General features: G+C 34.5%; 34 protein-coding genes, 2 long non-coding RNA genes, 1 other non-coding gene and 8 pseudogenes across 59 annotated transcripts; 18 read left to right on the top strand and 27 right to left on the bottom strand.

The window, feature by feature from the left end:
- Positions 1-2,667: 2,667 nt before the first annotated feature.
- On the top strand, positions 2,668-4,152 carry LOC147949021 (uncharacterized). Its single transcript, XR_015573940.1, has 4 exons — positions 2,668-2,788; positions 3,117-3,291; positions 3,598-3,700; positions 3,786-4,152. It is a non-coding gene; the product is annotated as an uncharacterized LOC147949021 (long non-coding RNA).
- Positions 4,153-5,064: 912 nt separating this feature from the next.
- Positions 5,065-13,030, top strand: LOC104761310 (calcium-transporting ATPase 8, plasma membrane-type-like). The gene is made up of 32 exons (XM_087469647.1): positions 5,065-5,221; positions 5,362-5,465; positions 5,565-5,696; positions 5,825-5,914; positions 6,211-6,280; positions 6,409-6,479; positions 6,565-6,648; positions 6,739-6,816; positions 6,895-6,969; positions 7,631-7,714; positions 7,796-7,869; positions 7,980-8,088; positions 8,190-8,245; positions 8,475-8,517; positions 8,595-8,678; positions 8,771-8,908; positions 9,008-9,073; positions 9,159-9,254; positions 9,407-9,523; positions 9,611-9,763; positions 9,897-9,956; positions 10,300-10,455; positions 10,650-10,766; positions 10,871-10,969; positions 11,125-11,262; positions 11,360-11,463; positions 11,688-11,733; positions 11,884-12,012; positions 12,127-12,228; positions 12,334-12,425; positions 12,506-12,587; positions 12,698-13,030. The coding sequence occupies exons 1-31, from the start codon at positions 5,065-5,067 to the stop codon at positions 12,555-12,557; spliced, it is 2,976 nt and encodes a 991-aa protein (XP_087325773.1). The 3' UTR covers positions 12,558-12,587; positions 12,698-13,030.
- A 5-nt stretch (positions 13,031-13,035) lies between these two features.
- On the top strand, positions 13,036-15,684 carry LOC104728108 (PP2A regulatory subunit TAP46). The gene is made up of 9 exons (XM_010447139.3): positions 13,036-13,429; positions 13,536-13,658; positions 13,930-14,016; positions 14,146-14,250; positions 14,364-14,525; positions 14,604-14,639; positions 14,719-14,790; positions 14,886-15,166; positions 15,255-15,684. The coding sequence occupies exons 1-9, from the start codon at positions 13,334-13,336 to the stop codon at positions 15,508-15,510; spliced, it is 1,218 nt and encodes a 405-aa protein (XP_010445441.1). The 5' UTR covers positions 13,036-13,333; the 3' UTR covers positions 15,511-15,684.
- Positions 15,685-15,920: 236 nt separating this feature from the next.
- LOC104728100 (phytolongin Phyl2.2) lies at positions 15,921-17,327 on the bottom strand. The gene has a single exon (XM_010447132.3). The coding sequence runs from the start codon at positions 17,055-17,057 to the stop codon at positions 16,218-16,220; it is 840 nt and encodes a 279-aa protein (XP_010445434.2). The 5' UTR covers positions 17,058-17,327; the 3' UTR covers positions 15,921-16,217.
- A 1,880-nt stretch (positions 17,328-19,207) lies between these two features.
- LOC104728092 (uncharacterized) lies at positions 19,208-20,739 on the top strand. 2 transcript variants are annotated; one of them, XM_010447124.3, is made up of 4 exons: positions 19,208-19,613; positions 19,988-20,126; positions 20,196-20,281; positions 20,397-20,739. In XM_010447124.3, exons 1-4 carry the CDS (start codon positions 19,347-19,349, stop codon positions 20,550-20,552), a joined length of 648 nt encoding a protein of 215 aa, XP_010445426.1. In that variant the 5' UTR covers positions 19,208-19,346; the 3' UTR covers positions 20,553-20,739. The 2 variants fall into 2 exon arrangements, with proteins under 2 accessions (XP_010445426.1, XP_087343273.1); XM_087487147.1 differs by having other exon boundaries at positions 19,268-19,613; positions 20,254-20,281.
- Positions 20,740-21,146: 407 nt separating this feature from the next.
- LOC104728087 (thylakoid lumenal 15.0 kDa protein 2, chloroplastic) lies at positions 21,147-22,806 on the bottom strand. The gene is made up of 6 exons (XM_010447122.3): positions 22,442-22,806; positions 22,093-22,196; positions 21,895-21,985; positions 21,733-21,801; positions 21,539-21,648; positions 21,147-21,431 (listed from the first exon to the last, which is right to left on the bottom strand). Exons 1-6 carry the CDS (start codon positions 22,641-22,643, stop codon positions 21,339-21,341), a joined length of 669 nt encoding a protein of 222 aa, XP_010445424.1. The 5' UTR covers positions 22,644-22,806; the 3' UTR covers positions 21,147-21,338.
- A 106-nt stretch (positions 22,807-22,912) lies between these two features.
- On the bottom strand, positions 22,913-23,463 carry LOC104728079 (uncharacterized). Its single transcript, XM_010447115.2, has one exon. It carries the CDS (start codon positions 23,428-23,430, stop codon positions 23,083-23,085), a length of 348 nt encoding a protein of 115 aa, XP_010445417.1. The 5' UTR covers positions 23,431-23,463; the 3' UTR covers positions 22,913-23,082.
- Positions 23,464-24,440: 977 nt separating this feature from the next.
- LOC104728073 (uncharacterized) lies at positions 24,441-25,104 on the bottom strand. The gene has a single exon (XM_010447110.2). The coding sequence runs from the start codon at positions 25,050-25,052 to the stop codon at positions 24,696-24,698; it is 357 nt and encodes a 118-aa protein (XP_010445412.2). The 5' UTR covers positions 25,053-25,104; the 3' UTR covers positions 24,441-24,695.
- A 604-nt stretch (positions 25,105-25,708) lies between these two features.
- Positions 25,709-26,920, bottom strand: LOC104728069 (uncharacterized). Its single transcript, XM_010447108.3, has 2 exons — positions 26,526-26,920; positions 25,709-25,957 (listed from the first exon to the last, which is right to left on the bottom strand). The coding sequence occupies exons 1-2, from the start codon at positions 26,918-26,920 to the stop codon at positions 25,852-25,854; spliced, it is 501 nt and encodes a 166-aa protein (XP_010445410.1). The 3' UTR covers positions 25,709-25,851.
- An 80-nt stretch (positions 26,921-27,000) lies between these two features.
- On the top strand, positions 27,001-30,572 carry LOC104728063 (uncharacterized). Of its 2 annotated transcripts, XM_087487174.1 has the most exons (4): positions 27,179-27,680; positions 28,056-29,382; positions 29,530-29,721; positions 29,815-30,572. In XM_087487174.1, the coding sequence occupies exons 1-4, from the start codon at positions 27,260-27,262 to the stop codon at positions 30,353-30,355; spliced, it is 2,481 nt and encodes an 826-aa protein (XP_087343300.1). In that variant the 5' UTR covers positions 27,179-27,259; the 3' UTR covers positions 30,356-30,572. The 2 variants fall into 2 exon arrangements, with proteins under 2 accessions (XP_010445408.2, XP_087343300.1); XM_010447106.3 differs by having other exon boundaries at positions 27,001-29,382.
- A 320-nt stretch (positions 30,573-30,892) lies between these two features.
- On the bottom strand, positions 30,893-32,191 carry LOC104753515 (uncharacterized). Its single transcript, XM_019232597.2, has one exon. The coding sequence runs from the start codon at positions 32,093-32,095 to the stop codon at positions 30,998-31,000; it is 1,098 nt and encodes a 365-aa protein (XP_019088142.1). The 5' UTR covers positions 32,096-32,191; the 3' UTR covers positions 30,893-30,997.
- An 867-nt stretch (positions 32,192-33,058) lies between these two features.
- LOC147949020 (uncharacterized) lies at positions 33,059-33,934 on the bottom strand. Its single transcript, XM_087469641.1, has one exon. It carries the CDS (start codon positions 33,932-33,934, stop codon positions 33,059-33,061), a length of 876 nt encoding a protein of 291 aa, XP_087325767.1.
- A 6,277-nt stretch (positions 33,935-40,211) lies between these two features.
- On the top strand, positions 40,212-41,665 carry LOC104753504 (putative F-box protein At5g66830 pseudogene; annotated as a pseudogene). Its single transcript, XR_015581650.1, has one exon. The product of XR_015581650.1 is annotated as a putative F-box protein At5g66830 pseudogene (transcript).
- Positions 41,666-42,942: 1,277 nt separating this feature from the next.
- On the bottom strand, positions 42,943-46,658 carry LOC104728055 (plastidial pyruvate kinase 2). The gene is made up of 12 exons (XM_010447100.3): positions 46,176-46,658; positions 45,596-45,883; positions 45,322-45,487; positions 45,066-45,200; positions 44,830-44,940; positions 44,642-44,730; positions 44,372-44,434; positions 44,075-44,250; positions 43,852-43,954; positions 43,586-43,734; positions 43,391-43,499; positions 42,943-43,298 (listed from the first exon to the last, which is right to left on the bottom strand). Exons 1-12 carry the CDS (start codon positions 46,419-46,421, stop codon positions 43,191-43,193), a joined length of 1,743 nt encoding a protein of 580 aa, XP_010445402.1. The 5' UTR covers positions 46,422-46,658; the 3' UTR covers positions 42,943-43,190.
- Positions 46,659-46,808: 150 nt separating this feature from the next.
- On the top strand, positions 46,809-52,543 carry LOC104728048 (uncharacterized). Of its 2 annotated transcripts, XM_087487158.1 has the most exons (18): positions 46,831-47,296; positions 47,372-47,531; positions 47,629-47,938; positions 48,041-48,181; positions 48,259-48,445; positions 48,532-48,662; positions 48,790-49,005; positions 49,108-49,274; positions 49,536-49,614; positions 49,727-50,221; positions 50,311-50,681; positions 50,812-50,919; positions 51,114-51,329; positions 51,425-51,493; positions 51,582-51,797; positions 51,909-51,995; positions 52,121-52,230; positions 52,353-52,543. In XM_087487158.1, exons 1-18 carry the CDS (start codon positions 47,005-47,007, stop codon positions 52,358-52,360), a joined length of 3,363 nt encoding a protein of 1,120 aa, XP_087343284.1. In that variant the 5' UTR covers positions 46,831-47,004; the 3' UTR covers positions 52,361-52,543. The 2 variants fall into 2 exon arrangements, with proteins under 2 accessions (XP_010445395.2, XP_087343284.1); XM_010447093.3 differs by having other exon boundaries at positions 46,809-47,296; positions 52,121-52,543.
- A 331-nt stretch (positions 52,544-52,874) lies between these two features.
- On the top strand, positions 52,875-63,913 carry LOC104753495 (uncharacterized). The gene is made up of 3 exons (XM_087469636.1): positions 52,875-53,787; positions 63,593-63,722; positions 63,843-63,913. Exons 1-3 carry the CDS (start codon positions 52,972-52,974, stop codon positions 63,911-63,913), a joined length of 1,017 nt encoding a protein of 338 aa, XP_087325762.1. The 5' UTR covers positions 52,875-52,971.
- Positions 63,914-64,932: 1,019 nt separating this feature from the next.
- On the top strand, positions 64,933-66,364 carry LOC104728038 (putative membrane-associated kinase regulator 6). The gene is made up of 2 exons (XM_010447085.3): positions 64,933-65,815; positions 65,911-66,364. The coding sequence occupies exons 1-2, from the start codon at positions 65,113-65,115 to the stop codon at positions 65,916-65,918; spliced, it is 711 nt and encodes a 236-aa protein (XP_010445387.1). The 5' UTR covers positions 64,933-65,112; the 3' UTR covers positions 65,919-66,364.
- A 5,822-nt stretch (positions 66,365-72,186) lies between these two features.
- Positions 72,187-75,165, top strand: LOC104728010 (uncharacterized). Of its 8 annotated transcripts, none has more exons than XM_010447077.3 (3): positions 72,187-72,913; positions 73,672-74,386; positions 74,471-75,165. In XM_010447077.3, exons 2-3 carry the CDS (start codon positions 73,693-73,695, stop codon positions 74,851-74,853), a joined length of 1,077 nt encoding a protein of 358 aa, XP_010445379.2. In that variant the 5' UTR covers positions 72,187-72,913; positions 73,672-73,692; the 3' UTR covers positions 74,854-75,165. The 8 variants fall into 8 exon arrangements, with proteins under 8 accessions (XP_010445379.2, XP_010445369.2, XP_087343250.1 ...); XM_087487124.1 differs by having other exon boundaries at positions 72,304-72,891; XM_087487127.1 differs by having other exon boundaries at positions 72,349-72,891; positions 73,677-74,386.
- Positions 75,166-76,345: 1,180 nt separating this feature from the next.
- On the bottom strand, positions 76,346-78,120 carry LOC147949019 (uncharacterized). 6 transcript variants are annotated; one of them, XR_015581640.1, is made up of 5 exons: positions 77,735-78,058; positions 77,403-77,459; positions 77,151-77,213; positions 76,689-76,727; positions 76,346-76,620 (listed from the first exon to the last, which is right to left on the bottom strand). It is a non-coding gene; the product is annotated as an uncharacterized LOC147949019 (long non-coding RNA). The 6 variants fall into 6 exon arrangements; XR_015581639.1 differs by having other exon boundaries at positions 76,346-76,584; positions 77,735-78,056; XR_015581642.1 differs by having other exon boundaries at positions 76,346-76,570; positions 77,735-78,056.
- Positions 78,121-86,108: 7,988 nt separating this feature from the next.
- LOC104727975 (uncharacterized) lies at positions 86,109-91,050 on the top strand. Its single transcript, XM_010447028.3, has 13 exons — positions 86,109-86,707; positions 87,400-87,610; positions 87,706-87,741; positions 87,823-87,919; positions 88,012-88,054; positions 88,133-88,233; positions 88,332-88,396; positions 88,479-88,972; positions 89,049-89,825; positions 89,917-90,052; positions 90,140-90,208; positions 90,292-90,501; positions 90,600-91,050. Exons 1-13 carry the CDS (start codon positions 86,493-86,495, stop codon positions 90,711-90,713), a joined length of 2,568 nt encoding a protein of 855 aa, XP_010445330.1. The 5' UTR covers positions 86,109-86,492; the 3' UTR covers positions 90,714-91,050.
- A 155-nt stretch (positions 91,051-91,205) lies between these two features.
- Positions 91,206-93,040, top strand: LOC104727961 (F-box protein At5g52880-like). Of its 2 annotated transcripts, XM_010447015.3 has the most exons (7): positions 91,206-91,429; positions 91,512-91,586; positions 91,926-92,080; positions 92,172-92,259; positions 92,349-92,479; positions 92,564-92,712; positions 92,820-93,040. In XM_010447015.3, the coding sequence occupies exons 1-7, from the start codon at positions 91,257-91,259 to the stop codon at positions 92,916-92,918; spliced, it is 870 nt and encodes a 289-aa protein (XP_010445317.1). In that variant the 5' UTR covers positions 91,206-91,256; the 3' UTR covers positions 92,919-93,040. The 2 variants fall into 2 exon arrangements, with proteins under 2 accessions (XP_010445317.1, XP_010445323.1); XM_010447021.3 differs by lacking the exon at positions 91,512-91,586.
- A 2,713-nt stretch (positions 93,041-95,753) lies between these two features.
- LOC104727951 (membrane-associated kinase regulator 5) lies at positions 95,754-97,410 on the top strand. The gene is made up of 3 exons (XM_010447005.3): positions 95,754-96,797; positions 96,896-96,967; positions 97,064-97,410. Exons 1-3 carry the CDS (start codon positions 95,966-95,968, stop codon positions 97,162-97,164), a joined length of 1,005 nt encoding a protein of 334 aa, XP_010445307.1. The 5' UTR covers positions 95,754-95,965; the 3' UTR covers positions 97,165-97,410.
- Positions 97,411-107,970: 10,560 nt separating this feature from the next.
- Positions 107,971-109,995, top strand: LOC104753490 (ABC transporter G family member 8 pseudogene; annotated as a pseudogene). The gene has a single exon (XR_015581635.1). The product of XR_015581635.1 is annotated as an ABC transporter G family member 8 pseudogene (transcript).
- A 2,336-nt stretch (positions 109,996-112,331) lies between these two features.
- LOC147949018 (receptor-like kinase TMK2 pseudogene) lies at positions 112,332-113,313 on the bottom strand (annotated as a pseudogene).
- Positions 113,314-114,672: 1,359 nt separating this feature from the next.
- Positions 114,673-117,581, top strand: LOC104753472 (pentatricopeptide repeat-containing protein At5g52850, chloroplastic). The gene has a single exon (XM_010475723.3). The coding sequence runs from the start codon at positions 114,813-114,815 to the stop codon at positions 117,495-117,497; it is 2,685 nt and encodes an 894-aa protein (XP_010474025.1). The 5' UTR covers positions 114,673-114,812; the 3' UTR covers positions 117,498-117,581.
- LOC104727944 (putative NADH dehydrogenase [ubiquinone] 1 alpha subcomplex subunit 5, mitochondrial) lies at positions 117,469-119,042 on the bottom strand. Its single transcript, XM_010446997.3, has 2 exons — positions 118,601-119,042; positions 117,469-117,854 (listed from the first exon to the last, which is right to left on the bottom strand). The coding sequence occupies exons 1-2, from the start codon at positions 118,911-118,913 to the stop codon at positions 117,655-117,657; spliced, it is 513 nt and encodes a 170-aa protein (XP_010445299.1). The 5' UTR covers positions 118,914-119,042; the 3' UTR covers positions 117,469-117,654.
- A 476-nt stretch (positions 119,043-119,518) lies between these two features.
- LOC104727930 (acyl-coenzyme A oxidase 2, peroxisomal-like) lies at positions 119,519-121,101 on the bottom strand. The gene is made up of 3 exons (XM_010446985.3): positions 120,259-121,101; positions 119,849-119,964; positions 119,519-119,755 (listed from the first exon to the last, which is right to left on the bottom strand). Exons 1-3 carry the CDS (start codon positions 120,402-120,404, stop codon positions 119,691-119,693), a joined length of 327 nt encoding a protein of 108 aa, XP_010445287.1. The 5' UTR covers positions 120,405-121,101; the 3' UTR covers positions 119,519-119,690.
- A 942-nt stretch (positions 121,102-122,043) lies between these two features.
- Positions 122,044-123,831, bottom strand: LOC104727920 (putative WRKY transcription factor 27). Its single transcript, XM_010446978.3, has 3 exons — positions 122,996-123,831; positions 122,780-122,893; positions 122,044-122,696 (listed from the first exon to the last, which is right to left on the bottom strand). Exons 1-3 carry the CDS (start codon positions 123,469-123,471, stop codon positions 122,195-122,197), a joined length of 1,092 nt encoding a protein of 363 aa, XP_010445280.2. The 5' UTR covers positions 123,472-123,831; the 3' UTR covers positions 122,044-122,194.
- An 8,422-nt stretch (positions 123,832-132,253) lies between these two features.
- On the bottom strand, positions 132,254-135,335 carry LOC104727914 (notchless protein homolog). The gene is given in 13 exon segments (XM_019235745.2): positions 132,254-132,537; positions 132,632-132,640; positions 132,642-132,689; positions 132,799-132,996; positions 133,083-133,217; positions 133,319-133,429; positions 133,678-133,741; positions 133,980-134,179; positions 134,274-134,401; positions 134,485-134,610; positions 134,719-134,808; positions 134,893-134,974; positions 135,080-135,335. Coding segments are annotated over 13 exon segments (1,428 nt in total). The 5' UTR covers positions 135,233-135,335; the 3' UTR covers positions 132,254-132,453.
- An 89-nt stretch (positions 135,336-135,424) lies between these two features.
- Positions 135,425-135,496, bottom strand: TRNAK-UUU (transfer RNA lysine (anticodon UUU)). The gene has a single exon. It is a non-coding gene; the product is annotated as a tRNA-Lys (tRNA).
- An 8,382-nt stretch (positions 135,497-143,878) lies between these two features.
- Positions 143,879-144,958, bottom strand: LOC104753459 (protein SAR DEFICIENT 4 pseudogene; annotated as a pseudogene).
- Positions 144,959-149,232: 4,274 nt separating this feature from the next.
- LOC147949017 (uncharacterized) lies at positions 149,233-150,307 on the top strand (annotated as a pseudogene).
- An 887-nt stretch (positions 150,308-151,194) lies between these two features.
- Positions 151,195-154,131, bottom strand: LOC104753453 (uncharacterized). The gene is made up of 6 exons (XM_010475709.1): positions 153,996-154,131; positions 152,929-153,017; positions 152,642-152,838; positions 152,096-152,247; positions 151,360-151,921; positions 151,195-151,282 (listed from the first exon to the last, which is right to left on the bottom strand). Exons 1-6 carry the CDS (start codon positions 154,129-154,131, stop codon positions 151,195-151,197), a joined length of 1,224 nt encoding a protein of 407 aa, XP_010474011.1.
- Positions 154,132-170,096: 15,965 nt separating this feature from the next.
- LOC104727905 (protein SAR DEFICIENT 4 pseudogene) lies at positions 170,097-171,369 on the bottom strand (annotated as a pseudogene). The gene has a single exon (XR_015581625.1). The product of XR_015581625.1 is annotated as a protein SAR DEFICIENT 4 pseudogene (transcript).
- LOC104727899 (uncharacterized) lies at positions 171,289-174,651 on the bottom strand. The gene is given in 15 exon segments (XM_010446963.3): positions 171,289-171,320; positions 171,323-171,377; positions 171,468-171,703; positions 171,789-171,854; positions 171,963-172,070; positions 172,157-172,313; positions 172,443-172,559; positions 172,700-172,906; positions 173,010-173,092; positions 173,228-173,402; positions 173,495-173,546; positions 173,625-173,771; positions 173,869-174,032; positions 174,115-174,284; positions 174,518-174,651. Coding segments are annotated over 15 exon segments (1,854 nt in total). The 5' UTR covers positions 174,603-174,651.
- On the top strand, positions 174,109-179,096 carry LOC104727882 (DUF21 domain-containing protein At5g52790). Of its 4 annotated transcripts, none has more exons than XM_010446955.3 (14): positions 174,109-174,815; positions 174,896-176,516; positions 176,609-176,685; positions 176,806-176,889; positions 176,977-177,090; positions 177,220-177,306; positions 177,402-177,541; positions 177,630-177,717; positions 177,804-177,877; positions 177,964-178,094; positions 178,194-178,348; positions 178,452-178,498; positions 178,580-178,839; positions 178,941-179,096. In XM_010446955.3, the coding sequence occupies exons 2-14, from the start codon at positions 176,336-176,338 to the stop codon at positions 178,958-178,960; spliced, it is 1,458 nt and encodes a 485-aa protein (XP_010445257.1). In that variant the 5' UTR covers positions 174,109-174,815; positions 174,896-176,335; the 3' UTR covers positions 178,961-179,096. The 4 variants fall into 4 exon arrangements, with proteins under 4 accessions (XP_010445257.1, XP_010445252.1, XP_087343168.1 ...); XM_010446950.3 differs by having other exon boundaries at positions 178,580-178,844; XM_087487042.1 differs by having other exon boundaries at positions 174,416-174,815; positions 177,451-177,541; positions 178,580-178,844.
- A 78-nt stretch (positions 179,097-179,174) lies between these two features.
- LOC104727875 (uncharacterized protein PAM68-like) lies at positions 179,175-180,015 on the top strand. The gene is made up of 2 exons (XM_087487055.1): positions 179,175-179,731; positions 179,855-180,015. The coding sequence occupies exon 1, from the start codon at positions 179,220-179,222 to the stop codon at positions 179,724-179,726; it is 507 nt and encodes a 168-aa protein (XP_087343181.1). The 5' UTR covers positions 179,175-179,219; the 3' UTR covers positions 179,727-179,731; positions 179,855-180,015.
- Positions 180,016-183,806: 3,791 nt separating this feature from the next.
- Positions 183,807-184,437, bottom strand: LOC109126898 (heavy metal-associated isoprenylated plant protein 14 pseudogene; annotated as a pseudogene).
- Positions 184,438-192,165: 7,728 nt separating this feature from the next.
- Positions 192,166-193,511, bottom strand: LOC104727868 (heavy metal-associated isoprenylated plant protein 13-like). Its single transcript, XM_010446932.3, has 3 exons — positions 193,024-193,511; positions 192,791-192,866; positions 192,166-192,695 (listed from the first exon to the last, which is right to left on the bottom strand). Exons 1-3 carry the CDS (start codon positions 193,033-193,035, stop codon positions 192,373-192,375), a joined length of 411 nt encoding a protein of 136 aa, XP_010445234.1. The 5' UTR covers positions 193,036-193,511; the 3' UTR covers positions 192,166-192,372.
- A 200-nt stretch (positions 193,512-193,711) lies between these two features.
- On the bottom strand, positions 193,712-194,945 carry LOC104727856 (heavy metal-associated isoprenylated plant protein 12). The gene is made up of 3 exons (XM_010446924.2): positions 194,707-194,945; positions 194,347-194,422; positions 193,712-194,223 (listed from the first exon to the last, which is right to left on the bottom strand). The coding sequence occupies exons 1-3, from the start codon at positions 194,710-194,712 to the stop codon at positions 193,961-193,963; spliced, it is 345 nt and encodes a 114-aa protein (XP_010445226.1). The 5' UTR covers positions 194,713-194,945; the 3' UTR covers positions 193,712-193,960.
- Positions 194,946-198,233: 3,288 nt separating this feature from the next.
- LOC104727846 (heavy metal-associated isoprenylated plant protein 10) lies at positions 198,234-199,364 on the bottom strand. The gene is made up of 3 exons (XM_010446915.2): positions 199,133-199,364; positions 198,885-198,972; positions 198,234-198,806 (listed from the first exon to the last, which is right to left on the bottom strand). The coding sequence occupies exons 1-3, from the start codon at positions 199,136-199,138 to the stop codon at positions 198,439-198,441; spliced, it is 462 nt and encodes a 153-aa protein (XP_010445217.1). The 5' UTR covers positions 199,139-199,364; the 3' UTR covers positions 198,234-198,438.
- A 4,629-nt stretch (positions 199,365-203,993) lies between these two features.
- Positions 203,994-206,789, bottom strand: LOC104727836 (uncharacterized). The gene is made up of 6 exons (XM_010446909.3): positions 206,629-206,789; positions 206,434-206,518; positions 206,077-206,264; positions 205,914-205,992; positions 204,762-205,415; positions 203,994-204,653 (listed from the first exon to the last, which is right to left on the bottom strand). Exons 1-6 carry the CDS (start codon positions 206,632-206,634, stop codon positions 204,283-204,285), a joined length of 1,383 nt encoding a protein of 460 aa, XP_010445211.1. The 5' UTR covers positions 206,635-206,789; the 3' UTR covers positions 203,994-204,282.
- Positions 206,790-219,647: 12,858 nt separating this feature from the next.
- LOC147949016 (uncharacterized) lies at positions 219,648-222,571 on the bottom strand (annotated as a pseudogene).
- Positions 222,572-222,937: 366 nt separating this feature from the next.
- On the bottom strand, positions 222,938-224,339 carry LOC104727820 (heavy metal-associated isoprenylated plant protein 10-like). Its single transcript, XM_010446893.2, has 5 exons — positions 224,222-224,339; positions 223,907-223,982; positions 223,662-223,825; positions 223,499-223,565; positions 222,938-223,389 (listed from the first exon to the last, which is right to left on the bottom strand). Exons 1-5 carry the CDS (start codon positions 224,225-224,227, stop codon positions 223,223-223,225), a joined length of 480 nt encoding a protein of 159 aa, XP_010445195.1. The 5' UTR covers positions 224,228-224,339; the 3' UTR covers positions 222,938-223,222.
- Positions 224,340-235,338: 10,999 nt separating this feature from the next.
- Positions 235,339-237,717, bottom strand: LOC104727813 (uncharacterized). The gene is made up of 6 exons (XM_010446887.3): positions 237,500-237,717; positions 237,253-237,337; positions 236,948-237,141; positions 236,751-236,829; positions 236,020-236,610; positions 235,339-235,790 (listed from the first exon to the last, which is right to left on the bottom strand). The coding sequence occupies exons 1-6, from the start codon at positions 237,503-237,505 to the stop codon at positions 235,621-235,623; spliced, it is 1,125 nt and encodes a 374-aa protein (XP_010445189.2). The 5' UTR covers positions 237,506-237,717; the 3' UTR covers positions 235,339-235,620.
- Positions 237,718-243,793: the final 6,076 nt, after the last annotated feature.

Below are 243,793 nucleotides of genomic sequence, written 5' to 3'. Positions count from 1 at the left end.
TGGTCCGCACCGACAGGATTCTTATTGAAGTGCATAACCAAGTGGAAGTTCTGGTAGATAGAATGAATCCTGCTCCTCTAACTTGCTCTCATATTAGACTTAATTTATCTCCTTTTTTCTTTCTTTGTTTCCTCTCTCTTTGATTCTTCTATTACTATTTTACTGTTTTCCACATCACACCCCTTCAATTTTGTTTGGGAAAAAAAAGAGAAATTAATTAAATCAGAAGCTTTTGTGTGGTGATGACAAGTGACAACTGACACGTATGCGTGAATTACTTATAAATTTATAATAAATTTTGTTTTCTCTAAAAGAGTAATATATAGCCATATGATATTAGTATTTTCAAATTAACGGATGGTTATTGTAGGTCCAAAACAAATGAAAGTTGTATTCTGATTGTACAGCACTAATTTTCCTCTTCAATCTATGTAGAGTGAAATGAGTGAGAGTCATACTTATATATTATTAGTGTAGATAGAGTTTATCTCTATTGTTGTTGATATAGTTTAACATTGATAGAGTTTTTTTATTTTTGTATAGGTATCGTTATCTTGTATAGAACGATCCTTTCAAACTCTTGTATAAATATGTGCTCTCTGTGTTTAATGAGAATCATCAATTATCACATTATACATATATATAAGTTTTGTTCAATTAATTCGTCTCTTTACTTTTTCGTTTGATGAGCTTATTGGATGTTCTTAAATCTTTTGATCCAGCTCATTCATAGGCTATGAATCATAGGAATTTGTTTTTTTTTTTTTTTTTAATTCCTTTCGCTATCGATTTCTTTGAGAATTTTCAGTTGGCTCCTATATCAAAACTACACCATTCCTCCTCCTAGGTGGTTTACCGCTATAGGTTGGTTGATCGAATCAAGAGCACTATGACAATTTTAACCGGCTAGACAGTCGGGTGGGTTACTAGTTTATTACTCATCATACACACAAAAACCAAAATCTTTTACTACAAAACATTCATACCATATCTTGATATCCATTAGCCACAACCACATTCATCGCGGTTGCGAATGGTCAAGACCACGGTCATCACCATATCCGTTGGTAACGGTGTGGGTTTCTCCAGTACACCCGGCCGTACCTGATCTTTGACTTTGCTTTTTTTACAAACTGAGTCGGTTTGAGGTTTTTTTTTGTCTACAGAGATCTAACGGCTTATAATGTTTTACAACTATCATTTCACTTGACATGGCATGATCTCAACCGTTAAATAAAATCATGAACCGAAACACAAATGGACCCAAGCGTTTGTCGCGTAGTCTGCAACCATGTCAGCATTTGTAAATATTTTCATTTGATTGGTTAAATAAAATAATATATATAACAAAAAGAAGAGATGATAGGTGATAGCTGTAGTGAATATTCTACCCTTTTACTTTTTTAACTCAATAAGTCTTCTGTTTAACTCACACAGTAGACATGTCTACAAAGACAGTGTGTTTGGTGGTTAAACACACTGTCTCCTTGTCTATAAATATAAACTCGTCATGAGCTTTGTAACTCAAATGCTACAAACATTCAAAGCTCATGAAGTAATAATGAACGGATCCATGAAGTCATAATCATTCAAAGAATCAAACGTATATGAAACTGTGAACCGATAAATATATTTATTTATTTGCATAATAAATTATTTTTTTTTGTTTTCTTTCACGAAAACATATAATTTAAACGATTCTTTTAGGAAGAGGCCATGATTCTTTTCTAATAGTAAAAGATAAACGTTCATGTTTAGGAAGAGGCCATGATTCTTTTCTATTTGTGTTACTACTACAATCTTATATATACGTATATAATAAGATTGAATTTTGATGGGCCATGGTGCAAAAAGCGCTACTTGCACTGGGTCAGCATCGCCGAGTCTGCATCCACATGCTTTTTTTTTTAATATATAGAAAGGGACACCAAGATCCCCCAGGTCACCTCTCTCTCTCCCTCTCTTTTTCTTTTTTTATCAACTTCCGAAAAAATTAGTATACATGTGGGAAACGAATAACATTTCGTTTGATTTGATTCGCTTTTTTTACTCGTTACACTCACCTCATTATTTTGTTTCTTTTTTCGAAGCGTTTCTAGAATGTTAATTTTTTGTTGCTGTTACCATACAGAAATACACAAATATAGTAACGATAGCCTAAAACAATGTTTGAAAGATACATGTACTTTGTTATCATAAAAAAAAAAAAAGTGAACAGAAGAAGATTTATTAGAAATGAATCAAAAGTCAAAACCAAAAGCGAGTTATATATATAGAAAATTGGAGGCATGAAAAGACTTGAACTCTAGGCAATTGTTGCAAATGCAATATGGAGACATTATTACCAGTCGAGCTGTTGTTATCTGCGATACACTTAAATTTACAAATTTATGTTGTTTTAAGCAGGTAGTACAAAGTCATTCACCGAACCCTTTCTCAAACCGTATCTTCTTCGAGAATAAGTAAGGAATATCAGAGCATCATTACTAGGGGTTTCTCTTAGGAATACTCTTGGATTTGAGCCCCAAAATATTAATAAAAACCTATATATCAGTCCATGAAGCTGAGAATCGGTTCTGTCGGAAGCATTCCGAGTAACCCCAAGAGTAACGATATGTGGCGTCTCCTGAGTGGTGGGTTCATAAATATAAAAGAGCATTTTTTTTTTCTCATTTCTTTTTCCCTTTCTTCCGTCTCTCTCTTCTCTCTCTCTTCTCTCTCGTTTCTGAAGGCGACGAGAAACGACGATGGCGGACAAACGACGGCGATGTAACCGTGAGATACAAAGGTTCGTCTTCTCAATTCAGATTTATTGATGGGGTTATTCTGATGTTAGGGTTTCAGATCGTTTTCGATTGATGGGATTATTCTGATGTTAAATTGATTATGAGATTAGTTTGATGTTCAATTGATTATGAGATTAGTTTGATGGCGTGTTGATTTGGAGATTTTTTTGGAGGGTTTATGGTTGTAATCGATTTATTGTATTTCGATTTATTGTATTTTTTTTTAGATTAGTCTTTTGTTCTTATTAAGAGTAGAATGTTTTTTGTGTTTTGAACTTGAAATATTCATATTCTTTTTTTTTTTAATTATTTTTGTCTGCTTTATTATAGAGAATCTTGGAGCATTGCTCAGATGATGAGGAGACTCATTGTATAATCGATGAAATACTGGAATCTACGTTTGCTCTTGCTCATGATCAGTATAGGAATTATGTCACTCAGGTTTGGTTGGTTAATTTCAGATCCTATGGGAATTATGTGTTCTCTTCCTCGCCTAGAAACAATGGTATTATTCCTGATCTGGAGACCAGAGTTGTCTGAATCTTCTTCTTCCTGTCTGATTTTGTTTGATACTGTCTGATCTAGAGATTATATTAGATTGATACTGTTTCTGAATCTAGAGATGAGATTAGATTAATACTGTTTCCTTTGTCTGATCTGTAGATTAGATTGTTATATATTGTTCCCTTTGTCAGATCGAGAAACTACACTAATACTGTTTCCTTTGTTGTCTGATCTAGACATTATTAGATTGATACTACTTCCGAGTCTTTTCTTTTTGTCTGATTTCTGAGCGATGTTTTACGTCAAGGTGCTGGATTGGCTATCGCATATGCGCCTTACGCAGCGATTGGAATGGCAATGGCTGCCTCTGGCTTTTTTTATGTGCATGTTCACGCAACTGTTTGGTGAAGGTATCTTTCTCTAAAACTAAAACTTGAGCAGTCACTATGGAGTATGTGGTAGAGAGTTCTGAACTTTCTGATATGTTTGTTACAGAGAGTGAAGTCTCAGAAGAAGGAACAGAAGGTTAGACAGGAGATTTTCTTTTGGGTTGCGATTTGGACAATGTTCAACTTTAGACGGATATGCTTGTATCTATCCGTCTCAAGGCTTTAGATGATTCTGTTTAGGGATCTTATTAAGGGTGGGAGTTGCAGGTTTTAAGTGTAGTTGCAGGTTTTAAGCGTGGGTGTTGCAGGTTTTAGTGTAGTTGCAGGTTTTAACTGTGGGAGTTGCAGATTTTAAGTATGAGAGCTGTAGTTGCAGGTTTTAAGCAGTAAGACAATTAGATGTATTTTTTATTTTGGATTCAAATGACATTGTAACTTGTTACCTTGTTCGGATTATTTTTCAAGTTGACATCGAGATTGTGTTTGTAAATACATAGCAACCTTCTTTTGGGTTCTCTAGTAATAGGGTGTTTTTGCTTAAGTTTCTCTTAGAGTTACTTTACTTAATTTAGTATTAATTATATAATTAATTAATATGAAAGTAACTATGGTGGGTTACTCCACTAATGATGGTCTCATAAATGAATATTCATTTATTTTTATAGTATTCAACTAATTTATTTTATTCCTTTTTTATTTCACCTATAAAAGACTCTCTCTTTCCCCAACATCAAAGCTCACAACAATATCCCCACCAAAAGAAAAAAAATCGTTGTCTCTATATATGTATAGTAACGATAGCCTAAAACAATGTTTGAAAGATATACATGTAATTTGTTATATCATAAAAAAAGGCAAACAGAAGATTTAGAAATGGATCAAAACCAATCGCGAGATATTTACTTTATATACATTGAAGGTATGAAAAAGACCTGAACTTTGGGCATTGGTGCAATATGGAGACATTTTAACCAGTCGAGCTGTTGTTATGCGATACACTTAAGTTTACAAATTTAGCCGGTCGAGCTATTGTTATCCGGTCGGACAAGTCCTTCACTTTATCACCTACCCCCTCCTCGAACCGGTTTTATTTATTTTATATTCGATTAATTTTTTAGTTATTTTATTTCAACAAAAACACTGTCTCCTTGTGGCGTTGTCTGTAGCTGTGTCTATAAATACAAAAGCTTTGCTACTCAAATGCTACAAACATATCGAGCAAAAGAAAAAACAAAAAATCGTTTTCTCTGAGTTTTTGATTTTCTTTCCGTGGCTTCTCATCGTGTGTAGATCAGAGACTCAGAGTCCATTCCCACACACCATAACCCTATTGAAACAGAGTACGTTCAGTATCAGTGGTAGTTTTTAAATTTATTACAACGCTCATGTTTAGGAAGAGGCCATCAACCAAAGGAGGGCCAGGAGATCTAGAGGTTGGTCTCAGCTGCAGCCACTCATCTGCCCACGCAGATGGTAATGATGATGTTGCAGTTGCAATTCCACACCTTACGGAAGATGAAGCAGGACAACAGTCAGCAAACGGTATACTATTATATATTTTCTCTCACTTCTCAGGTTCCCATAATCAGAATTTTCTGGTTTTCTTAACCTAACCGGACTATAGAAGCTTAAATTTAGTAAACCGGAAACCCAAACCGAAATAAACCATCGTTTTTACACAGAAACAGAACCTTCAACTACTTCTGGCGAGTTTGGGATTGGATTGGAGGAACTCGTTCAACTAGCTAAAGTTCGTTGCGTTGAAGCTTTGAATCGATATAATGGGGTAAGCGCACACACTCCTTGTGTGATTAATCATCTTTATAGCTGTTTCTTTGCTCCTAGATTTTACTCTGATTCATTTGATGATGATGATGATTCATAGGCTCATGGGTTATCAAATCTACTGAGGACTGACTCGAACCTGGGCATAGATCGGAACGATGAGGAGATACAGCACCGTAGGAACACGTTTGGGTCAAACACATACCCTTGCCGGAAGGGAAAGAGTTTCTGGGTATGCACGGTTCATGTAGACAAGAAAGTTTGGATTTTTTTTTTGTGTTTTTTAAAAGTTGGGAAAGGGTTTCAATTTCAATTTTTTTTGTTTGTTTGTTTCCATTGATTGGTTGGTTGTTGTTGTAGTGCTTTCTCTGGAGAGCTAGCCAGTCTCCTCATTTGCTGGTTATCATGCTTGCTGCTCTATCTTCTTTGCTGCTGCGAATTTTCACAAAGGTGAGTTTATTTTATTTTATTTTATAATCTGTACAAGATGATCTTCTTTGGTAATTATGTTTTGACATTAACAATTTCTGTTCGCTCTGATTGTCTCGTTGGTTTATTTTCTCCCAAAACAACTGGTTATCATACTGTTGCTTTGATGTATATTCATTGTTTTGTTTATTTATCCATGTATCATGTGGCCCTCTTTAGGTGTTGCTCTTTGTTAGGGATTCTTCTAGATTTGAGCTCTTATCGTTTATCTGTCCGAGTTTTTTTTCTTCTATATCTCATGTTCATGACACTTGCAGGGTGCCCTCTATGGATGGTATGAACAAGCCTGCATCTTTTTGGCCATTGTTATTGTCATCAATGTGGGAGGTTTCTTACTACAATCTTTGATGTCCTTGACTTGCTTTTTTTTCTTTTCTTTCTTTTTCATACTTCAGTTTTTTGAAGAGAGAATATGGAATCAATCAGTTTTATTTTTCTTCTCTCCTATTTTGCAGCTACCACTGAGTACACGGATTCTTGTTGGTTTGAAAAGTTTACTGAGGAGAAGAGAAACGTATATCTAGAGGTGTGCTCCTTCAGACGGTTTTCGTCGTCCCTTGTGTATGGTGTTGCACTTGCCCACAATATGTGTTGAACATTTTTGGTTGCAGATTATTAGAGGTGGCAGAAGAGTCAGGGTTTCTATCTATGATATTGTTGTCGGCGATATTGTACCCCTCAGGAATGGTGTTCAGGTAAGCATCACTCTTTTTTTACAGAAATCTTTCTTTGGCTTCTTTGTCGTGAAACATCACAATTTGTGTGATTTTTTATCAATGCTGCAGGTACCTGCAGATGGTGTTCTGTTTGTTGCAAACTCATTGAAAGTTGACGAGGAAGAAATAACTGGCTCAGTGGGACATGTATGTTGTACTGTACCTTTGTTGATGAGCTGTGTCATTACCTCCCCTGTATCTCTAATCACTCTTTTCAATTAGCAGGTTCAAAAAGATCTTCAAAGTGATCCGTTCCTGTTATCTGGTTCAAAAGTGATGGAAGGCACAGGTACAATGCTGGTAAGCTCTCGAGCCACGTATCTTAATTTTTTGTTTTTTTATGCTTGCCACATCCATCTCATAGATGTATAGCTACTTTTATTAAAGATGAGGCCTATGTTGAAAGGGATAAGTCACGTAGATAAACACTATAACTATAATTGATTCTTCTTCACAACAAAATAATTCATTGCAGACAACTTCTCTTTCTTTACCTCAATGCTGTCTCTTCTTCTAGTGCCAGCAATAAGATAAGAAAAGCATTGAAGTTTGTGTTTTCCATCAGTAAAGTCAATAGATTGACTGATCTTGAATAAAGTGAAGTAATCTAGAATTGTTTTTTTGTGGGAGGTGCAGTAACGCAAGTTCTGAAACCTGGAATTAGGGCAACAACATAGTTATACTCTGAACTGAAAATTGCATTTCACAATCTTTACAACCCCTGGGAAATGAATACCCAGCTTTCGCCATTGGTACAATGAGATGCATTGGTTTCTTAGACCCCAAAATCTGGTTTCTTGTTGTAACTGATTTCTGTAACTTGCAAGTTATATTGCTTGTGTATGCAAATTTCTAATTATTTCTACAATTTGAAGTTTGACATTTCTGTGTGAATTTTTTTTCTTCATCAATTACAACTACAAGATCTTCTGATTTACTTTATTCTTTCCCGTGTATTAAGGTTACAACTGTTGGAAAGAACACTGGATGGTGGTTGAAGATGGAGGAGATTCCACATGACACTGAAGAAGAAAAGCCCTTTCAGGTCTGTTTTATATTATTGATTACTAATTTCTTGCTACCTATAACAGTTTGCGCGTTTCTCATCTGTGATTTGTTTTACTAGGGATACTTGAAACGGCTTGCGATTTTTGCAACCTGCTTCGTCCTTTTGTCTGCATTTGTTTGTTACTTAGGCCTGTAAGTCTTTCTTTACTTTCACATATGTACCCATTTTCACATATGTTCTGCATTCAGATCTAAGATCTCGAGCTCATTAAGGACCTAACAAGCTTGCGAATTAATTTCAGATACTTTAGTGGTCATACCAAAAAATCAGATGGAACTTCAATGTTTATTCACGGACATACCTCTGCCCATGAAGCAACAGAATTTGTGATCAAATCCCTGAGTTTGATGGTACGGGAATGCTGAAATTTACCTTTGTGTCTACAGTAATGACATATGGTATTTTATTGTAATTTCGTTGGCGGTTGCCAAAACATGATTTTTTTTTTCAGATTGGAACAATAATAGTGGCAGTGCCTGTTGGCCTTTCTATAGCTGTTCGCTTGAAGTAAGTACATATCAGAAATTTTTTTTCATATACATATCAGAAAATGCCTAGTGAATTACCTTAAAACTGGCAAAGTAGTCTGGTAATATAGTGCACAATCAATTGCTGTTCAAAGAATGGCATAACTTAAAGTATGCCTGCTTCTATTTTTTCGTTGCAATTTATATCCTTTCTCACGACAGTTACTTTCTTCATGTTTCTCATCTTATCATTTTCCTCTTTCCATCAGCCTTGCAAAGACAATAAGAAAAATGAGGACAGACAAAATTTTGGTACTCAACTTTTAGATCCCATTTTCTAATGTCGTTAGAGCATCAACGTGTGCTTTACTACCGTAAATGTTGTTCAGGTGCAAAGACTCTCTGCATGTGAAAGAATGGGATCTGTTACAACTATAGTATGTCATCAAACTGGATTGGTAACTTTGAATCAGGCAAGTGTTTCCTTTTATACGCAATCAGCTTTCTCCTGCTTCCTCTTATTCTCCCTGAGAACCTATTTAAGCTTTTATTTTCTGCTAAGCAGATGTCGGTGGTCGATGTCTGGGCTGGAGGAAGGAGAGTGCAAGATATGGATAATGTTTCACAGTTGCCCACGTCTCTTAAAGAACTAATCATAGAAGGCATTGCCCAAAACACAAATGGCAGTGTTGTTTTCGAATCGGTAATTGTGTCCTTGATCACCGTGTTGAGTTGGACAGAAGCTATTTGTAAGATTATCTGTAGTATGAATTATTCTTAGTATGTTCATAATTAATTATAGGGAGTCACTGAACCAGAGGTCTATGGATCACCAACAGAACAGGCCATTCTTCGCTTGGGGAATAAGGTTCTGTTTCTTTCTAATCTGGCATTACTACTTGCTAGAGCTATTATGTTTATAACTACTGACTGTTAGTTACTTTATTTTGTAGTTGGGAATGAAATTTGATGATGCTAGGTCAGCATCATTAGTCCATCATATTATACCATTCAATCCAAAGAAGAAATATGGAGGCGTGGCACTTCAGGTAACGTAACCTTTTCTATATTGCTGTTGAGCGCACACACACATTTATATACCTGTTTTCACTTGACACAGATACTTTGTTGCAGCTTTGTTAGAATCTAAAATTGTTTTCACTTGAGGTATTACTTTCTACTTCTTATTTTTCATTTCTAGCTTGGTACACGAGCCCACGTTCACTGGAAAGGATCTGCAAAAGTAATTTTGAGTAAATGCGAATGGTATATGGATGGGGCCAACAACCCCAGAACTATTGATGAACAGCAACGAAAGGTTTGTATATGAACCTAGATGACTTATTTAAAAATGCACTATTATATCGTGTTCGGAGTTTTATGTAAGAGTCCATTCTCTCTCTAGTTCTTTGAAGGAACAATTGAAAACATGTGTAAGGAAGGACTGCGTTGTGCTGCACTTGCTTATCAACCTTATGACCTAGGAAGTCTTCCAACTAATGAGGAACTTTCTGTAATACCTCAAGACCTTGTTTTGTTGGCTATTATTGGTATCAAGGTAACATTTCCAGCACTCGTTCTAAATCTAAATTGGTATCAATGAGAATTGGTACCTGATTCCATTTTCTTCAAAGCCTATGAAGTCTTTTCAGTACTAACATTACTTATCCAACGTTTTGAATAACATGCAGGATCCTTGCCGGCCAGACACAAGGGATGCGATTCAACTGTGCAATTCCGGAGGTGTTAAGGTGCCATGATTATATTTTTTTGGTTCTGTTACTGTATAACTATTATGATTCATGCATGAAACTTGAAGTTTCTAAACTTTGATTAGTAGAGAATGATTTCCTACTCGAACAGTTTGCTATCTCTAACTGAGTTTGGGCCTGGCATAGTTATATTTAAACCGACTATTAGGTACTTTATCGTATGCAGTGACACCTTTAATAAGTTTAAGCAATTTTTTTCTTGGGGGTAAACCCCTTTTTATTCGTCTACTTTGTAAGTGAAGATGTTGACTTTCAGGTCTGCAATTGTTTTAGGTCATCCCTTTTATTGGTCTACTTTCTAAGTGGAAGCTGTTGAATTCAGGTTTGCATGGTGACAGACGAAGACGTTTGGACTGCACAAGCGAAAGCAATGGAATGTGGGATATTGAGGGATGCATCTGGCCGTAATATAAGGACAGGAGCTCAGTTTCGTGATCTTTCCGATCTAGAGAGAGAGCAGATCGCCGGAGAGATCTTAGTATGAAATCCATTCTTCTATATTTACTGTCTAACGTATATATTCATCTGTGCACATCATGAAACATCGATGACTGGGTTCAGTATCAACTGTCACACCTTGCTGAGTGACATAATTTTTTATAGGTCTATATATTAGCCGACTGGTTCAAGAACTGGATTGTGTTTGAAATTAACACACATCTCTATGTGTAGGTTCTTGCTGAATCCTCTCCCAGCGACAACCTTCTGCTTGTCGAAACACTGAAGAGAATAGGGCATGTAGTTGCAGCCACTGGGACGGGAATACATGATTCAAAGACACTACTCGCGGTCAGTAATTATCATATTTAAACTCAAAAACTAATCACACTATTTCAAAGAGAACATGGATTCTAAACAGAAAGACATGTCCATCATAATTTTTCCTTGCACAGGCGGATGTTAGCCTTGCTATGGGAATTGGAGGGACCACAGCAGCAAAAGAGAATTCCGATATCATTATACTGGATGATAAGTTTGCTACGATTGGCAAGGTTGGTTTATTATATGCTTGGTTGAAATGATAAACTTGGGCAGTAGCGGCTTATAGAATGCATACAATAATGATTAGCAAACTTTGATCTTTTGGCAGTGGAATTTCGTTTAAATCTTTCTGATAAGATATTAGAGGCTTGTTTGGATAATGCAGTGTATCACATGGTGTCGATCTCTATACACCAATGTCCAGAGATCTAGCCTATTCCGGCTCACTGTCACTGTATCAGTATCAATTCTCTCTGTGGTTGAGATTGTGAAATATGGTGCATTTCCTTTTAACGTTGTGCAGGTTAAAAAAAATGTTATCCCTTTGTTACTTCATCATCATGTAATCCACGATTTGAAACCTTTTTCCCTAACCAAGTTTTGGCTTTTACCTGATGCAGCTTCTGTGGGTTAATCTTATTATCGACACCGTAGGAGCAATAGCATTGGCATACCGACCAAGAGCTGATCGCCTCTTAATGGGAAAGCCACCGGTTGGTATAAGGTACAAAAATCTGAATAGGATCAAGGATTTGATTTGATTATTTATTAAGTAAGTATATAGTTGTCTTAGAAAGAGACGTATTGGTGCCTAAAATTTGAAAGAAACAGTTGAATATCCAGTTCTGGTTAAAACACACTATCTGTTCTACGTGAATCTATAGCAAACTGATCATACATATGTATACCGTTTTCCTGTCTTTTTTTTTTTTTTTTTTTTTTTTTCAGAGACCATCTTATTACCAAGACAATGTGGGCCAAGTTGATATTTCAGGTATGTCGGGTGATTTATCATGTGTGGACGTAAATGTCCGATAAAATATTTTACTCCGGAATTCCTTGGTCATAACTAATTTAATTATATAGATTAGAGACACAAACACTGATTAATAATGCTTCTGTCATGAAATATACCATCTTCCAGGTATTTTACCTAGTGATGTGGCTGGTACATTTAAATTCTGACAAGCTACTGAAGCTGAAGCATGGTCCTACGGGCATTGCCGAAAAAGTGATGAACACATTTATATATTGTTCCTTTGTCTCCTGCCTGGTAATATCCGATTTTCCCACTCCTGTAATCAGGGTTCATCTGCAATATGTTGATCATCTCTCTGTCCTTTTTTTTTTTTTTTAATATAAACATATATATATATAAATAACGCAGGTGTTTAATGAGTTTGAAATCCAAAGCATAGACCAAACCTTCAACGAAATCCTTAGAGAGAATATGTTTCTCGTTACAGTAGCCTCAAGTACTTTATTTCAGGTAAGTCCTTCGTACAAGGTGAATACAACTTTTTATCTATCTTTTGTTTTTTCTCTTATATAACCCTAAAACATAATTACTTTATTCTTGTTCCTTCTATGTCAGATGTCTGTAATCTGGGTCGCAGGCCATTACATTCCTTCCGTTAATCTTGACTTGAAAAAATGGGCGGTTACAAGTTTATGGGGATTAATCAGGTTCTGCTCATAAAGATCCTCGACAAGTTAATATAAGTTTTACTCTTTCATATTTTTCTCAATACAAACTTTTTTTTCAGTCAACTCGCCACTCGCTACCCTTACCCAGCAAACCAATACTACCGTAACTGAGATTTGTCTTGCCATATAGGCACAAATACTGTAAGAACCTTTTCACTCCTTATCTCCTAATGAGCCACACATGAATGATTACCTTATTATAGATTTGACAAGTAGGGGTTTCTTTGAACTTACAGTTCTCATCATTTCAGGTCAACTGTTGAAGCATCCTTCTAGCTTTGGTTGCTTAATTTAGGAAGCTGTTGTTCTCTGCCTGGGTGTGCTTGAGAGATTAAATAATGGTGGATTGTTATGCTGTGTATATCATAAGAGTATAGTCAAATTCATGTCCTCTTCAATCTATGTAGAGTGAAATGAGTGAGAGTCATACTTATATATTATTAGTGTAGATAGAGTTTATCTCTATTGTTGTTGATATAGTTTAACATTGATAGAGTTTTTTATTTTTGTATAGGTATCGTTATCTTGTATAGAACGATCCTTTCAAACTCTTGTATAAATATGTGCTCTCTGTGTTTACAGTACACCCGGCCGTACCTGATCTTTTGACTTTGATTTTTACAAACCGAGTCGGTTTGAGATTTTGTCTACAGAGATCTAACGGCTTATAATGTTTTACAACTATCATTTCACTTGACATGGCATGATCTCAACCGTAAAAACCTTATAAAGCTCATCGCACAGTTAACAGTTTCATCTAAAAACTCTCTCTGGTAAATTCGTCAGATTTCGATTTGGGAAACCCTAAAAAAACAAATTCATCCATTTCTCGAATCCGTAGATATATTTCTCTGTGATATTTTGAATTCGTTTTTCATTTGCGTGTGATGGGTGGTTTAGCTATGGAGGAAATGCCTTTATCGGCGCTATTCGAGCAAGCTAGGAAAATTCATCTCGCTGCTTCAGAGTCTGGTGTTGATCAGGTTGAACCTTCTTACACTGTTTCTATACGAATTCGATTAGGGTTTTTATTTGAAATGGGTCGCGAGCTTTTTAAAACTGAATTGGACGTTGTTTTCTTTAAACTAGGATGTTGTGAAGAAAGGATGTGAGATGTTTCAGAAGTGCGAAGACATGATCGGGAAACTGGGCTTGTTCTCCTCTAATGAGACTAAAGAAGATATTAGCACCACCAATCTCAAATATCTTTTGGTAAATTTTCTCTTGCTATCGAGTTTTGGGGTTTTAGTGTTATGTTTGTATTCTAGTTTTGTTATTAGTTTTGGTGTAGAAATAGCAGAAATTGAACAACTTTGGCTGGTCCTGTTACTTTTTTACTCTTTTATAGCTGAAATTGTAGAACTATCAAATGTGGAGTCTGAAATTACCAGTTACTCTGTGGTTAGATCATAAGATTGGTGTGTGTTTTTGAGTTGTTATCTTTAACGTGACGAGGGATATATATTTGTTATTGTGATTTTAGGTGCCTTACTATCTTGCGGAGTTGACGGAGAAAATCATACAGGACGATCGGATTCAGGTTGTCAAGGCATCGTATGCGAAGTTGAAGGTGAGTTTTCTGTTGAGTTGTTTGCTGGTTATTATTGCATCCCTTTGATAAATAGTGTGCTAGTGGGAATGAATGAGCATTTTGTTTGGATTTTTTGAGACTAATGTATCGTCTTGTTATTGTGTCTAGGAGTTCTTTTCGTTCTGTGAGGCAATGGAACTTGTTCCAGATGAAGAGTTGGAGGCTTCTTCACGAGGAGGTTCTGGTGCACCTGCTGATCGAAGGGCTCTCAAGGTAGATTTATCCCCCTGTTTCTTTTGTTTGTTTATATAATCACGAGAATGAAGTTTAATGTTTGTGGATTTTTGAAATGCATGTTGTGTATTTGTAACTATGATACTTTGTAGATAGCTCGATTCAAACGTCAAAAGGCCGCTGAGGCAAAACTTCTTGAAATTAAAGAGAGGAAGGAGCGACGCGGACGTTCAACTAAAGCAGCTGCCTTGTCAACTCCGGTGGAAGCTGGAGAAGAAGATATTCCAGATGATGATAGCGAAGAAGAGAGAGAGGTTTGTCCCATTTTTTATTTTGCTGCTTTCTCTAATTCGATTTTCTTCTAAGCCTGGTCTTATGGCTTTTCTCTGCAGGCTTGGCTATCGTCAATCAACTTGGCTGTTTGTAAGGTTTGTCTAAAAATCATTTATTAGAATCCTATGATTTGTGTCAAGTTGAGGTTTATCTTATGATTGAACTTCACTACAGGCTATTGATCTGTTGGAAATGCTAAAGAGAGAAGAGGAAATGCTCTCTGCAATAAAGGAAAGACAGTTGAAGGTAGCTTACCTCTCGGTGTTAGTTTTTTCTTACGTGCTAACAAAACTATTTGATAAACATATAAACGAAGAAAATTATTATGATCTCTTGATCAGGATGGAGATGATGTGTTTTCCCGGGATGCTCTTGATGATCGTACAAAGAAAGCTGAGACATGGCACAGAGACGCTGCTGCCAGAGTACAGTACTCTAATCCTGCACAACCAATCACTTGTGCCACATTTGCGCAAGATGTATTAGAAGGAAGAGCTTCAGTGTCACAAGGTCACGAACACAAACACCAACCTCTTATATTTGGTCCAGCAAGCATCGTGGGTGGACCGCTTTCTACCAACAGAGAGAGGATGATAGCTCAGGTTTTCCAACCAAGTCACAGGTAAACACAAAACTATACTCATCAGTCATCACAAATTATAATTCCTTTGTGAGATTTAAAAAAATGATGATTAACCTTGAGTTTATAGGATGCCAACAATGTGCATAGAGGATGCTGGTTTAACAGAGATGAATATAATGAATGATTGGCAAGAGCAAACGAAAAAAGCCATCGAAGAAGCAACCACCTCATGGTACAACGATAAACCTCTGAGAAGAAAGGAAGAGGACGAGGAAGAGGATGATGAAGACGAAGAAGCAGTGATGAAAGCTAGAGCTTTCGATGATTGGAAGGACGATAATCCTCGTGGTGCAGGTAACAAGAAACTCACACCTTGCGGCTGAGAGATCGAGCCTGTGGCTCACACACATATTTAACACTTCCTCCCCTCTTTTGTTTCTTATTTCACAAAAACCTCTTCTTTCACTTTTGATGTCTGTAATGTAGTCATCTTTATACTCTTAAGCCTACTCTGTTACAGATTTACAGCATAAGATTTAACTACTTTCATTTTCGTATTTTCTTTCTTGGAATATTATTATTAAATACGCCGTTTATAGATGCACTGTATATATACAAATTTAGTAAAATATTAACGTGTGACTGGATCTGAGTGAGACCCATCTTTTTTTTAGTCCTCCATTATTGTGTGACCCACGTTCAATCACAAGCACCATTTATGGAATCAAACAGCAAAAGTGAAACGAGGAAAAAAAAAGAAAAGAAGAGATAACACAAAACAGTAACACACACATTTTGCTTGTGAATGATTAAACTTCCAAAGTACAATGAACATATCACACTAACAAATGTAAACCAGGATTCAACCTATACCCTAGTTTCTTCCTGGAAACAACACTTTTTGTGACTTAAAAAAAATAAAGAAGATAGAAAAACAAGAACGTGGACAAAAAAAAAAGGGATCAGATTCTTCGATCCAAAAAAAAACGAATACTCAGAAAGAAAAAAAGAAGAATATGTCAATGAAGATTGAAACAATAATATGAATTTGGAGATGTACACAAGTGAGGAAACTGATGATACTTTTTTGTTACCCTTGAATGCATTGAAACCCTTCACAAATCCAAAGCCAGATTCCAAACAATATAGCACAGATGCAGAAATCAAACATCAACACAACCCAAACATGTTTCTTCCAAATCTGTTTAGCCTTTTGTCTATGATGATGATCACTAAACAAACCATTTCTCACTTCCTTGCGTAAGACTCCATTGTTACCATTCCCACATAAATCAACCTTCTTCTCAGATATCTCCTCCATCGAACCGCAAGAATCATCTTCCCCTCCTTTCGCTTCGTTATGATTATGCAACAACCTCTTCTTCTTCTTCAACGCCTTCAACGGTTTCCCCAAAAGCGGCATCAAAGCAGCTCTTCTCCCTTTAGACGAATCAATACTCGGATTACGACTCTCTCTCGCTACGCTCCTCGGCGATCCAACCAAATCCATATCCAATTCCAAATCAACATCAACACCACCACCACCAACGATCTCCGCGAATACTGGATCCAGCTTCGATTGAAGACAAAGCGAAACCGGGTTATTAACAACCGTCTCCGCATCGGATCCACCGAGTCTAATCAGATCCTCCATAACCGATCTCAAACGATTCAAAACCCAGAATGATTCTGATTTCTCCATAGTTTCGTCGAGAATCGCGAAATAAACAAAGGAATCGTCGTCGATCGCGAACGTGTACGTCTTCTTGCGAACAGTGTGTGAGAACATCGAATGATGCGGAGGCGTGTTCTCGATGCATCGTAATGCTACGGCTTCGATTCCTGGCTCTTCTTTTGAGATGAACTCGGCGAGGACTATGGTTCCTTTCGCAATGCAAGTGTATGACAATAAACTCGGATTCGTAATCATCCTTTTCCTTTTTTTTTGTATATAAATACAAAATCAATGGAGATTCAAAAAAAAAAAAAAACAGAGATCGTTTAGGTTTTATTTCATTTTGGGAAATGCTGATCAGAGAGAGAGAGAGGAGATGATTCTTCTTTCTCTGATATATCTCTTTCCCCTTTCTCGTCCCGAATCTGATCTGTTTCAATGGTCTCTTTCTAGGGTTTCCGGAATATAACAGAAATGGTGTGATCCATTATTGGAGAAGACGAAACTAAAAAAGATAGATATAAGAGATACAGCCTAGCCCAATGGAATGGAACTACTGTTTACTGAAAACCACATTGCTATATTTACAATAATACCCCCACAGTTATCCGTGATTCGAGTAATTCACACGTGCTAGGGTAACGCCACGTAGCAATTATAACCACGTCGGACTAACAGTTCTTTATTTTATATATTTTTACTGTACGTCAACAAAATATATTTATTTTACTGTATAGCTTTAGAAATTTGTTAATAGAGAAACATACTCCTGAGAAAGCTAATGTGTCGCCACCAAAGAGCTTGGTGCACTTTTAGCAAAATAGCCTTAAATTTTCTACTTAATTACATTAACATATCATTGTATTTTCAAAAAAAAAAACAATTAGCTCAATAATAATTTGTTATGTCATCATTTCTCACACAAATTTAAATATCACATATTAAAACTAATTAAATAATTACATACTATTTTATGGCAAAATTTCACTAAAATTTACTTACAAATATACAAGTCAAAGTTTTATTGATTTTAAAAAATTAATATAAATTATTGATTTATTAAAATAAATATAAGTAGAATATTCTAAAAAGGCTATTAAAAACATATAAAGTTAATAAAAATAAAGAACATATAACTTATTAACAAAATCATATAAAAATGTTATTTTTATGTTAATATTATTACCATCATAATTTAAATTACAAGCTTTTAATAGTTATTATAATTGATTATAAAAAAGAAATATATTACTCCTGAATTATCTCCAACTCATTAAAGGAAACTTAATTCCCAATAAATATAGATTTATATATATTCATAAATAAATATAAAAATGACAACAAATTAGGGGATATCATGATGTGTGATTATTTATAAATATCTAATTATGTAAACTAATTAATCTCAGTGTGATTATTTATTAAAAATGGAAATATTGATAACCAAATAGGAATATATGTTTTAATTGTACATTAATCAATGTGCTATTAAAAAAGAATGAGAAAATAACCTTTATCATTATAAATAAACTTAGTACCTAAAAAAATCATAATATATTTAAAATGAGTGATTATTAGATTATGAAAAATTGTTATAGTTATTCGATTAACCATTAATATAAAAATTTGATTTATAAAGCACACAAAAATATATATTTTCATAAATTGTAACATTTTATAAATATTTTCTTTACCACATTCACATAATTCACGGATGAAATGTATTCTTACACGAATACGTTGATTTTGAAATTTCATTAATTTTTTCATAATGTATTTTTTGGTAATAATCCGTTTTTTATAGAAAATATTAATAAACCGACTAACTCAAAATATTTAAATAGCCTAATCACAAATATTAAATCAATAAATTAGATTATATTCAGAAAATTTAGTTTAGAATCCGATTGTTACTAACATATAATAAAATTAATTAATTAAACTACCAGTAATTTAGTATATGTTGTTATGGTTACATAAGAAACATGCAAAATTGTTATGATTACAAAAAATAAACATAAAAGATATGAATTTGATTTTTAAACCACACAAAAAACATGTTGCAATAAATAGTAACATTTTATCAATATTTTATCTTCCACATTTAAAGATTTCACGGGTGAAACATATTTTTTAAACGTAAAAACACAGCTTTGAATAATAAATAAAAAACTTTAGTTACATATTATGTTTGACACAAACAAATATTGGTTTTAGAATAATAATTTTACTTATAATAATTTTCTTTAAATCGATTTATTCCGCACATAGTGCGGGTTGTTACCTAGTTAATTATTAATACCTTAAAAAACTTATATTCATCGATCGTGAAGCAGGTTTAAAATTTGGGGAGTGTTACTGTTATGTAATGTAATCAAATATAGGACATGCTTCGATAATTTTAAAAGATAAGGGACCTAGTGCTAATAAACTTTTTGGGACGTCGTTTACATTGCGTTGTTTTTTTTTTTTTTTTTTTTTGTTAAAAGTTAAAACATAGCGTTGTTGTTGTTCAAACTTCAAAGTGTGTGGACCCGATCAAAGATGGATCAACCCGACCCGAAGAATGGCTCTGGATTGGTTATCTCCGCGACTGAACCGATGCGGTCGTTTCTCGCCATCGCCTCCGGTGATCTTCGTCTCTCCGAAGAACTCAGAGGAATCGCTTCCGATCTTCGGTCGAAGAACACCGTTCAGTACAAATTGCTCCGCGCTATATGGACCGGATCCGATCCGTCGACCAGACCGGATTTGTTGGGACTTTTCTCCGGCTCCGGTTTCGTCTTCAACAGTCCCAAACCTAGAGAGAAGGTTACACACGAACCTCCAATTTTACATCAAATCCTTCTTTCAGTTTCACCATCTGTTCTGGGATTTTCGAATTCGTATTCAATCTAGAATGCGGAGGAATTTTGACCTGGTTAGATTCTGTTTCTGTTATGAAGGAGATTATGTAGATGATACTGATCATGTTCTAACAATTCAGCACAAATTTGTGTGTTTGTAGTTTTGATTGATTCAGATTCAGATACAAATATGCAAAATCTTGTTTGGTTAGTTGGAGTAGTCGAGCAGAGAAGCGAAAAAAGAATGCTTCGTGTTTGCTTGTTTAGAACCATCTTCATGTCTCGCCATTTCTTTGCGAGTTTGTGTTTAATTTGATCTGATTTTTTTTCTATTGGTAGAGTGAAGAACTGAAACTGAGATTGGTAAAGCTCAGAGAAATAGCAGAGAGGAAGGAGTATGCTGAGCTTGTTAAAGATATTACACCCAAGAAACAAGTCGAAGAGCCTTTCTCCTCTTACAAAGACCAGCTCGGTTTCGGTAAGCATTTCGATTCCCGGATTACCTTTTTTCTTGTTATACATAGGATTTGATTTTCCTTCTTAATAGGTTTACATGTGGGTCTTACCATGTTCACTGGATATTTGGTTGGATACGCTTCTTTCAGAGCTTTATTCAACCGCAACCCTGCTCTGGTATTGTTTTCTGCTTCTCTGCTCTCATCTTGTCAAATTTTCAGGAAACTCGTTGCGGTTATAGCGAATCTTTTTTTTTTTAAAATCATTGGTGTTCTGTTTTCTTTCTTTTCAGAGTGCTGCTGGTGGGATTCTTGGACTAGTTTTGGCGATGCTTGTGGAAACACTTCTGTTTATAATCAAAACGTCTAGAGATGATAAGATTCAGAGCTCTCCATCGTTCACTCAGAGCTCTCCATCATTCACTCCCACTACTAAGAAGAATCAATAGAACTTCAACTTTGCTTGCATTCTCTTCCTACCGAGAAAAGAAAGAGAGATTTGTAGAGAGTTTAGCTTTGATACGTACGTGATATAATAATCATACCAGTCTGATTTGGGAATTTTTTGTACTCATATGACAAGAAAGAAACACAGAATTTATAGTTTTGTTTAAATAAATCTGAAGTTATGTGTTATCTTTTCCTTTCCCTTTACATGAATGATGAACCAGAAGGCGTATAATATAGTTTGGACGTTCTGTGGCCTCTAAAAACGTTTGTGTTCATCTCCTATTGGAGGACATTTTACTCGTGGCAATTTATGGGAAGTCAATTCAAGTGAACCTTGTTCTCCATACATGGAGATGGAGTTAGACGTAATCATCAAAATAGTATGGTCATTGGATTTTGATATAAAATTTTACGATGACTTAAGATAAGATGATAAACCCATTTTCATTATGTTTCCTAGTTATACAACTACATTATAGGAGAAACATAATGAAAATGGGTTTATTATCATCAAGTATCAACTTCAATCTTCCTTACTCTTTAACTTTAAACAACAGCTAGAGAAACAAAAAAAAAAACCACAATGCAGATTCTTAGCTCACACCACTTCCGCTATCATATTCAGTCTCAGAAGATCATAAGGAAACAATGGTCGTTTAAGGAGGTGAAGCTGAGAAATAAAGAGCGGTTACAAGATGTGGATTCATTCTTACAATATCTGTATCTCTTTGATGCCAATTCTATACAATGTTAATAACAGATACACTTTTACAGGGTCATATACTTCATTTGATCTCTGCACAGTTATTTGCACCAACTGGTTCTCGTAAGCAACTTGATATCGCCATCACTGCAGCTTCAATGGATGCATCTTCTCCCTGGTTTCAAGACATAAACGTAAACAGTTTATACATAAGCAAAAACAAAGAAAGAAGTAAAGAAAGAAGTAACAATCATCGATTTGAATTCGAGAGATAGTTCTTGCCTTCTCTTTCCAGTAAAACATGTTGCCGTATTTCCCAGCCAATCGACTCCAGAAACTACGTGGTACGTCTAAATCAACCGTAGCACCAACATTGAAATTCAATATGTTCCCTGTTCCAAATCCGGTTGTCAAGATCAGTTTCCCATTTGGATATACTTCAAGAACTTAACAATGAAGTCTGAGATGTTAGTTACCAAAAGTCGGGTCAGCAACAAACACAATTGTGCTATCATCCACCTGCCAGAAATCTTTGATTGCTAGCCCTGTTACAATAAAACAGCAATGTCATCAAGTAAAAAACCTATATAGAGATCAAGAAAGTACATATGTTGCTTTCGAAACATATATCATCATACCAGGTGTAACAGGATAGTTCTGAGCCAATACTCTCAACTTAAATCCTGTATCTTTCTCAAGATCAGCTATTTCTTTAGCAATCCTTTTCTCCTGTAACTCTCAAAGAGCAACAGAATAAGCCATTAGATCCACATGACATAAACAAGAACAAAGTGCTTAAATCAAATCCTAAAAAATGGATGCTGATAGAGTCATACTTGTCCATTAGAGAGGAAATCAGCAACATCTATAACAGAAGTGAACTCTTTAGGAAGCAATTCTGGTTTGTTAACACCAGCTTTTGCCTCTGCATATCCAACGCCTGCAAAAAGAGATTCAAAGTTATTGACAATTGGAATCTGGATAATTTCGTCTGCATTGTTCATACTTCATAAAGTCTCAAGCTTGAGATTGAGGATGAGTACAAAAAGATCCTAACTTTGTGATTTTTTTTTAAAGACTGTTTTAGGCAACACATCGACATTGTTATTGAAATCAAAGAACTTGTTGTTCAATCCCCGAGTCAAAAAGCAATGATCTTGGTGAGAAGGGGACAAAGAAATGTACCCGATAGAGATAAACTTAGAGCGAGAGCTCCAGAGAACACCAAACTCAGAGATTTTGATCGGAAACGTGAAACCCAGTTTTCGACGCCGGAGGTTTTTAAGGAGAGACGAGACGACGGTGAAATTTCTCCGGAGATGTGGTTGAAAACAGAAGGAGAGAAGCTTCTACATTGTGTAGAAGGAGGTCGAAAGAGCATCGCCATGACTCTCTAGCAAAAGCTTCCTTCTTCGTTACTCTGCTTCGTTTTGGATAACGTTAAAACGCTCGCTTACTATTTCGGTACAGACCGGAACATATTAAACCGGAAATAACCAATGTTTGGGATCCATAGGAGATGGTTTAGATAGGTTATTGAATTTTGAGATAAAGACTTTATAAACCATTTTCATCACACTACTCTACTGATATATTTGTGAGTTGTGTGACCAAGAAGACACATTGACAAAAGTGATAAATAAGGAAACTTTTGAATTGAAATTGCTAAAATTTTATTTTATTGTGAAAACCTATAGAGAGCTCACCTAAGATGAGCGTTCACATTTTGATTTTGCTAACAGAAATTAACATTAAATATTATTAGACTTTAATTGAAGCTAATGACGAATTTAAAGTGTAGAGTAAACCATCGATCATTCTTGCTCTTAGTTGTGTGGAGGGGAGTTGGGGACAATGCGAGCGCAGTTATCTTTGAGGAGAGGAGGGAAGAACGGGTTCAACGGAAACATATGGGGCCAACAGTTGGCATCTAAGGTTGAAAACGCTTTGCAACATGCGGTTTCGACATTTTCGAATTTTCCGGAGAAAACTGATTTGGCGATCTCGAGTACACATCCTTCAACACTGAAGAGAGACGACCAACATTTTACAAGATCAATAGGTGAGCCGGGTGTGAACAGTCCTGGAAGCATTTGAGCTACTCCTTGAGTGGCAAAAGTGGCAGCACATAGGGAAACAATTAAGAAGATTGAGACAACAATTTTGCTTGCCATCTTTCTTGTTAATCCTTTTTTCTACCTTTCCGTTTCTTTCTTTTTGGTTTTGTTTTAGACTTAGATGCTTGGGATACAAGAAAATCAGAATTTATAGGATCAGGAAACAAGATTCTATTTCATAAACCGAAGAGTAACATATCAGTTGTAAATTTGGTTTCAATATGTAACTCATGTTTAAGTTTGATGTATTAAACTTTGTTACATTAATTTGAGTTGACTTGTGTAAATGTAGTGTTTGTTTGTTTAAGTTTTGAAACAGAAGATGTGAAGCTAATAATTTTCATTTCACCCACCACTTATACCCAAACCGTGGTTAAGGCCTAGTATATGGTGGATTGGTACAATAACAACTGCAAATTTTTTAGCAAACTAGATTTTAATCGGCGGTATGCGACATTATATTTTTTAATTTATGGTTTATCTTTTATTAGTTAAAAAAAAAAATTAAAAACAAAATAGAAATGTGTTTTGTTCAAAAAAGTAAAAATAAAATAGAAATGTGTTATATTTTTGGGAATTTTAAGGGTTAATTTGAATGTATGGTTTATGTTTTATAGTTTTTGAAAAGTTTTTTTTTAAAAAATAAAATATAAATGTGTTATATTTTTGTGAATTTAAGGGTTAATTTGAATACTAATTTAAAATATGTCTATTCTCTAGATTATTATTTTATGATAAATATAATTATAATTGAATTAAGTGGATTGTAAGTAAAATGAGCGTATATATAACATTAGGAAAGATTTTTTTGGTACTGATAATTGATAAATATATATTTAATTAAAATCTAAATAATCATATTTTGGTCGATTTACTATATTTAAGTTTTTGTTTTTTTTGGCAATTTTCTAAGGACTAAGATTGTAAATAAATTTTCAAATAACAATGATTAAAATGGTAGAACCCAAAATGTATTTAAAAAATGTGAGTTGTACCATCTTTTTAAAAATATGGAGGAATCTAGCAACAACATCTCTTTATCTGGTTATTGAATATTGAGATTAGACTTTTTATAAACCATTTTCATCACTGCTCATATATTTGTGAGTTGTGGCCAAGACAGATTAACAAGAGTGATACATAAGAATTTTTTTGAATTGATTTGGCTAAAATGTTACTTTATTGAGAAAACCTATAGAGAGCTCTTCTAAGATACACGTTCACATTTTGACCTTGCTAACAGAAATTAACATTAAATCTTATTAGACTTTAGAGCTAACGACGACTAATTCAAAAGTGTAGACCATCGATCATTCTTGCTCTTAGTTGTGTGTAGGGGAGTTGGGAACAATGCGAGCACAATTATCCTTGAGGAGAGGAGGGAAGAACGGGTTCAGTGGAAACATATGAGGCCAACAGTTAGCATCCAAGGTCGAAAACGCCTTGCAACATGCGGCTTCAACATTTTTGAATTTTCCAGAGAAAATTGATTTGGCGATTTCGAGCACACATCCTTCAACACTGAAGAGAGACGACCAACATTTTACAAGATCAATAGGTGAGCTGGGTGAGCCGGGTGCGAAAAGTCCTGGAAGCATTTGAGCTACTCCTTGAGTGACAAAAGTGGCAGCACAAAGGGAAACAATCAAAAAGATTGAGAGAACAGTTTTGCTTGCCATCTTTCTTGTTAATCCTTTTTTCTACCTTTCCTTTTATTTATTTTTGGTTTTGTTTTTGATTTGGATGCTTGGGATGGTTTTGGATTTTGCAAGAAACTTTGAATTTATAGGACTATGAAACAAGATTTTATTTGATAAATAGAAGAGTAACATCAGATTTAAATTGTATTTCAACATGTAACTCATGTCTTAAGTTTTATGTATTAATTTTTAATAACATTAACTGGAGTTGACTTGTGTAAATGTAGTGTTTTCTTGTTTAAGTTTTGAAACCGAAGATGTGAAACAAATAATTCTCATTCGACCCCCACCCCACTTGTTAAACTTGAGTTTGGTTTGACTCTAAACAACACTAGTTAAGATAGCCGTAGCCTAACCAGGTTAAGGTCTTACGGTGGACTAGTACAATAACAAACTGCAAATTTATTAGGCTAAATTCATTTTCTTACAATCATTTCTGTTTCTATTCCATGTACACTCCAGTTTCTATTTCGTTTGTTTTCAGATAATATAAGTACTGATTGAAACTGTCCAGTTGCAACTACATATCTGTGTATTTCGTAGGAACGTATGGATAGATAATTTTTTTACAATATATTTCAATAAGTAAAGATTATCTACGTATTGGTTCTTAAAGTTTATGGAATAGTACCTCCTTCTAAAGAATCATCATGATATAAAAAAAAATTGTTATTGGATCAAACAAGCAAATGCAGCATACGAATATAATGGAAAACTACATAAATAGCAGCATAAACAAAGTTTAAGAACAAAGAGACTCAACAAACTCTTTATTCTTTTAAGGTCCTCCAAGTATGGCATTCTCTGTATCTTCTCTACTCAACGCATAGCTAAACCTTCTTTCCATGTCTCTCTCTAGATTTCCCGGCCCGCTTTTCAAGTACCTACATTACAAGCAGCAATCAATAGTTAGTCAGGCAGATTACACACAGAAACTCCTAAGGGAAATGATAAGAGAACATGTCAATACATCGACTTGTTTGGTCTGTTGGATAGAGAGATGCAGAGACATAAATTTAGCTTCTTAATTTTCAAACTCCTTCTACAGAACATCTAGATCTGTCTTAAGATCAAGTTTAGATAGCACCTCATCACAATCGATTTCCGCACTACAAATACTGAACTAGGATTCACTATCATCATCTTCAATACACATATACTTTTATCCAGGCTAAAACAAACTCTTCTTCACAACATTGTTCAGAATCAATACCTAACACATTCACAAACACTTAAACTAGCTAAGAATCATTCATAGAGGAACCTGTGGATACTAAAGATTTGCAAGATACTACTGAAGAACGAACATACACATTTTTGGTATTTTAACAACAGCATCTCAAACTCTAGACCTTCCCAGACTATAAAAGGATCGAACTTTAACAAAAATTCGAATACAAGAATCCAACTTAGGACCAAAATTGCAATTTCAGTATTTATTATATAATATACCTTATGCAGAGATCGGTGACGTCAAGAGATAACTGAGCGTGCCAATCAGGTTTCTGAATCAACCAAACAGCTCTATCGTCTTTGCTTTGGTAAAACCCTAATTTCCTCAGCCACGCCTCTATGCAAGGTAAGCTATGCGAATACAGTGGCTTGTTCTTCTCCGGTAGCTTCTTCAGCCATTCGTCCTCCGTTTCCGATACCTCCTCCGCGTCTGAAGATTTCGAATAAACTAGAGTTAGCGGTTTCCTCCGAACTGAATTAGAAAAAGAACCGAAACTACGACATCTGGGAGAAACTGAAGCTTTCGAGCTCGAAATGTGAAGAAATTTCGGAGCGATTAATGATTGTGTAATTGGAAAAGGAATCAAGTTGAACGAAGTAGAGACACAGTTCATGATAACAAACAAATTTTCTCCGAGAAAATTTCTGATTTTCCCGGGAAAATTCTGGCGAAATCGATCGAGAAGAAGAGAATCTGACGCAGATGAAGTTGCTGTTCGTCATCTGGTTCTATCTTCAATTTCGCCACGTCATCAACTTGGGCCTTTTCAGTTTCAATTGTAAATGGGCTTTTAGATTAAAGCCCAATAAATCTCGTAGCAATATTTTGTTTCCCGCCAAAACATAACCCTCGTCGCTCTCACTAGTCACTCCCCTCATGTTATCTCTTCTTCAACCCCAAAATCGAATTCTTTTTTTTTGTTTTTTTTCCTACTCTGTTTGTTTACATTTCAATGGCTGGAGATTTGTTATACGCCAAAACGCAGCGTTTCGTGCTTCTGATAGATCTTAATCCGTTACTAGTCAAACCCGACACGGAGCAGTACCTAGCCGTCGTGATCTCCGCCGCCGAGAAGCTTCTCTCGTTTCCTCCTCTCTCTGCTTCTCTCTTCTCTTTCAAATTCTTCTTCTCTTCTCTGTCTTCTCTTTTATCTTCCTCGAAGCTTTCTGCAGCACTCTCAATTTCATCTTCTTCGCTTTCATTTGACCTCCCTAGCCCTACACTTGTCTCTCTCAAACGCGCCATCGATGCGGTTAGAAGATGCGAGCTTCGATCTAGTTCCACGGCGGTGGCGGCATCGCCTCGTGGGGTTAATGTCGCGGCGAATTTGCGACAGATCGTCTATGATTACGCTTGGGAGCCGGTGGTTCGAGGTATGATTCCTGGATTCACGGATGGTGGTGGGTTCGATGTAGTTAGGTCGAATTTGGTGGTGATGTTTTCCCCAATTTCTAGGGATTTGGATTGGGTTTCTGAGTTTCTCGATGTTAAGGCTGGTGATGAGTGTCTTAGCGACTTGGATTTGTTCAAGTCAAAGTTAGGTGAGATTTTTGACTGTGTGAATGAGTTGTTTGATGATAGAGATATTCAATTAAGCTGGATTGATGTTAACTCTGGTGAAAGATGTGAATTGGGATTGAAGTCTGGGTTTTTCGATAGTGGGATTAGAGAATTGGGTTGGGGACATTGTTCTACGGATTCAATTATTTTTGGTTCTTCAATTGTTCCCTTTGGTTTAATCTATCCAGCAATTGGTGTTTGTCCGAAGCTATCTACTAGCCAGAGATTTACTGTTCAGGGGAGTCTTGAGATTGCAGATATTAACGGTAAACCTATGGAATGCAAGTGCGGTGAGCTAGAGTTTTCTTCTTCTGAGGTTGGTGGTAATGGGAAGAGGTGTGATGAGTTTATCAGCTTAGCTAGTGGACCAGAGCCGGTCAATCAGGACGACTCTCTAGTTGAACATTTTTGTGATGGGAATACCAAACTCAGTATTAAAGCCTTGAGGCTGTGTGATGATGATGATCTTATCGAACTTGAGAGGTATACTTGTGAGACTTTTGTTGTTCATGAAGTATCTCAAGAATCTGATCAAGATCAGGAGCAAGAAAGTGGGTTTTGGGCAGACCGGGTTTTTCAGATATTAGTTGAGGAGACGGGTGAGAAGGTAGCGAAAAGATCATCACCCATATGGCAGATCTTGTTAAGTTATCTCTATAGGGAAGATTACTCAGCATTGATATCTCTTTCGAATAGCAATGGTAGTTTGCGGACTGGAATTCTCAAACCCTTCACTTTTTCCTCGGCTTTAATCTGTGTTCTTGACAATGGAGTGTCTCGTCTAACTGTGGATCATGAAGATAGCAGGAAGAAAGTCAGCTGTAGGGAAAATAAAAGAAAACCAAGAAAAGGTACTCTTAATGACATTACCTGGGAGGAGTTCTGCAGATCAGTAAAAGATTATGGTCAAATAGATATAGAAGATGTTTATTTCTCCAAGTTTAGCAAGTCGAAGAAATTAAAGTTTTTGAAATGTTGGATGAAACAGATTAGTAAACCCAGAGGTTGCAGCTTATCCAGCTTGTCCGTGACTAATAATTGCAATGCATTGGAGGATATGGACGCAAATCCAATTGAGGAAAAGAACAACTCCTCTGAAGAGACAGAAAAGGCTAGCTCTTCTTTACCTGTAGCTGAAGAGGACATTGCTTTGAGTGGAAATCGTATATCTGGAAAGCAGGAAAATGATGCATCTGTTCATGCAGCATCAGAGTCATCAGAGAATTTCTTCGCTACTCTTCCTACTAAAATTAAACAAGGGATTAAGTCTGAGGAAATAGACTTGTCAGCTCTGGCCGAGCGGCTGGTCAAGTCCTGTGTCTTCTACTGCTCTCAAAGAGCTGAGAAGGACTATAGCTGTGAGAGTGGAACCCTCTTGTTGGTCTCTGAGGAGCTAACCAAGATATTACTGAAAGAACCGAAAGATATAGTTGCCAAGTTCAAAAAGAAAGATTCATTATCCACGGCAAGTGAGCAGAAGTCTGATGAAGCTGCCCCCAGTAGCATCGTTAGAGAGTATCCTTTTATTTTCTGTTTGGTGTTACAGTAGCCAACTTATTCTTATGTTTTTATTTTCTGTTTGATGCTTTCTGTTCTGCTCATTTATCTAAGCTGAATTAGCTGTTCGGCATCGTTGTTCTGTTTTCTTTAATTAGCTATAAGATACGAGCTGCAGATTCTTTTCCGAATGGAGATTCTAAGATGTCAGATAGGTTTGGGAAGTGAGGAATCTGTAACACAGAAGTTTGCAAAACAGATTTGCATGTTCCTCGAGGGCATTCAGTGCAAGTTAGATGGCGGATTCTTTGGTGAATGGAGCCTTGATAAGTATGTTGACAAAACTATAAAAGCCAGGTATATATAATGCCATTCTCAGAACTTACACATTGTAGTTTTGGTCATATGTGTATTTATGCTAATGCATCATCGACTTATGCCCCTTCTCAGGTATCATCATATTCTTGGAGAAGCTGTCAATATAATATATACAGAGATGGATCTGCTCATGTTCAGTGATGAGGATCTTGAAGATAGTTTTATGAACAATGAAGAGAGTAGTCAATCAGGGAGAGAAAATTACCATAGCAATCTCAAGAGTCATCATCATATTCAAAGAAATAAAGATGTCCCTGGTACGAGTAAGGAGGTAAACAGTGAGGAGGGCATAGAAGCTAAGAAAGAGGTTGAAGCACAAGAAATGAGGGAGAGGGCAAGAAGATTCTCGAGTCACACAAGTTGGATGCCTGATCTTTGTAGAGTCTGGGCACCAAAACAAACTAAGAACTCTAAAGGCAAGGCGGGCCAGCAACAGAGAACGGCCAAAAGAAAGAAAGAGCAAAGATCAGTGGAATATGATAGGGTATGTGAGACACCAATGACAACTACAGAGACCAAACGAACACGAACTGGTAACAAAGATGACTACGAGTGTGAGACTCTGCCTCGTAGTTCAGTACCAAAGGCTTTGTTTCAGGATGATTCTTCTTAGGTAAACTTTCTCTCCCCGTTTAAAGAAAAGACTCGGAGCTCGAGATAAAGACTACATTGAAGTCCCACTTACAAAGAAATAAAGCTAAAAATAAGAAAATGGAATAAGTAGAGTTAAAGTGGAACAGGGATGTTCTTTGTTAGAATTAGTGCACAGATGGAATCTCATTGTATTTACTAAGAATCATATACAGATTAATACAAGAATGAGTGCTTCAGTTTGTGTGTTCCCTATTTCAAACAAAGGACATTGGTTGTGTTTTGGGAGATATAAGATAAGTCTACTTATCAGGAGGACACGAAGGATTCTTGGCAAAGCAACTGGTGCTTCAATTTGTGTTCCCTATTACTTATTCGTGTGCATCCTTGACAAAGGAAACTGTATGAAAGTCAACGTTGTTCTCCACTGCATCAAAGGTAGGAAGATACTATTTTTTTTCAAAAGAGCAGAGTTCTACTTCATCATACTTATTTGATCATGAAGGGGCCGAGTCATCACAAATATGATCAAATGTGACAAAAGGTGGTATATCCAAGAGCATATGCATCTCAATCTAATAGAGAATACAGTACATAAATAATATAGATATGATATTTAAAGGCTTAAGAGAAAGACAGTCTGAGACTAGTACTCATTACCAACCTAGGAGTCAATTTTTTGAGGTGGAATAAAGTAAGGGGACCCGAATGCATCAACCCAACTAATGATGGAGGAATCCTCCAGATCTACAAGTGCGCTTTCGTCGATATCAAAGGTGTGGACTTGGTTAGAGCACAGGCCAGGAAAGGAGCTACCATTGACACAGAAAGGTTCCGACTTTGAGAGGAAAATGACGAGATCTCCGATGTCTTCAGTGTAAACGGCGCTCCCTTGTTCGTCTAGCTTGAAGACCATCAAAGCTTTTGTTTTCATTTTCAAATCTCCACCGGAGGTGGCCTTCCTATACCACTTAACCAAGAAAGTCTCACCTGTGGTTCTTGACTCCACCAAGTGTTGGCTCGTGCAGCACGAACCAAGAAGTTCCCGTTTGAACTTTGTCAGCTCGGGAAAGTTTTTAAATCGCAACCTCTGAATCTTGGGATTGTGCTTGTGTTTGTGTAGATCCCATGATCCAATGAGGTGGCCTCCAGATCCGGGAATGCGAAACATGTCATGTTTCTTGGAATACATAACAGGGGAGGAGTAGAAGCAGGGGGGTTCGATTCTGATGTTGGTCCACTTGGAGTTAGCTTGAGCTGGTCTACATAAGCTGAGCTGAGGTCCCAAGAACTTGACAGCCACAACACAGTCTTCATCCTCAGGAGAAGAAGTGGACATGGCCACGTTGGTGACAAGTTTGGTTTGGCAATGAGGCAGAGTCACAAGAGGAGGCAGAGGAATGCGTTTGGGATTTGTATCAGATGCAGCCGGGTTTAAATCGTCTTGGAGACGCACTATTCCGTCATCCTTCAAAGTAGCTACCCAACCATGAGATGACCCGATCGTTACCATGGCCTTTCTATCCACCAACTCCATTGGAACTTTCTTTTCCAAATGATGGCTGTCGTATTCATTAGCTTTGTAAATGATGAGTTTTCCGAGATCCGCGTTTCTTGGTCCACAAGGCTCAGCGCCGTAGACGAAACAAGGAGAGGTTTGCAGCAAAAAAGTTGAGAAGCCCTTAGAGTGAAGAAGACAAGATCTTACAAACACAGGTTTCCCAAGGCGGAGCCTCGAGAGCCGGCTGAGATGGAGAGACATGAATACGATTATGTTCTTTAAAACAAAACAAAACAAAAAGCAAGAAAAACCCTAATTGAAGAATTTGTTGTCTACACCACCTAAAACCCTAATTGAATGAAGAGTATGTCATCGTCTCCACCTAAAAACCACCCATTATTAATACATAGCTTTACATCTCACCCAAGTTTTTGGATATGTTCTCTTACATGTGTGGGCTCGCCTTCTCCTTTCTCGGTTTGCGCTAAACAAAACTCGAAAATATTTAATGTGTGGAAAACTCCCAAACTTTGGTTTCTACCTCATGACTGCGACTAAGAAGCAAAGTGACAGCAATCTTATGATAGAGAGGAAACTGAAGGATGGAGATGTTTGGTTCTGTCTAAACAATTTTTGGATCATAACATAATTTCCCAAAAAAAATAAAGTATCTTGATTCTTGCAAATGAAGTTCAAATGCTAGTCTTACATAATTTTACTAAGATGATCAAGTGTCATAAATATTTGATGATATACATATTACATAAGCACAAACAACAGACTTCCACATTACAAACATTAGTAGTAGTATGATTGTATCAGTCAGTTAAACTCACATTCCAAGAGATCAAATTAATGGGTTCGTTATATGTCACACACTTTATATATTCTATGTACTAATTATCAGCTTTGGTTTCAAAACTACTACACTATCTCCAATTAAACACAGAAGCCACAATCGCTTAATTAAATTAACTTTTGGATTCGAATTAAAGCAACTGAAAAAGTTGATACACATGCGCAAGGGTTCGTGTTTTGTTTCTGCTTTCAATCTCTGTCATGAATTTCTTCTTCGAATTGGATATGAAGTTAAAACATATAGTATAATTTAGTTGGGAGACAGATTAAAGAAAATAACAAATTATTAACTCTAAGAGCATATGCATATTAATCATACAGAGAGAGGTTTAAAAGAGAGAAAGACACAGAGGACGGACGACTCATCTAGTATAAATTTAAATTTGGTGGTGGAATATGATAAGGGGCCCGGAGTGTAAGATTATAACAAAAGGAGTCGGGTTCATCCAGACAAAAAACGGCGCCTTCATCTACATCCAAAAGTTTGACGATGTTAGGGCACATGCCAGGAATGGAGTTAGCAAGGACACAAAAAGGTTCCGACTTTGAGAGGAAAATGCAGAGGTGTCCAATGTCGTCAGTGTAAACGGCGTTCCCTTGTTGGTCCAGTTTGAAGACCATTACAGCTCTTGATTTCATTTTCAAAACTCCCCTGGAGGTGGCCTTCCTCCACCACTTAACCAAGAAAGTCTCACTTGTGGTTCTTGACTCCACCAAGTGGTCGCTTGCGCAACACGAATGCAGAAGCTCCCTTGTGGTCTTGGTGAGCTCCGGAAGGTTTTTAAACCGCAGCATCTGAATATTGGGTTTATTTTTGTTGTTGTTGTGGGGATCCCATGATCCGATGAGGTGGCCACGTTGGGTGACAAGTTGGGTTTGGCAATGAGGCAGAGTCACAAGAGGAGGGAGAGGAATGCGTTTGGGATGTGTATAAGATGCAGCCGGGTTTAAATCGTCTTGGAGACGCACTATTCCGTCGTCCTTCAAAGTAGCTACCCAGCCATGAGATGAGCCGATGGTTCCCATTTCCCTCATCAACTTTAGTGGCACCTTCTTATCCAAATAGTTGAGCTCCCCGGTAGCAGTCAGGATGACGAGTTTTCCGCGATCTGCTCCACAAGGAACAGCGCGGATGATGGAACAAGGAGGAGTGTGCCTCGAGGAAGTTGAGAAGCCATTAGAAAGAATAAGAAGATGAAGAGACGGAGGACGTTTCCCAAGTCGGCTGAGAAGCAGAGACATGTTCTTCTTAATGGAAAAAGCAAGAAACCCCTAATTGAATTTACAGTATGTCATCTTCTACACTTAAAACCCCCCTCCATTATTAATACACATAGGAATGGCCTTGGCCACCAAGCTTTCCATCTCCACAAATTATTATATTTATTTATTTCTATATTATCACTCAAACGCAAGATATTTTTGCTCTTTCACCTGTATAAATAATTCCAAAGTCCTTTTTAAAAAGCTCAATTCAGCAACATTAAGCTGAAAATACTCCGCAACATTAAGTAACTCAGCTCCATCTGAATTTTTAAAACAACTCCCCTAACCTATCATCTCCATTACTGTGAAGTTCGTCTCATTTGTTTTTGGCGGCTTTGCTGCTGTTTTAACATCATTGAGTTTCTCGAAGAATCTCTTCTAGTCTTTTAGAGGGCCATGTCAGAAATCCTAACAACGTAAAAGCATTTGATAGATATATTTTCTGTTTCTTGGTATCATGAAACTATATGTGCAACTCTTTTTTCAAACAAATTAACATTTTCAATGTTAATTGAAGTGGCTTGAATTAGTAGAACTAGATGATGCACTTACAAAAAATTTCTCATCCTCTCGATGAAAACGATGTGAGATTCTCGAAGGAGGCAGGTGGTGGGAGCATGAGTAGTGAGTAACTGAGTATGTTCGCTGAGCCATTTTCTCCTAACAAAGCTCTTCCCAATTCTATTTGAAATCCAATTTTATGTTTTAAAAATCTCCCACAAACACTGTTATTATTGTTTCAAAATCTCACAAAATCACAAACTGTCTTTTCCTTTTTACTAACAAAAAATATAACTATTCCACCAAATATTCTCGCTTGGTTTAGGCAAATGGAGAAAGAGAAACAAGTAGATTGGAGTAAATGTGTTGGCTTCTTTATTACATGAGGAAGGGTAATTAGTACTCCGATCCGTATTAGATAAATGTGTGATTTTTGTTTTTGTATTATTATTATTTCCTTGTACTATATTACTATATATCTACAGTAAAAATTCTATAAATTAATAAGGTCACGACCATAGAATTTTATTAATTTACAGAAGTTTTAATTTATCAATAAATTAATAATTATTAATTTATCGATAAATTTTATTAATTTATAAAGAGATTTTCTCATTTTCACATTGAAAATTTTTCTATTACAAAATAAGATACTTTTGTTATCATTCATAATTTTTAAAAATTTCTTAATTTATGATATTGGTTATCGTAATAGGATGAATTTCAATTGTTTAATAGATTATCTAGGTAAAAATGAGAAATGTTAGAAGCTTAGAGTTTAGAAAAAAATGTTACTATTATCCTTCATGGTAATGATGAAATCATAAAAAATATTGCGGTACCTTTAAAACCAATTACTAAATAAGCAATATCGCATCTATGACTCTTCACATTTTATGGATGCGATTTGAGAATACAACAAAGGAAAAATTAGAGATGAGCTCCAACAATAATTCGAGAATAAGCAAATAACAACAGAGTCATATTTCACTAGATTTTCTTATATATATATATATTATCAGTTTATATGATTATTAATTTATGATATTGATGGGACCATATTTTTACATAGGATTTCCAAAAAAATTATTATTTTATTATTTTATCGAAATGTGTCATTTTTTTACACTGGCCCAACTCGAGACCGTAAGAATTTATTAATTTATAAAGAGTATTAATTTATAGAGGTTCTACTGTATATTACTTGCAAAGTATTCATCCATGTTTGCTAAATCTAATATTTTTAGGCATAATTCTTTTTTTTTTTTTTTTTTTTCATTTCATCCAAATTCATTAATTAATACTATATATATTAATACATTTCACCGTCATTTGTAGGTTCATATATAAACATAAAAATCATATTATTTTTTTTTCTCGGCTCTAAGCAAAACTAAACATTATATAGAAAAACATGAAGAACTATATATAGCATTCCCTCTACATGTATTTTCTTTTTAATTATTAGTTATACTATACCAAAAATATTTCAGGAATATTAAACCTTTTATCACTATATGTAAAGTAAAATTTAGTCCATTATTTTATATCGATGTCAATCAAGTACAATATAAATCACACAGCCAATGTAAGTTTACAGAGAAATATTGATAAATGTTGATCTGTTTGACCTCTTTTCGTTTAATATGATATACTAAACACTAATATGATAAATGTTGACTTCTTTTTCTCACTAGTTCTGTACAAAATATTTACAGAGAAATATTGATCTCTTTGTAGTCAGATTTTGTCTCAATCTCCATCCTTATTCTCCATGTTGAGTATACACATAAATACGGAGATTGAGTACTCATTTTTCTTTATTTGTCAAAATGGTTTCTTTCAAAGCAGTTTTCAAAATATTTGTCAACTCTATTTTAAGAGAGATGAAAAATGCAGCACAAGATTCAACTGAGTGGAAGAAGCTCTGCCTTCTTGGAGCTGAGAAGGTAGCCTTGAAGATCAAGGGGAGGATCCAGCTGCAGAAGTGTAGACTGAAGTTGTGGAGGCAGAGAATGAAGATTCAAGGGTTGTGGTATCTTGGAAGAAGGAGAGATGAGTTTTGGGTAGAGCCTACCCAATTTCAGTACATCAGAGGCTATGGAAAGCCTAAGCATCTCTTCAAAGAGTTTGAGCATCTGAGGAGGCAGTTCTGGAAACAACAAGAAGAACGAGAGTCTCACGAAAAATCAAAAGAAGAAGATGAGAGAGTTTTTCAATGGCCCATCACCATCACCGAGAAGAAAAAGATGGATGATGCTGAGGCGGGAAGATCTCTGATTAAGGGGCAGAAAAAGCATGTAGGAGCTGTTAGGAAGAAGAAAGAAAGGAAGAAAGCAATACAAGCTTCGAACTGGAACCAAGCTAAAACGCCACCATCACCACCGTCAGAGACTGAGACTGAGCAATAGTTAAATATTAATATATTTATAATTAAATTAATTATTGTCATTAATCATTCATTAGAATGCTATAAATACTATGGAGGTGAAAAAAGTAGCATAAACATAAATAAATAATTATAATTAATTAAAATTTAGTGCCTTAAAATATGAATATGATTATAAATATGAGAGTTACAAAATATTTGATAGAATATGTAAGTTTATAAAATATGTGAAAAATTCATAAAAATAAATTTATTGTGAATAATGAACTGATTTTTGGTTTGAATACAAAAATTTGAAATTACTATAAATATAAATATATGGTAGGAACTTCAAGCTAATCAAATTGTAATTTTAAATATACATTTTATTCTCTCTTAAAAATGAAATATGTATTCAGCTATTTCTTTATAAATATTTATAAATTCCATATATTAAAATATATTTTAGTTTATTATAATTAGGGTGAAATTAAAAAACAAATTAATAATCATATTATGTGAATTATTTCCATTAAAGTGAATAAATAAAACAAAAAATTATTATTGGAAAAAAGCATACCTGAGTAAATAATTCGAAGTATGTAGTTTGAATTGTCAAATGAAGAGGGCATGCATGCATGCATCCATCGTACATGAATTTTTTTTGGATAAATTCTTTTTTTTTTTTGTTTAAGAATTCTGGATAAATTATAGATAAAAAACAAATAAATTATATTGACCTTTTGAAAATGTTGACCGATATTCACATGAATTAAATATGTTGAGTTTTTTAGAAGTTAATCAATGCGCGCGCATGAACGCAATGACATTAGAATTTTCAATTCTGTACAAAAATGGACTCAAGTCTTGTTAAATGAATTTCCAAACTTGTTCATGTAACTTTTTGTCAAGTGATTAAAAGGTTAATTAATAATTTGGTACGGAATTATTATATGAACTAAAGAAAATATTATAGTTAGTAATAAAATATATTATCGTGTAATTGTTTATTTTATGTATATTATTCTATGAACTGACGAGTGACGAGGACACGCTGGAGACTACATGGACAGAAAAGAAGGAAAAAAAGAGAACATTTATATGAATTGGAATCTTTTTCTATGTTAGTTTTATGCAAGAATTGAGTGCTTCAATTTGTGTTCCCTCTTTCAAACAAGGACGAGCCCAACTCCTGAAGCCTCAATCAAGGCCCAAGTATCATTTGTTATGTTACTCACGATTCAGTAAAATCGACTTATCTGGACACCAGAATCATAGGCAAAGCATTTATTTAGGACATGATCGGTTATATTTCATTTTGAAAGTATATATATCTTCAGTTCATGAACCACTTTGACAAAAAGTCAACAAAGATAGGAAAGTAACTCTTTTCTAAAGGAGTAGAGCTCTAGCTAGTCCATCATATCATCATGTAATACATCTGTTCATGAAACGAGTCTAAATGTAAGAAAACTTGGCTATAAACAGCATTCCCTTCTTCGTCTAGCTTGAACACCACCACTAAAGCATCTGTTATAAGCATGTCTACATCCGAAAACTCTCGTCACGCTCAAATGTTTCATTGTGTGTCACAATCCAACCTGAATACGTATGGCCTTGGTTCCAGAATAATAAGTGTTTCGTCATGTATATCCTTGTGCAGTTGTGCTCCTAGTGTTGAACCAAGATTTCTGCTCAAACTGCTTGTAAACCACAATATATTCATAGTTCAATAATATCTGCTCCAGGTTCTTCGACAGGCCTATACTTTTACTCCTTTCTGTTCCTGCAGCAACAACTTGAAGTGCGTTTGGTCATCAGTTCGCATTTCCCAAACAGAAAACAACAAACTCATTAATTGGCGCCTCCTCATGTAGGAGGGAATCCCGACTGCTGATATGGTGGCTGCGGTTTAGCAATTCCTTCAAACACCACGAGCACATCCTCTGGAGGCTAGAATGGAAATATTCTAAAATTGTAACTATTCTCTATTGCCATTGGCAGACTTGGAAACTCCAAACCTAGAATTCAATCATATACCATAAGGTATTGTGTATGACGGAATTCTAGGATTATGCTTTCCAAGCAAGAAAATGGCAGTGGGGAAACAATTACAATTTTTAAAAAACCGAGAGATATTGCTGCTTCCAAGATCAAACATAGTCTAATGCGCATTTCTCAATAGAATAATTAGTGCCCTCACGGTAGTTTTGTTACGTACTTACGTTCCGACCTTTAAATCTCTCATATATTGTATAGGAGGAAAAGTTGTTTGATGAAGTATCATTAGAGTCGAGTTGTGGGTGTTCTCGTTTGAGGTGATATATTGTATATATATCTATAATATATAGTGTGATCGATATTGTTATATTTATAACATGTAAACACATGCTTTGTGTGACTAATCTACTGATAAATTAATATAATAAACACATGCTTTGTGTTTCTTCCAAATGCATGCTTTCTGTTTCTTTCAAACAATGGTTGAACTACCGCACGCCGATCTGTTTGCTCTTCCTTTCTTTGCTATAGAGTCCGATGGTTCTTGCCAAGTTTCAAATATGAATGATTCTTGTTCGAATCTACGTATTGTTCTTAATACATATTAATTATTGCAACATAAATGAAATTAGTTTTCTCTTCTTGTGAGGGTTTGGACTCATCATGTGTTGGCCTCAACAAAACAATTCAATAGTTATTACATTTTGTCTAGATGCCTAAGTTTGATAGAGGAAAGAAGAGAGGTTCAGAGATGGGTTTTATCACGGGAACGGATACGGAAAAACAAAGCAATTTGAATATCAATGTTTAGGCTCCCACAAAAAAACACACTAATATGACATCAAACACCAATATTTGGTAGAAAATAACATTTAGATCCTCGTTTTTTGGGGATGTCTTTAAATTTAGTACTAGTTTATGTTGAAAACATCTATGAAAAGTTATTGAATGAAGATGATCGTACATGTTTATGACTAATACAAACTGTGACTTTAATATTAGATTACATATAATTTAAATTCAGACGATGATATAACAACAAATTATGCATGAATATTGCATGTTTATCATTCTTTCATCTTGACATCAAATTTCAATTTTTTTTTTTACTATTTTATATAGAGAATTGAATCTTAAAATAACTTGGAAAATTCAGTCAATTAGTTTAAATTTGTTTTTAATTCATCAGTGAATTTTATAAGAAGTTTTATATATTTGGGGGAGAAAAAAAGTGACAAAAAAACTGGTGGCTTTTATTTGTGTTCTATTTTTAAAGTGACGTTGCTTTAAAAAATACTGAAAAAAATAAAGCCAAAAGGCAAAAACTAATTAAGAACCTTACAACAAGTAATTAAATAAAAGAAGAAAAAAAAATCTGTGAAGACTTTTAAAACTTTTTACCCCAAAGAATCGATAGTTTCTGTCTTTCTCCCTTTTTGTCAAATACCGTCATTGAGAAGGGCTCTAAAATTCCATGATATGGCCTCTCCGCTACTCCTTGAACCCCATGGATCTGGTACACTCACGGATGATGGTCTTCTTCTGCCGTTGGCGCAGAGAAGAAGAAATCCCCATTGCCATTGCTGGTCGAAGCTTCCTTCAGATCTCCTACAATTGGTGTTTGACCGCCTTCGTTTCGCAGATTTCCAACGAGCTAAATCAGTCTGTTCCTCTTGGCAATCAGTTTCAAGAAACTCTCAACCAAATAACCAAATCCCTTGGATGATTCGATTCCCTAAGGGCAACGATCCCGACCAAAACAATTACTGTCTCCTTTTCAACCCTGAAGAAAAATACAACATGTACAAAACTCCAAACCTAGGTAACGATTTCGCAAAGAGCTTTTGTGTTACGACTTATAGAAGCTGGCTTCTCATGCAACCTCAGTATAAATACATGGACGACCATTGGTTTAATCTTTATATCCTCGATCTTTTAACCGGCGAGAGAATCAATCTACCCACTTTTGAAACAGAGTATGGACTCACCTGTCCTGTATTATGGATCGATGAGAAAACCAAAGACCACCTAGTTATTGGAATGGCTGATGAAGACTATGCCATTTCTTTCAAGAAAGGTTACAACTCGTGGAAACAGATCCCAACCTTGTCAGGTATCGAAGGGTGTTTTAGCATGGTTTACAAGGATCACAAGCTCTATTGTCTCAACTATTATAAACTCAAGATCTTTGATTTTTCTGGAGACAACAATCCGGTTAGAGTTTTCAAAACTAGCGTAAGTGGGTGCTTAAAACAGCCAGGAGGTTCTTGCATGAGACTTCCTGGAATCCCATGGAAGGACCAGGCGGCTCACTCTAAGAAAAACTTGGTAGTCACGCTAACCGGAGATGTCTTAATCGTTAAGTGCTATCGTCCGAGTTTTTCCGTGATATGGGAATTTGAAATCTACAAGATGTTAGGGAACAACGAGTGGGAGGATGTTTTTTCTTTGGGAGACGAGGCGATGCTTTTGGATTTGGGTATCACAGTGCTTGCTAAGGACATGCAAGGAATCAAGAGCAATTCCATCTACTTCTCCAATGCTACTCCCTATTTCGAAGATCAATATGACAAAACCGAAATCTTCGTAGTCGACCTCGGTTCAAACGAGGTCGAACTACCCCACCGGTTTGTTTGCTCTTCCTTTCCCTGTTCCAGAGCTCGATGGTTCTTACCAAGTTTCAAACGATAATGATTTTTCTTCAGTCATTTCTTTTTATCTCTATCTATGCGTACGTATTCTTAATATTTAGTTGTTACAACATTTGGTAGAATATTTCGTTTTCTCTTTGACATATAGAGTAACAATAATTAATAATAAAAAAAACACTAGAAAAATGTGTAAAAGTAAGTTTGACATAGGGTGTGTTATCGATAATTAGGTCTGTGATTGTCTCCTTCTCTTGTGTGGTTTACCACGTACAAAGTCCCTACCCCTACCCCCATGGTTGTAGGCACTATATTGGAGTTGGAATGGTAGGTCTGATGGTTCTTGTATGGTCCGCGAGTAACCTCATTCTAGGATTCTATGATATTTATCTAATCTAGACAAAAATAAAATAAACTTGGTCAAAACTATGTTTAACGTAACAGTCAAGAAACAAGTATTAACACCAGTAAAATGATTAGATGTGGCTGGTCGCTATGGACTGCGAAAAGGCAGTGATGAGAAGTCACTTTTACTGCCACCCCAAAAACGGTTAATAGCTCTTATACAACGATCACACCAACCAAAATTAGTATAGCCGTAGTATTCATCTCTAAATTTAGCAAACCACCTCAAGCTTCCTTAATTCCTCCCAAGTAACTTCCACTGAGTGCGTGCTAACGCCTTCTTTTTGTCTTTTGTAAAATTCATGAAAGCAAATCTGTAACAAGAAACTATCAGTTTTTTTAGTTTACATATAACTTACAGTTTGTTGTCACAAATAAAGAAATTGGAGGAAGAAAGTCGCAAACCGTACCCTATGGAAACACCGGTTTCACACTCTATGGGAACAATAACCCTTGTGATCTCCCCACAAGAACCGAAATGGTTACTCAATGCATTCTTGAATTCATCCCTAGTAAGTTTAGAATTAATTAAATCCCTTGACGAAAATGGTTTTTTCATTGTTTCCCTCTGCCTCCTCACATTCAAAACCACAAGTAAATGTCGCTTGCTCCTTTTTCTTTGGGGTTTCTTTATCCTATATATAGACAAATTAAAGGAAACATGATTTAGTTTTTAAACAAATATGGCTATTTAAACAAAAACCATTCTGAATAAAAAAAAAAGGTAACAACTCAGCTCATGACTGTTTTCTTCTATCATATGTTATGTATATACTAAGAAAACACGAGGAAAGATTGTATATGTTAAAGGGAATTAGCATAATTATGTATGTTCATATCGTAAGAAGGTTGACTAGTCAGAGGCCTTAATGTTTCATCACACACACAACAAAGGTTTTGTGTTACTTTGAGAGAAATGGTATTATGGGAAGGTAGACGCATCTTGTTTTGAAGTCCACGATTATTGTGAGTTAAAGACAGTTGTAGTAGAGATTACATGTATTCCTTTTAGTCAAAAGTTAACACGTACTCCTTCATTTGGTATCTTCTGGACTGGCATATATAACATAAGTACAAGTTTATAACTTGCTTTATTTTGTTCATCAGTTGAATATAATTCATACTAACAAACAACTAATGAGCTAAGAGTGTCTGCCAAAACACATAATCGTAGAAAAAAAAACAAAAAACTGAAGAAGATACAGCAAACAACAAGTTTTTAGAGTACAAGAGACATGCAACGAAAATTAGCCAAAAACCCGGTTCTACATTTAAAGGACACCGACCAAGTGAGATCTTCAAAGAAGCTTTAGACCTTGCGGACTTGGATGTTATGTGTCGATTGAGATCGCCAGATTGGCTGTGTTCCACTCTGTACGATTGCTATTTCCTCTCCCTTCTTCACCATTCCTTGTTTCTGTTTCATCCAAAGTTACCAGTTCAAACTCTTTAGTCCCAATAAAACACTAAACGAAAGCTACACATTTAGTTGGGGGCAATGAATTTTACCAGTAGTGTAGCCAAAGCATTAGCAAAAGTTTCTTCTGCATCATCTGTGAACTCCATATATATGGGGCATACGCCTTGATACAAAGCTAATCTTTGTTGTATCTTTTTCCTGCATAGCAAAACCTCTACTGTGAGTTCCTAAACAAAACACTTGTCACAGTCATTGATCTAAAAGAATAAAAATGGAATACTTACTCATTTGTGAAGGCATAGATTGTGCCGGAAGGACGATAGTGACTTAGCAATATAGCCATGAAACCAGTTCTGGTGAAGACAACAGTTGAAGTGCCAAGTGTGTTTGACATCATGGTTGCATGGTATGCAAACATCTCACTCATATGGTTCTACAGAGATTAAAAAGAATGTTCTTGTTAGAACAGATTAGATAGCAATTAAACTTCACTGCATAAAAATACTCAATGGTGCAGAGTTTCACGAGTAGAGAATCAGGCGCGGCTTACCTTGAAGGCTTGACCAAGATTAGGTGGCATTTCACCGCTAGTAATGGTCGCTTCTGTTCGCAATGCAACTGTGTGCATCACTCCAGCAGCTTTCAACGGGAACCTGATACCAAGTAAAGTTCAGAATTGTGCATTTATACTAAATCAGTAGATTAGCTGAAAAGTTCAGAATTGTGCATTTATACTAAATCAGTAGAGTAGCTGAAAAGAATCTGCCACTTACTTTCCGTGAGCAGTTTCTCCTGAAAGCATAACTGCATCAGCACCTTCTCTAACAGCGATAGCAATATCTGAGACCTCTGCCCGGGTTGGAGTTGGATGAACTATCATACTCTCAAGCATGTTAGTCGCAACAATAACAGCTTTTCCCATGCTACGGCATAGGTTAATGATCTTCTCCTGTATTTTCAAAAATAAAATCAGAGTTATAACTGCAAGAAAATTTGCCACAAGTTCTATATCTATGGAAATTGAAAAACTCAGTTTTTTGGTTTATCTTAAATGAGAGGCAAGCACTAACCTGAAGAATGGGGACTTCTTCAATTGGAAGCTCAGCACCAAGATCACCTCTAGCAACCATTGCCTGGAAGACATACACATAATCAAATTAGACAATCACATGAACAAGGGCCATTCCAACCAGAATTTATATTGCAGTAACACCAAACTCATTTTCACTACATCCTCTAAATATTTTGTTTGACCTAACAATGTCCAATCACAAAGGGAAATTATGAACTGCAAGGCATATAAATGTAAGGAAAGAACAAATTAGAGAAGAAAAGATCACCCCATCTGATGCTGTGATAATGGAGTGCAAGTTAGGTATGGAGTCAGCACTTTCAATCTTCACTATCACGTGTATATCGGCACCACAATCTGCACATAATTGTAACAAACAATCTCAAGATTAGAACAAAAATGAAAAATCATAGGCAAAAAATTAACTAGGACAGGATTGTGGTTCCACATATTTACTTTGAAGGTATTTCTTCAATTCGTGTACCACTTGAGCATCTTTGACAAAGGAAACCGCATAGAAGTCAACTTTGTTCTCCACTCCAAATTTAATATCCTCCCAATCCTTCTCTGCGAGAAGGAAATAATTACACAAATATAAGCATCAGAATAAGATCTTTCAGACTTAAATATGCAACAATTCAATGAAAGCAACAAGAATAAGTGAAAAAGAGAGTTAACACAGAAAGTCTAACCAGTGATTGAAGGTAATGTTGCACTCTTTCCTCGGACATTCAAGTGTCTCCTTGACTTAAGTTCTCCACCATCAACAACTTCACATTTGACAGAGTCTTTGGTCTTAGACTTCACCATAAACGACATCATACCACCTGGAAACATAGTAGTATAACCATCAATATAGTGGAAAAGACTAAACCAAGTGCATCTCTTTCAGAGGCATGTCAAAGGAGAACTAAAACCCTTTTACACCAAATATTAAGATCTACATACCATCAACAAGGAGCATGTCACCGGCTTCCACATCATTGACGAAATCATCATAGTTAACACTGACACAAGTTGGTGTGCTGACACCTCTCTCAATAGTAAAAGTAAACTCTTGACCTGGATCTAACATAATTGGTTGAGGTAAATCCCCACTCCTAACTTCTGGACCCTATGGAACAATGAAACTAATCTCGTCAAACAAGATACAGGGACGCAAAAACCTGCCAAGCAAATAGATAAAAATGAATTGAGATAAAATTGGGAAACAAGAACAAACCTTGGTGTCAAGCATGATAGCAATGGTGTTGTCTTTAGTCTGTGCATTATATTCTTTAACCAAATCAATAACCTTCTTATGTGAAGCATGATCACCATGAGACATGTTCATCCTAGCAACATTCATCCCAGCTTCAGCCAATTTCCATATCATCTCTCTTGTGTTGGTAGAAGGACCAACGGTGCAAACAATCTTTGTCTTCCTCCTTACTGTCGGCTTCGACCACATCCCTACCGATGTATCACCAAACTGCTGCATCTCCAACAACCTCTCTAGCTGCTCCTCTCTCTAAATCCACATTGAACCAAAACAAAACAAAAAAAAAGGAAAAATATATAATCAGCTCACAAAATAATCAATGCAGATATGAAATCTACACAAAGCATCAAAACATTCTCAGTAAAACCTAAACCATAGACTTAAAGCTGTCACATCCAACATCAATTCGAAATGGATAGTTATTACTGAAAAAAATATCAAATTGAAAGACAAAACCCAACACCCAGAAAGACAAAACACATAGCCACATTCAAAAACCATCGACAATACCAAAAAGCATACTAAGGCTTATTACACATACGTTAGGCACATCCTCAGGAGAAACAGGAATCACTTCAGTCTCAACACGAGCAGATCTCACAGTGGTATCAACCACTCTTCTGCTTCTCAAAGAGACTCTCCCACTTCTCTTCGCTTCGTTTCCAAGAACCTTCACTGCGAAACTCGCCGGCTTCAGAAGCTTCTCGGATCTTGTGGAGACAGATCCACCGTTGTTGGAACACAAGATAGAGCCTTGAATCGACCTTGTAGCAACCACTTGAGCCATTTCTGTTTCCGAAGCGACAAAGGATCAATGAATTCGAAGAATTGAGAGAGTTGTAAAAGAATGAGAGAGAGAGAGAGAGAGAGAGAGAGAGAGAGAGAGAGAGAGAGAGAGAGAGAGAGAGAGGTGTCGTAAAGCTGAGAGAGAGTAGTGAATGAAGGATTTGGTTCTTTTCGGCGGAACTTACAAAGACGAAGAAGAAGAAAGTGTCTCTTTGCTTAGTTGGTATCGAAACGTGACAAATCATTTAAGTAGTTGGGAAATTTTAATTAGAAGTACAAACAAAAAAAAAAATAAGACAAAACACAAAACGACGGCGTATTAGTTGGCCCAATTGATAAGCCCATTAATACCATATGGGCCAAATCTCTGCGTTTTGTTTTGACTTTTGACTTTTTGAGGATTGCGAAATGGCGGGAAAATGTCTGGAGCTATTCGCGCTCACAAAGAGCCCTAATCACTGATGAGAAGCTGAGCCATTTTTGTTTATTTTCGTCTGTTCGATGTTTATGATTCGATTCGATACAATCTCTGATTAATTTCGTAATTTTGATTTCAATTTTGTAATCTGAAGAAGAAGAAGAAGATGGATGTGGAAGAGAGAATATCAACGAAGAAAAAAATGGATTTGGAGGGTTTATCAGTAATCTGCAGCGATCTAGGAGTACCCGAGGAAGACGACGATAGAAGACGAATTGGGTACTCCAAAAGCGAGTACTGTCTCGATAATTTGAAAGATTTACTTAGATTCCTGAGACGCGACGATCCTGAGAGCAGACAAGTTTTTAAACAAGTCTGTTCTTGGAACATAGTCGCTAAAGATTTGATTCCGATCATTGAACATTACCAAGATGAGCATAGCTTAGTTTTAAATGCAGGTAACTTTTGTTTTTTGGTATCCATTAAAATAAAATTTGTAATTTTTTTGCTGATGAGATTTGTTGTGGATTCAGTTAAGGTGTTGGTGTTTCTTACGATGCCTATAGAGACTTCTTCAGATGATATCCCTCAGCAGTTAGAGTATCTATGGGGTTTAAAGTCTGCGATTACTTTTAGTAACATTGTTCCAGTGATTGTGTCTTTGCTTGAAGCTCCTCTCGAGAGCTTGGAATTGTAAGTTTATATAACTCGTTGTTGTGTTTTAAGTACTTGCTGAGTGAGTGAGTGAGTGAGTACGAACCCTTTGTGAACTGATGTTTATGGTTTACAGAGATGTGTTCAGTGAGGAAGATTGGAAATTGGTTCAGCTTGTGCTTACTTTATTCCGGAATTTGCTGGCTATTCATGAGATTTCTCCGATTCAGAAAGCTGGTGAATCGACTTGTTATTTTTTGTCGCTGAGGGATCAGTTTCTTGAACTTTTGTCTCGTGAGAATGTGATGGATATATTTCTTGTGATAACTCAGACTATTGAAGGTTTTAATAGTTTGTTGAGGCATGACAACTTACTTCTCCTTGAAATTTATCATTATATTCTTTTGGGTCAAGACATGGAGCTTATTGCAAAGGCTCCTGAGAAGGTTAGTGTTTCAACTGGATCAATAAGATTTCTAAGATTGGAACATGTTTTTTTTTTCTTTGGTATTGATGGTGACGTCGATCATCACGTTTTGTTTTGGCAGTTGGATCAAGGGAAGAAAGCTTCTATTGATAGTTTGAAGACATTGATGAAGGAGGAGGAAGTGAAACGAAAGCTTGCAAGACTCAACAATATGAGTCAGCGTCATTCCAAATTTGGTGGGACATTCACCCGGGTTACCATGGTATTGTTTCTTGCAATGATTCTTAACTGTTTTTGTTGTGTAAAAGTTGGTGGTTTAAATGAGATTTTTTTTTATAGGATGGCACTAAAGCTGTACTAAAGGGAATACCTTCTACTGCGGAGAGCACAATGCTAAAGCCTCAGCAAGGTCGTGGAGCCGCAGAAAAGATTGTCTGGGAACATGGACCAATGTCCGTGACAAATGACAATGTTTTGAAGTTGCTGCATGAATTCATCAATCAGTTTATGTCAGGAGGATATAATGGTATGTAGCACACTAGAACAGTGATATTTTGCTTGTACTTTGTTTCAAACACCCTGATGCTGATACCAGTGTACCATACCTCTTAGTTCTGATGCAGTCAGTATGTGAAGATATTGAAAAGGAGCATCCCTCCATTCAAAATAGCGACATCATTACTTTCTTTCAAGTTGCACAGTCCGTCACCTCTTTTCAATTTCACAAGTCCTCGGCTTCTAATGTGAGTAATTGAGCTACGTTCTTTGGTTTTATCTCCCTCTCATATTTAAGTTGCTATGCATTTAATTTCTTTCCTTACTACAAGGCTGAATCTCCGTTATTTTATGGTTGTCTGGTCTCTTTTACAGCCAGCAACAAGATCGGAAGAAACTTCTGAACTCTCGACCAATCAGAATGCTGGTGTAAACTGTTCTAAGAATGACATTTGTGCGCCAATTGCAGCAACGATTAACGACAGAATGTTTTTACTTGTCACTTCAAAATGGCGCAGTGCATTTGATGGTCTGAAGGAAACTAAAGAATTTAAGTTTTTATCTGCAGCAGGTTCTCTTATGAAAACCATGGTATGCAATATTCATGCATTAATCTATTGTTGCTTCTGCATTTTGTTTAGCAATTAATAGCCCTACTCATGATGTGCATTGTTCACCTGCTTTTCAATGCAGCTTTGCTTGTTAGATCTGGTAATTAGATTGCAACCTGAAGACTCTAGAGAAGCTTTTACTGTTCGCATATTGCTTTATAAGTTGTTTTATGACCAAACTGACCAAGGGATGTGCCAGTTCATCCTGAATCTGGTGAGAAGTTTTGACACGCATAAGCAACCTAAAAGGTTGGCCTCTGCTTCTGTTACTTATATTTCCAGAATCTTGCGGTCATGTAGTATCTTGCAACAAGTGATTTGTCAATTCTTGTAGTGTGATACATATAATTTGTGAATCTTGGAACATATAACATAATCATGACACACAGAACGCATATGTTCTTGTTTGACTTGTTAAATGTTTAACTGAAAAGCTCATTTTAATGACAGGACATGTATGTTCTTTATTGTAAATTTAACTTGCTTGTAATTACTTTTATTTTTTGCCAGTGAGCTTGGAGATCTGGTGGAAAGCATCCATGTAATAGTAGGCCTTATGGAAAACCTTCAAGGGCGTGGAACTTTGAGGGTATGTAACTGCTTGGATATGAAACTCTTATTAGATTAGATAGAAAGCTTTATTAACATGCATTACGAGAATAAACGCAATATTTCAACCAAATGTCTGTTTCATGCCCCAGGTTTCAAAAAAATCAAGGAAGGCAAGAAAGAAAAAACCCATGGGAAAGAAGGAGGCCACAGTGCATGACCTGTCTGAAAAACATCCAGGTACTTCAAATGAAGCTAGCACTGCAAAAAGCATACCGGTGGTTGATTCGACAGTTTCAACGGAGAATGGACCAATGGATGTGCCTCCCAATAACCCAGGGGCATCAAACCTAAGGACTGAAGCTGATGAAACTCAACAAACGCACAGCCCTAAGTCAAATCATGTGGTCGATGATCTGTCTTGCGGCAGTGACGATTCTTCTGACGGCGAAGAGCAAACAGCAACAGATGAAGTTGATTTTAAGGTTTCCACATTTATTTCTGCTTTTGCCAGCAACAGCATCATTCAAAACCTTTGCTGGTTGCTTAAGTTTTACAAAACCAACCCAAACCAGACGAATCACCACATAATAAGCATACTGCGGAGGATTACAGAAGACTTGGAGCTCTCTCCCATGTTGTATCAGGTCAGTGTTTTAAATTATATCCCAGATTGCTACATTTCTTAGTTAACTTTTTGCATCTTCCTCACTACTTTATTGGGTTAATTTCGCAGCTTTCACTGGTAATAACATTCCATAAGATCCTTGATGAGCAGAAATCTTGTCCCTGCAAAGAGTATGAAAATATAGTTACCTTCCTGACAGATCTGGTTAGAAATATGTTGAAGAAAATGAAGTCACAGCCTCTTCTCTTTGTTGAAATTCTCTTCTCAAAGACTCGCAAAGAATGCCATTACATAAATGCTGAATATATGTTGCATGAGCTTGGCCATCTAAGAAAACAAATGGGAAATCAAGAAAAGGTCGCCGGAACCGAGGAAAATGATATACCATCAGAGAAAGGATGGACTCGCCGAAGCTTAGCAGATGCTCTAGGTGATGATGAAGCTGATGTTGTGATTTCTTATGATCAAGGATTTCAAAAGTAAGAAAGTGTTCCATCTTGTAGAAGAGAAACTCCTTATGATATTAGTGTTTGTGCCTTATGTTTCTTGTTAGCTGGATATACTGTTTACCTTTATTTCCTAAGGCATGCAACTTTTTTCATGCTGCAGTGAAGAAGATCACATGGTGGAAGATGATTCTGCAGGACCATCTAAAAGAAAGCGAAGACTTGTTCTTGATGGTGATATGGAAATAAAAATTAAAGACCTATACGAAAGGTATGTTTTGTTTGACGAGAAGAGTAGTTGCTGAACAGAAATCATTCTCTATAAAGTGCACTTCTACTCTTAGTTATAAGCATTGATTCATGGTTTTGATTTCATGAGCATTGGACTCAGATTTCTACATATGAGCCAACATGTGGCATGTGCTACAGTTTGGTTTAATTGGCTGCTTAATTGATATGTTGCAGGTTCAAAGATGATAAAAATTGCAGCCGGCTAATTGCTGAAAATTTGGATCCTGATGGTGGAATCTCTGCTGCACAAGTAACCAACAAGCTTAAACAGCTAGGTCTAGAAATAAGGAAAAGGCTTCGGCGTGGTGATAGCTCTATCCAAGCAAATGAAGGCAGTAATGGAAATGATGATCCAGATCACCTGGATGCAACATCACTACAGCAATCTTCGTGAGTATCTATCTCTTAGAGTTGATGGAATTTCGAGACTTAAAACACATCTAGTTTTGGATTATAACGGCTCTTCTCTACTGCTTTTGAAACAGAAACACCAGAAAGAGAGGGAGTTCCTTTAGCAAAGAACAAGAAACACGTATTAAGGAACTATACGAGAAGTGAGTGTCAAATTTCGCCTCTGCATAAACTCTTTCTTTGCAATAGTTTTATTGACTCTGTTGTTTTTCTACTATTGTCTATGTGCAGGTTCAAGGACCAAAACCGCTGTTGTTATTTGATTGCCAATGAATTGGGGTCTGAAAAAAAATATACTACTGCCCAGGTTTCACGTAAATTAAAGCAACTTGGTCTCCGTCTTCCTCGTCGTAAGAAGTCTGAAGCTGGTATGAAGCTGAAAGACGACCATGATGAATCTGCTGCAGATGAATCCGACAATGAAACATTACTAGCCTTCAAGAACAGGTAACTAAATGTTATAACAAGATTTGCTAATGACTCCCCTCAAGATCAAACTTGGTTTCTTGATTTCTTGAACGATGTGAATTAATACCTGAGAGTTGTCTTCGTCTGCAGGAAGAGCAAAAAAAATCAGAAGAACAAGCAGCACACAAGATCAAGCGATGAGATCACTTTAGGTGGTTCTGAAGACAACACAGAAAGGTAAAACCCTCCCCTCATTTTGTCTACGCATCGGGTTTATAGACAAGATTTACTCAGAATTAAAACGAACTTCTGAGCTTGGTCTCACAAGTAAGTCTCATAAATGTCACACTTTTTCAAACTAGGAATGAAACTAGTCCGCATGTGCCTACCTCTGATGAAGAAGAGAACAATGATCAAGACTTCATCACCCGGGAAAGTAGAGACTCTGAAACAGATGTTCACATCAGCGACACTGCTCCTTCTACTCCATCTCCAGAAGATCCAAATCTTTCATCAGATCATGAACTGGAGGATGATGAGTTAGCAGATTCCGGTGATGACTCCGCAGCTGGTGGTGCCACCCTCACTCAAAGCCCGCTTAGTAGGAGAAAAATGAAGATGGTACTTGATGAGGATGACTGAAGATAAGAGGGCTCCCATCTTATTTTGTTTCATGGAAAACAAATCCATATGAAATAAACCTTTACTGTTAAGTAATGTATAGAAAATTAGAAAAGAACATACCAGCCACTGTAACTTTTTTGAGGAAATTTTGGTTTTTAATATTGTTCTAGTGTCTTGTTCATTTGTTCAGATTTGTTATTGGTTGGTTAGGGAGACATTCATAGTCCAACGATTCAAACTACTGGACAAAGCAGAAGATAAGAACGATCATGGTTTTGGTGTGTTTTCCTTTTTAAAGGTGTTTCGTTTCTTAGGTCGCAATTAAAAACAAAAACTATTTTTAATTTTTTATCATGGTTTTTTATTGCGTGTGGAAAAAAAAAGGAAAACATATACCATATCCTTATAGGAATCACAATTATGGATCCCTATAAAACACGAAACAAACTTTTTTTAACTCAAACCTTATCTCTGTATACAGATCGTCGTCGTCTTCTTCTCCTCTGTCGCACCACGATTTCTAGGGTTTCTTTCGCACGTCAAATTTATAAACCCTCTGGTTCCTCTCATTCTCTCTCTAGGGCAGAAGATGTCAGTCACGGCAGGAGTGAGTGATACCATAATCACTATAAGGGAAAAACTACGTGGTAAGATTGGACGGACAAAAGTAAAAAGATATTGGCCTGGAAAAGCTCCCGAGTGGGCAGAGGAAGAAAAAGAAGAAGATGTTGCGATACACAAGGTTTTTGTTTTGGATTGGAAGGATGATCCGAGGCTGCGACGTTTAGCTCAGGCAAGAACAGAAAACCGTGAACAAGTTATAGCTGATCATCGGCGAATTAGACAGGCTGAGATTATATCTACAGATCAAGAAGAGGAAGAATTGAGGAACCAAGAGACTAGAGACGAGGAAGAAGATGAAGAACGAAGAAGAAGAATCAAAGAAGAGAATCTTGAAAGAAATCAAGAGGAGGATGTACAAGAAGAAGAAGAGCTACAAGATGAAGATGAAGACGAATACGAGACTGATGATTCAGAAGAAGAGACGATGCATGTTCATGCCATGATCAAGCCTTTTTATGTACGAAAAGCTGCGAGAGATACAATAGCTGAGCGTAAGCGGCTTGAGGCTGAAGTAGAAGCTTTTAAGGAACTAGCAAAGAAAAAACTTGAGATAAGAAAGATAGAGACGAAGCAAATAGTAGTTGAGGAACTTAAGAAAGATGAAGAGATACTAAAGAACATGTTACTGGAGGAAGATGTGGAAACTGATGATGAAACCAATGAAGCTGAAGAGTACGAAGTTTGGAGGACAAGAGAGCTCGCTAGGATCAAGAGAGAAAGAGATGCAAGGGAAGGTATGTTGAGAGTTAGGGTTGTTGCGATGGATTTAAACGGGCCAAACGTATTAAGCCCGTTTAATAAATTATAGAACAGACGAAAACTACTAACAGGTGGTTTATAATTTCTTCACTAACATTGCTTTCCCCCATATGATTTTGTTTTGGTTTAGACTTTAGAGTTTCGTTTTGCCAAAAAAATTATGCCGTTACATAAGTTGGAAAAATGTGGTAATAATACTTAAGAATACATACACATGCTTTGAAAAATGGTTCATGCATGAGTCATCATCCATCATATCATATGAATCTTAAATATTTTTTTTTTGTTTAATCTATTTACTATACATACTATTATACCACCAAAATTGTGAATAAATTAAACCAAAAAAAAAAATTTTAGATTCATATGATATGATGTGAAATAGCTACCAACGTTACTATACATAATATTTACCACCTCTTTACGTACATTACTTTCTACGTACTGAAATAGCTACCAACGTAATTACCCCTAACCTACTTTGAAAGCAAATTTGCTTTAATAACTTCTTGTATTATCATTATTTATTTTGTTTATTAAAAAAAAAAACACACATAATGTCTAAATGATTTGATTATAGACTGTACCACAAAGATGAGTACAATCTACATACCGTCGACATTATATTTAAAATCAATATTACTATTCAAACTATCGAAATGTTACGAATTAAGAGGTCGGAATATATACATATTGAGGCACATTTGACTACTCCTCTCAAGTCATATATCTCACCACATGAGCTTTATAGTAAACTACAAAAATGATCATAATTAACTATTTTGCTTCATCAAAATTAAAGATTGTTTGCGAGTCATCATCGTGAGTTACTGAGTGGATCCTAATTAAGAGTCCCAATCACGTCGTTTACAGCGGCAGATATAAAACAAATTTTTATTAGGTGCAATTAAAGATTGATATATAGTAATTTATTTAATTATATAATTAGTTTTAAAATAAATGAAGATAAAAGATAAATCTGTTTTATTAGGATTATTTATTTAAATTATTGTATATTTATCATAAAAACAAGAGATTTGCAACAAAAATTTAGTAATAAGTATTATATGTGCAAAACTTATGCATTATTACGCGAAAAGATTATAGTTATTTTACATTAACAATAAAATTCAATTGGAAAAAAAGTAAAACTCATGAAAACTATTTAAGTATAATAGAAAATATGTAACTATAAATATTTATATATATTTCAAATCATAAGTCGAAGATGACAATTAGGTTATCTTATCTATGAGTGTGTTTTCTTGTTTAATATTAACTTGTGTAGCAAGTTTTCAGAAACCTAATTCTTTTTTTCTTTTGTTAAACATGTACAAAGTTGTATCACCTTTTACTATAGAGCAACCTTGACAAAAAAAATTAGAAACAAGATTACAATAGAGATGGGAAAAACTCTATGTGAGGTTATCGGATCCAAAGGGGCAACAATCGTTCCCAAAGCCTCCTGCTACCTCAGGATGTGATGATGTCTCTGACTTCTTTCCTTTTGATCCAAAAGGGCAGCAACCGTTCCTAATTCTTTCTTGTTGAACAAAGAAAAAACAGGTTTGATTGATATGGAAGAAACGTTGGAATTGATGGGTTACTACATTACCATTGCTGCCGACCCTAATGATCTACACGAGTGTGTTGCAGCTACAAAACAAAGGTATAAAATATCTCTAGAACAAGGTAAAAATAAAAAATAAAAAATCTCTGGTCATAGTCCTCACTAGTGCATTGGTTGGCTTGGCTTGGCTAAAACATTTGTCGAGACTAGTTGTCAGTTTTGGTTTATTTCATTAACTATTTGTATAAAATATGGAGATTAGCCTAGAAGAGTTTGCTCATGTGTTTTTGTATGGATGGTGCAGTTATCTGTTTGGAGGCTTAGTTTTCAGCAAAGCACCTGTGCAAGTACGCATGCTAAAGAAACAAACAACATTAATTATTGTTAACTGTTCTGCTTACAAAATTAAACCAATTTGAGGTATAAAAGTAGAAGTGCAAAACCTTCAAGTTTAAACTGGGAACTGGTGCTTTTGGGATTTTTTTTTTTTTGGAATTTTCCCAGTTTTAAAACAGTTTCCTATATTGCGTGTCACATCCTCCTTGTCTATGTTCCATTGAAGAATTGGTGTAGATGATGCTTGGTGATTACAAGAAAAGTCCGGGAAAAAAAATGAGCGAAATTATGTAATTTTGTCATGGGAGAGTATATGCAAAAACTTATTAATATCTTATCCACATCTCTCCTTTCAAACTGCTTTTATTTAGTGTCGTTTTTGTTTTTTCATATGGCGTGTGAAAATAAAAAGGAGAATATTAAATTTACTAGACATGCAACTTTAATGCAATTACAATTATCCAAATAATTTATCTTTCAAAAATAAATATTCCATCTTTGATTGTAATGATTCAAACTTTAGTTTTTTTTTCACTATCAGGCTTTCTTTCCTTTTTTATTATCAGTTTTTATTTTTAATTTGTATTTAAATTTGGTCTATACAAGTCATTTCCTATTAAGTTTTGTCGAAAGCTTAGGAGAGTTTTGAAATGAGTTTTGTTGAAGTATCGTGATTTCTTGATGCCATTAAGGAGATGTAGATTCGCTGGAACAACCGGAAGTATTGTATGCATTCGAGGATCCGTAGTGAGGAGGGTTTATTCTGATGAAACGATGTCTACACCAAGAGTAGAGTAAGTGTAGCCGCTGACTATTACTGGAGAAGGGGCTATGACTCCGAGAGCTATATTTACGAAGTCGTTCTTCATTGCAAGAAATCATTCGGTAGGTTATAGATATATTTAACTTTTTGTATAATTTTATAAACTTTTATGATTAGTTGTTAATCTATTTTGTGTTAATTTTAACAGAGAAATGAAAAGAAGACATGGATTACTCTATATATTGTGGCGTGGACAAAGAAAATTAGGAAATTGTGATATATAATTGATTATCTTGCACCCCAATTATTGAAGAAGATAGTCGAGTCGATGGAAAAAATCCTCCTTCATATGGTAGGTAAAGAAGACATAACATACGTACATTGATAAACCATTTAGTTTTGAGATTCCAATGGAGGTACTTCGTGCTATTTTAATATCGAAAGACATCCAACAACACACATTACCTTCGAGATTTGAGAGATTCATCATATCATTAAGTGCACTTCTCAACATCTTCTTACTGATGTGTTCTGGTTTTTCTTCTTGCTTATGTTTTGACTTTTTTTTTGTTCATATTCTGACTTGTTTTTACTTTCTCCAAAGAACTGGTTGGTTGGCAAGTTCTTTCCTAGTCGAAGATGCAACGTATACGTTCATACTTCATATAGTACTCGATTGTGGTCAAGCTAATAACCACCTTTCCGATGGATTTTATAAAAAGCTGTTTTTGTTTTCTGGTTACAATTATAAAAAGCTGTTTATATTAACTGCTTTTATTTTGTGTTATTTTGTTTTTTTTTTCATTATGGCGTGTGAATAAAAAGGAAAAGATGAAATTTACTGGCCACAAATGCAAATCTTTACTGCAATCCAAATCATTTATCTTACAAAAAAAGACTAAATATTCCATCTTTGACTGTAATGATTCAAACTTCAGTCTCTCTTTTTTTTTTCACTATCAAACTTTCTTTTACTATCAGACTTTATTTCTATCCAAATTTGGTCCATATATAGGCTCATAGCATTGGATATGTCTATATATTGGAGTATTGCACTGGGATTCATAATAACATACACATTGACTCACACTGTTTAATTTGTAGACATTTGATCGATTCAAATACAAAATTTAAATTAAAATAGGAAAGTAGATTAATATTTACTTGAAGTCTCCTAGATATTGTTTTTATCCTCCTGTTTTGTTTGTTCATAAGAAAATTTCACCTATGTTTTCACCTGCGTAGTTTTGTCTGTTCGTCTTTCCGAAAAAAATATAATTTAAATCGATCCGAATGCAAACCAAATCAACTTTTCTTTTGTCTCTTTCGCTTTCACTTAAGCGTACTTTTCACGAAATCAAGTTAAGAAAATTACTTGACAATATAACTGATTACTTACAGCTTTTTATTTTTTAAATGAATGTAAAATTTACTCACCCTAAAAAACCTTGTTTACTAACAAAATTGCACGTATTATACTACTGAATACTCTTCACTTGATTTCGTGGGGATATTATATATTATTGGTTTTCGAACTTGGAAAACATGTGTAAGAAATCTAATCAACGACCAAAACTTCTTTAGTATGTAGAAACCATAATTTAAGAAACCTATCTAAAAAAGTAGGGAGAAACCTATCTAAATTGCACGTATTACTCATCATCATCATACCTTGTGTTATCAAAAGACGACCAACAACAAAACATTCCCTTCGAGATTTGAGAGATTCGTATCATTAAATGCACTTCTCAAAAATACTACTACTAGTACTAATTAAAACCTTGTTTCGAGTCTGTCAAACGTAACCCATAACAAGACCATGCAAAAAAAATGGCCCCATAGATAAGACTTTGATGAGTCTCCACGTCACTTTCTGTTTTCGGCTTTTGTCCCCTAATCTTTCGACAACATTCGTCTCGCACCCCGACACTTCCCGGGACCTATGTCTCTCCCTTCACCTCTCCTCTCTCATTTCTCTATTCTTTTAACTTTTTTTCTTTCTTATTCACGAATATGACTTTTATTTTAGTTTTTCCTTCTCCTATTTTGTAACTCGTGGTCCTTCTTCGTTTGTATTAATGCTCTGGAAATTTTCATCTTAAAACGTTATACAGCTATTTTTGTTTCCTATAGGCTCATAATATTTGTTCCATAGTAGTATTTTGTTTGTCCTCCAAAACAACTAATTCCATGAGATATGTGTCAATATATAACATGCATCCTCTTTTTTGTATGAGTTACGGATAACCTCAAACAAATTAAAATAATCATGCTTTAGGAGAGGAGATAACGTCATTTTTATCATCTTCTTGCCACCGGGAATAATTAAAATAATCTTATATACGAAAAAAGAGAATATTAAAACAATAATAGAAAATAAAAAGAAAAAGAGTGAAGGCAACAGCACATAATGAGAGGTTAGTATGGGCTCACAAACTCTTATGTTTCTTTTCTTTTCTTTTTTTCCTTTTCCAATTATTAAATATCTATTGTTTCTTACCAAACTAACCACATATATATTTACTAGGAGTTGCCCCGTGCTACGCACGGGCTTATCTTAATATTTGTTCGATTGGCAATTTTTTTAATTGTTAGATTTTTATATTTCTGTATTTTGCTTTCTTAATTGGATTTTTTTAATTGATAAAAATTATATAAATTTTAGGGAGAAGAGTATGTATCCTAAGTAATTAAACTACACCCTCATGTATAATGGATTTTATTAATCATGTTTACTTTTTTGAATAACAAAATGTTTAAAAGCTTAGACTGATTCTCTTTTAGTACATGTTGTTTTGCGATGTAACCATTTTGCAATACACTTAAGGCAAATTTTGTGATTATTGAAAATTATAGTCTCATATAGTCATATTAATACATGTCACTTTCAAACTACGACAATAACTTGTTTGGACGTTGTTTCCGCTGTAGCTTTACAGAAATAGCCGAGATCTACCATCATTGTTGAGTTTTGAATTTATCCCATAATCTTTTATTAAATATGGTGAAGTTTAGAGATATAAAATAAATATTATATTCCTTAATATTGCACATTTTTATCCTCAGATTCAGATAATGTGTAATTTATTTCTCTTTTAACTGTTAGTAACCCCTAACATCAAAAGCACCTTTTTTGTCCTGTCAACACAAGATGTAAAATGATACGAATCCTTCAAACTTCAAAGCCTATTCAGTGGCTTTAAACCAAAAATAAAATAAAATAAAGATCACCTTTTGGTGATTTTATTCATTTCGTCATTGATTAAGGCAAATCCTCATCATCTTTATTTTGTTGTTACGTGAAGACATAAGCGAAGGTTGAAATTGAAGTCCCATATCATAAGTTAACTGAAATCAATTACAAATCACTTCGTCTAACGTTGTTTCTTCTAATGTCTTCCTTCGATATATATATAATATAGATATGATCATCTATTTTAAGCTTTAGGTCTCCCTATCCGTAGTAATCTTAACAAATATCCAAGTTAGAATAATATATAAATAAAAGAATGTATAATGAAATTTTATACTCAAAAAATCATTTTCTAACACAATTATACTGTTGTGTGATATATATCTTAGGCTAAGCTGCATTGTTTTAACTTTATGAATATGTCGTAGTGTACATGCACGTAGGCTCATGGTGTCTCCATAACTTAATAGAAAATTTTACTCAATATGGCAATAGAAAAAAAGCTTAAAGGAGAAAATAAGAGTAACTAAATTTTTTGTTTGATTGTTTGGTCATTCCGTAAAGGTTTTCTCCTCCACCTAACCACCAGTCCAGACTACTACCTTACATGCTTGCATAAAGTTTAGTTCCTTGTCTGAGATCTTGAATCCTCCATTTTCCTTTAAAAATGAATTGTGCAATGAGCAAATCATTTACATGATCTAAAGGAAAAATGCTTCAGAGACATTAGAATTTTCCTCGAATCATAACAATAATTTGAGTATGAAGTAGAATACATCACATGAAATATACATATTAAGAAACCAGCCAGTCAACCATTATAGTAGCAGAATTTGGCCGTTTAAAATTAGGACAATATAGAATTTTAGTCAAAGAGAAATAAGAGATTGGAATGTATAAATTTATGACTAAACATTGAATTTGATTTTTGGATATAAATGTAAGCTAATTTATTGAGATTTTAAAGGTGATACTGGGATTTAAAAATTATATGTGCAATGAGCAAATCATTTACGTGATCTAAAGGAAAAATGTTTCAAAGTCATTAGAACTTTCCTCGAATCATAACAATAATCTGAGTACAAAATAGAATACAATCACATGAAATATACATATTAAGGAACCAGCCAGTCAGACATTATAGTAGCAGAATTTGACCGTTTAAAATTAATGGGACAATATAGAATTTTAGATAAAGAGAAATAATAGATTGGAATATAAATTTATGACTAAACATTGAAATTATTGGGATTTTAAAGGTGATAATGGGATTTAAAAATGAACTATGCAATGAGCAAGTCATTTACCTGATCTTAAGGAAAAATGCTTCAGAGACATTAGAACTTTCCTCGAATCATAACAATAATTTAAGTACGAAATAGAATACAATCACATGAAATATACATTTTAAGGGACCAGCCAGCAGCCATTATAGTAGCAGAATTTGGCCGTTTAAAATTAATGGGACAATATAGAACTCTAGATGAAGAGAAATAAGAGATTGCAATATAAATTTATGACTAAACATTGAAACTGATTTTTTGATATAAATGTAAGCCAATTCATTGGGATTTAAAGGTGATAATGGGACGTTACTAAAACAATATTTAGCTTTCCACGGTTTATTAAATTGAAGATGAAGAACATCAATCTTAAACAGAATTAACCATGCTCTAATTTTGAAATTGTCAACCCATGCTCTAATTTTGAAATTGTCAAGAATACATATGGCCCATTGTTAGCATTATATTCATTCATAGGCTCATATACATTGGTCTTAAGTTTTAGAACACTAACGTTGAACCAATTAGTATTTAATAGAAAGTAGAACGTTAAAAACAAAACACTTACGCCTAACTTTTTGTGGGTTTACATGGGTTGCAATGACAACAACTGTTTCATCTTTTAGGGTTAAAAGTTTGGCATGGACATCGACCGCAAGTTCTCTCCAAAGAGATATGTATATGTTGTCACCACTACAACAAACACCATAAATGTTACACAGTTACAGACTTACAAAATGTAGAACGAATCTGAAAAAAAAAAAAAAAAAACCCAATACCTTTCTAAAATGCAAGTCAGTATTAAACTGAAAGTTGTCTTTGAAGGGTGGTTCTGATCTTTGTTTTCAAATGTTCGAGACGAGGATATTTGGCCAACAACATCTGGTGAGTGGGTAAATGTAGATATAAATCATATACTGAAGAACAGAGTGGAAGCTAAGAGACCAGAAATACGAACAATGCAAAAAAGGTTGTTACCTGGAAGCTCCTCACCCTTGTTTACCATATCAAGCAAGTCTGAAAAAGTAGAGAACCTAAAATAATCAAAACCAATAGAGCATTGTCATTTTTTAACAGTCTCCAAAGACGTTTTCTCCGTGAAAACAATTCTCCACTTGTGCTTGGTGCGACGATAACGGTTGGAGGATGCAACAACATCGAAATCATTGATGCTGTACAACTGGCCTTTAACCAATTGATCTTGAAACTTAGACACACAATTAGGAACAACTGAAGCTTGTATAGCACAATCCTAAAACAAAGGCTAAATGAATGTGTTAAAATGGAGGTAAATCAGGGGTCAAGAGGAACAATCATAGAGATAATATACATTTTCATCAGTAAGGAGACATTTTCATTAGGAACAATAAGTAACATATTGTTTCTTCAAAAGTCTCGAACTTCCCAAATATGGATGACCCAAACAACAATCCTATTGATACCAGTGTTGTGTATTTCGTTGGAGGTTGAATCAAGGGTAGAGTAGGGTGCTATTGTTTTAGTTTTACCCATGGTGTGTGAGAGAGAAGATGAGTGTCGTCAAAGGTTGTTATTTAAAAAAAAAACTTAATGCAATGGATGAGAGAGAGTAATCAGGGATTGGAATGAAATGTTAATGACCATGAAATCATAGGTGTTTGGTATTATTTTCATTACGTTATAATTGGGTGGTAAACGTAAAGATGAAAATGAAGGATATACTTCAATGGAATTTTTTAATTACCTTAAAGATTGTAATAAGTAATACAAATAACGTCATAATAATAGTTATATGATTCTAATTGGTAGTGAAGATCTAAACCCCTTTCTTAATATTTCTAAATTTGATACCAAGCAATTTAAAAACGATTTTGGACAGGATTAATGTTACATACAATTCAGAACTTCAAATAGGTGTTCAGGATCTTGACACAGACATTAAACCAGAAATGATTTAGAATTTGGTGGTATAATAAGACAAGGTTTTTTCTAACTTTGCATATAGATGCGACATTTGGCGTTCTATTTTTGCGACACGTGTACTTTACATTAAATTGAAGTTTGATTCTTTAAATTTAAATTAATTTATAGAAAAGTGTTCATTTTTTTTATCTTCCTCTACCAAATCTTTAATTATTTTGGGTTTGTATTATTTAGTATTATATCATAGCAATACTCTATATAGTTTACTTTTGTTAAAGAAAAAATAATCTATTTTACAAGAATATATTTATTCTGTTTTGTTTTCACTAATTTTTTTATCACAAACGTAACTAGATATATTAACTATTTTTATCGATTTCACATGTCAATATGTATATATATATATATATATATAACTATAATAAAGTAGATTTCTGAATTTGTTATCATTCTATTTTTTTAACATGTGTCATTTTTTTGCAATTTTAATGAAATAAAAAGCACATTATTTCTAATCTAAAACTAAATTGTTTACACACATTTTTTTAATTTGAGACATTTTATTTGTTCAGTTTCTTTAGGTTATATTTACTTTGCTCAATCAATTACCTTTAAGACATTATAGGTGGACGTTTTCTTTTGTTCAAATTGTTCATGTTGCAATAATGCATATGACAGAATTAATTACAATTAATATGCCTTTAAAGCTTTATCTCACTTTTGTGACGTTCGTTGGATCTCTTTTGATGGGTTCGATTCTGTTTCTTTGATCTCCTTCAGGTAGACACAGAAACAGCTGCGGAGCGAAAGCACAAGAGACTCGTCAAGTTGTTGGGATATTGCTACGATGAAGATGTAGGAGTAGGGTTTCTTGTTTCGGAGTTCATGCCTAATGATACGCTGGCTAACCGTTTGTTCCATCGTATGATTCCTTCTCTCTTCTTCATCTTCTTCTTTTGTGTCATTCACATTAAACATTGGTCAATCTGAGGTTAAAGAAACTGCCTTGTTGACATGGTTGTGCATGTAGAATCGATTGAAACAGAGCTTATTAGCATTCTCTGTTTTGAGTCTGAAGACATAGAGAGGCTGTATTGTTGACTTAGATTGTGCTTTAGATTCTTAAAGAGGAACAATCATAGAGATAATATACATTTTCATCAGTAAGGAGACATTTTCATTAGGAACAATAAGTAACATATTGTTTCTTCAAAAGTCTCGAACTTCCCAAATATGGATGACCCAAACAACAATCCTATTGATACCAGTGTTGTGTATTTCGTTGGAGGTTGAATCAAGGGTAGAGTAGGGTGCTATTGTTTTAGTTTTACCCATGGTGTGTGAGAGAGAAGATGAGTGTCGTCAAAGGTTGTTATTTAAAAAAAAAACTTAATGCAATGGATGAGAGAGAGTAATCAGGGATTGGAATGAAATGTTAATGACCATGAAATCATAGGTGTTTGGTATTATTTTCATTACGTTATAATTGGGTGGTAAACGTAAAGATGAAAATGAAGGATATACTTCAATGGAATTTTTTAATTACCTTAAAGATTGTAATAAGTAATACAAATAACGTCATAATAATAGTTATATGATTCTAATTGGTAGTGAAGATCTAAACCCCTTTCTTAATATTTCTAAATTTGATACCAAGCAATTTAAAAACGATTTTGGACAGGATTAATGTTACATACAATTCAGAACTTCAAATAGGTGTTCAGGATCTTGACACAGACATTAAACCAGAAATGATTTAGAATTTGGTGGTAGAATAGGAAAATTAAACCAAAGAAACCCAAGGATTAGGAGATTTTTGTGAAGGTATATCGGAGGTGGTAGCTGCTGGGAACGATGATTGTGAGAAAGTGAGTATAGGTGAATTTGACATCGTTTGGTTCATATCCTCCTGATGGGTGTAAAGGCTGTCAATTATATTTGTTGGACTTGTAACTGGTTTTATTTTGTTAGGCCCAATTTGAAAATGTAAAAACAATAGCCTTTAAGAATAAGAAAGGACATGTGTCAGTTATATAATAAGCCAGATGTCATGTTCTAAACAGAAGTTGAGAAAAACCTTCTCTTATTATATAAGATATACTACCGTTATAAAAAAAATTAGAATAAAATTATGTGTGTATGCATGTCCCTCTCTATATATATTACACTGAAACATATGTTCCCAATCCAAACATTGTTTTGTCTCAAACAAATTTCTCTGAACACACTCAACAAACATATCCCAATAACACCAAAAAAAAAAGCTATTAGCTAGAAAAAAAAAAACAAAAGAAGCAGCCATGGAAGAAGATAAACAAGAAGCTTCAATGCCACTAGTTCCGATAGACAGCTTCTCTTACAGCTGGTTAGTTAATTATCCTTCTTTAGAACCTTCCATTGATGATCATCATCAAACCTACGAAGATTCTTCTTCTTCATCTTCTTTCATCGAGATGGATCCAAGATTGCCTCCTTCAAGAAGATTCTTCATCAAAACATCCCATGAAAGTAGTTTCAAGTTCGATAACTTCGTCTCTTTCTCCGACGAAGATCACTCTTTGGTTCACGCCGACGAGCTTTTCCGCGACGGCTACGTCGTGCCTTATCGATTAAAAGCCACGTCAGTGGTTACCGAGGAAGAATCTGAGCCGTTGGATACAACAACCACGGGGAAGATTGAGACACTGGGAGTTAAGAGCAAGTCATCTCCTACTACGTCTTGTAGAAAGCTGAGGAGGGTTTCGAAATGGGTTTTGTTGAAGTATCTTGATTTCTTGACGCCATTGTGTAGAAGGTTAAAGAGATGTAGATCCGCTGGAATAACCGGAGGTATCGGTATGGATTCGAGGATCCGTGTAACGACCTCGTCTAGGAGCAGAGTTTATTCTGATGAGACCACATCGTCACCGAGAATAAGTGTAGCCGATGACTATTACTGGAGAAGGTCTTGTGACTCCGAGAGCTCTATTTACGAAGCCGTTCTTCATTGCAAGAAATCATTCGGTACGTTATTATAGTCTTATTTAACATTTTTTGTGTATAATCTTATAATTTTTTTGGATTAGTTGTTAATCTATTTTTGTGTTAATTTTAAACAGAGAAATGAGAAGAGTTCATGGAGGAGGAGCAGGTAGAAGTAGTAGAGATGGAGAATATTAAGCTTAAGAGAATAAGCAAATTGCATTAACACGTTACACATGGAGTGGGAGAAAGAGAGAGAGCAACTTGTGATGTGTCTTTTTGTTGTTTCTCTCTTTTGAATTAAAGAGATTGATGTGAATGATCCATGTGAATGTGTCATCTGATGTGGATCAAGAATGTTTTTGTTTTTTTACATGAGTGGGCACATTTATAGAAATATATATGGGGCTGCAAGCAGAATCAAGAAAATATTTTCAGATTTTCTTGGCTATTTTTTTCTCTATATATTTGAGAGCCATGTAAGTTAAATAGTTTCTTTTTATATATCATGTAAAACTATAAGTGACTGCCTACCCATGTTTACTTTTTCTTGGGTCCAATTGTGTTTGAATATTCTTACTTTTTGTGCAATTTTTGTCTTTTCTTGTCTTAGAGATCATACGGAGATGTCATCATGCATGATTGAACTCTTTTCTTATCATTATTGTAACTCAAATAATTAAATGGAGTTCAAAAGAAGTATGGTCTTCCCAAATATAAAATAGATATAAAAAAAACTATCCAAAACTATATCAATATAATTCATAACCAAGTGAAGACAGTTTCATATAGTGGTTCTAAAAGGTTGTAGTGAAACTAAATCCATATGTATTATTTGTTTACATAGACAAAATACTTTCCTTGGGAACAAAAACTAAAACATTAGTGTTTTTTCCATTTCACTTTTACTGATTATTTTGGTTCCACGACATGTATCATGAGTGTCTAATTTAGATTGTGACGCAACAACACTAACACAAACTACTAGATTATGATTGATATTTAAAAATGAATTACATTCAAACATATAACACATTCAAAACTAAATAAAAACAACTAACTTTTTTGTACTATAGAGGTTGTTGTTGGGTCAAATTTGGTTTTCCCAAACCACTAGTTTAGCGAACTATAATTCTGATTGACCATTATAGCATTTTGGTACAAGATATTTATAAGTAGGTGGATATCGTGATCTACATATTCTTTCGTTTTGTATGATTGTGTTTGTCATTTATATAAAGCTTTAGCATTTTCTGTAGGATTAGTTAAACACCGGACAATCTACATTCTATCACATGTATAAATACACTATATGATACTTATTAGGTACATATATATGATCAATAATTTAAATTGAGAATATTTGGAAATATACGACGACATACAATTTTAATCCTGTGTGAGTCATCATTTACCATTTTGTTAAGTCCAAAAATGAAAGAATCGTATTCACCAACAAAAAAAAAATGAAAGAATCGTGACGGCTAAATCTATGGGTTTAAACTTAATCTACCCAAACGTACTGCAAAATTCAGGAGTACATCACGGTTACGTGACGTCTCCTGTAGTGCGCGATTTAATCGTACTCTCGTTGATCTATGAGCATTACAGAATACAGATTATTATTATTTTTGCGTGTGTGTGTATGTATGTATAACCATTTTTGTATGATACTTGAATTTTCTTATATTTTCTAATTTTCTTATATAACCATTTTTGGTTAGGAATCAGATAAATGGCTTAGCCAAAATCAGGTGTCTCACGTACGATCTTATATGCAAGTGTTTTATTTATTTTATCTGGTGTGTCAATGGTTCAAGTAGAATGAAGTCTAACTCATCGAATTATCCGAACTTTTGTAGAATCAAACCAAAGTAGTTCCCAAATGACCAAGAGTTAAGTTATAAAAAATGATACTAAAATGATACGCTTAAGTTAAGGTATTTTGATACAATACAACATTCGCCTAAATTTTAATTACCCATGGCGTAAGAGATTTATGCAACTTTTAAGAATGATATTAACCACCAACAACATTCTCTACTTGTTTAATTAGATTACTAAATTTAAATTGTAAGAACTTGTACATTTCTAGTCGTTGTTCAATTCTCTACATTTTACTAATAGTTTTGAATATTTTAAATCTATATTTTAAATTTTAGATCGCCTTTAACCTTGGTTTATCCGTTTTAATGTGTTAATAGTTACTTTCCATTAATTTAAAATAGAAACGTAACGAGACATGTATCGTTTTTGCTGTCAACACATTTATCATCATATCTATTCTTCTTTTTTGGTTGGCAACTACTATATATCTATTGTCTATTAATCCATGTTGACTATATAAATTAAAGATTACACACACATTTGTCAACAAAAACACACTTTATTAATAAGTGGTCATAACGTGTTGGCAAACCAAAACGTGTATAAGAATTAAATACAATTAGCCCCATACACTAACTTAAACTCCGAGAAACTCAGTGTATTGAATCGCATTGGATTTGCATGTCATGATGCAACATATATCTATCGCTGTATCGCATTACAATTTAAGGCTGCATAAATGTAGTCTATAATGTGGAAGGGGACAAGCCTATGGTATTCTTTTAATCAGAATATTTTTTTTTTTTGTACAAAATCGGAATATAAGAAAGCGTAGTAGTATTAAGGTCGAATATATAGACTAAGGACCGATTTAAAGTAATTCACTTTTAGAAAAACAAATTTACCCATATCTTTGCAGCAACTTTGTAGCAGAAGATTTGCCATCTATATATAAATATTAACAGACCCTATAACATTAGAGACAAGATGGATTCCAAACAAAAATTATTTACTTTTAAAAGATAATTTAAAGCTTGAAATTATTGTAGCAAAGGACATTTTCACCCAAAAAGCCAGGCAAAAAGATTTCCCTAGGCATCATTTTTCTTCTGTAGATTTATAGGTTCAAGAAGATTTTGGAGTACATGCACTGAGAAATTTCATTGGTTACATTGCATCTAGATCCAAATATTTCAACCAAAATATATGTACAATCAAAAGCATTTAGTTAAGTTTCAATGCCTTGTAAAGCAGGACAAATAGTTTAGAAAAACCAGAACTATGAATTCGGGACTTTCAAAAGACGAAAGTTTATCAAAATTCATAGTAATTGCTACCATTTGTTCATCCGTACAATCAAAGTCATCATCTTGAATTTGAGACATTCGATAGATATGAAGTCATGAAATTTATAGTAATTACAACCGTTTCTTCCTAAAGTTAATCCAATATAATTAATTTTAGGGGTAAAATAAGAAAAAGGTTAATTATTTGTTTACAACGTTAAAAACTACTAAGTAAATATATTTTTTACTTAATAAATAATTACAATTTTCTTTACGTGAGTTATAATTTTAAAACATAATAAATGAATAAAAATATCACCTGTACTTTTACGTGTTATCATTACAAGAAAAAAAAAATCTACTAATGGTATTTCAGAGGCAAATTTCGTTTTTAAAACATGAAGTCAAATGCATACCATCAACCACTTTGGTTTTAATTGAAACCCACCAATTTATTGGTTAAATATATCAATAATGCACATATTGGTAGTAACATTCTAGAGCTATATGTGAACAAAGGGGCAAACAAAAATATCTTTCTCGTTTATTTAAACCACACACCATAATGGAGACAAATTCAAACTCAAGATGTTCTAATTAAACATCACCTAGGATCTCTTATCCCCATACCGAATTATAACCGACAAAATGCAAATAGAGAAATATTAGGCAACAAAAACCGAAGCTTCATTCGGATTAATTAAGCCGCTTGAATAGTGACACAAAAGTTTATTTTGACAAAATGAGAGAAGATATAATTGGGAAGAAACTCTAGTTCTCACGTGCTGGTGAGACAAAACAAGGAGACATATAGACAAGATATGTTCCGAGAAGATCCAAAGCATTCCTCGTGACACTGTTCCTATCTCCTACCTTCATCTCTTTATCATCTCCTTTCTTATTTCATCTTCTTCTTCTTGGGGGACCAAAAACACGAACATATACAGTATTATATGGTCATTTTTCATTTGTCATAATATCTATCGCGAGAGAGCGATATATACTAGATTCATGCATGTATCTATCTATGTTTTCGGTATCAGTCGTCAATTTCAACGCTTGGTTTGTTCATATGGATCAAGATGTATATATGTGAATTTTCTTTACGTGTGTTTTGGTTTGTTGATTTCATTAATTATCTTTAACGATTCAAGAAATATGATTATATCAATCGAATCATCTATCTAGTGGGTGTGTGTGTTTTTTTTTCTTTTTCTTTTTACGGTTTTTCTGAACCTTAAATCCCGATGGTTAGCATGAAATCATATATGACATGCTGGAAGTTTTCATGGATTTATTATTTAGTTTGGTAAGAGACACTTCACAATAAAATTTAGATCATATATTTATAAATCTAGCAGGTGTCTAAAGTTCAAAGACAAAAAAAAACAAAAACAATTTCATAAACGATGAAATTGTGATCTAGAGAGATAACTCGTTGTTGATGAATGTGAAAGAACAATTATAATTAGTTCGATATATCAAAAGAGTTGAGCGTACAATAGACTTGGGTCGACATATACCAAAATCTTTAGATCATACTTTTGACTGGTCATAAGATGGCAAAAGATAAAGATTTTATTGGTCGACCATATTAGTGATGATCACGAGGCGTACTCCCTCTTCTTTCTTTTCTTTCGAGAAATTTCGGGAAAACCCTATTTCCTCATATCAAAGACAAAGACCATAATTTCATTTATTTTTGTCGCAGCCGATGCTCGAGCACAAGACTTGACGTAACTACTGCCAGTTTAACTTCGAACTTGTCGTTACTGGAATGTTTAAGCTGCATTCTTATCTCAATCGAAGTTGAACTACCCGATGTCCGAAATATTTTTGTTTGCACGTAACGTATATATTGTACTTGTGCTATACTGCTATCTATCAACCTTATGCCAACATGCATGTGTTCCCAAACACCACTGTACAATAATAAATTCTACGAAAATACTGTTACTTCATATCCCACGACGTTAGAGTGGAATTCTGATTCATAATTAATCATTTAATTTTGCTATATTATGATGTTTTCATTTATACATTTGCATTTTAAAAAAAAAAAAAACTTAAAATATATAATACGTGTGTAAGCTGTAGGATGAAAAGCTATAAAGTAAATTAGTCTATATATTTTCCATATGTTTTATTTTTGAAATGGAAGAAAACATAATGATTGAAGAAACAAAAACCTTTTGATGATACATAACAGAGAATTGAACCAGAACCAGAACCAGATTCAAAGCAGATGTTAATGGTCATGAAATGGTACATAACGAGAAGGAACATCACAGCTAATCAAGTCCCATGATCACCAATGAATATTGTCCCAAAACAACATATTTTTTTTATTCCGTGTAAAATTAAATCAGACAAAAAGTAACATCTATAACACTAGCCACACGTCGTCCATATCATTAGGTAAATGACTTTTCATAGTACAATACTATATATACAGTAAATATATAAAACAGTCATAAGATGTTCTTAATTCGGATCTTAAAGCTATTTTGTAGCCAATAAACAAATGCTATAGTCGTCACTCGTCAGGAACACATGTGATAAATTCTGATCGACGTTGAGTCCTGGATGGACTTAGATCATTAACATATCTTTCGACAGAACAACAACAACAACAACAAAAGAATCAATTTGAGAAGGAACCAAAATGTATCTGTAGTTATAATTATATACCGATTAATCCCGACAAGAAAACACTAGAACTAGCTAGATCATGATTAATCACGTCATTGTACTTGGGAAAAAAAAATTGTTGACCAAAAAAATAGTTTATTATGTAAATATGAAACGACCAACGAATATGATGCAAGGTTTATGTTGCTTACTGGTCAAGTCACGATTTGCTAACTAATTTTGGCCAAAATAAATATTTGATTAGATTCATATAATAAGCCAACGAAACCATTATCTTAACTCATGCCTTTTGTCGGACGAGAATCAATTCGTTAACTAGTCATATGACTCATGTTATTCGATTAAGCATATATATATTTTTTTTTGTTTTATACAAATTATTACATGATTCATGATTTCAGTATATATTGCTTTATCAATGTTCAATATATATATATATATATATATATATATATTTATAATATACTAGTAATGTGCCAAAAAAAAAAAAATGTAGACCAAGGGAATCGTTTGAAAGGAGAGATGTGGATAAGATATATTAATTAGTTTTTGGCATATATTCTCCCATGACAAAATTACATAATTTCGTTCATTTTTTTTCCCGGACTTTTCTTGTAATCACCGAGCATCATCTTACACCAATTCTTTAACGGAACATAGACAAGGATGTGACACCCAATATTTCTCATATTTTAATGAAAATTGAAAAACAAAATGTGAGAACTACGTAGATATATTTAGACAAAATAATATAATTGTTTGCTTGTATAGTGAGTGCCTGAGTGGTGTTGTAAATTTTTTTTTTTTTCTGTCAATGGTTGTCTTCTTTAAATATTATATCCATTAGTTGATTATCTTTTTTTATAATGGCTACATCTAATTTTATTTTATTTTTTGACATCCAACTACATCTAGTTTTAAAATTATGATTCAGTGCAGTGATTCACTAACTGAAATTTTTATAAGTTTGAGCAGATGTTTATAGCGTAATTGGGGTGACTTATTAGTTAGTTGGCTTTTCAGATAACAAATCTAATTAATGTAATGGATAGAGTTTACTGGGCTTAATAAGGAAACCATTTGTGGCCCATATAACTCCAAAAAATTCAAAAAATTATAATTAATTTTTTTTCTTTTTTTTTTTTTCCACATTCCCCAACGCCGAGAAAGAGAGACGAGGAAGAAGAGAGGAACAGAGGAAGAAGAAGAAGGCGAAGCGACGACGAGAAAGAGACGAACGGAGAGAGAATCTAAGACACGGATACGTATACTCTCGTCTCGTGTATTTTTGTTCTCATTAACGTTAGAGAAAAGTGAATTCGCCTCCGATTCCTTCGTCGCGAAACCTAAGCGGTGAGGGTTTCTTCATTCCCCGGTAAAGCTTCCGTTTTCTCGGGAAAGTTTCCATTTTTCTTGGTTGATTGAGGAATTTTTAGGTTATTGTTGGGAAATCTAGGTTTAATTATCACCCCTTTCGTTGTAATCGTTGAGGAGCTTCTTGTTCCATTTTTTTTTTTCCGTGGCGTATAATCTATTTGACACTCCCTAGAAAATAAAGAAAAAAATTGGGTCTTTTTAACTGTTGAAGCGGTTAAAAACAGTAATTTCAGTCGTTGTCTTGCTTTTATTGAACTTATGTGAGTTTTTGTGGTATGTCATGTGAGGAAGGTTGCGTGTCTTTTAAAGGTTACACTATTTGGGCATTTACTGTTGTTATATATGATTGAGCTAAAATGGCAACTTGGTGGTTCCTTTAGGTGAAAAGGGTTGTTGGTTAACAACATTGTTGCTTTTTAGCATTAACAACTCATTCCACAGGCGTTGCATTCTCATCTGTCTTTGAGCATAATAAAGTTAGTGAATTGTCAAGCTAATAGTTGAACTAGAGGCTGTTTTTGTCCTTTTTTTTTTTTTGCATCTTCATTTTGTTATGCTAATGTGATCTTGTTTTCATCACTTGTTGTTATGTGAATTGTCGTTGCTTCTTGTTTGATTGTTCTGAAGATTCATCAGTATGTGTTTTTTCCAGATACGATAATGGTTGAAGTTTTTGGCTTTGTGTAATTTTATTGTAAAATAGTTGTAAATATGAGCACACTGTTGAAACTAAGAGAGAATTTATTTTTTTGCCAGAGAAGATTTTAAAGAAAGATCATGGATATTTCAGAGAAGATGGACCAACTGAACCAAGGCTCGAGCTCATCTCTTACAAATAAGCGAAAAAGAGGTCGTCCTCGCAGAGACGATTGCCAGACTCAGCAACCAGTGAACCAACCTGTTAGTACTACTATGGATGACAATCTGATAGGTCAAGTTGTTTCTGGTGTCGTTGAAGGTTCTTTCGAGGCAGGCTATTTTCTCAATGTTAAGGTTGCTGACACGGAAAAGCAATTGAAAGGCATCGTTTTCTTACCAGAGAAAGTCATTCCAGTTACCCCAGCTACTGATTTGTTTCCCCAAGCTAAGATGTATGCAAGAGAAGATTTCCCGCTTCCCTCGCTAAACCAGCAAGCTCCACTTCAGGGGAAGAAAAATGCTGGGAATCAAACTGATGACCTCGGCTCTGAGCCTCAAACCGATGCCTTGACTGCTGCTAAAAACCAATCTGCTACTTGCATCACATCGCTGCCTTATAATTTTCCAATGAGTGATGGGGGTGCTGGTTCTGTGGCTATCGGTAAGAGGAATTATCCTATTGATACACTGATGAAAGATGTTGATGGCTCTTCTGCAGAGGAGAAACTCACCGAACCTGAAGGCCAAACCCTCTCTCTGATGCCACAGTTTGCTAGTGATGGTGCACCCAAAGAGAATCATACTGTCCTGAGATCTGAAGCTTGTCCAGCAAGTAAGGAAGCAGTTACAGTCACTACTACTTCACCTAAAGATTCAATAGCTAAAGGCTCTACTACTTTGGTTGATTTCTTTTCAGCACCTGAAACTTTGCGAAAGCAGGCCATGGCTTCCAGCTCTACACTGAACCTTGAACTCTTTCAGAATGAAACTAATCGATCGGGAACAGAGGATGAGAAATCTCCTGCAGATGCTGAACCTCGTGGAGTGGAGGAAAAACCGGCTTCTACTGTTGATGATGTGCCAGAAGAGCTTCAGCTAGAGCTTGGCCACAAGAAGATGAGTGCTTCATCCATTGCTACTGAAGCAAAACCTGACCAGATTGCTTCATCAAAGAGTGGGTTCTTGACGAATGTGTTTGATGGAAGAGAAGAAACAGCAAAAGAACCCCAAGAACGTAATGCAGCTTCAGAGAGTGGCTTGCCAGAGGCAACAACACAAGTAGATGGTAAGGATTCTTGAAAAAGTGGATGCAACATCAAAGAAGCTGTTGGTATTATTGAAAACTGAACAGTTATTTTGTTCCCTTCCTTTTGGTTAGAATAGTTAGTAGAAAACGCTTAGTAGGCGGCTTTCTTCTCTCATTTGTGGCATTTTGGTTTTTTGGCTTTTGCCGAAGAAAAAAAAAACACTTAGGCTAATTTTTTTTGCCTTAGTTATGTTTCCCCTTATGGTTAAGCAACTTTGGTGGTTCTCTCACATTCCCATGTTCAGGAAGAAAAGACGATTTGCTGATGCAAAATCTGAATGATATGAACAGGCTTTTTGATTAAATGATCCATTTCTAATATTATGTCAAATATTTTGGAATTGAGCATAAAACTGAGCATTTTGTATTATATGGGGGGTAATAGTAAATTTTCAGCTTTTAGAATAATCACAAAACCTGAACTTGTCTTTTTACTGATCATAGTGCCTGATGGGAAGCCAGTGATATGATCTGTTTCGTATTACAAAACTCTGTACTTTGCAGCCTGATGTTCTAAAACCTCATGATAAATAAGATTTATCCTCAAGAACCTGATCATGACCATCCTCGGTTATTTGATATTGGTTTAGGCTCTAGGAATACCAGAAATGGTATCAGACATTTTAACAATAACAAGAAAAAGAAATGGTATTGGCCATGGTACTGTGAAACCATCACAGCAGGTAGATAGTTAAGCGTTTGGGTTGTCAAAAGACATACTTGTTCATTAGGAAAGAGAAGCATTTCAGTTTAGTCAAGGGACTGAATCCTCTTGAGCACTGTAGTTATAACTCCCCTGAATCCCTGATGGAGTTAGGATGCGTTTATGATTGTTGTAAACATATAGCTTTGCTTTGAAAAGACTAACAACTTGAAAAACCGTATTTGCTTATTTGATCAGATCAGCTACTCTCAAAAAGATGAGCATTGTAGTTACGATTTTTACCAATATATCACCATGATGGTGCCTGGCAACTTGTTCACGTAAGCCAATGAGTTCTTTTACAATTAAGTCTCTGGCAAGTTATTTTTACTACGATACGAATGTAACATCCGAGTTAGTATAAGACAAGTATCTTCAGAAATATTTATCATCAATTGCTGTAATTTTTTTTTCACAGAGTTATATTTGTCTTCTCTCCTTGTTATTGATATAGATATAAGATTGAGTTTATTATCAAAATAGGCACTCCAAGAAATCAATCTTCGGATTTAGGCATTGCACATCGGAAGGCATTAAAGAAGCCAATTGTATACTGTTCATGACCATATTAACCCTCTTCAGTTAGGCGGGAGTTTTAGATGACATCACCTGTATTAATCGTGGGTACTGTTCAGTTTTTGTTGTATATACAGAAGATGTTTGTAACAATTTTTTTGTCCATACGAAACTACATGTTTGTTTTATTCACAGTTATGTATTTAATTAGTAATATAGTGTGATGTTAAAAAAAAAATTAGTAAAAGTATTACTTGTTCAGAGAATTTTACCAAATAATATTATTAGAACCTTAAAGTGTATTTTCTTCTTGTTAACATGAATTTTTGATCCACTATAAGTCAATTACAAATCAATAACTCAATATATACACTGATTTTATGAAACTTTCAAGATGTCGATTTTATCAGAACAACTACTCATTTTTGAATTAGAGTCCAGATCCAGATGATTGGTCATAGTTAACGTAGAAGCTCTCCATTCTTCTTGATCTGTCCACGTACACCTTCTCATGTATGTTTTTTTAATGTATCTTCAGAAACTAGTGGAAACAAATGATAAGAGAACAAAACAGAGGAAAGAAGTAAACTTCCCCCCTAATGGTCGTACCTTTAGAGGATGATGAAGAGAGTTCAACATTTGTTTCACCTACATAGATTCAGATCAACGATATAGTAGGAGTAAAGAACTTTGGAAACTAGAACATCTTTATAATTCTTGTTATAACTAAGTTGACAACTATTACATGCAGCAGATGTTGGAGATATCTCAGTTCTTCTTGTTCAAACTATAACCTAAAGGCAAGAGGGATCAACGAACCCAAGGGAAACGAATTGGATACCGCGGTGGTGTTAAAACTATACCCTAAAGCCAAGATAGATTACTAAACCCAAGGGAACCAACTTAAAACTTCGGTGGTGTTCAAAACTATACCCTAAAACCAAGATAGATGACTAAACCCAAAGGAAACCAGTTTCATCTTGCAGTGGTAGTCAAAACTATACCCTAAATACAAGACCGATGAATGAGAACCCAAAGGAAAACCAATTAAACTCGCACTGATATACTTACCTTGAGATAAAGAGTCCAATTCCTCAAATGGTTATGGATCGAGCTTGGCACAGTCGCATAATTCTTCATAGACAAAACAAAAGGATATGTTAGCTTAGTACTCTACTCGAGATTCTTATAATGAAACAAGGAAGTACAATGTTCAAGCCGAATTAAATATAATAGCTCTAAGATCGCTACATAAAAACTAACACTAGCTAGAGCCTAGAGTCCGAAGGAACAAACATTATCTCTCCGAATTTTGATATGTACCAAAACTTTCGTGGGCTATGTATCAGACTCATCATCCTCATCTTCTACAACCTCAATCTTCAAAACCGAACCATATATTGAAAAGAAAACAAACGAATTTTATTAGAAAACACAAAGCATAAAGAAGATTTTAAGCAAACATCTCAAATCCAAGCAAAACGTGGTAAGGCTAAGAACAAATCACAAATCAATAAGAACAACATAATTACCCATTTAGCTAGCAATTCTAGCAAAACCCAGAAAATTTCAAGTTTCTTGAGAATATAAAAAAGGAGGTGAGAACGCAATATCAATAAGAAATCAACGGCAAAAAACTTTTGGAAAAGACGAACCTTGCTAATAGTGGGGAAGTGGAAAGGATCTGAATCATCTAGAGCTTGCATCGATTTAGAACGATCAAAACATGCATTGGAAGTGGAAAGGATCTGAACCAATGTAGGGAAAATCAAAACATGCAAGTCTCTAAGACGAGATCTCCTTCGACATCACCGGACATCCCCTAGAGTTTTGATATCAGATCCTCCGCGCCTTCACCACCGGAGAACCATCATAAATTCCGTCCGATGATCGAGACAAAAAGGTTTAGAGAGGTTCACTCGGATTTCAAAGGGTGACAGAGGATTATGTTCTCTGGAATTTATCTTCCTAAACAGTAAATCCTTCGCAATGGCGATCTAAATTGATAGGAGCTAAAGCATGACGTCATTAACTAAAGGACAAAAATGTCTTTTAACGTGTGAGGAGTTCCTAAATCTGAACATCAGTGCCTATAGTGCCTAATTCCGAAGTTTAGTTTGTTGTCGGTGCTCTTTTCTTAAATAACTCTATAAGATTCGTATCTTAATAATTTTTCTAGTGGATCCCAATAGTACTTGTCGCCTTTTGTAAAGCATAACATAGAAATAAAACTGCTTAAAACAGAACAAAGAGAAACCAATGAAATTAAATGATAGTAGGTCCAAAACCAGGTAATGTTGAGACAAAGACAAAGACAAAGACAAAGACAAAGACAAAGGCAAAGACGTATCCAAAAAAGAAATGAGATCTCAAAGTGTGAGTTCTTACTGGTTTGGCCCTTTGATGGTACTCAAAGGTTAATGTTACGAGAAAAAGTGTATTTGTTTCCTTGAAACGTGGTTTGGTATTCGTCTCATTCTTTCTTTGTCCCATCACAAACTCAATAGTTTCATTTGGATGTATATATACTTTTTACTTTTAAAAAATTATAAAAGCACTTGAAAACTATAAACAAAATTGTTGATCGCGTTCAGAAAAATATTCACTGACATGCCAAAAATGTACATGTCAGAGGAAAAAACCGTGAGACCAAATAAGTTATCAAATTGTTTATTTAATTAATTTAATCTTAATCTTTTGAATGAACTAATTATGGATCAACTTAATCTAATTTTTGCTGGTTTGAGGAACTCACCGTAGATCGGTAAGCTTCCTAAAGAGCAAATATGTCATACACAATTACTACATGTAAGATAATTTTTTAGGCAAGGTTCTCCAAGGCTTAAATTAGAAGAAAAAAAATGATTAGCCAAAATTACGACCTCTATTGGGATTAAAACTTCTCATTTGTAAGTTTCACAATTCGAAATAGTTTTAAGCCTGTTGATTTAATTTGTTGACAAGTATATATGTGACAAGAATAAAATGGGGAACTATAGCTAAATGCATGCATGATATGTTGTGATGTGTGAGTCTGTGACAGAGAAGTGGTAAAGAGGTTGGGGATTCCAAAGCAAGAGGGGTCCATAAAACTGGCTTTCGTCTCCCACACTCTCTCGTACGTTACTGCGTCAGTCTTCATTTTTTTCTTGAACACTATTATAAGACTCCTATCAGGCTATCACCAATTCGTTTTCATATGCTTTACCTTTTTTTATTCACGGATGTATATATAGAAAAATAGATTTTGATAGATCAGTCTAATTCATATACTATATAATTTTTATTTTAATATACTAGTCATTTTGACGGAAGAATACATTTTACAAAAATAAAATTAAGTAGACGTAATATGGACAAATGCGAAAAAGGAGATGATGGCCTAACTTCTTAGTGGATACAACAACAACAGTTCCTAGTGGACTGAATAGGCGTCAATATCTATCAATATATATGAAGACTATATATGTTTCGTGCAATCCATACCAAATTGTTGACTTTGATATTTTGATAACCTCCCGAAATGATTCCAAACTAATCTTTGTAGGTCTCAATGCAATCGTAGAAGAGTTGACTCAAATTATGGTTTCTTAACGCCATAATAAATTTTATCAACCACTAGAAACCACCATTAAAAAAAATTACACCATTATATAATGCTCATAATATATACTTTTAAACACTGAAAACATATGTCAAAATTGGTTCATTTGTTATATAGTATATCTATATAACAATTGGTTCAGTTGTTATAGAGAAGTATACATGCAGATATTAAAACTATAATTCATGATCTCAAACCGATTTCCATAAGGATATAATGACAAAGAAATCGACTCTAAACGTAAAAATAAAACATAAGTATTTGTGTTTTAGACAATAAACATTCCAAGATGATCAATTTAGTAGAGTGCAAACTGCAAACGAAAGATAATTGTACACACAAAACTTTGTACAGAAGAAAATAACGTGTGGAAAAAAGATCAAAGAGTTGCTTTTACCGAAGGGAGACAATGACTTAGTGGCGAAATAGAAAGGTTGGGTCGTATTGCGTGTCATCAAAAGTTAGAATACATTTTTACTGTTCGTCCCTGTCATATTTAGATCACATTTTCCCTAAAAGAAGTTGGTTTTATAGCAAAAGCATGTGATGCTGACTTGGGAAATTATGCCACAAACGCTAGAAAGAGATGTTCTAAATTTTTAATAAAAGGTAACGTCTAGGAATATACAACTATGAAGTGAACCAACTATCTACTCAATTCGTAATATACATCTCTAGAGGTTAGTAAGAGCAAGAGAAGCCTCAAATCCAAAACTTTGTATATTTTTGCAAGACATGATGTTTAACAACAAGTTTATGTTTCAGAGGATTCAAGGGTTGTTATACTTGTTCAAGAATTTATTATTTATCTTCATAAAATCTCTATTTCTCAAAAGAAACCAATAAGACCATACCAGATCCAATATGAATTAGGAGAGGGGAAAAGAGTATATTTTGTTGAACCTTTTTCTTTTGTTCTTATTTTCAACAGCTTTTTGGCATGTGATCTTATTTTAAAGTTAAAGATCCCCACACACACACACAAAATCCCAACTTTTTACATGTTTAAAATATAAAAGGATGTAACACATAATACTTTACCAATGAAAAATGTTAATATAACTGAAAGCAAAGTGTGTATCCCACTTGTCACAACAGACAAATTAATATGAATTGGAAATAAATCACTTTGACCATACAATGTGTATCCCACTTGTACCCATTTTCGAACCAAAAACAGGTTTTTAAGATGGATAATCACTGCAGCCTATTGTGTTTACTTTGTAAAACTATCTATCATTTTTTCTTTAAAACTTAACGCATGTATGTTGGAAGCATGATGTGCTATGTTTTAAGTAACTTTTAGCAAATCTCTTTCTTTGCTTATCATTGAATCTAGCCTGTGAATGGTTGTCTAGTCTGTTCCGAACCGGATTAAAGTCAGACCAATTCGCAGTAAATTCATCATTCACAATTTCAGACCAGTATGTACCCATACTATAAAACTCCATACTGCTCTGCAATTGAAAAAAAAACTGTGTACTATGGGAATTGTACTATTGGTATGATTTTTTCTGTTTACACCTTAAAAATTCCATACCAACTCTATACCAAAAGTGAAAGTTGAATAAAAACATGATTCTTAACTAGTTGGATCCAAGTTCTTTTGTTCTCATTGGTTAAATTTGTGTTTCTTTGTACTTTTGAAAAATGTGTATACATATGATCATTCATAAATTAAAAATCCACAAAATAAAAAATCGCATTCCCAAAAAAAAAAAAACTAGAGCGACAAGAGAGAACTCTATTCTTTTCAATATTAGATTTTTTTTTTTTGAATAAACCATTTATTTCAGTAATCGAAATAATATTATTATGGAATAGTCGACATAATAAATTTTGATTTGTACTTCTAAATACATCTTGTAATAATAATTATTAATTATGATAAAAATATTATTAAAATAATTTTAATTATTTGTACACACCACTCCATACTATGATCTGATTTATACCATTCATAATAGTATGGTGTTATGCATACTATTGTATGGTGTTGTGCATATTAATGTTTACTTCATACTACAGTCCATTCTACTCCATACTAAAATGTTATTACGCACTATCTAGTATGGAGTGTGTAAAGCAACCATTCAAAGTCTAGGTATATTTTAACATCATATTAATGTCTTATCTAGTCATTTAAGATTTCAGTTCATTCTCGTAAATCTAGACAGTTCGGATTGCATTTTTGCTTGCGAAAAATTAAAGAGAATAATCCAAACCGATCGGTCTCCTCTAAATCCAAAACCAAAACTTTTGAGAAATTTCAATACTTTTGTTGATTTGGCCGAATAAATCCAACGTTTATTAAACTGAACATTCTACTAAATTTGCCTAATGTTTAAACTAGTTCGATAAACTCACCGCAAAATGGAAAATGTATTTGGTTGTGGTTAATATTTATTTATTTTGGATCAAAATGTGCAAATTTGAGTTTTCTACTTTAAATTTATATAATTGGTTGATCACTTGTTTGACAACACAAAGGTCAATCACGTCATTTTCATCTGGTTTTGAGTTAAAACTTCTACACTAAACAAAGAACAAAAACCAAAAACAAAAAAACTATGAAATAAAATTTTTTGGATTATTATGATATACTGGCTGATCACTTTTTTGATATATACATTTTTATATTTTAATTTGGAAATTATATATACTCTTATTGGTGCTTTGAATTAGACTAAAACACCAAGAAACATGCCAATTGTCATCCAGGTCAATGCTAGTTTTCGCATTGGCCACACAAATATTATATGACATTATATATGTGTAAAGCACATAATACAGCACAGACAAAATCAATGGTTCTTAAAATTTCCACCCAATTTGGCACAAAACTCCTGACCTATGCAAATGCAACATTAACTTTATTTAGTCTTCCAAAATAATTAAATGTACATATAGAATTCAGTTTTTTTTTGTATGATAACGTAAGAGAGTTATATTATAAGATCTACAATTCTGTGTACCTAATTTTATGTACGGATGGTTTAAGATGATGTAAGATAAAGTTGAATATCCATTATATATGAATGTGAATCATCATACAATGTGATCTAAATACACATTTTCTTCTTGATTGTGATCTAAAATGTGAATCATCATTGTTTATAAAACAACTTTGCACTTTCCTTAAACACAATTAACCGCATACAAATGGGTAATTCGATCACATTGGAAACAGATAAGTGACAGATACACATGTTGTTTTGATTATTACTTCAAATATAATTATAATCTAAACATAACACGGTAAAATTTCAAACATACTATTTGACCACAAGTAAATTTGGGATGATGACAAGAGGCAAAGTATTGACAAGTAAATTTTTTAATATTATAACTTTGCTACCTATATATTGACAAGAGGCAAAGAAGTATTGTATACCTTTTTAAAAAAATTGTGTAGTGTTTTTTATAAATAATATTATTAATTACTTTTACTTTATACTTTTAAAACTATTTTACTATTTAAACAATTCATTTATTAGCAACATTACTATTATATCTCATTTGTTTCTAATCGCACCATCTTCCTTTAACTAAAGTATCTTTTACTGCATAACCTATAACTTAATCATCCATCATAGTCACAGCTAATTACATAACGATGATGATAGTTTCGTTGAAAATAGTATTTTTGCACACAAATAGAGATGCATATCTATAGAATATTCGTGTGTAGTTGCTTTAGAAGGCAGCACATAGATGGAGATTGAATTGTAACAAAAGGCTAAATTAATTGTGGGTTAATTCCACTTTCCATTTTTTTGTTGTTTCCTTCAAAAACTACTAACAAAATGTATCACTTTACACGCCATTTTTCATCTTCTTTAGAGGCGGCTTTTAAGTTATAAAATTTTAAAACAATTAAAGAGTCAAATGAAAAAGTATATATATAATAATACCATATGCTTTATATATAATATATATATATATATATATATAAATCTTGTGACAAATTACAGCACTAAGAGCATACAAATGATGCCAAATCATTACTCTCTAAGAACAAACTTTTATTATATACTAATACTAAATAAAATAAATGCCCAACAAAATATTAAACTAACAGCCACAACTTATTCATGTATATTAGATATTGATGATCAGTTGAATAAAAAAGACTTCATCGATCTTGCTAGCTATTCGGTCAGTAATTGATTAGCAAAGTTTGAAAAGAATGGTAAAAAATTAGTTAAACTAATTCAAACTGGTTATCAATTGGTTGTCAAATCCAAATCATTGCGAATCTTTAGTTAAACAAAGACTGTGAACTGTAACTAAAATAAATGGATGAAGAGTTCCCCGTTATGTAGACATTTGTAATTGTAACCAAGTAAGAAGGTTATTTTATTGGAAAAGAAAGTGTTTGGTTTATGACTTTTTTTTTACCTTTCAATTACTATAAGATGACCAAAAAAAAAAAAAAAAAAAAAGAGAGTAAAGTTATGCTTGAAAAAGACAGAGCCGTTTGCGTTAGAGCCTAAGGAAACTAACTAATATGAAAAGGTACCTCGAAATCACATGCCAATGAAATGATAGATTCCACAAAAGAAAAGATTCGCTTCACAAAAGAATATTCAAATAATCCTACAAATTAACCAATAAATTTGACTTCAAAGTCCATAGAAAAGACCCGTATAGTCGAACACCAAGTCCTCCCGTATAAGCCACGTTTATGGGTTAAAAAAATTAAACAGTTTCAAATACATCTTGTTTGGATATTATAGACGTTGATTTACATGGTACAAAATAATCACAAAATGAGAGATTGTTAAGTAAAGTATGCAGAAGTTCCAGTCTTGATTATGATTAGGACCATTCCCTTTCGTTCTGTTAAAACTTTGTAAGATGATTTTGATCCCTCACGCTTGTTGACTTGTTGAGACATGTGCATTGTAGTACATTTGCATGTAAGCAAAAAAAAAAAAAAAGTGTTTTTCACAAGATTTTATCACCCAATAAATGTGTGTGTTTTAGCCTCACATGCATAAAACTAATTCACCACACAACACAAGTATGGCTACATCTTTCTCATCCTTGGACCACACACACACACATATCTATTCCATACGTTAGACCTATTGTCAATAGTTATGGACTTTCAATAAGACAATAATAATAATAAAGAAATAATATAAAATAAAAATAAAAAGAATATTTAGAAAAGGCAATTTTGAGGAATTGATAACCGGGAGTAATTTAAAACCCTACCAAACCTATTACTTAAGAAAAAGGTAGACCGACCAAAAAGGATAAATTTTGAAAGAGAAAAAACCAAAAAAGCTCAAGAAAAAAATATGAATATATTATTAGAAAACCAAAATATCCAGTTCCAGTTAAAGAAAGCTCATCTTTCTTTCATTTCAGTTTATTTTATTTGTAGGTAAAGAGTTCATGCTGTATACAGACGAATATCATTTTATGTAGTTTGTAAATAGTCATATTTGTAAAATTTATAAATTTAATCAATTTTTTACTTTTCTCACTACATTTGACTAGTTCATTGTATATAAAATTATAATCTATTTTTAAAAGCAATTCATAGATAAATTATAAACGCTAAATATGGCGCATTAGTACTTGGTCTGTGAGTCCAATTGGTTTAAATGGGTATCGATGACTTACAGTTTTTAACATAAATTATAAAATATATATACACATATATTATATATAATTTCCTTAATAAATATCTTCTATTAAACACACATATATATATATATATATGTATATTGATAACTTTATGCAAATGTATGTGTATAGTTACCAAAAATAGTATATAAATGAGTTATGTTTATTTTTTTGTGTTTTGTTCGTAGCAATTGCACAATCTGTTTATATGATATATATTAAATATTTTGTGACATTATTGGATGTATATATATATATATATATATGTTTATAAGTTAAGTTTTCTCTATTTTGTTATTTCACATTGTATGTTCTCTGTTTATAGGAAATTGTTTCATAAATTCTAGGTCATATAAATTCTTTATATCCATTTGTCCAAAAAAAAAATTTATATTCATAAGTTTTGATTTTTTATAATTTAAGAAATATAATATTTTTCAACTGAAAAAAAAACTAAAATACTTTTAGTTGAAAAAAATATTTATGCATAAGATTAAATATTTGAAATATTTATATATGGTAAGTATATTCAATATTTACATATGTGTTTGATTATTAGTTATTGAGAATAATTAAGAATAAGGGTAGTAGAATCAGAATTCAAGAAGTGTAACAAGTGTTTGGATATTATAGAAATAAAATCTGAGGTAAATTGTGGATTTGCCACATCAACAAGTAATTATCACCCATAAATATATTTATTTACTAACAAAACAAAAACTTAATAAGTAAATGAAAATTTTCGTCTTCTTTTATGTCCAAAAACATTAAGTAGTTAAAAAAGTGAATCTTAATTTTTATAATATATGTTACCATTAAAATGGCTTTTTCCCGGGAAAGGGTTAAGGAACCGTAAGACTAACCCAAAAACATTTGCTATAAATAGAGAGAGAGATCCATCTTCTCTACACCTCAAACCCATCTTCTTCTCCACCTTAAAATCTTATTTTACCCCAAAAACCAAAAAAAAAAAAAAATAAAAAAAAAAAAATAAAAACTCTTCCTTTACAAAAACAGAGAAGAAGAAAAAAAGATATTTTGAGACAATAAAGTCTCGATTTTTTCTTCTTTTCCGAGGAATGTTCGTTGAACCCTTCCTAGATCGTTTGATTTAGAATCGAGGGTTCTCTTCTGATTTCTCCTTTTTTTTTTTTTGGTGTTGGTGAAAAATGGAGCAGAAGAGCGTATTGTTATCAGCTTTAGGTGTTGGTGTGGGGTTAGGAATCGGGTTAGCATCTGGTCAAAGTTTGGGTAGATGGGCAAACGGGTCAGGCTCTGTAGAAGATGGACTCACCGGAGAACAGATTGAGCAAGAGTTGTTGAGACAAATCGTTGATGGCAGAGAGAGTACTGTCACCTTCGATGAGTTTCCGTATTTCTTAAGGTAACTCAGCAAACAAAATAAAAGCTCTGTTCTTTGTCTTTTCAGATTTATTATGATACTCTCTCAACTTAAAAAGCTCAATCAATGATTCAATGTTTTTTAACTTTTTTTTTTTCAGATCTCTCTGTATTTTAGATAAGATTGTGTTTGATTGAAATAATACCAACTTGGCAAGTTGGTTATGAAATTTTTACATCTTCCAGCTGTCAAAAAATATTAAATCTTGGGAAAAAAACATGACAAGTTTGTTATGTTATCACTAAATTTTGAGGATTTTGATTTCTCTTTTTATTGTTTGGTTGTGAAAGAATCTTAGAATCTATGAGTATATTTGGGTTTTTAGAGAATGATAAAGATAGTAAATGAAAAAGTTTGCTTTATTTTTATTTTATTTTGGGCCAAGAAAATATTCAGAAAAGGGTGTTAATGAAAGAGAATGATGGGAAAAGTGGGGTAGGTTAGTTGCACAATAAGCATGTGGATGATTTGGCAAATGGGGAGTCAAGACAATGTGAAAGAGAAATAGAAAGATTCTCACATGTGATTCTACTTATTTAGTTTCATCCCTTTCATTATTTCTTGTATTTTTCGGCTTCTTTGTTTTTTTTTGGATACTATTGAATCCAGTCTGTACTATTATAATGTTCTTGGCAATTTTTTTTAACTCAAATCATATGATTGTTTAATGGCAGCAAGAGAACTAGAGTATTGTTGACAAGTGCAGCTTATGTTCATCTAAAAGAGTATGATATATCGAAGCACACTCGGAATCTTGCACCTGCAAGTAAAGCCATTCTACTCTCTGGTCCTGCAGAGTTTTATCAGCAAATGCTTGCTAAAGCTTTGTCTCATTACTTTGAATCAAAGCTATTGCTGTTAGATATTACTGACTTCTCTATTAAGGTAAACCAAATGAATGCATGTTTGATATTTACCACAGTAAAAAAAGAATAGCTCCTAAGCTTTTCCCTTTATTCTATATTCTTTGGAAACAACAGATACAGAGTAAATATGGATGCGCCAAGAGAGAACCTGTAAGTTACTACTTGTCCTGCGTTTTTTCTTTTTCTTTATGAGAAATGATTCTGTTTTCTTCTCTTTATTGGTTTTTGTAGTTTCACAAGAGGTCTATTTCTGAGTTTACATTGGACAAAATGTCGAGTTTTATGGGTTCCTTCTCTATGCTCTCTCAACGTGAAGTTGAACCAAGAGGTTAAAAACAACAACATAAACTCTTACCTTATTTTTCTTCTTTTGTTACTTCAAACATGAGCTAAAGAGTTAGCAATTCTTGTAAAATGCAGGGACATTGCGTCGACCCATCAGTGGAAATGATCTTAACTCAAGGTTTGCCTTTGTTTTCCTGCAAGTTAGTTTTATAAGTGTTTTGTCTCTGTGAACCTCACTATCTCCTTTCAAATTCAGGAGTATGGAGAGCTCTAATCGTCTTCCAAGACACAAAAGAAATGCTTCTGCTGCTTCTGATATCAGTAGCATATCTTCCCGCTCTTCTAGTTCTGTTTCAGGTTTGGAAACTGATTACTATATCTTCTTTATACATTGTATTTAACTTCATGTTCGTACGTATATTCGTTAATCTATGCTTTTTTTTTATGGCACTTAGCTTCCAGCAAACGCAGTACAAATCTATGTTTCGACGAGAAACTTTTCCTCCAGTCACTTTACAAGGTACCAAAATAAAACTATACACAAATTTGCTAACATTTTTGTTCTTCAATGGCTTTTTCATAATTGTATTATTTCTCTGCAGGTCTTGGTTACTGTATCGGAAACAAGTCCACTAATAATATACCTCAGAGATGTTGAGAAGCTTCTTGAATCAGAAAGGTTCTACAAGTTGTTCCAACGGCTCTTGAACAAGCTCTCTGGTCCTGTCTTACTTCTTGGCTCAAGAGTATTAGAACCCGAAGATGATTTCCAAGAAGTAGACGAAGGTGTCTCCGCGCTGTTTCCTTACAACATCGAAATCAGACCACCGGAAGATGAAACTCAGCTCATGAGCTGGAAATCTCGGTTAGAAGATGACATGAAAATGATTCAGTTTCAGGACAACAAGAACCACATTGCAGAGGTTCTAGCTGCTAATGATATCCAATGCGATGACTTAGCTTCGATATGCCACGCAGATACAATGTGTTTGAGTAACCACATTGAGGAAATTGTTGTTTCTGCTATCTCTTATCATTTGACACACACCAAAGAACCTGAATACAGAAACGGAAAGCTTGTGATCTCTTCCAAAAGGTGAGTTTAAGAATCTGTTTAACCATTCGCAGGTAACTAACTGATTATTTCTAACTGATTCATGAACTTGCAACAGTTTGTCTCATGGACTAAGTATATTCCAAGAAGGAGGAAACAAATCATTCGAAGACTCCTTGAATCTCGACACAAACACTGACTCTAAGCGTAAAGAAGGAGAAGTGAGTTCAAAGAGCGAGTCAAAATCAGGTCCTGAAAACAAAAACGAGTCAGAAAAATCACTTCCTTCAAACAAGAATGACAATCCATTGCCTCCAAAAGCACCTGAAGTTGTTCCTGATAACGAGTTTGAGAAGCGTATAAGACCAGAAGTTATACCAGCAGATGAGATTGGTGTGACATTTGCAGATATTGGTTCACTAGACGAAACAAAAGACTCGCTTCAAGAACTTGTAATGCTTCCACTTCGAAGACCAGATCTTTTCCAAGGTGGTCTTCTCAAGCCGTGCAGAGGAATCCTATTGTTCGGTCCACCTGGTACAGGCAAAACAATGCTTGCAAAAGCAATTGCAAATGAAGCAGGAGCTAGTTTCATCAATGTCTCAATGTCTACAATCACTTCGAAATGGTTTGGAGAAGACGAGAAGAACGTGAGAGCTTTGTTTACTTTAGCAGCTAAAGTATCTCCAACGATTATATTTGTGGATGAAGTTGATAGTATGTTGGGACAAAGGACAAGAGTTGGAGAGCATGAAGCTATGAGGAAGATTAAGAATGAGTTTATGACACATTGGGATGGGCTAATGACGAAACCAGGAGAAAGGATTCTCGTTCTTGCAGCTACAAACAGACCGTTTGATCTTGATGAAGCTATCATTAGGAGGTTTGAGCGGAGGTACTAAGCAAAGTTTGGTAAAATACAAAAGCTCTAATCAATCTTAATAATGGTGACTGATTTTTGTGTGTTTGTGTTGTGAACAAAACAGAATAATGGTGGGACTTCCTTCGATTGAGAGCAGGGAGAAGATCTTGAGAACTTTGTTGTCAAAAGAGAAAACAGAGAATCTTGATTTCCATGAGATTGCACAGATGACAGACGGCTACAGTGGAAGTGATCTTAAGGTATTTTATCATTTATAACAAGAACCAAAATAAGTTTTGTACAATCATGTGGAAACTGACTGTTTGTTAAACTTTTTGTACGAACAGAATTTATGCATCACAGCTGCTTATAGACCAGTTAGAGAGCTGATTCAGCAGGAAAGATTAAAAGATCAGGTAAAAAGAACCAAAGGACCCTCTTGTGTACTCTTTATAGATCAAATTCTCTGCGGATATTGAAATTTCTCTTGTTGGTTTAGGAGAGGAAGAAGAAAGAAGAAGCAGGAAAAAGCACGGAAGAATCAAAAGGAGAAGAAGCAGGAAAAGGCACGGAAGAATCAAAAGAAGAAGAAGCAGGAAAAAGCACGAAAGAATCAAAAGAAGAACAAGCAGAAGCTTCTGATTCTGAGGAGAGAGCTATTACATTGAGACCTTTGAACATGGAAGACATGAGAAAAGCTAAAAATCAGGTCTAATATCGTATCTCATTTTGAATAAAGAAAAAGACAAGAAATTGTAAAAATAACTAAGATTCTGTTGTTATTGTTGTTGTGTGTGTGTTTTACAGGTAGCTGCGAGTTTTGCATCAGAAGGAGCAGGAATGAATGAGCTGAAACAATGGAATGATTTGTATGGAGAAGGAGGCTCAAGGAAAAAGGAACAACTCACTTACTTCCTTTAAAAATTTGCAAAAAAAAAAACTACATATGTGAATGTATGTTTCTTGATACACAAGATATACATGTAACAAACAGATCACTAAGAGTCTTCTCAATTATTTTTTAGGCCATTCCATTTTATTAGATAACTTTTTAGGTTTCATCTTATTCTCTTTCTTTTTGGGTTCTTAGAATTTTTCTCAAAACTATTTTTTTTTCCTTATATGTTCATATTTATGTCATTGTGAATTTGTAGTTAACATATTTATATAAATATTTGCATGCTTTGTCTTTGCTTGTATATGTTGAGATTTAGGAACTAAGAACTCAATACAATTTATAGATAAGTGAATTAACCAATAGAAGTTTGCAATAGGGTGTAAGGAGCCAAAACCATCACACTGACCCAAAAAAAAAAAAAAAATGGAAAACCAAAACTAAACCAAACGAAATCTGTACCGGTTCCGGTTTGATTTGGAAGGAATGTAAATTGACACAAACCGATACAATGAAAAGAGCAAGACGATGATGATCAATGATTTGTATGAACCCAGAAAAAGAGAGAAATGAAGAGATACGAAAATCTAAAGGTAGGAGAAGCACTCTCCAAAAACAATCTATACCCATTTGCTTGCAATGAACTCAGCTCCGTTTTGAGTCTTGCTTACTCTCGATTACCCAAAGATGTCAAAGCTTTGATCTTTCGAGATACCCTCTCCGCTTTTCGTCTTCTTCCTCAGTAAGTTACGAATTTAATCATCTCAAGTCGCGAGTATTCACGGTTCCATGATGGTCTAACTTAGGTTTTTTCTGTGTTGTAGCTCAATTCTTAGGGTTAATAGAATCGAAAAAATCAATAAAGTTGGGAACTTTTTTAAGCTAACCATGAAACAGAGGTGATTGAATCTTTGAGTGGCTTTACTTCTTTGTGCCAATCAAAATTAGCTTTGATTCTTTTTGTTTACAGATACAATTTGCAAACAAATTAGAAATTGTAGAATGTTGTTGTGCCTCTCTTGATTATAATTCAATGTTATGGTTCATATGTATCTGTTGATTGTTCTTTGTTCCCTTAGTGTGGATAGAAAGACTGCGCAAGAGTAATTAAGTCTTATTGTGCATCTGTGTAATCTCTTTGTTTCTGCAATTCTATGTTTCTACTTCTAAAAGTCTGTTAAAGACTAATACTATTAACAGTTTCTGATTCTGCATATTTATTTTTTGTTTTCATTTAGCGTAAACACATCAGCTGCTGTTTCAGCTGCTAACCTTCTCCTGAAGAGCGTTGAAGCCGTGCTGCCCAAACAGAAGAAGAACTTAGCTATTGTAGAATTCAAACAGGCAAAAGTAGCACTGAAGAGACGCAGTAAGAGCCCTGAGGAAGATATATGTATGTGTATCTTGTTATCTTTCTTGAAACCTCTTCTTTACTATCGTGAGATAATCCTTCACCACGTGAAAATATCCTCTTTTTGTTTCAGATATACCTTCACTTCCACAAGATATCCTTATTCACATCTTCAGTTTCCTCGATGTATCGTCCTTACTGTCCTCAGCTCAAGTGTCTCGGTAGCTCCTCAATATTTCCACATTGCTGAGTCTTTTACGTCTTATTTTTTCCCTTCTACATATGTTTTATTTTGTTTGTTTGTTTGTAGCTCATGGAACCAAGCTACGCATGATGACTCTCTGTGGCAATCACTATTTGAAGTTCACTTCTATCACAAACGCGTGATTCGTATTCAATCCAGTATTGATTGGAGAGAAGCCTTTAAGAAAGCATATATCGGTTAGGGTTTTTGTCCATGGTTTTTATCTTCCTCCCTTTCAGAAACCAAGCTTTCTCTGTGTAATTTGTAAAGTATACTTTCAGCGGCTAATTCATTGAAGGCGTTAAGATCTGGCAGAGGATACTGCAATTACTGCAATTCTATTGTTTGGCACGACAACTTGAGATGTCCGAACAAACAATGTCTGTTGAAATCAGGCAATGAGACGGTCGACCTCATATCAACTCACCAAGTTAGCTTTTCCTCTTTCAATGCGCTATGGTCACTTTTGTTGCGTTTCTGTTACTTTTTGAGCAAGTTATTTATCTGTTGTTGGTGGGGTTTTTTTTTCCTTTACAGGTTGTCAACTATTTACTGGGGGTAGCGAGTTCTTCTGATGAAAGTGAATCAGACGATGAAGCCGTTCCTGGACTATGGTCTTATCCTACTCTACACTGATTTCGTAGCTTCACCAATATGTCCTTTCAATGTAAACTTTGTTACTCATATATACACATTCATATTCAATAGTTGTGTACAGAGAAAAGTTCGTCTTCATCTAATTAGGCTTGTCCCCCAAATATGACTTTGCACCTATGGCTAATTTGAGTGTCATGTTCTTTAAACTAGATCTCCAAGCTATTATGTTTGCAGTAGGTGACTCAAGGAACTATAGAATTGAAAGAAAAAAAATTAGAAAAACGTTTAGAAGGAATGAAGTGGAATTGATTAATTAATCTCCTCGCCTGATCTCTGTTTTAAAAACAGTGAGGAGAAGTTGAGTAAGCGTTTGACAAAAAAAAAAAAAAAAAAAGAAGTTGAGTAAGCCAATGGGTAAGAAAAACGCAATGTCAATGTTTATTGTGTACATATAATGATAACAAGTCGTGGAACGCATTTACATTGGTGTTTTTGTTAATCTAATGAAGCACATTTTTGTCAAGATAAGAGCTAATATTGAATTATATCTTCAAGTTTTCTTTATGTTGTTAAAGTATATTCATAATCACCTAACTTTTTGTAGGCCAAAATATAAAAGTTCGTTCAACTCCGAATAAACAATACTAGATAGATGTCATGATGCATACACACATTCCATGACAATTTCGTGGATGTAGTTAAGTTACTAATACTAACGTATTACGTATGAGTGGGATTAGCTTTTGTATTATTCTAGAAGTCATATTTAGGTCTAACTGTTATAAGCACTTTAGTCGGCATAGCTCAATGCTACCCTTAGAAAACTATTGTATAGTCAAAACCAAAGGAAAAAAAATATTTATTATAGTCCTCATTTTCTTCTTTGTTTTTTGTCACCTACAATTGTTTATTATATAACTACAGCCAAATATAAACCAAATTTTAGAAATCAAAAATATTTGAACTATAGTAACAAAAAGCAATCTAAATGTAATTAAGTAACCAAGGGAACTTGATTATTTTGGTTCGTTGGTTCATAGGTTTGCTGCATTGAAAGCAACAATACCAGAACAGTTTTAGAAGCTTAAGATCAAATCGAAATACAGAAAAACAAAGTTGGAAAGAAATTATAAAAAGTAAGAAACAAAGTTAGGCCAATGAATAACTTATTAAAAAGTAAAAATTCTCGCTTGTGTTAAAGTTATAAAACAAAGTGTTTAACAAAAGAAAGAAAAAAAAAAGAATGTAAAAGCAAACTCTTCTTTAAAGTTTAAAGTGAAAGAGGTGTAAAATTTTGAACTTCACGAACGAAAGAGCTTTTCAAGTCAAAGCTTTTGAGGTTAAAAACCATTGATATACTCAGATATATATACATCATAAATTTATACCAAGTATAAACAACTTATTCTTTAAGAGTAGAGACAAAAGGAAAATTTGAAGTATGCAATGGACCAACAATACTTTTGTCATGGAAAGAACCCCAAGTTATATCTTTAAACACTACTAAGGTCAGAGTTCAGACCGTCAGAGAGCTAAACTCTTCTTTTTTTTTTTTTTTTTTTATGTAGTAAATGTTTCTTTTTGTCATTCTTCTTTATTGTATTTATGTGTTTTTCATCTTGTCTTGTTTTTCTTACTATCTTATTAGGTTATGTATTAGTAAGAGTCAATTTGAGGTTTTTTAACAACAGTTTGAAAATATAAGAGCATTTTTGCTAAGATTTGCTTGTTTTATTGTTGATTTGTTGAAATATATGTGGGAAATAGATTTATTTAGGTTATATAACATTAACTGAAAGTTTACATGATATTATGATAAATGTTGTTGAATATACTAGTTTTATCATGTAGCTTTTTGTTAATATATATATATATATATCACGTAAGACACAAAATATTTAAGTTGAGTATGCAAACATACACGCAATCCTATAAAAATGTATCAACCATATTGTACTACTGTAAAGTTGCTTGGCCACATAACCGAAATTATAAATTTTGGTTAGACCTAAAACATGTAGCAAAATACATGCGTTCTTTTACCAAAATCCAAATGTGGCCTAACACACGAGTCATGTTGAGGAGGAGGATCATGTTGATGAGGCCAAACCACGAGTCACACTCTTTAGCTTTCGCTTCCGGTTAAGTGTGTGCAGTTGTCATTTTACCAAAGGTTCAATTAGAATGTACGTAGGTTACAGGAGTTCCTTGTTCTTCCATTATGCTTCCTCAGTTCCTCTCCTCAATCCTTTCATACTTCTCTTTTTTTGCTCTTTTAATTTTATTTTATTGTTGAAAGACAAGTTTGACATTCCATAAAAAAAAAATTACATTCCATAAATAAATAGACAATCTTCTAAATTTAGTCTAATAAGTATATAATATTATTCCTTAAAATTATATGCAATTTTTCTTAATTTAGTTTTTTTTTTTTGCAAACTTTTTTATTAATTTAGTAAATTCATTATATATACAATAAAGACATAATATTACGTGTTTTACAACCTGATGAGTGTCAGATTTTAGAAAATTAAATACAGAAATTTATCTATGAATGTCTAAAAATATAAACAGCCTAATTAAAAAAATCAAAAATTAAAAATAAAAAGCACTTTAGCTTAAAGAGAAAGCTACTACTACCATATGTGTCAATGGCATAGAATGCTAAATAAATGAATGACAACAATAGATAGAACAAATTGTTTAACCTGTGCCAAAAAAAAAAAAAGAGCAAAGTAAAAGAAAAAGAAAAAGGAAAAAAAGAAAAGAAAGGAGCGTAGAAAAAAAAAAAGCTCCAAAACCAAAAATATATTATAAAAAATACTTTTTTTTTTTCTTTTTCTACTAAAAATGCCATTTTCATTTCTCTCTTTTCTTCTTCCTTTCCCCAAAAACAAATTAAAAAAAGGGAAAAAAAGATAAAACCCATTTCCAAAAAGCTCACACCTTCTCTTCTCTTTCTTCTTCCTTTCTATATATATAAATCCTTTACTTCTCCATATCCGTTGACAAAGCCAAACTCTTTACTCTCTCTTCTCTCTCTCTCTCTCTCTCTCTTTCACCATTACTCTAATCTCTCTCTCTCAATGGAAGCTCTAAGCTTTATGAAGTTCTGGTTAACCAACACCAACACAACCATCAAACCCCGCCGTGAAACCAAAATCTCAGAATCCGCCGTCGTCGATTCCACCACCGCATCAGAAAGTCCCGAACTTGACCTCTGTGGCGAAGGAGACGACTCATTCTTCGAGCTCGAGATCTCTCTCTCCGATTTCAAAACAGAGAGACTCGAAACAACCACCACGTTCTCTGTTTCCAATAACAAAAGCAAAATCCTCCCTTTCGCCGACATCGCCACCACGAAACCACAGCAATCTCCGACCACCGTCCTCAAATCCGGCCCAAAGTTTCGAGCTTTCTCGTTCAAGAAGTCAACGACGACGACGACGAAGAAAGAAGAAAATAACAGAAGCCTCAACATGAGGTTCAGAACCGACGACGAAACAACAAGTTTCAGAAAAACGACGAGCATTGCGAGGCTACAACAAACAGACGACACGACGTTCGACGGCTCTGTTTCCCCTGTTTCGTCTTCATCTTCTTCTTCGTCCAAGAGATTCTTCAGTCTCATAAAGCCTTTATACACTAAAACGACGAAGAAACAGAGCTGCAGCAGCGGTGTATCTTCCTCGATTACTTCTCCGACGTCTTCGCCGGCGACGAGGGAGAAACAGAGGAGTAATCTTCCGTCCGGGATAAGAAGTGTGAGGAGACAGCTTGGGAAGAGCAGGTCAGCTTCTGCGGCTATCGGAGGGGTGTCTCCGGCGAACAGAGTCGTCGATGAGTCTTTTCAAGTTCAACAAGATGGGATTCAAAGTGCGATACTTCATTGCAAGAAGTCGTTTCATGGCTCAAGAGGTATGTTAAACAAAAACAGAGTATTTATTTTCTCATTAATTTTCTTAATTTGATTATTTTAGTTAATAATTCTTTTTTTTATTTGTTTTTTTTTTCAGAATCTTCTTTGTTATCAAGATCGACTAGTGAATCTTCTTCACAAGAGAAACTGAGTACTTCGTCTTCTGAAGGTAAATTTTAATATTTTTTTGGATGATTTTATTATAAGGTTTAAGGTTGTGATTATGAATAAAATGCTGATTAAAAACTTTGGTTTTGTTTTGTAGATTCGTATTTGTTTTCAAGGATTGGAAGTGATACAATGTCGGAGAAATCAATTGATAGCTTGAGTTCGATTAAGGAACAGAGGGAGAAGATTTGCGATTAGGGTTTTAATTTTGTAAAAATATATAGTATGAAATTAGATTAGTTTGCAGGATTTTTAGTTATTTTGTAAAATTAGTTTAAAAAATGAAGATGGTGATGATGATGATAAATCTTGTGGCAGAGTCTCACATACAAGTGAAGGGTGTTGTTTTATCTGCCTTTTGTATAGTGATGTATCATTATGTGAATCCTGACACTTCAGAATTGGAAAAATCTTATAATATATGGTAAATATATATTTATGACATATCTCTGTCGTCTTCGTTTGTCACACACCTCTCAATGTATTGTGTCACCCTTACTAGAAACAAAAAAAAAACTTAAGAATATTTTCTAGTGAAGAAAAATGTAGCTTTGAGCTTTTGATTAAGGAATGTTTAGAGAACGAGAACAGTGAAATGCGTTCAGTAAAAAATAAAATGTTCTTAATGCAAATATTATAAACCAAACGATACTGTAGTTTTTGGCTTAACCATTGTACCACAATACTATATGAAACAAATAAAAATTATTGAATTCGTTTATGCAAAACATGATTTTAAGAATTATGACAAGGAGTAAATGTATCAAACTGATGACTCTATAATCAAAGAAATAGCTGAAGTTATTTAATCCATTTTATTAATTTTACGTAGCTGTTTAGTTTTGCCAACTACTGAAAGTGAACACCATCAAATTAGATTTACTTTGGTGTATTGATCATATTCATATCACTTTATTAGGATAGGAACCTAGGAGGTGGGTAGTAGAAAAAAATTATGATATGTTAGATTTGATATTAAGTCTATTTTTTTTTTTTTTACTCATGATATTAAATCTAATATCAACTATCAAACTATATGAAAACTCAAGATTTATCAGAAATAAAATCAAACTAAAGTAAACTTTTCAGATTGTATGCAATTTTCTTACCCTGGCGAAAATGTTAAATAAAAAATAAAAGTTCAAACTTTAAATATTGTGGATTTCTTTTCTCACTTTCGCATTTGGAAGTGACTTGACAGTCACTGGGTCCATTATTATTTTTTTTTTTCTCATTTTCACTACTTTTCTTTCTGCTATTTCACTTTCCAAGAAAATATATATACATGAAATCTGACAGTACTAATTCATCATCCTGACCTATTTTTATTTATTTTATCAATGTGTATATATATGTATATAGTAGTATCTATCAGCCTATCAGATTACTTTTAACTTTTTCAGATTCTCATTATTTCACATAATCTAATCTTTGAATCTATGTTCAAATTTATTTTGTCACCTACAACCTCAAACAAAAAAAAAACAAAAATCGGATTTAAAACACAATTTACACTATATATGTCCAAAATTTTGCTCCACTTGTAACTTGTAACTTTGTAAGTTTCAGATTTTGGACGGCAATAATGGCCAGCACGTCGAATGTTTTTTCTCCAATATAAGTTTGATCAGTTTATGAATATTTTTGTTTGTGTGAACTATTAAAAAATCAACTATGAAAATAGACTTTTTTGAGTACTAAGTCAACTGAATATTTTAGTATTCGTTAAAAAATTGTGTCAAAGAGAATGCATTCCATTCTTGACTTAGAACTATTTATTTTTTTGGATTTAATACATGCGTTAGCAAACGACCAAAACGAGTGACATAAGTATTTATTTTAAGGTTATTAGACAAACCTTGCAAGTGAGAGTTTTGGATCCCACCACAACAACCGACCAGAGTCACCTAACAAAAGTTCGAACACAAACATTAAAAAGAAGTTCAAAAATCGTAATTTCTACTTTCTTCTTCAAACGTAAACAAGAGAGTAAGAAATAGTTACCCAATTAATATGTGTGTAAAATAGAGAACATGAGACGACAACATTTTATGAGGTTTGACAAATGTGTCTAATTGCTAAACTTTTATAATTGAAAACAAAAATTATCGAACAAAATCTTTAGCTCAACATATATATTGACAGTCGCAAAAGAATCACACACTCGTTTTGATAATTTTAATTACTAAATTATTTGATTAACAATAATATACTGTATTAAAGTTACTCATTCAGAGAAAAACAACAAAATAAAAATAGAATAGAATGACCTTTATGTCTTTTAACAGAGACCAGACCACGTGGTCTTCGAAACACAGGCTCAAAAGAAAAGTGCAAGAAAGCTCGCAGAGAAAGGTGTAGAGCCACGAGACAAGAGCCATCTGCTTTCTTACACGGAACTGAACAACCCGAACCGGTCAAAGTTAAAAAGACCGAGAAGGTCTTGAATCTTGATCAAATTTATATTTTCATACTAGCTAGTATATGAACTAATATGTTTGTAACAATTTGGTGGATAATAAATGTAGATTTGAATATTCAAGAAAGAGTTATGACAGTTTGGTTTTTGGGTTGTGTGTGAGACAGAGAGAGAGATGCTTGTGGATTGTGGTGAAGTGAACCATCATTACACAAAAACATCTTTACGCGTTTCATAAATTTCTGTAACTTCTCCACTACAAAAATATCAATATGGCGTTCGTTCACAAGCTCTGACCATCGTGTCCTCTTCTTCTTCCACTCATATTATTAGTATTTTTTTTCCTTTTCGCCTCGTTACTTTAATCTCATTTTTTTGGGGGAGGGATTTTGTACTTTTATCTTCGTTCAAGTTACAAGAAAACTTCCTTCATGTATATGGACCATACTAACTTGACATGTCAATAATTATTTACGTTAGTGTCAATTTAGTTTCTCTTTCATTTATTCAAACGTATGGTATGTATTATCTTTTCCAAAATTAAAAGAGGACAGAGAGAGATGGTGCGAAAATGTTGACCTAAGAAGTAGCCCGACTGAAAAGTGTTGGGTCTAAAGTCTAGGTCGAGATGATAACCACTCAAATAAAAATTTGACCTTACTTCTCTCTTGTGCTACTTTTTTCCTTTCCATTATAAATTCATCCTCATTTTCGTATTGAGGGAAAAAAAGAACAATCAAGAAAGAAAGCGAATGGTGGAAATTTTTCAAATCTATTATTGTTCACATCATCTTTTGGGGTTCTCAAGTGTCTCTGATTGATAGACTAACCATAGAAATCAACTGATTCCAGTTACCAGAAGAGACAATTCACTGATCTTCTCGACACAATAATAAAGCTAGCCCTGAATATTTTACAAGTTCCCCTCTCGTTTACCAAAAAAGGGTAATTTATAAACTATAAGAAAAATTCAGTTTTAACATGTTCAACTGAAGCAGCAGCATAAGATTTCTATTTAATAAATTAATTCTACAATAATTTTTGTTGAATATATCTATATAATGTAGCCTTTAACTTAAGATTTTTTTTTTCAATATATTCAAATATATGCTTAATATAAAATTTACAGAAACCTATAAATCATTTGTAGACCATGTGCATAGTTCGTTTGATTCAGGTCAGCATTAATAAATGGTACAGATAGTTAGAACGAAAACATTTCGAATGATATAAACACAATAATAGTATATGGTTGAATGTCTTTAAGTATATTAACTAACCCTTCAAATATGGTTGTTATATACATATGGCTAATAATCATATACTAACAACCATCAATAATTTACTTTGAAAAATGAACAACTGGTTTTTTTTTTTTTTCGTTTAGCCTTCATAATAATGTTTATATATATTAACCGATGCTTTTTTTTTACCTACCAAACCAAAAACAAAAACAAAATCAAAATAAGTTAAGTTCAAACACCAACAAGGAAACTTATTTAACTTATTTTTGTCTCCAACATAATAAGATTAAGAGTGTATTAAGTTAGTCGATCGTGGAAATTAATCAAGAAAAGGTGTACGTTTTAACAATAGCATACAAAGATAATACCATTGAGCTATACATATATATATATATATATATATATATATATTTTGTAAACTCATGATGCTATTTTAATATTTATTAGTCTCTGTATATGAATTTATCAAAATAGTTAAATGTTTATTAGTCTCATTCTAGTACATGTTTGCAACATGTTTACTAGTGTTCCGAAATTGTCTACTCTGACTGTTGGTCTATCTTAAAAATTAAATATGAAATTGAAAGAAGTTATAACAATAAGCTCATAAACAATAAGGTGACACGTTATGTTTACATGATTCACATTATTCGTTAGTTTATGTCACCAAAAAAATTAACCTATTTAAAGTTTTACCATTCCTATATTTTTACCAGTTCTAAACTAATTTTTAGTCATCTACATAATATAACCTAGTATAATACTATCATGTGTTTGTATGACATCATGTCTACTTAAGCAAAACACAAAAACTAGAGATTCTATAACCCTTGAATCTTTGATTGTTTCGTGTTAGTTTATTTAACGTTTCCGTTTAAACAAAATCGAAGTTTGATAATAATTACAAAATTTGAATAAACACATTTTTACATTTTTTGTATAATAGTCTTGCAAAATGAAACTTTTTTGTTGACTAGTACGTCTACAAATGGATGTTGCATAAAATGCATTCAGTAGTTGTGTAAGTGATACTGATAGTCTCATAACACAAACAAACAACCGATATCGAAATGTATACTAGTAGACTTGAACTTAAAATTATATTTAATTACTCGTAATTATAACACGAGTTTATATGTATTTTAGATGCTTCCGAAGTAATAGTAAGCATATAACAAATTCAATGCGTGCAATGGATCAGTCTCATAACATTCTGTGCAGAATCATAATACAAGATCCGCTCGAAACTCAAAAAAAAAAAAAAAAACTAACATATGATTTCTAGTATAGTAGATTTTAATTTGTCAAAACAATAATCATCACCATCATGTCAATTAATACAGAAATAAATAATGAACACTATCAATATCATGTCGAGAACATCCACCTCATAAGGAAGCAAGGAGCAATCGACGCCGGTGAACCATACACGTGGCCAAGGCTCAAGATTCCCACAAGAGGAAGAATACGTTGCACCTTAGAAGCGACACGGCACCGTTTACTACTACATAGAACAAAAAGGAACTTCTATAAATCTTGTTTAGTTTTTGAGTTTTTAGTTTTCGTTAAGACTTTTGAAGTAGATTTTGTTGTCCCCTCTTCTTAGATTCTTCTTTAGATGCTAATGTAGGACCAATATGTCTCCGACCAATTTAGCTTATTAACGTTTTCAACTCTATTTGTCCCGCAAAAAATGTCAATCTGTCTGTTTATGTATATACACAATGGCCTAATCTTCATATACTGTTATATAGATGATCTGTATTTAGACATATAATTGATCGATATAGTTATGTTTAATTAAAGAAGATGGTAGTTTGAGTTGAGGTTCTTTTGCATTACTCGAGGTCTCTATGCTTATCATGGGATTTTGAATGCATTGCATGTGACTGTTTGTGATTAAGAGCATATTTTATGATATCTAATCATGGACAATTAATTTGATATAAGAGGAATTAGGGTAATTAGACCCATTTTACATGGAGATCATGGTGAACCTTTGAATCGCGATGCATTTATGCCTTCATGAGCTACAATATATGAGATCAAATGCTTCTCAACCAAAAAAGATGTTTGAGTCTGTGAGATATTTCCATGTAAGTATGATTTCAGTTTTCAGATGATCACGCACCACCTTTGAGATTAATAGTGCAATACTAAAAATAAAACAAACATAATAATAGAGTCACGATTTAAACTCATGGCGAGTGTACTGCTAGACTGCTAGTTGCTTATGTGTTGAGAAGTAACTAGTATGTAGTTATTCATACTTTAGCAGAAATATTTGACAAACAATAAACAAATGAATTATGAATATGTATAAATAAATTACTACGAATAATAATTTCATGAAATCATGTCCAAGGAAATCGGAGATTGCAAGTGGCAATGAATCATACATTTCATAAAATAAACTAAACTAATCACCCATGTTCATCGAAACCTCGGAGGTTGCAGTTAGGAATGATTCATAATTCGGACAATAAACTAAACAAAGAAGTTGATGTTTGGCTTTTGTCTCCTTGCAATGAAACATCACTTTTGTCAACGAAACATCATCTAGTATAATTATATATACTCTAGAATTCTATACTCATATTATTTCGATAAGTAATCTTGTCTATCTAATTTTGTTATCGTTTATTCATTTACTATAAATGGGTTTCAGAAAGCCCATCATGTATACGAAAAAGTTATAAGTTCTAGCTTTATTATTCGGCCTCATAAGCTATATTCTCCATTTATTGCAGAAATGCCCTAAACATCATACAAAACAGATTTTGATGAAGTTGTAGACAAATTCTCATGTCAAAACTCAATTAAGCATCTAATAATCACATTCTTCAAAACCTTTTCTCTTCTTTTAGGGTAGTGTTGCTGTGTTGGTTTGAAGGTTCTTGTAAAATTAACAATTTCAATAGAAAAAATCAAGTTTCAAACGGTATCATTCAATTATTTAGAAGAAAACATTGTAAGTAAAGTTGTTTGGAAGAAAAAGCTATTAAAGGTGATTTCTTATGAACAGGTAACTAAATAACAACACTAATTAATGGCAAACGAGTTTAATGATAATAAAATAGTATAACTTATTTTTACTGTTTTACCTGTATTGTATGTCTGTATCATTGTATAAATTTTTTTTATGTCATTTTAAAACATAAACGATGTAGTAAAACATATAGTAAAACCAAGCTGAAGTCTAATCAAATATCTCTTGAATAGGGTAAATAGATGGAACTGAAACATTTGGGTTGATTTGTGACATAAAAAATAGTACGAAGGGGGATGTCTTTAAATATTATAGTTTTCCAACCTGGATCGAATAATATAAACCGGGTGGTTCTGTGAACACGGGGGTTATAAATGAACTAGATTCGGACCCGCACGTACGTGCGGGGTTGATTTCAAAAATTAAGATTATTATAAAGTTTGCAATATTTACGTATGTGCGGGATAATGTTTATAAACATATTTTTGACGAATATTAGTAACATTTATAATAAAACTCTTATCAGTATAGCATTTGATATGTTATTATTTTTTTAGACGAAAAGAATGATCATATATGTTTTGTTTTTTAGACGGAAAGTATAAACAACTACAATTAAAAAAAGTAAGACGAATATAGAATGTTTATATCTTGACAGAAAAACCGTCACGCCCCATATATGTCATGTTTATTCTATTTCATAACTGTGATTTTAAAAATACTTTTTCCATTTGAGATTGTATATTTTAGTCTAACATATAAAGAAATAGGTAGAAGATTTGGATGGGATATTCATACCTCATGTACTTTTTGTTTGGATATTTAATATTTACAAATTAGTGGACATTATACAATTTTTCTTTATATTTCTCATTATCTATCAAATTGGATAAAATCTGCCATAATGATTAAAATTCCTAAACTTGATGACCTAAATTGTATAGCGTGACAAACCCACATTGATAGACTTACTTTGTAATAGTTTTGCTATTTTTTTACTTGCCACCCAAAAACCACATGAGCAATGTTTGTATTCGCCGTGTTGAATTTGCAAAACCCGTGGGTAACATGTATTTCAATAAAAAAAATTATCTATAAAATATGTCTTAAGAGATTGGATAAGAGATTATTTTATGTTTTGATAGACTAAAACTCAGTAAGATATTCAAAAATACTCAAATTTATTCCATTCCAAATTGCTCGTACTCAAGTTAGATTTTGAGAATAAAATATAGCTATTAAAAAAAAAATTTAGCCTGTTACCCAAAATTTTATATATTCATGTGTGAAAAGAAGTGAAACTATTCCTCTTTAAATTTGATATTTATTCATTAGTATTTATTAACAAAACTTATCCTTATGCACTAACACAGTTACGGTAATTATGTTGGTATGATAGGTTCTTTTGTTTTAGTTGGTAAGATAGCTTCTTTTTGCCCCAAAAAAACATGGTATGTTTAGTTCTATATTTATGCAATCGAATTAAAATTGATTTCTATATGTTATTTAAAATTGATAATTATATTTCCAAAATTTTATTGTAGGTTATTGGTTTCGTATAAGTTTGGATATGCAATTCTAACCAATACTCTAAAATATGTTTTGTTTGATTGCCACAATTTAAATAACACAAATTAAATGAAAACTAAACAAAAATGAATTTACAATTTAAAAATAATTTTGTAAAATATATTAATAAACATTTTGATTTTTTATACCGCACATATATACACATATATACCTATGCTATATGTGTGGATGGTTGCACAAATCTACTATACAATTATATTAAATAGAATCAATCACTTCAGAATTATATTATTGATAATTAAAGTCCTTTGTCAATACTCCTTCACGTTTCACCTTACATGTTTTTTTCTCTTTGACACCATATGTAGTAACAACATTTGTTCTTTTTACCGCATGCAAACATATATATACATATAATTATTAAAATCATGTCTGACAAAAAAATATTAAAACCATGCGTGACAAAAAAATATTAAAATCATTTATATATTGGCATTTTCACGTATTTTTTTTTGGTAGGAAGTACCTCCAAGTATCTATATTGGTATCTTCATGTATCATTAATAATATATAAAATGAAAATATCAATTTAAAATTTCAAATCTTAATTAAAGATATTACTATTTTTCATAGTTATGATAGTCTTAAGATATAATTTCATAAAGATAAACAACACATTTTGTTGTTAAATGGTTAAGATTTTGTCAACAATGATGTAAATGATAACTCTTTTCAAGGATGAAAAATATTAGAATACTAAAAGCATAAAAACCTTAAAAGAGTAGTTCAAAATAGAACAAAAACGCCACACATATTTTTTTGAGTTAAACATGAATTCTTGAACTCTGTAAAAAAATAGAATTCAACATAAATTAGTTTCATATTAAAAAAAGACTTAGAAAAGAAGTATGCATACTAAATACTTTATAAATTCAAACAATTGTTTTTTTTTTTTTTGTCAACCTTCAAACCATTGTTTATAATTGATGATTTTTTTATTATTTTATCTGATAAAACGACATATCCCCACTGGTTTGAAAAAGCTTGACATCATGATTTGGATCTGCCATCGTTGGTAGCCATTTTGATATACAAAATTAGATATTTCAAGTAGGATCGGGTACAAAGCTCTTTATCTAACGATTGTTATATTTATAGTGGAGGTCAGCGATTCTATTAATAGGATAAATGCAATTGATACCATATATTTTCATAACAAAATTGTTTTTTTGTTCATGTATTTACGATTTTTTGAATTGAAAATGTCTATAATTTAGTGATACTAATTAATATTGTGTGCACATTTGGTAAGTAGATATATATTTCTAAAGATTTTGAATTTGATCCTAATGACTCATATACTAAACAATTCAAATATGGTTGATATTTAAATTCGTAACTGTTAAGATTCGGATTATGGAAATTTTGAATGCTAATTATTGTTGTTTACTTGTTTGAATGCTAATTATTGTTGTTTACTTGTTTGAATGCTAATTATTTTTGTATGTCGTAAATGTTGTTTACTTGTTTCCCTTTTTGTGCTACTAATTATAGGTCTGTTTGGATACATGTTTACCTTATACAGTTCTTCTATTAATTGTATATGTTTGGCTCTGAGTTATATATATCTTTATTCTGTTTTAAATGGCATTTCATGTAATAATCTCTTAATCTATGTCTACTTATTAAAAATGCTTCCCTTTTAATAGTATAGATTTTAGAAAGCTCATCATGTTTAAGGCCTAATCAAATTTTCTAACTTGTTTATTTGGCCTCATAAGCTGGTATTTCTCGCAAAGCTTAATTAGTTAATTGCCATAACCTAAGTATATTTTAATGATCGGATAACTAGAAAAACATAACGACAGGGTTATATCAAAATCGTCACTATCTAATTATTAAAGATTTTGAGTGTGATTTAAACAAATTGTAACATGTTCTCTCACCCGATATCACATTATTTTGTCAAACAAATATGAATTGTGAAGAAAAAAATTTGTGAATGGTGCACATTTAGTCATAAGACACGTTCGTTACTTTGTCCGATAACACGCTATTTTACACGATATCACATTGTTAAATGCACTAAACCACACAATTTCGCCTGAGTACATAAGGATAGTTTGGTTTTCGAAAATATATTTTCGTTTTATCTAGCTAAAATAGCCGTAAGTTAAAATGTTTTAACAAAATATTCAGAAGTGCGAGCCAAATTAAGACAGGAGTTCACGGACTGTAAAAACAAATAATAGAGGAGAAATATTGTGAAAACAGTAGGCCCGTGACCTTATTACAATCCGTTGTCCTTTGTATTTTTCTTACTATATGTTTCCACATCATTAATCTCTGTATACACACATGCATAGATCCCCATATATATTACTCATACTTATTAATGGTATTTTATGGCTGCTAGCTTATGATATGCGTATATATGAAAAATATAGTGTTACTTAAATTCTTTTGTCCACATGTTTTTAACATTTTAACTCGTTCTTGGCTTTATTCATACTTAGTCGATTCTTTGGACATATCGCTTAATTTCTATATGGTTAACATTTTGCAGCCAACTTGAGGGGTTAGGTTTTCTGAAGAGTGAAGACTGAAGACCGACAAAAGTTTATAAAGTTTTTAAAATTTTGATACAAGAAAAAAGGCTCCCATATATGATACTTAATATTCATAATTTCATATACATCTAAGAAGCATAAACACAAAAAAGAATGCAAGAATCCAAAACTGTACTTCAAGGAAGGAAAAAAATAGCAAACAGTTTAAACTTTAAAGAAAAACCTAAAAATGTAAAGCTTACAACATTTTTTTTTTTTTTTTTTTGTCAAACGTAAAGCTTACAACATTAAACTCCAAAATACATCATCACAAGACCATATATAACAAACATATTATAAAAATCTAATTCACTACACTACACTACTCTTTCATCAACTTCTTAACTCTTTTAAGTTTAAACCATATGGAAAACTCTACGCTGCCTCCGCCGGAAACGGCGGCCTACACACTAACCACCTCTTCAATCTCCTACACCAAACCCAAAACCTCTTTCTCTCCCCTAAGCTTCCCGGCGACCGAGCCACCCTCCTTTATCCTCCGCAACATTACTCTCACCGCTCATCCCACCGAGATCCTCGCCGTCGTTGGCCCTTCCGGCGCTGGAAAATCAACTCTCCTTGACATTCTCGCCTCTAAAACATCCCCAACCTCCGGCTCAATTCTTCTTAACTCTATTCCCATTAACCCTTCCTCTTATCGCAAAATCTCTTCTTACGTTCCCCAACACGACTCTTTCTTCCCTCTCCTCACCGTCTCCGAAACCTTCTCCTTCGCCGCTCGTCTCTTGCTCCCAAACCCATCAAAAGTCTCTGAAGCCGTAACCTCTCTTCTCTCAGAACTTAACCTAACACATCTTTCAGATACAAGACTCGCTCAGGGCTTATCCGGTGGCGAAAGAAGAAGAGTCTCTATAGGTTTAAGCCTCCTTCACGACCCTTGCTTTCTCCTCCTTGACGAACCCACTTCCGGTTTAGATAGTAAATCCGCTTTCGACGTCATTTACATTCTCAAATCCATTGCTGTGTCAAGACAACGGACCGTGATCTTGTCCATTCACCAACCTAGCTTCAAGATTCTTTCTATCATCGATCGCTTGTTACTTCTTTCGAAAGGAACTGTTGCATACCACGGAAGGCTTGATTCCCTCGGAGATACCTTGCTCTCCAAGGGATTCACCGTCCCTCCACAGCTCAATTCTCTCGAATACGCCATGGAGATACTTCAAGAACTCCAAGAATCCAACGAAAACACCGACGTCATCGCTCTTCCTTTAACTCAAAACCGGAAACAGAGAGAAAAACAGAGTATTGTTCGATATAGAACATCAAGAATCACCGAGGTAAGCCTTCTCGCGAGAAGATTCTGGAAGATCATATACCGGACAAGACAGCTACTTCTAACCAACGCATTAGAAGCCATTGTAGTTGGTCTTGTCCTTGGAACTATCTACATCAACATCGGAATCGGTAAAGAAGGAATCGAGAAAAGATTTGGCATGTTTGCCTTCACGCTCACTTTTCTCCTCTCTTCAACAACCGAAACCATCCCGATCTTCATCAACGAGCGTCCGATACTTCTCAGAGAGACTTCGAGTGGTGTTTACAGACTCTCCTCTCACATTCTCGCCAACACACTCGTTTTCTTGCCGTATTTGTTCGTTATCTCAATCATTTACTCTGTTTCGGTCTATTTCCTCATTGGTCTCTGCCCCACGTGGCAAGCTTTTGGGTACTTCGTTCTCGTGATATGGATTATTCTGCTAATGGCGAACTCTTTTGTTCTCTTCTTGAGCTCTCTTGCCCCAAATTACATTGCGGGAACCTCTCTGGTGACGATTCTTCTAGCGGCTTTCTTTTTGTTCTCCGGTTACTTCATTTCCAAGGAAAGTCTACCAAAGTACTGGCTTTTCATGTACTTCTTCTCAATGTATAAGTATGCATTGGATGCACTATTGATAAACGAGTACTCGTGCTTGGCCTCGAAATGTTTGGTTTGGTTGGAGGAAGCTCAAACGAAGATTTGCGTGGTGACTGGAGGTGACGTGTTGAATAAGAAAGGACTTCATGAGAAACAGAGGTGGTTTAATGTTTATGTTTTGTTAGGGTTCTTCGTACTTTATCGTGTGTTGTGTTTTCTTGTTCTCCTTAGAAGGGTTTCAGGTTCCAAGAGATGAGTTTTTTTTTTTTTTTTTTTTTTGATATCTTAATACTACTATAAGATCTTTCATAGACGTTCGAATTCAGGATCAATTATTCAACATATTCCTTTTCTTTTCACTTTTCAATGGTAACAAAGTGTTTGCTATGTGGAGACATGTCACATACGATAGAGGAGATGTCATATTCAACGTTTTGAAGCCATGTCGATTGCATTATTTTTCTAAATAGTCTTTAAGAAAGATTTTCACTTATATTATGTATGTACATCACATCACATTTTGGATCCAGAAGGTGAAAGCTTTGTTATAGTAAGGGGGGAAACGTCAATAGTATGATGTGGACACGGTTCATTCTCTCTATCACAAAAAGAAACGAAATAAGTTCCATAGCTAGGTCCATTGATCGACCCGCCAACACTAGTTCGAAATAAAGTTGTGGTTGTAATAAAAAGGAAATATTCCTACTTTTTCTCAAGGTATGTAATAGGTTGTCACTAGATATAATTTATATGGAGATTGAAAACCATAGGCTTACTACTCGTTTACGAAAACTAACTAGCTAGAAGAAATAGTATATCTACACTTTTCCTTATAGAGAAATTAAATCAACTCAATATGTGCTGAAGCTAAGATTTAGGTGGGGACTAAGTGAAAAAATAGATCATGGCATAGAAGAGTCACTTTGGTTTACTTTGTAGCTTGGAGACAAACCTGTGGTCTTCACGGGTCTCCATCTTCTTAATTTATATATAAACTCGAATTTTGATGTTAACGAAATATGTTATTCTAAAAGCAAAGATTTTTCAATTTGGTCACGTTGCCATCCCAAAAATGAAATGCTGCCTTGTCCTTGTTTGTTTCCTTGAAATTTAGTTCCAAGTGGAAGAGCAGTCATGAGTACAAATGTACATGCAAACATTGATATATATACACACACAGACTCATGCATATATCACAAATTGTGTTCACGGACTTGTTCGTTTGTTTACTCGCCCGTGAACGCCTTTTCCCTAAATCCCATTGTTACCAAACAATATTTTGTTTGTCGTTATTGTTTGATTTCCGTTAACGAGTTTTGAATACCTTTACTAGGTCAATTAAAAAATATAACACGAATCGAAACATGGTTAATTAGTTTAACCCGTTAAATATTTTAACCCGTTAAATATGGATGTTATTTTTTGTGTTTACTCAAATCCATTTTTTGTTTGTTTTGAAATAATGTAGTTTTTTCAACTCTTTTGTGGTTCATTAAAAGGAATTTTGGACCAATGTTCATAAATCAAATTTTTTTCTTCTACTTTTAAATTCTGGACATAAGAATTTGTTTTAGACAAAAGAGAAAGAAAAAAAGACGTAAGAATTTGTTTTATATAGCAAAAAGTGCTAAATCTAACCAATAGTAACCATTTTACAAAAATATTTAATTTTCTTCTTTTAATAATTTTTTTTTTGTCATCCTTCTTTTAGTGAACTAGGACTCAAATCTCCCGCGATATCGCGGGAAGTATTTAAAAAATTATGTATATTTTAAAATAATATATTATGAATATTTGAGATTAATAGAATAGTTTGAAAACATAAATATTAAACATAAACAGTTAGTAAAAACATAACCATCAAAATAAAAACTTATAAAATAAAAGTGTTATGGCAAAGAGATGCGACTTTGAAAAAAAACATTATTTAAAGTATTATAAATATAAACTATTTTAAGAACGGTTGACAAAAATTTTTTTTTTGTGAAGAATTATGGTAAAGAGGTAAAACTAAAAAGCTATTAAATATTAAACTAATGGTTGTAATGAGTAAATCCAATTTTCTAATAAATAGTTATAATTATAAAATATATTTAATAATGAGTGCAAATGTGTCAATGAAAAATTATAATTAAACTTAAAATACACAACTTCTAAAAATAAAGTAAAAATTTTAAATATTATAATAGGTTTTTTACAAAAAATTATGATAAATAGACGCAACTGTAAATTATAGATTAAGTTGTATAGAAATTCTATATTGATATAATCATTTCTAAATTTTAGTTAGATTATATAATAACGTTAAATATTGGATATTAATATTCAAATTATTTAGATTTAATATAGAACAAAAAAATTGTTTCAATGAACAAAGATTTGTTAGTTATTGATGAAGAGACAAATATATAGAGAGTTCAAACGACATGACTAATTAAATAGACACACCTATTAGAACGAGAAAATGGGATGAAAAAAATATGAAAAAATAGTGAAAAGACACAACTCCACAATGAACAGATACAACCATATATATTTTTTTTTTAAAAACAAAAAAAACATTTTTTTACGAAAAGGTACAATGAAAAACCGCAACTGTTGTTAGCATTTATTCGGATTGTTATTATTATATAGATTTGAGCTATCAGAAATCAAATATATTGGTGATCAGATATATTGATATTTACAGATGAAATTAAAGAAGAACGTTACTTTGATATTCAGGTGCAATGTAACCAGCTGTTCCCACACACTTAGTCTTGATAGATGCTCTGCCCTCTTCTGTAGCCATGACCAAGCCAAAGTCAGAAACCTTTGCATGCATATCATCTCCCAGAAGAATGTTTGCCGATTTCATATATCTGTGTATGTAACTCTGGCATTGAAGAGCCAAAGTATGCAGATATTCTACCCCTCTGGCCACATCCAATGCAATAGTAAGCCGTGTACTCCACTCAAGGGGTTTCAACCCTTCTTCCTTCCACTGGAATAGATGTCTGCTTAAACTACCTTGAGACATGTACCTGTATACCAACAATCTCTCGTTTCCTTCGACGCAATACCCATGCAGAACTACAAGAATTCTATTGTTTACCTTGGTTAACGTGCACACCTCGGCTCTAAACTTTTGATGCCCTTTTCCTCTTATCACTTGGCCCATTCTTTTCACTGCAATCTCAACATCTCTGTTCTGCAGTTTCCCTTTGTAGACCGATCCCGTTCATGTTATGCTCCCTAAAATTTTATGTAGGCTCCTTGAGAAACGAAAGGGGAATAACATAATTCTCTACTTCAATGTAATCATCACCAGATTGTTGCCTACTTGTTACGGTTTCATTCTAAAGTCGAAGAATGTTATGCTTCCTTTTCCTGAGCAGAAAGATTCCAAAAGCTACTCCTCCAGCAATCAATAAACCGACAAAAATGCCAAGCAGGAGTCCAACAATACCTGATTTGTTTTTGTTCCTTGTTGGCGAAGGAACAAGAACACTGTTTGTCTCGAGGTCCGGATTCCCTTCAGTGTTGAGAAACATGTCCCTCCTAAAGTGTGGCACTGTCCCATGGAGTTGGTTATAGGAAAGATCCAGACTCATCAGATTTAATATTGTGAGCTCGAGAGGAATGGTGCCTGTGAGACGGTTATGTGAGATATCATTCACCTGAAGAGACGTGAGATAAATATCAAAAGTGTGTTATGACAATAAATATCTTGATTGAGTTGTGATCAAAGCTAATAGCTTAATGTTTAGTTTTGAATTATTTTCTAAACATAATAAAGAGAGTTAAATAAAGAGAGTTATTATTTACAAAAAAAACTTTTCAAAACTTCAGTATCATTATGTTTCAAAGCAAAAAATAGATAAAATATAAGGAAAACATAAGCCAAAAAAAGCTAATTACAAGAAAAACATAAGCAAAAAAAGCTAATTACAAGCAATTTAATTTGTTTCTAGTTTTATTGTTTGATATGATAAATTTTAAATAATATATTAAGAATATTTGAAAGTAATAGAATAGTATGAATACATAAATATTAAACATAAACAGTTAGTAAAAACACAACCATAAAAATAAAAACTTATAAATTAAAAATATTATGGCAAAGAGATGCAACTTTGCAAAAAACATTATTCAAAGTATTATAAATATAAAATATTTTAAGAACGGTTGACAAAAAAAAATTTATGAAGAATTATGGTAAAGAGCTAAAACTAAAAAACTATTATGACAAATATTGAACATATTTTCTAATAAATACAATTTTAGTAAATACAATTTATCAACGAAATAATTATGGTTGTAATTAGTAAATATAATTTTCTAATAAATAATTATAATTATAAATATATATTTAATAATTAGTGCAAATGTATCAACGAAAAATTAAAATTAAACTTAAAATACACAACTTGTAAAAATAAAATAAATTTAAATATTATAATAGTTTTTTTATGAAACATTATAATAAATAGATGCAACTGTAAATTATATATTAAGTTCTTTTGAATTTCTATATTGCTATAATCATTTCTAAATTTTAGTAGATTATAGAATAACGTTAAATATTGGATATTAATATTCAAATTATTTAGATTCAACATAGAACAAAAAATGTGTTTCAACGAACAAAGATTTGTTAGTTTATTGATGAATAGACAAATATATAGAGAGTTCAAACGACATAATTATTTAAATTGGCACACCTATTAGATCGAAAAATTGTGATGAAAAAATATAAATAAAATAGTGAAAAAACAACTCCACAATAAACAAATATAACCATATAAATTTTTAAAAAAATAAAAATAAAAACAATTTTTTACGAAAATATACAATGAAAAGTCGCATCTGTTATTAGCATTTTTTCATATTATTATTATTATATAGATTAGATAACAATAAACATTTAACAATTATACGTTGCATGATAAAATATTGGCTGATAGAGTTGCAATGTTCTAAAATATTGTTTTTATTTTTTACTTTTTTATGACAGCACAGTTTTAAATATAGTTATTTATTGTTTTGTTGCGTCATCATGTTTCATATATTTGAGTACTTGTGCTTTGTTGTTTCCCTCCAAACTAAATAAGGTGGTTAAGAACAAATCTCAATAGCTATGTGAAATTTTAAAGTTTCGACCTTTTTCGTTTCAAAGCATTGATGCGAACAGAGAATGACGAGTAAAGTAGCAGCAGCAGCTTCATCATTTCTCTCTCGCAATAACGAATTGGGTAATCTTCAACAATCATGTATTCGGATACTCTCCTTTTGCGAATCGACTTCATCTCGCATTGGTTTACACATCCACTGCCCTGTAATCAAGTTTGGTCTTTTAGATAATCTCGACTTATGCAACAATCTTTTGAGCCTTTACTTGAAAACCGATGGTATATGGAACGCACGTAACCTGTTCGATGAAATGCCGCAGAGAACTGTTTTTGCATGGACAGTGATGATCTCTGCTTATACCAAGAGCAAAGAGTTTGTGTCAGCGGTTTCGTTGTTTCGAGAAATGATAGCTTCGGGAACAAACCCGAATGAATTCACGTTTTCCTCGGTGATAAGATCTTGTGCTGGTTTAAGAGATCTCAGTTATGGAGCTCGAGTTCATGGTTCTGTTATAAAGACAGGGTTTTTGGGAAACTCTGTTATAGGAAGTAGCTTGACTGATTTGTATTCTAAGTGTGGGCAGCTTAAGGAAGCTCGTGAACTGTTTAGTTCTCTTCAGAACGCGGATACTATCTCTTGGACTATGATGATATCTTCTTTAGTTGAAGCTCGTAAATGGAGAGAGGTGTTGCAGTTGTACTCTGATATGATTAAAGCTGGTGTTTCTCCTAATGAGTTTACCTTTGTTAAGCTTATAGGTGCCTCTTCTTTTCTCGGTTTGGAGTTTGGTAAAATGATTCATAGCAACATAATCGTTAGGGGAGTTCCGTTGAATGTTGTATTGAAGACTTCCCTTGTTGATTTCTACTCGAGGTTCTCTAAAATGGAAGATTCGTTGAGGGTTTTGAATTCGAGTGGAGAACAGGATGTGTTTCTTTGGACGTCTGTGGTATCAGGGTTTGTAAGAAACTTGAGAGCCAAAGAAGCTATTGGTACGTTTCTTCAGATGCGAGATTTGGGTTTGCAGCCCAATAACTTCACATACTCTGCAATATTGAGCTTATGTTCATCTGTCCGGTCGCTAGATTTAGGCAAGCAGATTCACTCACAAATGATTAAGGTTGGCTTGGAGGGAAACACTGATGTCGGAAATGCACTTGTAGATATGTATATGAAGTGCTCGGCATCAGAAGTAGAAGCTTTGGGAGTCTTCGCAGCAATGACTTCGCCAAACGTCATCTCTTGGACAACATTAATCTTAGGTCTTGTTGATCACGGGTTTGAGAAAGATTGTTTTGGACTGTTGATGGAGATGGTAGCACAAGGAGTAGAACCTAATGGTGTTACTCTATCTGGTGTTCTCCGAGCCTGCAGCAAATTGAAGTCTATAAGACAGGTAGTAGAGATCCATGGATATCTACTCAGAAGACACATACATGGTGAAATAATAGTAGGGAATTCACTAGTTGATGCATATGCCAGCTTGAGTAAGGTGGATTATGCCTGGAAAGAGACTAGGTTGATGGACAGGAGGGATGATATCACTTACACGAGCTTGGTAACGAGGTTTAATGAGTTGGGCAAGTACGAAATGGCTTCAAGTGTCATCAGTCATATGTTTGCAGATGGAATCAGAATTGATCCTGTTAGCTTAACCGGGTTTATCTCAGCGTCAGCCAACTTGGGCGCTCTTGAAACTGGGAAACATCTTCACTGTTACTCAGAAAAATCCGGATTTTCTAGCTCTGTTTCGGTTTCAAATAGTCTTGTTGACATGTACGGTAAGTGTGGTCTCTTGGAAGATGCAAAGAAAGTTTTCAAAGAAATAGTTATGCCTGATGTGGTTTCTTGGAATGGGTTGGTATCTGCTTTGGCATCAAACGGTTGTATTTCATCTGCTCTCTCTGCATTTGAAGAGATGAGGATGAAAGGATTCGAGCCTGATTCAGTAACATTCCTGATATTGCTCTCTGCTTGTAGTAACGGAAGATTAACAGAGATGGGCCTTGAGTATTTCCATTCAATGAAGGATATTTATAACATTGAGCCACAGATAGAGCACTATGTTCATCTAGTTGGTATCTTAGGTCGTGCTGGACGGCTAGAGGAAGCAACAGGAGTTCTAGAGACAATGCAGTTAAAACCTAATGCTATGATCTTCAAAACATTGTTGAGAGCTTGTAGATACCATGGGAATCTGTCTTTAGGAGAAGATATGGCTAACAAAGGCTTAGCACTTGCACCATCTGATCCAGCCTTCTACATTCTTTTGGCTGACTTATACGAAGAATCTGGAAAACCAGAGTTGGCCCAAAAGACTAGAAATTTGATGAGTGAGAAGGGCTTGGGTAAGAAGCTAAGCCAAAGCTCTGTGGAGGTTCAAGGAAAAGTTCACAGCTTTGTCAGTGAGGATGTTACTACAACGGTAAAAACAAATGGGATTTACGCAGAGATAGAATCGATTAAGGAAGAGATCAAAAGGTTTGGTTCTCCATACCGAGGTAATGAAAACGCAAGCTTTCACAGTGCAAAACAAGCTGTTGTATATGGTTTTATCTATGCGTCACCACAAGCTCCTGTTCATGTTGTTAAGAACAAAATCCTGTGCAAGGACTGCCATGATTTTGTCTCCATCTTGACCCGATTAGTCGATAAGAAAATAACTGTAAGAGATGGGAATCAAGTACATATCTTCAAGAATGGCGAATGTTCTTGCAGAAGGGAAGAAACAACATTTGTATTATCATAGAATTTTAATAAGAATGATAAAACACTTTTGTGAAAAGCGTACAACATTGTTATAGTTTTGAAAGTTATTAAGCAATTTTATTCAGAGGCTGACCACCAATTCGGTAACAACTCTAGCCAAAAAAAAGCAACAAGCACACAATTTGTAAAACTGGAAGTTACTCCTTCAACTGCGGGTTGCTGGAGCTAGTAGCAGCAGGGATTTCTGTTTTGGATTCCGAAAGTAGACCTTCAAGCGTTTTGTAGAACTCTGCAGGAAGAGGACCAGGTCGGTGCTGAGGAACGTGCTTTGGAATCGGTGCATCGTTCTCAATTACTTCACACTCGTAGTCATCTGGAACACCCCAAGGGTCCCATTCTGCAAATGCAAACATATTGTATCAAGACTCCATGGTGGACAAAGTATCGTAAATGGGCAAACTCAGAATAAACAAACCAAAATATAGAACGTTGCAAGTCTGATATGTAGCAAATTACAACCAAAGAATGTTATAAGGCTTAAACAATAGCTACATTACAAAAGACAATAACATATCATAAAACCAAGAAATAAAATCACTGAAAGAGGGTTTTCACAAGCACTATCACTAGTGTATAGATTAACTGCAAAGCAAGAACACTAAAACATGCCACACACCTATGTATCATTGAAGCAAAAACCGTACCAAACTATGCAGTTGCAAGCTTTCACCCATACGCCAAAGTTAGCAAATAATACAAAAAGCTCGACTTCTGCATTCCCTTACTTGCATTTCAGTTTCAGCTAGAAATTTCATTAAACCTTTACATCATAGAGACTCACTTGATAGCCAAAAAAAAGGCTCACCAATGCACTGCTCAGTGTTCTGTTTCTGCTAACCTAATGATCCACAAATCCTCAAGTTTCAGATTCTCATTTTCCAGACACAATTCTTGAAACAAATAAATCTTTAGCCCAATTGTTCATAAATGACTTGTTCCTAAACTAGCTATGCAGAATAAAATCAAATCCCAAATTTTTCATTTCTACACCACCAGCGACCTAACAAGGTTACCTAAGTGATTCATTCACAAAACCGAATCAAAAATATCAAATCAATCATAGAGTCAAACGAGAGTACGAACCAATCATTTTCCCAATGAGGGTGAGCTCATCGCGTGCCTCTTCGATAAGCTCTTCAACCTGACCACAACCAAGCCGTTTCTCAATCACCTCCCAATCTTCTTCTTCTTTGCATACACTGAGACGATGGCGCGTGAATGCTTCCACAGATTTACGGTATCCTTCATCCTCCGGCACGGCTTGGATCTCCTTTAGGGTTTTGTTATAGAGATCGATCAACACCACTCTCGCGTTCGGAACAACGTCAAGCCCAACGATCCCCGTCGTCTCCTTCACTTTAGCCAATAATGGCCGTCCGATTGCACGTAGAAACATCTCAACCGTTGGATCGCTCCTCTCTCACTCCTCAGCTCCGGCGAAATCTCAGATATGTTTGTTGTTTTGTTTTACAGTGTCAACTCTCACTTTTTCAGATGGAGAAGAAAACGAAAGAAACTATGGGCCGATATTTACTTAAATGGGCCTGCTACATATAGGCCTTTGAATGGGCTTTTTGTGTTGCATCGCATCTTTAAGCATATTACTATTAATTAGTCCTATCTTTTTTTTTTTTTTTTTTCAATTGTAATTATCAGTGTTTTTTATTCGTGAATTGGGGACCATAGACAATATGGCCAACTCTTACGTTAGATATTTTAAAAAAAGGAAACTTTTTTTTTTCCTCAGTTTGTATCGATTTTTTTTGGTTACATTAAATGCTTGTTCACTAAAGTAATAAGATAACACTTCCAAAAAATTACTCCCTCTGGTTTAGTTTACTTGACGTTTTAGAGTAATTTTTTTGTTTTAAATTAGTTGTCGTTCCCACATTTCAAGATAACATTTACAATAAAATTTCCAAAATAACCTTATTCAAAACTAACCTTATTCAAAACTAACACAATTTGTAATTAATTGAAAAGTCACGTAATTTGGTCATGTTGGATAATACGAGGAGTTACTTTATTTTCAACTTGTAAACATAATACGATGAGTCACTTTGTTCTACTTATAAACATACTCACTTTTCTATCATGAATGAATTCATCACTATCTCCTTAAACCACAAAAGCTATCAGAACAAAACAAACAACCATCTTGAGAAGCGTTTTATCATCTTTTGAAAAGAAAGCTTTTATCATCTTTTTGCATGGTCTGAAGTCCTTGAACATTTGATCCTTGAGTAAACAAAAAGAAAGATACTTAGTACATGGGCATGACACTAAGACAGAGTACTAGATGATGAGAAAACATTAGTCATCATCACTCACCATGGTGAAGTTCAGTCATGGCAAAGCAACCGGTGTAGTCGAGATTGTCAATGCCATCAAAATACTTGTCTCTATGCTTCTTGGTTCCTAAATTGAGCACAGACCCTCCCCAAAGACTGCAAATATACATGTATAAACAAATCAAACGCAGACTATGAATCCCCCATAGCTGTATCTATCAAAATATATGTAATATGGGTTAAATATTCCCAACTTAGAATACCGACAAGATCAAACTTTTCCACCAAACCTCCAAATTACTCATTCGCAGTAGGAAAAATTAAAAGCTTTCAACTTTAAAGTTGATAGTGAAGCTAGAAATACTAATGACAAAACAAAAGGCTCAATCTTGAAATCTCCAAATCCAATGACAAAACAAGAGAAGCCAAGTTCTATTCAAATTCACTAACCTGTATTGAACGCCCATCTTAATCCCAAAGGACATATCAACACTTCCAACAGCTTCCATAATCGAGAAATACTTCTCCGGATCATCAGCAACATAACTAAACGGCCTAATACCAGCATCTCTAACAAGCCCTAGTAGCTGATTCATACACAGCTCCCGATGATTTGGGTCACAAAAGCATGACCATAAGAACAAAGAAAAAAGGTTATTTGTGAGACAAATACCATTTTAAGAAAAAACCCAAATCAAATACTGTATGAGAAAACCAATTAACTAATTTTACAAACCTTGTGACTTAGAAAGAGCTGCGTCAGTTTGAAGCATTGCTTTTAGGACTGTGTGGTTTATCATTAGAAGGAGAAGAATTCTTAGCCATCTTGGCTAGTTACTCCATGTATTGAAAAGAAGAGGAAGTAGTAATAGAATAAAAAACAGAGGAAGATGGAGAAGAAGAAGAACTGTAAGTGAGATCAACAGAGGATTAGAGTCCACCATCGGCACCGTCGGTGTAGTACACAGCAGCCGCTCCGATCGGGTCCGCAGTAGGTGGAGTACACAGCAGCCACTCCGATCGGGTCCGCCGTCGATGGAGTACACAGCAGCCACTCCGATCGAGTCTGCCGCAGGTTGAGTACACATCAGCCGCTCTGATCGAGTTCTTCACCGTCGTAATTAGACCGACGAAGTGGAAGGTAATTTATTTACTTTGTTTTTCGAATATCATTATCTGATTGTAAAAAGAAAAAAATAATTGTATGAAAAATAAAATGGTAAATTTGTGTTATTTGTGAGGTTAAAGTTGTCAATATATCAAATTTCTTAATCCACGCGAAAATCTCTAAAACGTCAAGTAAACAAAACCGGAGGGAGTAATATTTAGTAATTAGTCTAAGATAAGATGAGAGGTAACAACAACTTGCATGCCCATCTATCGTCATGAGAATCTGGACAGACCAAATACTAATATTTTTTTTTTAAAAATCGTAATTTCGTCATAGGCTTATTCTATTATGAATTTATGATGATATCAAAAACGACCCTACTTTAGTTAATTCTAGAGACGTTTAATTTCAGGATTTTTCTAATACGAACAAATAAGGAAATAAAATATGTTTGACCGACGCTTCGGATTACGACAAAAATAACATATTGTAGTAGTATTTTTTTTTTTTTAAGTTGATAGTAATAAAAAAAGGTTGACCATTTAATAGAAGCCAAAGCACAAGGCACCACAAGTGGGACTAAAGACGCCAGATTTAGGGTCTTGTCTCGTGATATTAAAAACCGGAGTCTTTTAGTTCCCGGTCTGAACCGAATTAACTGTCGTCTAGCTAGCTAGCTAGCTTCCCACATGATTATTTTTTATTTCTCAATTATTACACTAAACCGATGTTTTAATTATATATTATCGACATTAAATGATATGATTTTTTTTAACATTGTTCTCACTGCCAACTTTATTATTTTAGGCACATTAAATCTGCTTTAAAAAAAATAGCTTAGATTTAAACCTATATTTTGTTTGTTTCAGTATTTACCTTTTGTTTTTGTCAACCCATATTTTATTTTTATAAAATTAAAATATACAGAGTTTGACAAAAATTTGTTGCTTTTTGGTATTCATAGTTTTCATCATTACTGATTTATAAGTTTGGGAGACAAGAAAAAGCTTTGGTATGTAGTATATGCAATATCACTTTGGACCATATTATTAATCCAAAACTAATTTTCTAAATTTAGCTGTATTAGTCTAAACTCTAAACTACTAAACGAAGAAGAAACATGATTTATGACTAGTCATTCTTTCTCTGTCTCTCTATATATTTTTTTAATAACACAATAAATGTCTAGTTTTTTAACAAATAAAAATAATAATTAAAAACTGACTTTTATCTTCTTCTTTTTTTTTTTTGTAAATTGAGATTATTCGTCTTCCATCATCCACCACCGCCACCGGCGGATCCGGCGGACCAAGAGGAAAAATTACCAGCGAAGAACAAATCATCTCGATCTCTCACCGCTAAATTCGGTATCAAAAGATCATCCATGTCATCATCTTCACCAACATCTTCATCATCTTCTTCTTCTACATCTTCCTCTTCGTCTTCCATGTTGACTTCTTGACTAATCATATCTTCATCTCCGTTTGTTCCTTGAACGTCGTCGTTTCCTTTCAACGGTGTCGTCGGTGAAAGATGTATCTCTTCTTTAACCGTATTCGACCCAAGAACGGTTTGACCTGATGAGTCGGGTTTAGGAATCGGGTTAACGGGTTGAGATTTGTTACGAGTACTACCGGCGAGAGAGTTCCGGTGAGTTGGACGTGGATGAGTGTGTTCTCCGGTGTAAGTGACTATGAAGATATTAGGATCTAAATTACTTCTTTCCACTTGTTTTCGAGCTAAACATCCTTTTGAGCTACTGCATCTATAGTAATTCCTGTTTTTATGTAATAACAAGATTAATTAAACTTTTTTTTTTGTCGAGAAAATTTTGAGAAAAAGAAGAAAAAAACTATAGACCTTGGATAAGGAGAGCCTTTGATGGGTTTTTGACCGTATTTACGCCAAGCCCACATATCAGAAGAGAGATTCTCTTGCGTTACATGACATATGGTTCTCTTTTGCTGATTCTTTCTGTGTAATTAGAGCAAACAAAACAAAAGAAAACATAGGTTAAAATAAAGTAACTTTGTATGTTAAGACATGGGGTTTATTAATCGATGAAACCAAACCAACCTTTTTCTAGATCGAAGAGGAGGTTGAGATTGTTGTTGAAGAAGCTGGTCGCGTTGACCTCTGAAAACAAAGACAGAAGGAGAAGTGGACGGTGGGAAAACCCTAACACCTAGCCGAGGTTTCTGATCTTGTGATTCGAGAAGTACTTGTTCTTGTTTCATTAAGGCAGTAGGAGCTGATGATGAAACTATAGGAGGAGGAGGTGGAAGTAGAGGAGGAGGAGACCAACTTGTAGTAGTAGTAACGGGTAAAAAAGGTTTGCAAGAATCTTGTAGCTCGTTGCAAGAAGAAGAAGAGTCTCTGTCTCCATGGATGTGTGTGAACAGAGGAGGAGGAGGAGGAGGATCTTGTTGTTGTTTACAGTTTCCTCCGTCGTCTTCATGACCAACACAAGAGTTGGTGTTTATAGTAGCTGTGGAAACAGAGGAGCTGCAGCTTCTGACGACGGCGAAGAGATCCCAATCCACGGAGGACATGGCCGTGATCTTGAATTCGTGGGTTTTTTTAGAAAAAGCTTCTTTACTTTTTTGCTTCTGTTGGTGAGGAGAGAGAGAAGAAGACAAACTATGGCGTAAAGGACGGCGCTGACTTTTTCTTTGTCGAAAGAGAGAGAGAGAGAGAGAGAGAGAGAGAGAGAGAGAGAGAGAGAGAGAGAGAGAGAGAGAGAGAGAGAGAGAGAGAGAGAGAGAGAGAGAGGGAGTATGGAGGGATTGGGGCAGTGTCCGAGAGGAATCGATGGGTGGGAGAGAGAGCACTTGACTTGCTATTCTTTTCAATTATTTATACATTTGACAACAAAAAAAAAAACTTTTGATGGGTTTACACTTTTCATATCTTCTTTTCTTATCTCTTTTTTACATGTTTATACTCAAATAAATAATATTATGATGTAGTCTTCTTAAAACGTTTTTAAAAATAAAAATAAATAATGTATATCAAGGTGTGATTTCAATTAAATAATTTATTTTCGCTGCATGATAAAATAAAGTTAGACAAAAATAAATGTTTGTTTCGGAAAATGAAAAGAAACTTTTTGGAGTGTGGCGAAATTTCGGCTACTAAATTTTTGTAATGTATGATATAAGATTATATCGAATTATTATGTCAAACTTAAATTTAAAAAGACAGTTTTTGATTTTAGAACATGTTTTTATTACTAGACGACAAGTTTATAATAACGTTCTTATAGCTGAGAAAATGTTTCATGATTTACGAACAAACAAACATTGTAAATGAATTCAAGATTCAGCCAACAAACATTGAAACACTAACATGTTTTTGATTTTTTTTTTGTTATACTGAACATACATTTCTATCATTTATCTCTAAATTTCTTTGAATCTGACTGTTTTTTTCCGTATATGAATTTATAATTATATATCTAGAGAAAAACTAAATAAGCCTAATGTAATGATATGAAGGCATTTTTTGTAATATGGCAAAAAAATTAGATTATTTGATTTTTGGAATTAGTCATAACTGATAATTATTTCAGCAACAAAGAGATAGCAATCAAAACATTTGTTTCAATAGTCTAGAGAGTAAAACACTACCGGTTTGGAGATATTGGGTCTGATTGGTAACGTATCCAAAGCTGTACAGAAAAGCTGTAAGCTGGAGCTGTAAGCTTTTACAGAATAGTGTAAAACTGTAAAAAAGAGCTGTACATGAAAACGGTACAAAAAAGCTGAGAGTAAAATTTTTAATAAAGTATTTAGTAAAGTTTTTGTGATTGGTAAAAAATCAAAGCTGTACATTTTGTACCGCTTTGTTTTTGGTTACTAATCACACCCACTAACTAAATCCATAAAATATATAGTAGAAAAAGATATATAGATAAAATGTTTTAAATTTGGGGTTTAATAATTTTTTTGTAATAAAACACTGCATGTAAACAAATGGTTTTGCTTTAAGCGTGAATGTCAATGTTGAGGTACACACAAGGAAGAAATAATAAAAAAAATTTGTTGAAAAAGAACGTAACGTAAGTAATATTGTTCATTCATTGTAAAAGAATCCAAGAATGAAACGGCTTAAAAATGCATTAACACAACAAGAACAATTTCTAGATTCTTCCTCAGAAACGAATCTCTGATTTTAGAGATATTTTTATGATTTAAAATGCTCACAAGATCTTACAAAAACAAAAGGTGAAAAAGCACGAATACTCTTTTCACACCTCTCAAATCATAAGTTAAAAAAGAAAAAAAAAGAAAAAAAGAGAAAGAAAAAATCGTAAAAATGGTAATGGTACGAATAATATTCGAACCAAACAAAGCACTCGCTTCACTTGTCACTCTCTTTACTTTATTTTTTCCAATTTTTATAGTATATGTTATCTCTTATTACAGACAGAACACAATAGAAGAGTTCTTGTAATTTCGTAAGTGGAAGTAAGATACAGATTCTTGTTCTCTCTCTATCACAAAATCAAAATCAAAATCTTATCCCACAAAAGTTGCTTTAATTTTGACTTTATAAACCAAGTCAAAGCTAGGGACCACCATTGTTTTGTTTTGGCGCACACTAGCAGTATAAAAAGCGCAAAATAGTCATATGCAATTTGGGGCTTTGCTTCTCTGCATCCGTGTTTATTTTACTTCCTTCTTTCTGATTCGTCCGTTGTTCTTACGCTCGTCTGGGCCGTACAGTTTACGCTGCTCCGTGTTAAGTGTTAACGATATGTACATTTTTATCGTTGTACTTATATATATGTGGATTGAAAAACAATTTCTGTTTTAGAAAACAGAACTGAAAATATATACTTTTTCAGAAAATTTAAGTATTATAAGAAAATTGTCATAGTGTGTTTCTCAACAATTGTCATAGAGTATTTGGGACTCGAGAATTCCAAAAACTTATAAATAATTACCATTGATTTGTTGGAACTTGGAACCTATATAATGTACTATAAACTATGTATTGTGAGAATTTTGTTGTCAAGTTACAAGCTTAGTAGTTGATTACTAAAGTTCAATGCGATACTTTACGTCAGTTTTATAATGTGGAAAAAAAATATTATCTGTCATAAAGGACCCAGTTACACTGTTCTTCACTCATTTTGTTTTCTTGAAAAAAATTAATTTACATGTATTTTATACATAAATTTTTCAAATGTAAAGTAATGGGGGTAACGGCATACTATCTAAAGAGTTTGATTGAATTACAAGTTTGTATCTAAAAATAGATATCCAAAAACGAAAATAGCTTTTTCTCAGCCACGTCTCTCAAACCGTTTCATTAAAAAGCATTAAGAAAATCTCTAGTCCTTATAGTGTTCAAGATGCCACTAATTGTAACGCTTTAACTTGTCTTTTCTAAATAAAACAAAGCTTTTTGGAGGGGTTAAAACAATGTAAAGATTTATCCCTTTATATAAAGTACTTTTTTGCCAAATGACACTACAAATTAGAAATATATCCCATTTAATTTAGGGAGAAAAACTAAAATTGACCCAAATTAAGAGTTTAATTACTAAACTAACTCATAAAATGTGAGGGTTAAATGAGTTATTTTTTACCTAAAATATCCTTTTTTGCTTTATTAGGAAAAAAATAAAGTCAAATTTACCCTCCCAGAATTTTTTTTAAGAAAATCTAAATATTTTCAAAAGTCTGCTGGACTAGTTGTGACAGATTTATTTGTGTACGACAGATTTATTTTTGCACAACCGATTTATTTTTGTATGACAGATTTTTTATGAGAGACTTATTTTGGACGACAGCTTTTTTTAACACAGTTATGACATATTTATAATTGGTGACAGATTTATTTTTCACGACAGATTTATTTATAAAGACATCACATATTTTCATAATATATGACAGATTTGTAAAATATCTGGCAGATTTATTTTCCTCAGTTATTTCAGATTTATTTTCTTAATTAAAAATCTGTCGTAACATGACAGATTTTTCTACAAAAAATAATTACTAGGTTAACCTCTAGTGATAACAGATTTGTTATAAGTTACGACAGATTTTTTAATTTAACTAAAAATCTGTCGTTTGATAACAGATTTATAACATTTTAAAAAAATTGCTAAAATGACCTATGTGAATACTATATGTCATGGCATGTTTTTACGCTATGACAGTTTTTTTATTTGCTTCCAAAAATCTTGTGTTTGATAACAGATTTATTAGATGTAAAATGTAAATATAGTGACAACAGATTTGTTTTAAGTTATATTTTTCAGTCATATTTTTATTAATTATATTTAATATAAATCATATTTTTAAACTCTTATATTTAAAGCATATTTTATACATTTTAATTTCCTAAATCATATTTAAAAAATTAACCTCAAATTTTAAGATCATATTTTTATATATTATATTATATTTTCATAAATCTTATTTTAATACTTTTTATATACATTATTTTTTAGTTATAATTTCATACATTATATTTTAAATAAAACTTATTTAAACTATATATGTTAAACTTCATATTTTTAAAACATATCTTTATACAAAATATTTTTATAAACAATTTTTTGAATATTATTTTTATACATTATATTTTAAATCATACTTTATTTTTAAAAATTATATTAAAAATAAAATTCTATTTTTTAATCATTTTATATTTCTCATTAATCATATTTTAAATCAAAATATTAAATGATATATTGTATTTTCGTTTTTAAAAAAAAAAATAAAAAACAAATTTTCTGGGTTTTTAGTCTATTTTTAATCACTTTATATTTTTCATTAATCATATTTTTAATTCCAAATATTAAATGCTATATTCGTTTTAAAAAAAAAAAAAAATTAAAAAGAAAATTTTCTGGGTTTTTAGTCTTTTTACCTCAAAATTGTGTCATTCTAGTTATTGGATAGGTTGAAGTGTTAATCTAGCAATTAATTGCTAAATTTGTGTCAAACTAGTATATTTTCACTTTAATTTATTCATTTTATTTTCAATTTGACGATATTTTATATTCGACAATTTAATATTATTTGACACTTTTTGAAATAAATCTAACAAAGAATGTACTTTTACAAGATTATGAATTGTTTTTGAGGATTTCATTAAAGATGATTTGCGGGTCAAATTTATAGTAACTTCTGAATCAGATTTATTGGTGACCATCAACAATAAATTTTAGACAATCTATACATACATTTTTATTTTCCAAATATAAGATGCATTATGACACACAATCCAGAATTTATGACAAAAGACGACACTTACAAGTTACAAGCTTCTCCATTAGACTAGTGACTTTCAAAGGAAATAATTACTAATCTAACAGTCATTGGGTGTTACTTACTTCTCGTACAATATTCTATAACAACAACACATCACAATGCACCATAATTATGGTTTGATACGATAGATCGATATTTATGGAATCGACTAAAAAAGACCAATAAAAATGAGGAGGTATGGGTCCATACATGACACGTGAGGTAAAACGACAACATGAGATGGATTCTTTGCTTTTTTTTTTTCTTTTTTTTTTTTTTTTTTGTCAAGCAGATGGATTCTTTGCTAATTTCTGAAAATTAAAATTGAATTTTCGTTAAAGGTTTTGAGTTGAGATTTGGAATTAATACCACTCGGAATTTCATCAACTCTCTGCTCTTTTTTTTTTTTTTTTGGCTGTTGGAACTTTGCTTTTCTTAAAGAGATATTTTTTTCTTATATGCTTTATTTATCATCCAATTGAAACTTTTTAATTAATAATTTGAACACTTATAAAAATATTGTTGAATATATGGAAAACTTGTAAATTATATATATTCTATAACAACACATCACAATGCACCAAAGTGATGTGAATTCAAACTGTTCTCAGAATAAATGAACTAAAAAAATCATTGTACTAAAAATTTCCACATCAAATTTTTAATATATTACTTAGTTTACGTAGTATATTAGTATATAAAACATAAATCACTCTACTTATTTGCAAGTTGATCTTAAATTGGAAGCTCGTTGATCAAAATTTGTGTTGTAAACCATCTTCTCATCAAACTGAATATAACAATTTGATCTAATTGTTGATGTGTTTCGACTATAGCTTTTTCTTCTTGGGGATAATTGGTGTCGGTTAGAGTTTCTTAATAAACTTACGTGTCTACGTACTGCCGCTTAATTGCATTTATAAAAAACGTTCACTTATTAAATAAATCAAGTTATTACTACACAATTTTAACATGGTACGAAAATTCTAGGGTTTGACCTCGTGTTTAGATTGCTCAAGCCTTATCTTTGTTCCAACGTTCATTTTTGTTCTCCATGAAAAGTTGAATAAGTTTTGTTATAAAATTATACGTGATGAGTTTTAATAGATCTTGTTTTCTTAAAAACAATGTAACGAGTCAACGAAACGAATCAAGTAAGAAATCGTAAAGAACTTTGATCTTCATTTTCCCCTGTCTCTATATTTTTTTTTAACGTTGACACATTATGTGCTATACATTTCTAGTTAATGCATATACGTTAAACTATATTAAAATAAAAATAAAAAGAGGTTGTATGTTTTCCACATGGTTTGAATATCCTAATTCCCCTAATTCCTAACAAAATGGATTTAACTTCAAATATCCGTTTATTAATGGTTTCAAATCAACTAGGTTGTATCAAGTAATTTGATTTGTGGTGTAAAATCAGGTGAAGGCAGGACCGTCTTACGTCACATGCTCCCCCCACATCTTGTACTCCAATGCCAATGGAAGGCTGAAACATGCATGTGTTGGTCATGTGAGTGGGAAACAGGTTTATTTCATCTGACTATGTTTAGAAAGTCAACGACTCGAGTTGGATCATAAGTCCTTTCTCACTCTTGTTGGTCATGAAAAATCTTGCTTTCTCCCAATTTTTGTTGATTTTATAATATGTTGTTTGTATCCAATCCAACTATAGCCGCGTTAGCTGAAGTAATCCTCTCCAATATATAGTCCCAATCACTACTAGTATTATCTTTCTAATTAGTTCATTTTTATAATTTATATATGATTACTTACAGAGTTTTGTCTTATATGGATTCATGTTGATTCCTTAAAATAATTCGAACAATAAGAAAACGTAAAGGGACTTTCTTGTCTTTACTTCCTCCTCTATCCTCCCATGAAAAACACAGGCACAGAACATAACTAATCCTTTCAAATCATAACTTCGATGCTCCAATACATAAGATTACAATTTACATAAGTGCCAATTTTTCTAAATTGTATCCTAATTTTAAAAGTTCTAGGTCATGTAGTCTGGCAAGCTAATTAGTCGTTAGTCGTCAAATATCATAGCATAATTAATTGATCTATTCTGATACGTACAAGTTACAAACTTACAACCATGCATATTTTAGCAATTGTTTTTTATTGAATTGATCACATTTCTGATCCCAAATTGTGTAAAACATGAAAAACGTCATTCCACTTTGACCAAATTACCCTGAAAGTTTTGGTTTAACATAAATTCTCAGCTTGCAAAATTGCATGTTGAATCAGTAGAAGAAGCTGCCAATCATTTACGTATACCCTCATGCTTTCACCAGTTATAGTGTTAAAAGAAATGAAAAGAATCACAAGTCAACAGGGTTCGTGTGTGTCAGGGAACACGTGCGTCTAACGCATGTCACGTGACCATTTTGTAGGGTGCAATTATAATTTGCACATCCAAGAGTGGAAAGGTGGCCAAATAGACAAATTGCAGAAAAGATGACCCCAACCTTCTTATATGAAAAGTTGAAGCAAAAAGGCATCATTCTTATTACGAGACATGACTACATTAATCCCCACTATAATCATAACATTCACTGTCTACACTAAGAGTACACACCCTATTATGTTTGCTACTATAATGACAATAATTTTAAAGATAACTAAAAGATAAGGTAATACTATTTCAAAAATAAAATCTGTTAAATTCGTGCAATTTGAAAAGTTTAGAAGGAGAAGAAAAGAAGAAGAGATAATTACGATCATAACACATATAACATTAGTCTTTTCCCATCAAGGGGTCGGAATCAAAAAATTCTTGGACAATATTGAAGCATGTGGCTTTAATAAAATAAAGAGAAGGTATAGTACCAAAATAATATTCCATTAGTTATTCATTTTGCAACAAACTATCGAGAATATAACCCTTTACGAGCACAAAAGGTTTCTCTCATTCATGATTACCAAAAAGAATATGGCTTCAGTACACATAATTTATATACCTTTCCTTTTTTTCTCTCAAAAAATACCAAAAGACAAGAGAGAAAAAGAGGGATATATGCTTCTAGAAAAAGAAAAAAAAAACAAGGAATCAAACCCTAACATCCTCACTAGTCACTACATTGGTTTGGTTTTAAAAACAAAAATCGAACTTAGAAAACAAAAAAAAAAAGAACCTAATGTTGGAGACATGGAAAATATGTGGTTTTGATTAGGCAATAAGGTTATATGATCATATATGATAGGACATAAATAAAGATGAAATCTTATGGTTTTTGGACCACACCCACTATAATGTATTTCATATTTGATGTATCATCTTTATTTTATTTTTTGTTTTTTTTCCTAAAGAAAAGACATTCGAAGGGAATGAAATGAGAGAGATGTTTGGTTAATGGTTACAGTTCCTTTCACTTCTTTTTTTAGACTATATTGGTTCTTATAGTTTGGTTTATGTCTAAAAGGCAAAACAAAGCCAAAGATAGAGAGAGAGAGCTTTTGATGATCAAATTCCAAAACTCATTCCATGAATCAATTTGGTTGTCTCTATAAGAAGAATTCCCTGATATCTCTTTCTTCTTTCGGTAGAGGTGATGGGATGATAGAGAGAACCGACTAAAGCTTTTGGTCCTTACAAAGAGGGGCCATTAGAGAGAGGGAGAGATAAGAATAAAATGATGTGATGGTCGCTATCACTTGGTACTGATAGTGAAATCTTCCATGACCACGTTTTGGTTTTTGTGGGTTTGGTTGGTTTCATTAGGAGACTGAGCCAAGGATCATTTCTGAAAATCTGCCCCCTATCTCTCTTTTTTCATTGGTTTGGCAAATGACAGCGATACAAGATCAACCCCAAGTAACTTTTTTTTCTTTGTTATGATTATGTCTTGTCTATATATACATACTCTATATAACTAATCCATGGTGATTAAATGGTCCAAAATTAATAATGTGTGTTGAGAGATTTCTCATTTTGATTGTCATTTTAATAATGGTTCACTCAGAGCCAGAACTGGTCCAATTAGAGTCCTTGCCTCGTAGAGCAAAATTATTTTAGACAACTGATTTATGATTATGTAATAGCTAATGTAAAAAAGGCTTTTATGTTACCTTCATATAAAAAAGTAACAACTTGAGGGAAGAACAAAGAGGTTTCTTTTACTAAGCATAAGATCAAAAAGCCCATAGAGAAGCATTGAAGTGCAGAAACCAAACAAGTTGAAAGAGCTAAAATATGTGTAAATAATTTGGCTGGGTAAACAAAAAGCTCCACGATGCTCTTCCATTTTAACCCTGCCATAGCTTCAAAACTCTATCTTTACCACCAGAAACTACTTTCTCACCGTCTGGACTCCAATCCACAGCGTAAACCTATGACCAACCAAGAAAACGCAAAGGGTTGCAACAGTATGAGAAGACAGAGATTGACATGGGTAAAAAACTTAAGCTTGGAAGGTGTTTATACCTCATCGGAAATGGCCAGGAAGATCTTGTTTTAACTTTTTCGTCCTAATTTCCCATATCTGTGACAGTACCAAACTTTCTAATTTAGAAACTGAGGAATATCTCCAGTAAAGAGTAGGAATGACATTTTATGAGTTACATCATTATATAAAAGCAAGTTTTTTTTACCTTGAGAGTAGAGTCTTTACTGCCACTCAAAAGCATTCTACTGTCTGCGGACCAGCTGACCTGATAAACTGGTCCAACATGGCCCCGGAAAGCTGTAACGAATTGTCCTGTAACACCATTCCATAGCCTAACTGATTTATCGAAGGACGCACTTGCAATCCATTTTCCGTCAGGTGAGAAATAGACATGATTTACAAGCTGTTGATTTGACCAAAATTATACGTAAACAATCAGAAAGAGAACCAAAAACCTCGGCGAAAAGAATGATGTTTTCAAGAAAGTACCTGTTGGTGACCAGTCAAACGCTTTTTAGATTGTTTGCTAACAGATGGTTCCCAAAGGAACATTGTAAAATCATCAGAACCAGACACTAATCTTTCAGGGGCATCCCCTTTTGCTTGGTTGTATCTTTGGAGTGCCTATAATAAAAAGAAGCCAGCAGTTTGCAAAGGGACAGATGAAAATCAGGGTAAAAGGATAAAACTGATCTCAAGTGTGTGGAATGGAGTGAGAAGCTTACCTTTTGCTTTTCTTCATTTGGAGGGTACTGTCGTCCAGTGTGGTCAAAAGCTCCTGTTCGGAGAACATATTCTGTGCTCAATGCAAGGGAGTTAATCCAATGCCCATGCCCCTGAAGTAACAGTGAAAATTGAGGTGGTTAAAGTGATACTTGGTGAATCTGAACAAGCTACGAAACATACATCCAGAACATGAAACACTTAAAGCCATCTATCAGCATATAATCGGGCTGGAAATGGAATTGCAACAGTAACTGATTATAAGGTCTTTCGAGATACAAGAAGGATGAGGAATGTGTCTGACACTAGTGCAGAGGAAAAATTGATCAGAACACATTTCAAAACATGGCTAAAACTTTACCTTCAATTCACGAATGAGTTTCCCCTGAGTAGTCTCCCACATCTTTATTGTGCAATCTTGGGAACTGCCAAACACAAAACAGATAATGTTATGTAATTAAGAAGAAGTGATCATGGAGCTTAAACATGGAGACAAGTACTGAGTTATTAACAAGATAAAGAGACTGCAAATTAAGTTCATTTCATTATCTGGTTATCAGATATAAGATTTACCCATGACCGACAATGAAATGTTAGTCAACACACATTAGACATCAGAGCTTAAAAAGACAACAAGAAACATTTCACATATTAGTAACATACCCTGTATATATAATTCCATCTCCGCCCCATTTGACACAAGTCACAGCAAGCGTGTGTCCACTGAGACAAATTATAGATTTTTTCAATGTAATATCCCAAATCCTTGCATCTCCATCTTTACTAGAGGTTACAAATCGACGGCATGGAGAACTAAGGTGGACTGGTTCCCACGAGATACCAGTAATCCATTTCTTGTGACCCTAAGAAAAAGTTGAAAATCAACTATAATAAGTAACAAACCAAAACAAAAGGACAATGGAAAAGATCAACCAATATCAAATATAACGGACTGACTGTAAGTGGGCTGCCTTCTAGTTCTCCTTTCTTCGGATTCCAACAACAGATTTCACCGGATTTACTACCACTCACAAGATGCTTACCATCAGGAGACCAAGCAACTGTGAGAACCCAATTCTTGTGCCCTGAAAAGGTTAAAGATTTAACTATTAGTACGAATCTACAGAGGAAAGTAAACTGAGGAACGATGGTGAGGAAAATTGCTAACCTTTGCAAGTAAACAATGGAGTTTCAGTGTAGAGATCCCAAAGCCTAACAGTGGTGTCACCTGAACCACTTGCTAATTGCTTACCGTCAGGACTAAATGAAACACAAAGCACAGCTTCCTCGTGACCTACAATATACAAAACAAACCAAATAAACTCAAGTAAGCCATTGGCACTTAGTTAACCTCTAATATTAAACAACTCTGAAACGGAAGAAAGCAGTATTATTAACATACCAGCGATTGTTTGTGAGCAACGGTTAACTGGACGGATTCGAAAAACAGCTTGTTGTTGATACACAATAGTCAAAACCTTTTCCACAGACACTGAAACCCACAAGAAGCTTATTAATAAGATTTTCACAGAGCCATAAGTCACAACAAACCAAAATGCTTTAATGAGTGTTTAACCTTTGTTTTTCTCCAAGTAAGTTCCTACAGGTACAAGAAGCTCTTCGTCTGATACATAGAAACTATAAGGTAACATCTCCTCCTGAATCATCATTAACATAATTAGCAAAAAGTTCATCACTACCTAAACTACCCAGAAACGAAAAATCATTTCTTTAAGCCAAATTTGAGTTAAAGAGATGGTTACGTTGTTGAGGAAGTTATTGACAAGCTGAGTAAGTTGCAAAGGACCAGCATTTTGAGGGATATACATGGCGGAACCCAAATTAGTTCCTTCTGGGTCTGTTAACAGACACATCACCGTCTTCCCCATCCCTGCGTCGACCGTATCCATGGTCATCGTCGTCGACGAGTTTAGCAAAAGAAAAGACCGACCTGTGTGAATTAGGTCTTTCTTTGCCGTCTGAGTTAAGAGAGAAGAAGGAAGAAAGGGGAACTCAATTAGGTCTTTTTTATTCTATGACCCGACCCGAAGCGTTTTAGTTAATGGGCCAAAAATCAAACCGTTTGGAAAAAACGAGAAAACAAAGAGCGCCGTCTGTGGGGATCGAACCCACGGCCACGTGGTTAAAAGCCACGCGCTCTACCACTGAGCTAAGACGGCTTTGATGACCTTTCTATAAGTAGTGAACAAGTTACACTAAAATGATTTTCAATTTGGAAAAAAATGATTTTCAACTACTTCAACTATACACCAACACATATGACCACACATACAAACAATATAAATATTTTGTTAACTACGTGAACTATTGTCATTATATAAAGACATCTATAAACAAACATAGGTTATGTGTACAACACCATAAACATTTAACTCTGATGTTTAGTTGACTAGAATCTAGTGTTTAGTTGACTAGAATCTGGTGTTGACCAGTATTGAGAACGTTGGCCAATATTAACCGGCATTGACCAGTGTTGACCAGTGTTGACCGGCGTTGATCAGAAAAAAATATTCAAAAAAAATATTCAAAACTCTAACAAATATATATCTTTTCCTTTTAAAAATAATTTTTTAATTTTGTATATTTCAAAAGTGGGGGTTTTAAATATATATATATATATATATATATATATTTTTTACTTATTTATAAGATTATGTCATTTGAAATATATCCAAGACATTCCAACTATTTCTTTGTTTTTAATAAGAAAAAGAAAGGAAGAAAATAATGAAAATTCTATTTATTTACATGAAAGTCATATATCTAAAAGATAATTGAAAAACAAAAGTTGATTTTGGAAAATCAAAGAAATAGTTGGCATTGCCTTGGATATATTTCAAATGACATAATCTTATAAATAAGTAAAAAGAAAAAAAATATATTTAAAACCCCCACCTTTGAAAATACAAAATAAAAAAGAGAATTTGTTAGAAATACCACTTTTAGGATATCCTTTTTCAAAAAGACCCCTTTGTTTGAATATTTTCATTTTATCATCTTTTACACAATTACAATATGTTAAATTAATTAAAAAAAATTTTTTTAGGTTTGGGTTCTCTATTTTACATTTAGGATATAGTTTTGAGGGGTTAGGGTTTAGTATTTGAAGTTTAGGATTTAGAATTTAGTTGTTTTATACTTATTTTTAAAAAATGACATAAGAAAAGAGGTATTTATGAAAATCCCTCGATAAAAAATGATTTTTAAAAGGAAAAGGTATATATTTGTTATAGTTTTATACAAAAAATCTATTACACATAAAATTTTGGTGGTATAGTTTTATTATATTATTTTTGGTATATTTTCTGTATTAACAAAATTATTTATTAGATATACCACAAATTTTGTCTGTCATATAGTTTTAATTTTTTTTTGGTATATAATTTTCTTGTACTTTTTGTTATTATATTTTGTTTTTGTAAATTATACAAATCATTTATCTTTTTTATTTATTTATCAAAAATACATAAAAACAAAAAAAATTATTATTTTTAAGAAAAAGAAAAATATATATATTTTGAATATTTTTTCTGGTCAACGCTAGTTAACACTGGTCAACAGTAGTCAACGCCGGATTCTGGCCAACCAAACATCGGAGTTGAATGTTTATGTTGTTGTACACATAACTTATGTTTGTTTTTATGGATGTCCTTATGTAATGACAATAGTTCACATAGTTAACAAGACATTTATATAGTTTGTATGTGTGGTCATGTGTTGGTGTATACATCAAGTAGGTGGCAATCATTTTTCCTATCAATTTTCATTTAAATCCATGTCTATTTGTATATTTTTTTAGTACTTACGAGTTACGACTAATAGAAATTTATGTTTGTAAATATAAAATAATGATATTTTAAAAAGAGTAATTGACAAAAGGAAAAAAATAAATTTTTGTATTTGTTTTTTTTTGCTTATTTTCTTATGATGTACTAAGTTTACCTTATTTTTTTCTTATTGTTTGCTGATTTTTTTTTTGGTTGTAAATTGTTTCTAAAAACTGTAATTAACGGACCTGTTTTCATCATTTACAAAAATATAAAACATCATCTTACCACCAATATGCCGCTCATCAAATCAATATTATATTTTCGGAACATTTTAAAGTATATTACTATATTTTAAGATATCAAAATTTCAAAAAAATTTATACATTTGAGTCAAACATATATATGATATCTCCTAAACTTATGATATCATCTTTTTCGTCTACTAAAATAAAAATTAGAAAAATTCACCTTCTTATAGTATTTTCAAGGATTCCTATTTTCAGTCTTCTCACAGTTACCTAAAAGATCAAAGAATTCTGAGTATGAGATCAACGAATCTGTATGATACTTATACTCAAGCAGAAATATCTCCACATTTTCCATATACAAATTGTTTTGTGCATGCTTGAATATCAACTGCGCATCCTCATATGCTTGTAAACGGGTAACCCTATGCATTTAAAGAATAAAATTTCATCATACGCATACATTTTTGTAAAGTTTTGTAGATACAACAAACAACAAACTTACTTGCAATATTTATGTCCATCTTTATTGCCTAAAAACTCCATTGAGAGGGAGTGATCCCAACGAGACCAATCATTCAAGACAAATGTAAAAGTAGACTTTGTGATCAGAATTACCATATTACAAATTTGCATAAACGTGTATGTTTCTTGGTTTCCGGGGTTATGTGAAACGGAATAATTTTGAATCAAATGAGAATATAATATCTTCCTAGAATTTTGTGTTAGATATTCAAAGTGCACTAGACTGTCATACAAATCTGGGTGAGTAATACTGTATATATCTGGGTGATAAATTCTTATAAAAATAGTTTTGGGGTCAAAATGGAATAATTTATGGTTGTTCTGATCTTGTACAACTAATAATACTTTAATGTTAGTAAGAAAGTAAAAACAAAAATTGTTGATATTTTTTCAAAATAGTAATTTACGAATAAGAAAACACAAAACAAATGATAATAATAATGTCTACTCATTTTATTTGTTTGTTATTTTTGCTCATTTTCTTATGATGTACAGTATTCATATTTCTGAAGTTTTGGTTAGTTTTTTCTTATTGTTTTTTTTTGTGTGAATTGTTTATAAATTCTGTAATTAATTACCCTGTTTTCTTGTTGTACAAGTTTAAAACATCTTTAGCACCCACATGCTGCTGCTAATCAAATCCGTCTTTTTTTTTTGTCGGCTGCTAATCAAATCCGTCTAAATATTATTTTTGGAACATTTTAAATAATATGTTATATTTTAAGATCACACAAATTCACGTCACACAAATTCACAGCTAAAATATATATATATACAATTGAGTCAAGATATATCCTAAACTTATGATATACAATACAGTTTTTGTTTTGTAGTGTTAGGCTTACGTATTACGTTGTATTTAAAATAGACGATGTACAGTTAAATTGTCAATATCATTCCCGGATGCTTAAACGCTTTTTACACTTCTCAAGCTTGAGCCATGAAGAATTACGTCTTATTGATTATTATTGAACCGGAGAAACCAGCTAAAGTGGTTGCAAATGGACAAGACCTCAACTAGTGACATGAGTTCATAAAGCAACAAGTCCACTTTGTTTCACCTGCGATCAGAATTCAACAAATCCAAAATTTTACAACAAAACTGCATCTATATAACAATTGGCTAATGCCAATGTATCAATTGACACAAAACCATAGGTCCATAGCAATATGTTATTTCGTTTCAATGACAATGTGACATATGTAAAGGAACAGACAAGGCAACAACCATAACTCCTTCCGATACTGTATCTCTATACATGGAACTCTCAATATACCGTATCTCTGTATATGGAACCTTCTGTAATTACTTAACCTAGTAGCTTCTCTATCCCTTGTATAAATATGTATGTATGCTCCTAGTATTATTCAAGTCAATAAGATACATTCTCTACATAGTATCAGAGCCATCTACGATACCCTAATTTTTTTTTCCAGCCGCCTTCTTCTCTGTTTTTCTTTTCTCCTTCTCTCTTCCCTAGTTTCCTTTCTCCTTCTCAATGGCTGAGCAAACTGAGGCTATTCCTCTCACCACAAACACCGTCCTTCATGTGAACATGTCAAGTGTCACAAAACTCACCTCTAACAACTACTTGATGTGGAGCATTCAGGTCCATGCACTCCTTGATGGCTATGATCTTGCTGGCCATACTGATGGATCTCGACCACAACCAAGCCCGACGGTCATCAACAATGGCGTTACTACAGCCAATCCTGATCATGCGGCATGGAGGCGACAGGACAAACTGATATACAGTGGTCTTCTCGGCACTGTCACCTTCACTATCCAACCCCTGCTCTCCAAAGCTCAAACCGCAGCCGAAATCTGGCGCACCCTTGCAGATACCTTTGATAAGCCAAGCCGCAGTCATGTTCAACAAATCAAGACACAGATCAAGCACTGGTCCAAAGGTACCAAGACTATTGATGAGTATGTCCAAGGCCTCACCACTAGGTTTGACCAACTAGCCTTACTTGGCAAACTACTTGACCACGATGATCAGATCGAGCACGTCCTTGGAGGTCTGCCTGAAGAGTACAAGAATGTCATCGATCAAATTGAAGGCCGTGACACCTCACCAACCCTCACGGCTCTTCACGAGAAGCTTCGGAGCAAACAAGCAAAGCTTATGGCTATCTCTGGTTCACCAGTAGAACTTCCTGCTTCTGCAAACTTTGCCAACAACCGCTAACGTTTCTCAGGCAAGCAACACCAACGTCACGGTCAGCAATGGTCCAACAACCAGAACTCGCAGTACCAACGTGGCAACCGCAACGACAATTGCAACAACAAGGGCTACCAAGGAAGATGTCAAATATGCGGGATACATGGCCACAACGCCAAACGGTGTCCTCAATTTCCTGCCTCCCAGCAAGCATTGCTTCCCAACCCGATGCATCAACAATACCGTCTTTGGCAACCGTCCGCAAACCTTGCGCTTGGCTATCCGCACCCAGCTGATCCATGGGTTCTTGACAGTGGTGCTACACACCACATGACCAGCGATCTTCAAAACTTTGCTCTCCACAAACCCTACAATGGGGAAAACTCAGTTGTTATTGGTGATGGTTCTGCTCTTAAGATCACTCACACTGGTTCAGTTCCTTTACCCTATCCCTCTGGTCAACTGCGCTTAAATAATGTTCTTTGTGTTCCACATCTACGTAAGAACCTTATCTCAGTCTATCGTCTCTGTAATAATAATCAACTGATAGTTGAATTTTCTCCTACCTCCTTTCAGGTGAAGGATCTGAAAACGCGGGCCCCTCTACTCCAAGGCAGGACTAACGGCGAGCTTTACGAGTGGCCAGTCGCTTCCACACCTTATGCGTCCTTCTTCACAACCCTCTCCACCAAACCATCCTTAGCCGACTGGCACTACCGTCTAGGCCACCCCTCTTTTTCCATCCTTAATAAAGTTGTTTCTCGTTTTTCATTACCATCTTCACAATCTACTGCATCACAAACCTTGTGTACTGATTGTGCAATCAATAAAACTCATAAACTTCCATTTCTCCAATCCACCATTGTTTCCACTCATCCCCTTGAATACATTTTTACTGATGTCTGGAAATCACCAATCCTCTCCAATGAAGGCTATAAATACTATCTCGTCCTCATTGACCATTTTACAAGATACACCTGGTTATATCCTCTTAAAACCAAGTCACAAGTTCGTGATGTCTTCATTACCTTCAAAACCCTCGTCGAGAACAAGTTCAAAGCACGAATTGGGACTCTCTACTCCGACAATGGGGGAGAGTTTGTTGCTCTCAAATCGTTCTTAGCCTCTACAGGAATCTCTCACTACACCTCTCCGCCACATACGCCCAAACACAACAGCATCTCCGAACGCAAACATCGATATGTTGTAGAAACTGGACTCACCCTCCTCACACATGCTGGAATGCCCAAATCCTTCTGGCCTTACGCTTTTGCAACCGCCACATACCTCATCAATCGAATGCCAACACCACTCCTTGGAATGCAGTCTCCGTTTGAGAAACTATTTGGTACAACCCCGCACTACGATAAGCTCCGCATCTTTGGCTGCCTCTGTTTTCCATGGCTTCGACCCTACACCACCAACAAACTCGAGAACCGCTCTATGCCCTGTGTCTTTATCGGCTACTCCTTGACCCAAAGTGCCTACTATTGCCTCCAACCAACAACAAGTCGTGTCTATGTGTCTATACATGTTCGATTTGATGAAAAAGTATTCCCCTATCATATCCTCACTCAACCTCGTCCCACACCACCAACCTCCGCATCCGACGAACCAATTCTCCACCCTAACCAACTTCCGGTTCGACTACCGCTCGTAACGCCGCCACCTGCAGGAGAACCGGGACCCTCGTCTTTAGGGACTCACCTAAACCCTTCGCCGTCACCGCCAGGTATGTCTCCGCCATCCTCTGTTTCATCTCGTGATGACAATCAAACTGATACAGATGCGTTGAGCTCTCCACGATCCACCTCTTGTCCGTCATCTAATGGGCCTACCATATCCAGCTCGGCCCAATCTGAAAATTCAGGCCCGTTAACAACATCGAGTGCAAATTCACATCACACGCCTGCAACCACCTCCTCGTCGTCTTCCTCATCGCAACAACAACCCGCAGCACCTGTTGCACCTACTCCACCTGCTCAACCAACCAACACCCATCAGATGGTCACTCGAAGGAAGAACCAAATCCGCAAACCGAATCCAAAATACAATCTCAATGTCATCACCACCTCGTCCTTCCCTCAAGAACCAATGACAGTCACACAAGCACTCAAAGATAAGCGGTGGCGAGGAGCTCTCTCAACAGAAATTGATGCCTTTGCACAACATCGGACCTTCGACCTTGTCCCTCGACCGCCAAAGAAGAACGTTGTTGGCTGCAAGTGGATTTTCAAAAATAAATTCAACTCCAACGGTTCACACTAGCGCTGTAAAGCCCGTCTAGTCGCTAAGGGTTACAATCAGCAATTAGGCCAAGACTACACTGCCACCTTTAGTCCGGTCATCAAAACCACGACCATTCATCTAGTTCTTGATGTGGCTATCTCCAAAGGGTGGCCGATCCAACAACTCGATGTGAATAATGCATTTCTACAAGGCACCTTGACCGAAGAAGTGTACATGGAACAACACCCAGGTTTTGTCGACATAGACAAACCTGACCACGTATGTCGCTTACACAAGGTAGTTTACGGCCTCAAACAAGCTCCAAGAGCCTGGTACACAGAACTCAAGGCGTACCTCCTAACACTCGGATTTCGTAACTCCTTGGCTGACACTTCACTTTTCACACTACGCTGTGGTTCTGACATATCTATCTACTCATCTACGTTGATGATATCCTCATAACTGGTAGCAACAAAGGCCTCATCTGTCACATCCTTGCACTACTTAAAGAGAGATTTTCCGTTAAAGATGCAGAAGACTTGAACTATTTTCTCGGCATTGAGGCACATCGAACTTCAAGAGGGTTACACTTGTCCCAGCGGAAATATATACTCGACCTACTCAACAATCACGACATGATGGCGTGTAAACCAGTCTGCTCGCCGATGGCCTCATCGCCAAAGCTCAGCATTCACTCTGGTACATCTCTCTCAGATCCTCGTCCATATAGAAGACTGGTTGGTAGTCTTCAATATCTTGCGTTCACTAGACCAGACATTGCGTATGCAGTAAACCGTTTGTCTCAATTTATGCACCGCCTGACCAACGATCATTGGCAAGCGGCCAAACGTGTTCTCCGCTACCTTGCAGGAACCACCACACACAGAATCTTCTTCTCGGCTTCCAACTGTCTCTCCCTCCACGCGTATTCAGATGCAGATGGGGTTGGGGACAAGGATGACTACGTTTCCACCAATGCGTATATCGTCTACCTTGGCAACCACCCCATCTCCTAGTATACTAAGAAACAAACCGGAGTCGCCCGGTCTTCAACAGAGGCTGAATACAGAGCTGTTGCAAACACCGCTGCGGAGATACGCTGGATATGTACGCTTCTGACAGAACTTGGGGTAAGTCTACCTGTGAAGCCAGTTGTCTACTGTGATAATATTGGAGCGACATTCCTCTGTGCCAACCCAGTCTTCCATTCAAGAATGAAACACATTGCCATTGACTACCACTTCATCTGCGGTCACATACAACAAGGCCTTCTCCGTGTTGCTCACGTCAACACTAAGGATCAGTTAGCCGATGCCTTAACAAAACCACTCCCGCACATTCAGTTCACCCATCTACGCAACAAGATTGGAGTGATTCAACCCTCTCCATCTTGAGGGGGCGTGTAAAGGAACAGACAAGGCAACAACCATAACTCCTTCTGATACTGTATCTCTATACATGGAACTCTCAATATACCGTATCTCTGTATATGGAACTTTCTGTAATTACTTAACCTAGTAGCTTCTCTATCCCTTGTATAAATATGTATGTATGCTCCTAGTATTATTCAAGTCAATAAGATACATTCTCTACAACATACACAAACACAAAGTTCAAATGAGATTCATTCACTACTTAAAAAGGGCTGAGATAAGTCTCGTGAACAAGTTGCGCGGTTAAGAGATCTACAGTACCTGAACCAACAGACTGAAAAACCATTATTTCTGTTGAACTCTTTCTCCCTTCTTTGTCACCTTTGATCAACTCCACCAAATACCCACAAATGTCTTCTTTCTTAATCACTCCTCTCTCAAACGCTCCCACGAGCTCTCCCACTTCTACCATCGCAGTGTTGTTATCACAAACACACTCCCTCTCTGGATCACATTGTCGTCACATTCCCTCATTTCATGGCTAAACGATCTAACAAGGTCAAGATGAGCTCCGTGTTTCAAGAACTTACCTTTGACCAATGGAACAGTTGAGTTTTTTGAACAGCTTATAATATCTCCCAGAGGAATGATTTCATCTAACGAACCATGGCTCTCGAATGAGATCTCCTTGAGTTGAGCATCCATAGAGAGAGTTTCAGCTAAATCCTTAGCCTTTTGGTAAGTTCTGTTCCATATGATCACTCTTGGTTTCACAGCTAGATGGGATTTGATCAGGTGTGGTGCGAGAGCACCGGAACCAACCATGATCAGCACCTGACTATCGTCTCTAGCTAAGATTTTGGAGCCTAACCCCAAAACAGAGGAAGTACGGTAAAGGGTTAAAACAGTACCGTCCATTGAAGCTAGGGTTTGGCCTGTAGTGGAGCTGAAGAGTGTGTAGGATCCATGAATACCAGGTAAGTTCTGCGAGGAGTTATGAGGGAAATAGGTCACGAGCTTGACCCCCATGTAAGGGAGAGATGCTGAAGATGACCAAGAAGGCATGCAGAGGAGTGAGGAAGGGGGTGAAACGGTGTAGTTTTGTCGGATAGGGCTTGTGATTGTTGAAGAATGTTTGGGAAGATTGGTCTGCGAAGTGATTGATCAAGGCTTCATGTGAGAGGATTTATGGAAAAGACTCGGCTGGTATGAAAACTGGTAATGCAACCACTGAATTTTGAGAGATCTGTTGATTTCAGGCAGGACACGATAATTGTTTTAAGGAGAGGCAAAGGAAGAAGAAGACAAACCCATATTGGTTTAACAAATTAGGTCTTGATGACATTTTCCTAGATCGAATTGTTACAAGAACTAGGAAAAGAGGATAACATGAATTCCACTAGAATTAGGAGTCTACCATAAATTACAACCGAATACAGTTCATCAAAAGTGATGTGACCCGGGGACGCCTCGCGGACAGATAGGATCGATCGCCTTCGGTCAAGTCGGACGAGAGTCGACTTTTCTCGATCAAGCTTCTGGGGATCGACTCTAGGGGACAAAAGAACGGGGGAAACGAGAAAGGAGGAGAAACCAACGAGTGGTTTGAGAAATCCTCGAGTTTGGCTCCGTTTTGGTCGAAGGGCTCCGAGAGGCTTCGATCGGCTACGAGAGGCTTTGGTCGGTTGCGATGCGGAATGATGGTGAACACGAGCGGTTGCGATGCGGAACGATGGTGAACACGAGCGGTTGCGAGGGAACACCGTTGGACACGAGCGGTTGCAAGAGAACAACGTTGGACACGACGCGGTTGCGAGGGAATTGATGATGGTTGGGAAGGTGGATCGAGGGGAATCGACCGATGAGAGACTCGACTCGGCAAACTCCGGTAAAGATGGTTGGATGGGAGGACGTCTCGGTAGGAAACTCGAACCGGACGATTCTCGAGGAAATGGTCGAATGGGACGCAGCATACGGATGGACGACGGACGCGACGGATAGATGGGTGGGATGATGTGACGACACACGAGAGATGGCTCAGCTCGTGATACGGTCGAACTAGGAGAGTACGAACCCGGTTCGTGAATCTCCTAGAGTTTCTCAAGAGCCAAGTCCCGGACTTGGGCTAAGGAGAGAGGAGACAAGAAACGAAGATTCTCTCTTTGGAAATTTAATTCAATCTTCAAGTCTGCCTTTTACAATGAGGGTTTAGGCCTTTATATAGGAAGGCTTACATAAGGAGACTCTTAACCCTAGAAAACGTGGCCATGATCTAAACCACACACATGGCCAAACAGCAAAAGCAAAAGTAAATCAAAGCAAAGACCAATCTAACGGTCATAGAAGGTTCAAGAAGAAATTCAAAAGAAAGGAAGGGAAGGAGATAGGGTGGCCACGTCATTGGTGAAACGTGGGTGATAGGATCTTCACTTCCTTGGCTCCTATGCATGTCAATGAATGTTTCCAAGTCATGAGCCAAGTGGGAACAAAGTGGAGATGCACTAGAGTTCACTGCCTCATTAAAACCTCTTCGGTAAACCCAATGGGACAAACCCGAAGTAGGAAAAAGAGTACAGCTCCTTCTAATGGCTTAGGGGTGTCTTCACACTAGCGTGATGGTGAAGACACGCGAATCAAGCTTCCCAAAGCTGGTCGCAACTCAAGGCTCTTCAATGGTGATGCTAGCCAAGAGCCATTGGTGTGAAGGTTGGAGCTTGGCTTGAACTGTCCAATAGATGACCTTGTCTTGCTCCTCCTTGATGATCCTTGGGGACTAAATGATGCCTCGTTGGTGCTCTGGGTCAGATACTTGTCGCCTACGCTAGTTCCTGGTCGCTAGTGTTGATTGTCTGAGTGTCCGAGAGGCGTCCGAGTGGTGACCGAGTAGTGTCCGAGAGATACGAGTGTTTTGGCCAAGGGACCGATCCCGTGATCACATCAAAAAGTATCAAATCTCATGCACGAGATTACCATAATATGATCAGTAAAAGACTGAACCAACAATATCATCAAACATTAATTTGCAAAATATGTTTCGTTTCTACTTAAGTAACCAATACTGAATCTCAGTCGTCTTCTGGAAGAGGGTTCCCCGCATCTTGTGGGATATTTGGGGATTCATCAGAAAAGTCATAGATGGATAGCTGAGAGTAGCTGCACTACAACAAATATGAGTATTGATAGCAGATTATAATAGCACAATTTCTGTAACTGCTATTAAAAGCGAAATGAGAGTTTGTCAAATAGACTTATAGCATTGCACTAATGCTATGCCTAAAAATTAATAAGCGGGAACTAAAAACACCTGATTCTGCCTTAATTTTATGAACAAGCGCCAACACTTAGAAAATAAAATTACATTTTGGCGGTCTATGAACAAAACCATTACATTTCATAGCACAAGGAAAAAAAAAAACACAAAATAAAGAAGGCAAAAAAAAAAAAAAAAGACAAAACCTTTGAGTTCTCCGTCGACTTGTTTGCTCGTCATCTCCGCAGACTCCTTTGCTCGCCGTCTCCGGAGATTCCATTGCTCTTTATCTCCGTCGAGTTCATCTTCTCCATCTCTTGCCATCTCTATCAATTTTATCTTCCCCATCTCACGCCATCTCCGTCGATTTCATCCTCTACATCTCTCGCCATCTCAGTCGATTTCATCCTCTAGATCTCTCGCCATCTCCGCCGACTCTATTGCTCGCCATCTCGATTCGCTCTGTCTCACTCCTTAATTCGCATCAGCTCTCCTCAGATCTGATTTTCAGGTGAGTTGAAAGTGAGTCCATAGTAGCTATACACAGCAGTGTCTTTCGTTGGTTTTTGTAATTACAGCAGTGTGTCTTGTTAATAGGTGTGGGTTCTCAGATATTGGGGGAAGAATACAATCACTATAGAGGTTAGACACATCTATCGATTTCTTGGCCTTTTGTAGTTGCAGTGTCTCTGTGATTGATTGTGAAAAATATGTTTAACTCTCGGTCATTGTTGCTTGTATCCTATACCGTTTGAACTGTATCAAGGGAAACTAGGATTTTTAAGAAAAATGTTGGACAAGGCATGGGTGCATTTATGCAGGTAAGTATAATTGTTAAAAGTGTTTTGTTTATGCATTTGGACTAGTGTTGTGATACTTATGTCTTTTTCTTATACTTTTCTCTTACATGAATTCAAGGGTTGATTCTGCATATGAGAGTGGTGCTCGATGTTTTGTTGAAGCTGTTAGTGCCAAATTAGCAGTTAATGGAAAGATATTTGTCCGTGCACCGGATGCCGCAATTTAAAGCGCCATACATGCTACGAGGTTATGTCTGATTTAGTTATAAATGGAATGGATGAGGCTTACAAGAGACGTACTGATTGGTTTCACCATGGAGATTCTGTTGGTTTAGTAGAAGGTCAAGATAGAGTGTGGAATGCTGAGATTCTGGGTTTATACAAAGCTGCTAAATGGTCTGATGAAGATTTAGCTTGTAAGGGTTCAAATTTATGTGAGGCTGTTGAGGGAGAGGATAGGCAAGAAGATAAGTTTTTAGCAAAACTTGCAGAAGCTGAAATGCCATTGTATCCAACGTGTGTGAATCATAGAGAGCTATCAGCTACAATTACACTGTTTACTGGAAACTTTACCAAAAATGTTACCTGAAGACAATGTACTGCACACATTAACCTATGACGTCAAGAAGTTGATGTGATTCATACAAAGAAAAAGACGTAAGCAGATTCCTCACACATGTAGCCGTAAATGAATGGTTAGATTGGCCGAAGATTTAGTAAGTGTCAGTCAGTGATTATCAATATATTTTGGCCACCAGTTCTGACAATGGTTTCTTAATGTCACTGAATGTATATTATAATTACGCAGAGAAAAGAGAGCACAAATGAAGTGACTAAACTGAATGTGTGGGTAAAGTCACGAACTAAAAAGGATGGGATAGTAGTGAACACGGATGCTGCTGCAAAGATTGTAAGTCATTCTTTTATGATCCTCTCTTCTATGTTTTTCATTATAATTTACCTCTATAAACATAAGTCCGACATTTACTAGGAAATGGCAAATGAGTTCGTTCTGTCTGATGCTCCATCATCATCATCATCAAACCCAAAAGAAGACACTTTTGCTCAGATATTGGGACCTGCCAATCCTGGACGCCTGAGGGCAATGGGTAGAGAATGAGTATGACCAAACTTGCTTGTGTCCAGATGAAAAGCAAGTATATGACTCAAATGCAACAGACCCAAATTCAGTTGCATCAGCAGGTCAATGAATTACAAGATGCTATTGCGAAACTGAATAGTCCTGTAAGTCTGGAAATCCATATCATTAGATTAATGGTCTAAGAAAATGGTAACTAATTATATTCTTTCTCATTTTACAGCGTCAATTTTCGGAAGTTGGTGAACATTCAGCACTAAGAGTAAGTGTTAATATATAATGAGATTTGCTGAGGTTGTTCACTGAATGGTTAACAGATTCTAACTATTATTTACCTTTGTAGAGTGTAAACCAAAAACCGCAGCCTAAGTGCATTATGTATGATTTGTTTGGCTCTAGTTTTAAAGTAGCCGAGGGTTTTATTCTGTCTTTTGATCACATGGACTTCGTCAACAATGTACCGTTGGGCCCTAATTCAGTGAAGTTGTTGGTTGAGATAGCTTTTCAAGAAGATGCATTCCTTTGGAGACCTGCGGCAAATATGTTTAGTATTTGTCAAGCTGTAGGAGAAACTATTGCGTGGCCTCAGGATTGTGTTGATGCTATTGAGCAGGAGTTAGGACCAGAAGACATTCCGCCTAAGGTAATGTTTTCTTAATATGATTGATTGTACTTAGGATTTGATCTCTATGATTTTACTGTTCTTAAATCTAGTAATATTTTTTTTATATTGGAATTATTTTGTTTAACAGAGCCCAAATACAACTTCCATGAACAAGTGCAAACTTCTACATTGGCTATCAAATGATGATAAACCTGTTGGTGAAGGTTGTTGGCAGACTCGTGATCCCAAAGCTTTGGTGAATGGCCTTCCTCTTGGACCAAATGCCATAAAAGTTTTTGTGGATGCGGTTAATGAACCTGAGACATTTCTTTGGCGGCCAACAGAAGAACTCTCAAATCTTCATGACTCTTTGAAGTCGTTTGTAGCATGGCCATTCAACAGAGTTTTAATCGAAGATTTAAGTATAGAGGCACCAGCTACAACATCTCCTCTCACGCAGTCACAAGTACTCACTCCAGCAGCTCCTGTGAAGAGTTCAAAACCACTTTCACAATCTCCTTCAAGTTCATCTCAGCAGGTAAATTTCCACGTTTTTGTTACTTATAAAATATGTTATGATCGTTAGCACTGATGCCTTTGGTAAACCTTGCATATTATTTATAGTATGCAACATACTTCTCCAAAACGGATTGTCAAGGAGGATCAAAAGTGCAAACTGCTAGACATTATCGGTTAGAATAGGGTTGTTGCAGAAAGACGCTGGTCTTCAAACAACCCAGAGCAGTTAGTGCATTTTGTTTCCTTGGGTCATAATGCAGTCCGTGTGTGGATTGATGTAGTCAAGGTGCCTGATACGAAGGTTTGGAGGCCTAATTCTGCTATTGAGTGTATGGAGGATGCTATTGGTACCACTATAGCATGACCTGAAGAAAAATTTATCATCATTTGATGTCGAGTAAGAACCGTATGATTTTCAACTTTCGTTGTTGTGGCAAATGCATGAGACTTGTGTTCTTTGTTTGGGATTTATGGAATTGGATCGTATGCTCATTGTGTATCATAACAATGTTTGATATTTTCTATTCTGGAATACAATTTCAGCTTTATCACATGTTTCTATACTTTCAAATTGTAACTTCATTTGAATATGATGTATAGGGAACGGTTAATAGTAATCAGAAGACCAACCTAATTGATCGTTATATCAGGCAGATGAAGTCATTGTACACTCACTTAGTAGCACATAATAAAAGCTACAACTCAGATACAAAAAGCTCAACACCGATGCTAAGATAAATAATCAAATGACACTAACATAGAGCTACTAAAAATTAAATCATAGCAAGAAAAGATAGATACGTTTACCGTACATATAGCAGGCAAAGAGTATTATTATATATTTAAATATAACATGATATATGTGTTATTAAACATTGTAATATAGCATTTTATATATGCTATTAAAGGATACCGTACGATAGCACCAGCCCATAAACACTATCGTATATAGCCCCTCTATTATAGCGTCTCATTTAATAGCATTCATGAAAACACTATAATAACCATATCATAGCATTAATCGTCTGCTATCAATACCCAGCTGGAAAGATTAAAACAGTAAGTTTGAAACTTTGAAAGCTCTAGCCAAAAAGGGATAACATGGATTCCACTAGAATTAGGAGTCTACTATAAATTCCAACCGAATACAGTTTATCAAAAATATCAAATCTCACACACGAGATTACTATAATATGATCAAAGACTGAACCAACAATATCATCAAACATTAATTTGCAAAATATGTTTTGTTTCTACTAAAGTAACCGATATCGAACCTTAGTCGTCTTCTCGAAGAGGGTTCCCCACATCTTGTGGGATAGTTGGGGATTCATTAGAAAAGTCATGGATGGATAGATGAGAGTACCTGGAAAGATTAAAACAGTAAGTTACTTTGAAACTTTAAGAGTTCTAGCCAAATGAATGAGATTTGGAATAACTTACTGATTGATATTTGAAGGAAAGGCTTTTTTCCTTAAGAGATCCCAGTCCCTTGCATCAGTGAGGTTTGAATCTAACAAAATGATGGTCTCAAGAGCAGCTTCCTCCATAAGCAATTTATTAGCATATGGCCTCCAAATCAGATAGCTTCTCTCAATGTAGATGTTGATGAGGTGGTCTAAGGTTGGGTAATCAAATTCATTGGAGTGGAAGTATGGATGCTTGACAATTTGATCCCACTTTTCACTTTCAAGAGGCACTTTAACCACGAGCCTTCCTAGTACTGTTGGATAGAGTATCAAAGCTTGTTTCATCAGATCCAAGGAGCTTGGCTTTGAAGAGTCAGTCTCAGTCTTCTCAAGGTAGAGACGAGCAACAGCAAGTGAATAAGAGAAATTTGGGAGGAGCCAAAGTGAGTTATCTCCTCTATACTCATCAGCAAATCTTTCCTGCCAACCATATTCTCTCTCCCTCAATGCAAAATAGTCGACACACAACATAGCATATGTTGGATCATGAAGAGAAAGCAGCATTTTGCAGGTTTCTAAAGCTGACTTGTGAATCCCTGTTCAATCCATGTATCCGATTCTTGATGATAGACACCTGAAGAAAGATATGTTTTCTTCAAACTTAGTGTCCAAGCTGCTACTTCCCTCAAAAGAGGTGAAGAAGGGATGCTATGGGCGCTCCAAGCCATATAAACACCTTCTTATAGCATCTTCAACCTTCTCATGGTTACCTAGAAGATCAAAGAACTCTGAGGAAGAGATCAATGAATCTGTATGATATGGAAACTCACGCAGCACAGTCTCCACATTTTCCATATACAAATTGTTTTGTGCTTGGTCGAATATCAACTGGGCATCCTCATATGGTTGTAAACGAGTATACCTATGCATTCAAATAATAAAATCTCATAAGACAACATGCATTTTTGTAAAGCTTGGTAAATACAACAAACAACAATAACAACAACAACAACTTAGGCCTTGAATGGTTGGTTGGTGCGCTCCAGACAGGACTAAAGTCGGACCAGTCCGCTATATTTATACCATTCACACACTTGTTTGATAAACTCCATACCAATGTCGGACCAAGTGCAGACCAATAAAATATATGTTAGTATGAAGTGAACTGTAACTCCATACTTAAATATAACTATCTATCCACATTTTTCTGGTCTGCTTTAAAAATGCTCCATACTCCAGTATGAAGCTGAGCATACCAAATTACTAGTATGCATTGTTTAGTATGGAGTGTATGGACCAACCATTCAAAGCCTTACTTGAACAACTTATGTCCATTTTCATTGCTTATGCCTAAAAACTCCATTGAGAGGGAGTGATCCCAGCGAGGCCAATCTTTCAAAACAGATGTCAAAATAGTGCCTTTCGGGTGATAGACCCCATCACTTCCCCTTTGTTGCTGACCAAAACGACCACGGCTTTTCCTAAATGATATAGCTAGTACTGAACCATACACCTATGTCAACTGCTTCTCAAGATTCAGATAACTTGAATCTACTTTTAACAATGGTCCTGAAGAAGAAGAAGCACCAAGTTCTTATGATACTTGAGAGTAATGGTCAGCACCAAGTTCTTCTGATTCTTGAGAGTAATGGTCAGCCTTGCCCACTTCTATACCACTATACAGTATAACCCCTATAAATTAATAATGTTGGGACCAAGACATTTTATTAATTTATAGTGATATTAATTTATCTATAAATTAATAATTATTATTTTATAGTGTAAATTAATAATTATTAATTTATATGTATATTTTAGTTGTTTAATTTTTTTAAATAATGAATTGAAACAGTTTTTGTAAAATAAGATTAGAATTTTGGATGTTGTAAATTTTATGGTATTGAAATTGAATTTGAAATAATTAAAAAATATTACTGACAATGAATTTTTAATATTATAGACAAATTCACTTATACACATGACATAAATATTCAAATTTATGAATAAGAATATCAATTATTGTATTTTAATAGTCTATCAAACTATCAAATGTAAATGATGCATATTTAGAAATTGAAAACTTTTAAAAGTTTTAGCTGTTTTATGAAATGTTATAGAATATCATTATAGTTCGAAGATACAACATAACAATTGTTTTATAGATATGAGGTTTAAGAGAAACATACTTTACTATATCAGCACATGTATATATGTATATATGTAAATTTACATGATTATTAATTTATGATATTATTGGAACCATATTTTACATTGAGATTTCAAAAAAATTATTATCTTATTATCTTATCGAATTTTGTTATTTTTTACACTGTCCTGACTTAGCACTAGCAAAATTTATTAATTTATAGTGTTTATTAATTTATAGAGTATTAATTTATAGAGGTTTTACTGTATTTGCTTTTCTGGTTTTTCTTCTTTGTCTTATTCTTTGAGGCATGAAATCAAAACCTATGAATTATTTATACCATAGAAGAGGATGAATTCACGAAATTGACAGCTTCTCCCCAATTGATACGAAAACAAAAACCTAATTACAAAACAATCTACATTCGAATTTGACTTAAATAACACAATTCAACATCTAAAATCGCATATAGGGTTTAAAAACAAATCGGATAAACAAATTATAAATCTTATCCAAGTCAGGACCTTCGTCGTCTTCGACTCCGATCAAGGTAGCATACCTATTATACAAGAAAAGCCCTCCCAATGCATCACCAGCGTGCTCGTCTTCTTCCTCACCCTCACGGTTCCCATGGAGTTTAGATTCTTCACTCCCAAACATCTTCTTTCAAGATTGATAATTGCCAAAAACCTAGTTTCGTATGATAATCAGAATTCGAAGCGGGTGAAATTGAAACATTTTCGAGAGCAATGGCGTGTGACTGACTACCTTTCACCATATGTACAATACGGAAATTGAGTTATTTACAATTTTGACCCTGTATCGTTACCGTCAGATCGAATTTACTACACGTTTCACAATCTCTCTTCGCGATGTTTGCTAAATAATCTTTTAAATGAATCTTTTTAACGGGCAAATCGACGACCTTCATTTATTTTTCAAAAACTGACATTTTTTCATGGCTAAAAAAGAAATTTTTTTTTTTAAGAAAAAAACCCCAACTAATAAGTCACTTTTTCTTTAAAAAAAAGTAACAAAATTTCTTTGAGTTACATAGAGAAAATTTCCAAAACGTATCCAAGATTTTTTTTAAATCAGAACATAATGTTTTGGCGAACACCTTTTTATGTAGTTTTATTTTCCGTTGCTCAACGTATAAACGTTATCAGAGTCAATTATGTCAGTGTCGCCTAAGTGCATGGATGTTTTGTGTTCACTTTGGTTTGCTTTGCTTGGATAAGTTGTGGACAACAAAAACAAAACGTCTTTGTTCTTCTTATTAAAATCTTTTGAAGTACTCGAGTGACACACAACCAATTCAATAGATGCCTTAGCGCTTCTCACTTGTGTTTTTTTTATATATATTTGATTTGCTGACTGACAACAAGTACGACATTGTCTTCTTTTAGTTTGTTGACTTTCTCTCCACTGCTTTGAATGGAAAAAGTTCTCTTGAGAATACTGGTTATTAAAGTTGTTGTGCAGTGAAGAAATTACGTACAAATCCGTATATTATCATCTCGTAAACGTTTTGGCATCTCATAGTTTTAATATAGTGCACAACAACAATACCATTGGAAATGTCTGAACCAGATAGGTTACATTATCATTTATCAATCACTTAGGGTTTATAGTAGATATGAAGAAATGTAACCAAAATATCATCAAACAGCAAACGTGTAGGCCAATAACTTTTCAGAATTGATTGATTCCACAAGAGCGGTGACATATACTGCCTCTGTGCCAGGGTTGAACGAGATCCCAGCGATTCTCCAAACAGATCAATCTCTTGGGACTGTAGAAACCTGGAATCCGAGTCAAAGAAGGCTCAGCCATGGCAAGAAACCACACCATACTTCCCGGTGATGAACTTCAGTCCTCTGATAGGACTCATGTTTTCCTTTCAGGGCAGCATATGATTCTGTTGGATTCTGAATGTCTCAGAGACAGCATATTGTGTCTTGGTCTCCAGTTGCTAAGATGATTAGACAATTTGGGTGCCACGCAGATGCGAACGCATAGTCCTTTTTGTCCCTAGAGGCTTGAAATTACCTGCACTGTCACCCCGAGTACAATAACAACACTTGCGAGAGCTTCAAAAAGTTTCAGCAGTTCAATTCTTAGCCTATAGCTCTACGCTGTATCTAGCCTAGGACTGAATTTAGCTGATTAGAGAGGCTGTTCAAGTCTATCATCAACCAAAGTCCCTGGTTTGGTAATGACTTGAACAAGAAAAGTATTTTATGCCTTCTATTCGTCGGGAACTTACACTCCTAGACTGGGAATCAGAGATCAAGCAGTCTAGACTGTCCCCAAGCACATCGAGCTGCTTCCCAACTGGCTAGGTGCCTCCTGTTTAATAATTAGAGATAAAAACACTGCCGATTTAATGTGGCTTTCTACATGTCGTGTAGTTTTTTTACTTTTCTTGTTTTTTTTTTTCTTTTTCTTTTTGGTAAAAGGTTAAATCTACTTTTCTTGGTTTTAGTAGAGACGTTGTCTTGGGTGAATTTGCCTAATAACCAAAACAAAAAAACTATAGTATAAAATAACATCATATTTGAAAAAATTTGAAGATTAGGATGGGGGTATAACAAAATTACTATTTTAGTGTTTGTAGGTAGTGGAGAGCATGATGGCTCTTGGTCGGAGACGGTGGCCAGAGGCCGGCAGTCGGAGGAGGTGGCCGGAGATTCTCGCCGGAGATTGTCGGCGGCCAGAGAAGGTGGCCGGTGCAGGCGGGCGGAGGAGGTCGCCGGAAGTGATCGCTGGAGATGATCGCCGGTGGTGGTCGCCGGAGATGCTCACCGGAGATTGTCGGCTGTGGTTCTGGGTGGAACCTCGGCGGTGGTCCGGCGGAACTCCAGCGGTGGTCCGGCGGAACCTTAGCGGTGGTCCGGCGAAACCCCAACGGTGGTCCGGCGGTAGGGTGATGGTGGTAAGGAGGGAGGTGGTTTGTGGTGGTCCGGCGGTGGTCCGGCAGAACCTCGGCGGTGGTCCAGCGGAACCCCGGCAGTGGTCCGGTGGAACCCCGGTGGTGGTCCGGCGGTGAGGTGATGGTGGTAGGGAGGGAGGTGGTTTGTGATGGTAGAAGGGAAGGTGGTTTGTGGTTGTAGAGGTAGGGACAAATTGGTATATATTATATATTATACATAGAATATAGTAGATATATGATTAGAATAGTTACGCAATTAATTTTAATTTTTTTTTGCGTTATACCTGTCAATTCCCCTTGTCAAATCTCAAAAATTTCTCAACTCCTCGAAGTGTATAATCTAGGTTCAGAGTTTTATCAAATTGTAGTGATTAAATCTTTCGTTTCAGGGATTTTTCATATGAAATTTTAAAAATTTCTGCTATGAATAATATTTTCATATAATTTATTGAATTAATATCTCTATTTGCATCTATTTATAAGTTTCATTTAAATACCTGTCTATTTGTCTTCACTATTATTTACAATTTACATATATATTTTTTTGTTTGCTTCAAGATTATGTGTGGTGATGGTGATTACAATTTACATATATATATATATATATATATATATATATATATATATAATTATTCAATAATCAGTTTCTAATGAGATATAGTGAAGTCACAAGGTAAACCATTTGATATTACACTTGAAACATAAGTATGCAAAACGAAAGGATAGATATTGAGGAACGTATAGAATGTCACCATTCTTATTACCACTTCGCGAACCTATTTGAAATTTATTAGCTCAATAATCAATATTTCTTTGCAAAGATAAACAACAATCAATACAATAAAATAAGGATGTGTTGCTCTCCTCATCTTGACACATCATCCCCAACATTGAAGCATAGTTTGACACATCATTTAAAATCCGTAATCTATCAGATTAAAAAAATTAATACAGATCAGCTCTTTTTTTTCTTACGTGGACAAAGCAAAAGTGAAACAAAAGAGAGCGTTTTAGCAATTCCTTGAGTTCTTCCTTCTTCTTCGCCGTTTGTACCATGGTCCGATATGCTCGATTTCTTCTTCTTCTTTCTATCGATCAAATTCAATACTCGATGGAAGCTTCACGCCGGATCTTTGTATTGTTTTAATACACTCTCTGTATCTACGACATGCTATCTCTAGAACTCTTGATTGATTCCTCGCCGAGATAAGGTACAACTTCTTCTATTCTCTCTTAGCGCCACAGACTCTTATGTGGCTTTGTTTACGAAAGGATTGTTCTGTTGTACCAATTTGAAAACCTAATATGTTTTCGCTCGATTAAAAGTGATGCAGCGTCGCATCGACCCTTGATGGGCCTTTCTTGGCCATCAAGTTACGTTTTGTTTGGGCTTTTCTATGTTTCGTTTAAGTCGGTTTCTGCATTAGTTTGAAGAGTCTAGGGTTTTGTTTTCTGTTTTCCTGTGCCTCTATAACTAGAGATCACAGCAGCATTGTAATTCAGAATTCATATTGCATCAATAAAAGATAAAAAAGAGGTAGTCTTAACTACCCAAAAGAGCTTTCTCTTCGAAGCCCTGCAAGGAGGACTTGCACAACCTTGTCGATCTCGAACTATCAAACTCGACTTCGACTTCGTCCCTCTATCGTTCATCTCATCGCCTCTCGTTTCTCTTGTTTTTTTTCTTACTCTGTTTCACCACCCCCAAAACAGAGTACGTTACTCTCTCAAGCTTCCGCCCCCTTATCAGTTGGTATCAGATTCTTTTTCGTTCCTGGAATTGATCATGCCTCCTGTTAAAAAAGACGAGTCCGAAGGAGAAAAGCAGCCTGCCGCGACAATCAACTGGGTCGAATTCAGGGATACACTCCTCGCCTCGCAACTGGCTATGCAAAACTCAATCCATGAGTTAAGTCAAACCCTGTTACGACATCTTGGTGATGGTGCTTTGCGTCCGGCGGCAGCTGGTGTCGCCGCTGTTCAAACGCAGGCTGTACAGCAAGCCAATCCTGTTGTTCTCAATGATCCTCAGCATCGTGAACTCATTCAATACCGCCAACAAGAACAACGACACAACGACACCCGCTGGGAACAAGGTCTTCGTGTTGATATTCCGGAATTTCACGGTGGTATTCGTGGAGACAATCTACTTGATTGGTTGGTAGCTGTGGAAGAGATCATCGATTTTAAAGGAGTACCGGTTGAGCGTCAAGTAGCATTGGTAGCAACGAAGTTTCGTGGTCATGCAGCTTCTTGGTGGCAACAAACCAAAACAACTCGAGCTCGTGCGGGGAAGTCGCCGATACGGACGTGGGATAAATTAAAAAAAACATTGAAGGACACGTTCCTTCCTCATAATTACGACCGTCTTCAATACACAAAGTTTCAAAATTTGAAACAAGGAGCTCGTTCAGTAGATGAATATGCGGAGGAGTTCTATTTGTTGCTAACAAGGAATGAGATCTTTGACACTCAAGTTCAACTGGTTTCCCGATTTATTGGTGGACTAAAGCCTCAACTTCAGAATTCTTTAGCTCCGTTTGACCCTACCACCATCGCGGAAGCACACCGACGAGCTGCATCATTCGAGCAACAATTGAAGATTTCAACATGGAACTCTACTTCGTACAGATCACGTCCTCCGGATCAGCAAACTTCAACACTGCCACGAGACAGTCAAGAGCAACCTAAGTCGGACACAAACACAGAAAATAAAGAAGAAGAACAACGCTTACGGCGTTCTGCTCGCAATGCTCTCCGTTGTTATACGTGCGGCGAACCGGGACACCGTCAAACAGCTTATCCCAAGCAAACACGTCGTGGTTTGCTCGCTGAGGAGAAGCCGCCTAACACTGATCACCACTCTTCCGACGATGAGTATGAAGATTATGATGAACCAGTTCATCATACTACAGGTGACGTGGGCACTGCCCTTGTTCTTCATCATGCATGTTTAACTCCACAACAACGTGACGAACATTGGTTGAGGACAAATATTTTTTGGTCCACATGCACAATTCGTGGGAAGATTTGTACGTTCATTATTGATTCTGGAAGTTGTCGTAATGTGATCGCTGAGGCAGCCGTTAAAAAACTTGGATTACCAGTGGAAGCTCACCCGAGACCATATTCGCTGTCATGGTTTCAAGACGGTGTGGCTACTCGTGTCTCACAGCGGTCGTTGGTTCCCTTCTCCATTGGACCATTCTACAAGGATCGGTTCTATTTTGATGTGGCTCCTATGGACATTAGTCATCTCCTCTTGGGGCGACCTTGGGAATATGATCGCAAGATTATACATGACGGTGTGCGTAACACCTATCAGTTCATTTGGGAGACACATAATATTTTGCTTCTACCTTCTAGAGAGCACGCATTCAAGACGACACCGGCTCCACCAGATTCTTTTGATTCTTCGAAGAAGGCTAAACTGTCGGAACCATCTTTGCTTTGTTCTCATTCTGCTTTTGAGAAGGAACTTCAAGATGAGGGTCTCGCATTTGCAATAATTAGTGTACCGCAAGAAGATCCTGCGTGTTCGGCTTACGTCTCGGAAGCAATAGACTCTGTTTTAGCGGACTTCACAGACGTCTTTCCCGACGAACTCCCATTGTCACTTCCACCTCTACGAGATATTCAACACCATATCGATCTTGCTCCTGGAGCTACTCTTCCTAATCGGCCTCACTATCGTATGAGTCCACAAGAGCATGAAGAATTGTGCCGCCAGGTAGAAGACTTACTACGCAAAGGCCATATTCGCGAAAGCTTAAGTCCTTGTGCTGTTCCGGCTTTACTCATTCCAAAAAAAGATGGATCCTGGAGAATGTGTGTTGATAGTCGAGCCATCAACAAGATCACTATCCGTTATCGTTTTCCGATGCCTCGTCTCGATGATCTTCTGGACCAGATTGGTCAAGCTTGCATTTTCTCCAAAATCGATTTAAAGAGTGGCTACCATCAAATTCGCATTCGTCCTGGTGATGAGTGGAAGACAGCTTTTAAAACGCGGGAAGGTTTATTTGAATGGCTGGTGATGCCATTCGGATTATCCAATGCTCCGAGTACATTTATGAGAGTGATGAATCAAGCTCTTCGGCCCTTCATTGGTAAATTTGTGGTAGTTTATTTTGATGACATCCTCATCTTCAGCTCCTCCCTCACGGACCACGTTTGCCATCTCCGAGAGGTACTTCTTGTTTTGCGCCAGGAAAAATTATTCGCGGGTCGTCAGAAGTGTGAGTTTGGTACATCGGAAGTTAAGTTTTTGGGGTATGTTGTTTCGGATAAGGGTCTCTCGGTCGACAGTGCTAAAGTGGAAGCCATTCGGTCGTGGCCACTACCTCGTTCAGTTACCGATGTTCGTAGCTTTCATGGCCTCGCTTCTTTTTATCGCCGTTTTGTCCACAATTTTAGCACCATCATGGCACCTATTACGGACTGTATGAAAGACAGACGTTTTGAGTGGACTTCTGCAGCAACAACCGCTTTTGAAGATATAAAACTCAAGCTCACTACAGCTCCAATTTTGGTTCTTCCTGATTTTTCCCTCACTTTTGAATTACACTGCGATGCTTCCAAACTGGGTATTGGTGCTGTCCTTAGTCAACAGAACCGTCCTGTGGCTTTTTATAGTGAAAAGTTGAATGGTGCACGACAACGGTACAGCACCTATGATGTCGAGTTCTATGCCATTGTTCAGGCCATCAAACATTGGCGTCACTACTTAGTCCATCGTGACTTTGTGCTCTTCACCGACCATGATGCTCTACATCATTTGGATAGTCAGGCTAAGGTTTCTTCGCGTCATGCTTCTTGGGTTGCATTTTTGCAACAGTTTACATTTGCTATCAAGCATCAATCCGGGAAGACAAACAGGGTCGCCGACGCTTTGAGCCGTAGACATGCGTTGTTGGCCACAGTTCACGTTTCTGTTCCGGGTTTTGCGACATTTGCTGAATTATATAAGACGGATAGTTTCTTTGCAAAAATGTTTTCGGACGTGGAACAAGGTCTCACTGATGAGTATTCTATTCATGACGGGTTCCTTTTCAAAGGGCTGCGTATTTGTGTTCCGGAATCAAGCCTGCGTTTGCAAATAATCCAAGAGATGCATAACGAGGGGCATGTGGGTCGTGATCGCACGTTACAATTGGTCACTTCGTCCTATTTTTGGCCTTCCTTGCGTCGTGATGTCGAACGCTATGTCGAGCGTTGTCGTACATGCCAGCAAGCTAAAGGGAAAGCGTCTAACGCAGGTTTGTATCTCCCTCTGCCTATTCCTACCCAACCATGGACTGATGTTAGCATGGATTTTGTGTTGGGTCTTCCACGAACTCAGCGTGGCAATGACTCTATCTTCGTCGTGGTGGATCGTTTTTCCAAGATGGCTCATTTTATACCTTGTAAGAAAACCACGGATGCTTCTACGGTTGCCACATTGTTTTTTCGTGAGATTTATCGACTCCATGGTTTGCCGCAGTCCATCGTATCTGACCGTGATACTCGTTTTTTGAGTCATTTCTGGAGATCCTTGTGGAAGTTATTACGCACGAGCTTGGACATGAGTTCAGCATATCATCCACAAATGGACGGACAGACTGAAGTGACTAATCGAGCATTGGGGAATTTGTTGCGTTGTTTAGTGGGTGATAACGTTAAGAGCTGGGATGCTAAATTGTGTCAAGCAGAATTCGCACATAACCATGCCTTCAACCGCAGTCTTGGCTTCAGTCCCTTTCGTGTTGTATATGGTTTGGTACCTCGTTGTCCTCTTGATTTAACAACTCTTCCCGATCAAACGCGTTTGCATGGTCAGGCTCAGGATTTTGTTGATGACTTGCAACTCGTCCACAAACAAGCTCAAACGCATTTGGAAGAGGCTACCGCTAAGTATAAAGAGGCTGCTGATCGGAAACGCCGTGTCATTGTGTTTAACCCAGGCGATTTGGTTTGGGTATATCTCACTAAGGACCGCCTTCCACTTCGTGAATACAACAAGCTCAAGTCGCGCAAAGTTGGTCCTGTGGAGGTTCTTGCACGCATTAACGACAACGCATATCGGGTACAATTGCCTTCTCATTTGCGGACTCACAACGTTTTTAATGTCAAGCATCTGTCTCTTTTCCGGGGGGACAACGAACCTTTGGATTCCGAGACGAATCCTTCTCAACCGGGAGGGACCTGATGCAGCGTCGCATCGACCCTTGATGGGCCTTTCTTGGCCATCAAGTTACGTTTTGTTTGGGCTTTTCTATGTTTCGTTTAAGTCGGTTTCTGCATTAGTTTGAAGAGTCTAGGGTTTTGTTTTCTGTTTTCCTGTGCCTCTATAACTAGAGATCACAACAGCATTGTAATTCAGAATTCATATTGCATCAATAAAAGATAAAAAAGAGGTAGTCTTAACTACCCAAAAGAGCTTTCTCTTCGAAGCCCTGCAAGGAGGACTTGCACAACCTTGTCGATCTCGAACTATCAAACTCGACTTCGACTTCGTCCCTCTATCGTTCATCTCATCGCCTCTCGTTTCTCTTGTTTTTTTTCTTACTCTGTTTCACCACCCCCAAAACAGAGTACGTTACTCTCTCAAGCTTCCGCCCCCTTATCAAAAAGCCTACCTTGGATGTCATAAAACCTAATTTGTCAAAATGAGTCTATAGACTAAGAACTTGGAGGTTCAATTTTAGAGAGTATGTCATAAAAATTAAAGCCTACCTTGGATGTTAGATGTTTGATTTTGTACTCCTATGAGCTTTTAGTTATGACTCGACCAATTGTTTGTTCCTTTCTAACATTACTTATGTTGTTCGACATAATGCGTCAATGGGAATTATGTTTCTAATGATAGTTGGTTTATGATGATAGTCGTTACTGTTGGTGGGTGTGACTTATTTTTCTTTTTAATCTTGTGGCCAATACAGGGAATTGAGATGCTCTCTCTTGGATCATTCAAGACTGGTGTCATCCTTTTGGTAAGAACCGCATCTTTGAATGTTATTATTGAAATTTATTTGGAATGATTAGATGATAAGACCATTCAAGTTATCGAAGATGTCTTATTCATTTCGGTGTTTGTTTAACTTGACTTCCAGGTAGGACTATTTTTCTATGATATCTTCTGGATTTTCTTCACTCCGGTTATGGTAAGTGTTGCCAAATCCTTTGATGCTCCAATAAAGGTTAGTAAAAAGAATTGCCTCAGAAGTACACACCAAATAAAATTAATTTGATTTTGGTTGTTGTTGTGATCTTGTCAGTAATCTCATTGTTGCATATTTGTTTCAGCTTTTATTCCCTACGGGTGACACAAACTCTTTCATTAATTATTCTTGATTTATTGATTCAATACCACTCTTGATTTTGATAGTGAATGTTCTTTTGATATTCCATTTCCTTATTAGCAGTAGATATGTTGGGCCCTTACTTATTGAACATATGGAAGTTAGACTTGAGGACTACATGCCTATTAAGTTTTGGCATGTAGTAAACAAAATCGAAAACAACAAGTAATTTCACTATGGTATGAATGCAGGGTATTATCTAAAAGATGTCATCCTTGAAATTTTTTTTTCGAGAATCAAGATACGGATGGCGAGAATCAACGGGAGCATGAGCTAAAACTCACGCCCGAGACAGATTCATTAACCAAATTTGAGTTAGTGGATTATGACCCAGTTAGAGGTATATGCCCCATCATATGTTTTGGTCGGTTCGGTCGGTTCTGAATTGAACCAATTAAGTATTTAGGTTTAAAATGATTTGTTTTTTTTTCTCCTTTTGAAATGTTTGGTTCGGTTCACATAAAATATATAGTAGTCAAAGTGAAACCGATTGTAATTTTAGTTTATATACGATGACTTTGGTACATAATATTTCGCTTAACAAACTTTGGTTTAGACAAATAATTGCTCTACAATCATATAAGACATGGTGTTCCCTCAAAATGCCACTTGATGCCAAACAACTTAACCAAAAATGCTAAGCACACATTGGTGTTATGTCAAAATGCCACTTGATGCCAAACAATTTCTTCAAAAATGCTTGGCAAACATTTGTTTGATGTAATAATGATTTTAAACAATATGATTTATTACATATTATATTTCTACTAAAAAAAATTATCCAAAAAATATATCTCGCAACATAGCACAAAACTAAATACGCATATTGTCATAACATCCACCATATTAATCAGAAAAAAGAACAAAAAAAATCAAAGCTTTTTATCACTTTGAAAGATCTGAGTAATGAGAAAAAGAAGCTTCTTAGTTTAACAAAACAAATCAATTTTGTAATCAGGTTATCTACCTGCTCGGTTTGTTGTTTCTACCGGTACTCCATGGTTCTTTATATCTTTCTTTTCTTTTTTAATTAAAAAATAGTATATTCTTGGGAATTCCCACATTCATTATGCAAAAAAAAGAAGTATAGTCTTCTCTAAGAAAACGTTTATGAAACTAATAATAACAATAAAACAAAAACTATCATCGAGCACAATCAAATACTTTATTGATTATGAAATTTGATTCCAAACAACAAAATGAAAATTATTTATAAATGCAAAATAAAAAAGTTTATAAAATAAAAGCACATAGAAACAATCTCGCGGCATAGCCAATCAATTACCAACCTAGTCAATACAATAAAAGAAGGAGGTGTTTCTTTCTAGAGCATGACACATCAACTTTTGTATTGAAGCAGAGACTGACACATCATTTAAAATGAATAGCCAATCAATTTATAACAATTAATACACCTAAGCAAAAATGCTGTAAACATTTCAATTATCAGATATAATACCAAACCGGAAGGTTGACGTGTTCCAAACTAAATCAACGTGTTCTAAGCTGACTTTTGTTGCTTTCTCTTCTTTTTTAAGGTTGTTGATCTCCTTGCTCCTTAGCAAATAGGATGAAAATTAGAAAATTAGTTGATTTAATCTTGGGAGTAGACATATGATATAGTATGCAATAAACTGGGAGAGCACATGACATTTTAGATTGCAATGAGATGAGATAAGGCTGCATCCACAATCACAAAAGTTGTTGTTTTGTGGTGATTTACAATATTGCAAGTTAAAAGTCTTGTGGCGTTGTTTTTGAATACTAATTAGTCAAATCATATGACTTTATTATGGAGGTGGTTCCTTCTGTTGATAGAATCGATCAGCTTCTAAAGTTCTATCTCTGGTTTTAGTTGCATATATGAATTTGGGAGTAGAATTCTATATTAACAATTTAACATGAAATAAACCACAAAATTCTTGTTTATCAATATCTAACAAGGTTCCATCGTCTTGAAAGTGGTGTTTGATGTGGTATATTGCATGTTAAAATGATATGACTGGTATTTACGTAATATTCTATTGGTGATAGGAATAGTTGAATCAAGTATCATGTAATGCATATTGAATTTATACATTTGTGAAAAATATTATATTAGAACATAAAATTAAAAAATACATATATTTGTAAGAAAGTTTTAGTTTTTGTTGTTGTTTCTCTAGCCAGATAAATGATGGGTGGGTATTTATTTGATGGGGGTAACTCGTTAAGAATGTGGCTCAGATCGTTTCATTAAGTCTTGCTTAGTTTGGTTTAACATTAGTATCACATTTTAAGGTATGTATAGCTTTGGTATTTTGTCCACAAAAAAAAATCTTTGGTCTGCTGATTTTTGTTCCATCTTCTACCATTTACTTTGAAAGTATATGTTTTTAAAAGTATATTTTAAATATAATCCAGCAAGTTTAGAATTGTTGGAAATGGCTTACACAATGTAGTTTTTAATTCAGTAGTAAATATGATCACTATATATATATATGTATATATATAAATATGAGTAGTCATAATATTCTATGTGTTTAAAATATCTAAATTGGCCTTGGCCGGTCGAATATGACCATGAAAATCTGCGAATAGTGGGGATGAATTAAAAGTAGTAATATAATTTATGAAAAAACTAAGAAGAAACTAATGAGAAAATTGAAAAAAATACTATTTTATTTTTGCAACATTACTTTCTTTTTCATTAGATATGAATTTCGGCATAGTGAGATAATAATTATAATTACAAAATCTAACCATATAATATTTTTAAAAAATATATATATATATTGGTTGCTAAATACTAAAAATTAATTTCAAAAAGTGAAAACTATTAACATTAAGTAAAGGTAGCCAAAACATCAAGTTATAATATTTATACTTATATTTTTGTTCAAATAAAATAATATTTATACTAAATTATAATTTTAAAAAAAAATATCCCGCAGCGTAGCGCGGGTATCAACCTAGTTACATATAACAACTCGATGACTCTCATCCTCTGGAACATATCTTCTTGTATCATCTTACTCCAAGCATTTTGTATAGCAAAAATTAAAGCCTTTATGTTCAGTCTCAAGAGGTTAGTTCTGATCTTGTACAACTAATAATAATTTAATGTTAGTAAGAAAGTAAAACCAAAAATTGATGATATTTTTAAAAATAGTAATTGGCAAAAAAAAGACACAAAACAAATGATAATAATAATTTCTACTCATTTTATTTGTTTGTTATGAGTTAGTAATTACACATAATAATAAAAACAACTCGCCCTGAACAGATTCATGTATATAACATACTCGAGGGAAAGCTTGTGAATCTCGGGGTTTATGATTATCGAGAGGCGTTCAAAACTGCTTTCTTTCTTCTTCTTACACTTGTTATCTCCATTTTTTGTTTTAAAGATGTGAATATGTTTTAGGACATCTTCATTAAAGTTTATAAAAAACAGGATCTTTTGTAATCTATGTGATCAAAAGTACCATATAACAGATTTGCAGAAGCATGCATGTTTCTTGGTTTCCGAGGTTATATGAAACTCAATAGTTTTGAATCAAATGAGACTATAATACTTTCCTAGAATTTTGTGTTAGATATTCAAAGTACACTAGACTGAGGAGTATGCTAACGATTTTGGCTGAGTAATATATATATGGGTGATAAATTCTTATAAAAATAGTTTTAGGTTCAAAATGAAATAGTTTATGGTTGTTATGATCTTGTAGAAGTAATAATACTTTAACTAGATTTGGATCCGTGCTAGAGCACGGGTTGAAATTTCTTTTGTCTGTATTATAATTTCAAAATAAAATATAATTTATAAGACGGTTTAGCATTGTAAACTGAGAAACGATTGTTATTACTATTATTTTATTTTTTTGTATGAATATGAGAGATGTATTTTGGTGAATGGAAATCTGAATGATTTATTAATGTTTTTTAACCAGGACCGGACCGGCCGGTCGGTTCGATCCAACCACAACTCGATAGGTATTCCGGTCCGGATAACCTCTAAAAACCTAACAAATAAAATCCGCAAAAAAACCAGAAAACCCCGCAAAAAAACCCGTGAACCGGTGGTTGAACCGGCGGGTTGGACCGGGTTGTCGGTCTCAAATTAAAATATTTTATTTTGGTCACACTTTAAACTCAAACCAAATTAAAAATAAATGTTGTTATTTATAAAAGAATCAATTAGTTATTTTATCTAATCATTTAAAAATTTAATTTTAGTTGTTTAGTACTGAAATATGTTTTGTTCATATATTTACAGAAAAGTAGATGTTATATTCATAAAATGTAATCAAACTAATAAACTAATTGACCTGTAATTCAATCGGTCCGACTTGTTGACCCAGTGACCCGAAAGACTTCCGGTTCACTTTCCGGTCCGGTTTTAAAGACATTGATTTATATTAAAAGCTTGAAAGGGTGTTAGGTCGGATTTTATTTTGAAATCCACAATAAAATCTCGGAAATCACGATTAAGTGTGATTAATTGCCAATATTTTATTTTTTTTTACGCCTAACAGTATATTTTTATGTCTAACATGTAACAATATATGGAAAAATCAAGATTTTTTTGAAAATTGTATAAATCATTGGAATATTATCTTTAAGAGGATTCTTTGAGATATTCTTAAGTGTATTTGTAATTTCATATAGCCCACGGATTTCATCATAACTTTTTTTTGTAACTAACCTATATTTAATATATTATCTATTTTGTAACCAATTTATAAAAATTATATATTCTACAAAAAAAGTTGTATACTTCTGTTTTATTATACAAAAAAAAAGTTGTGTACTTTCTTTTTATGATTGAGAGTATATTTTTATCCCCTTTAATAACTTGGTTAACGTTGTGGTCTATCAATAAAATCTCAGGAAAATAAATTGGTAATATTGTGATTGTAGATCTTTGGAAACAACATAATCTTCCGAAAATAAAGTTTGGAATATCCATGAACTATCAATTTGGAATATCCCGTTTAAGATTTTCGGTTAAGAAAGTAAAAAAAAATCGATAATATTTTTTAAAAATAGTCATTGACTAGAAAACACAAAACAAAATGATAATAATAATGTCTACTCTTTATTTGTTTGTTATTTTTTGCTCATTTTCTTATGATTTATTATTGTATTTCTGAAGTTTTGGTTAGTTGTTCTTATCCTTTTTTTTTTTTTTGTAATTTGTTTATAAAAACTGTAAAAAGTTATCCTGTTTTCTTGTTGTACAAATTTAAAACATCTTTACCACCTACATGCTGCTAATCAAATCCGTCTAAATATTATTTTTGGAACATTTTAAAATATATGTTATATTTTAAGATCACACAAATTCACAGCTGAAAAATATAATATACAATTGAGTCAAAATACATCCTAAATTTATGATTTCATCTTTCTCGATCCAAAATAAAATAAAATACAACAAATAAATATTGCATTTGCTACACAAAAAGGTGGGATTTTTAATGAAAAGAAAGAAAGCTTATGGACTATATACTCTATGTGGTGACTGATGATGTCCCGGAAGTTCTCGTTTTTTTCTATATTTCTCGTAAACTCTTCATTTTTGATGCCAAAACAATGTATTCTAATATTGTTTTAATTATCTTCTTCTTCTTTACATTCCAATACCAATATTTTATTGTTTCATCATATTACTAGTAAATTCTCATTGTCATTAATCTGATATCACTTCATCAGTATTGTTAATGATTATAGACTCGAAGGGGTTATATACAAATATGTTTCTCAGTCTTGTTATAAACGCTGAAGCTAAATTCATTGTGTTAATGTATTACAGACTCGAAGAGATTTACATAAAAGAAATTCTTTTTGATGTGGTTCGTTATCAAATTCAACCAAAAGATGGATAGATAATTTTTCTTCTCATTATTTGGAATAGAAAATACTCATGTATAATCCTAAATAGTTTTAAAAAATATATATATATATATATATATATATATATATGTAACTATTTAGTTTTCCTAAAAGTGGGAGACAAGATGGATCGACAAATGTGATGTCAAATTGGCCAAAGTAGAACTATAGTTGGAGTATATATCTAATTAATAAATGGCTACCCTAGAACCATGGTCCATAGGTCTATGGCCAATAGACTCATCGAATTATAGGTAGTTTCTACATTTTTTTCGGAAATGTACTGGAGCTTAAACGCTTTTTACACTTCCCTAGCTTGAGCCATGAAGAACTACGTCTTATTCAGATTATTATTGAACCGGAAAACCAGCTAAAGTTATTGCAAATGGACAAGACCTGAACTAGTGAACTGAGTTCATAAAGCATCAAGTCCACTTTGCTTCACCTGCGATCAGAATTTAACAAATCCAAAATTTGACAACAAAACTGCATCTATATAACAAATGGCTGAGGCCAATGTATCAGTTGACACAAACACAAGGTTCAAATGAGATTCATTCAATACTTAAAAACGGCTGAGATAAGTCTCGTGAACAAGTTGCGCGGTTAAGAGATCTACAGTACCCGAACCAACAGACTTAAAAACCGTTATTTCTGTTGAACTCTTTCTCCCTTCTTTGTCACCTTTGATCAACTCCACCAAATCCCCACAAATGTCTTCTTTCTTAATCACTCCTCTCTCAAACGCTCCCACGAGCTCTCCCGCTTCTACCATCGCAGTGTCGTTATCCACAAACACACTCCCTCTTTGTATCGCATTGTCGTCACATTCCCTCATTTCATGGCTAAACGATCCAACAAGGTCAAGATGAGCTCCGGGTTTCAAGAACTCACCTTTGACCAATGGAACAGTTGAGTTTGTTGCACAGCTTATAATATCTCCTAGAGGAATGATATCATCTAACGAATCACGGCTCTCGAATGAGACCTCATTGTGTTGAGCATCCTTAGCGAGAGTTTCAGCTAAATCCTTAGCCTTTTGGTGAGTTCTGTTCCATATGATCACTCTTCTCAAGCTTGGTTTCGCAGCTAGATGGGATTTGATCAGGTGTGGTGCGAGAGCACCGGAACCAACCATGATCAGCACCTGACTATCGTCTCTAGCAAGGATTTTGGAGCCTAACCCTGAAACAGAGGAAGTACGGTAAAGGGTTAAAACAGTACCGTCCATCGAAGCTAAGGTTTGGCCTGTAGTGGAGCTGAAGAGTGTGTAGGATCCATGGATCCCAGGTAAGTTCTGTGAGGAGTTCTGAGGGAAATAGGTCACGAGCTTGACGCCCATGTAAGGGAGAGAAGGAGAAGATGACCAAGAAGGCATGAGGAGAAGTGAGGAAGGTGGTGAAACGGTGTAGTTTTGTCGGATAGGGCTTGTGATTGTTGAAGAATGTTTGGGAAGATTGCTCCGGAAATGATTGATCAAGGCTTCATGTGAGAGGATCGATGGAAAAGACTCGGCTGGTATGAAAACTGGTAATGCAGCCATTGAATTTTGAGAGATCTGCTGATTTCAGGCAGGACACGATAATGGTTTTAAGGAGAGGCAAGGGAAGAAGAAGACAAACCAAGATTGGCCTTGACTTTGGTTAGGTCGCGATTCGCGAATGTCTAAATCAAAGGGTATTTTGGGGACGGACTTGTTTAAGTGATTCTTCTGCAGCAACCCACCATTCATCATCATCTTCGTCGTAATTCTCCTGTGTGCCAAAAAAAAAAGAGAACTTATTCTTTTGATATATTCGAGTAATTAGACAGATCATTAAGTCAAGAACATGAAGTCAACTAACCAAAGGATGAGGTTCCAGTGTCTTTTTTGGTTTACTTTCAAGATCATCAGCGACTTTAACTGCTTCAAGCCACCATGAGCTTCTGCTAGCAGCACTATCTGGATCGCATTCGTTATCAATGTAACATTCTCCTTCAGAGTAAAGGTTGTCACAGAGAGTCTGTGTATCTTCTTGATGGTAAACCGTATCTTCGGGAAGAACACTATCTGGAACTGGACGTATCGGAGATCGATAATCTACAGACAAAGTTGATTTATCTTAGGAAAAAGATTCTGTTTCAGATTTATTTGCCAAGACAAAGAGTAAGAATAGTATACACACCTCGGCAGTCTGGATCGTAGCATTTTTGATAATAGATTCCCCTTCTGACATCAACTATGTACATCACTAAAAACAACAAAGTTTGTTTGAACAAACGTTGGCAATCACGGATAATTAAAAAGAAAAGAAAGACGAACTCATATATAGTATAAATGGGTTGTGAGCAGATGGTACCATGATTGCTTTTATGTTCCCTGCCAATTCGTTCGCAATATCTGTTTCTTAACATGCTGTACACAATCAGGCTATCTTCTGAAAACCAGTACCAGCATCTTATCTTACCTAAATATCAAAGCAAATGTTTGAAGTAGATGAGCACTGTGATCTCTCCATAACACAAACATGCTGCACAAATATTAAATTTTAACCTGAGGCGTCTCCCGTGGAAGCAATGGATTCTATGAATTGGTCCAGGTGCGGGAACGGGGACTTGCCCTCGAAATACGATGTTGACATTTCATTTGTGCGAGCTTCCAATTGAAATTTCTGAGCATTTAGGCCTCTTACAAGATTGTTATTGTTCACCTGCCAGCTCCAAAGAGTACAGTTTAAAGGCATAAACATTTGTGAAATCTTCCCTCAAGTATATGTGGAAAGAAGATACAATTAGAAGCCAAAAGCACCAAGTTGTCAGGCAACTGATGAAAAGAATACCTCTGTGTCAAAGCAAAGTGTCTTCATACAGTCTGATTCCATCTTGCAAACCAAAAGCTTCTCACAATCTGATTCCACGTTGCAGATTAAGGATGCCATGAAAATATCTTGTTCACCCTGTTTGTTTACCAATGGTCGTGTTAGATACTGGAATTACTATGAACTCTTCTAAAGCAAAACAAGAAGTCGACGCTGAGACAGCAACATGGAAAAGAAGGTGAGAGACAGTAGAGAGACTTGCATGAAGGTGGACTTACCATAATCATACATTTGAATCGTCCTGTAGGTAGAAGAACTGACGTCTTTCCAGCTTTTGATGATAGTGCAAGACGAAAGCAACGGTTTCTAGAGTAAACAGCAGTATCCACAAAAAGTAGGGATGCCGAATCATTGGACTCTTTGTGAACAAATAACTTGCGCAACCTTTCATCTTTTTCCTTCGCATTTACTATCCGTGTGCATAGCTGAAGAAACATCAAGATGACAATGAGCCATGCCCCACAGAGGTTCCCAACTTGCAACTTTACGAAACCATCTTTTTAGTGTTAAATATCGATTGAAGCATACCTCTCCGACAAAAGCACCAACGTGTATATTGTCCTTAAAGGCAACCTTTGGAATGATGACAATTAAATGACGAGAGAACTTATCTGCATTCAAAAGCATAAAAGGAAAAACATTTTTACAGTCACTGGCATTTTCAAAGCTCAGAGAAATAAGCTGAAGCAAAAAGACACCACATATTCAACTAGCAGCTGAGAGAGCATATATATATATAACTGTACCTTTAGTTGAGGAATCAAGCTCTACAATCCAGTCCTCATGTCCTTCGATAGCATATTTTTCATGCAAGGCTTCTAGTATGACTGATATCAAGATATCAACCATCTCATCGACATCTTTACCTTCATTTTCTTTCTGACTGAACTCCAAATCAAAGTACATATGGCATGGCAATCCCTGAGAAGTGAAAAGCCATTGCAATTAAATGCAGCTATGCAAAAAAACATTAAAATAGTTCATGGCAACATAAGAGAATGAGATCTAGATACCTCTTGAATCACTTCATAATGATGACGGTGCTTTGGATCCATAGATGTGTATCTAAAAGTAGAAGAATAAAATAAATAAAGCACTTGAGAGAATTTTTCCTGGCTTGTTAAGAAGGTAAAAGAAAGGAACCTCTTCCAGAATTCTTCATATGATGAAACAAGAAACCTTCTCTGGCCACTAAAATGATCTTGATAACTAAAAATCCGCACATCGTCATGCCTTTTCCCAAACTTAATCGCTTCATCTTGCCTAGGAAATGTAGCCCAAACTCCTTTCCTAAAAAAAATTGTGAAGACCATGCCATGATACACTGAGTTAAAACCTTTTAAAAAGACCAAATAAAGATCTACCCAGCTTATTCATCATAGATCACCTGGAGATAGCTTTCCTTTCTTCAGTAAGATCAATACGTATCTCACGTAATAGCCTTAACAAACTCAACGGTTTTTTCGGTGGAACACCATTAGGAGACCCGTAAAATACAATAGGTGAAAACTGCCTTCCAACACTCTTTTTCACATTCTTAGAACCACCAGACTGAGGACAATGACAAATATTCACAATTCACTCCACAAGAACAACTTAAACACGACAAGTGGAGTGGGTTCATGATACTTACAACAGAGTCGTCTAGACTGACACCACCTTCATCAATCTGATTTCTCAGTCCCTTTCCAGATAATTTTCTAGACAGAGAACTTAGCTGCAACTTCTTACAAGTCCCAGGAGAAGACTCATTCTCTTGATTCAACATTTTCTTGCTCCGTTTCTTTTCTCTCATAGCAGAAGCTGAAAAATTCCCAATAACAATTTCACATTGCAACTTCATGTATTGCTATACACTCGTTGGGTGATATATACCACAAGATCTCAAAATGTTCAGTAACAGGTCATCGTAGAGAAGAAGGTAAGATTCAATTAACGATTGCGTTAACCAAACTTTTTCAATTCAAATTACCAAACAAAGAAGATGATTACATTAATGGGAGAGAGAGAGAGAGAGAGTGATAGGAGAGGCTCACCAGGCGGAGAGATACCACACTTGAAACACTGGAACAATCGATCGACATCGTCCATGGCGTTCGCGCTAAGTTTCTTCTTCGACATTTCTTCTCCTCTCTCCAATCTCCTTCTCACTGTTTCACACAATTCTAATTGAGAACTTTTTTTTTTCGTTTCCCCCTTCAATGGGATTTGAAATTTTTGGAATTGAAAAATTTTGTTCACCAAAAATACGGCGACGGCGAGGTGAAACGTAAGCGGCGTCGTCCTCGTTTTATCCACGTGTCAATATACTACTGGCTTCATGTTTAAGAGAAGGTAATAACACTGCCTCCTGTTTGATGATTAGAGATAAAAACACTCTGCCGTTTTAAAATGGCTTTTTACATGTCGTGTAGTTTTCCTACTTCTCTTGGTTTTAGTAGAGACGTTTACTGGCTCAGTTGCCGGAAAGGTAAAAGGAGAAAGATCAAAGAACACCAAAATTAGAATTGTGATGCACAAAATTTTTTGGGGTCTAAGGTTTTTTGCATCACAATCTAAACTGGTGTTCGTCATCTACACGCCAAAATCACGTATTGCGAAGTCCAAGGTTTGTCAAATCTCACAACCAAGGCACCAAATTTCTCAACTCGTCGAAGTGTATGATCTAGGTTCAGAGTTTTTATCAAGTTTTAGTGATTTAATCTTTCGTTTCAGGGATTTTTCATATGAAATAGCTCAGCAAATTTTTTAGTGTTGCTAATTTTTGTTTTCATTATCATGGAAAGGGACAAATGAATAAATTAATTGCTAGTGGAGAGTGATCAAATTCATATATAGAGGATTTGTTAGCAGAACCTCAAGAATATAATAAAAATGTTCTTCCCAATATTATATTTTGATTAATCAATTATGTGCTTAGCTAATTTGAATTATGTAAGCAGTTTTGTGTCTTGCTTCTATTAGTTGGTTGGGTTTGGCCAATTTTTTTTTTAAAAAGAGCTTCTCAGTTTTGTTGTTCTAAACTATTTTAAAGCTTCTTTTTTGGTGGAGGTCATTTCTTATCTTGACCCCTTACACAGATATTTATTATTGTTGTTGTCCTTTGAACCCTCGTTTGCTTAGTTTTATGTCAATCGTTCGCTATCTTGTTGGTATCATCAAGGGTTTTTTTTGATCTTTTATCACCTGCTCCGTTGGAACTTACTTTGTTGTATTGGTGTTTTTTGAAGAGAAACTTAAAAAAGGTTTCCTGACGTCACTAGTTTCACTCTCTCTCAGTGAATTCACAATGCATGCCAGTAGTTTCATGTTGTTCCCCTTACATCTAAGTGAGTGTAAATATCCCCTGTGGGTGTTGTTTTTGTGTAACATGGTCTCACACTCTACCAAAAAAGATGTCTTAACTTAATCCTGACACACCAGCTATGTGCTGAGCATTGAACTTGATTCCCAGCTTTACTTGCTGTCTTGGCCAACATCAGTGCATAAACCTTTCTTGTGTTTCTTATCAGGCCACTCAAGCATGATAATATGACAATGATTGGATATTAAGGGTGGACATCAGACATCAAAATTGTGTTTTATAGGCCGATGACCAAAATTTGATTTGTGAATGCAAGTGTTCTTACAAAAGGATTTTGTTTTCACCATATGTAATAGCTGTTTTCAGAATGAGATTATATCTTTGGTATAAAATTTTGGAGGGTAGTTCTTGGATTCTGTTCTACTGGTGCAGCAGTTGGTACACTATGTCATCCGCTGCTACTATTTAAGTTCCTATGATTCTCAAACTCATTCTCTCTCAGTCTCAACAGTCATAGTGTTTAGTCTTAAACTTCTTAGTTACATAAGAAATGGCAGCGAATGATGTCCCTTGCTGTGAGACCATGTTCTGGGTGTACCTAGTCGTATGTGTTGTTCTAGTAGCTTTTGCAGGTTTGATGTCAGGATTGACTCTTGGGCTCATGTCCCTTAGTCTTGTCGAGCTCGAGGTCATGATCAAAGCTGGTGAACCCCATGAGCGCAAAAACGCTGGTCAGTTTCATTAACCCGTTGACCTGTTCATACTTTATTACTTCATATTCATACTAACACCATTTAAAAAAAAATTGCAACAAAATGGTCAGAAAAGATTCTGCCACTCGTTAAAAACCAGCACCTTCTCTTGTGTACTCTCCTCATAGGCAATGCTTTGGCTATGGAGGTAATAAGCTTATGTGTATATCTGTGGATACAATTTATTTGTGTTGTGCACACTTTGCCTTTCTCAAAAGTTCTGAGTCAGTATATACTGACTATGTTTTTTAATGATAAATTCTAAAAGGCTCTACCGGTCTTTGTCGATTCCCTACTTCCAGCTTGGGGTGCTGTCCTGATATCTGTGACTCTCATACTTGCATTTGGCGAGGTGAACAGAATTTGAATTAGCTTTTCTCTGCTGATCTCATCTTTAACGCTTGCACAATAGCTTACTATTCATTTTCAACTCTTGTAGATTATACCTCAAGCTGTATGCTCTCGGTACGGGCTGAGCATCGGTGCAAAGCTATCGGTTTTGGTTCGGTTGATTATCATAATCTTCTTTCCATTATCTTATCCTATCAGCAAGGTAAATCAATCATCTTAACATCAATGGAACTTTTAGACTTTTAGTGGAAGCAATTGAGTTTATCATTTAGCATGAAATCATTTGTAAGGTAAAAGAATTCTTAAAAATTGTCTTCTTTCAATGCCTCAGCTACTTGATTTGCTTCTTGGAAAAAGACATTCTACACTTTTAGGACGAGCAGAGCTCAAGTCACTTGTCTATATGCACGGAAACGAGGTTTGTTTCAAGAACTTTTAATTGTCCTGCCAATATGTTAGGTGAATCCATGTCTTTTTTTTTCTACTTTCTCTGTGTTCCTTTCTGATAATTAGGCTGGAAAAGGTGGGGAACTGACTCACGATGAAACAACAATTATATCAGGAGCTCTGGACATGTCTCAGAAGAGTGCCAAAGACGCAATGACACCGGTCTCTGAGATATTCTCACTCGACATAAATTCTAGGCTCGATGAGTATGTTCTTCTCTTGGAATTATGCGTTTTGGAAATAGATATATCCACATAGTTGTTTGTTCTTATCCTTTCTCTTTGGGCTTCATAGAAAGACAATGGGATTAATAGCAAGTGAAGGCCATAGCCGAATCCCAATTTACTCTGTGAATAGTAGTGTTATCATCGGATTTATTCTGGTGAGTATGCAACAAATATGTAACACGTAGTAATCTTGAGAAACACTTAATGATTTTTGAAATGGTTTTTTTTTTGGTTTGAATAGGTCAAGAACTTGATCAAAGTCCGTCCTGAAGACGAGACACAGATCAGAGATCTCCCTATCAGAAGACTGCCCAGGTATAGAATTGTATAGACTCTCTTAACTAAGCTGCTTTTGAAGCTAGACAGATCAAAGCTTATTTTTCTTCAATATCTGCAAGCAGGGTCAATTCGAATTTACCTTTATACGACATCCTCAACATCTTCCAAACGGGTCGAAGCCACATGGCTGCTGTTGTTGGGACCAAGAACTATACTAATACTAACACTCCTGTCCATGACAAGAGCATCAATGGTTAAGAGACTTGTATATATAAAGAGAGATATATAAAATCCAAAATCATATAAAAGTACTGAGACGAGAATGCATATGTCTTCTTTTGTATTGTTTCAGGAACGCCTAATAAAGATGCCAACGTTGTTCCTGTGATGAACTCCAGCGAAACTACTTGTCAAAGTCCAGTTCAATACATTGACAATATTGCTGATGGAAATGAAGAAGTCATTGGGATTATAACTCTGGAAGATGTTATGGAGGAACTGATACAGGTAATCGATGTTATTATCATATCATTATGAGTATTGTTTAACGAAGTACTAACATATTGTATTTGTGAATGTTTCTGAAATAACCATTTTATGAATCTTGAAGGAAGAAATATATGATGAGACAGACCAATACATCGAACTTCATAATAGGTATGATCACCATTTATTAATAAAAATAGACTACAATTTACAGTCTTTTTCACTGGATTTTGAATCTTTCTCCTTCTATAGGATAACAATAAACATGCCAATATCGGTAAATTCGCCGGAAACTGCCACTTGGGCTTCGGAGCTGGCATCTCCTATCTCTCCCTATCGCTCAAGTCCTCTGTCGCCGAGCATCATGATCTCTAAGCTGCTCCGGTCACCAATAAATTCACCTTACCGTCAGTCTCCTATTCTCCGGCCAGCACTACACGCTTCTCCACCGGCACAACCTCCTCCCGTGCTCTCTCCGCACAGTAATGAGCGTTATTACTATTTGTCTCCTGGTAGGGTACGTAACGTGACCCTCAAGAAAATTGCTTTACAGTGTCTTTCTTGCACTAGAAGTTAATTTCCCCTCTTTGCTTTTTGTTTCCGTTGGTTGCAGGTGTCAAGGAAATGTTATGAAAAGCTATAAATTGAAGAAAAATGAATTTATAATGTTATGATGACTCATTCCATGTTCTTAAAAAAATCAGAACATGCGGTATTATATTCATGAAAAGAAGAAAAAGAAATAAAGAAGGATAAAATAGTATGAAAATGTGTGGTTATGAACATATGAGTCCATATCCCAAAGATAAAAACAAAATAAACATAAAACTAAACCATATGATATGTGTAGATAAGATAAATAAAGAAAATCTGTAGAAGAAAAAAAAAAAAAATGAGAGCTCTTTTGTGCTCACACAATTTACTACCATTATCATCTCTCTCAAGAACAACTGTAAACACTAAACCTCAGAATCCAAAAACCCTAATATCTAACAACAGACCAAGATGGGAATCCAAGCTCCACGCTGGACCCAAGGGGTTTCAATCTACTAAAAGCTCTGAAAACCCCGGCCGGCCAGACCCGGACCCGGAAGACGACGACCCGCCGATACCTCAAGAAGTGTTCGAGAGGATGATGGGAAGGATTGTAGTGTCTGTGGGAACACCTTTGGGCCTGGGAGTGGCAATCTTGAAAATACTCGAGGTTGTGAAAGATAGACACGTCTGGGACGTGCCTTTGTGGGTTCCATTCTTGACTACACTCGTGACCTTTGGTTCGTCTGCTCTTGGGATTGCGTACGGAAGCTTGTCCACAAACCTGGACCCGACCAAGACTAACTCTGTTTTCGGACTCAAAGAGGCAAAGGAGAATTGGGTAGAGATGTGGAAAGAAGACTAATGATGGTAATGTCTTAATGATATTAATGTTGATGTTTTATATTTTTTATTTTTGTCTCTTGGGACTTGCGGGGTACATAAATTAATCTTTAGTCATCTGTTTTAATATGTACGTCTGGTTTGAACTAGAATCGTGTCACGAAGTGGTGTTTGGTCTGGTGACTTATTTGCTTCCCTGAGATCGAATGTTGCCTATTTGGGAAGAGCATTTGAACTGTATGCCCTGGTCCAAGAAGATGTAAATGGACATGAAAAACTATTAGAACTTTATAAAATGCAGTTCAATAAAATAAGAACTTTAGACTAAGTAAAATTATTATTGATGAAGTTACGTCATATTAAAAAAATAGGGAGAAAAACTAGATTGACCCAAATTAAGAGCTTAATTACTAAACTAACTCATAAAATGTGAGAGTTAGATGAGTTATTTTTTTGCCTAAAATACATTTTTTTGTTTTATTAGGAAAAAAAATAAAGTCAAATTTACCCTCCCAGAATTTTTTTTTAGAAAATCCAAATATTTTCAAAAGTCTGCTGGACTAGTTGTGACAGATTTATTTGTGTATGACAGATTTGTTTTTACACAACCGATTTATTTTTGTATAACAGATTTTTCATGACAGAATTATTTTAGACGACATATTTTTTTTAACTACAATTATAACATATTTATAATTGATAACAGATTTATTTTTCACGACAGAGTTATTTATAAAGACATCACAGATTTTCACAATATATGACAGATTTTCTACAGTTATTTCAGATTTATTTTCTTGATTAAAAGTCTGTCGTAACATGACAAATTTTTCTACAGAAAAATAATTACTAGGTTGACCTCTAGTGATAACAGATTTGTTTTAAGTTACGACAGATTTTTTTATTTAACTAAAAATCTGTCATTTGATAACAGATTTATAATATTTTTTAAAAATTGCTAAAATGACCTATGTGAATACCATATGTTATGGCAGGTTTTTTTAAGTTATGCCAGTTTTTTATTTGCTTCCAAAAATCTTGTGTTTGATAACAGATTTATTAGATGTACAATGTAAATATAGTGACAACAGATTTTTTGAAGTTATATTTTTTCCGTCATATTTTTATTAATTATATTTTTTATAAATCATATTATGAATCATATTTTTAAAATCATACATTTAAAGCATATTTTATACATTTTAATTTTCTTAAATCAAATTAAAAAAAATTAACATCATATTTTTATATTATATATATTTTCATATATTTTATTTTAATACTTTTTATATACATTGTTTTTTAGTTATAATTTCATACATTATATTTTAAATAAAACTTATTTAAACTATATATCTTAAACTTCATATTTTTAAATCATATCTTTATACATAATATTTTTATAAACAATTTTTTGAATATTATTTTTATACATTATATTTTAAATCATACTTTATTTTTAAAAATTATATTAAAACAATAAACATCATATTTTTTAATCATTTTATTTTTTTCATTAATCATATTTTTAAATCAAAATATTAAATGCTATATTGTATTTTCGTTTATAAAAAACAAAATTTCTGGGTTCTTAGTCTATTATTTATCATTTTATATTTCTCATTTATCATATTTTTAAATTAAAATATTAAATGCTATATTGTATTTTCGTTTTTAAAAAAAAAAAACCTAAAAGAAAAAAGAAAATTTTCTGGATTTTCAATCTTTTTACCTAAAAATTTTGTCATTCTAGTTATTGTATATGTTGGAGTGCTAATCTAGCAATTAATTGTCAAATTTGTGTCAAACTTGTATATTTTCATAAAAAAAACTACCATTTAAAACAATGTTGGTTTTCTCCCAATTTTTTTGAAGATTTTTCAATTTTTTCCTAGTCATGTTTTGTTAAAAAAAAATTAAGACTATTTAATATAGATTTGATATATGCGTTTTTAATATGACAAGCAAATTAATTTCACAAGAATTGTTTTGGTAACACTGACTCACTGAGTATGAAAAACAAGGAACACAAAACATTTCATGCAATGGTTTTGAAGAACCGTGTGAGTCTTACTACTATAACCATTTACCACAAATCTATTAATAATAACAAGCTTGCGAATGATCCAGCAGACTAGATGAGGAGAGTCACGTTCCTAATTCAGCATATATAGAGAGATATTATAGTCTACGTACGTACGTGAATGAAACCGCAGGGAAACAATAATTACTACTAGATGATTTTAGTTTTCTTTCACATAACCTCTTCAGAGAAGTTTAACATAAAAAAATGCATAGGCATAACTGCAAGAGAAAATTACTCAAACAACACATAAAAGTTGTGCATTTACTCAAATAACACATCCAACCAAACTTTTACTCAAATAACACATATAAGTTGGAAAAAGATTATAGAGCATTTTGTTTTTTCGTTATTTACTATCATGCCATTACAATTGAAAAATAAATAAATAACAAATAAAAAGTAAAAAATCAGTTTTTTCTTGCTTTGTCTACGGTGGATCTTCGTTCCATTAACATTGATGGCCAGCTATTTTTCCGACATCGGTGGTTGGCTTTGTCTTGTTTTCATCTCCGATGGATCTTTGTGCAAATTTATTTTGTTTAAATTTAAAGATCTGAAATTTAGAGGGCTTTTGTTTCTACTATTGTCTCCTCCACTCGAACTAACTTTCAGATCTAGGCAAGATCTGGTAAGTTCTTGGATCCGGATCTGTGTTGTTTTGTTAGATTATATTGGCCCAAGATTCCGTAGAAAATGTTGTTAAACCTCTACAAAAGATTCACCATTTTACCGACTTAAAAATGCTTCGATCTCGGATTTAATTGGCAAAAAAAAAGTTGGAAACAGTTGTGGATTCATGAGTTTAAATCTTTCTTGCCGGAAGTGGGGATAGTAATTGACGTCAACAAAGATCCAAAGCCATGAATCTGCTTTGATATGTAATTGACATTAAAAAAGATCTAAAATGTTATTTTTTAATAATCTGCTTTGATGTGTACCATCTGGTTTGAACTGGTTTTGGAGGATAGTGACGGCGGTGAGGAGGCAGAGGTTAGTCGCTACGACCAAGTCAAAATTCGCTATAAAAATCAATGTTTGGCAACCGCTAAGCTTCGAACCATAGTCATGATACACATTTAAAAGACTTTAAGAACTGCATTACGTTGTCTTTAAGTATTATTATCAATTAAAATAGTATATAAACCAATAAAAAAAACACAGCATATTCCAAAATGCTTTATTTTGACCTAAAACATCAATAGTATAAATCTGTCATAAATTAAATAACTCTATCACATCTATATGCTTAACTCTACTTAACTTTTGTTATTTCAGTAACAAATATGTCTACCACTACATTAACTTATAACTCTATCGCTTTCAGTTATGTCTATCAATATGGACATATCTACCATCGCGTATAACTATATCTGTCATATAAATCTATCTCCGTCTATATGTCTACCATAAAGAGTACATAAATCTGTCAAACAAATCTGCCACCCGACAAAAACATAATATATCTGTCACCATGTACTAATATCTCTATCAAAAAATATTAATTCTATCATCATTATAATAAATCTACCCAATATATCTACCGCTAACCATAACTCCGTCAAGTAAATTTATCTCTGCCATCACTATTCTATCTCTACCAATTTAATCTACTTAATTATCAAACTCTATCCAATAAGTCTGCCAAAATTTATATAACTCTATTGAAAATCATATGTCTATCGTCATTTCGATTATTTGAGCAGGAATTTTTCCTCCCAAAAACTTCGAACAGTTGTGTCAGAAACACATACGTGGCATGGCTTTTTAATGGCATACTTGTTATTTTTTTTTCCTCACACACCTTTCAAAGGGTTTAGTTGTCATTTAAAATTTTGATAAATAAAATGACATTCTAGTCTTTTTTTTAGCTTTTCTAAGCCATTCTAGTAAAGTTCCCTAACTGCAATGGGATGGGTTAACAACTTAACATTACTTTTTATCATTCATAAATTACACTCTTCCTTCAAAATTAACTATTATGTGTTCATATATATTACCAATATTAAAATACATAACTCACATAACCACACACGGATCTGATTGATGGTAAGAATTTGCATATGCATAGGCAGGAGGATCGTATATGTACGAGGATTCATCGAAATCAATTCAACCGGTTTAGCTTCAGGCTTTTTCTCCGGTTCAGGCTTTTTCTCTGGTGGTTTAACACCTTCAACCGAAACGATCTCTGTGTTACATATTTTTCTTAGCTTCATCACGATAGTCGGTACATCAACATCTCCAAGTATCGTCAGTTTCCCGGTTTTATGATCTATTGTTATCGAAGTAACACCTATAATAATAATAAAAAATAATAATAATAATACATCGTACATGAATGATAATATATATTTCTCCAACTATATCATACTGCAAATTTAGAAAAAAGTCATTTACAAAGATACCTGTAACTTTGGAAACGGTCGCAAACACTTTAATCCTAAGTTTCTCCTCGGGATTAATACTCAATTGCAACACAGCTTTCTGTAATATCAAACAAGAGATTAGTACGTATGGCTACTTGCATATTTTCAATTTATTGACGTAATGTAGCAATTGTTAAATAGTACTATATATAATGATTAATCAACGCATAATTATTTTAATAGAGATAAAAAGAGATAAAGAGGTGTACCTTCGGGGCCATGGCTCGAGAAGAGAGAGGAGTGGTAGGTTGAAATATCGAAGAAGTTATTAGCCCCAATTTGATGAACAAGATATTTTACTTATTCGATAATTTTTTTACCTATTTAACAATAAGGTAATTTTACAGAAATGTTAACCTTTTTAATAATAATACTAGGTTCGGACCCACACGTACGTGCGGGGTTAATTTCAAAAACTAAATTTGTAATCAGATTTGCAATATATATAATGTACACACGAATTATTTTTGCAAACCTATTTTTAGTAGGATTGGACATTTGGGTAACCCGTTCGGGTTAGGGTATTACCCGATTAGGTTTGGTTAAATGGGTTTAGAAAAATAGAACCTATTGTATATTTTTCGATATATGGATTCGGTTTAGTTCGACTACTATCGGATTCGGGACGGTTTGGGTTACAAATCTGAGAACCGATTAGTACACAAACTACCGAGTACCTAAAAATAATGACTTGATATAGCAATTATATTATAAATTTTGTTATAAAAAAAAGAAGACGTAACAGTGCATGTAAATATATATATAAATAATTAAAACATATTTGATACAAATAATTCGGAGTAGATGTAATTCATGTTTCGTCTTGTACCTGAATTCTAATTGTATAGAGAATGCATTTCCAATAGTGAAGATTCTTGATATATGACATTTTTGATATTAGACAAAAAAAGTTATTCCCGATTGGAATGGGATGAAACGAAACAGGACGAAACGGGACAAAAATATATAGTTCTCAAACTCCCGTATAGAATAAACTTAAATATAATTTGTAGTATATTTATATATCATATGTAATTTTCTTGTTTTACAGACGCTATGTCAATTGGATGAACACCCGTTCATACCACAATCCTCTCTTATATATAATCTCTAGGTAAAAAAAATGTATGCTTTTGAAAAAAATCTTGATTTGTATATGCTTATGTACACGACAGAAAATTATAAATTTAATAATTCATAAAAATAATAAATGATAAACAGGATATAAAACATAGTACTGGTGAACTAAAAAAAGAATATAGTAGATGTTAGCAAGGTATATGCATATGCAAACCTAAATACAGAGACACATACATTTTTTTTTTTTTTTGCAGAAGCAAAGAGATACAAAAATAGTGTTAGAGTGGTGTATATAATATGTGGATGTTAAATCGATTACTCTATTTATAGGCTGGAAAGAATCAGCTAAACATTTTTACTTTTACGTTTAAAACAACAAAAATCTATATAAAATCTTTTAAAAACTTATTTATTTTTTAGTTAATGCATATATAATATGTTTGAATCTGTATATAGATGATTAGATTTGGATAATGAATTAATTGTCTAGATATTGCAATTCCTATTAAAATGATGAGAGTAAATATATAAGGGTTAATTTTAGAAATAATCCCTGAATTTTAGATATTTGGTAAACTAATTACTAACTTATTTCACGATTTCTTTAAATAAATCATATGTTTCAATTAAATTAAGTTATTTTCATATAATACTATTTGAAATTAATTAGATACAGTTGTTATGAAAATCTTGTTAAATGATAAGTTTTATTAATTGCGAGAATCTCTTATTATTTTATAAAATTTTAATAACAATATAAAATTTAAGGAATTGTTAATATAAATAATTATATTTTTATTTTAATATTTAAAATTTTCATTTTGATGTATACTATTTTTTTATTATAGTGACTGTATGATCTTATTAAATTTAAGTAGAAAATCATTAATTTGTATTTAAAATTAAATATTATGGATATAAATAAACAATTTTGTCTGAAATTTCAATCCAATAGTTTTAGACTTTTTTTTGGCTAGTTTTTTTTTATCCTTTTCGTGGACTACTTATTATGGTGACTACTTGCCCGTAAGGAAAAAGGATAATTGAATTTATTATTTTTAATTCCTTATTATCTTTATTTAATTGATTTGTTTTTCTAAAGAATACAACAGCCAGTGCGTAAATTTATTATTTATAATCTCTTAGATCATTAATATAGTTTCCTAAAATATTTGAATTTATTATGTGTAATTAATATAGTTTCATAATATATAGGAATAAATCATTTATAGTTTTCTAAAATATTGAAATATTTTGAATCGAATATAACACACAATCAACTGTTTTTAGAAAACTATAAATAGTTAATATTTAATTTAGCAAACTTTTTGGAAAAAATATTAGAAATTAATATTATTTCTTGATCTATTTGAGATTTATTTCTTTAAAAACTGTTACCATTATTTTAGGAAGTTTATTATTATTATTTTTTAATTATATAGGTAATTGGGTTTGTTTGGCAACATGAATATATGTTATGTTTTGTTTTTTTTTTTTAGCTGTAAGTGTACTCCCCATTTAATAGTATAGATGGAAAAACATATGCTCAAGTCGATCTCGTAATCTTCGGGGGTGTATTGAAACAATGATTTTGGAGGATTTGATGGGATTTAGGAAATTTGAAATTTTTGTAGATTTTAGGGAAGTTGATATGATTTATAGGAAAATTCTTTCAAATCCCACCTAAAACCATGAGATCTAGATTTCTGTATTTTTAACTAAACAAATCCTCTAAAATCTTCCAGAATTCCTAAAACTTATTAAAATCTAAATTCACAAACTGTTTTGAATAACAGTAGATTTTAAAGTAGATTTTTAAATCATCAGTTCAATAACAGTAGATTTTAGGAGACTTTTTAAAATTCATGATTGAATAACATAGGATTTGTAACTTTTACACAAATCACTTAAAATGTCAAGTTGAATACACCTCCCTTCAATTTTCCTGACTATTGACTACAATATTGTCCACCGAAATATAATTTTAAATTAACTTTTAGATTTTTTTTTGTAGGTTTTGGTTATCTATTATTACATTTAGATTATAGTTTTGAGGAGTAATGCTATTTTTAGAACTTTGGAAATGATGTGCTAAATTAGAAACAAAAATATTTTTTTCTGAGATGATGTGAGAATTGACCTTCCTTTTAAGATTAAGTGTTAATCTAGTTGTTATTGCTGATATTTATGTCAAGCTAGATACATTTCAGTTCGTTAATAAACAAAAATTATTGCTTCCCTGAGATTTGTTATGTGTATGGGAGGAGAATTTGAACTGTTAGTACTAAATTACTAATCCAAGAAGATGTACGAGTTAATGTACATGAAAGATCTAAAACATAAAGAAGCTTGTAATCATGTTGTTCAATTGATCAATACAATAAAAACTGAATGTTTTTCTCTCCAGTGTTGATACCTCAGCTTTTTAGTTGAAGGAGGAGTTGACACATCAATTAAAACAGTTAGCCAATCAAATTATAAGGATTAATACAGCTCAATATTTTTGTCCAATAATAATCTTTCTCCATTCCACATAATTCTTTCTGATTTTTGTTATGGGCTCAGCCCAATTACAATAATGTCCAAGAAAAACAGTAAAATAAGCCAAATTAACCCTCGTATGGTATGACAACTGAGGAAGGTGACGATTAAGGGACACAAAGTTCTTTAAACATCTTGGTTACGTATTATTTGTAATCTAACATCATTTTGGCAGTTTATTTTATTTCTAAATAACAATCCGCACTATATACAGAATAAAATAGTTAATAAATAATTTTACTGTAATTTATATATACAAAATCTATAATATTTATCGGTAAAATTATTATCTGGAATCTAAAATTTATTTGTGTAGTATATATATTTTAGTTTTATTTGAATATATAAAATTTTTGTATAATAATTAAGATTTAACTTATTGAAATTATTATAATATGAATTTTATATTATCTCACCATATGAATCAAAAGTTCTTAAAATTTTATGGAAATGTAAGTAAGTGATACAATTAAGTTATAAAAAGTAAAACAATTAAATTTGGGGGTGTCATTTTAGAAAAAAAAATATACAATGGTATGTAAATATAAATACTATTAAAAACTGAGGACAAATAAAGAAATCATTTCTCGAGCTTTGTGAGCGCAACATGTCAGTATTTTTTTGTTTTTGTGAGAAAACTTATACATATAAGGGATATGAACCAAACTAGAGTAATCTCTCAAACTTCATTGGAGGATAAACTCTCTTTCTGAAGCATACATAAACTAGAGTAAATTAGTGACGTATTATCAAACAAAAATTCTCATATGTCTATCTTATTGCTTATGCATTTACTATGTGGTTTCTTTTCACAGTGATGATTGCAGTGTTTGAATTTTGGCGTGTGATAACAAAGGTTCCTTGCCTCTCAAGATTTACATATAATAACACCAGTGACAAATTAAACAATGTTTAAGATCGAAAACCAAATATTTTAATTTAAGAAAACTAAATCATCTATAACTTTTAAAATAACTTTGACAATTAACATAATCCTTATAAATGTTGTATACAGTTTAACATAAGTATAATATTTAAATAATAACACAAAACCAAACTAAAGTAAAAATATGTATATTTACTTTGACATACGTGGACTTGTTATAAAAAATAATAGGTAATTTACAGAAGAAGACAAACAAATAATAACGTAACAACAATACAAACTATATAAACTTAGATGATTAAATTTGTAAACTACAAAAAATACACCAGAAAATAACACTACACTAATATATCTCTAATAATAATAGGAGAAAAAAACATAGCATATAGTAGAGTTAAGCCAATTATACGAGTAAATGATTGTAATAACGAATACTACGGAGTTACAAACCATTGTAGGTTTTTTTCAGTTCATTTCTATATCTAACCATGGTGTAAACCATAATTTTCATGATTAATATAATTTCAAAAAATTAAAAATCATACTTTGAATATCAAATGTATTTCAAATGTATTGAATAACATCGCGCGGGTCTAACCTAGTATATTTTAATTATTGAAAGAGGCCATATGCGCTTTTAGAAGAGTAGTGTTTGCTCAGTACAGCATTTTTTTTTCCACCCGTTCACATAATTACATTACAATTTACAAGAAGTTGCGCATAGATAAGTTCTCTTGCTGCTAATTTCCGGCTAGTATATTTTAAATTATTAAAATGAATAGCATTATACTTTAGGTTCAGAAATCCAAATAAGAGGTGAAAAGTTGGAACTACATAACTTAGGCTAGGATTTAGAAATCTTAATTAAAATAAAATAAACTCAATTTATAAATCCAAAATGATAGTTCTTCAAATATTTCTAGCGACTCATCATCCTAGTAAAACGGTAAGAAGAAGAAGAAGACTTGACGAAGTTGCCACCATCATAGAGTCAAGAACCGAAATATCCTCGTAAGCCTCATCCGATCATGTGGATCCCCACAAGTCGACAATTTTCAAAAGTGTTTTTGTTTTGTTTTGTTAAGAAGACTTTTGAATTTTGACTCTCTCCATCTAGTTTTCATTATTATCTCACTCGTCGCTTATTTTTCAATATTGTTTCTCTTTTGGACAATCAAATGTATAATGTACTATTGCGTGACCGATCTTACATCTTGGCGCTCCCTACGGAGTTGAGAGCGACTTAACTAAGTGTATGTATAAATTTATCGATTTAGTATCCAAATTAAATAAATTGATTCAACTCACAACATAGTGATTAGTTATTTAGAACATATCAGCATCTTTGTCCAAAAAAAAAAAAAAAAAACAGAATATATCAGCATGTGAGAAAAGTCTACAAGAATGAAACCGCAGGGAAATAAAGTCTAATGATTTATAAGTAAAGGTAACACTTACGAAGAAACAAAATAAAAGTTAACAATTTAAGATCAACTTTGTCTTGCTGTTATTAATTTTTTTTTCTAGCTCTTTTCTTTCAGATGACCTCTTCTGAGAAATAAGTTTAACATTTAAAATTTGCATATGCAGGATTGTAAATTTGTAACGGTACGTGTTAGGAACATGGTGAGCTCTCTAGATAATCAAAATTCATCCGGTTTAGGTGTTAACTTTGATACACATATAGCTAATTTTGATGGAAGAGTGTAATTTATGTATGAGAAAACAGTATTAAGTTATGTTACCACGTACCAATTTTTTTATGAAAAGTCAAATGGATTGATAATCAAAAGAAAAGGAGGGATAGATTAAGATATCGAATTAAGCTTCTTAAAGAGTTCAGTGATATCTATTTAAATAGAAATTAGCGTATTACATACACCTTTAGTATATGACGCCCAAGCATTTTATATATTTCCATCTCAATAGCATTGCCAACGACCAAAAAGACGAGTAACGTAGTAAATCTCAAGCATTTTAGTTTGTTTTGAGTATTTTTCGTAAGTTGGTTTAAAATATAATTTCAGTGTAACCAAATCATACGGAAATGTAGTATTTAGAATCCCGCGTGTACGGCAGGTGCCATTTATTGACTCTTTGGTCACGTTACAACTTTTTAGGCAATTTCTCTAAGAGTGTTGGAAAAGTTGAACCACATTATATTGAAACAAAAGCTGATATCAAAACCGAGTTACTAGCTAAGTCATAACGGGTCTTTTATAAAACTTTTAAAGATGTTGAAGATATGATGGGAAAAAGAGAAGGATTCATTGTTCTTGTCGCTTGTCTCTAGGTATGGTAGCAATGTTGACTCATACAAACCAGCCATTAAACAAACAAAACTATTAGTCAGTCGCAACATGAATATTATTACAGTAACTAAAAAACAGAAAAACGGTTGCCAAATTCAAACGTTTAATATTGTAAGTTAACTGAAGTTTTTTTTAACTCAGCAGTATTGTGAATATAATTTCCAAATAGAGCCAAAGTTAAGTAGAATACCGCCACATTCTTTTTCTTTTTTATCAATAGAATGTGATCAAAATAGGACCTATATTAGTAAGAATGTGATCATCTGGTTTGTTCCATGGTGTTACTTTTGAAGTTTTGGTTTACCAAGCTCTGGTTCTACATTTTTCTCTTGATCATGGTTATCTACTTATGTTTAGGAGTAAACTACAACTTCAACTCCCTTTTAGAATCTTCTCTCTGTTTAGTTCTTCTACCGATTCCGAAAGAGATTCTTGTAGTCTCACTCTCCCAATAATCTATAGCTTAAAAATAATTTAGTCTCCTCAATTTTTTTGTTCAAGATCTTTAGTTTGTAATATAAGAATATCAACAGAATAACCCCATTTTATTTTGTATTTAAAAACGACTGATTAAGTACACATACAAAAAATCATGAATTTTATTAAAGTAACACACGAGTTTTGTTCGATTTCAAAATCAATATAATTCATTATCCATAACTTTCTATTCTTTATTTTATTTTGTGATTTATAGTAGCAAAATAGTAAGAAGACTTGAATAATATATAATCTCAGAGTCAATAATGGAACTATCCTCGAAGCCTCGTTCCATGTGTGGATCCCCTGATGTCGACATGTGGGGATCTTCTAGTATATCAGTTTTTTTTTAAGTTTTGTTTTGTTTTATTATCAAAGGAGACTTTTCTAATCTTGACTATCTCCATCTCAAAACTCATTCTCTTAGTTCAAAATTATTTTAAAATTTTAGAAAATGGAATGTATTACGTGAACGATCTAGATTCTTGATGTTCAAAGCGAAGTTGAGAGCGACTTAACTATGTGTGTCTATATTTGTATCCATCGATTCAACCAGTCCGTCGCAATATATGTTATATTAGTAAGCTAGCTAGCTAGAGACAATTTATAGAGAATATATTCAGCATAAGACTAAAAAGAGAAGTCCACTTGAATAAACCGCAAGGAAAAAGACTGATTGTTATTAGATGATAATAAAGTACAAAAATTAACAAAGCGTAGATTAATTTTATCATACATTAACAGAAAGGTCGTACGAGAAATGTATATTACAAGTAGTAGCCCCCAAAAAAAATTATACTCTTCCATCAAAACTAAGTGTTGAATAACTTAACATTATTTGAGATAACTCTAGAGAAAAATCACATAATCACACAACCTGGCTCGTCTCCTACAAATCTAGAATTCCCCTGTGGCTGATAGTAAGAATTTGCATAGGCAGGATTGTATTGGTACTGGTGGTAGTTCATCGGAATCGGCCAGGCAACAACTTCAGGTTTACCAGCCGGTTTAGCTTCAGGCTTTTTCTCCGGTTCAGCCTTTTTCTCTGGTGGTTTAACAACTTCAACCGAAACAATCTCAGTGTTACATAGCTTCCTTAGCTTCATCACAATAGCCGATACATCAACTTCACCAACAATCGTCATTTTCCCGGTTTTGTCATCCAATGATATCGAAGCAACACCTATATTAACAAAAATAAAGTTTATGAATAAATTGTTCATTTCCACGACAAGATCATATTATAAAATTTGAAAAATGTAATTTATAAAAAAATACCTGGACATCTAGAAACGGTGACAAACGCCTTCTTCCTGATTCTTTCCTCGTGAATACTCAGTTGCAACACAGCTTTCTGTTATATCAAAACCAGAGATCAGTATGGTCGTTGATTGCATATTTTCATTCTAATTAACAAAACTATGTATAGTTTAATATATAGTTAGTACCTATAACGATTAATCAACGCATGTTTATAATAAATTAGAGATAAAAAGGAAATTAGGGCGTACCATCGGAGGCATGGCTCGAGAAAGAAACTATAGATAATCTTCAGAAATTTTCAATTATATTTGAGAGAGAGACAGAGAGAGTGGTTTAAGATATCGAAGATTCTTGATGACAATAGCAAGTCCAATGCCCGTTTATATAGAAATTGCTTAGAAATTTGCGACTATTATTATAGTATTGAATTTAATACATGATGACCCACAACGTTAAAGTTTTTTTTGTATTTTTTAAATAAGCCAACGACCATAAAAAAAGGTTAAAGTAGTCATTGTTTATTAATTTGTTTGTTTTTTTATGTCCTAGTTTTTTTAGAAAAGATTTGGTTGAAATTAAATAATATCAGTGACACGAAAGCAAACGGAAGTGTAGTAGTATTCAGAATTCCGCGTGGACGACCCGGACAACGTTGATTTATATTGACCCCAGCAATTGACTCCTTCGGTCATAAGAACTTCTCAAGCAAGTTCCTTCCTTGATATAGAAACCAAAGCTGAAATCGAATTAAACCTTTCTTTAATTGTATAACTAATTTTTTTGGAGTATACTAGAATTTAGATTATTGTTTTATACAGTAAACCATTTATATCATTTTTTTTTTGTTTCTAATCATTATATATTTGTTTCTAATCATTAAAATATCAATCACATTTTTAGTAATTTTTATAAACAAAATCATTCGAACTAGACATGTAAAACAAAAAATCATTCGAATTAGACATGTAGTAAGTAACCCGGACTTACTCGTTAATAGAAAGTTTTATAATACATTGGGCCTGGGAGTGGCAATCTTGGTCCAATCATGTAGAGTGTATATAATGGTTTGGAACGGACCAGTTGAAAAAATCAAAACCAATGACTACGGCGAAGCTGATGAATGATGAGTGATGATGGATTGATGACACTATTGTGAACAAAACTGATACGACCAAAATATTATTTTCAAGAAATGACGCAAGTATTGGGATCTTCGTAGACACATCCGTTGAAATGTTGGTAATAGGGTGGAACTTGAGGTGGATACCAATAAACCACTTCTGGCGTTTCAGGCTTCTTTGGATCAGGCTTCTTCTCTGGTTCTTTAACCGGTCCAACCGAGATAATCTCGGTATAACATACTTTCTTCAATTTCTTCACAATTATGTAGGTATCAATATCTCCGGTCACCGTTAGTTTATCGTCTTTCACGTCCACCGAATTAACTCCTTCATTACAAATTTACAAATCGAAATTATACTTATGACTTAATCAATTAATGTTTAAGAGAAATAATTGGAGGCTTAACAAAAAAGAAAATAATTAGCAATTGATGAGTGTTGGTTGTGTACCGGAGAGACGACAGACAGTTGCCATAGCTTTTTGTTTCATTCTATCACAATGAACATCCAATTTTAGCACAGCTACCTGTCATGAAAATATCAAATATGATAAAGAGGTAATTAATTAGGATAGCGTTATGACATTTGATATATTGCTAATTTCTGTAAGCAATATAATTAAAAATAAGGAAAAATATGTACAATATATTAGAAGCTTTGTAGAAATGTTAAATGTAATCGAAAACAATTAGAAAAAGCCAAAAACTGTATCCGGAAACATAACTCCTTTACGATCATAGAGGAGTTATGAAATAATATACTATGAAAACATATATTATATAATATATGTATAAAATCTATATATCGTACCTGCATTTTTCTTCAATTGGTGTGATTGGAGAATATGTTAAGTGGTGAATTACTAATGAGCTTTGAAAGTGTCTCCTGGCTCTCCTATATATAGTGGCAAGTTTTTTGTTTTTGTTTTTTTTTAAAAAAATTGCGACATATTCAAACCTTTTGAGTCACGGTAGCAGTTGCAAGTTGCATGGCATACAAACATTTTTTTGAAGGAAAAGGGAAATTTAAGTCATTGCCAAAAAAAAGACAAGGAAAACTAATCAAATTTTATTTTAACGTTGAAAATGAAGAAATAGAAAAGAAAAACAAAATCGAGTATGTCGTTATCTGTTTATTAATTGGTGTGATTTCTCCAAGCATATACAATTAATACTTATAGTAAAAAAAATTAAACATATTTATAAAAAAATATTTTAAAATAACAAATTTTCTTGATAATCCTCTTTAAAATATATATATACTGCATCCAATATCCAACAACTAAATAATAACTAAATTTATTAACATAATTATAACTAAATTAATTTTATTTCAAATTAACACTCTTTTAAAATATACTGCATCTAATATACAACTAAATTTGAGGAAAAACATAATATGATAGAACTCCTTTATTAGGCTTACATATCCTATTTCAAAACTGGAAATTAAGATAAAAACATGTATTTATTTTGGTTGAGATTCAATTTAAACCAAAAATTGGTCCACGAAAGCGAGATTCCAGTTGAACAATCTAAGATGGACTTTTTTTTTTTTTTTTTGGCAAACTACAATCTAAGATGGCAAACCAACAAATTTGCAGCGACTTAAATTGTATTAAGTCTCCCAAGCGTCGAAATAATTGTGAACCAAGAATTATATTTTCAATTACCAAGTTTCCAGGCAATTACTGAGGCGGTTTTGTTTTCATGTTGTTACGTTGAAAAGGATCTGGTCTGATTCTTTTGAGACAATATAGTTCTTGATTCTTACCAGATCGTTGTTTCGATTATGGCTACAAGAAGTTCACATAACCTTAGCAAGCATTTTTTTTTTGTCAACACCTAGCAAGCATTTGTAGTTTGTTTTTGTATATCGAGTCTCGATGTTAGGAAACAACTAATTTATTCCAATTTAATTTTCTCTAGTTTGAAGTCCACCTTAAGATTCTTCCATCAGTCAATTCCGAAAAACATATTTTGATAATCGAGTTTTAGTCAAAGTTTCAAAGATGCAAAAACACTATATTATGTGTTTCATTCTTTATTTTGGACGTTAATGTACATGATACGAAAGTGTTTAAATTATAAGATGTTAAAATTGTCGTATTTAAATGTGAGTTGGCTAACCCAAATTTTTGGTTATATCATTTTTCGCTATGCATTTTTTATTTATAATCAATGTAATTTTTATTTAACAACAAAAAACCATATTTACATTATATGAATCCAAGTTTTTGATGTTTTATTCACAAGAACCATTTTTCTCCCAAACACAAGAATCGATGAGCCTTTTCCATTGCTTCCCTCCAACGCCGGTGAAGGCAAACTTTGCCGGTGTCAGAACATAACCCGACTTGCTTCTCTTTGTTCTCGTATTCTTAGCTTTTTATTCTTAGTTGCTTTTAAACTTTTGTTTCTTTTTAGTCCCCCTCGACCCCTCCCCAACCGCATACATCCTTTAGCCGATTCAAACGCTAAGGAGGTCAACTGGTGGTCGGAACTCTGCAGTTCTTATCCACTGTTTGCCTCCGTCTCGGAGAAGCTATCCGAAGAACCAGCAACCTTCAGATCTAGGTTTTCGATTCTCCAAGAAGAGATCTATCACCAGGTATCGTTGATGGCAGGAGCAGAACCTCTTGGACCATCAGAGATGACTTGCCTGGTGGAGTCGTCTACGGCACACGACAGTCTTCTCATCTTGGTTTCGACTTCTAGTACCGGAGACCTTAAGCTCCTAGTGTTCTCTCCCGAAGCTTCAAGCCCCCCTATAAACCCACACCAAACATCTTTTCTCTCATCGGAGATGCTCGATCCCCTGAATCGGACTTCAGTTCAACCTGGCCGCCGCGTGAATCCTCCTTTGCCTCCAAGTGAGAAACTAGTTTTTCTTTCGGTGGGCTTTTCAATCCTCGGCCCATTAAGGTTTCAGAGTCCATTAACAAAAGGTGTTTCTCAAACTTTTCATCTGCGTATACTCATGTTTGATCGGAACTCAAATCTCTCCCACTCTAGATAACCTTTGTGTAGATTTATATAACCATTTGTTCGAAGACTGCATTTGGTGTTAATCTACCATTTTTGCTAGTTTGGTTAAAGATTCCTTTAGACAACCTGTTATTAGAATCGCCTAGGGATCCGTCATATGAAATCTGCAGCTTGAATGAACTCGGCATTATGATCCAGTCCATGTGGAACTGTGATTACCAAGGTGCATTCAGGCTCCCTTCATCATCCCGTCTGATTACTGAGCCTATTAAAATGCTTTTCATCAACTTTGTGAAGTTTCCCCTTATGAACTTGAAGACTAGTGGTATTATGATCCCAACTCCATGGAGTGGGGGTTACCACAACACCTTCAAGCGTTTCACTCCTGAGCCTAAAACCGCAACATACCCTCTAACTATCTTCAAACAGAGCATCCTTAACCCTGCTCAAACCTTTGGAAAAGCTATCCTTAGGGTAGACAGCCTCATTCTGATGAGGTTCTCAGCTTTAGCCTTTTCAACACCGCTTGGTCTTCAATCCAAGATAGTGGCCATCTTCTCCTCCATTAATTTGGTCATGGAAGAAGCATCATTATTTCTTGACCTCACAGGTTCTAAAACCCTTGCAAGGCGTTGGTTCATAGCTCTCAAATCTACAATTTCGATGATCCTTATCTGTCTTTATTCCTTTGCTGTATTGGCTTTGGGAAAGGCCTTTCTTTATTGTATCTTAAACAATGATCCTTTTGTTGTATGTTGTGTTCTGTTTTAATGGAATAAAGAATATGTTTGTCTAACAAAAAGAAAATTATATGAATCCATAAGTAGTAGAGTTTTTGAATCGAAAAGAATTAGAAAAAAGTTACAGCTTAAACTAAAATACTTGTAGGACTTCTTAATTAAACCAAATCAAATTACGCAACCTATGTTCAAACTTGGAAAAATCTATGTTGTTTGAGTGGACAACGTCTATCACGAACTATCCAATATGAACTTGGGAAGCTGCTAAAGACTCAGGAAATATTGGGAGTTCTCCATGCCTTCTATAGTTTTAAAACCTTAGGCTTCTAAATCTGATCCGTTTTGGACATTTTAATAAAATTACAAAGAGATTTTAGTCTGTTTTTTTTTAAATGCAAGTAGTTTTAATATCTGAATATAGGGACTTAAATTAATCCTGGTGTGTGCTTCAGTTATAAGGTTCCTTTTTTAATGACTTCATATTTGTTGTTTATTTAACAGTAATAAATATTGGTTGAGAGGGATACGTAGCAGTCGAGTTTCGCTTTTCGAGTTTAATTATTTCACTTTGATCTCTGTAGAAAATATTGTTTCATGACCAAAATAGGGATTTGAGGATTAACAAATGTGATTAACGAGTTATTAAAAACCAGAACTGATGCGATGATATATATAACTAGAATACGGGAGCTCATGCATAGAGCTTTAACAAATCACTACCATGTATTGTTTTTTTCTTTGAAGAAGATACCTAATAAATTGGACAAAAAGACATGTCCAATGCATGTGGTAACACAATCATCCGAGTTCTCCCTTCAAACTACCCGAGGATGAGGGTTATGCTCTGGCCTAGTTTCACGCCAGATAACCATAGCGCGGTTTTGCTCCTGCCTTGGTTCACGCCTTGTAAACCTCACGCGGTTTTGTTCCTGCGGTTCACGCCTTGTAACTGCGCGGTTTGGCTCCTGCCTGGCTTCACGCCTTGTAACTGGTGCTTGGTTTTGCTCCTGCCTCGGTTCATACATAACCATAGCACGGTTTTGATCTGGCCCTTCATCGGTTGTAAGTTTGAATATAGCAATATGTTTACATATCTTCTTGAACTTTGTTGTCATTTCATGACTGTCAAATTTTCCCTTTACCTTAAGTTTCCCGTTTTCCTTCCACTCAACTGTAGTAACGCCTAAAACGTACAAATGGCTTAGAAAAAAAAACAGTCTTTATAATATTATTTCGGTATAGTATAATGATTGATATATACCTGTAAAATTTGCTATAACTTCCATAGCTTTCCTCTTCGTTCTTTCGTCATAAATTTCAAACTTGAACTCAACGTTAATAATGTTTTGCTGTACGTTAAACGTGTGAAAATTTTTAGTTTTACTACAGAGTCTACTAACTAATTTTCCATGTGGAATTACCACTGAAAAATAAACTATGTCTTTTTAATAAATTTAAAACAGAAACCTTTTATCACAAAAAAGAAAAATTAAAACAAAAAAAACAAACCTGCATTTTCAGAAAATGAAGAAGTTTAGAGAGTGAAGAGAGATGATGTAAAGGAACGTGATTATATTTTCGTGAACTTCTAACTCTATTTTGCCTCCCCCCCTATGTATGTATTTATATATTTTTAGATATTTTTCTTATCTTTAGCTAGCAAATAAAAAATACCATTAAGGTCAAGCAAATTAAAAGAGAAGAAAGTATTTACAATTTCGTTGAAGATAGAAAATGAAATATTAGGTTTGGTCCGTTTGGTGTGATGAGTCTTTCTACGTTAATTTTTTTTTCTTTTTCTTTTTCAACTCATCAAATATCCAATTTTTGTCAAGCCGAAAAGGAGAGAAGAAAGAAGCTGACTGTTTCGTCGAAACTATACGAAATGAAATATCCCAATTTTGTATACAATTTTTCTTTTTTTACACATCCTAACTTCAACGTCAGCGACACTGTCCCCCTCCTATCATTGAAAATAATAGTTTAGGAGAAAGAGATCGCGAGGAACCACAAACTGAAAAGTCCATAATAAATTCGTAGTTTCCGTGCAAAACCTGACTTCCTAATACCAGCGATTTCGTCAAGATACAAGATATATTAGAACAAGGCCACTTTTTAAAAATAACTTTTTGAGTGGAAAACTGAAAAATAATATAAGAGGTGGCCTTTTTAAAAGACCACTATATTGAGTCTTTTAATACAATTGAGTGGCCTTTTTTGTTGTTTGCGCCTTAATACTATAATTGAATCCAAATTTTCTACATCAAATTTGGGGTTCGATTAATAGAGAGTATAAGTTTTTTTTTTTTTCTAGATTATTGATTTACAGCTTTTTCGAAGTTTTGGAGTACTATAAGCGGTCTAGGCGGCCGCCTAGGCGCCGTCTAGGCGCTAGGCGCTCAGCAGACGCCTAGATGACCGCCTAAACCGCTTAAAATTACATAAATTGTATTTTAATATTTATTTTTGATTTTTAAATTACATATATTAAATTATTATGTTTTATATCTATATATGTAATTATAAACATTTATATGTTGTTAATATAATTTAAATACATGTATTTTTTTTTACTTTTGTTTATAATTTTATTTTTATTTTTATAACATATATATTTATATAATTTTATATATTTAATATTTTATGTTGTAAACGCCTAAACCGCCTAAAAACCGTCTAAGCCCCGACTAAGCGTTCTAGGTGCTAGGCGCTGGATCACCGCCCAGATACCGCCTAGCGCTTTCTTGAACACTGACTATAAGTATACATGCTATTTATGTTAGGGTATAGAGATACATACAGATGATTAACCCACTTGGAACCGTGCCAAGCAAACGCTTTTTTATTCAATCTTATACACAAACTTATGTTTTTTACAAGACTTGAATCTCAGCTCACTCTCTGATCTATTTAACACAATACCCTGTGTAGATTTAAGAGAAACTAACACACTCTCCTCCAAAGTCTTTTTATGATTGCTCGAAGATTACAAATCTCTCTACTTTATCCCCACAAGTGCTACCTTTTTTTAGGCTAGCCCTCATCTACTTATACTTGCACCAAAGATTTCTAACCTAAATCTTTGTGCATCCTAACAATAAGGAAACTATCTTTTCCGAATATCCTTATTCCCTTATCGAGATATACTCTCAATATCTTCGAGTATATCACGATTGATTCTTTCTTCCAAATCTAATGCTTCGTTACCTTGCCGAACAATCTTGCTCCACCTCACCTTGCCGAACAATCTTGCTCCACCTCAGCACTCCATGCCACGTCAGCTAATCAGACCTTTGGGACTCTCCACAACATCGTGTCATAGGCAGAGCTTTGATGCACTTACAATTTATACTTAGCATGTCCATCGAATGTCATACATGCTTAACCGTCTGTTGTGAATCTGAGTATTGAGGAGAGAGATGCATTGTGAAAACTATTTATCGCAATCGTATATGTTGCAGTATATTATCAAAATATGATTAGGTCAAATATCAGTAATCAAGAGATGAAACAAAAATTTGAATCCAAATGAATCAGATAATGTTCCTTTTGCATATTTTAACATTCAAACGTTACATTGGGAAGCAAAATAATCTTCTATAATATGAGAAGGTTTTTTCTAACTTTCTCTGCCAATGCGACACTTGGCGCTCTAAATTTGTGACACATGTGACAGGTCTTTTTCACTAATTTTAAATTAAATACTTTTAATCTACTTCATTTTATTTTATTTTTTATATGGTGTATAGTTTGCTTAAAAGGTTTTTTCACATTGTTACAAAAATATATTTCTACCAACTTTTAGTTTTAACATATAAGATATTTCCTAATAAAAGCATATACCATATAACCTAAAAATAAAACTACTAACCAAACCAATAAAAACACAAAAAAAAAGTTTTTCCTAACTTTCTCTGCCAATGCAACACTTGGCGCTCTAAATTTGTGACACATGTGACAGGTCTTTCTCACTAATTTTAAATTAAATACTTTTAATCTACTTCATTTTATTTTATTTTTTATATGGTGTATAGTTTGCTTAAAAGGTTTTTTCACATTGTTACAAAAATATATTTCTACCAACTTTTATTTTTAACATATAAGATATTTCCTAATGAAAGCATATACCATATAACCTAAAAATAAAACTACTAACCAAACCAATAAAAACACAAAAAATGTTTTTATACTTTTAAAGTAAAAACTGAAACCAAATTAATTTATGATAGACTAACTTTAAAATACCAAATATATTCTAATATTTTTTAAAATTACATTGTATTCAATAATCACATTTATTCTATTAAAGACAAACTCAAATAAAATTAAATGTGTATTTAATATTCTATAAGTTACTGGTTGACTGTTTGTAAAACTTATGTACTAAAAAAAATATAATGGTATCAGAATATAATTGCTTAATCACCCCATGAAATAACAGAAAACAATAGTTCCCAAAGATAATTTAAAGGTATTAGTTTTTTTAATAATTAGCAAAAAGAGATAATATATCAAATCTAAAAAAGAAAATTGACACACATTTCTTATCATAAATTTTATTCATAATTAAATTTGAGATATAGTATAATATATTTCTTAAAGTTTTATGACATGAGCCATATTTTAATATGCATTATTCCAAAAAAAAATTATATTAAGGGTGATTACGAGATTAAAGAGTAAACACTAGAGCATATGGTGTGATACGAGATTAGAGAGTAAACACTGGAGCATATAGTAAAACATATTGGTGATTCCTCTGTGCAAAACATATTGTCTAGATTCATAATCTCATTAGTATAATACAAAATTCAGGTTTCACAAGTTTAGTTTATTGATTGGTTGGAGAGTTCATTTTTTTAATAATTAAAAGAACACATTTTCAGCATTCATATAGAGTTTCTAACTTACAAGAAATTTGTTAGGAGGCTAACTGAAGAAAATCAAACCGTACCAACATATTGTGGAGTCAAAAGAAAATCAAATATTAAGATTGAGTTAAATAATATATATAAAGTTGTAAAATCACTTGCAAAACGATCAATAATTATCAATTATTTTTCTTAACGATTGAGACTAAATCATAATTTTTATTTATTTATTTTCACGGTTACTGACTTCATAATAATTTTCTGGTTATAGAGATCTAGCGAATCATCATATAAGTCTTGATTGCATCCATATATTAAAGCTTTGGAAAAGATGTAGGGAAAGATGAAATTTATCTGATAATAGCAAACTATTTTCGTTTTATCTGGTCTCTACACATATCTCATTTGTGCTAAGACTATCTCCAACATATATTCTATTTTTACTCTAAAATAAAACATAGTTTTTTCAATATATCACTCTATTTTTGACTATAAGAAATAAAGTTGAATATAGAGTAATCCTAGCATTTACTCTAATTTATAGTAAAATATATAGTAGTGTTGGAACCAATGTTACTCTATAATAGAGTATTGACTTTAAAATAGATGCTCTAAAAACCTAACAATTTATCACAAAACAATAAAATCTAAAACAAAAGAACTTTGAGGGATTTAATTTCTTTATTCAAAAATATTTCTGATAGATATGTTTTGTTTATTTTTATTTTGCGTCAAAACATTAAAAACCATATATATAAAGGAACACATATTAAACATTTTTAAAATACACTTTTCATAAAAAAATTCATTTCAAAAATATATTTCTAAATTTGATATATATTATAATTAATAAAAAATAATTAAATATATCTCGTGCATCGCGCGAACCTATTTCTAGTATTACATAAAATCACGATTTTTATACAACAAAATTATATAATCAGAAAATCATGACAAGTCGCACAATATCAAAGAAATCAACAATTCTATAGTATTTCATGGGCATGACTGCTCTATTTCTCCTAAGAAAATTTTCTACCCAGTCTACATTGTACCATACTTGGAAGCAGTCAACTCTCTATCAATTCATTCGCCATTCAAGATCATGAACAAAGGCATTCACAACACTATCATTGTAACAAGATAATGAAAACATTTCCGCAATTTGATGAACCTTTGAATAACATGAGCTCACCCAAGTGACTGACGTTATAGTATCGTCACTTGCTTAACTGAAGCAAACTAATTTGGGGTCAAACGATGTTACTTCCCTATTAAAACTGACGGAGCACATATCTCGTACTTCCTCTCTAATCAAACCAAGGTTTGACTCAAGATCATAGATCTGTTCTTTACTATTGGCCATTGACTCTTCCGCAGGCGTCGAGTCAAGACTAACAGTCTCTGTTAATTTTGTTGTTGTTCTAGCAATTGTGTGGTGTGGTGCTGTCACGAGCAACTTATATTTATAACGTAACAAAAAAAAAAGCACACAAATCTTTAAAAATCTCAATCAACTAAACACAATTGGAGGACAAAACCTTAAGGTTTACAAAAACAACAGATCGCCAATTATGTGATAAAACCACAACAGATAATTAATGAGACAAACTAGATTATAGAAGAAGAGATGAAATTGTCCAGGGAGCTCAAACCGATCTGATAGACTAGAGTAAATTATGTTGGACCTTTATTCTTGACACGTCTTTTTTTCTTTGTCAAAACATATCGTAGCTTAGCTTTGCCATTACTTTCTTTCTTTGCAACTGATCATGCATGCATATATGCTTAATTTTGTGAACTCTTGCCTCGCGTGAACCCACTCGCTCCGTTTGATTTCAAGGACTGATAGGGGTTCACTCTATTGCTTGATATTGTGGGTTGAGAGGAGTACGTCGCAGTGCTGGATAGTGATTGAGAGAGATTCTCCGAACTTCTTGATCGTGAGTGAGACGGATTCCACGAACTGGATGGTAGTGTGGAGTGAGAGGAATACGCCGTATTACTACTTTGTAGTATGGATTGAGATAGATTCGTCGCACTGCTTGATCGTGAGAAACTAGAGTGACTACGCGTACCGCTTGAGCCAAACTCTGTTTTCTTAAAACTTGATGTCGATCCTTTGGAACCTAGTGTTCGAGCTAGTGACGTTTCTATTTCTGTAATAGATAGTTTAACACAAATATCTTCTAAGGTTAACAAAGAAATAAAAGAAAATGCAACGTATACTTTGATGTCGATACAAGAACCAGAGTTTTGTGCTGTACCTTGTAAGCCACCGTCATAAGGATTATATATATGGTATTTTCCATCTGGACCTTTTTTTATTTGCGGATCGAAGTGCTGAGCATTTTGGATATCACGTTTGAAACCTTCCTCCTTCTTGACCTGAGGTTGTTCCTTGTTCAAACCAAACATCTTTGCAAACACTCCTTCTTGCTTTTTCTTACCATGGTTATGTGCAACGTAGACTCCTTCTTTTTGCGGCTGCAGAAAAGGCTTATTCGCATTTTGCTTGTCATGGATCGGCAGCTGATTTGCTTCCTTAATCCATTGGTGTTGGTTAAAAACAAAAGGTCCACCCGCAGGCGCATGCACACGTGCAGCAGCATCGTAGATTAGCGGCTGCTTTGCTTGGTTGATACCTTGTTTTCTTTTAAATGGTTCATGCTGAGGCGCAGGCACACCATAGCCGTATCCGTACATATTTTTCGTTTTTATACCAGGCTCTGTTTGCAATTTCGAGCTACCGACATCGGGTTGCTTTTTTGGCGGCTCTGCTTCTTCTAAATCTTGTCCATCCCATATTATCTTAACATGTTTATCTACTTCTTTTAGTTTCGTTACCATGTAGAATTTCTTAATTTCTCCTCCCTTCACCCGTAGATAAAAATCTTTCTCGACCTCTACCGAAGTAACTCCTAACAACAACTTACAAACATGGGTTAATGATTTATATTTTTCAAAAAGACTAAACAGATCGAAATTCTTACTTTATATAGAAACTAGGTAAAGTACAAGAGCTGTAAAATGGGGAGAAATGTTTTTAAATTTAATAGTAGTAATTTATACATAATATGAATAGCTAATTAACTATTTCTATTTCTGTACACAATGATATTTACAATAACACAACGTAGCAAGCAAGGTGTTGTTTTTACTTTTCAGTTCTAGTTTTATAATATTAAAATAATAAAAAAAATCTAGTGAAAAAAAAAATAAAAGTTCGGAATGACGTTTATATCTATTATAAAAATATCAAAATAATCTCAAACTAATGGTAATATTCTGTAATTTTCAACAAAACATGTCATATTTTATAAATGGTCTACTCGATTAATAGTAGGGACTGATACATGAATTATTTTGTTTAATAACATAGGCTACATATAGCCATAGATTTTTTTTTTCTAATGTACCTGAAAACTCCCAGATAATTTCCATAGCTGCCGGTATGATAAGTTCATTAAGAACTCTAAACTCGAATACAACTATCTCCTGCAAATTAGCGGTTCATGCATGGTAAGTAATAATATTTTTAGTTCCTTCAAAATAATCTGAAGATTTATAAAAAAAACGGACCTGCGTTTTTGGAGTGTGAAAATAATTGTAAACTGTATCGAAACCCGAGATGCGATTTTGCTCCGATTTATGTATTATGTCAACAGAGTTATCTATCTCCTGTTGGAGTATCTCCCCCATTACATATTTATCAAAATATCCTTTCACCTTTAGTATACCTTTTTCATTGATGTCTACTAAAGTAACTCCTAGAAAGTAGAAACAACAAAATATTATTGCTTCAATATTTTGGCCTATTTAGATTAATTAAATCACGTACGTGTTGATTGATGGATTGATATGGTTTCATTAATACAATCATATAAGTAGATTTGTTATTACCAAAAAAAAGAAAGAAAAATAGAAGTAGATTTGCACCTTGAAACATCCAGACAATTTTCATAGTGTTCCGTTTAACGCTTTCATCAGAAAGATCCAACTTGAATTCAGCTGTCTTTTCCTCCTGCAATTTTAATAGTTGATAGTTTACGCAATACTCTTTTAGATAATCTTACCGTTTGAAGTTTTCTTTGCATAAAAATAATATGAAAATTTTGAGAAAAAAAGACGAACCTGCATTTTCAGAATGTTACAAAGATAAACACTTAACAGTGAAGAGAGATTACAGTAAAGGAATGTGATTGCAACCTCGCTGCTTGCATTGCACAATAACAACCCTTTGCTTCCCCTCCCAATATTTATACAATATTTCGTTTGTAACTAGTGAATATAGTAATGATTAGGTACATCCACTGGTACTATAAAAGGAAATAGTCAATTTTGTACATCAAGACCAACAAACCATTAGAGTCTTTTTATATTATAAATGGTAGAATCAGAACAAGTTGAGTCTAGTTTAGTCTTTCTAAATAATATATGGTTAGAGTGTGGCCTGGTCTCTGACTTTAGTGGCTTCAACATTTCAACTAATACCGTGTAATTAGTAAATATATGAAAGATGTCCTTGAAGCTAGCTAGGAAATGAAATATCTAAACTGTTATAATAAAATTTAGAAAAGTTAAAATATCAGCTTAATGCAGATTATAGAAGATAGGGTTAAGGAGCTTAATAAACTGAAGATTGGGTTTGAACCGTCTTAGTGAAATTTTTGTTGTTCTAGCAATGGTGTGGTGTGTGGTGAAAATGAAAGTGAAAGATTGTTGCTCTGATACCAATTATTACGTTCACCCCTCCTTAAAGCAAAGAGTCTGTAAGATGACACAAGCGGTTTGATTGGTAGTTTAGACTACCCATTAAATTTTTTGTTTGTTTTCATTTGATTAAATAGCAAAAATACATAAAAGCAAATTAAAGTGGAGTCAAAACTCCTAGAACAAACTGGAAATTCGGAAAGTGGAAACTGCTTCCTATAGAGTTCCTTATTGAATAATTCAAAATAAACAAAGTGAAGTTGTAAGACTTTCGTCAAGCTACATACTTCATGTTTGGCTTTGGTACGGCTGCCGACTAGACCTTCTCACTGCCACCTAAAAATCTTCACTTAATTGCTCCACCACGTCGTCATCTGTTTCGTCCATGAAAAAAACGCTAACATTTTCATCTATGTCCTTTAATTTGGTCGCCATTACAATTTTATCAAAGTCTCCATTCATCCCTAGTTGAACATCATCTCCCTTGATCTCTACCGAAGTAACTCCTAACCAAACATTAATTAATGGTTTATTTTAAAATTATGTAAACTGAATATCTTACCATATGTTTATTTGGTTTGACATAACCATAGGTTTTTGTTGGTGTACCTGAAAACTCCCAGAAAACTTCCATAGCATCATCTATGATGCCTTCATCAAAAACATCAAACTTGACTACAAATCTCACCTGCAAAATATCATCCATGGTATATATATATACTAGGAGTTGCCCCGTGCTACGCACGGGCTTATCTTAATATTTGTTCGATTGGCAATTTTTTTAATTGTTAGATTTTTATATTTCTGTATTTTGCTTTCTTAATTGGATTTTTTTAATTGATAAAAATTATATAAATTTTAGGGAGAAGAGTATGTATCCTAAGTAATTAAACTACACCCTCATGTATAATGGATTTTATTAATCATGTTTACTTTTTTGAATAACAAAATGTTTAAAAGCTTAGACTGATTCTCTTTTAGTACATGTTGTTTTGCGATGTAACCATTTTGCAATACACTTAAGGCAAATTTTGTGATTATTGAAAATTATAGTCTCATATAGTCATATTAATACATGTCACTTTCAAACTACGACAATAACTTGTTTGGACGTTGTTTCCGCTGTAGCTTTACAGAAATAGCCGAGATCTACCATCATTGTTGAGTTTTGAATTTATCCCATAATCTTTTATTAAATATGGTGAAGTTTAGAGATATAAAATAAATATTATATTCCTTAATATTGCACATTTTTATCCTCAGATTCAGATAATGTGTAATTTATTTCTCTTTTAACTGTTAGTAACCCCTAACATCAAAAGCACCTTTTTTGTCCTGTCAACACAAGATGTAAAATGATACGAATCCTTCAAACTTCAAAGCCTATTCAGTGGCTTTAAACCAAAAATAAAATAAAATAAAGATCACCTTTTGGTGATTTTATTCATTTCGTCATTGATTAAGGCAAATCCTCATCATCTTTATTTTGTTGTTACGTGAAGACATAAGCGAAGGTTGAAATTGAAGTCCCATATCATAAGTTAACTGAAATCAATTACAAATCACTTCGTCTAACGTTGTTTCTTCTAATGTCTTCCTTCGATATATATATAATATAGATATGATCATCTATTTTAAGCTTTAGGTCTCCCTATCCGTAGTAATCTTAACAAATATCCAAGTTAGAATAATATATAAATAAAAGAATGTATAATGAAATTTTATACTCAAAAAATCATTTTCTAACACAATTATACTGTTGTGTGATATATATCTTAGGCTAAGCTGCATTGTTTTAACTTTATGAATATGTCGTAGTGTACATGCACGTAGGCTCATGGTGTCTCCATAACTTAATAGAAAATTTTACTCAATATGGCAATAGAAAAAAAGCTTAAAGGAGAAAATAAGAGTAACTAAATTTTTTGTTTGATTGTTTGGTCATTCCGTAAAGGTTTTCTCCTCCACCTAACCACCAGTCCAGACTACTACCTTACATGCTTGCATAAAGTTTAGTTCCTTGTCTGAGATCTTGAATCCTCCATTTTCCTTTAAAAATGAATTGTGCAATGAGCAAATCATTTACATGATCTAAAGGAAAAATGCTTCAGAGACATTAGAATTTTCCTCGAATCATAACAATAATTTGAGTATGAAGTAGAATACATCACATGAAATATACATATTAAGAAACCAGCCAGTCAACCATTATAGTAGCAGAATTTGGCCGTTTAAAATTAGGACAATATAGAATTTTAGTCAAAGAGAAATAAGAGATTGGAATGTATAAATTTATGACTAAACATTGAATTTGATTTTTGGATATAAATGTAAGCTAATTTATTGAGATTTTAAAGGTGATACTGGGATTTAAAAATTATATGTGCAATGAGCAAATCATTTACGTGATCTAAAGGAAAAATGTTTCAAAGTCATTAGAACTTTCCTCGAATCATAACAATAATCTGAGTACAAAATAGAATACAATCACATGAAATATACATATTAAGGAACCAGCCAGTCAGACATTATAGTAGCAGAATTTGGCCGTTTAAAATTAATGGGACAATATAGAATTTTAGATAAAGAGAAATAATAGATTGGAATATAAATTTATGACTAAACATTGAAATTGATTTTTTAAATATAAATGTAAGCTAATTTATTGGGATTTTAAAGGTGATAATGGGATTTAAAAATGAACTATGCAATGAGCAAGTCATTTACGTGATCTTAAGGAAAAATGCTTCAGAGACATTAGAACTTTCCTCGAATCATAACAATAATTTAAGTACGAAATAGAATACAATCACATGAAATATACATTTTAAGGGACCAGCCAGCAGCCATTATAGTAGCAGAATTTGGCCGTTTAAAATTAATGGGACAATATAGAACTCTAGATGAAGAGAAATAAGAGATTGCAATATAAATTTATGACTAAACATTGAAACTGATTTTTTGATATAAATGTAAGCCAATTCATTGGGATTTAAAGGTGATAATGGGACGTTACTAAAACAATATTTAGCTTTCCACGGTTTATTAAATTGAAGATGAAGAACATCAATCTTAAACAGAATTAACCATGCTCTAATTTTGAAATTGTCAACCCATGCTCTAATTTTGAAATTGTCAAGAATACATATGGCCCATTGTTAGCATTATATTCATTCATAGGCTCATATACATTGGTCTTAAGTTTTAGAACACTAACGTTGAACCAATTAGTATTTAATAGAAAGTAGAACGTTAAAAACAAAACACTTACGCCTAACTTTTTGTGGGTTTACATGGGTTGCAATGACAACAACTGTTTCATCTTTTAGGGTTAAAAGTTTGGCATGGACATCGACCGCAAGTTCTCTCCAAAGAGATATGTATACGTTGTCACCACTACAACAAACACCATAAATGTTACACAGTTACAGACTTACAAAATGTAGAACGAATCTGAAAAAAAAAAAAAAAAAACCCAATACCTTTCTAAAATGCAAGTCAGTATTAAACTGAAAGTTGTCTTTGAAGGGTGGTTCTGATCTTTGTTTTCAAATGTTCGAGACGAGGATATTTGGCCAACAACATCTGGTGAGTGGGTAAATGTAGATATAAATCATATACTGAAGAACAGAGTGGAAGCTAAGAGACCAGAAATACGAACAATGCAAAAAAGGTTGTTACCTGGAAGCTCCTCACCCTTGTTTACCATATCAAGCAAGTCTGAAAAAGTAGAGAACCTAAAATAATCAAAACCAATAGAGCATTGTCATTTTTTAACAGTCTCCAAAGACGTTTTCTCCGTGAAAACAATTCTCCACTTGTGCTTGGTGCGACGATAACGGTTGGAGGATGCAACAACATCGAAATCATTGATGCTGTACAACTGGCCTTTAACCAATTGATCTTGAAACTTAGACACACAATTAGGAACAACTGAAGCTTGTATAGCACAATCCTAAAACAAAGGCTAAATGAATGTGTTAAAATGGAGGTAAATCAAGGGTCAAGAGGAACAATCATAGAGATAATATACATTTTCATCAGTAAGGAGACATTTTCATTAGGAACAATAAGTAACATATTGTTTCTTCAAAAGTCTCGAACTTCCCAAATATGGATGACCCAAACAACAATCCTATTGATACCAGTGTTGTGTATTTCGTTGGAGGTTGAATCAAGGGTAGAGTAGGGTGCTATTGTTTTAGTTTTACCCATGGTGTGTGAGAGAGAAGATGAGTGTCGTCAAAGGTTGTTATTTAAAAAAAAAACTTAATGCAATGGATGAGAGAGAGTAATCAGGGATTGGAATGAAATGTTAATGACCATGAAATCATAGGTGTTTGGTATTATTTTCATTACGTTATAATTGGGTGGTAAACGTAAAGATGAAAATGAAGGATATACTTCAATGGAATTTGTTAATTACCTTAAAGATTGTAATAAGTAATACAAATAACGTCATAATAATAGTTATATGATTCTAATTGGTATTGAAGATCTAAACTCCTTTCTTAATATTTCTAAATTTGATACCAAGCAATTTAAAAACGATTTTGGACAGGATTAATGTTACATACAATTCAGAACTTCAAATAGGTGTTCAGGATCTTGACACAGACATTAAACCAGAAATGATTTAGAATTTGGTGGTAGAATAGGAAAATTAAACCAAAGAAACCCAAGGATTAGGAGATTTTTGTGAAGGTATATCGGAGGTGGTAGCTGCTGGGAACGATGATTGTGAGAAAGTGAGTATAGGTGAATTTGACATCGTTTGGTTCATATCCTCCTGATGGGTGTAAAGGCTGTCAATTATATTTGTTGGACTTGTAACTGGTTTTATTTTGTTAGGCCCAATTTGAAAATGTAAAAACAATAGCCTTTAAGAATAAGAAAGGACATGTGTCAGTTATATAATAAGCCAGATGTCATGTTCTAAGCAGAAGTTGAGAAAAACCTTCTCTTATTATATAAGATAGTAGATAATGATAAGCCATTAAAATTTTAATTTCTTAAAAACAAAAATTGAATAAATGAACCTTTGGAGGGATTATAAAACTGTGACTAGGACCCCCGGTGATTATGACAACAGAATCATTTATCTCAGATAGTTTTCTCATCATTTCCATCTTATCAAATATTCCCTTCACCTTTAGTATACCTTTCTCATTGATGTCTACGAGACTAACCTCCTAATAACAGCAAATACTTTTTTGCTTCAATATTTCAAGTTTGCATAGATTAAACTACTTATTGATTTATTTGGTTTCGTTACTATTACAACCATATGTAGGTTAGTGTTCCGTGTACCTGAAAACATCCAGACAACTCTCATAGCTGCCCGTTTGATGCTTCCATCAGAAACATCCATTACGAATTCAACTATCTCCTCCTGCAAATTAGGATTTCATTTGTATACATAAGCAATAACTATATAAAAAATTCATGCCGTAATTAATATTAAAGAATTGATACTTGATTGTTTGTAAAACTAATCTGAAAATTGGAAATAAAAACATACATATTGAAATTAGCTTCTTTTTTTTTTTGTATTATTGTATAAGCAATAACTCTGTTTGATATATGCATGTACACTAGGATTTCATCTGCGGTACACCGCAGGAGTAAGTTATAAATTATTGTATTTTAAATAATAATTTTTTAATTTATTTAGTTTTCAAATTTTCAATTAATTAAAGTTTTGTTTAATTAATTTAGAATTTTGTTTAGAATTTTGTTCTTCTTCTTACATTTTATAAAGTTTATAATCTAATTACATTAAATTTGTTATTAGATAGAATATAAAATTTTAGATTTGTTTTGTTCTCTAGAATTAAACAGAAGTATATGCATATATAGTATGTTAATGTATATTTTTATGTGTATTTTTTTTTTGGAATATTAAGAATGTGTTATAGTATGTGTAATATTTTGTAGTTCATATACTAAATAATTTATAAGTTAAGTTTCAAAACTATGATTACAAATCTATAATATATATGAGATAAACTAATAGTTTTAGTGTTGGTTCTATATTCCAAACCCGTCATGCTAGGCGGGTCATGCAACATATTCAAAAAAATTTAATCCGCAAAAACTCATCATATGAAATCCGTGAAAGTAAAAAATTATTTTTAAATACGTAATACAAAATAAAAATAAATCTGTGAACAAGCAATATCTTTTATATTTTATTATTATTCTTTGAATAAGATATCAAATTGAATAGTAAATATGTTTGTTATCTTTTAAAATCATACCATTAGTTTTTTTGAATGATATATTTTATATTTGATTGTGAATATTTATTTTAGGGGGAAATCAATGCGTTGAGATCAAAAATCTTGGCCACGGATCCTCCTCCAAGATCGAAAATCAATTTGTTTCTTGGTTAGACCGATTGTTTAGAAAATTTGTGTATGGAAAAAATATTGTTTTGTAAAATTAGAAACTTAATATTAATTAAATCAATTATAAACTTAATACTTTGTTAGGAGAATTTGTTAAAAATACCCTTTTTGGTATACCCTTTTCAAAAATACCCTTTTTGTCATTTTTATTTTTGCCCTCCTTTAATTTTTAATGACCATTTTACCCTTAGATGAAAAATATTTTAATCAATAATCAAAAAAATTTCCGACATATTTTCCCGCCAAAAATTTTTCGAAAACAATTTTCCGCCAAAAAAAATTTGATAAAATTTTTCGACAAAAAAATTTTCCCGCCAAAATTTTTCCCGCCAAAAAACTTTTACAAGATTTTTTAAAGAGTTTTAAAAGGTTTTTTAAACACCTTGTAAAAACGTTTACAAGGTTTTTAAAAGGATTTTTAAAGGTTTTTAAAAGGTTTTCAAATGGTTTTTAAAAAGATTTTTAAAAGGTTTTTAAAAAGATTTTTAAAAGGTTTTTAAACACCTTGTAAGCGCTTTTACAATGTTTTTAAAAACTTTATAAAATGTTTACAAGGTTTTTATAAGGTTTTTAAAAGGGTTTTAAAAAGTTTTTAAACACCTTGTAAACGCTTTTAAAAGCTTTTTAAAAGCATTTACAAGGTTTTTAAACACATTGTAAATGCTTTTAAAAGGTTTTTAAAAGTGTTTACAATGTCTTTATAAGGTATAAATTTCAATATTTTTGACGGGAAATTTTTTTTTTGGTAGGAAAAAAAAATTATTTTTGGCGGGAAATTTTTTTCGATTTTGATGACTGTACATTCTTGCTGTCACTCAAAAATGGTAATTTGGTCATTTTGTATATAAAGAGGGGTAGTTTTAAAAATGGTCAACATGAAAGAGTGTTTTTAAAAAAGGGTATGAAAAAAGCGGCATTTTTGAGAATGCCCCTAATATTAAAGGGAGTGGTTCCAATTGTTTTAGAAATTTTTTTAGAAAGGAAAATCTTGTTTTCAAAAATAAAAACTTAATATTAATTAATTAAATGAAAAACAAATTAATAATTAATGCCAATGGCAGTCTTGTAAATATGTGGCAACTTCAGGATCTATTTGCTAAATGTACTTGAAAAATGTATATATAGATATTTGTGTATATTTTTGTAAAATTACCGTAGATATATAATATAGAACCTTTGAATTTTTCTTGTTTAAAAACTTTTATGAAGGATTGAGAAAAAATGAAAAAAAAAAGAACCTGCATTTTTTAGAATGTTTTAAAAAGTTGGAGAGTGGAGAAGAGACGAACACAGAGGAATATGATTTGCAACCTCACAGCTTGTACGTCAATACCCCTTTGCTTCCTCATATATTTAAGCAATTATATTTTATTTGTAAAATAGTGAATATAGTAATGATAATGTTCAGCACTAAGAACTAGAGCTGTCAAAATGGGCGGGCTGTCCATGGGCAGACCATGTCCAATTCATTATGGACCGGTCATGGACAAGCCCATAATTGAAACGGACTTATGTGGGTTTGGACAACAAAGCCCACGGACAAAATGGGCGTGGACAAGCTGGACATTGGGCGGCCCATTGGACAAACAATTCTAGGTCAAAATTGATTTGGGGGAAATCGTAAAACACATTTCATTTCTCATTTTCTTCTAACTTTGTCGGCGATTTTCTCTGGCGATTTCTCCAGCGATACCATCGTCTTCCCTTCAATCTCCGTCGAGTTTTAAGTAAGTATCAGAGTTCACTCATTCCTTCTAATGTCCAAGCTCTAATTTGCGCTAGAAATTGGCTTAGAGGTTTTGAAGAGATTGTTGATCCATTCGAAGAAGGCAAAGAAGGAGAAGGAGAAGGAGAGGGAGTTTGAAATATGTGTGTCATTGTGTTTGAAACATTCTAGATGTTCATGTTTGCTTTATTTTATTGCTTTTGGATGTTGATCATTGTGTTTTGGATGTTGGTCATTGTGTTTTGGATGTTGATCATTCTAGTTCTAGATGAAACATTTATGCTTTATTGCTTTTGGATCCATCTTTTATGTTTTATATGTTGATCAATGTGATTGGCAGCACAAAATGATCATTTATGTTTATGTTCTAAGCTAATTACACAATTTTTTTCTCATTTTATAAAATTTGTTATATTTTTGTCCAATGGACACCCATGGAAAGCCCATAAAAAAATGGGCATAAGTGGGCATGGTCGTTAATGGACCGGACGTTAATGGACACGGACACTTATTTGTCCAAAATAAAAGTGGACAATATTGGACGGGTCAAAATGGACGTGGACGCCCATTTTGACAGCTCTACTAAAAACTATAATGTAAAAATAGTCAATTTAGTACATCAAGACCAATACAAAATAAAATAAAATAGATTGGTACAATCAAAATACAAGTTGAGTCTAATTGACTTTAGATGATTACAAGTGTATACAGAGTTATGCAATATTCTTTTTGTTGGTATCTCAATAATATAAGAAAAACACAAGCTAGATGGATCTTTAATTTATTCGTGTCTCCAATTCTAATCTCTCCTTTTTTTGAGTCCGATGGTCTAACCCTTTTTATCTTTTATGGAAAAACTAACTACATATGTGTCTAGTAGGTGACCGTTGTTCTAAGATTACCACTTTGATTTTTATTAAGTAAGGATTAGCTTTTACTGTTTGATTAGTACTACATAAAAAAATTGATTGTATTTGACTTTGTTACAGACGCAATGTAAAAGATGCTTACAAATCTTCCAAGCGCATATAAGTTCAAAACTCTGGAATGATACCAGTCAGAGAGTTACGGCTAAGGTCACTGGCTAAGGTCCTTGCAGCAAATTAATTATTATATACTTTGAGGTGACGTAGCTTAGAGAAATCTTGAGGGACAAATAATGCCTGATAAATTCTGCGACTTGAGAGCTCTGCACAACGTTTAACCGGATAAAATAGTTTGAGGATATTAAACTCAAACCATATCGATAACCAATTTAAACGGTCCAATGTTTAACCAATAAGCGATTTGACTTTCTTCTTCTATAACATCAGTAACCTTAACTAAGAAAACTGACAATTTATATTTCTCAAAGAGTCTTCTTTTCAGGTAAAGTTAGATAAACAAATTGATTAAACCAATTCTTTTTTTTTGGTAAGAGAGGGGGAGACAAATTAGCCTCCCCTCATATTATTAGAAAAATAAAAACAACTACAAACGGACCAATCGTGGCCTAGACCAACCGACAGCATCCTCCAAAATAAACCCCTGAACACACTTAGGACTAACAAGCAACGAATGAAAACCCAAAGGGAGAGTGAAAGCATAGTTTGCTAATGCGCCAGCAAGACGATTAGCTTCCCTATACACATGACGAATCCGGACTATCCAGTCCTTCGAAATAAAGCCATAGCACAGACACACTAGAAAAGACAGGGGATGAGACTCATTGATCCCTGTAGTTAAAAAACCCACCACTAACTCGGAGTCCACCTCAAGATCGACCCGCGTACAACCCTTCTCCCAAGCCATCACCAAACCGTAATAAACACCCCAAAGCTCTGCAAGAGGTGCAGAACAGAACCCAATATTCAGAGCAAAACCGTTGAGCCAATTCCCATCCCCATCCCGCAAGACACCCCCAGCTGATGCCAACCCTGGGTTACCCCGTGACGCACCATCCGTATTTATTTTCAACCACCCCTCCGGCGGCGGCGACCATGATATAAGGCGTTCTTCTCGAACCACTGCTCCCCTCTCACTCGCTGGGGCTAGGAAAGCCTTATAGGTCTCCTCTACTAGGTCCTTTAGAAAGCGAATTCTATCACGAAACTTCCCCAAACCACCAAAAATGTCACCACATCGCCACTTCCACCCCCACCACACTGCTCCAGCAAACAACGTAGCCCAAGAGTGACCATTTCTTTCCACAGTATCCGACAGGTTGGCATATAACCATTCCAGTAACGAGGCTCCAAAAAAGGAAGGAAGAAGTCTCTGTGGCATTAACCTCTGCCAAATCCCTGCCATTGCAGGACAATCCCTCAATACATGCAAGATTGTTTCCTCCCCACTACTACACACCGAACAGAGGTTCGACTCACTCAAATGTCTCTGAACCCTTTCAACATTTGTCATCAGAGCTTGATGGGAGACCAGCCAAAGGAAGCACCGAACACGCTCTGTAGTTCGCACCCGCCAAATACATTCATAAAAACAACGCATATCCTGTCTCGGCTTGTCATCCCGCCGCAACATCGCATACGCAGAGCTAACCGTAAAACACCCATTTGACGTCTCCCCCCATGACAGCCGGTCAGATTCACCCACAATGTTGTTGATAACCACTGCATACAACCGAAGACAAACATTCTCTGGTAGATAAGGCCCCAAAAAGCTCAGTGCCCAACCCATACCCACAATCCAAGCATCACAAACACGCATATCTCTCAAATCCTCTGGCAGTTCCCCACACACCACATCCATCAGTGGCATAGGTAAGAGCCATTTATCCCTCTAGAACCTAATTTGCTTACCATCTCCGATCACCCAACTCAACCCTGGGAGAATCACTTCCTCAACCCCCTGCACACACTTCTCCAAGTAGAGGACCACGTACCTTTGGGGATTAGCCATGAACCATCCTGAATCCTCCCTACTTTATACTTGGACCGTAAAACTCACGCCCAGAGACTTGTAGTATCATGCACTAACCGCCAACCAACTTTCCCAAGTAGAGCAACATTCATATCCCTCGCAGTTCGAATCCCCAGCCCTCCTTCATGCTTAGGAAGACACACTCTCTCCCAAGATATCAAATGAAGCTTCCGCTTCTCTAAAGTGCTCCCCCAAAGGAAACCTCTTGAGATTTTATCCAACGCAGCCAGTGTAGACTTAGGCAAACAGATTGTACTCATTGAATGGATTGGTATAGACGATAATACAGCCTTCGTTAGAGTCAGTCGACCCGCAAAACTGAGAAATCTCCCCTTCCAGCCAGATAACCGAGAAGAGACTCTCTCAAGCACCTCTCCAAAAGTTTCTTTATTTAATCTCTTATGAAGCACCGACATCCCGAGATACTTCCCTAGTGCTCTTGTAGAACCGATCCCACTCTCTGCACTTATACGTTCTTCAAGCTCCCGACTGACATTATCAGAGAAGAAGATTTTAGATTTCTCCAAACTCACCTTCTGACACTCACCTTCTGACCTAAAGCAAGGCAAAACCGCTCCAACACCTTTCGAATAACTCGAACTTGTGCCACTGATGCTTCCGCGAAGAGGATTAGATCATCCGCAAAACAAATGTGTGACAGCTTCGGACCTCCGCGAGAGAGAGAGATTGGTTTCCATTCTTTACAATCAACAGCCAACTCAATGAGATGACAAAGACGTTCCAAACATAGTACAAAGAGATAGGGTGAAAGGGGATCCCCTTGTCTCAAACCTCTCGAAGGTCGAAGTGGTGTCGTCTTCTCCCCATTCCACAGAACTGTCATCATAGGATCTTTCACACACTGCATAATCCGACTGCACCAACTTTGAGAGAGCCCTGCGACTAGTAATGTCTCCTCCAGGAAGTCCCACCGGATGCGATCATACGCTTTTTCCAGATCTAGCTTCAGTAACATCCATCCCTTCTTGCCCTTCTTCCGTCGCATAGAATGCACCGTCTCCTGAACGACAACAATATTATCCATGCTCAACCTCCCCGGGATAAAGCTAGCTTGTGCAGGGCCAATAAGCTTAGGCATCACCCTCTTCAGTCTAGACACCATAGTTTTGGTAATAGTTTTAAATAAAACATTACATAAACTTATAGGTCGAAACTGCGACATTAGCTCTGGCTTGGCCACTTTCGCAATCAGCACAACTAAAGCATCAGTCGCCTCCGCTGGTAGGATCTCAGAGTCAAAGAAATCCAGAACAAAGCGGACAACCGAGGGACCAACCACATCCCACCCATACTGATAGAAACCCGGCTGAAATCCATCAGGCCCAGGGGATTTGAACTTCCCCATACTCCGAATGGACCTCTCCACTTCAACTGCAGAGAAGGGTTTACTCAACTCAGTAATCTCACATTGCGTTAACTTCGTAAAACCTGTCTGCAACAGACTCACTGCTCCCATATCGACACCCTCCAGAGAATAAAGCCTCTCATAGAAGGCAATCGCCATTCGTTCTAGCTCCTTACCATCCGAGACCCAACTCCCCGCATCATTTTTTAGCATCTCAATCTTGTTTTGTCGTCTTCGTATAATCTTAGATGTGTGAAAATACTTTGTATTACGATCTCCCAGTGCAATCCACTTTTCTCTTGATTTCTGGAACCAGAGCACTTCCTCCTGCTCTAGAACCAAATCCAACTCCTTTACCAAAGCCTCCTCCTCCTGTAGCAAACTATCCGACTGGAGGACATCTAACTGCTCCTGTACCTGCTTAATCTTTTGAGCTAATGACTCCTTCCTTCGTTGGATATCACCAAACACTTCACGGTTCCAAACTCTCAGCGTATCCCGCAACTTCTGCAGCGCTACTTGAGTAGTGACCGTCGCATCCCAAGAATTCACTAGCAGGTCTTTAAAACCCGGGTGATTCAACCACGCAGCTTCAAACCTGAAGGGACGCCTTCTTGGATCCCCTCTGGTCGCTGGGCTGAGTTGTAGATATAATGGTGCATGATCTGAAGCCAGAAAGGGAAGGTGAGTAACCGTCGCTTCTTGCCATCGTAGCCGTGTCTGTGCACAACACAACACGCGGTCTAAACGCTTTGCCACATATGTATTTACCACACGACCTCGTCTCCAAGTAAACTGGCAACCCTTGAACCCCATATCAATTAAGGAATTTGTGTTAATCCAAGTACCAAACTCAAGAGAATCGGGCGATAACCGACCATTTCCCCCTGACCTCTCATCCAGCCTCACTACCGTATTGAAATCTCCACCGACAATTAGAGGGTCACCAACCCCCTGTAACACCTGACTTAGCTTATCCCAAAGCCCTCGACGTCGACTCGGAGTAGGAGCTGCATACACAACTACCACATGCATCGGGTCCACTCCATCATCAACCCTGGCATGAATAAACTATTCCGCAGCCTCAATGATGGTTACCATCCCTACCTCCGATCTCCACAACAACCAGAGGCCGCCACTATGTCCCACAGCATCAACGCGAAACGAATGATCAAATCCCAAACCCTGACAAATACGCATCGCACGATCTCCACCCGCATGGGTCTCGAACAGAGCCAAGATATTAGTCGGGAACTTCTTCAGCATATATCGAATCGAACGCCTAAAATTGGGTTTATTAGCCCCCCGGCAGTTCCAAAAAATGCAATTCATCATAAAAATCAGTATAAACTGTAAAACAACCGGGGAAACCCGTCAGGCCTGTCGGAGACCAACCGCCTCCTCCGGCGGCTTCTCCCGAACTGCCCCGTCATTTGGTACAGGTCCCGCATCCAACCGAGGCGGAGCTAAGACACTAGATGGAATCCCCTCCGTCCTAACCATTGAATTCTCCTTACTCATCTCACTCTCACTAACCATCGAACAAACACCTCCCAATCGACCCATGCCCTCCAAGTCCATCCGAATACGTTTCCCCGAGGTCGAAAGCTCAACCTCTCCTTTCGCCGGACCAAAAACCAGACCCCGAGTGGGCTTATTCTTGAATTGTTTTGATTTTGGTCCATTAATAACCCCCTTCCTCAAGCCCGTAACTCTTTTCTCCTTAAGGTTCACATTAGGCCCATTAGTGACACCCTTATCCTGGCCCATCAAATCTTTACTCTTGTCGACAGTGCCTTACATCCCACTCTTCAGGTTATTACTCATATCCCGAGATTGACGATTTTCCTTATCTTCAGTTCCCGAAATCACGAGATCCCTGATCTCCGAAGATACCAAACCCAACTCCAAGTTACCAAAACTGTTCGCCACCGGAATATTCGCGATATTATTACTGGTTGTGATTTCCTTCAGATTCCTTCCCATATTTGGCTCTGATGGCCCAGCAACCGAGACAACCGGCAACGTTGGTACCTCCGACCGCCGCCCATTCCTCCTAACTACGGTGAAACCATCGTCGCCCTCTTGCGACTTTCGTGCCTCCACAGCCGTCGAGGCCACCGTTTTCTCCGAACCCTGAACTGAACTTTGCCGCACCATCTCCACTGTTCCTCTAGGACATGAATGGACTAAATGTCCGTACAGACCACATGCGGAACAAATGTTTGTTAGACCCTCATACGCAGCAAAATAACGCTCTCCATTAATCATGACTGTGCCTTTCAAGGGTCTCCGTAAGTTCACCTCCACACACACTCTTGCAAACCTACACCGCTCAAAACTCAGAGTTGTCATGTCCACTTTGATCGGTTCCCCCAAACCTCGAGCAATCCTCATAAGTATTGACGGATGATAAAAGTTGAAAGGAATGTTTGTAAGGCGCACCCACACCGGCGTCGTACTAATCTCGTCACGCAATGGATCAAACTCTGACGACCATGCCTTAACCATAAGATAACTACCAAAAGCTTTCCACGGCCCCCCTGTTAAGGCAGACAAAAACTCATCCTCCAGGTTAAAACGAATCATGAAAAACTGACGCGGTAGATCCATTACGTACATCCCACCCTTCGGTTTCCATAGTTCCCTCAACTTTCTGCTCAGAGCCGCCAGAGAAACGTTCCTCCCCAACACCTTCACGACCATACACTGCTTCCACATACCATTCATTACCTCAAGGATCTCCGGTTCAATCGTCACCACCGGTTTGCCATCTTCACCATGTGGAAATTCCAAGCGCATCCGTGCATCCACAAAAGTATCATCCATTAAAGCCTCTAGCATCGGCCTCCTCCCCGCGCCGCATCCTACAACTTTCTGAACCCACGTCCGGGGACCATCAGGAGGATCCCCCGGTGGTCGGTCCTGTCCACCACTGTCCGTCATCGTAGCATCCTGGTCATTCACCGGCAAAACACCCTGATCGCCCAAAACCCTAGTGTCGCTCATTTTCTTTTTAGAAACTCGATACAAATCTATAATTGCTTTTGTTTCTTGATTAATTAAATATATATATTGTTTGAAATAGTTCCTTTTTAATTATCATTGATACAGACGAAAAAAAAAGTATCATTGATACCACTAATTCAGTGAAAACTTGGACTACTACCATCTCACATGGAACTCCCTCAGTAGGTGCTCCTCTTGTTGCTTCTGTAATTTCACATGAAAGAGATGAAAGTGAAAGATTGGTGCTCTGATACTAATTTCATCCCTCCTCAAAGCAAAGAGATTGTAAGATAACATAAGCAATTTGAATACCTAATTTTTGTTTGTTTTCATTTGATTAGATAGCAAAAGTACATTGTGGAGCCAAAACTCCTAGAATAAACTGGAAATTGGGAGAAAGTGGAAACTGCTTCCTACAGATCATAAGAAGACTAGTTTACTTATTGAATAATTCAAATAAACAGAAGTGAAGTTAGAAAACTTGGTAAAGCTGCGTATTCTTTTGTTTGGCTTTGGTTGCCGAATAGACATTCTCACTGTTGCCACCTGATCAGCATATGGTCCAGTCTTGATGGCTTTGAACGACCATCATGAGGTTACGTTATTGGGTGTCTGTACATCTGGTCCAGCCTTGATGATAACGCTAGCAGATTCATCTATGTCCCTTAGTTTCGCCGCCATTACAATTTGATCAAAACCTCCATCATTCACCTCTAGTTGAACATCATCTTCGTTGACCTCTACCGAAGTAACTCCTAACAACAAACATACATGTATTGTATGTAAACTGTAAATATCCTAATCCTACTATATATATCATTCATTTATTTGGTTTAATATAATCATGGATTTGTGTTGGTGTACCTGGAAACTCCCAAATAACTTCCATAGCATCCCGTATGATGCGCCTATTAAAAACTTTAAACGGAAACTACAATATAGCAATTCATAAAATAGATTCTATATTTGAGATACTATTTTTTAAATTTCGGCGAAAATAATAATCTGAAATTGTGGAAAAAGTGACCTTTAATTTAGGGGGGATAAGAAAACTGTGTTCGTGTTCCGGTACGGGAATGATGATGTCAACAGAACTATCTATCTCTTGTAGTTTGCTCCTCATTTCAATCTTATCAAATATTCCCTTTACCTTTACTATACCTAACTCCTCGATGTCTACCAAAGAAACTCCTAATAACAACAAACAAATATCATTGCTTATAATTGGTTTTGTTAATATTACAACCATATATAGATTAGTGTTCAATGTACCTGAAAACATCCAGACAGCTCTCATAGCTTTCCGTTTGGTGTTTTCATCACAAACATCCATCTTGAATTTAACTGTCTGCAAATTAGCAGTTCATTGTATATATAAGGAATAATATATTACAATAACTCATTAATCTGAACACTGGCGGAAAAAAACATACACATAGATGAATTGAAATTAGCTTCTTTTTTTATATATTGTATTATTGTATAAGCAATAACACTATTTCTGTAGATATATAATATACAACAACCATTGAAATTTTATTGCTTAAAAATAGTTCTGAAGATTTGGAAAAAAAAAAAAAAACGAACCTGCATTTTTTAGAATGTTAATTGGAGAGTGAAGAGGAGATGAACGCAGAGGAATTGATTGCAACCTTGCAGAGCTTGTTCGTTAATAACCCTTTGTTTTCTTGTATATTTATACGATAATATTTTATTTGTAAATTGTGAATATAGTAATGATAAGGTACAGCCACTGGAACTATAATAATAGGAGTAGTCAATTTTGTACAATGAAGACCAATATTACAAAATATTAAATAGATTCGTACATTCAAAACAAGCTGAGGCTAGTTTATTGACTTTAGATGGGATATAACGTTATACAAAAATTTTGTTGTCGTTATCTCGATAAGGATATATATGAAAGAACATCATAAACTTCAAGACTTAAATCCCAAGATATTCTTACAAAGGAAAGATAATACAAAAATTTTGTTGTCGTTATCTCGATAAGGATATATATGAAAGAACATCATAAACTTCAAGACTTAAATCCCAAGATATTCTTACAAAGGAAAGATAAGGACAAGAGGGGTTTAGCATAATTCTATTAAGATTAGGAGTTATCTAGTTCTAATAGAAATAGGAGAATAAAGCACTATATATATCTTTGATTGAGTTGTGATCAAAGACATAAGAAAGAGTGCAAGCATTGTTTAGTTTTGAGAGGAGATTTTCTAAACAATAATAATAAAAGAGTTATTTTTATATAAGCAAAGTCTTTTTATCTTTTATTTTGGTATCAGAGCTCTAGGCTTAATTGATCAAGTTGTGATTCGATTACAGAGCAGGTTTTGGTAGTGAGTATCGAACCACAACTATGGGGGAACTTGTAGCTTCATCACGTCCGAAGGAGTTGGACAAAGCTATCTCGATTCAGTGTCCTCTTTTGACTTCTACGAACTACACGGTGTGGTCCATGAGGATGAGGATCATGCTGCATATTCATAAAGTCTGGGAAACAATTGAACCAGGATCGGATGATTCAGAAAAGAACGACATCGCTACAGCTTTGTTGTTTCAGTCGATTTCGGAAGCACTTACCATGCAGGTTGGTAACTTGAGTACACCAAAGGCGATTTGGAACTCAATTCAGTCTAGGAACCTTGGAGCAGAACGTGTCAAGGAGGCACGTTTGCAGACACTCATGTCAGAGTTTGAGAAGTTACGCATGACAGAGGCAGACAAGGTCGATAGTTTTGCTGGAAAATTGTCTAAATCGCAACCAAGGCAGCATCGCTTGGTGAAATCATTGAAGAGCCGAGACTTGTGAAGAAATTCTTGAACAGTCTACCTAGAAGTAAGTTCATTCACATGGTAGCCTCGTTTGAACAAGTTCTCAGCCTCAACACCACAAGTTTCGAAGACATAGTGGGAAGACTCAAGGCGTTTGAAGAAAGAATTGCAGAAGAAGGATATCCTGAGGAAAATCAAACCAAACTGTTGTTTTCCTATTCAGATCAGTATCAATCAAGCTATAACAATGGAAATAATAGCTTTCGAGGCAGAGGACGTGGTAGAGGGAGAGGCTATGGAGGAAGAGGTTACCGAGGAAGAGGTAGAGGGAGAAATAATTCGCAGTATAACAACCAGTATAACACACATGATCGATCTAACACAAAACAGAACCAAGCTCAAGAAAAGAAGGAAAAGATCATCATCTGTTTCCGATGTGACAAACCTGGTCACTATGCCTCGTAGTGTCCGGAGAAGATTCAGAAAGTTCAAGAAGCAAATAAGGTAGAGACATTGGAAACAGAGGAAGCAGATAAAACTTTGTTCATGCATGAAATTGTTTTTTGAATGAAGAAAGGGTCATTCCAAGAAACTACACCAAGGAGGATGGGATGTGGTATTTGGATAATGGAGCAAGTAATCATATGACAGGTCATAAGGATTATTTTTCTGAGTTGAATGAAAACATTGGAGGCAAGGTGAAGTTTGGAGATGGGTCTTGTGTGGAAATAAAAAGAAAAAGCTCAATAATTTTTCAGAGTAAAGGTGAGGAACATGTTTTAGTGAATGATATTTACTATATTCATGACCTCAAGAGCAATATTTTGAGCGTGGGACAGGTTATAGAGGTTGGCTGCGACGTTCGTATGAGACAAAACTGGTTAACAGTTCATGATCCGAGTGACAGATTGTTGGTAAGGGTTGTGAGATCAACTAATAGGTTGTACAAGATTAGTCTCAAGGTTGGAAGATCGGTTTGGCTTCATACTCGTATCAAGGATGATACCTGGAAGTGGCATGCTAGGCTTGGTCACGTTAATTTTAAGGCTCTGAAAGCAATGTCGTTACAGAACATGGTTCATGGATTGTCTGAGATTAAAGATGAGAAGAAGCTGTGTGAGTCGTGTCTTGTTGGGAAGCAAACAAGACAGTCATTCCCAAGAGCAACAATGTATCGAGCCTCCAAGCCATTGGAGCTTATTCACGCTGACTTATGCGGTCCTATAACGCCTGCAACCTTAGCACATAACAGATATATATTTGTTATTGTGGATGATTTTTTAAGATATATGTGGTCAGTCTTGATAAAAGAGAAAAGTGAAGCGTTTGGAAGCTTTAAGGCGTTCAAGAGTAATGTTGAAAAGGAACTTGGAAGGGAGATTATTACTCTTAGAATGGACAGAGGAGGTGAATTCACATCAAACGAGTTTAATGTTTTTTGTGAAACAAACGGAATCAAGAGACACTTAACTGCACCATACACTCCGCAGCAGAATGGTGTGGTCGAGAGAAGAAACATGACTCTTATGGAGATGACAAGGAGCATTCTGAAGGCCATGGAGGTTCCAAATTATCTGTGGGGAGAAGGAGTTCGTCACAGTACATATGTGATCAGTCAGATACCTACTAAGGCACTAAACAACATTACTCCGTATGAATGTTTGCGAGAAAGGAAACCAAACATAGAACACCTAAGAGTATTTGGGTGTATAGCATATGCTAAAGCTGATACTGCAGGTCTTAAGAAGTTGGATGATCGTTCTCAGTCTTTAGTGCACCTTGGTATCGAACCTGGATTCAAGGCATGGGATGTTTCATATGCAATGGGGAGAGATAGAGGATGATGGTAAAGGACCGATATCATCGAGTTCTGCAGAACAAGATCAAATCAACGAAAACAGAGCAGACTCAGGGGATGATATAATTCGAGAAAACAGAGTTGATGACGAGAATGTTGTTACTCAAGAGAACCAGCAACCATCTTTAAGAAGGTCAGAACGTCAAACAAAAACTCCTAAGTATCTAAATGACTATGTGTTGTTAGCATCAGTCAAAAGTGAGATGTTACTTTTGATGATCCATGATGAGCCACGGTTCTATGAGGAAGCAAAACAAAAGCAAGTGTGGAGATTAGCTTGCAAGGATGAGATTGATTCTATCAACAAAAACAAGACTTGGTTTCTTGTTGATAAACCACAAGGTGTGAAGGTAATTGGTCTCAAGTGGGTTTTCAAGATTAAACGAAATGCAGACAGAACAGTGAACAAGTACAAGGCTAGGCTTGTTACTAAGGACTGTGTGCAAGAAAGTGGAGTTGATTATGAAGAAGCTTTTGCTCATGTAGCTCGTATGGAGACAATTAGGATGTTGATAGGAATGGCTGCATCGGATGGATGGGAGATTCATCATTTAGATGTAAAAACGACCTTCTTACATGGTGAGTTGAAAGAAAGATGTCTATGTAGATCAACCAGAAGGTTTTGAGATCAAGGGGAAAGAACATAGAGTTTATAAGCTGACAAAAGCTCTATAGGGTCTAAGACAAGCTCCACGAGCCTGGAACACCAAGTTGGATCAAATCTTGAAGGAGATGAGTTTCAAGAGATGCTTAAAGGAAACTGCAGTATATCGAAAGGAGAAAGGAGGAGACCTATTAATTGTTGTTGTTTATGTGGACGACCTATTTATTACAGGCAACAATCTTAGAGCAATTAAGGAGTTCAAGGAAGGGATGTCATCAAAGTTTGAGATGTCTGATCTCGGTAGGCTCACCTACTACCTTGGTATCGAGGTGCATCAAGGAAGTGATGGCATCACCATTAAACAAGAAGGATATGCACAGAGAATCTTAAAGGAGGCAGGACTTCAAAGCTGTAACTCAACAGTGATTCCTATGGAGTTCGGGTTGCAGGTCTCTAAGTCGCTTGATAAGACAGAGATAAATCCTACCCGGTTCAGAAGAAATGTTGGTTGTTTGAGGTATCTCTTACACACTCAACCTGACTTGTCCTTTGCGGTAAGTGTTGTAAGCAGATACATGCAGAGTCCGCGGAAGCCTCATGGAGAGATCATAAAACAGATCCTGCGTTATCTGAGAGGAACGACGTCTTACGGTCTCAAGTATAAGCGTGGAGGCAGAAGAAGATCGTTGGTTTTAGTGATAGCAGTCACAACGTCGATCAAGATGATGGGAGGAGTACTACTGGACATTTATTCCTCTTTGGTGATACTCCGATCACATGGTGTACACGGAAGCAAGACACAGTTGCTATGTCTTCATGTGAGGCCCAGTTTATGGCTGTAACAGAAAGAGCTAAGCAAGCGATATGGCTACAGGATCTGTTGAGTGAAATTACAGGAAAGAAAGAAGCTCAAATCATGATATATGTCGACAACAAGTCTGCAATTGCACTTGCTAAGAACCCAGTGTTTCATGGGAAAAGCAAACACATACATCAGCGATACTACTTTGTGAGAGAATGCATTGAGAGAGAGCTCATTCGTGTGGAGCACATTCAAGGAGTGGAACAGAAGGCTGACATTCTTACCAAAGCATTGGCTAGAGTGAAGTTTGAAGAAATGAGGAGCTTGATAGGTGTTCATGAAGTAAGCAAGGAGAACTTGAAGTTTAAAGGAGAAAATGTTGGATAAACTTCAAGACTTAAAGCCCAAGATATCCTTACAAAGAAAAGATAAGGACAAGAGGGGTTTAGCACAATTCTACTAGTATTAGGAGTTATCTAGTTCTAATAGAAATAGGAGAATAAAGCACTATATATATCTTTGATTGAGTTGTGATCAAAGACATAAGAAAGAGTGCAAGCATTGTTTAGTTTTGAGAGGAGATTTTCTAAACAATAATAATAAGAGAGTTATTTTTATATAAGCAAAGTCTTTCAATCTTTTACATCACAATTTCTTAAAAGCTAGAAATCATAAATGTTTTTTTTTGTTTTTTGTCGACGGTATATAGTGTGGATTAGTTGAAGAAATAATTTAAGGGAGGTGAAAAAGGATACCCAAGAAAATTAAAACACCATAAGTTCCATTAATGTTCTCTAAATAGATTTTGATAAAATGGACTCATATAATTTGAGCCATTCTAAATGAAGAGAGCAAAAATAACGTGTCACGTTTGTAGTGTTTTTGTTAGCAACGTAAAACCTTTTGATCTGATAGTGGACCTCATCTTCTGTGAGGATTTTCATCGACAGATGGTATGCATGTGCTTGTCGAACGTCGCAATAGATAACGCATTGAAAGGGCTGTGAAAGTTTCAATGGAGTTACATGTTCTCAGAGTACTCACAGCTCTGAGAGGTAGCTATAAGCTATTGATCCGTCAAGACTCTTCTTTATAGCTGACTCGACTATCTCTAGTTCCGGCTTTGTTCGCAAAGCCCAAAGAGTCTTAAGCAATTCATTCTGTCACAAAAGAGAAAATGTCAAATGAATCAAGAATTATTAAAATCACGTATTAAATCAAACCTTACCTTCTCCAAGGTCTAATTGAATTTAGTACATCCATGTCGCTCTTGATTGCTTTTATTTCCCTTTATAAAACCTTGACAGACTCTACAATTTCTTCAAGAGAAGGAATACTCTGGTTTAGTACAACACTCAAACTAGCACGGTCTTGTTCAGTTCCATCCGCACCACCAACATTGGTTGGCTCAATTCCATTCCCACAACCAGCACTGTCTTGCTCAGTTGCAGTCCCACCACCAGCATTGTCTTATTGGACTTCTACTTCTACTTCCTGAAGTTTCTCTTCAATGCGCTGTCGAGAAGTCTCCGCGGCAAAAAGAGTATAAGCTTCACCTCCTGGTCTCTTTATGAACTATGTCAAAAAAATCTTTTGGTACAAAAATCATTCAGAAACACAACTTGAAAGAGAGATTCAGTTACTGTGCAGTAACGAACTCGAATCAAAACAAAATTTATCTAAGCCAAAATAGAACTTGTATCTAATCTACACGGATATCAGAGTCGATGAAAAAATCTTAAACGAAAACAAAAAATCGAAGCTCCAAGATACTTACGTAGCCGAATAGCCACTTCATCGTTCTCCATAGCAGATAGATATCAAAACCGCGATTATTGTAGATCTATGATAGCTAGGGTTGAGACGTGAAATTTGATATTGACGACTAGGCTTTTCGCTGCCCACCAAATTAAAATATATATCAAAAAGCAAAAGAAGTCAACCTGAAATTTTTTAATATAGAAATATGCAAAAATCTGAAATATTTCAAAAAGCAAAAGAAGTCAACCAGCACTGTCTTGCTCAGTTTGCAGTTTATTAATATGCAAAAATCTTCTAATAAGTTTTTATAAAATTTAAACTTTTTACGATCAATATTTGGCCTTTTGTTTAAAAGAATGTCAAACAAACCTTAAAGCATATACATGTACAGTGGTAGTTTCTCAATAATATGAAAATGAAAAGTAATAAAAAGAAAAGGTGAGAGATGCGAACCAATTTTCATTTTAGAACGTTTAAAAACCTCTTGAGAGACTTTCACATATGTCAACATGTAATTGGTTGTAAATTTGACTTTTTATTTAAAATCTATATATAATAGCAATCCGAATAAATGCTACCAAAAGTTGTGTTTTTTCAGTAATACATTTTGGATAATTTCTAAAAAATATGTAAAAATTTTAAATTGTGTGTTTTACAAAAAGTTGCGATTGTTCATTATAACGGTTTTTTTTTTAAGTTGCAACTGTTCATTGTAAAGTTGTGTCTATTCGAATATACATATCTTTTGAAATCTATATATATTTTTCTGTTTGAACTGTTTTCATTTTTTATCATGACACAAAATAATAAAAAATTTCAGTCTCAACGGTTTTTACAGCTCTCCAAATTATTTTCTAACATTCATTCTTTTAAAAGTAGTTTATATGAGTTTGTAGGTATAATCAAGTGCAAACACAATATTTACAATTTTTCGTAGTACATTTTCGTTAAATTTTTTTTTTTTAATTCAAACGGTTGTATCTGTTCACAGTATAGTTATGTCTCTTCACTACATTTTACTTATATTTTTCATGCTTTTTGCACTCTCTTTATATTTGTTTCTTCATCACTAACTAACAAGTTCGTTGAAATTTTTTTTCCATTTTATGTTAAATCTAAATAATTGAATATTAATATCCAATATTCAATGTTATTCTATAATCTAACTAAAATTTTAGAAATGATTATATCAATAGAGAAATTTAATACAACTTAATATAGAATTTACAGTTGCGTATATTTATCATAACTTTTTGTTAAAAACATATTTTAATATTTAAAAATAATAATAATTAACAATTTGAATAAACGCGAACAACAGTTGCGACTTTACGTAGTACATTTTGTAAAAAAATTGTTTTTGTACATTGTAAAGTTGTGTCCTTTCACTATATTTTATTCATGTTTTTTCATCAGAACTTTTCGTTCTAATAGGTGTGTCTATTTGAATAGTCATATCTTTTGAACTCTCTATATATTTGTCTCTTCATTAATAACTAACAATTCATTGTTCGTTCAAAGAAATATTTCGTTTTTTGTTGAATCTAAATAATTTAAATTTTAATATCTAATATTCAATGTTATTCTATAATCTAACTCAAAATTTTAGAAATGATTATAGTAATATAGAAATTTAATAAAACTTAATATAGAATTTAGAGTAGCGTCTATTTATTATAATTTTTCGTTAAAAACTATATATTTTAATATTTAAAGTTCTATTTATTTTGTTTGAAAGAGTTGTGTATTTTAATTTAAATTTTTCGTTGATACAGTTTCACTCATTATTAGATAAATTTTTAATTAGAATTATTTTTAAAAATTACATTTACTCATTACAATCATTAGTTCAATATTCTCAGTGAGGATCACTTTGTCATAATGATTTTTTAATAGTAGTTCTAGTTCTATTATTAGCTAGATTAATAGAACTAGATGATTACTATTATAAATTAAAGTTGCACCCACTATTTAATTTGTAACCAATTAATCTATCAATTAATCTATAATCTATTTATAACCAACTTATTAAAATTATATAGTTTATAAAACAATATTGTGTACTTCTGTTTTATTGTAAAGGAGATTTCTTTCTGTAGTTGTAAACCTTGCATGAGAGGGTAAAGACTATATTAACAAACAAACAAAAAAATCTAAAGAAGAATATACAAGACAAACTATCAACCTTATTTGTCAAACATTATGAGAGACTACGTCTATTCTTTACTAAATCATCTCGAGGGTACGAACATGAAAACATCAATGACGTGAGGTCAATGCTCTTTTCCTTTCTCAAAGTTTCATGTTTTACATAGTTTTGGTATAAGCAGATCATAAACCGGACCATAATTTACCCGCAAAGAACCCTGATCAGATCGTAATAGAATTTACGTTCGGGTCTCAGTCCTCTCTCGATCATCTCCTCTACTATCTGGTTGCCTCTCCTAAACCTTCCTGTCGAATACAGAACCCTCACAACAAAGTAATAACTCGATGTATCGGGATCACATCATGATCTCTTCATCTGCTCTAGAATCTGGCATGACTCTTTCACCCTCTGATACTAGGATTTTATGTCTCCTAGTAGGTCTCAATTAACCTTATGTAGTTGTAGTACTTAAGGTGTCAATCCAAATGGGAAACTTTACTAACAATCAAGATGCAATCAAGCAGTCACAAGTTAAGCCAGATTCGAAATGAGTTTTTGTCTAACAACCTAGAGTGAACGAGATGCAAGAACAAAACGAGTTTACTGAACAAGAGCTAAAATGCAATAACATAAGAGAGCAAAAATAAGCTAAACGAGCAGAGACAAATGAGCAAGCTATTGGAACAGAAATAAAGAAGAAGCTTAAGGATGCAGAAACAATCAGATAAAATAGAAGTCCTAAGGATGGGAGTAATTGATGTTGGTGGAGTATCCTAGTCTACAGAGTGTTTAGCATGCCACAAGCAAACTATCCCTAAACAATGAACATCACAACTTAGCTAATCCAATCTTTTGACAGAAGCTACTCAAACTCAACCACTTCCAAACCTAGCTCTCGCTAGAGAAACATGATCAAGCATGGCATGAAAATCAAGTTCATTCACGTCAACAAACATCCTAGACAACTAATCTCTTAGGCTAGGAACATAAGTCTCTGGCACTAGTTGGTCAGACATTTCATCGAACACCTTTTGGATGCGGAAATGTCTAAAACCCAGTTCCAATTGATCAGAGAGAAACTAGTATTTCTAACTGTAGTCCAGAAGGGAATCATACAATCAAAGCTTAAACACTCTACATCCTAAGATCCTCCACCTAATCTATCCCATCCTCAAGAACTACTACACTACTCAGATCCGAAAATCATCATCAAAGATGCAAACTCAGAAAACATTGAAACAAGCATTCTTAGATAGGTAAAAATGAGGAGAACAAGATTGTAGAAGAAATCGAATCAAAATACTGAATAAATTCAAAGGTATCAGGATACAAAGTGTCAAGCGTTTTAGGTGGCTAGGGTAAACCTTAAGGGAAAGAACAAAAACGAGATAAAAGCTAAGATACCCCGAGTGAAAACTTAACAAAACGTATTTATAGGAAAAACATGAAAATCTCTAAAACATAAAACGACAATGTAGAACGTCGGTTCGGGAATCCTTCTCGGATGCGTCTTCGGGACATAACCAGGACATCGGTTTCAGAGCGTCGATAGAGTCGCATCGTGAGAGTGTTCAGAAACTGTCGATCGAGTCGCGACGTGAGGGTGCTCAGAAACTGTCGATCGAGTCGCATCTTGAGGGTGCTCGGGAGCTGCTGATCGAGTCGCATCTTAAGGATGCTCGGAAACTGTCGATCGAGTCGCATCTTGAGGGTGCTCGGGAGCTGCTGATCGAGTCACATCTTAAGGGTGCTCGGGAGCCATCCTGGGATGTCTCGGTCGAGTCGCTGCTAACATCTGATCGAGTGGGAGCTCTCCTTTGCATGCGGGTCGAGTCGGATTTCTGAACGTACATGCATCCACTAAAACGGAGATAACTCATGAACCACGACTCCGATTGGTTTGAAATAAACTGCATTGGAAAGATGACTCAATTCTCTACAACTTTGATGAAGACGTCGAAAGCTGAATCCCAAAGTAAAATCTTCACTCGACTCGATCAAGGACGTGGAAGCTTGCGTCGCTGGGTAGTGTAGATCGAGTCGCTTAACTGCTCTCCTGATCCTTATTTGCATTTGATGGTTTGGACACCTCCTAAAACACCTGAAACAACTCCAAAATGCAAGATGTATGCAAGACCAATGCAAAGACTACCTAGATATGCATGTTGAGCAAAAGAGACTAAAAACAATACAAAGCAATGAGTTAAAAGAACAAAATGAATGACAAATGCATCATGAAAATGTGTAAAATATATACATATCACCCTCCTCATCCTTCCTAATCAGGAGAGCAAAGTATTTGTAACTTATAGATGTAGGTTGGATTTTGTAAGACTTCATCTCCAACATAATGTTCAAAGCTTATGGTTAACGGTTTCTTTCGCAGAGGCAGGTAAGCAACGAGTTGAAACAGGTAAGCAACGAGTGGCCGGTGTAACCCCGGCTGATTTCATATCTTGTATAAATCTTCTTGCTTCCTTCACGTTTCTTTGTACCGACCACCCGGATAATAGAATTCTGTACACAGACAATTCATTCCCAGAGGTAACATCCTTGTGATGATGCATAACTCCCAACGCTCTCTTCACATATCCTTTGGAACAGAGTGCACTCAGAACTTCGATATATTTACTTTCAAAAATATTTAATCCTTATCTACTTAATCACCATTAAGAATTTCACGTAATTATACTAACAATGTCATTAACTGATTTTTTAAATTAATTCCACAAAATTAAATCTCAATAAGTGATTATAATCTTAAGATTAACAAAAACGATATCTCAAAAACACACAATTTGGACACACACACAAACAATATGTAATAATTAAAAAAAAAAACACACACACCACAAATGATAAAGGACACACACTTTATTTTAGAAGATGAGATGATATTCTAGTGCAGAACATGGTAGTTCCATAGAGCACAGTAGTCCTATAGAAAAATCCCATCTAAAGAAAACTCGACACAGACTCAGTTCTTTTGACTTAAGATTAGAGAATCACCGGTCCTTCACTCCGTTCTATATTGGTATTTCTTTTGTGTTGAGTGTTGGTTTTGCGTGGATCCATTCGTTTGTGAGGACGTCATCTGACTATTTGTGTTTTTCGTTTGAAAGGGATTCATAGTGGTTAAGCCCGTAACTAGTGATGAGGGGTCCCAAGTATATTGTGTTTCTCCTTCTGCATCAGATGGTTTAACACAAATTTATAAGGTTAATAAAACATAATATACTAATATGAAACAATCTTTATTTTAGAAGATGAGATGACATTCTAGTCCGGAACATACATGGTAGTATATTCCATGGAGCTCAAACCAATCACACTTCAAAACTCATCTCATTAAAAGAAATTTAATAAACTAGAAAAAAGTATGTTCATACAAGCACATGAGTTATATGTTTTGTACCTTTTTTTGATGTTCCCGATTTTGAGGTACTAGCAGACGGCTCCTTATTGACAACCTGTGGTTTTGGGATTTCACGGGCGCATTTATCCTTTTGACCAGGTTGTTGCTTCTTACCAAAGAATCCAAACATTCCTCCTTCTTGCTCTTGATGCTTGACTTGAGGCTGTGGCTTTTTCCTACCAATAATCTCAGCATTGTGATTGAACTTATTCGCGTTCGGTTTATTCATAAAGTCACGTACACGCGCAGCAACAGCATTGAGGATTGGCTGCTGATTTGGTTTATTAATTCCATCGTCATAACTTTTTCTGTGCCCACGCGCATATACAGGCGCGGGAGGAGGGCGCACAGGTGCAGGCGGAGGCACACGCACAGGCGCAGACGGCATACGGAAAGATGATAGCGCATTGGTGATCTTTGTAGCATATGAGGTTCCATTATTAGGTGCCGCCTGTACACCTGGGTCAGCCTTGATGATAACGCTAACAGATTCATCTATGTCCTTTAGTTTCTTGGCCATTGCAATTTTACTAAATTCTTCTCCATTCACCTCTAGTTCATCATCTCCCTTGATCTCTACCGAAGTAACTCCTAACAAAAAAATTTACATTAATGTTTTACTTCTTCTAGCCTAAACAGATTAAAAGTATGTAAAATTAAATATGTACTGTCATTAATTTATTTTGGTTTTAAGTTTTTAACATAACCATATATATATTTGTTTGATGTACCTGAAAACTCCCAAATAACGTCCATAACATATGGTATGATGCTTTCATTAAGAACTTTAAACTTGAATACAAGTATCTCCTGCAAAATAGCAATTTATGGTATAAGTAAATAATTTTACTAAACCTATAATCTGTAATTCCTACGGTAGATACTAGATACAATGAGCTATTATAATCTGATTTTTTTTTAAACGAACCTGGACTTTTGGAGTGGTAAGATAACTGTAGACTGTACTTAAACCAGGAATGCGACTTTGCCCCGGGTTTCCCATTGGATTGATTATGTCAACAGAATCATCTATCTCTTGTAGTTTTCTCCCCAATTCCATCTTATCAAATATTCCCTTCACTTTTAGTATACCTTTTTCCTTGATGTCTACGTAAGTAACTCCTAAAACCAACAAAATATTATTGTTTTAATATTTCAAGCTTAAATCACATATTGATATATTTGGTTTCATTAATACTACAAGTCTACAACCATATATTTGTATTGGTGTACCTGAAACCATCCAGACAACTCTCATAGCTTTTCGTCTGATGTTTTCATCAGAAACATCCATCTTGAATTCAACTGTCTCCTCATGCTGCAAGTTAGGAGTTCATTGTATAAGCAATCTAACTCTATTAGATATATACATACATATGTATCTGTAAATTTCCTACCGAATATTAAACCTTTGAAATTTAATTAATTGCTTAAGAGTTAAAACTATTCTGAAGAACTAGAGAAAAAAAAAAAAACGAACCTGCATTTTGAAGAGAAAGAAGGGATAAACGCAGAGGAATATGATTGCAACCTCGCAGCTTGTATGACAATAACACTTTGCTTCCCCGTATATTTATACGATATATTTTGTTAGTTCAACTATTGGGAATTACTAAAATTAGGAAATACAAGTTGATTTTGTATATCAAAACTATATAGCAAACAAGTTGAAGTCTTTCTATATAATAGAATCAAGACAAGTTGAGTCTAGCTAGACTAGTCTTTCTTTAATATAATTTAAGATGATTAGAAGGTGGCCTGGTCTTGGTCTCTTACTTTAGTGACTTCAACTAACACCGTGTTATACAATATTTTTTTGTCATTTTCTCAATAAAAAAAATTAAAGTCAAGATGTTAAGAATATATGAAAGAACATCACAATTTCTTAGAAGCTAGGAAATGAAATGTCTAGTTTTTTATAATTAAATTTTATAAAGAAAAAGATAAAGGGTGATTCTCAAAAATAGCACCAATTTATGTTTTTCTTCCAAACTTAGCACACACATTAAAATATTCCAAAAGTAGCACACATTTATATCTTTTTAATTAATTTACTTGTAATCTCAGTTCTTCGCTACAACTCATCGTTTCCCCTTATCTCCTCTTCTCTCCGCCATCAAAACCTTCCCGACAAATCACAAGATACAGTAATACGTCGATGGCACAATTTTTAGATCCCTTTATTTTTATATTTGCCATAATCGAGACTAAAGCTTAACAAAAACAACCTTAACGAACCCCAAGAAACCTTTGTCCCTCCTTTGTGGTGTGATGTTCACGGTGATGACCGATTGAAGCTACTGGTGATGACGACGGAGAGATTGAGAGTGAGATTGATTAGGAGGAAAGTGACGAAAGAGATTATCAAAGAGTCTTTGGTGAAGAAAGGCAGATCTGGGATTAAGTACACAACTAATATGACTGATTGTTTGGGTAATTTCGTTGGTCATATGATGATTGAAGCTGCCGAAAAATTTCAAAGCCGATGTTCAATCTTTGCGCTAGGACGGTTATACAAGTATCCTATTTCGTGCCTCTTGTAATGTCAAGCTTCATTATTTTTTTTGTGCTACTTGGTGGTGTTTATTAGTGCCCATAAGGTGTTCGATGGTAGGCCTCTAAGACAAAATAATTTAGTTTTTTTCTGTAATTTGAGCATATTGAAGATTGATTTAAATGGATGTTCTTGTTGCTTATTGATATAATTTTAGAGCTGAGTTAAGCCTATCATGCACCATGCATCAAGCTTCTATCTTTGTGTTGTTAGATTTAGATGCTGTCTAATGATAAATCTAAAGCATGTTTGCCATAGAATTTGAACTTTACCCCAAATAACAGTGTCCTATGTTTCTGTTTGTACTTTGTTTTAACACTGACTGAACTTCAGGAAGGAATATATGAAATTAAGGAAAGATTGTATGAAATTTGGGAAGGATTTCACAAAATTCAGGAATGATTTTTTGAACTTCAAGATGACTTTCATAAAAAATTTTGGATTTTCTAATATCACAAAAAACCCTTCGCTAATTGAGTAATCTACTAATATTTGACACATTGAAGCAAAAGACACAAAAATATAGAGTTACAAACACATTTATACGAATTTAGGGTGGTTCAATAATATTCAGGAACAACTCCTTGAAATTCAGGAATGTTTTCATAAACATAATGGTTGAAAAGTTCTATGAAGCTTCTTATTCCAATCATTATCCACAACAATAGAACCAAGCTGATACATAAGACAAAACATAAATAAAATATTCAAAACCTCATTTCTTTAAATTTATGAAGGATTTGATAATGTTTAGGATGTGTTTCATCATATTTAGGAAAACTTTCTTGAATTTTAGGAAGGTTTTCCTAAATATTCAGAAATCCAAAAAAAAAGGTGTGTCTAGTTTGCATTATTCTCCTTGGCCCTGAGATAAGCGAGCACCTCTCACAAAACAATATTAGCAGCTTCACCATAACTCTCATAGCATCATCCTCACCTCGCATCTCCCAAAATCTCTGAGTAACACCATCTCATTCAATAATCCGCAATTGATTTTTTCCTACAACTTAACAATCTGAAGGGACTTACAGCCACACAGGCCATACGTCCAGTGAACGCCATTAGCCCTTGTTTCAAGTATTGTTGTAGCTCTCGTTCTTCTGACTAAGTCTGCGTTTCTATCGGGTTACCACACAAAACTACAATTATATCACGTCAACAACAACCAAACACTATACATGAACACAAATCTTAAACACAAATAAGATTCTAAACATAGCCACTCTAGAGCTACTACTACTTTATGATCGAAAGCTAATTGAAGCAAAATCATCATAAACTCTTACTAAGATATCAAACTTTTGTGGAAACTGAATTAAAAAAAAAAAAAATCCCTTGTTAATATCTGATGCTGAAATTTTGTACTTACAATGTCTTGTTGATTCTGTAACATCTGAAGATCTTGTGGATGTGGTGGGTTACTAATATATTTAGAAAAGATTTCTCGAGTTTAGGATTCCCATATATTTAGGAAAGATTTCTCGAGTTTCAGGAAAACCTTCATGAAAAAGATTACCCCTTACTAATAATTTAGGAAGAACTTATTGAAATTTTGGAATGCCTTCATAAAGTTAGAACATTGGTGGGTCTTTGATACATTACCCTTATTAATGGAGTAATTTGTGATACATTAAGAAAAAAGATAAATAAAGAGAATTTAAACAAGTTTTTCTAAGTTTAGGAAATATTTCATAATGTTTAGGAAGACGATCTTGAATTTTATGAAAGTCTTCCTAAATATATGAAACCAACATTTACATGGGCAACTTTGGAATTGCAAGTTGTATGTTCTGTGAAAAAATTGTAAGCATTAGATGCAGAAAGAGTTGAGAAACGAAAGAAAATAAGTTTGAATAGTCTTAATCGAATCAATCCTTCTAATCTCCATCTCTTATGGTTAAAAAAATTTCACATTGCGTCCCATAACACTTTTTTGTCTGCAACAACAACAACTATAGCATCATCTTTTGTTTTATAGGCTTAAATAATAGTCTGTTCTAGTTAGAAAGAAGAATCAAAGGAAGAGTTGAGATACTGAAGAAGTTGAGCTTGAGAAGTTTTAATCAAATCAATCCTTCTTAACTCCATCTATTTACAAAGCTTCATTGTCTCCATCACATATTTCATCATCTTCTTCTCCATTACCATAACTCTCTCAGCAAAAGCTCTAATCTCCGCTGCTATGGCTCTTGCTCATTTCCTCCGCCTCTCACCACCATCTCCATCGTTGTTCCTCCGCCTCTCACCACCATCTCCATCTCCATCGTTGTCTCACCACCATCGCTCATTTCCTCCGCCTCTCACCACCATCTCCGCTGCTACGGCTCTCGCTCATTTCTTCCGCCTTTAAGCTTCGTTGTCTCCAACGCTGGAACGAGCTGAGACGGCGATGGTGGTCTTTTCCAAGTGGGTTAATTTGAGAGGACCACGATTAATTCCATACCCTCTCTCTTTGTATGATTCGATTAAGAGGAGATTCTCGTCGTGAGTCCGGAGTACATGTCGGGTTATTCTTGCAATGGCGGATGTTGTAGCGGCTAAAGCGGTGGAGTACAGTGAATTGAACAAACGAATCGTTCTGGCGTGTCTCTTAGAAATTAATGAGGATGAACTTAGAAATTGAAATCTCAGATCGGAGGACTCAAAACAAGGTTCGTCGGAAAATTTTAAAATCGTGAACTGGATTTTTAAAATAATGAATTTTAGTATTTAAGTTAATAAGTTAATATTCAATATCACAAATGCTACATTTGGAAAAATTGAGTATGTGTGCTAGTTTTGGAAGAAAAACCTAAAAGAGTGCTATTCTAGGGTATTTCTCAAAGATAAAAGCATAGATATGTTAATGTTATGTGAATATTGTGGATTAGTTTAAAAAACAGGATCGGAGGTGGAAAAGGATACTGGATACCCAAGAAATTAAAACAGTATAACATACATATTATACATAGGAGATTAAAAATAGGATATTCTCAAAATCAATTTTGATAAATGGACTCATATAATCATGAGTCAGAGGCAAACAAAAGTTTCCGATAGCCTAGATCAGAGGCGTGTTGCTAAGCCAGATACACTGCTATCACTTCCGCCATCAGCGGCGATCTGACATGGTGAGAGTTTGCATTGCCCGTTTGTTCAGAGTTTGGAGAAAGTCCTGTGAATATCCAGCCAAAACCCGCATCTTGGGATTCCTCCCTCCAAGCCGCATCCGTGAAGCAACGTATCAGATCTGGGGTTTCCTCGAGGCGCTGTCGGTGTGCACATGTATGAGATAGAGGATTTTATGGGGTTTGGCTTAGGTACTATTCTCGGGTTTGGGTAATTGCTTGGGCCATCGCCTCTTTCGGGGAAATAGATCTTTGTTCGAAAATCAGCTTATTACGGCATGTCCAAATGGTCCACAAGATCCAAGCACTAAGAGCCCTTTTTGCGATTCCAGTCAGTGGGAGGCAAACTAGGGATCGGGTTACCTTGAGTCCCATGTCCAAGCTTTTGATCATCAATGGGTCGAAGGAAGTTTTTGTTGGTATCTGCATCCAAACATCCCTGGCAAAGAACAGTGAAAGAACAGGTGGCGACGAGTCTCCTCGTGGCCACAGAAAGGGTAAGTGGCAGCTTGGTTAATACCGCGACTTACTATCACCCGTTGGAAGCGCATTCCTCAGTAACTTCCAGAGGAAGAATCTGATTTTTGGTAAACAAGGTAGAGTCCAGATCTCTTTCTCCCAGTTAAAATCCTGGTACTGATTCTCATGTTGTGCTTGTTGATCCCATTTCAGAGATAAAGTTTGATAGCCTGACTTTGCTGTATATTCTCCAGATTTTGTAGGCAGCCATATGTAGCGATCTCCTGCTCCATGTTTGTTGGGTCTAATAGTCAGAATGTCGTCTTTGTACTTGGGAAGCAGTGATTCTATTCTCTCTGGGTTCCAAGTCATGGTGGATGAGCAGATGAGTTCTGCCACCGTGGAGTACTGGGAATTCTCAGGAGGAGGGCCCATCGGGCATGTGGGTGAGGATAAAGATATCCATGGATCATACCAGATACGGGTTGAGGTCCTGGACCCTATTGCTTTTCCTAGTTGGGATTTGATCAAGTCTCTGCCAATGCAAATTCCTCTCTAACCATGGGAGGCTGAGGAAAGCACTTCACAGTCTAGGAAATAAGCATCACCACAGTACTTGCCCATCAGTATTCTTGTTAGGAGGCTTTCTAGTTGAGTTAAGATTCGCCAGCTTACCTTAGCTAGGAGTGCATCATTGAAATTCGGTATGTCTCGAAACCCTAGGCCACCATTCTTTTTAGGATTTGTCATCTTTAACCAGGATAGCCAGCACATGTTTCGTTTTTCCTCAAATTCATCCCACCAGAAACGAGTGAGGGCAGATTAGATACGTTTAAACATGCATCATGGTAGGTTAAAACACGACATAGCGAAAGTAGGCATTAAAGCAAGGACTGATTTGAGCATGGTAGTCTTCCCCGCAGAGGAGAGTGACCTATTATACCAGCTTCTTGACCGTTGCTTAATCCTATCCACGATGGAGTTGAACATATCTTGTTTCTTTCGACCAAACAACTCCGGGAGCCCTAGGTACTTACCAAGTCCGCCTACTTGTCTCACTCCAAGTAATTGCATAGCCGCCTCTCGTGTGTGTTCACACGTCTTTGCGGAGAAGGTAACAACAGATTTCAGTTTGTTTATCTTTTGTCTGGAGGATCGTTCATATTTCTAGAGGATGGACATTAACTCGCTGTAGCTTTGTTTGTCTGATTTGCAGAAAAACATGGTGTAATCTGCGAACATGGTTAACTCACGGGCTCTTTTTTGACACTCATATTCCAGGTAGGCGTTTCTCTTGTTGAGCCTTATTACATAAACCAGATAAAATCTCACTGTAAAGGATGAAAATGTAGGGTGAGAGTGGGTCTCCCTGTCTAATTCCTCTTTGTGGTTCGACATTTCCTTGTGCAGATCCATTTAGAAAATAGGAGTAGGAGACTGTAGTTATGCATAACATTATCCACTGGATCCAGGTTTGATGGAAGCCCATTCTTTCCAGTACCAAGCGGATGCAGTCCCACTCAATGCGGTCATACACCTTACTCATGTCAATCTTTACCGCCATATAACACCGCACCTTAGCTCCAGAGGTCTTGAGGTAGTGAAGGTTCTCATGCGTTATTAGTACATAATCTGTTATCGCTCTTTTAGGTAC

Source organism: Camelina sativa, chromosome 2 (assembly GCF_030686135.1).
Source record: "Camelina sativa cultivar CO46 ecotype springtype chromosome 2, ASM3068613v1".
Taxonomy (NCBI): Eukaryota; Viridiplantae; Streptophyta; class Magnoliopsida; order Brassicales; family Brassicaceae; genus Camelina; species Camelina sativa.
This window is presented reverse-complemented; position numbering and strand designations above follow the sequence as displayed.

Coding starts and splice junctions, on each gene's coding strand:
- LOC104761310 (XM_087469647.1), top strand. CDS start 5,065: ATGTTTAGGAAGAGGCCATCAACCAAAGGAGGGCCAGGAGATCTAGAG. Junction 6,970..7,630: donor AAGGCACAGGTACAATGCTG/GTAAGCTCTCGA, acceptor CCGTGTATTAAG/GTTACAACTGTTGGAAAGAA. Junction 11,734..11,883: donor GGGCCAAGTTGATATTTCAG/GTATGTCGGGTG, acceptor ACCATCTTCCAG/GTATTTTACCTAGTGATGTG.
- LOC104728108 (XM_010447139.3), top strand. CDS start 13,334: ATGGGTGGTTTAGCTATGGAGGAAATGCCTTTATCGGCGCTATTCGAG. Junction 13,659..13,929: donor CCAATCTCAAATATCTTTTG/GTAAATTTTCTC, acceptor TTGTGATTTTAG/GTGCCTTACTATCTTGCGGA. Junction 15,167..15,254: donor GTTTTCCAACCAAGTCACAG/GTAAACACAAAA, acceptor TTGAGTTTATAG/GATGCCAACAATGTGCATAG.
- LOC104728100 (XM_010447132.3), bottom strand. CDS start 17,057: ATGATTACGAATCCGAGTTTATTGTCATACACTTGCATTGCGAAAGGA.
- LOC104728092 (XM_010447124.3), top strand. CDS start 19,347: ATGGATCAACCCGACCCGAAGAATGGCTCTGGATTGGTTATCTCCGCG. Junction 19,614..19,987: donor GTCCCAAACCTAGAGAGAAG/GTTACACACGAA, acceptor TTCTATTGGTAG/AGTGAAGAACTGAAACTGAG. Junction 20,127..20,195: donor CAAAGACCAGCTCGGTTTCG/GTAAGCATTTCG, acceptor CCTTCTTAATAG/GTTTACATGTGGGTCTTACC.
- LOC104728087 (XM_010447122.3), bottom strand. CDS start 22,643: ATGGCGATGCTCTTTCGACCTCCTTCTACACAATGTAGAAGCTTCTCT. Junction 22,197..22,441: donor TCTAAGTTTATCTCTATCGG/GTACATTTCTTT, acceptor CTCTTTTTGCAG/GCGTTGGATATGCAGAGGCA. Junction 21,649..21,732: donor TGTTGCTGACCCGACTTTTG/GTAACTAACATC, acceptor GATTTGGAACAG/GGAACATATTGAATTTCAAT.
- LOC104728079 (XM_010447115.2), bottom strand. CDS start 23,430: ATGGCAAGCAAAATTGTTGTCTCAATCTTCTTAATTGTTTCCCTATGT.
- LOC104728073 (XM_010447110.2), bottom strand. CDS start 25,052: ATGGCAAGCAAAACTGTTCTCTCAATCTTTTTGATTGTTTCCCTTTGT.
- LOC104728069 (XM_010447108.3), bottom strand. CDS start 26,920: ATGAACTGTGTCTCTACTTCGTTCAACTTGATTCCTTTTCCAATTACA. Junction 25,958..26,525: donor GTCACCGATCTCTGCATAAG/GTATATTATATA, acceptor CTTGTAATGTAG/GTACTTGAAAAGCGGGCCGG.
- LOC104728063 (XM_010447106.3), top strand. CDS start 27,260: ATGGCTGGAGATTTGTTATACGCCAAAACGCAGCGTTTCGTGCTTCTG. Junction 29,383..29,529: donor CCCAGTAGCATCGTTAGAGA/GTATCCTTTTAT, acceptor ATTAGCTATAAG/ATACGAGCTGCAGATTCTTT. Junction 29,722..29,814: donor GACAAAACTATAAAAGCCAG/GTATATATAATG, acceptor GCCCCTTCTCAG/GTATCATCATATTCTTGGAG.
- LOC104753515 (XM_019232597.2), bottom strand. CDS start 32,095: ATGTCTCTCCATCTCAGCCGGCTCTCGAGGCTCCGCCTTGGGAAACCT.
- LOC147949020 (XM_087469641.1), bottom strand. CDS start 33,934: ATGTCTCTGCTTCTCAGCCGACTTGGGAAACGTCCTCCGTCTCTTCAT.
- LOC104728055 (XM_010447100.3), bottom strand. CDS start 46,421: ATGGCTCAAGTGGTTGCTACAAGGTCGATTCAAGGCTCTATCTTGTGT. Junction 44,941..45,065: donor AACATTACCTTCAATCACTG/GTTAGACTTTCT, acceptor TCCTTCTCGCAG/AGAAGGATTGGGAGGATATT. Junction 44,435..44,641: donor TTATCACAGCATCAGATGGG/GTGATCTTTTCT, acceptor TATGTCTTCCAG/GCAATGGTTGCTAGAGGTGA.
- LOC104728048 (XM_010447093.3), top strand. CDS start 47,005: ATGGATGTGGAAGAGAGAATATCAACGAAGAAAAAAATGGATTTGGAG. Junction 47,297..47,371: donor TAGCTTAGTTTTAAATGCAG/GTAACTTTTGTT, acceptor TTGTGGATTCAG/TTAAGGTGTTGGTGTTTCTT. Junction 49,006..49,107: donor GTTCTCTTATGAAAACCATG/GTATGCAATATT, acceptor TTTTCAATGCAG/CTTTGCTTGTTAGATCTGGT.
- LOC104753495 (XM_087469636.1), top strand. CDS start 52,972: ATGTCAGTCACGGCAGGAGTGAGTGATACCATAATCACTATAAGGGAA. Junction 53,788..63,592: donor TGGATTTAAACGGGCCAAAC/GTATTAAGCCCG, acceptor GATCTCCTTCAG/GTAGACACAGAAACAGCTGC. Junction 63,723..63,842: donor TAATGATACGCTGGCTAACC/GTTTGTTCCATC, acceptor TTGTGCATGTAG/AATCGATTGAAACAGAGCTT.
- LOC104728038 (XM_010447085.3), top strand. CDS start 65,113: ATGGAAGAAGATAAACAAGAAGCTTCAATGCCACTAGTTCCGATAGAC.
- LOC104728010 (XM_010447067.3), top strand. CDS start 73,693: ATGGATATTTCAGAGAAGATGGACCAACTGAACCAAGGCTCGAGCTCA.
- LOC104727975 (XM_010447028.3), top strand. CDS start 86,493: ATGGAGCAGAAGAGCGTATTGTTATCAGCTTTAGGTGTTGGTGTGGGG. Junction 87,742..87,822: donor GATGCGCCAAGAGAGAACCT/GTAAGTTACTAC, acceptor TGGTTTTTGTAG/TTTCACAAGAGGTCTATTTC. Junction 88,055..88,132: donor GGAAATGATCTTAACTCAAG/GTTTGCCTTTGT, acceptor TTTCAAATTCAG/GAGTATGGAGAGCTCTAATC.
- LOC104727961 (XM_010447015.3), top strand. CDS start 91,257: ATGAAGAGATACGAAAATCTAAAGGTAGGAGAAGCACTCTCCAAAAAC. Junction 92,260..92,348: donor TCCTCAGCTCAAGTGTCTCG/GTAGCTCCTCAA, acceptor GTTTGTTTGTAG/CTCATGGAACCAAGCTACGC. Junction 92,713..92,819: donor ACCTCATATCAACTCACCAA/GTTAGCTTTTCC, acceptor TTTCCTTTACAG/GTTGTCAACTATTTACTGGG.
- LOC104727951 (XM_010447005.3), top strand. CDS start 95,966: ATGGAAGCTCTAAGCTTTATGAAGTTCTGGTTAACCAACACCAACACA. Junction 96,798..96,895: donor GTCGTTTCATGGCTCAAGAG/GTATGTTAAACA, acceptor TTTTTTTTTCAG/AATCTTCTTTGTTATCAAGA. Junction 96,968..97,063: donor GAGTACTTCGTCTTCTGAAG/GTAAATTTTAAT, acceptor TTTGTTTTGTAG/ATTCGTATTTGTTTTCAAGG.
- LOC104753472 (XM_010475723.3), top strand. CDS start 114,813: ATGACGAGTAAAGTAGCAGCAGCAGCTTCATCATTTCTCTCTCGCAAT.
- LOC104727944 (XM_010446997.3), bottom strand. CDS start 118,913: ATGTTTCTACGTGCAATCGGACGGCCATTATTGGCTAAAGTGAAGGAG. Junction 117,855..118,600: donor CCTCATTGGGAAAATGATTG/GTTCGTACTCTC, acceptor TTGCATTTGCAG/AATGGGACCCTTGGGGTGTT.
- LOC104727930 (XM_010446985.3), bottom strand. CDS start 120,404: ATGAATCAGCTACTAGGGCTTGTTAGAGATGCTGGTATTAGGCCGTTT. Junction 119,965..120,258: donor AAGATGGGCGTTCAATACAG/GTTAGTGAATTT, acceptor GTATATTTGCAG/TCTTTGGGGAGGGTCTGTGC. Junction 119,756..119,848: donor CATGACTGAACTTCACCATG/GTGAGTGATGAT, acceptor TGTTTACTCAAG/GATCAAATGTTCAAGGACTT.
- LOC104727920 (XM_010446978.3), bottom strand. CDS start 123,471: ATGTCCTCCGTGGATTGGGATCTCTTCGCCGTCGTCAGAAGCTGCAGC. Junction 122,894..122,995: donor CCTCTTCGATCTAGAAAAAG/GTTGGTTTGGTT, acceptor CTAATTACACAG/AAAGAATCAGCAAAAGAGAA. Junction 122,697..122,779: donor AAAGGCTCTCCTTATCCAAG/GTCTATAGTTTT, acceptor ACATAAAAACAG/GAATTACTATAGATGCAGTA.
- LOC104753453 (XM_010475709.1), bottom strand. CDS start 154,131: ATGTTTGGGAGTGAAGAATCTAAACTCCATGGGAACCGTGAGGGTGAG. Junction 152,248..152,641: donor AATGGACATAAGTTGTTCAA/GTAAGGCTTTGA, acceptor TTGAATGCATAG/GTATACTCGTTTACAACCAT. Junction 151,283..151,359: donor TTTCCTTCAAATATCAATCA/GTAAGTTATTCC, acceptor TAATCTTTCCAG/GTACTCTCATCTATCCATCC.
- LOC104727882 (XM_010446950.3), top strand. CDS start 176,336: ATGGCAGCGAATGATGTCCCTTGCTGTGAGACCATGTTCTGGGTGTAC. Junction 177,307..177,401: donor TCTATATGCACGGAAACGAG/GTTTGTTTCAAG, acceptor TCTGATAATTAG/GCTGGAAAAGGTGGGGAACT. Junction 177,542..177,629: donor ATAAATTCTAGGCTCGATGA/GTATGTTCTTCT, acceptor TGGGCTTCATAG/AAAGACAATGGGATTAATAG.
- LOC104727875 (XM_087487055.1), top strand. CDS start 179,220: ATGAGAGCTCTTTTGTGCTCACACAATTTACTACCATTATCATCTCTC.
- LOC104727868 (XM_010446932.3), bottom strand. Junction 192,696..192,790: donor CACCGTTTCTAGATGTCCAG/GTATTTTTTTAT, acceptor TTGTTAATATAG/GTGTTGCTTCGATATCATTG.
- LOC104727856 (XM_010446924.2), bottom strand. Junction 194,224..194,346: donor AACTGTCTGTCGTCTCTCCG/GTACACAACCAA, acceptor TTTGTAATGAAG/GAGTTAATTCGGTGGACGTG.
- LOC104727846 (XM_010446915.2), bottom strand. Junction 198,807..198,884: donor AGTTATAGCAAATTTTACAG/GTATATATCAAT, acceptor TGTACGTTTTAG/GCGTTACTACAGTTGAGTGG.
- LOC104727836 (XM_010446909.3), bottom strand. Junction 205,993..206,076: donor TTCACACTCCAAAAACGCAG/GTCCGTTTTTTT, acceptor GCTAATTTGCAG/GAGATAGTTGTATTCGAGTT. Junction 205,416..205,913: donor AATTATCTGGGAGTTTTCAG/GTACATTAGAAA, acceptor AGTTGTTGTTAG/GAGTTACTTCGGTAGAGGTC.
- LOC104727820 (XM_010446893.2), bottom strand. Junction 223,826..223,906: donor AGCTGTCTGGATGTTTTCAG/GTACATTGAACA, acceptor TGTTGTTATTAG/GAGTTTCTTTGGTAGACATC. Junction 223,390..223,498: donor AGTTATTTGGGAGTTTCCAG/GTACACCAACAC, acceptor GTTTGTTGTTAG/GAGTTACTTCGGTAGAGGTC.
- LOC104727813 (XM_010446887.3), bottom strand. Junction 237,142..237,252: donor AGTTGTCTGGATGGTTTCAG/GTACACCAATAC, acceptor TGTTGGTTTTAG/GAGTTACTTACGTAGACATC. Junction 236,830..236,947: donor TTACCACTCCAAAAGTCCAG/GTTCGTTTAAAA, acceptor GCTATTTTGCAG/GAGATACTTGTATTCAAGTT.